The 288358-nt window shown below is 41.5% G+C and overlaps 1 protein-coding gene across 3 annotated transcripts; it reads left to right on the forward strand.

The window, feature by feature from the left end:
- The first annotated feature begins 68960 nt into the window (after nt 1–68960).
- NR5A2 (nuclear receptor subfamily 5 group A member 2) lies at nt 68961–203167 on the forward strand. Of its 3 annotated transcripts, XM_032878207.1 has the most exons (8): nt 68961–69169; nt 80767–80904; nt 84926–85044; nt 86593–86734; nt 89251–89897; nt 143651–143770; nt 153393–153540; nt 202448–203167. In XM_032878207.1, exons 1-8 carry the CDS (start codon nt 69106–69108, stop codon nt 202693–202695), a joined length of 1626 nt encoding a protein of 541 aa, XP_032734098.1. In that variant the 5' UTR covers nt 68961–69105; the 3' UTR covers nt 202696–203167. The 3 variants fall into 3 exon arrangements, with proteins under 3 accessions (XP_032734098.1, XP_032734099.1, XP_032734100.1); XM_032878208.1 differs by lacking the exon at nt 80767–80904; XM_032878209.1 differs by lacking the exons at nt 68961–69169; nt 80767–80904 and adding an exon at nt 84109–84179.
- The last annotated feature ends 85191 nt before the right edge of the window (nt 203168–288358 follow it).

A 288358-nucleotide genomic window follows, 5' to 3' on the forward strand; every position in this document is an offset into this window, starting at 1 on the left:
CTGAGCAAACAAAAAAATAAATAAACAAAATAAAATCCAAAACCATTCTCCCACTGCATATATAGGGAAGCCCATACTCCCTAATTTAATGTCACATCCTTTCATGACCTTGCTTCTTATTTCTTCCAGTGTCAACTCCTGTTAGCTCCCCCAAAAGCTCTAACCTTGTTATATGTTTTACTTCCCCAAATGCAATGGGCTCTTTGACACTACCAAAACTTTGCACATAAGGATCAAGCTGCCTGGGCCTAGGAATTTTCTTGATATCTTTGTCATCCATGTCAGTTCAAGAAGCAAGCTCTCTGTGACACCTTCCCTAAGCTTTTAGAACCCTGCCCCAGCCATCATGTGTACCCCTCCAAGCTCCCAGGGCATGAGATGGCAAATGCTACTTAGCACATTGTTTTGAAAAACTATTTAGACTTCTGTCTCTTCCACTATACCATCAGTTCCTTGAGGGAAGGGGGCTCTGTGTATTATTTATGTTACCACTCCTAATTCCTAGCAGTCCCTGGCCCATAGTAAATATTCTGCTGACTCATCAATAAAAATTGTCATACTTGCAATTTAGGAAAGATTACATGATCTCTTGGATCTTTTCCAGATGTAAGATCTATGATCTTCTATCATCAGTCAAGGGTGAAAGTAATTTTGCCTAAACTATACAGGCAATATATGCCTATTCTCCTTCTATTTGTAAGCCTTATATTACAGGCATTTTGTAATGTACATGTCACTGTAAGCTGTCCCAGAGGCTGCCACTTCCAGCTTCAGTCTATTTTTTTTAGAATTCATAGGGATACGCGTACATTATCCTCTCTTAAAGCAAATAGCACTTCAGCTTGACCAAGTTTAATGTCCATATAAAAATCAGAAATGCTACAAATGGAGGCATATAGAAACATTTTTCATCTCTCCTTCAGGCTCTGTCTGCCATCTGCATCCTACGTCCCCACTGCTAACCTGCATCTGACCACTTTCAATCTAGAGACCTCATTCTCTGTGGAATACTTGAATCAGAACTAATTATAGCAATAACTAAAATGGTCCTATGAATGCAGGCACTGCACAACAAGAAGACTTTGACTGGGTTACTTAGCCGTGGCATGCTAGGTCTGCTAATGGGCTCTGCCTGGCTTCACTACAGACACACTTCACAAAATATAAGGCTGCAGTTAAAGTAATCGAAGGCCAAAGAAACCTGAAGAAATAAAGGATCAAATTCATCTCCTTGGGAATATGTTTTAAAACAGTCTCCTAATAGGAATAAGGGACTTGAGAGGTTCGTTTCAGAGCAGATGTCAAAATGGAGCTGGGTCAGTTTTGTAGTTTTTGTTCACTAGGTGGCTTTCTGCTGCATCCGTCTTGCTTGAGTTTGGAAGAGGTGCCTGAGACCGCGCTCAGAGCAAGAAGCTGTGCGGGGCTTTGTAATGCTCAAACTCCCTTCGAGCACCCTGAGAAGGAAGGCATGGACCAGGCCATTCCCTGGTTCTCTCTCTCTCTCTCTCTCTCAGTGCTAAACAAAAGGCTCTTGCTCCCTGAAGAGCAAGTGGAAACTTAATTCAGTGTGGTACTGCCAAAGCATAAAAGCAATCAGCTTGGTCTTCCACTAATTCCATCAAAATGGAAGGAACTGGAATAAACAGGTAACAACTGGACAAAGTCTCAAGACAGAGGGCATACAGCTTGGCAGCTAGTACTTTGGAATCAAAAGGGACCTGGGCTTAAAATTTAGCTCTTCCGGGGCACCTGGGTGGCTCAGTGGGTTAAGCCTCTCTGCCTTTGGCTCAGGTCATGGTCTCAGGGTCCTGGGATCGAGCCCCGAATCAGGCTCTCTGCTTGGTGGGAAGCCTGCTTCCTCCTCTCTCTCTCTGCCTGCCTCTCTGCTTACTTGTGATCTCTGTCTGAATAAAATCTTATAAAAAAAACAAAAAACTTAGCTCTTCCTTTTATAGCTGTATGACTTACCCTCTCAGAGCCTTAAGGTTCCTTCCTGTAAGAGAATAATGAAGATTTAACTAAGCTCCAAAAAATGATATTCACCATTATAAATTTAAATTATCTTAACACTTACTCCTCAGTAGTACAAGATAGCAAGTGGTATATGAAGAAGTTGGATCTATTATTTCCTTCTTTAATGGATACTACAGAAGAAACTTTAGATGTTGGCAACTTGTTCAATGACCAATGCAACAAACATCTAAGTAGGTTCCCTAGGCTCTGTCCACCTCTTCCTCTGACTCATCACTTTACCTTCCACAGACCCTCAGTGAATGTAGTCTATGACAGGATTTCCCACTTTATACTATAATGATAATATATTTAAAGTGACATTTCTAAACTGGCAACATTTCTACGATCTTCAAATACAAGATACCATCATGTATCAAATTACCATCACTGCTAAGCATGTAGACTGTTACAGAAAGCATTATAGCTATAAACGTCGAAGTCAGGAGCTCGAACCAAATTTAATTTAAGTTTGATTTGAAAACATTCTAGTGTTATGGTTCTGTGGTTTTAGAAAAAATACTCATGGCCGGTTCTGGTTTGAATAGGTTGACTAGGTTAAAACTAAAACATTTCTCCATTGGTTTGTGGTTAACCGATTAATTTATTGCTTCAGAAACTGAAGTTGGTTAGCCAGCCCCAGGTTTGGGTTCCTGGTTCAATTCAGTTCAAGTTCCCAGCAAATGTATACTCAGAAAATGGTACGATTCCTGAGTTACCATCTGCTAAATATGCCAACTTCCTTAAAAACCACAAGTCCCCCACAAACCACAAACTCTTTTACTCTCTGGTAAGATAACAAATGTGCTAGCAAAACACTGCCCAGAGTACCAACCCAAAGTAGAGCAGAAGGCAGGCAACACTTCATCTGAGAACAGAGAGGATCCCTACAATGCTACTTAGAATGGTAACTGAACAAAAATGAGTGCCTTTCTTGTCTATTAGAAATCTTTATGTTCACAACTCTCAGCATGATATGTGGGCATAAAAGTGTAGCTCTTTCAGTTAGAAGACGCGTCGAGTCTTCATTTACAAATAATTGTTTAATTTTTTTCAAATGGATATATTAATATGCAGACATGTGCATTCATATATATAATGATTGTGTGTATATATGTATGCATTAATGAATTATTCTCAGTCACATGCATTCTGATATGCTTTCTTGTCTAGGAGAAAAAGGCATGGGGCTACAGGGGGTACACATCTGGGAATGTCTTCGTATTTGGGCATAAACTGTATGTGGCAGCAGAAAAATGTGACAGCAGGTACTTTAGCCATTCCCTTATTTCTGTTCACACCATAGGATAAACTTGGTAATGAAGGCATAAAAATTTGGACAATGGGCTAAGGGTTGAGGTATATCCACAGGCGTCACAGGTCCTGGATTCCCTGGAGCATTTGGAATGGCTTTGAGAGAATAAGTGAGGCCCATTAAAGCCAATCTGCACTGAGAATAACCAGCTCTAGCAATATGACGGGCACCTTGATGACATCAGTTGACCTTGGTTAGTGCAAATTTGCATGAACTTGGGCAATAAGTATCAAAACCAGAACCTTCTCAATATTCCAAATTTAAATTCTGGAATGTGCAGCAGAGAGGGAATTTAGAAATCTCCTAATCTAGTGGTCCCTAAATTTAGCTGGCCATCAGAATCAGTTGCAGAGCTTTACAGAAAAGATCTATTGAATAAAAATTTCTAGTGCTGGAAACTGGAAATCTCGGATCTTAGGAAGCACCTCAGAAAATTCCGATGATCAGTCAGCTTTGGACACCACTGATCTAGTCCACCCACCTTCTTCCATTTAGAATAATGTAACAGCAGACAACTCCTCAGTTGTAATAATCATGGCTAATGTGTAAAGTGCCTGCTGTGGACCCCTTTAACGTACCTTCCCTCTAATCCTTGAAACTACTCTTAAATTCATGCTGTGAGTAAACAATCTTTCTATGATCCCTTCTCTCTAGAAGTTCTGCACCCTTCCCATGCAGTTTATTTTTTCACATGCTTTTGATGGACATTATTAGGTTTCCATGTGGTGCTTCAGAAAGTCCTGCCATCTTGAACAAAGAAGATAAATTGGTTGAATGTCATTTTTCATCAACAGCAGGTTCTCAGGGATGTTTCCTAGGAACTTTAAAGTATACACTATACTCTTCTCAGGGTTGTGGCCTGTCAAAGCCCATAATGATCAGGGAGATTAAAAAACTCTTAGGAAATTAATGTCTTCATTTTTCACATGCAAGTATAAATTACCCAACACAAACCCATGGTGTTTGATCATCGGGCATTTCCAGGACCAGGGCTCCCAACCTCTTCTTCCCACCTCCAGCCATTTTCATGTTGGACCAACATATGACTTAGATTGATGGGCCCACCCAGAGCATTAAGACACTTGGCTACATGATTAGGTTTTCATACACAAACTGGTTTGGCTTTTATTAAAAATATCCATGACAAAATAAGTTTAACTCCAAGAAATCTTTTGCTATGTTTCTACCACTGCTTATTTCCAAGATTTCTAGCAACAAACATTTTGACTTTAATCAAAATCCACATAAATGTTTCACTTTTGAAATGACTGTTTGGCATCCTATAGAGAATTTACCTGTTGAACACAGTTTTGGATAAAATGAAATAAGATAGCATCTGACAGCATCTCTGGCAACACTGCCACTGGTTTGTGCCACTGGCCCTCAGCTGCCGTCCATCATTTCTGAACCCCAGTCAAAGCCTCCCAAAGGAAGATTTTGGAAAACATAGCTAATCCCCTTGAAATTAGTTTTTTTTTTTTTCAGGGGGTGCCTGGTTGGCTCAGTGAGAAGAGCATGGGACTCTTAATCTCAGGGTCATGATTTTGAGCCCCATATTGAGTGTGGCGATTACGTAAGTAAAAAAAATAAATAAATACTTAAAAAGAAAATAGTTATTTTTCTAAATTGCCAGAAAATTGAATGGATCATATCACAATTGAGCTAAAAAGTTAGAGCCTCCATAATAAATGGCAGTTACACTTGTGATTATTTCATCTGCTTCAGTCAATCACGTAGATGATATTACCTAAACTAACAGACGACACAGGAAGAAGATACAAGAGATTCTTCTACAAATTAAGAACTTGAAGAGTTTCATTTACAGAAATACAGGTATTTGGGGAACTTCAGAGTCAGAGTCATTGGGTCTTAGCTCACTTTACAGTTTTCCAAATCCATTCATGGACATTTTCAGGCGTGTCCCTCATAGAAATTCCTGAAGGAAGCAGCCATGCATCAGTAGATGTGTCCTCTTCTCAAGGCAGTCTGAGTCTAGGTTCTCAACTTAACTAGCTGTCTGATAGTTATTGAAGCTATCTGAACCTCAATGTCATTACCTGCAAAATATGCCTGATGATAGCTACTTTCACCTGATGAAAAGATTAAATGACATGAACACATAAAAATATCTACCTCAGTTTCCAACTTATGCCTTCTCTCCATGCATATCCCAAAGAATATTTTTCATCTTGACAAAACGGTTCTAAAATACCACAAGTCTGCAGGAAGAGCCAGTCAGAGGTATTAAAAAAGAATAATGGAAGACTATCATGGTGGTACGTGAACTACATTAATGGATTCCATTTCTCTATCTTCTGCGTGATCTTGTTTGCAATGAGACTCTGCAGTTCCTTATAGGAAAAGTAGAGTTTTTCCCTGCACCTCAGGTGTGAGGTCATTTGTGTAACTTGTTTTGGCCAATGACATGTTAGCAAACTTGCCTCAAGCAGAGATTTGAAAAAGTGCTTTTGCATTTGTTTCTTGTCTGCCCTCTGCACTTCGCCATGGAACATGTCTGGGCTAGCCTCTGGTGGTCAAAAGATACGTGGACCAATCGCATGCATCTCCTTAGTCCACAGCCAACAGACTACCAGACTTAAGAATGAGCCCAACCAAAGCCAGAAAAACTGCCCAGCTTAGCCCACTCTAAATTACAAGCTTCAGATGCATGAGCTAAATAAACATTTATTGTTTTTAAGCTGATTTTCTAGATGGGGTTTCCATAAGAAAATTAAGCCCTAGAGAAAAAATATTTGACTATTTTCTCAATTCTCCCAAATGTTACGTAGTTAATTCGTTAATAAATGCCTTAGGGCATTAAGGCTTAAATATCTTCTGGAGTCCTACTAAGAAGGGATGTTTCAAGCCATTGCATTTTGGATGGTTGTTAGATACCCTAATTGTAACAACAGATAACTAATGCAACCATATATTAAAATGCTTTACAAAGTCATCATTTTTTTAAAGATTTTATTTACTTTTTTATTTGAAAGAGAGAGAGCAAATGAGAGAGAGAGCATGAGCAGGGGGAGAGGGAGAAGCAGGCTCCCTGCCAAGCAAGGAGCCCAATGTGGGGCTCAATCCCAGGACCCTGGGATCATGACCTGGCCAAAGGCAGTCGCTTAACTGACTGAGCCACTCAGGTGCCCCTAAAGTCATCATTCTTAAAATAATGTGTCACCAAAATGATAGATCAATGGACCAAAATTAAATATTTAAAAAGTTTGAAAAATATGTAAGATATGAAATAAAAGTGGGCATTTTAAGACAGAAAGGGAGCATTCACTGTAGTCTGCTGGGACAAGTGGCTGCTGCATGGAAAACAGAAACCTCAGTACCTGACATCTTGCCCTCAAATACACTCCATATGGTTAAAAAGTTAACATTTTGTTAGAAAGAGCTATATTATTAAAAAATAGATAGTAATTCATATCATCTTCTATTAAGAAAAGCCTTTTCAAGCATGATTACCAATCAAAGAAGCTACAACAGAATGATTGATAGATCTATGTAAAATTTGTAAACACCAGTATATGTTTAAAAAGCAAAAACATTAACTTTGGCCCAAAAGTTTTACATCTTGATATACAGTTAAAAGGTAAATGAAAAATTAAATTTGGCAATAGCTAGATATATGTTTTCATAGCAAATATTTATTGAGCTTCTTCTGTAAGCCAGAACTGCACATCTGCAGATTAAAAAGAAAGAAAAAAGAAAGTAGAAATGAGCACAACCTCTATTCTCATGGTACTCAAAGTTTAGTGAATGAGTCAATATATAACCAAGTAAATAAGTACAAGAGAGCATTCCACTAAAAGGAGACTTCAGATGCAAGGATCCTGTGGTAGGAGGGAATCTGGTGATTTAAGAGACTGGAATAAGGTCTAAGCAGCAAGAACACAACAAACAAATGAGAGACTGGCTCAAAATGAACTGAAAGGAAAACAGGGGCCAGAATTTGCAAGGCCTTATAAACCCTGAGGAAGACATTTGATATTTATCTTAAGAATAAAGAAAGTTACTTGAAGTGAAGGGTTTTAATCTGGTGGGTAACATGATCCGTATTTGGTTTTGCAAAAACCTTTTGAATAGATGAGTTGATACAGATGATATAGATAAATATAGATGATTCAAACATTTGGTAATGAGTTACTCTATTGACACAGGCAAGAAGCACTAGGAATTTGCTCCAGAATAGTGGTAATGAAGATATTGCCAAGCAAATGGATTCAAAGATACTTTAAACACACACACACACACTCACACACACACACATCCACACTGAAACTTGATGATGGATAGGATTAAGGAAGTAGAGGAAAGATAATTATCTATTATATCAGAATGTGGTAATAGCATTCACTAGAATAAGAAAAATTAGAGAAGCAGGTCGGAAAGACATGGATTATAAGTTTTATCTTAAACATTAAACATACTAAGGCTGAACTGCCTTTGAAACATTCACATAAAAGTGAAGTAAGCAAGGAAAGCCTGGGTGGCTCAGACCATTAATTATGTGCCTTTGGCTCAGGTCATGATCCCAGGGTCCTGGGATCAAGTCCCACACCAGGCTCCTTGCTCGTCGGGGAGCCTGCTTATCCCTCTGCTTGTTGCTCCCTCTCTGCTAGTGCTTTCTCTCTCTCTCTCATTCTGATAAATAAATAAAAACAAAAATCTTGGGGAAAAAAAAAAAGAAGTGAAGTAAGTGGTTAAATATGGAGTAGAGGTGTGAGCTAGAGAAGGAGACCATCAGCATTTAACAGATACCAGAAGCTACGAACATGGATATTTGAAGCTGTGGGAAAGGCCCTCAGAACAGAGAAGTAAGATGACAACAGAGAAGTAAGTTAAGGTAAGTGCCCCTAAGACTTAGCATTTAGAAGCTCCCAAGATTGGGGAGCCTGGGTGGCTCAGTCATTAAGCACCTGACTCTTGATTTCCACTCAGGTCATGATCTCAGGAACGTGATATCAAGCCCCAGGGCAGGCACTGTGCTGGGAAGGGACCCTGCCTAAGTTTCTCTCTCACTCCCTCCCATCCCTCCCTGCAATCAATACTCCCCCACCCCCTACCTTCCACCTACCCCCAACACCTCCACCCCTGCTCACGGGCACCTACGCTCTCTCTCTCAAAATAAAAATAAACAAACAAACAAAAAACCAACTCCCAAGATGGATGGCCAGCTGGTGAACAACAAAGATTTGTGAAAGAATGATGACTGTGGAAGGAGAAAAGCACAGAAGGAGTAAGGTCGCCAAGGCCAGCAGAAGAGAGAACTTTAAGAAGTAGTGGTCAGCACATCCAACCCTGTAGAGAAGTCAAGTAAAAGAAAGACCTGACAAGGTGGTGTCCTGAGCAAGAGCTGCTAAAGGTATTGAGACATGAGGAAATGAAGACATGAGGACAGTCCTCTCCCCTTATCCATGGGGGATCCCTTCCAAGAACGCCCCATGGATGCTTGAAACCAAGGAGAGTCCTGAACCTTATCTATCCTATGCTTTTTCTATACATATGTACCTATAATAAGGCTTACTTTATAAATTAGGCAGAGTAAGAGATTAACAACAACAACTAATAATACAATAGAACAGTTATACCAATATATTGAAATAAAAGTTACTTGAATATGACCTCTCCCTTTCTCTCAAGGTATTACACTGCACTCACCCTTCTTGTGATGGTGGGAGATGATGAAATGTCTGTGCAATGGGATAGAGTGAGGTGAATGAGGCAGGCCCCTTGCCATAGCTAGGCTACGATTGACCTTCTGATGATTTGTCAGAAGGAGCGTCATCTGCTTCCAGACCATGGTGCATAGCAGGGAAAACAAAACCATAGATAGCGAAACTGAGGATAAGAGCTAGCTACTACATAGGCAATTCCTATAAGAAATCAGGCTGTAAAACAGGAGGATTATCAAGGGAGGTGGACAATCTTTCCCTGCTTTCTTCCCTTTTGGTTCAGTAAATTTTAAAGGTTATTGGGGTGCCTGGGTGGCTCAGGGGTTAGGGCCTCTGCCTTCGGCTCAGGTCATGATCCCAGGGTCCTGGGAGGAAGCCCCACATCGGGCTCTCTGTTCATTGGGGAGCCTGCTTCCCCCCTCTTCTCTCTCTCTGCCTGCCTCTCTGCCTATTTGTGATCTCTGTCTGTCAAATAAATAAATAAAATCTTTAAAAAAAATTTTTAAAGGTTATTAATATTATCAAATTCAGTACTCCAAAATCTTTGTCAGTAAGCATAAAATACATAATAGTTTAAAATATATAATGATTTATATAGCAAGCAGTCTATATTAGTCCTCTAATATAGTCCATATACTATTATGGTTTGTAAGAAATAAAAACAAGCAGAAAATGTAATTTAAATATCAAAACGAGATTAAATAATGTGTGCAAAGTTCTTACTCCAGTGCCTGACACAAATATACATTTTATTCTTTCCGTAATGCGACAAAATTTTATAGAAAGATTCTGTGTTTATTTTTCAGTCAAAAAATTTCTGTTTCCACATAATCCTCCTTTACCTTATAAGAGAAATCCCAGAGACATATAGATTAAATAAGAAACATATTCTATAAATTATCACATACTTTATACTTGCTATCTTAGTCCTGAAGTTAGTCCAATTTCTAGACTTTATTTCAGGGTAGAGGGAGAGAGAATCTTAAGCAAGCTCCATGCCCTGCATGTAGGCCCGTGTGGAGCTCAATTTCATGACCCTGAGATCATGACTTGAGCCAGAATCAAGACTCAGCCACTTAATCAACTGAGCTACCCAGGCACCCCCCCTCTTTTCTTTTAGATAAATAATGCTAAAATCTAAGACAATTGGAAGATATTGTGCAATTGATGTTGGATATTCTGCTTTATCAATATTAATTTTCATTGGACAAATTCTACTTATTTTTTCCCTTTCTTATTCTGTTAGTAGGTATATGCTTGTACTATAACTAATTAGGATTAAATTAATATAGATTTAATAAGCAACCAAATATTTTACAAAGTACTCTCCAATAGTTGTAGTTGTGGTGTTTTTTTAAAAAGATATATAACAGTCCCTGTGTGGCTCCCTCGTTTTGAGTGTCCAACTCTTGGTTTTGGTGCAGATCATGATCTCAGGATTGTGAGATCAAGCCCCAAGGTGGGCTTGTGCTCAGCATGGAGTCCACTTGTCTGTCTCCTTCCTTCTCTGAGTCTCCCCCCAAGCATATGCATATGCAATCTCTCTCTCTCTCTAAAATAAATAAATAAATAAAATCTTTTTTAAAAAATAGAACTTGAAAAAAATAGATATTTAGGACCTGATTTGTGCGTACACATGTGTTATAATTAAAGAAGGGTACACACACATATTTAACTTGTTAAAGATCAAGAATATTTGATTACATGAAGTAGTGAATTCTTTTCTACCAAAAAATTCGCCTGAGCCTGAAAAGCACGAGGAATCAGCGGTTGGCCCTCTGGATGCCTTTTATCATGTGCCACAGGCCCATAAAAATTGGATATTACCTCTCTACTCATACGTTGGACTTAAACCAACACCACTCTGCCGCAAGTTTGCCTACAGAAGGAACTCCGTCTAATCTCTTCCAAATCATCCTAAATAAGAAAATAAAATAAGTAGAATTGAAGCTGCACTACTCTAGGGCACATTTATATTTCTGACAACTATGGATTATTCAGTAATACCTCTCAGTGCACCAGTAAGCAGGGAGCATAGGAAGCTAATAAAAGTAATGAAGTCTTTGTAGTACATGAACTCACTGCTATTAAATCTCTTCTGAGAAATGGGATGAGACTGCCAAGTTTGTTGGGAGGACAGCTGAATTTGTAAGCTGGTGAAGTGAAAATAAGTTGTGCCATGTGGCAACAGGGGCTGAAGATAACGGGCGTTCAGGCTCAGGAACTGAATGCTTTGTCTAGCCTTCAATTTCATTGAGGAGGGATGATGACATAAAGCTGGATTTATCACATCTGTACTTGTCAGCAAAATCTAGAGGGGGAAAAAATCACAGTTTTATAGTATGCAAAGCTTGAGCATATCACGTTGCTAACAATATTGAGCCACATAATGTAAACTTAACATTCTTCATCCAATGACGGATACCATTTGCCATCCCTGTGGCCTGTGGAAGCGCCTTAGTTATCCAGAGCTCCTGGAAAGCCATGATGATGTTGAAGTCTATGGGAAGGGCTACTCAGGTGGTCAATTAGACAAAGACCCAGCAGGAGACAGCCCACTCTAATTTAGGAAAGCTTACTATATGAAGGTGCAACCAAGGCCCACGGAATCCACAAAAATAGTGCAGTGCATACCCCTAGGTAGTATTGGTGGGGTGCACTTATCACCCCTGGAACAGAAGCGTCAAGTGTTACTAGAATCTAGATACAGAAAAGGCTGTGCAGAAAATGTCACCTTACAGCAACTCTGACTTTCAGAAGAGGGACGCAGCCTGCCCTAAGGCATCCTGCGGAGGGGGATGGAGGAAAATACCCCAGCATCCTCTTCCCGTACTCTCCAGCAGGTGCCGCTCATTGACTGAACCCAACCAACAACCAGGTTTCTTCAAAAAGAACCCTTTGAAACTGTATCTAGGACCCAGGGCAGGGTGGAGTAGCCGGTAGCGTGATCTAAAGGGGCAAATGGAAGACACCCAACGTCAGTGGAAAGACAGCATTATTGTCTCAAGTAACTTCTAGTTTTGCCTAAGTCTTTACCGGTAATTCCCTTGATGATATTATTTGCTTGCTTTCCTCTCCAGCATGAACAGGTCTAACATAAGAGTAGACCAAGGACATTAATCCCCAGTAGTCAATTTCCTTAAGCATGTCCAGGTAACATTATCTCCTGCCTTCCCACAAAAATCAAGAATCCTCACCTTAATCCCCAGGAGAATATTTATTTTCATTTTACAAAGAATGCCAGTTGTTGAGTGGTGACTGTTTTTAAAGAGAGTAATTAAAGCTCTCAGTTTTTCCTTTTACAAATCAGGTGAGCAATGTACTTACTCTGAACAATGACAGTTTTTTGGCTGCTTGTGAACTCTAGAAATATTGATCAGTTCAAAATATTCAGACGCTTGCATCTCCTGGATTTGCTTACCGCAGCCCTTCTTCCTGGTCGGTCAGGAGAGCACCAGCAATTTTGTTATCATGATAAATTATCCTCCCTGGTAGGTCACTCTTTTTTACCTAAAGTCACAATTTGCTCTTTCCTCTAGGTCACAACCTGATTTTTCAGGGTGACAGATTTATTGCTTGCTCTGTGCTCCAAAAAACCAATGTTGCTCAAAATACAGTACTGTCACAATAACTTTGGTATTTCCCAATGGGAATAAGGCCCAGCATTTATATTCCTGTTTGCATATGGTAGAGAAAGAGAGAGAGAACATGTCCCCATTTCTCCAAATCTGGGCTGGAGACTGTAGTTAGATTTAAGCCAAGCTGCCAATTTTAAACAACTGATGAGCAAGTACTTGTTGGCATAGTCTTGGTGGAGCATTTCTTTTGAGGAAGCACAAAAAAGCAGAGCAAACAAGCTACTTCTGACCTCCAAAGCAAGCCTTTTCACTGATGGCACATTTCCTTCAGCTATCATAAAAGCCCAAGTCCCCCATAAAATTTCCCTAAAACATGACAATAAAGCTGTGATGTTAGGTAAGGTCATGTCACAGACCTCTCACATTGGAACGGGCTAAAGTGATGAACAGCACTGGCAGGACTGTTCATTAAAAAAAAAAAAAAGCACACTCAGTCCTCAATGCTTCCTTCCCCAACCTGCCATCCTGATATGCTGCAAATCTCCAACCCTGCATCAGGCCCCGCTCCCATACTGTATGCTTCTAAATGCTGTGTGACCTTACAAATATTACTTAACCACTCTGCGCCTCCATTTCCTCATCTGTTAAATAGAAATAATTATAAAACACATTTTATAGGACTGTTGAGAGAAATAAGCTACTGCTTATAAAGCATATAAAACAAGGCCTTCCAATGCAAGGATTAGAAAATTTTTATAATTTAGTCTGGTGAGAATAAAGCGGTATCTTCCTTGCGGTTTTCATTCCCCAAAATGACTGCTCACATCTTTTGCCATTTTCCTACTCTGGTTGTTAATCTTTCTCTTTTCGTTTGTTGAAATTCTCTATATATTCTGGGCTAAACATGTGCTATTTGTATGTGTTGCAAATATGGTTATTCTTTTTATGGGGGTGGAGGAGTGATTGGCAGAGCCAGCTGAGGCTTTATTGGGGAACAGACACTTGAACTGGCTTTTAGTTGGTGGCAAGAGCAGGAGGTACCCGGGGCTGCAGGCTCCCCACCAAGGGTGGACTGAGGAATGGAGCTGAGTCTCAGGTGAGTCTCCTGTAGTCTCTCTTGTCTTCTTCACAACCACAGCCTTAGAGGAGCTGACTCGGCTAACGGAACTGGCGGCGCGCCACCCGAGGCTGGACTGGAAGAGCTCAGGCTAGTTGAGGCCAGCGGTCCTGAGCCACACCCCAAGTGGGCGGAGCTTGGCCCACCTGAGTAGCCGCGGGTAGTCCCGGTACCGAGACTTAGGTTTGGGTCCTGGACTCCAGCCGGCTCTCCCCTCCCTCCAGCAGTGTCCAGTAGGTGACATCCTCCATGTCCAGGGCCAGCGTCAAGTTCATCAGCTCCTGAGGCCACTGTCGCGCCAAGTCCCGCTCGGCTCCACGCACAGCACCTCCAGCCCGGTCAGCTTGGCGTCAGCATCCTTAATGGCCAGCTGCCTACGCTGCCCGGTACCAGCGAGGGCGGCCTCCAGGGAAGTCCCCTGGCCATCGAGGCCATCGAGCTCAGCCTGGAGTCGGCTCATGTTCCGGTTCATCTCACAGGTCTTCATCTTCTGCACTGGAGGTCATTCCCGTGCTCCCCAGCCAGTGTCAGCAGCTCTCATGCCTGATCTGGTACATGGTCTCAGCCACGGCCTGGCTGCGGTTAGTGATGTCCTTGTGCTGGGCCTTGACCTCCATGGTGATGCCATCTGGCCCGGGGAGCAGCTGCTGTCTACCGAGGGGAGCGCGGAGGTCCTAGATCTGTGACTGCGGTTCCCGGCTCCCCTTTTCCCGGGGCGGGCGGAGGAAGCCCATCTCACCAGCGAGTCCTCGCAGGCGGACTCCAGCTCCACCTCATTCATGTAAGCCTCACGCACAGCCTTCTTGACGAGGACAGATGCATTCTCCAGCTCTGCACGCTCTCTGATCTCCTCCACCTACTTTTTCTTGAAGTCCTGCGCAGCCTCTGCCTCTGGACAGACTCCAGCTCCGGGCTTATTGTCTCCTGGGCCAGTGCGATCAGCTGCCACCCAAAGTTTTTGATGTAGCCCTGAACATGCCCACGTTACTGCGAGCCGCTTCCGCTACTGCAGAAGGCTCCATTTAGTCTCCACATTCTCATTCTACTGCTCCAGGGTCCGTACCTTGGGAATAAAGGACACAAACTTGCTGTTGAGAGTCTTGAACTGCTCCTTCTCCTGGCTGGGCACAGCCTGGATATTGGAGTCCACCTCCAGCTTACGGGGGCTCAGCAGGTTCTGGTTCACTGAGACGGCTGCCATGCCCTCTCTACCCCCTACCCCCGCTCAGCCCCCAACCATATTCACAGTGCCCAGGCCGCTGGGGAAGCTGTTGCGGCTGTCCACCGGGGAGAAGGGTGCGCTCAGGTACAAGATGCTGCTGAAGACCCAAGGGCTAGAGGTGGACACGCTCTAGGACTTTTGGGCCACCCTGATGGACGTGGTTGGAGGCTGGTGTGGAGGCAAGTAGGCTGAACCAGAGATTGGTGAAGGAGCCAAGAAGCTGCTTCTAGGTGGGGTGTTCACTCTTTTTTATATGTATAGTATAGATTTTAATCTCAGGAAGACAAGAATTTTCAAAATAGATCCCCCAAATACTTGAAAGTCAATGCCTTAATAATTGGAGTAAGCATTCCAAATAGACTGACAGTACATCTTCATAAGACAATTGCCAAATCCTTACCTTGCTTTTTGCTAAGTCAGACTGGCCTAAATGTTACAGCAAATTCTTAAATCAAAGTAAACTTACAGGGGCACCTGAGTGGCTCGGTCGGTTAAGCGTCCATTAAGCTTCCATTCTTGATTTCTGCTCAGGTCATGATTTCACCGTGAGATGAGCTCTGCCTGGGACTCCACTCAGCAGAGAGTCTGCTTGCAATCGCAAGCAGACTCTCTCTCTCCATCTGCCCCTCCCTTGCTCTCTCTCTCTCTAAAATAAATAAATAAATCTTTTTTAAAAAGTAAACTTATAATTGATAATCATCAATGATTACATACTCAGGGGTACAGAGAATAATAAGCACAATTTCTGCTTTCATCAGGTTTAACATCTAGCTATGATGACAGAGTAAACATATTAAAAAATATTTAAGGGGTGACTGGTGGCCCAGTTGGTTAGGCAGGTAGGGCTCCTGATTTTGGCCCAGGTCATGATCTCATGGTCAGGGGATGAGTCCCGCCTTGTCTCCCTGCTCATCCGAGAGTCTGCCTGAGATTCTCTCTCCTCCCTCTCCCTCTGCCCCTCCCCCTGCTCACCCCCCTTAAATAAATAAGTAAATATTTTACAAAAAAAGTAAAAAAAAATTTTTTTAATTATAAGGTAAATATAAATTTCAGGTAGTATACACCACTGTATATATCACTATAATTCATTCCTATATTTGAAAGACTCATTTCATAAGTCACACCAACAAAGATAACAAAATGGTGAAAATTCATTTTCTCCCTTGTTGATGGGAATCCTTGAAAAGTCACAGTTTATAGTGTTCAAACCATGAAAGAACAGGTTTTTGTTATTGGAATTAGTCCATAGGTAGGACTATTGTCATAGGCTCAGTGTTTAAGAGGATGTTCAGGCTGCAATAATTCCCTGTTCTCTTTCTCTTATTCTCACTATCTGCCAGGTAGGTATGGTTTCAAACATATCATGCATATTGGGCAGCTCTTAGCCTTTAAAAAAATCTTATTATATCATTTCTGTAAACATTCTTGAGTTTTTTAAGGATCTTTCTACATAAGTCTTGAGTGATAAATGCAAGTTGGTTTTAATTATTCTTATTCTAATCATTTTGTGATCCAAATATGGCCTTTGTGTACTCAAAATATTTAAAGTCTAAGGCGTTTGTTTCAAATCAATCCAACTTCGGTCCTTAGCTCACTATCAGTCATCAGGGAACAAGAAATATTTTAAAACACAGTTTTCGCTGGATATTAAAAATATTATATTTTAGGGGCACCTGGGTGGCTCAGTCAATTAAGTGTCCAACTCTTGATTTCAGCTCAGGTCATGATCTTGAGGTGGTGAGATCGAGCCCTGCGTCAGGCTCTGCACTCAGTATGGAATCTGCTTGTCCCTCTCCATCTCCCTTCCCATTCTCATGCTCTCTCCCTCTTAAATAAATAAATAAATCTTTTGGGGCACCTGGGTGGCTCAGTTGGTTAAAAAATATGTATCTTTCATTTTAATCATCAAAATTTATTCTTAATTCTTAGAACTGTTACAAGTCAAAAGACCAGTTGGCAGAACAACTATTTAAATTCTGATTTATTGTTTTAATTCAGTAAATATTTGTAATAATAATAATAAATGATAATTCATAGTAAATGAGTGTCTTAGTAAATAGTAAATAGTAAATGAGGCCTTCCACGAAGCTCTATCTGAATTAGGGCTTATCTATTCAAGTCAATAAATGCTTCTTGAGTACTTGATATGTGCAAAGCACTGTCCTAGGCATTTGGGAGTCTATAAAGATTGCAACACAAGTGATTATGCTGCTAGATAGTATAGACCCATTAGGTATTACAGAAAAAAACACAATTGCTTTGGTAGCTCAGAGACAGGAGTTAGCCTATCTCTAAAGGAATCTGGAAAGGTTTCATATGCAGATATTAGCACATTATGGCTTGAAAACCCAGAAAGCCCTCCCGCCCTCTGCTCACAGACCACAGGGGCTGTCCTACAGGCATTAAGCAGAGGCTCCCCTGAAGCAAAACACTGCCCACAACTCCATCCCCACTCCCAAACAGGTGTCCTAATCTCTATCGCCCTGTGGTTATGCTCCTTTTGACTCTGACATTGTGTTTCAATTCTGCTTGTTGGCGGTATCAGCTGCTCATGAAGTTGGTTTGTGGTCATGGAATATTCTAAACTCAGCCTGTCCCACACCCCCTGGAAAGATCTGTTAGGACCCAACAGATCATGTCCATTATCTCTTGAAGCTTTTCAGGGTATCATCCTAGATAAGGAAATGTATGGAGATTTAAAGGTATGTCATTATATTACTGAAACTATGTCATAAAAAATAGAGATAGCAAAAAATATGGGATTGTATTCAGCAGTAGTTAGGAACACACAAGCCATTTGGGGGAAATAACTCGGGCACTTAATGACACCCATGACTTCCACCTACCGGTATTTTTTCAACTTACATTTTGTAAGATGATCCGTAATGACATGCCATCAAAAAAATAAATACTTCCACAGGAATCAGCAGAATTTTCCAAGGTCCCATCCAAACCACTCTGTACACAGTCATAATCTGAATAACAGAATACCTTTTCTTCTGTCAGTCACTGTGTTTGTTTTCTTTTTGTGGCCATCAGAAGCTACCAATGAGGTAACTCAGAAAATATCATGCACAGGGAGCTAATTGGAATGGACTTTGCTACTCCTTGGCTTGCTTGAAGAAGCCAATCAAGGGCAAGAAACTTCAGAGGATGGGGAGTAAATTCACAAGCCATGTGTCATAATTCCCTCTAACTCCATTCCCAACTCCCCCTCTTCTGTGCATGATGGACCCAGAGGGAAACAAAACCACAGCTGGGCCTTAATGGTGGGCACTGAGAGCTCTGTAATGAAAATATTCTTTCCTCATCATCACTTCAGGAGACCAAGGAGTCTAACGGGAGATCCGGTGAACTTCAAGCAGAAAGATGGAGATCTATCTAATCTGCCATTGATTTATCATCAGTCCTCACCTAAGTCAATCTTTCGGTTTCTTCTGCTGTAAAAGGGTGGGGAGTAAACTGACTGTTCTCTGAGATTCCCCATAGTTTCAATATTTTCTGATTCGATTGCTCCCCATTCTAGGCAAGCAGGTTTTCCCACAGTATCTGTCAAGTTAGTTTCCCTATATACAAAGGAAGGAATTCTTAGAAGTGGCAGAAGTTAGATTTCAGGTCAAAATTGTTGTTAAAGATTATAGAGGGTCGGGGCGCCTGGGTGGCTCAGTGGGTTAAAGCCTCTGCCTTCGGCTCAGGTCATGATCCCAGAGTCCTGGGATCGAGCCCCACATCGGGCTCCCTGCTCAGCGGGGAGCCTGCTTCCTCCTCTCTCTCTCTGCCTGCCTCTCTGTCTACTTGTGATCTCTATCTATCAAATAAATAAATAAAAATAAAATCTTTAAAAAAAAAAAGATTATAGAGGGTCTCTCTGTGAACTAAGATAAAGCAGGCACCACCTCTCAATCTGACAGCAGCAAACTGACTCCCTCCATGACAAACTTAAGTCAAAAGCATAAAAACTTTGAAAGTTACATTTAAAGGTTTTTTGGCCAGTCCTCTATGGGGGTGTCTGGCTGGCTCAGTAAAGCATGTAACTCTTGATCTCGGGGTTGTAGGTTCAAGCCCCACATTTGGCATAGAGATTTCTTTAAAAAAAAAAAGAATTTATTTATTCATGTGACACAGAGAGAGAGCAAGCACACAGACCCTCTGCTCAGAAGAGATGTACGGCTTGATCCCAGGACCCTAGGATCATGATCTGAGCGGAAGGTAGATGCTTAACTGACTGAGCCACCCAGGCGCCCCAATAACAGGATTTTTTTAAGGATTGAAAAAGAATTTTAAGGGCGCCTGGGTGGCTCAGTGGGTTAAAGCCTCTGCCTTCAGCTCAGGTCATGGTCTCAGGGTCCTGGGATCGAGCTGGGGTTGGGCTCTCTGCTCAGCAGGGAGCTTGCTTCCCGCCCCGCCCCGCCCGCACCACCACCCCACCCCCCTGCCTACTGTGATCTCTGTCTGTCAAATAAATAAATAAAATCTTAAAAAAAAAAAAAGAAAAGAAAAAAGGGAAAAAAAAGGAAAAAGAATTTTAAGAAATCTGTATAACCGGGGGATGCCTGGGTGGGTCTGGGATCCATCGGGGAATCAGGTTCCCTACTCAGTGGGGAGCCTGCTTCTCCTTCTCCCTCTGCCCCTCCCCCTGCTTATACTTTCTGTCTCTATCTCTCTGTCAAATAAATAAATAAATGAAATCTTAAGAAAAATCCTGTTATTGTATTATGGAGGCATTAAAATACTTAACAGTAAAATGTGTCAATAGGGTACCAGATAGAGATGCCTACTGCAAGACAGCCTGTCCTTCCCATTTATTCTCAGCTTGCTTTTCCAGGTGGGGCCCTCCCCAGCCACCCTATCCAGAAACATACCCCAGAGGCTCTATCTTCACCCCGACTTGATTTTCTTCTTTAGTACTTATTGTCATCTAACATGAAATATATTTTATTTACTTAACTCCTTCTGTCCCTCTATGAAAGCAGAGGTTTGTCTATTTGATTCACTGCTGTATTTGTAACATCTAGAACAGCGCCTAGCACTGGATGGATGGACAGTAAGCACTCAACATTTATTTGTTGAACGCCTAAATAAATGGTATTTACTATTATGATATAACAATTGCTACTTTCTTTTTTTTAAAGATTTTATTATTTATTTGACAGACAGAGATCACAAGTAGGTAGATGGGCAGGCTCCCCGCTGAGCAGAGAGCCCGATTCGAGGCTCGATCCCAGGACCCTGAGACCATGACCTGAGCTGAAGGGAGAGGCTTAACCCACTGAGCCACCTGGGCGCCCCAACAACAATTGCTACCTTCAGAAGAGTGATACATCTATCAGGCATGCAACGCCTTGTTTTCAGGATGTTTTTTCCAGCTCTAGATTACAAGAAAGGTCCACTTTGGGTAGGTCCTCCCTACCAAAAATAATAAATAAATGAGCATTCCACATTGGCAATTATGACACAGTCTGCAGTCTGACCTAAATCAGGGGATTTAACTTCAGGATGACAAGAGGATCAGAGAAACACATTATTCCCAAGGGGTTTCAGCCTGGGGTTTGGGCAATCCACAGAATAAGCAAAGATATCTTAGAGGCTTTTTTGCTGGAGTAGCACTAGTCTGAACGCAACTGGTCGTCTTTTGTTTTTGCTTCCTAAGCACAAATTATAATGAATAGCTCTAGATAAAACATTACTCTGGTTCTAAACTACATTCCAGAAGAAACTCCAGAATCTCTCTCTCGGGACTTCTCCGGAATTACTCCGGAATTCCAGTGGATGTTGCAGGGTGAATATGGGGAGAGGGGAGCAGTCAGGGAGATGCCCACTCCAGAGCAGGAAGGGCCACTCTGATGTCTTGTCTGCCTCTCCAGTTCTCAGCTCTCAGTTCCACGGGTCTCACACTCAGTTCACCCCCAGGCTCCTGCCAGCTCAACCGCACTGTAGTAAGATCGGTTCTATAATTCACCTTCATGGACCAAAATCACGGTCTTGTTTTTCCTTCCAAAGATCAGAACTTTTTCCAACTATTGATATAGGATCTTTCTACGCCTCCTTCCCTTGTTTAGTCCTGGTTGATCACTTCCAGGAAACTTAGACTGAGAAACTCAAAGGTCCTGCGACCCACTTTCTCTCCCTATCCCCTAAGCCCACTAACACACACGCGCGCACGCGCACACACACACACACACACGGATGCACTCATTTATTTCACAAGTTTCCTTTATTCCTATATCCCAAAACCGAAGTATTTTTGCTTGGCAATTGTGTTAAGTTGGCTCTCAAGTAGCTCCACTTACCTGTTTACTCTTTGGAACTAATGGTTTCTTGTCTCATTATCAATTTTTCACCTCCAATGTTCCCCCACCCCACCCCCACCTCTAGGCTCATCCTTTTTGTTGGCAGAATTCAACGCCTTGCAATAGTAGGACTGAGGACCCCATGTCCTCGCTGGCTGTCAGCCAGTCTTGGCCGCTAGGGGTTGCACGCATGCCTTGTGATGTAGCCCTCTCCTTTGTCAAGCCAACAAGAGTGCAAAAAATCCTCAGGTTTCCTGTGATTGGTAAGTGGCAATCAACCACAGCTTGCCTATGCCAAAAATTTGGCGATCTTTCCTAACTTTCGATTCTATCTCCATAATATGTATCAGATTTATCCAATTAGCCTCCTCCCAACTGTCCCTATTCTAGTTCAAGCTGCCATCATCTGCCACCTGATATTTTGCAACAGTTCCTTAACGATCCTCCTTGCTGTTCCACCTTCCTGTAATGGAGTCTCCTCACTGAATCCAGATGGTTTTTCTAAATCTTAGATCTGGTATGATTTATTTTAATTGCTTTCCTAAATACAAATCAAAACCACAATGAGATAACACCTCACCAGTCCGAATGGCTAAAATTAACAAGTCAGGAAACGACACGTGCTGGCGAGGATGCGGAGAAAGGGGAACTTCCTACACTGCTGGTGGGAATACAAGCTGGTGCAACCACTCTGGAAAACAGCATGGACGTTCCTCAAAAGGTGAAAATAGAGCTACCCTATGACCTAGCAATCGCACTAGTGGGTATTTACCCTAAAGATACAAATGTAGGGATCTAAAGGGGCACGTGCACCCAAATGTTTATAGCAGCAATGTCCACAATAGCCAAACTATGGAAAGAAATTAGATGTCCGTCAACAGATGAATGGATAAAGAAGACGTGGTATGTATACACACACACACACACACACACACACACACACACACACACTGGAATACTATACAGCCATCAAAAGAAATGAAATTTTGCCATTTGCGACAACGTGGATGGAACTAAAGGGTATTATGCTGAGCGAAATAACTCAATCAGAGAAAGACAATTATCATATGATCTCCTTTATATGAGGAATTTGAGAGGAAGGGCGGGGGGTTTGGGGGTAGGAAAGGAATGAATGAGAAAAGATGGGATCAGGAGGGAGACAAACCAGAAGAGACTCTTAAGCTCCAAAATAAACTGAGGGTTGCCAGGGGAGGGGGGTAGGGAGAGGTTGGTTGTGTTATGGACATTGGGGAAGGTATGTGCTATGGTAAGTGCTGTGAAGTGTGTAAACCTGGCGATTCACAGACCTTCACCCCTGGGGCTAATAATACATTATGTGTTAATTTTAAAATTTTTTAAAAATGAAATAATTGCCTTCCTAATTCCCTGTTATCCTCAGGATAAAGATCAAATTCCTTAACATAGTTTACAAATGGCATTCCTAATCTAGACCGTATGTATCTCTCTGATTTCATCTCTTGCTCCTCTCTCTACCAGATCCTCAACACAGAATAGAAGAAAATCCAGAATCTCCCTCTTGGGGCTTCTTCTAAATTATTCAAAAATTTTCTCCTTATTTCTCTGCCCCAGCCTTTCAGAACTCGTTTTTATTCACCCAACGTGCATTCCCACCCACCACCAAGCCTTTAGGCAGGCAGTTTCATTTTCCTGGAAGATTATGTCCTCCCCATAGGCTTCCTTTGATATCACTTTAGAAATCGTGTCTTTAAGAAATCTTCCCTGACCTGTCAAAACCTTCACTAGTCCCATCATGTTGTCCTTATCCCACCAAACTGTTCATTATGTTCTGTTATCAATGTGCATCTACTTGTGTCTGCATCAGACTACAAGCCGTTTGGGGTAGGGACCACGTCTTGCTCTTTAGTACATCTCTAATATTTAGAAGCTGACAATGTCTATGCCAGCTCAGCAGGGAGCAGAGAGCAAAGATTTCCCACGTTGGACAAAAAAGCTGGACCACATATGCCTTGCTTAGACATTGGTGAAGACCCCTCCAAGAAGAGTATGACCTCAGCTTGAAAGCTGAAGCCAACTCTGAACAAGCCAACAAGTGGGGCTGTCAGGGCAGCACACCCCTGGCAGGCAGGTGACCAACAAGTCCTTTTTTGAAGGGGTATCCAAGCAGCACATCTCCCCAGCTATCATACCAATGAAGGTATTCAAAAGCTTGTTCCTTGGCTTTGAAAACAGTATCAAAAAAATAGGCTGTAGGGACACCTGGGTGGCTCAGTCGGTTAAGCATCTGCCTTCAGCTCTGGTCAAGCCGCACATGGGGCTTTCTGCTCAGCAGGGAGTCTGCCTCTCCCTCTCCCTCTGCCCATCCCCTAGCTCATGCTCTCTCTTGCTCTCTCTTGCGCTCTCTCTCTCCCTCAAATAAGTAAACAAAAAAAGTTTTAAATGGGTCCTAAAAATAGTTTAAGATTGAATAACATCAATAACAGTATATATTAAGACAATACATATTAACATACGATCATCAATATATATTACCAATATTTATCAATAACGTCATGTATTAAGGATATATCTCCCAAGGTAATTCTTTTTGAGGAGATGGTATTCGTTCTTTGAATACATCAGTTCTGGCCTGTTTGGTTTTCAAAAATTTAATCATATGACTTCGGGACCATTACTCCTACATATACAGGATATTGATTTCTTTTTTCATTTTATTAACATAAATTTTTAGAATTTCTAAACGGGCTGTTCTTAACACAATATTCCTTGTACAGGAATAGTAAAACGTAAGTCATTGTCCTAATACGCTAATATAATCTTATTTGAACTCGTGCAATCCAGACTCTGCAAAATGTCGATCACTTCATGGCACTTTTTGATAAGCTCAGTAAAATGAACAAATTCCACTAGATAAAATGCGAAGGAAATGCTTGAATTTTTACTTTTAGCATTTCATGTGTATATTCAACTTGCTAACTATATATTTTAAAATGAGATTTGACAGACTCTAAAAACAAGTTTTGCCAAATTTTCACAAACCAGAGTAGTAGAAACAAGCACAAATGTTCAGGAAAATAGTCTATGTGAGGCAAGTTGTTTCATGAAGCCCAGATTAGAAAATTCCATTTAAAATATCTTATGCAGAGACACTGTGAGCGTACACATGCAATTTCAGTAGACTTCTTAATTTATGGAGACAAATAGTTCAACTATCCCCAGAACTTTTTTCCCATATTAAATGTTTTGTGCTCCCCTTCCTAGATGGTCTTTATAACATATTCATTTTTTTGAAATTTTAAATTCCTGACTTTTCTATATTCCATACTCATACTCAAACTTTGCTTCTAAAAGCACAAAGTCCATATCCTCCCTCACAAGGGAAGAGTTCAGCGGGTTACCAATAATATTTGGGAGACAAAAATTATTGATGAGAAAAAAATTATTGGTGGGGGGTGTGGCCAAATTGATTCAATCCTGCAGGCACACACTGAACAATGACTGCATACAGAACTCTGTGCAAGGTGTTTGAGATATCGGGATGTACAAACTAAACTCTTGCCTCTGATAGTTTGCATTTTAGTGAAGAAGAAAAAGACATATGGAAACTTTACTGAGGGAGAAGCCCCACCGTGAAGAACGAATGTGGTGTGAGCATGACCTATCAGAAGTAAGAAGAGGAGATTCTAACAAAATGGGTTTACTTTGTGTATGTATGTGGTAAGAACACTTCTCATGAGATCCTCCCTGTTCCCAGATTTTTATGGGTGCAACGTAATGTTGTTATCTGTAGACGCAGTGTTGTACCGGCCTTGAAACACAAAGGCTATAAAATTGCCTTTTGAAGTTGTGGTTGAAAAATGGATCTTATCATGGTCATCCTTTTCATCAAAAAATGATCGCTATGTTGCTATCAGTCCATGACTACCATGTCAGATTCCCGGGGATGTTCACACCTGTAGAAGTGTACTCATCAGGAGTCCCGTCACCTCTTTCAGATCCCTAACCTCTAGGTTTACACACTTCAAATAGTTCTCCACGTAACGGTTAACTTCCTCCAGAGCCGTGTGTATCAGGAGAGGAGCAGTCATGCAGTCAGCACTTACGGAGAGACTACTAGAGGTCAGGCTTCCAAGGGAAAAACAAAATCATAAAACTCTCAAGGAGTTCATCTTTTCCTCTAGAGCACAAATCCTAGTCTGCAATTAAATATGTGCTTGTATGATTATCTATCTGATAACTTCCTGAGGCAATGTAATATATAGGCTAATATAGAGGACTGTGAAGTCACACTGCTGGGGTTCAAATCCTTGCTGTGCCTCTTACTTGCTGTGTGACCTTGGACCAATTACTCAACCTCTCTGCACCTGAGTTTCATTATCTGAAAAATACCTATCTTGTAGAGCTGTTGTGAATATTAAACAAAATAGGGTCCATAAAACCCCTAGTATATAGTACCTACCACATAGAAATGCTTGATAAATGTTACATATTTCTAGGGCAGGAGTCATTTCTCCTTTGCTAGCCAGTTCATTCCTTGTGCCTGATACCCACTGGTGCTCAATAAAACAAATTAGTTCATTTTTGTCCCATTAGTAGAACCCAGAGCACAGTTGAATTCTTTAATTCATTCAACAAAAATTTGAGTGCCTACTATGTGCCAGGCAGTGCCGATACTAGCAATCAATAGAACAGTAAAAAGAATCCCTGTTCTTTGAAGCTTATAATATAATGGAAGAAAGACATACCAAAAACATGATGTGTGTAGAAATGCTATACTATGTGTAAAGGTAGCCTAGAGTTTTGCCTAGAGGACAAAATAGAACAGAAGGGAGATTGAGAGTGCAGAGAAATGGGTTGCATGTTTATACAAGGTAGTCAGGGCAATCCCCCTTGAAAAGTGACCATTTGAGAAAAGAGTTAAAGGAGTTGAAAAAATAAGTCACGCAATTCTCAAGGTAGAGCACACCCCATGCAAAGCACCTGTGGCAGGAACATGCCTGGCCAAGGAACAGCAAAGGGACTGGTGGGATTGGAGCAGAGTGAGTAAGGGGGAGAAGCATAGCAGATGAGGTCAGAGAGTTAATGGCAGGACGGGAGGGGGCACAGATCATATGGACTCTATAGACTACTGTGAGAAATTGGGCTTTCACTGAGTGAGACGGGAGCCAGTGTTGAACAGAATACGATCTGTCAGACAGACACTGGTGTCGATGTAAATTTATTAATCAATCTGGGGGGTGCCTGGGTGGCTCAGTCATTGAGCGTCTGCCTTGGGCCCAGGTCCTGATCCCAAGGTCCTGGGATGGAGCCCCTCATCGGGGTCCCTGCTCCACGGGGAGCCTGCTTCTCCCTCTCCCACTCCCTCTGCTGTGTTCCCTCTCTCTCTGGGTCTCTGTCAAATAAATAAATTAAAAAAAAAAAAAAAAAAAGAATCAATCTGGTCCAGGCACCTGGATGGCTCAGATAGTGCAGCGCCTGCCTTTGTCTCAGGTCATGATCCCAGAGTCCTAGGATCGAGTCCCATATCAGGCTCCTTACTCATCGGGGAGACTGCTTCCCCCTCTAGCTGCCACTCCCACTGCTAGTACTCTTTCTCTCTCTCTATCTCATGAATAAATAAAATCTTAAAAAAAAAAAAAAGCCTTTGGTCTGAGCAACTGAAAGGCTGAGGTTGTTATTGAGGCTGTGAATGGGCAGAACTGGGGATATAAGGAACATCCAGAATTCAGTTTTGGATACACTAAGTTGGACTTTCAAGAAGAGAGGCTGAGTCGGCATTTTGGAATATAGGCATTTTGGCCCTCCTCTAGATGAATAAATCTGAACTCTCTCAGGACTGTCTTCTCTGAAGGGAAAAAATCATATGGAGGACTTGGAAAACAGATGTCTTTTAGATCCTCTACTCAGCGGGTATTTATTTTATTGAGGGCCTTGTACGTGTCAGGCAGCCCTGAAGGTTCTGATACAAATGCAAAGAAGAAAACAAAACAAAACTCTGCCCTTACCAGACATGTCTCATCTTCTCCGACTCCATGATTCTGCAGAATGACCCATCCAAAGGGAGAGCTAAAAATCTGAGCCTTCCTAAGGGTTAATCCTGGAATAAAATTAATCAGTGAGCTGTTACAAAGGTTTTTCCGGTATCCTGTTTGTTTGTTAACCATCCCATGGAGAATGAGAACCAGGTAGTCAGTATTCCTGCTTGCTAGAGCATCAACAGGGGAGAAATCAAGATGGAAGAAAATTGTCACCAAACTGTCTTTTCTAAGGAGCCCCCTGTAAGAAATTGCCAGAACTCGAGTTTTCTAGTTAAAAGGGAAAAATGTTGCAAACACTCAAATCAATACAGGGCTACCTCTATCTCTATCATCCCTGTGGCCACATGTGTGGAAATCTCCTGGCAGCGCAGCCAGTATTTGTGCTAACATTAGCACACTCAAGGAAAATCAGAATGTGCTGTTTACGGTGGTCAGGCCCTCTTAAAAGCCTCCCCCCTCCCACCACCTCTTAGATGAGATTGACGTATTTGCTGGGTAATGGAGAGAAGGCAAAGCCCTTTTGCATCTGCAGGGACTATGGTTAAAACAAGTCTGTAGAATAAGCTCCCCAGATAATTGTATATCATGTCTGCCTGGATTAACAAATAGAAGATTGAGTAATGAGAGGAAACCCAGTAGAGGACACAGACAACCTTTCCGGATCTCAGGTCCCAAGTACTTGATGTTCCCTCCACCTGATTCCCCATTCCCTTAGATATTTACTTAGCTGGCTGCTTCTCACCAAAGCTCCAGAAGCTCTTCACCTCAGAAGGCCCTTCCCCAAGATGGCGTGGGTGGTTGAGTCTGTTAAGCGTCTGCCTTTAGCTCAGGTCGTAATCCCAGGGTCCTGGGATCAAGTCCCGACATCGGGCTCTCCAATCAGCAGGGACTCTGCTTCTCCCTCTGACCCTCCCCGCTCTATGCTCGTGTGCGCTCACGCTCTCTCTCTGACAAATAAATAAATAAAATCTTTAAAAGGAAAAACAGAAGAAAAGAAAAGAAAGACCTTCCCTGATCATATCTTCTAAAGCAAGGATCTGACACCCAGCCTCCCAACAGTCCACAGTGACAGAGCCGCACTTCTGATATGACTGCATTTGTCACTCTGAAATGATCTTGATTATTCATTTTCTTTCAACCTCACTTGAATACAGGCTCCATGAGGGCAAGAGTGCCAGTCAGCCTGACTTTCCACGCAGGGCTGGGGCCCAGAACAGTGCCCAAGAAATATTTCTTATCCAGTGAGCAGATGTTTGACCGGGATTATCTGGGTGGGGGTCTACAGTGCCTGAAGCCTGAAGATCATTTTTCAGTTGTTCATTTCCATGGGTTAAATCCCTCATAAGCAAGTCAAAAGTAAGAATTGTGGCAAATATCCAGAGAATTCAGTTGCAAAAACCCACTTTGACCTCAAATATCCATTTCAAGAGAAAGTGAATCTTCCCAGTCCCTTCAGTTCTCGACTTGACTTTGTATGTGTAAATCGGGCTATAAACAGGCTTTTCTCTTTGCTTAACAACTCAAAAGTTTCCAATTAGTGAAGCTGTAATGAATTATGGATTTGGGTGCAGATGGTTTTAGGTTTTGTTTTTTGTTCTTTACTCTTAAAAAAAAAGAATCAGACCACAGAAGCCTTGGTTCTAGATTCCGTTCAGCTGATTCTCGGTTGTGAGATCCTGAGTTTTCTGCACCTCAGTTTCCAACGTTTAGAATTTGACAAGCTTTAATATGTATTCCAAATTCTAAAAATTCTAGGGGCGCCTGGGTGGCTCAGTGGGTTAAATCCTCTGCCTTCAGCTCAGGTCATGATCCCAGGATCCTGGGATCAAGTCCCCAATCAGGCTCTCTGCTGGGCGGGGAGCCTGCTTCCTCCTCTCTCTCTGCCTGCCTCTCTGCCTACTTGTGATCTCTGTCTGTCAAATAAATAAATAAATAATCTTTTTTAAAAAATTCTAAAAATTACATATTTTTCTATAATGCTAAAATGATTTATGGGAAAGATTCTATCTTATGGAGAGCAGGGGGGAGAATAGTTCTTTTAAAATCATTTATTAAGTACATTTACTCATCTGTTGAATTTTATTCACCACAAAGTGTTGAAGATTTGTGTAAGCAATGACTTTAACTGAGAGGATGTTGTCATTATTATTTACAAACCAAAACGCCTCAATTGGATTAAAGAATTAAATCTACAATAACAACAGCTAATATTTATTTGCATAGCATGTACTATGTGTTCCAAAGTATCTGAATCCCTACATCAGTTTCATAAAGTAAGCAATAATACAATCATTGTACAGATGAAGAAACTGAGGCACAAAGTGGTTCATGATCTTGCTTCCAGTCACACAGCTTGGAAACGCCACGTGAAGATTTGAACCATATGCATGGCTCCAGATCTCACCTACTTCATCACCCCGTTATACCACCTCTGAGCACAGGATTTTTCCAAATCCCAAATGGAGAAAGATAATGCAAGTCTTAAAAAAAAAAAAAAAAAAAGGAAGTTAACAAATGTTTTGATATGTGGATTCTTCTACTTAAAAATGAAAATGGCTCTATGTCAGAAAACAGCATACATATTAATTTAAAAGACAAATAATATCTTGGGAAAATCCTTGCAACATTTATGACAGACAGGCTAATATTCCTTTAGATAGGGCCTTTTAAATAAGAAAAAGTTCAACACCAGAAAAAAAATTGGACAAGGAATATGAATGTACAATCCAAAAAGAATAAATACTCACTGCAAACAAAATCTGGAAGTATCTTCAAACTCTTGACTATCAAATAAATGCAAAAAAAAAAAACAAAAAAACAAAAACACAACGAAACAATTTTTTGCCTATAAAATTTATGTGCTTCACACTAATATTTTTATGAAGGTAATACAAACAGGGATGCGCACCTTTCTTGATTTTTTTTTCAGGGACTACCTGGAAAAATAAAAGTAATCATTCATGAACGTGGGAAAATATTAATATTTGTGAAAATCTGGATGAATTTTGAAACTCAGTAACAGGAATGTGGGGGTTCATTTATTGGGCTCAATTTCTGTGTTTCAATTTTTTCATATAGAAATATTTTCAAGAGAAAGATTTTAATTTAAAAACGTGATACTTTCTTTAAAAAAACTTTTAATACTTGTAATGCAACAACTCAAAAAGCTTTTGTACAGGATTACTCATCTTAGTCTTATTTATAATAGCTAAAAAAAAAAAAAAACCACCAAAAACACATTTCTAACAATAGAAATGTGTTTTTAAAATAGTAGAACCAAATTGCTAAGATGGAATATTAAGGGACTTTCAAAAAACCGTATGTACAAAGAATGTTCCATGATACGGGAAGATATTCCTGGTAAAATATCAAGTAATAACAAACAGAAACCAAAATATTTTGTTTTTCAAAAACATATTTATGTCCCCAACAAAGCTGAAGAAAAACATTCTCAAGTTATGCACACATTTTCTTCGATGGTGGGATTATAATTTTTAAAAAATTTTACACTTTAAAAAACATTTTCTATATTTTTAGCAGTATTCATACAGTAATATTACAAGGAAGACAAAATAGAATCTAAACATTGAAGATAGAAAAAGAAAAGAGCAAGAAAGATCGAGAATTACAAATGAACAAGTAATTCTATTTGAATCCATTTAGTTGAGTTTCCCTCCGGGGGCTACTATCCTATAGAAATATGTACCCTAAACATGATCACATCATGAGAGAAATCACTTAGAGTCCACAGATTTGGAAAGGACTCTTCCCTTTATCAAATTCTAGCATTTCAGAAGTCCTGGCATTTGAGAAAACAAAAATATTTCAGACACTGAGCTCAAAGGCCTTAGGGGCTACCATCTCAAAACAACGTGTCAAGCCGGGCAGGAGAATGGAGTCAAATTGAGCCACAGGTGATGTAATCTAGCCTGAGCAGCCTTCCCAGATCTGAGGCCCAGGGAGACCGCTGACCAGCAGCGCACGTGTGAGCCCAGCTGGCTTTTCCACTGAACACATTGCAAGATTATAGAATGTTCTCTGGAGGACCTGGGCTTTCTAAACTACAAAAATGATTTTGACAGCTGATGATAGAAATAATCATTCCTCCTTGTAGTTCATTAGTATCAATTCCCACTCTCTCTCTCCCTCTCTCTCTCTCTCTCTCTTTTAACGTTCTTTCAAGATGGAAAATCTGCGTGACCCAACTCAACAAGTATATGTTATACTTTTTTCCCATGGTCAGCAACTGAAGGTTCCGGTTTGAAGATCGACAAGATGTTTGCAGTTGCCTGATAAATACTGTGCTTCTCCAGATGGAAGAAATTTGAGAAAATTCAACGGGATGTCAAAATGTTTATGAGAAATACGAGATGAGAGAATTTTGTGGTACAGAACAGGTAGACAAAATAAACGAATTTAGTCCTTTGCCACCTCTTGGTTCTCATTACAGATCTTTTAACTGCCTCAGCTGTGTGCCTGAATGTCTTCAACCAGCGGGAGAGTTGAGGTCTATCCAAAAGCATTCACAAAGAACGTAAAGGGGGCGCCTGAGTGGCTCAGTGGGTTAAGCCTCTGCTTTTGGCTCAGGTCATGATCTCAGGGTCGTGGGATGGAGCCTTGCATCAGGCTCTCTGCTGGGCGGGGAGCCTGCTCCCCGCCCCCCTCAGTCTGCCTCTCTGCCTACTTGTGATCTCTCTCTCTCTCTGTGGAATAAATAAATAAAATCTTAAAAAAAAAAAAAAAAAAAAAGAACGTAAGGAAATCTTGTCCTGAATGATGTAAGACCTACTTCTCCCTTCTTCTGGTCCTGCACATCCCACTCCTGGGTGCCAGGGTGCTTCCTTCTGCACCATTTGCCAAGGGTAGTGCTCTAAATGCCCAGCTAGCAGGAGCTACAGCCTGTACCCTGCTTTGCAGCATCCAGCGACATAAACATGCATGACTGCTTGACAAATAGGACTTGGAGACGGAGCGGCTATATTTTAAGGCACATTTGAAGGGTAACCACCCAGTTGACTAATAATGGGAATGTAGTTTTTAGGATACAACTAGTCAAATTATTTCTGAGAGTGTAGCATTAAAGAAGCAGGGGGGCAGGGGAGAAGAAGAAGGGAGATTTTATTTTATTTTAAAAATATTTTATTTATTTATTTGGCAGACAGAGATCATAATTAGGCAGAGAGGGAGGCAGAGAGAGAGGGGGAAGCAGGCTCCCCGCTGAACTGAGAGCCCGATGTGGGGCTCCATCCCAGGACCCTGAGATCATGACCCGAGCTGAAGGCAGAGGCTTAACCCACTGAGCCACCCAGGCGCCCCTTGATTCAGATTTTTAGAAGAAAGACGCCTATGTAGGTATATTACTCACTTGCATCCTTTTCTTTAAAATCCTTTTTTACAAATGGACTTTTTTTTTTAAAGCAGTTTTAGGCTCACAGCTAAACTGAGTGAAATGTACGGAGATTCCCCATACACCTCCTACCTTCACACATGCTAGCTTCCCCTACTATCAACATTCCCCACCAGAGTGGTATTTGTTACAACTGATAAACCTTCACTGATACATCATTAGTGGTTTACATTAGAGTCTACTCTTGGTGTTGTATATTCTATGGGTTTGGGCAAATACATCCAAATATCCACTTGTACCCACATGATTGTACCATACAGAATAGTTTCATTGCCACCCAAATCTTCTGTGTATTGCCTCTCTTCGGCTCTTCATTTTTTTTTTTTAAGATTTTATTTATTTATTTGACAGACAGAGATCATAATTAGGCAGAGAGGCAGGCAGAGAGAGAGGGGGAAGCAGGCTCCCTGCTGAGCAGAGAGCCCGATGTGGGGCTCGATCCCAGGACCCTGAGACCATGACCCAAGCAAAAGGCAGAGGCTTAACTCACTGAGCCATCCAGGTGCCCACCCCCTTTTTTTAAACTCTCTCATGTTCTTCAAAATCTAAATGAACCCTTTGCTGTTACTCTAGCACAGAAAAATATTCCAAAATTCCAAATTTTTCTACAATGATATCCGGCATTCAGATTTAGAGCTCTTGAATATCAACTGATAAGTGAATAAACTTACTTTTCTTTATTACTTTGGCATTCAAGGCTGTTCATAATCAGACTCAAACTTTTTCCCTCGAATTTCTTCTGTACCAGCCTGTCTTGTTCAGTCACTGCTTCCTCAGCACATTTTGTCCATTTAAATTCTATGCCTTTCTTTGGGCAGCCCTCCCCTGAATGCTCTCCATTTTTCACTCATCATCCATCCATCCCTTCAGGACCCAGTTGTGTCCTACCTTGCCTAGGAAACTGCTACCGATTGCTCTTACCAGCAATGATTTTCTCCTTCTGAATGCTCACTCAGTGACTTTTCCATCGTTGGACTCTTTTTCTAGTAAAAACTTGTTTTTCCTGCTGTTTTAAGGTTTTGTATGTGTAGGTCTTGTCTCCAAAACTGAATTATAAACAGCTAAAACATAAGAGCTTTTCCCCTTAAAAGAAAGCAAAGTTTCATGAATAGAGATGCAGTTCACTTAACTCTTTGATTTTTTAAAAAATATTTTATTTATTTATATAAGAGAGGTCAGCGGGAGAAGCAGACTCCCTGCCAAGCAGGGAGCCCAATGTGGGACTCGATCCCAGGACTCCAGGATCATGACCTGAGCCGAAGGTAGTCGCTCAACCAACTGAGCCACCCAGGCGCCCCTAATTCTTTGATTTTTGACTAAATGGCATCAAACGAAACCCATGGTGTTTCCATCATAAGAAAAATAGGTACGGTCAGAAGAGCCTAAAGGCCATCTCTTTATACTTCAATTGAACTAGAACAAAACCATAAACCTGGTTCAGTTCAATTCACTATGCTTCATCTAGATTTATCTCCAAGCAAAGCTTTCCAATCAAGAAACAAGTAGACTGATTCCATGTTCACTAGATGATTAAATGATTTATAGCTAACCAGGCTAGCCTTCCCCCACACTCCACACCCAAATGGTTCACCATGTTTTTTCACAGATAAGTGGAATTTGTGTGACAAATTATTAGCAGTAGTGTATATTTCCTCTGAAACCAACCTGCCCTGATGTACCTTAATGAAATTCAGCTCCTGGTCCTTCTGGAAAATAAAGTACCTTAAAATATTTTTGTACAAACAAATATATATTTTCAGCATAATTCCTCATGGAATTCTATAGATGTGGAAACAATTGTAACACAAAAGGACTAAATTGAGAAAGGTGTGTTTGTATAATGAGAATAACCTGTCTTGGTTGACATAAGTTATTTTCTGCTTAAAAGCTGTTTTAGTGCTGTTGTAAGAATCCCCCAACACACCCTTTTCTTTTTCAAGCCCATCCCTTAGGAGAGAAGAAATATGGTTGGTGATCATTAGCCAGTTTTATTTTATTTACTAAGATAAGATTTATAGCTTTCAAGTAAGACTAAACTCTTGTACACCACCCACAATTACCTTGTGACACAGAATATGGTGACGAGTTTCTTTGTAAATGTTGGACTCTCCCAGGACAGTGAAAATTCCTGGAGACCACTTGCCCCACTAACCTCAAAGAAATGGTCATATCACAGCTCATAACTAATTAGGACAGTCACATAACAGTACTATGGGGAAAATAAGTTAGCATAAGACAATGGAAAAAAGAAAATAATTTTTATGTAATATTAGGATAACTAGATAACTCTACAGGCAGGAAAAAGGAGGCCAGACAGTGATTTATATTAATGCATGAAATCAAACACCAAAATAGAGTACAGTAAATTGTTTTCAAATCACTCAAAATTAGCAAATAGGTCTTTGGTAAAGTGACAATAATATGTTCCTAAAATTTGACATAACAGAAGAAATATAAACAAAGAGATAACAAGATGACATAAATAATATATTTAAATTTCTTTTTTTTTTTTAAGATTTTATTTATTTGTTTGATAGAGAGAGTGAGCAAGAGTAGGAACACAAGAAGGGGAAGTGGGAGAGGGAGAGGCAGGCTTCTTGCCCAGCAAGGCGTTCTAGGTGAGGCTCGGTCCCAGTCCCCAGGGATCATGACTTGAGTCCTAGGCAGACACTTAACGACTGAGCCATGCAGGTGTCCCAAAATATTTAAATTTCTATACAATAAAAAGATTAGAAAGGAAAATCAATATAAATATCAAAAAATTTGTGTTATAAATGTCTCATCTTAATGTTTAAGAATAACAAGACCCCAAAAAACAAAAAGACAAACACCTCTCATCACACAAAAGAAAATGAAAATTATAAAATAGCACATGAAAAAATATTCAACTTGTTAGCAGTTAAGGAATTTAAAATAAATATTAATAACAACAGTAACAATAATGAGCATTTATTATGTAGTAGGCACTGGGCTAAACTGTAGTTATCTTATTTAATCTTAACAATAAACACAGGAGTGTACATTCTCTTTCCATTTCATACATAATGAAACTGAGGTTTAGAGATATTAGCAACCTTTTCAAGGTGACATAACTAGTATTTGGTTATACAGAAATGTGAATCTGAGGATGTTGGATCTTCATATATTCAGGATAACTATGTACAACCGATTATTTGTAATATGGATGGATGGAGGTGAAACCAGTCAGCTTATATGCTGATGGGTACAAACTGATAAAACTCTTATGAAAGAAATGGCAACATGTATTGAGCCATAATGATGTTCACACTATTTGTACTGATAATTTCATTTCTTGGGAATTCATCCTAAGAAAACATCAAACATCCTAAGAAAACTCAAAAGACTAAAAGTAGAGGGTCACCTGGGTGGGTCTGTTGGTTGAGTGGCTGACCCTTGATTTTGGCTCAGGTCACAATCTTGGGGTCATGAGATTGAGTCCTGTGTGGGGCTCTGTGCTCATTGGGGAGTCTACTTGAGATTCTCTCTCACCCTCTCCTTCTGCCCCTCCCCTCCAAATAAATGAATACATCTTAAAAAAAAAAAAAGATGTTATAAGAATGTCTATGCATATTAATTCAAAATAGCAAATAATTGAAAACTACTATACCCAGAAAGATAGAAATAATCAAATAAATACTAGCATAAAAACGTAGTGGACTATTAGGCAAATTTTAAAATATCTTTATAAATACAAAATAACATCATAGAACAAGACAGAAAAAAGTTATAACACTTAAAGCTAAATAAGTGTTAATTTTGTTTATCTTTAATCTTTAATGAGTATAATGATCTAAAATTTAAATGAAGATTGGAAGGGAATATGGAAAAAAATAAAAACATCTAGATTTGGGTGTTTCACAATAATCTGAAAGCAAATGTGTCCAAGTTGAATTTATAATCGTTATCCAAATTTTGCAAAATAAAAGAAAAAATCTACATTAAAAAGTATTTTGAAAGTTTGCATAGAAACACAAATATGTATGATGTTAAATCCTAATCATCCCTGTTCCATTTGAGCCAGTGCATTTAAGAACTAGCTGGAATAGAGTTTGAAGTTCCCACAAAATGCCTTAAATTTAAGCAAAACCTCTCCTAACAGCCAAAGCAATGCGTTTGAAGTACAAATTGTGGAGGACATTCTAGTCCACTCTTCCAAGCATAAGATTATCTGCAAAAAGCCAACATATTATTCTTCTACTCTCCTTTACAGGAAAATCTTGGCTTTGAATTTGCCATAAGAGATGACATACAGTATCTAACATCACTTGATAGATCATTTTTTTAAATCACTTGATAGATAATTTACCCCTAGAATCCAGGAAAGGAAAAATGGCAGTAACAGTATAAACACAATATTTTCTTTTTTTCCTTTTTTTTTTTTTGCACAATATATTCAAATAGCCTCCAAAATTACTCCAAGAATTTCAAGACCAACAGCATTCAACAATCCAATCAAAGCCATCATATGTTAGATCTTCTTATACTGGAGAAACAACTCTCATCAGATTTGATTCAGGTTTTAGATATATAACTTGAGCAGAGTATATATATGTCTATCCAATGTATTGTTTCATAATAAGCTCTCTTGCTCACATTCTGGTATAGTACCTTGACCTCAGAATCTCTTATTCTGATATCATAATTCATCTTCATCAACGGAATTTATCTAATCCTTTAATATACTATTTTGGCAATGATATGAAGAAGATGCAATACATTCTCTGACTATTTCAGCTTGGTTCTCACTCAAATTGGACTTTCTGTGATCACAGAAACATTCCACACCTGCATTGTCCATTACTGTAGCCACTAGCCATCATGGGATATTAAGTACTTGAAATGTGGCTAGTGCAACTCAGGAAATAAATCTATTTTAAATAATTTAAATTGAATTAGCTAGTTCTTACTGTATTGGACAGTACAATTTTAGAGAATCCTTGTCCTTTGTTAGATTGGTTATTTGTTATCTTTTCACACTTGCGCTTCTTATCTCCGGAATCAGAAAAGTCATCTTCAATATCAAACAAACTCATGTTAGAACAACCTCAGTTCCCATTTCAAAGACACAGCAGCAACTGCTTGAACCAAGGTTCCCAGATTAAGTTAACGATATTATATTGACTTCAGTTTCCTCCGAATTCTGTTGACTTGTTCAGTCTGCTGGAAGCACTTAATTTTGAGGGTAGCATCAAATTTAAAGCTTAGAAAGCCTTAGAATGATCATTGAAATACACAGAGAACTAACTTCAGTGTTAAATTAGTACTACCAACGTACCCGTCTCTACCTCACCGTCAGAAGCCCCCATCTCTACTTCACTTCTGGCCACATACCACACTTAAATTAAGACAGTGGGTTTGCATAAGATTGGCAGAGACTTGTAAGTTCCCCAGAGAAAGCTAATAAAACCGACATTAATAAAATTGGGAAAACTGCTCTGACTAGAATCTAAAGTTTCTCTGGAAGTCAATAAAATGGGAATCTAAGACACGGAATGCAAAGCAAAGCTGTTTTCTAGTTTATGGGACGGCAATTCTCTAGAAATTCCAAATCTTGTTGAATGCAATATTAGGACTTTGCTCTGGGAGCAGCCTTTGATTTGTAAATATTCTTAAAGTGCTATGGACAATCCAGGCAAATCCCATGGAGGGGGAAACATGTGGCCCAGTGCTCAGCTTGTTGCTTCCCCCATCGACTCCACTGAATTTCCCTCCTGCCTCTGTCTGCCCCTCCGAGGAACAGAGGGCTCCTGGAGCTTGAGGCTAGTAGCCATGGGCCTGTGGGAGAAAAGAGATCCTGAGCACAACTGTAATTTGAATCTGTGTTTGTTTCCTGGCCCCTCCCCTGGGCTCTAAACTCCATTGCAAAAGGGACTACAGGTGGGTTCCTTACTGAAGCATTCCCATGTTTAAACTGTGTCTGCTTATAAACATTTATTGGGAATTTTGCTCATTTACTCATGAATTTTAACTCATTAACGAACGACGTATGGTGGGGAGATTATGTGTGTTATTACATTTCTTCTTTTATGAAGTTATATTATTCTTACAGTGTTAAGATTGGAAGCTGGAATTCACTTGAGTAATATTTTTCTGGATAAAGCAAATACTATGAGAAAGAGATCACATTTTTCTCCTAGAAGCATTTATTGAGTGGCTGTCACTTACTAGGAACTGAATTCAGTAACAGAGGACACAGGGATAAATAAGACAAAAAAGTCCTTGCCCTCGAAGAGCTAGTGTTGGAGTAAGGGCAGGGGTGGGGTGGGGGGAACAGGTACACGCAGAAGCTCTACAGGGCAGCTGCTGACAAGTTCTGTGAAAGAGGACAGAGGATTTACTTCCCTGGAGGATTGCTGCATGTCTTCTACGGGATTCCATTTCCAGTGACCTCTCGTTTCTGATTAACTGCCTATTAACTTGCTTGAATCTTATACTGAACTAGAAAAATACCTGGAAAATCAGGGTTTGTGCCTTATCTCCCATAGTATCTCCCAAACCAGCATACTGATTTAGAAGAAGCTCTCGATAAATATTTGTTAAATAAATAAATGAATGAACTGAAGGGCAAGAAAAACTTTATATCCTGTCTTTGTCCCTCTCTTTTTCATGAATAGTCATAGTTACTCCCCAGAATGATGACCAAACATGATCATTAAAGCCAGTTTAAGTTAGAAAATTCCATAATGAGGGGCCCCTGGGTGGCTCAGTCAGTTAAGGGAATCACCTCATGAATGACAGGAGAGAGGAGGGATAAAAGTGCAGAGGAAGGGATGATGATGGTACCCCCAGACCCAGGGTGATGAAACACAGGTAACAGAGGCATCGCTACTGATGTTATTCTTACATGGACGCTAGCTGCTGGTCATGCATATGAAACTTTCCCTTTATACAGTAAAGTTGAGCAGAGAGCATGGGTTTTTGAGTCATACTGATGTGGGTTCAAATCCTAATCAGGCACTTACTTGTCTCATCTGGGGAAAATTTCTTGCCCCAATTGAATTTCAGTTTCCTCATCTGTAAAGTGGGGATAATAATACCCGCCTTGCGGGATTCCAAATGGATTAGGAAGAATATATTTAAAGCACCCAGCACAGTGGTTCTTTCCAGAACTGTTGCTGTTACTAACTGTGGGTCTTCACGATTCTGGCAAGCAGTTTTTGCTAAGACAGTGATTTGTGAATTTTTACATTTGCAGAGAGCTATTTGGAAGGATCAAGAATATACATGGCGGTGGGACGCCTGGGTGGCTCAGTTGGTTGGACGACTGCCTTCGGCTCAGGTCATGATCCTGGAGTCCCCGGATCCAGTTCCGCATCGGGCTCCGAGCTCCACGGGGAGTCTGCTTCTCTCTCTGACCTTCTCCTCGCTCATGCTCTCTCTCACTGTCTCTCTCTCAAATAAATAAATAAAATCTTAAAAAAAAAAAAAAAAGAATATACATGGAGGGGTGCCTGGGTGGCTCAGTCAGTTAAGCGTCTGCCTTGTGCTCAGGTTCTGATCCCGGAGTCCAGTGATCAAGCCCCGCATCAGGCTCCCTGCTCAGCAGGAAGCCTGCTTCTTCCTCTCCCACTGCCCCTGCTTGTGTTCTCTCTCTCACTGTCTCTCTCTGTCAAGTAAATTAAATCTTAAAAAAAAGAGTATTACATGGAAATCCTCTTCTACTAACTCCTTCACAAATTATTCCATCTCTCTTTGTCTTTTGATTTCTGAGGAAAAGAATATAACTAGAAGTTTGTAATAAGTACAGAGTACCAAACCCATGTAGAAAATGAGTATTGTAACTTTATTTGTATTAATTTTAATGAGTAAAAGATTGTACACAATTGGTTCCTTAAAGTAGAAATTTTCCAGAAGCTCATATTCTCCTTTGGTGTACATAGAAATGAAACAGTGTAGTCACTATTTTCACCTCTCTCTTCTTGTTTTAGTCTAAACATACCACCCTGAACGCGCCCCATCTTGCCTGATCTCGGAAGCTAAGCAGGGTCGGGCCTGGTCAGAACTTGGATGGGAGTTCACCGAACAAATATGTCAAGTGAAAATCAAGTGATTAAAATCTCACTCTTTATTCTGAAGGCTGGATTGGTATCTGCGGGAGTAAGACTGACTCCTCTACTGTCTTGAAGATGTTTACATTTTGGCTGTAAAGCTTGGGGACATTTATACCTCCAGGCCAGAGCTAGCCTGTTTAAGTTGAATTTTTGGCTTAGTTGGCTATCACAGGGGGACACTCAGAGGTATATTTTCTTGCCATTCAGTTCTTTCTGAAAATTATTTTCATAAACATTTGGCTTTGTTCTTATTAAACTGGAGTTTGTGATCATTATGGAAGAGACAGAGACAGAGAGAGAGCACAAGCAGCAGGGAGAGGGAGAAGCAGGCTCCCTACTGAGCAGGAAGCCCGATGTGGGATTGGATCCCAGGACCCTGGGATCATGACCTGAGCGGAAGGCAGTGCCTGATTAGGAAGTAAGTGCCTGATTAGGATTTGAACCCACATCAGTATGACTCAAAAACCCATGCTCTCTGCTCAACTTTACTGTATAAAGGGAAAGTTTCATATGCATGACCAGCAGCTAGCGTCCATGTAAGAATAACATCAGTAGCGATGCCTCTGTTACCTGTGTTTCATCACCCTGGGTCTGGGGGTACCATCATCATCCCTTCCTCTGCACTTTTATCCCTCCTCTCTCCTGTCATTCATGAGGTGATTCCCTTGAGCCCTTCTCCCACAAATCATTCAAGCTCTTCAAATCAAGAGAGGTCGTGTCTAGTTATCTTTGTACTCCCATAGCACTTAGTGTAGAGATAAACTCGTCGCATTCATTAGGGGCTGTTATATCTTGTAAGTACCTCAAAGAAAGAATCAGACATAAATGGAACCCTCTAAGCCCATGGATATCACCACAGATGTCATTTACTTCCCATGCTGGTTTTCATACCAATGCCTATTGTTTCTAGGCATTGGAAGATAGCTAATATATATTTTTTCACCCAACATGGGCTCAAATTCACAACCCTGAGGTGAAGAGTCAGATGATCCAATGACTGCGCCAGCTAGGCGTCCCAAGAAGGGCTAACATTACTGACACCCACTGCTTTCTTCCATATTCTTCCCCACAATGGTGGGCAGTGTGGACAGTGTGGACATGTCTCCCCAATATTTCTCATCCGTCTACATCCTAACTAAACTTCAAGTTCCAATTCAAGGCTTAGAGGCTGTTAACACCAGACTCACATCTCATAATGTTCATTATTGTTTGATGTGCTTAACTCCCCTCAAGTAGACTCTGAATTCCTTCAGGACAGGGTGCATGTCTCACCCAGAACATTTGGCGTGGTGATAAACACACTGTAGGCACTCCACAGAATGAGATCAATGGCTACTTCTATTTTTTTTAATGAACTAATTTTTTTAAAGTAGGCTCTACAACCAATATGGGGCTCGAACTCAGAACCCCAAGATCAAGAGTTGCATGTTTTACCAACTGAGCCAACCAGGCACCCCTCGATTACTACTTTTAAGCACTCTGTGAGTCACACTGCTTTAAGTCAGGCAGTGCTGTGTAATGGGAAAACAAACCAACAAACATACAGAAACTTTAGAGCTACACATGTTTGGGAGTGACTCTGGCTCTCACTAATTGAGTAAACTTGGGAATTTACTTACATTCTCTGAGACTCAATATCTTCCTTTGTAAATGAATGTAGATGCATGCCTTATTTGGGTCATTGTAAAATTAAATTATTAAATGAGAACATAATCCCAAATGCTTATCATGGTGCCTGACCCCTAATAGGTGCTCACTAGTATAGTTAATACAGATTCCTAAAGCCCATTTGTAGTAATTAGGATAGGCTAGATTATGCTGCAGCACCAAATGAGGTTATAATCTTGGTGAATTAAAACAATGGTGATTTATTTCTCAGTCACTGAAATACCTGGTTAGTATCTCAGGGTCTGGATGACTTTCCATGGACAACTGTTCTCAATGCAGCACCTCAGCCATCCATGCTGAAGTCAGCATCACTATCTTGTATCATCTGGAAAACACAGCCTCTTAGGTTAATGTGGAAAGGGAAAAGAGCTCTGGGAAGTCTCACACTGACAACTAAATAAATGTTTCATCTCAAAAGTATCACATGATTATCATTTCTGCTTGTATTTCATTGGTCAAAGAAATTCACATGGCCATGCTCAACTTCTAGAAGGTAGAGAAATACAATCTTCCTGTAGGCATGAAACACTTGTAAAGAGTTGCCCTACCATTCTAGATAGGAAATTACTTCATGCTCAGAGATGAAATAAAATGGTACTTCTGGACACCTGGGTGACTCAGTTTGTTAAGCATCTGCCTTCAGCTCTGGTCATGATTCCAGAGTCCTGGGATGGAGTCCTGCATCGGGCTCCCTGCTCAGTGGGGAGCCTACTTCTCCCTCTGCCTCTGCTGCTTTCCCTGCTTGTGTGTTCTCTCACTGTCTCTCATAAATAAATAGATAAATAAATAAATAGATAGATAGATAAAATCTTTTAAAAATAAAGCAATGGAATTAAATAAAATTAAATAGGATTTTCTACCAAGACAGAGGTAGCGCAAACACACTACAATCGACACTCTTGGCTAGTTTTAGGGTGGAAAAGGCACTGAAATGAGATAAAGGTGGTTTGGTTTTAGTGTCAGTTCACTTACTATCTGGGTGTCCATTGCTTGTGGATCACGTTATTACTCTATGCTTTGTTTCCTCCTACGTAAACAGAGGAATAGATAGATAGAGCCTCTCCCCCATGTTTTATTCAGATCAAATAGGTTTGGACACTTTAACCAAAATTTTAAGTGAAAAATTAGAGCAAATAAGTGAATTCACCTAATTGCCCTAAACACTTCAGGATGGACTTTTATTTATAGGAGTAGAAAACAAAAATGAAATAAAGAGAAGAGGAGAAAAAACACTCCTCAAACCCGATTCAAGTGGCAAGTTCTCATTATTATTTGCTAAGGTTGAACAGTAACAGTCACGAGAAGACGAGTGCCCCGTACTGATTGAATCCTTCCACTCTGCCACGTACTAGATTCCCATATCTGGAACTTTCATGCCCAGCTGAAATGGTCTTGCTACTTAATCATTTAGCTCTTTTTGTCTTCCCTGCCATCTCTGCTGGGCATAGGACCAGAAGTGGAACCAGAATCTCCTCCTTGGTCATTTACTGCTACTTCTAAGCAGCAAGAATTTTATTGCTAATAAAAAATATATTCTGGGGGCGCCTGGGTGGCTCAGTGGGTTAAAGCCTCTGCCTTCAGCTCAGGTGGTGATCCCGGGGTCCTGGGATCGAGCCCCGCATCGGGCTCTCTGCTCAACAGGGAGCCTGCTTCCTCCTCTCTCTGCCTGCCTCTCTGCCTACTTGTGATCTCTGTCTGTTAAGTAAATAAAATCTTAATATATATATATAGGACAAGTCTTATCTCTACTGTCAGCATCCCCATTCCCTATTTTCTCCCAAGGAGCTTTCTTCCCAGCAAGTAAAGCTCAGGTTCTGGAACCAAGCCATCTGATTACTAGTTTTGTCATTTACTAGCTATGTGACCTTAGGTAAGTTGCTTAGAATCTCTGAGCTTTTGTTCCCTCTCATGTAAAACAGAGTAATAACTTGTACATACCTCATAGGGATATTGTGATATAAGGATGGAGTTAACAGTTGTGAACAATGTCTGGCAGATAGTAATGATTGAGAAATGTCTATTCTCATAATTATCAATAACAGTAATGGTAGTAGGGGGTGCTCGGGTGGCTCAGTCAGTTAAGCCCCATGTTGGGTGTAGAGATTACTTACATACACACATATATACATTCATACACACATAAATGCAATTTTAAATATATAATAATAAGTAACAACTCAAACGTTGAATGAAGAAAACAATAAATAACAATACAGGATGCTGGGGGAAAAAACAAAACCTTGGTACATTATATAATTAATTGTTAGAGGAAAGGCACATATACAATACATTTTAAAAAGCACTGATTGATGAAGCCAATTAAATAATGTAATCAAAATCAGCACTTTTATTTGTGAGTCAGAAAATTCACTTTAAAAGTAATTACTCAGGAACTGCCGAGTGGCTCAGCAAGTGAAGTCAGGATTGGAACCAAGAGACTGTTTTGCTGACTCCTGGATCATGCTGAACCCATCACTTAGTCTAACTGTGTTTCTATTTCTTGATCTGAAAACTGAGGCCAGTAGGTTGAACCAGCCTATAGATAGATTCTGAAAAATAATTAATCTACCAGAAGGATAGGAAAAGGCTTTTCTAATGTTATAGAAAAAATTTAGAATGAGTTGAAGTGATTCAAAACAGCATGTGGAATTTAAACCTCAATAAAAAAGCAAAAAGTGGAAACTATGGAAAACCCTAAATGAAGTCTTAGGTTACTAACAGTGTAGGTACAATCCCAATAAGGTCCGTTTCACAACTCCAATGAGACAATCCCTCTATTTTGCATGAAATATTATTAAAATTAATTAAATATTCCAACATTGCCAGATTGTATAGTTTTCTGGAAAGCTACCCATATTTTTTGATTATTGCTCAACTGAAAATAGAAGAAAAAAATTCATAAAGATAATTATGAACCTGAGGGGGCAAGACTTTGGTGAACATCTTCAGTCTTTTGGATCACATGAGAAAACAATGTATCCTTTGTAGTTTAGAACTTCCTAAGACCCACAAGGAAAGGCCCAGAAAAGAGATACTTAACATCAAATCATGCCTTGCTGGCACAAGTATTGGCATAGATTAGGGGTTTTTCCTCAATGAATATAAGGCATTGCCACAATTTAACTTTGTGCTCAACCAAACCAACTTTAAAAAGCCTTATGTTTTTCAGGGACACTGGAATGTCAGCTAAACAGTGTTATCTGACACAGTCAGGTCAAGGCAAATTATCTTCTCTGTCTAGGGACATCCTGACCATCAAGTCTCCATTCCTTAATAACCTAGTTCAACCTGAATCCTTTTCTTTGACACTCTAAGCAACCATTGGGAGCCTATATAATTGTCATCTTATAAAAGAATTCATTTAAAGGCGGTTTGAAAGTTAATGGTTAAGCCCATTGTTTGTGGTTCCATGAATATAGGTCACAATAGTAACAAGCCTTTAGACAGAAGGTACATAAAGAGGCAGTGAGCAGTTCAGGACCTTATTACAACATGTCTGTCAAACCCAGAGGAACAAACAATGTGTCTGATTGATTTAAAAAAAAAAAAAAAAAAGTCTGGCAGACCTCACTCATTGTGCCATTAGCCCCAAACCTTGCCTCAAATTAAAACTGGAAGTTGAGGTCAAAGCTTTCCTGACTCCACTCTCCAGGACCAGCTCCCTTTAAGGCAAAGCTTTCAGATATATTCAAGATTCTCATCTTTCCCTTCACAGGTTCAGCTGCTGGTGACCCAGAAGTGTCCATGTGTAAACAATGGTCCCAAAGATGGAAAAATCTGTGGAGAACAAAATGAGACCCTCCCACCCTGCCCCCCAACGACACACCACAAAAAAGTTGCCTTTCACTTTTCACACTTCTGTTCTAGTTCATCTCCTGTCTCGTTGTGGGAAAGGACAAATACTAACGCTTCAAATGAACAATAGGAATGGCATTTTGAGAATAGTTCAGGGATAGGAGTATAATGTCTGAATGGTCATTTTTATTTCTTAAATGAATATCACATCTACAGTCTCTCATTACCCGTTATTGGTGCTCTCTGAAGCCCATCATGTAGTTAATATGATGGTGGCGCTCAGTACACGACATTATTGTCCCTCACATGACCATGAGGTGTCTCTTTGCTCTTCTCATTACCAGCTCCTTATCCAGTGTGTGTCATTCAGGAGGCGCTCTGGGAAAGCTCTGTGGGCTACACTGGTTTCAACACAGCTAGTCAAGGTTTCAGATCAAAGATACAAAGCATGTAGCAGATTGTAACAGAAGATTTTAGATTAAAAAAAAAAATGAAGGGAATACAACTGGAAACTGTGAGAGCATAATTAAAAGACTATATAAGACAGTTCTAGCAATCACATTTAAGATTTATAAAGCCCATACAACTGAATCACAAGAATTGGGTGTGGAATCCTGGAAATGCAAATCAAAACCACAGTGCGATATCACCTTATATCATCAGAATGGCTAGAATCCAAAATAACAGATGTTGGTAGGAATGTACATTGGTGAAGTCACTGTAGAAAACAGCATGGAGGCTCCTCAAAAAATTAAAAAATCGAAGTACCACAGGATCCAGTGCTTCCACTACTGGGCATTTATCCAAAGAAAATGAAAACATTGAGTTGAAAAGATATATGCACCTCTATGTTTAATGCAGCATTATTTACAATAATCAAGGTATGGAAGTAACCCAAGAGGAGTCTATCCATAGACAAATGGATAAAGATGTGGGGTGTGTGCCTGTGTGTGTAAAATAGAATATTACTCAGCCATAAAAAAGAGTGAAATATTGCCACTTGTGAGAATGTGCAAGGACCTAAAGGGTATTATGCTAAGTGTATGTGTTTTGGGGCAGGGGGGTAGTTCATTTGGTATTTAGGTAAACTCATTAATTCCTTTTGCACTCGGTCCGGACTCACTGTGAAAAATAAAATTTAAGTACACTCGAATATACCATTTACTTATTCTTGTATCTCTGGTTTATAATCTTTTGACTCTGAAAGTATAATAACATAATTCTTCATATAAATAAGCACAAATACAGACCTTTCTTATACCATATAGACATATGTGGTATATTTATAAAATATATTTATAAAACATATACGATTTCCACATTCTTTTTTATTTAAGTATAGTTAACACGATGTTACACATTAGTTTCAGGAGTACAATATAGTGATTCAACAAGTTTATACATTGTGCTATGCTCCCCTGGAGTGTCGATATCATCTGTCACCAAACAGCACTATTACAATATCATTGACTCTATTCCCTATGCCGTACCTTTTAACCGTATGACATTTTTAGTCTGTAACTGGAAGCCTGTATTTCCCACTCATCTTCACCCGTTTTGCCCATCCCTCCTTCCCTCTGACAACCATTAGTTCTTTGTATTTATAGTTCTGATTCTGCTTTTTGTTTGTTTCTTTATTCTTTTTTTGTTTTTGTTTTTTAGATTCTACATATAAGTAAAATCATATAGTATTTTTCTTAATTTTTCTGACTTATTTCACTTAGCATTGGAAATAATTGTTTTATGAGTAAATTTAATTATGCCAAATACATTTGTCTGTTTCTAAAGTAACAAGAAGGCTTTGATCTTAAAATATTCTAAATTTAGTTATAACTGTGCTCACTTATCCGTAGCACTAGGCTTTTTTTCTGTCTACATCCCAAAATAGATTATTCCTCAATAGCTTAAAAATTCTGGGTATTTTATCTATGCCTACCTTTTGACTTATGAGGTCAAAATTAAGATATTGTAAAGAATGAGACCAGGGCAGCGGGGGTTGCGGGGGATGGGGGGACGCCTGTGTGGCTCAGTCAGTTAAGCATCCTGTACTTGATTTTGGCTCAAGTCATGATCTCAGGGACATGAGATGGAGCTCCACATAGGGCTCCACTCTCAGTGGGGAGTCTGCATGAAATTCTCTCTTTCCCTCTCCCTCTGCCCCATCCCCTGCTCTCTCTCTCTTTCTCTAAAATGAGTAAATAATTTTTAAAAAGATTTTATTTATTCATTTAACAGAGAGAGAGATCACAAGTAGGCAGAGAGGCAGGCAGAGTGAGAGGAGGAAGCAGGATCCCCGGCTGAGCAGAGAGCCCGATGTGGGGCTCGATCCCAGGACCCTGAGACCATGACTTGAGCCAAAGGCGGAGGCTCAACTCACTGAGCCACCCAGGCGCCCCTAAATAATTTTTTTTAATGATTTTATTTATTTATCAGAGAGAGAGAGCACAAGCAGGAGAGTGGCAGGCAGAGGGAGAAGCAGACTCCTCACTGAGCAAGGAGCCTGATGAGGGACTGAATCCCAGGATCCTGGAATCATGGACCTGAGCCCAAGGCAGACACTTAACCAACTGAGCCAACCAGGCATCTGTAAAATGAATAAATAAATCTTTTTTAAAAAGGGGGGGTACCTGGGTGGCTCAGTTGGTTATGCAACTGCCTTTGGCTCAGGTCCCAGGATCTAGTCCTGAATGGGGCTCCCAGCTCTGCAGGGAGTCTGCTTCTCCCTCTGACCTTCTTTCCTCTCATGCTCTCTCTCACTGTCTCTCTCTCAAATAAATAAACAAAATATTAAAAAAAAAAAAAAACAAAAAAAAAGGAGGGGATCGAGACACAAGGTTCTGGATATGCTACTGTGCTCAGTTTTCTCTTCTGAACAGGCAACAAACATGGGCACTGGCCACCTCCCTCCAGGTTGGCCTTATCTCAGAGAGAAAATGGACTCTGCTGTTAGCCAGTCTCTCAAGTGCCAAAAGACTCACTTGGATCCTGAAGAACAAAGGCAGGCACAATGGTCTCCTCTTGTTTTGGTTTCTTTTCATAATAGAAAAAGGAAAAGGAGAAATCTTAAACCAAATGGGACACCAGCTAATCTCTTGCTAAAATGATTGGAGGACTTTGGGACTATGGAGATGCCTTTAACAAGTCAGAGGAGTCTTTCTCGAATGCCTAACACTTGATATCTCGAACAAAGATTCAAATCACAGGCACAAAAGTGATGTTTTTACTAAGAGAGAAGTTGAATTGCTTAAACGCATTAGCGGTGCAGAGGAATTTTGTTTTTAGGGGGTGGTTCTGGGACAGGAAATTTGATGGAGTTGTTTGCTTTTTGAAAGATGTTAGGAGAGGACCAGGATTCACTAGTTTTCAGATGCGAAACGAGGAAAGAGAATAACCAGATTCTTAACATGAAGCCAGTGCGAACATAGATCACATTGATTTCAGGCTATGGGCTTTCCATGAGGCAAGGCAGGCTTCTCTGGAAGGCCGTCCCCCTGTGGAGAGGCTGCCCCGGATCACAGAGCGGCTGAATGTGCCCATTCCCCTTTGGGGTCATCACTTACGCAATCTCAGACCTGCTATTAATTTGTTACTCTGACGTTCACAACACAACCACTCATGCCTGAGTTTTTCCACCTCATTAAGTAATAATAGTAATAATATTTGTGCTTACCTCATAGCAGTGTAAGTGAATGGAAAGGAAGTGTTGAAATCTTCGCCATCTGAAGAAAGATATTCTTCAAGTTCCTTAGAACACATCTCAGAAGAAAGGACATACAATATATAGAAACCAAATCAACAAGCCATCCTGAGTAACAATAGGTGAGGTTTTTATTCCAAAATTAAAAATAGGAAGAAAAGGGGCACCTGGGTGGCTCAGTGGGTTAAAGCCTCTGCCTTCAGCTCAGGTCATGATCTCAGAGTCCTGGGATCAAGCCCCGCATCAGGCTCCAGAGAGCCTCCTTCCTCCTCTCTCTTTGTCTGCCTCTCTGCCTACTTGTGATCTCTGTCTGTCAAACAAATAAATAAAATCTTTAAAAAAAAAAATAGGAAAAAAAGCAATGATAAAAATTCAACACAAGCTAGTTTTCAAAGTGATAAAAATGTAAAATTCCAAAAAGTGTTTTCAATACTTTCAGAGTGAGTCTATAGCTATCAAATTATATTTTAAGCTAAATCAAAAAGAGTAAAATATTTAATGTAGATTATAGGAGCTATAAAGAAAAATTCCCTAAAGTTATGAAGTGTAACTTTTATGTTGAATGCAGAAAGGTAATGAAATAGTCCCCAGAGGGCTCTGGAATAATTTTTCTCTCTCATTTCTTCCAGCGATCTGATAAGGCAGGTTTATAATTGCAACCAGTTTTTATAGATGAGGGAACTGAAGTTGAATAAAAGAAAAACAAACACAAAAAAAAGTTCAGATGTAAGCTCTTAAAATTCTATTCCTCAGTATTTGGGTATAACAAAAGAATTTGTTTTCAAATTGACAGGTTTATTGCAAACTCAATTAAAGGTCTTTAGATGTTTAGATCAGAGTTCAGAAAGGTTTTAGAAAACTATATTTCTTTAAGAAGCTACATGTGAGAAGTACATTTCAAATTATCTAATAAAACATTTAGAAAGTGTCAACATAATAGCAATTCCCATAAAACTTCAAAAGTTGTCAACACAATAGGTCTTTTGTACCTCTTAGTGACTTTAGGACTAAGGCAGATCCTTCTAGTAATTCAAAATTGTCCAGTCACCTTCTTGAACAATGAGTTGCTCAGCTCAGGCTTAAGATGAGGTAAAAGTGTTGTGGATCCCTAAACTGGGCCAATGTTTTTTGGGGGGAGGGCATCTTTTGATGATGCTTTTACTCATATCAAATAAGATAAAAACAAGAATGTTTATTTAGTTATTTGACAGAGATAGAGGGCAAGCACAAGCAGGGGGAGCACCAGGCAGAGGTAGAGGGAGAGAAAGAAGCAGGTTCCCCACTGAGCAAGGAGCCTGATGCTGGGCTTGATCCCAGGACCCTGGGATCATGACCTGAGTCAAAGGCAGTCGCCTAATGACTGGGCCACTCAGGCACTCCTTCCTTCTTCCACTTTTAAACTTACATAAATCTCACTTGCCTTTATTGATCAAATAATTAAGGATGGGTACTTTCTAGAGAAAATATACCATCAGTATTTATAGATAGGAAATAGATGTATAGCCCATAGCACCTGAGGAGGTCTTCTAGGCTTTGGCAATCTCACTCAGTTCTCTCAAACTGAAGCCAGTCAGCAAAATCAACGACCCTACCCTCCCACCAAAAGAAAAAAAAAAAGAAAAGAAAGAAATTTCTAGCATACAATGCCCCACTTCACCAGACCACTTTCCATACTTCGTAGTATGCCACAGCAACTCTGATGTCAAAAGAAGGACCACAAAGCAGCTTTTTTTTTTAAAGATTTTATTTATTTACTTGACAGAGATCACAAGTAGGCAGAGAGACAGGCAGAGAGAGAGAGGAGGAAGCAGGCTCCCCGCTGAGCAGAGAGCCCGATGTGGGGCTCGATCCCAGGACCCTGAGATCATGACCTGAGCCGAAGGCAGAGGCTTAACCCACTGAGCCACCCAGGCACCCCTACAAAGCAGCTTTTACCAAACTGGAAATGCCCAGCATTCTTCCCAAGGGAACAGTAGGGTTGTTTTTTATTAATATAGATGTAGAGTTCTTTTTTTTTTTTTTTTTTAAGATTTGTTTATTTGGGATAGAGAGAGAGAGTGTGCAAGGGAGAGGGGAGAGGAGCAGAGGGAGAAGAAGACAGAGAACCCCAAGCATACTGCCTGCTTAGCACAGAGCCCAACATGGGGCTCAATCCCACGACCCTGAGATCATAACCTGAGCTGAAATCGAGGGTCAGAAGCCTAACAGCCTAAGCCACCCCAATAAATATGTAGGTTTAAGAAGAATAAATGATTTTTAGGATGAATTCCAATCAATATTTAATCATTATCTAGCTCCAATCAAAAACTTTCACCTTGGGAGACTTGAGTGCTGAGGAAACAATAGGAAGAGAGTAATAACTAAGATACATTGTTACTGGGGCGCCTGGGTGGCTCAGTGGGTTAAAGCCTCTGCCTTCGGCTCAGGTCATGATCTCAGGGTTCTGGAATCAAGCCCTGCATCGGGCTCTCTGCTCAGCAGGAAGTCGGCCTCCTCCTCTCTCTTTCTCTTTCTGCCTACTTGTGATCTCTGTCTGTCAAATAAATAAATAAATGCTTTAAAAAAAAATACATCGTTACTATGTACCAGGATTTCAGCGCAATTAATTTATTTAATCCTCACGATAACCCTAGGACATAAGTATGACTAGTATCTTTATTCCATAGATGAAGAAATTGAGGCACAGAGGGGTTAAGTAACTTGCCCAAAGTCAGTTGAGCTTAAATCAGTGTAGTTGGCCTTTGGGGCCTGCACCCTGAACCCCAGCCCTCTACTGCCTACACACACACACACACACACACACACATACTCTCTCACACAAACACACACACACATATACCTACACACACACTCACATACATACAAATATTTCTTAACTCCAAATCTGCATCTTCTCTCCCATTTGGTATTAGGAATGTAGCTTCTAAGTGGATGTGCAAGGAACAATGTGATCTAATAACACACCAAATACAAGTAAGGAACTAAAACTGTGATGACACTTCAGATCCAAAGTCCACTGCTTTACTCTTCTGATTCTCTGTTTCCCCCACAAAGCCTACGACAGTTATGGGAGGACATCACCTCAGTACTGATTATTACTTTGATTTAATAATACTGAGGGATGGATGATGGACTTTTTTTTTTCTTTGACAGAGAGAGAGATCACAAGTAGGCACAGAGGCAGGCAGAAAGAGAGGGGGAAGCAGGCTCCCCGCTGAGCAGAGAGCCCGATGAGGGGCTTGATCCCAGGACCCTGAGATCATGACCCGAGCTGAAGGCAGAGGCTTAACCCACTGAACCACCCAGGCACCCGGATGATGGACCTTTTTTTAAAAAAGCCCAACTGCTGAAATTTTGTGGCTGCTAGGAGTCCAGCCAGATGGTCCAGATAATAGTCACAGGGTGGACAGGATAACCTGGGAGCAAGGAAGTAGGATGTGATTGCAGGGTTGCTTTTGTTGGAGTTAAAAAAAAATTTATTTTTTTATTAAAATTTTATTTTTATTGAAATTTTATTTTGTTAAAATTTTTTTATTTTTTTATTTCTTAAGACTTTATTTAAACAATTTTATTTATTTATTTGACAGAGAGAGCAAGAGAGGGAACAGAAGCAAGGGAGTGAGAGAGGGAGATACAGGCTTCCCACTGAGCAAGGAGCCTGATTTGGGGCTTGGTACCAGAACCCTGGGATCAGGGTCTGCCCTGAGCCAAAGGCAGACACTTAATGATGGAACCACCCAGGCACCACTTATTTCTTAAGACTTAAAAAATTTTTTTCTTATTATTTATTTATGTTCGTAATCTCTGTACCCAATGTGGGGCTCGAACTCATGGCCCCAGGATCAAGAGTCTAGTGCTCTTCCAAGTGAGCCAGCCAGACATCCTGCTGAGGTGAAAAAATGTTAGAATATTGCCCAGTGGTCAGATTTATGGCTATTGGTCTTACAGGAGTTATTCAGATACGTACTTTGTGTGAATACGTGTGTGACTGAGCATGGAAGAAATAAGTCGGAAAGGGATGGCAAATGGGAGAAGAGACAGAGGAGAAAGGGTCTACACCACAGCCTTGACATCCAAAATGGCAAACTTCAAAATGGATCAACTGGAGAATGGGTATCAACACTGCAAGAGGACTTAACCATTTCGCAAAAGGAATGTAAGTCTGCACTGAACAGCAAGTATAGCATTTTTGTTTTGCTAAATTTGGTTTGCATCTAATTTTTTTAAAAGATTTTATTTATTTGACAGATCACAAGTAGGCAGAGAGAGAGAAGGGAGGAAGCAGGCTCCCCGCTGAGCAGAGAGCCCGATGCGGGGCTTGATCCCAGGACCCTGAGATCATAACCTGAGCTGCAGGCAGAGGCTTTAACCCACTGAGCCACCCAGGCGTCCCTACATCTAATTTTTTAAAAAAGATTTATGTATGTATTTGAAAGACCGCAAGTGAGTCTGCAGGTGCACACCCAGAGAGGAGCAGAGGTAGAAAATCTTCAAGCAGACTCCCCTCTGAATGTGGAGCCTGACACGGGGTTCCTTCTCAAGACCCGTGGGATTATGACCTGAGCCAAAATCAAGATTTGAACACTCAAATGGCTGAGCCACCCAGGTGCCCCTAAATTTTTTAAACAAATCTATCAAATAAAACAAGGTATGCCGATAATTAATTACACTTGCAAGTTTTGATCTGCATCATTTCCAAAGTTTTTGGAATAAACACCCCAAGTTCCATGCTCTGGTTCAGTTTTATTGCTAGGTCATTTAGATGTTAAGATTGACCTTTTCTAATTAAATGTCTTTAGGATACAAGAATAAAGGGCCAGTTTGTGTGTTTAAGGGTATTCTAGGAAAACAGTGACTTAAGTACTCAAATATAATCATCACTGCCTCTGTTATTCATTATCAGAGAATACACACATACACACACACACACACATACACACAAAATGTGCAATGTATGATTTCTAGCTCTATATTTGAGGTGCTAACCAAAGTCTCTCTTGGATTTCCAATTTAAACTTAGGGGATGTTGTGAGATGCAAAACAACTGTCAAAACAAAACAAAACTGAAAACTACTAGTGAGAAAACCAATGGTCCAAACATTTTTTAACGTTCCCCTGTACGAAGGTTAAGTGAAACCACTTGATAAGGCAAAAATGTGTCAAAGTGGCATCTGTGGCAGGTTTAAGCCTCCTGAGAGCAGCAGGAGGGTGGAGTGGCCAAGGGCAAACACAGTGAAATCACTGTCTCTTCCGTTTGCAATGCCTTCAACCTTGTGCAAGTTACACAGCCGCACTGTGTGTCAGTTCTTGATCTTTAAAATGGGATAATCACACCTCGCAGGATTGTTGAACAAATGAGTGAACTCATTAAGTTCATGGCACAGTGTCTGGACATAGCAATTTGTACTTAAATGTTTGCTACTATTCGTACATTTGTTTAGGTTCTACTCTCTGCCAGTTTCCCCAGGGATACTCTGATGAGGCCAATTTTGTTTCCTCACTACAAGAATCTCTGCACATCACAATGATGACTGCCCAGATCAATGAGTTGGCAGAAGTTGCTAATATACAATCTCTAAGGGAAGAGGAAGTTTCTAAACTTCTGTATCTCTTCGGACTTGTCTTTGGTTCTCAGGATTTTTACCTCCTGTACAGCTTATTTTAATACAGTTGGGTAGGAAATAGGGGCTGATTGACCGGTGGGATCCACAGCTAACCCTCCCTCCGATCTGTGTACACTTCTTTCACCTCCTTGCCTGTGAGTTTCCTTTCTGCCTCAGGCTGTTAAATCCCCCCCACCTCTCCCCACCATTCTAACTTTGCAAACTCTGTCTTGTCTATGTATGTGAAATTAATGATTGCTAAAATGACATAGGTATTGGGGAAACTGGGAGACACAGTCAGTGAAGTGTCCAACTCTTGATTTCTGCCCAGGTCTGTGGGGAATTTGCTTGGTGGGGAATTTGCTTGATTCTCTCTCTCTCTCTGCCTTTGCCCCTCCCCACCACACTTATTTATGCTCCCTCCCCCCAAATAAATAAATAAACCTTTAAAATGATATGAGGGGGCAGAAGAGAACAAAATTTAAGGAACATGACAGACATTTTTTAAAAATATTTTATTTATTTGACAGAAAGAGATCACAAGTGGGCAGAAAGACAGGCAGAGGGGGAGGAGGAAGCAGGCTCCCCGCTGAGCAGAGAGCCCAATGAGGGCCTTGATCCCAGGACCTTGAGATCACAACCCAAGCCAAAGGCAGAGGCCCAACCCATTGAGCCACCCAGGCACCCTACAGACATTACTGATTGCTTATCCCAAACCATTCTCTGTTTCTTCCTACCAATAGAACCCTACTTTTTCCCCATGGAACAAATGATCTTATTGTTAGCTGACCTTGAGCCTAAATCCTGAATATTCTAACTAATTATGGCTATTCCATTTTCCTCCCCAGACTGGTTTAGGGACAGGCATGTGGCTAGGATCTCATTATGACATAAAGAGGAATCTGCCAGGGTGTTATTGGGACGATTTCTTTTCTGATAAAAGGATAGAAAATGGGACACCCTCATTTCTTACTCTGGACATTATTTTGTTGTCTGATGTGATACCTAGAATTTCTGCAGCCACCTGACAACAAAGAAAGCTACCAGAGGCAAGTCAACATATTGGCAATGATGGGGACAGAAAAACTAGGGTCCTGATGATGTCACCAAACCATGAGTTAACCAGCCCCAGAGAGGCTCCATCTCTGACTCTCTTATGACGTCGGAGAGATTATATATTTCCTCATCACTGGAGCCGGTTCAGTCTGGGCTTTCTATTGTTTGCAGTTTAACTAAAACGAGGAGAAATCAATGTCGTCAAAAGGAAAATAATCTAAAGATATGCCTGGCGAAAAGGGAGTAGAGGAAGGAGGGAGAGGGAGGGGAGACCACGAGTTGCTTAATGATGAATTGAGGGTATACTTTCATCTATTTTCCAGTTATAAGAATAGCCTACCCTTTTACTTGCATAAAAGCTGATCAACTTTGAATGAAAAACATTTAGCACTGTACAGACTACAGGACTGTGGCCTTTTCTGCGGTGAAGACCAAAATCACTTCCTTTTTTTTTTTTTTTTTTTTTTGTTAAATGCCTTAAATTTATTGGAGAGTCAAATTGGAAGTCCAATCTGGCATCTATCCCACATTACAAAGTATGGAGCTTACCTTAGGCATTATCATGAAAAGAAAAATCAATGCTAATTGTTTAAACCATTAGTTCCCATTAACTGACATTCCAAATCTCTGACACAATGATTAGCTGCAAACAACCTGAAGCAGCCATGGTAACTCCCCAGGAGACTGAATTTGGGAGAGAATGTAAATGTATTTTTGCTTCTGATGAATGAAGGAGAAAACATGCCTCAAAACTTTTCCTAGCTGGGTGGGCTTTTGGGAAGGATCTCAAGTCTAGTCGTATCAGAAATGGGAGGCTCCAAAGCTATGATAAATCCTTAAAAATTACATGTTCAACTCAGAATTCAGAACTAAGAGAGGCAGTATCAGGGCCAGTAAGAACACAGGAACGTGTAGTCATTGGTCGTTCTGGGGCAATTAGCCAGTCATTTACTGAGTACTTACTACGCGCCAAGCTTAGTTATAAGCAAACATGTCTTAGTCATTTTACTCACCAGAATTATCCTCTACTAATACGAGTCCATTTTACTGAGGCACAGAAGATTAATAAAGCCAGTTTATATTTGCATTTTTTAAGTTGTTTTAATCTCATTTTATTTATATCCATATTCTCATGTATACAGATTTTTACATAAATGCATAATATGATTATATTCCCATACTTGTTTTCTTCATTTTTGCTTGGTTCTCCCACTCACATAAGTACCTTGCTTTGCTCGTGCAACAGTAAACGCTTCACACGAATCCCTCCAAACCATCCAGTAAGGGTCTCCTTAGGCAGTTTTTTTTGTTTGTTTGTTTGTTTAATTTGACAGACAGATCACAAGTAGGCAGAGAGGCAGGCAGAGAGAGAGAGGAGGAGGAGGCAGGCTCCCTGATGAGCAGAGAGCCCGATGCGGGACTCGATCCCAGGACCCTGGGATCATGACCCGAGCCGAAGGCAGAGGCTTCAACCACTGAGCCACCCAGGCGCCCCTCTTTAGGCAGTTTTAATGGCTGCATTATACCCTACGAAGTGGAGATAACTATAATTTACTCATTCCCCAGTCGTTACCATTCCCCAATCGTTGGCCAATCCCTCTATTTTTATTTCTTCCCATTCATTTGCCACTATTGAAGAAATGCTTCAAGGGTATATATACATTTTTTAAGATTTTATTTATTTATTTGAGAGAGAGAGAGAGCGAGAGAGCGAGGGAGAGTGAGCATGAGCAGGGGAGGAGTAGAAGGAGACGGAGAAACAGACTTCCTGCTAAGCAGGGAGCCCGACATGGTGCTTGATCCTGGAACTCCTGGATCATGACCTAAGCAGAAGGCAGATACTTAACCAACTGAACTACCCAGGTGCCCCTCAGGGTATATTTTTAAACACAGTCCTGGGGGCACCTTGGTGGCTCAGTGGGTTTAGCCTCTGCCTTCAGCTCAGGTCAGGATCTCAGGGTCCTGGGATCGAGCCCTGCATCGGGCTGTCTGCTCAGCAGGGAACCTGCTTCTCTCCTCTCTCTCTCTCTGCCTACCTCTCTGCCTACTGGTGATCTCTCAGCCAAATAAATAAATTAAATCTTAAATAAATAAATAAATAACATAAACACAGTCCTGGCTCAGCTCCAGTGGAATAAATGTGTTTAGGTCACTGCACATGCCTTGGCCCCTCTGAGCTTCCATAGCTTTGTAAGTGCGGCTTCCTCTCAGGAATGCCCTTGATCCTTGGCAAACTCTAATTTACCTTCAAGGATGCTGAAGTACCATCTCCTCTGAGGTGTTTCCTCTGACCATTCACAAAATGGATTAGTGACCCCCGGGTGCTCCCCAGCCTCCCAAGGTTAGCTCTGATAAACAACTGTCAGTCAATTGTCTCTTTTATCAAATTGAATGTCATGAGATTGACTCTACATCCCCAGGACCAACCATAGACTCCAGCACATTTTAGTTGCTGGAACAAATGGATGGTTGGATTAATGTGCAAATGAAGAGATAAACAAATAAACAGAGACATGACATGTTAGGATGTTTTGAGGAGCTACAAATACTTTTTTTTGTAGCTAGAGTATAGAATGAATATGGAAGATAATGCTTTTCTCTTTTTTGAAAGGTCAGATTGTAATGTGTTTTGTGTATCAAATTTAAAGAGTATGAGTTTTATCCTAAAGAGCATGACAAGCTATTGAAGAATTTTAAGCAGCAAATATCATGAATTTTTAAGAAACTCTTTGGGTTGAGTGTGGAAGATGGCCTAGATTAAGCCAGAAGAAAGACCAGGAACCATTAGAAGGCAACAAAGTGAGAAATGATGAAGGCCGTGTGTCGGCTGTTGCCCTAGACATGTCACAGGTGTTTTCATTTAATTTTCCCATCATCCCAAGAGTCATGGTTCATGCTAGTCCCATGCTAAGGAAACAATGTTAAAGGGAAGAGCTCACCAAGAGTCACACTGTTAATCAGTGATGTGCCCTGACTGGACCTCAAGTTCCTCTGGCTCAAAGCCAGTAAGCTCTCCATGGTGACATTGCAAAGCAAAGGCATTGGCACTACTACAGAGGAGGGGATGCCAATTAAGATGTTAAGGATGAGGTTCTGGGTGGCTCCGTGGATTAAGTGTCTGCCTTTGGCTCAGGTCATGATCCTGGGGTCCTCAGATCAAGCCCTGTATCAGGCTCCCTACTTATCAGGGAGTCTACTTCTCCCTCTCCCTCAGCCACTCCCTCTTCCTCTGTCCCTTCCCCTCACTCATGCTTCTCTCAATCTCTCTCAAATAAATAAATAAAAATCTTGAAAAAAAAAAAAAGAAAGAAAGACGTTAAGGAAACAGAATGGACTAAGTTTGTTGACAGGATAGACACAGCAAGTAAATCAGATGGAGATTTTAGAATGATATCCACATTCCTAATTCAGTGGTGTCATTCAACAAAATTTTTAAAAAGGGGGGCATTTGAAAAGGCAGATAAAAAGTTCCATTTGGGACATGACGGAATTGAAAGGAACTCAAAAAATCTAAAAAATGTATTAGTATGTAAAAAATAATGCTTGAGGGAATAACCTGTTAGACTCATAGTAATGAATAAAGCAGGTAGAAAGTGAGCTTACCTTTGAAACTCATTTTTGATCTTCAATTTCATATAGTATTAAATGACCCTTCTAAGAGGCTTTAGCTTTTTTGAGTAATCCTTTCTTTTTTAGGTTTTATCCTTTTTCAAAACATAATGAAAAATATAACATATTTGCATTTATTCACTCTTTCCACTTTATTATCTTTTTAAAAAAGAATTTAAAGGTAATCTCTATGCCTATAATGGCGCTTGAACTCACAACCCTAAGATCAAGAGTCATGTGCTCTACTGACTAAGCCATACAGGCACCCCTACTTTATTATTTTTGATTAAAAAATGTTCTTTTCCCACAAAAGGATTGAGAGGGCAAAAAACAGTGTCTATTAAAATAACTGTAACACAATCAAGCTAGGTTTATACAGCCACATAAAAGACTCAGCCATATAAAATATTTCATTTTAGGGGCACCTGACTGGCTCAGTCGGTGGAGTACGACTCTTGCTCTCAAGGTTGTGAGTTTGAGCCCCATGGTGGTTGTAGAGATTACTTAAAAAAATAAAATATTTTTTAAAAATTTCCATTCCAGAAGAACAGTTATTGTTTGAAAAAACCACTTTATTCACATGATCTACTAGACAATGTGAGGTGACAGGTAACATTCGGTTTCATGAATTCAGATCTATTTTGTGGCTCCATATTTTAAAAATAGTTATGTGATTCCTAGGGAAATCACTTCGAATGCTCTACAGGTCCCTCTTTTAAAAATAGTTTAGATAATTGAGTTATTTGCTTAAAAGTTTTCAAAGGTTTTAAGGGGAAATAAAATGGTACTGAGTATATTTCTTTAAATAAAGATATGAACCATAAGTCATCAGACATAGATTGCAGATTGTGATAAACGTGGGGAACTCAACATAAGCCTACAGAAGAGTAAAGTCTTAACATTTCAATTGCCAAAAGATTGACTGAGGCTCTGTTTAATTATTAGTGCTATAAAAAGCGAGTAATATTTACCTGGCCATAATAGTATGGCATAAAGACCACTTATCTTTCCTGCCAGGTGCCACATTTCTCACAGTTATTAAAAATAATGAGAAGAAATCTTTAGTCACTTCTTTTCAAAATCTGATATCTCACCATCTTATATAATTTGGGGGTTAGAGGGTTGCTAAGGAAGCTGATTAAAAAAAAAAAAAAGTGCCCATCCAAGCCCAGGTCCTAAATCAGTGACAAATCAGTGACAAATGACTTTGTTAGCAAAGAGTTGAAGCAACGATGTTCCAGTAAGCTATCCTTTCACAGGAACTACCCCGTTTGGGATTTCTGTCTTCTGTAAACTCCCCCACACCCAGTGCCTCAATCAGTTTCAATGATGAGTAATTTAGGGTGCTGGTTCTTATTAAACCCAAAATATAAACAAACTTAAAGGGCTTTTCTGGTATATGTTCCTGTGCAGGGTTCCCCAGAAACCCTATTTTGCAAGAATCCCAGTTCCTAACAGACGTGTCATAATGTCCTGGTAGAGTATATTCAGGAAGTTTACAGAGACTGTAACTCATTAACTGAACTTTAACATCATCATGCAATATGGGTTCAGATGACATTGTTGAATGCCTTTTGGATTTTGGCAAAGATGCCTTGGGAGTCATTAGTTATCTGTCAATCATTTACAAATCCTTTCTGAAATCAGTTAGCAAATAATGTTTTATCATTATAAACATGTATCTTTGTAAATGTGAGTCATTATAAGTATGCCATGTGGGGTAGTATCTGCTGAGTTCAGTGGGATAGTGAGTTCAAAACAGAATGCCATAAGGGAAAATGCCCACATTTGCCAAAAGGAAATGGTTAGACTGGGACTTGATTGAGAAAAATAATGACCCAAAACTGAGGTTTTCGTTTGTTTTGTGTTCTTCCCCAGCATAGCTGGAATGTAAATTGCGTTACTGTCACTAGGGCTGAGTTCCGAGCACCTGTTACTTGGGTCACATGTGAACGTTACTCCACTCCCTCTTTCACAAAAATATGTTCATTTCTCACAAAGTACTGAGTATTTATTTCTATTAAATTAACCAGATAGATAAGCTTCAAAAGGCTAAAGTAACTCATTAATGTAATGTTTCCTCTGCATGCCAATAAGTTCTACAGAAAAGAGAATGACAAATAGTAAATAGTATTTTTTTTTTTCTGGAAGGTTTTTTAGGTGTTATTAGGAACCTAGTAATGCTATTCCTCTTCAACTTTTGGGGTGCATTATTTATTTATTCATTTATTTAAGATTTCATTTACTTATTTGAGAGAGAGCGCGTGCATGAGCAGGGGGAGGGGCAGTGGGAGAGGGAGAAGCAGGCTCGCCACTGAGCAGAGCCCAATGCGGTATGGATCCCAGAAGCCTGGGATCATGACCTAAGCCAAAGGCCGACAGTTAATTGACTGAGCCACCCAGGCGTCCTGACACTGAGCATTTCTCTGTTATCTCATTTTCTCACAACAACACTATTGGATTCCATTGTCATTTTTACTTCTGAAGAACCCATAAGCCTTAAGGAAGTCAAGCATTACTTTGTCCCTGAGTAAAGGACAAAGCAGGGACGGGAGTTGTGAACTTTCTGATCCCAAATCTCAGTCTCTTAACTACTACCTTCATCTGTGCTATGTTCTCCTAATGTGTTCTCATGCTCAGGTGTTTGCATCACCAAACACAACTGCACGGTTTCTCAGGTAATCAATGAAATCTACAGCCAGAGAGTGAGGAGCTGATGGGAAATGCTATTTTATGGATTGAATAATATGCAAAACCTTAACAAATGTGTATCCCACATTTGGGCATGTATAAAAGAAGACTCATATATTTCAAAGTAGTTACAGGTATAAAATACGCCTATAAAAACATATGCTCTTTCTGAATATTCATCTAAAATTAGTAGTCATTGGTTGAGGCGCCTGGCTGAGTCAGTTGGTATAGCATAGTAGGGCTTATGAGTTTGAGCCCTACGTTGGGTATAGAAATTACTTAAAAAAAAAAAAATATATATATATATACTAAATAAACAAAATTAATAGTCATTGGTTTCAATAAAAATCATATTTTGAAATCTACCTTATATTTAAAAGAAAAAATTAAATAATACCTACCACAGTGTTAATGCAAAGCAGACTAGGTTGGTTATGTGTACACAAGAGCTTAAATAAAGCTCAGAGGAAAAACAGCATATTTATCAAACGCCTTCCCCACTGGCAGCCAGAATGACCCGCTTCCTCACTTCATGTGAACCAGCACCAGATTTAAACTACCCACATTCCACGAGCAGGTCTCCTCCACAAAATCTCACCTTGATGAGGCTATGTGAATATTTAACTGGGGACATTTCCAACACCCATGAGGACCACAGTCATGGCCTTGGCCTCCTCTCACCCTCACTTCCAGGAGTCACCCAGACCTCAAGTCACCCCATCCCAGACAGAGGTCAGTCCACAGGGTTCAGAGCCAAGAGCACAACTAAAAGGCAGGGGGACAGGCAGAGAGGATAAAGCCTTTCTTTATTCTTATTCCCTTCTATCCAGTCTCTCTCCATAAAGCCTGTTTATCATTCTGAGGCTATATTCCAACATTTCAACTGAAATAAAGTAAGGCAAGAGAGAGAAATGAAAACATAACAGTAATCGGAATAAACAACAAAGAAAAAAAAGGATCATAAATTCTGTAATGCGAAACTTCTATTCCATGCTGTGTGAAATTATGTAACAACAAATGTCCATATATGAAGTTATAAATAACCTGCTGAATACATATACACTCCATTTACTTAATTCAAAGGAAGTGTCAGTGTTAATATTGTTTAAAACCACATGAAGGCTTGAAAGTATATATACATGGGCTTTGACCACTGATAGCGGCAGATTCTCTACCAGAAACTTAAAAGAATAAAATGAAATTTAAAATTTAACAGTGAAACTAAAAAGAGGCATCAACTTATATTCTAATTGACCCAGTATCCTTATCTAATTGAAAGTTCAGAAAAGATCCCTTACCTCTTTACTAACCGCATAATGAGCCTATCCTGCCGATCCCTTCCTAATCGAGGCACTACTACTCTTTCAGTGTTAGCTGGAGATAATACGTGTCCAAATGAGCTTGCAAATAGCTTTTGCCTTTATAAAACTTCTCCCATAAGAGGCAAAATCTAGACTTTAGCCTCATTAACACTCTGATTTAAATAACTGATCTAATTAGATTATAATGTGATCATTAAGGGAACATATGTAGTCCCTTTATATATATGTGGGCACCTTTCTATTCACTTATCTTTTCTTCTTAAGTCCTGGGCCAGAGGTACAATTACTTGGGTACTGCCCCTCCACAAACACCAAGTCTTTCTATCTAAAGAGTTTCAAAGTCTCGGGGAGACATCCTTGAGTTTCCTAACTTTATGACCATAAAGACAATGAATAAAACTGTTTATCCAGAAGCCCGTCTTTTTTTTTTTTTTTTTAAGATTTTATTTATTTATTTGACAGACAGAGATCACAAGTAGGCAGAGAGGCAGGCAGAGAGAGAGGGAAGCAGGGTCCCCACTGAGCAGAGAGCCCAATGTGGGGCTCGATCCCAGGACCCTGAGATCCCTGAAAGCATGTTTTTAAAACAGATGAAATTAACAGACCCTTTGTTTTATAAAAAATTCCTAATGTTGTATTCTGACCCTAGAACAAGTACTGTGTTGAACATAGGAAGTGCATTATAAAAAGTAATTAACATGTTACTCTTCAAGAACACAGCTACTGGGGAGCGCCTGGGGGGCTCAGTGGGTTAAAGCCTCTGCGTTCAGCTCGGGTTGTGATCCCGGGGTCCTGGGATCGAGCCCCGCATGGGGCTTTCTGCTCAGCGGGGAGCCTGCTTCCCCCTCTCTCTCTGCCTGCCTCTCTGCCTACTTGTGATCTGTCAGGTAAATAAATAAAATCTAAAAAAAAAAAAAAAAAAGAAGACAGCTACTGGGGTGCCTGGGTGGCTCAGTGGGTTAAGACTCTGTCTTTGGCTCAGGTCATGATCTCAGGGTCCTGGGATCAAGCCCCACATTGGGCTCTCTGCTCAGCAGGGAGCCTGCTTCCCCATACCTGTGATCTCTCTCTCTGTCAAATAAATAAATAAAATCTTAAAAAGAAAAAAAACACAGCTACTTCATAAAGCAAAACATATCTCTAATCAAGCTGAGTCATATGACTTAAACTTCCCCCTTAATTTACTGCCCATAGTTCTTTAAGTTCTTCAAGTGTCTTTAAAGGCTTAAGTCAAAATATGATGGCTGATTCCAGGAAAAGCACTGATAGGATTGTTCAGGTGGAGAGCTGAAATAGCTGCTTTTCTTTAATAAAATGTTATTTTTACATTTTAGGAATGACAGAAGACATACTGCGTTTATTTAGACATGGTATTTTGGGGGAAAATTCTCAAATATGAAGTGAACCTGTTACTTCATGGAAAAAAACTGGTGGTACTTTTTTCCATTGATAAATTCAGGCTTACAAGTGAAAATTTGGATTTAAGAAAATTTGTATATTCCACTGTGAGTTTGACAGCTTCCCAGTATTTAAAGACTTCAGGTGAGTAAGTAATAATATTCATAAATAGAATTTTTGATACTATATAATGAAATGTGTCAACATTTGGCAAATTTGCCATATTTGATGAACCTACATTTTCCCCAAATTACCAATGTGAGATGCAACAAAATCATTCATAGGCAAAAGATATATTTTAATTATAAAATAAGCCAATGAATTTTTGTGTAATAGGGTACAAAAAGTTCACAGATATGGTTTCAGTTTCCACATTTCAACTAATCTTTTTTTTTTTTTCTTAAGATTGTATGTATTTATTTGCCAGAGATAGAGAGAGAGCAAGCACACCCACAAGCAGGGGAGCAGCAGGTAGAGGGAGAAGCACACCCCTGGCTGAGCACAAAGCCCAATGTGGGACTGGATCCCAGGATGACCACAGCCAAAGGTCAATGGTTAACTGACTGAGACACTCAGGTGCCCCTCAATTCATCTCGAAGAAGATAGTACTTGTGGAGTTTTGGTGTAGCATCAAAGAAAAAAATCCATAATTATTTGAAAAATTTATTAGGATATTCGTCCTTTTTCTACCTTCATATCTTGAAAACCATATTTTCTTATATAGACTTCAACTGAAACAATATATTGCTACAGAGGGAATGCAGCAGGCAGATATGAGAATCTAGCTTTCTACAAAGGCAGACATTAGGGGCGCCTTCGTGGCTCAGTTGGTTAAGCATCTGCATTTGGCTCAGGTTATGATCCCAGGGTCTTCATATCGAGCCCCATATCAGGCTCCCTGCTCAGCAGGGAGTTGGCTTCTCTCTCTCCCTCTGCCACTGCCCCCTACTTGTGCACTCTCTCTCTCTGTGTCAAAGAAATAAATAAAATCTTGGGGGGAAGAAAGTTAGACATTAAAACGACTACTGAAAATGCTACTTTTTGTGAATTATTTTGTTTTAGAAAATAGTTATTTTAATTTAAAATGCACTATGTATATTAACTTATTTTAATAAAAATAAATTAGTATATTTATAAATAAATAATAATTTTTTACTTTCTCAATTTTAATTTTGAATACAATAAATACTCATTGATATAATTCACAGACGAGGGATGCGTGGGTGGCTCAGTAGTTAAGCATCCGCCTTAGGCTCTGGTCATGATCCCTCGGTCCTAGGATCAAGCCCTTCATTGGGCTCCCTGCTCCTCGGGAAGCCTGTTCTCTCTCTCCCACTCCCCCTGCTTGTGTTCCCTCTCTTGCTGTAACTCTCTGTCAAATAAATAATTAAAATCCTTTTTAAAAAATCACAGAAGCAAATATATTTTGGGGTCCTCATGCTTTTTAAGAGAACAGGTGATTTGCAGAGTCTTATGTCCTTTAACACCTGTATTTGGTATATTTCTAGTATTCTGGCATATTATTGTTTGATTATTCATTATTTTTTATAAAATATTTTTTATTTTATTTTACTATTCTTTTTTTAAAGTAAGCTTTACCCCCAACAATATCAAGAGTCACATGCTCTACTGATTAAGCCAGCCAGGTGCCCTAGTTTCTGATTATTTAAAAAAATAACAGCAGGGGTGCCAGGGGTGGCTCAATCCGTTAAGTGGCAAACTCTTGGTTTCTGCTCAGGTCAGGATCTCAGGGTCCCGTGATTGAGCCCTTGAGCCTAGTGGAGTCAAAGCCTAGTGGGGTCTATGCCTAGAGTGGGGTCTGCTTGAGATTCTCTCCCTCTCCTTTTCCCCTTCCCCTGGCTCACTCTGTCTCTGTCTCTCTAAATATGTCTGTCTAAAATAATGAATAAAACCTTTAAAAAAATAAAAAGAAATAACAGCAAAGAACTGACATGGATGATTATAATCACCAAATTCTTTTTAGTTTGAATACTTGCCCATCTAAAGTATCTCACTTCCCAGCCTCCCCTGCAGCTGGGTAAGTATGTATCTAATTTCTGCATAGTGAGATATAAGCAACATGTTTATGTGGTACTTTCAGGAAATATCCTTAAAAAGAATTATGTGTTCTCTGCCCTTCATCCATACTGCTTCCTGGTATCGGAGGATGGCTGGAATTCTAGCAGCCGTTCTGATATACGCAGGCAAGAGATAAAAAATAGGAAAATGGAAGGAACCAGCTTCTGCTTAACTTTGTAGACCTTTTGTACCATCCCTGGATTGTCTACATCTGAACTTCTAAGAGAAAAATAAAGGTTTTATTTAAACCACTGTTATTTTTACTTTTCTATTATATAGTGAAATCTAATCCAAGAAAATATAATTTTGATGGGTAAATGCTGTACATAAACATTTCGAGTTTTCTAAATAGAATCTCGGGGCGGGGGGGAATGTTTGCTCCATTACAGAAATCAAAACAAACAACTAACTCACAACATGGGAAAAGATATGCATTATTGTAAGAATCCATAGTTTATTACTTTAAAGAACAACAGAGATACTTAAAAAGAACCTAAAACTACTGTTGGGTCATTTTAGTAATGGTTCTTTCATGTGAAGAGTGATCCAGATTTTCCCCATGGATTCAAGTGAAGAATAATAACTTAAAATTATGTAAAACGTATTATACATTCATCATTTTGCCGGCACTGACCTCAAAGCATAAGTTTTACTTTATTGGGGGTAAAGAGATAGGGTGCCCTTTTAACCAACTAATGAACAAACAAGTTAAGATTAACTTTGCAGCTAATGAATAGGCATGATTAAAAAGTTGGTTGACAACACATGAATGAATAAATGACCATAAGCTTGGAAATGCTACCATAGTATTTTAAAGTGTCAATCAAATCTCCCATCATCATTTAAAGAATTAGTGTGTGCTAATGTTATCATCTAAAATATGTTTACAGAGGTCAGAAGAGCTACGTCTGTTCTCCTCTATGCAAAGAGGAGATGACATCAAGGGGGTATGTCACAAGTCTAAGTTTAGTTAGTAGATTTAAGTTGGTTTGGAGTTTTATCCACTAAGTATGATCTTCTGACCCCTCAGTTTTACAACTTTCCACTCTCTGTGCTGCATAGCACCTCTCCACTTCTGAGTTAATCATTTCTTTGCCATTATCTGCCAGGAGTTCTTATCTCTTTTGCTGTCACTTTATAACAGGGTCCTCTTATCAACTTGTATAGAGTCATGTGATCTGTCTAAACCTATCAAAAGTTTCCATTCTTCTGATTAGAAACCATCATGTAACTGGATACATGGTTTACAGCAGGCACTAATGCTGGAAAAAGTACAGAGTTCAGGGAAAGACTTAACTTGTAACTTTCGGCATTCTTGGATTTTTTTTTTTTTTTTTTGCTATTTTTTTAACTTTCACTGAGGATTACTGTAGTCTCATGTGTCCTCCCAAGGGCCAAAAAATTTGACAAGCTGTACTTTTTCTTGTGCTCAATGATTTCTGCTTTAAACCAAAGGACCACCTATAATTTTACTAAGAATGTCTTCTAATTTGGATACTGGAAATTTACAAGATTCTCTAAAGCATGGACTTACGCCTATTGGTAAGTAGGAGTTGCTCTATTTATCATCCATTTGTTATTCTGCTAGTAGATTAAGCCACGTAATTTAATTCATTGATGTCTTTTGCATAGTAAGTCATTGCTTCTATTGCCTATTAAAAGCACAGAAGCCCATGTATGTGTCACACATTTATCTTTCTTGAAGTTAAAAAAAAGCAAATGGATATTTCAGTATTATTCAATTATCCACTGTTTTTGGATGCCCATGCCTTAGTCTAAAACAATAAAAAATGTATAATGTATATATTTCATCACTAATATTTTCTGATAATTTCTAATCAGATATAATAAGCTAAAGTTTGACCAGCTTGAAACAAGTTAACCATATGGAGTCATCATTGATCAAACTTTAACAAAGAGCTTTAAAATATTTGTAAGCCACACCACAGGATGGTGTCTCTCATTCATTGCAGTACTGTAGAGTCTCTTTTGTTTCTCTGATGAATAAAAGCCATGCAAAAAAACCATATATTTTGGGTTTAATATATATATTACATATATTATATACTAATATATTTAATAAATATATGTATGTATGTATACACACGCACACACACACCATCGTTAGTTAAGGATTACAATTTAAGGGTTACTGTCTGTTTTCCAAAATACTGAGCATGGCTTATTTTTATAAACAGGAGTAAATAAAGCTAATTTTCACTTCTAAAAAGAACAAAAAATGTTAGTGTTACAGCAAGAATACATGCAGTTATTCCTAAAAGTAAAGGACTAAAGGGAAGTGATTTCCAGTGGTCTGTAATTATTAGTCTGTTGGCAGTAATTTTTTTCCATTCCCGTAGTACTTGAAGGACCTGTGCCTTTCCTTGTAAGCACTTTCTTAGGTTTTCGAACTGGAATTTCCTTGAGAATTCGCAGAGGCGTGTCTTGAGCTCTGAGTTCTAGCTTCGCTGGAACAAGAAGGAAAATCAAGGCTTGGGCTTTTCCTCTTTTTCCCTAGATAACCAGCTGACTCCACTGAGGGCAGTGATTGCTGTTTTATTGGGCCAACTACACCCTCTGGTATATCAATTGAGGAAATGATGACCTCACCCCCCCACCCCCAAAATCTGTACTTAGGAAAAGAAAACATGAGGAAGGCAATCAAGAGTGCAACAGAGAATCAATTGCTCTGCAGATAAAAATATGAGCACAGGAAAGAAGGTGAAAGAGAAGCACAAACGATTTCTAATCTTTTTAGCCTGGCAAAACCGCGGCGGCGCGCTCAGGAGTCTTTCCAGGCAGCGACCGGCTGGGCGTCCCCTGGGCTCTGCGTCCCCTAGGCTCCCGGCGAGAGCGCGCTCAGCCGGGGACAGGGGCGGCGCGCGCGCGCGCGTAATGAGCCCGCGCTCCCGCCTCACCCCGGGTCGCGCGCAGCGCGCAGCGGGGACTGGGAGGCTGCGAATTAAGAGGGCGTGGGGTCCCAAGAGCGCACACGCCGCCCCCACCCCCACCGCCTCCACGGCGTCCCTGAGACCCTTGGGGGTGAATTAAAGAGGGTAAGGTGGTAGGAGACACCTTTGCATTTCTCTCTGCTAAGTTTTACCCATGGTGGGGCGAAGGGGGTTGGTTCCATCCTGAGCATAAATGGAGATCTAACACCCTCACGTCTGGGATCAGTCAGGTTCCAGAGAGCCTGAACCTGCGGAACGTCTGTCTAAACTGGGAAGGACTGCTAAAGACTGAGCCTAAAAAAAAAAAAAAAAAAAAAAAAAAAAGTACGGAAGGAGGCGCTCAGCGAATCTACCCCAACACTCTAAACCTCTCCAGGCACTTCCGGCGTCAGATTCCGGGATGGCAAAATTCCAGTCAATTTTCCGGTAAAAGAAACCTTTCCGGATCTGGTTCGAGGCCTCCCGCCCTTTCCTAGCCCTTGCCCTGCACTCTCCAGGTGGCTGGGAGATGTCCGTGTTTGCAACATCTTAGGCACCCAGAGGCCACTACTGGCACTGAGAGTTCCATCTGTTCATGGGGTAGCCTCCGAGGAGCGTGGAGAGTCATTCCTGGGGGGTTCTTGGCTAGACAAGTCACCCAAAGGGCTGACAGAGGAAAGGGGGACATTGTGAGCCTTCAGTCTGAACAGTTAGGGTTGACCCTAACCCTGAAGGTGAGTTTTCTCTTGGATTGGATTCTGACTGCCCAGGGCACACGCACTGAGAGAACCCATAGGTGGAGTGGAGAGTGTTAGGTCCTGGTGTGGCTTTGAGGGAGCAAATTGCAAGTTAGGATAGGAATGGGGAGTGGTTCACAAAACTGAGGCCAAGACATGTAGAGATGGGTCAGGGTTTCCAACTTCACATTAATTCAGTTGTGTTGTACTAAGAAATGTGCCTCTGTTTATTTTGAAAGCTGTTCCTATGGGTCCTAGGTGGGCATGACATTTTTCTTCTATGCACAATGGGGGTTACATGAAAATTGTGTATAAGTGTCTGTACTCACATAGAAAAGTGGAAATAAGATGACATTGTTCCTTCTGCCTACCTACAAGATAATCATACAGTGTGGTTTAAGAGCAGCAGACTTGGGATTATAACCAGATTGCTCCCTTAAAGTTAACTAGCTCTGGGACACTGTCCTAATTCTTGGTTTCAGGCTTAGGTTTTTGTTTTGTTTTGTTTTCTTTCTCCCAAATGAGGCAATTCTACTGATGATATATAGTAGTAAGAGAGAAAGAGAAATAGAAAAAGAAAGAATTATTTGTGTGTATCTACAAAATAGCCAAATCTGTATGGTGGGAAGCATGTCCTATAACAAATATTCATTAACTCTTCTGCAGTGTGCTCGACATCACTGCTTTGAGTTCTATGAAATTTATGTAATTCTTTAAGTGCATTTATGGAATACATTATCCACATTCGATATATTATTGTCTATTACCCATAGGAAGTTATGTCTATTACCCACAGGAAGTTATGTCTGCATAGTTAGGGTACATAATATACAATGCAAACATTCTTGAGACACTATATATAGTTTGTTATCTAGTCTCCTTAGCACTCTTGGAGTCTGATTTTATTCCAGCAATAACCTCCAGTAAGCTCTGTGCCCATAAGGATCTCTGAAAGTAGACATAATGCAGTGGAAAATGAGATAGCCCCTTATGTCACCCTAAACTCTGGCCAGCTTTATTGGCAGTGCAGTTTCGAATGCCAGTCATGCAAATCCATATTCTGATTCTTGGCTGCTGGGCTTAGGCAGCCAGATCCCTCCAGGAAGCTAAGCTCTGGTGCCTCTTCTCCTTCCCTGCCTCAGCCCAACTCCAGAAGAGTGCTTCTCAGACTTTCCTTACTGGTCTTGATCTACAAGTTCTGACTGGAGCTAGAGGATTTCTTTAATGCCTCTTTTAATAAACCAGGAGAGATTTATGGAGGAAGGGAGAACAGAGGCTTTGTAGTGTTTTTTGGTTGTTTTTTTTTCCCCCCTTTACTTAATGCCTCCACCCAGACACAATGTATAGAGTTATCTTAGATTCAGCCTTGAACTTGGGATGAGCTAGAGAAGGGCTCTGGGACAGACTCCCACCCAGAAGCCCAGCTTCCCCCAAGCACAACTAGAGATATTTTATGAAAGGCAGGAGTCAGACATCTTGTTCCCCAAGACTAGAACCTATGTCAGGATAAAGCTATTTTTTGGAGTTGCACTTCCTCACTCTTTACCTTATTGGAACAAAAATTTCCCTGAGAAATACTGTTGGCCTCAAGGAACTTTAGAAGTATGGGGGTCTTGAGGTCTGGAAAAACCCGGGGAAAGACTTGAAATATGATCAGTGTGAACTTGAGAGTTTAAGCCTGGGAGAACCATGTGGACTGAACTTGACCAGACAAATTAATAAAGGCTGCCTCTGTTTTAGTCTTTTGGGAAGCTCTGATAGGTGTTTTTGCATAATAAGTAACAAAAGACACACTTAACTTTTAAACTCCAAATAATCTGAGTACAGATGAACATAAGCATTTTGGTGAGCAGTTTTTACTGGGGGTATAATTAACTCCCTGAGGACTATGTCAAGCACTGTGAGATAGTCAAGTTAGCAAGTCCCTCCCACTGAAAGGATCTTATTTTTAGTGGTTCTAGAATGGTTAGTGATTCCCTTCCTAGTTATTTTCTTTACAGAAAGTTGAGTGTGGGTGCAGTTATGGGAAAAGAGATACAGAGGAGAACTGACATTAACAGTGTGATGTATTGCTTTACTAGTACTATCTCATGTAACTATAAAGTTGACTTTGTTCACCCTATTTTACTGATGACAAAATTGAATCAGAAAGGTCAAGTGATTCTCCCAAGATCACTCCCCTTGTCAAGAGAGTGAACTGTAAACAGAACTCCTGTTCTGTGATTCCGAAATCCGTGATCTTTCCTTAAAGTAGTGATTATTTGCCTTTGTTGATATAAAGGAATTATGATTAAAAACAATATTGATCCACTGACATTCTTCCGAAAGGCATTTTGGGATTAAGAAGACATTTGTAAATGGCTCTTTATCTTCCTTTTAATTCCACAGTGGAATCAGATTTAGATCCCAGTGGAATTCAGAAGGGTGGGATGGGGAGAGGTGTATGGGGCCGGGTGGGGACAGCACCCAGGAGCCTTGGAGGCAGAGCAAAGCAGGTAGGAAAAAGCACTTTGGATCTTCTGCTCTGGTTTCCTTGAAAGGATCTCTGGAGTTTGGAGGGAGTTTTCGTTTGCAGTTATGGGGTGTATGCTGGCAGGACTACTGACAAGAGTTGAGAGAAAATTCAGAGCATGTGTTTATTATGTGGGGTTGGTGGGTATGAGGAGGGCAGAGAAATCACCCAAAATGAGTGGCTGAACTTATTTTTTTAAAGATTTTATTTGTTTGACAAAGAGAGAGCACAAGCAAGGGGAGCAGCTGGCAGAGGAGAGGGAGAAGCAGGCTCCCCCCTGAGCAGGGAGCTTCACATGGGGCTTGATCCCAGCCAAAGCAGAGGCTTAACCAACTGAGCCACCCAGGAGCTCCTGAGTGACGGATTTAGAGAGAAAAGGACCCTTTTTACCTTGAGGAACAAACATCTGTTGTCTTATAAAGGGAAGAGACAGAGAACGAGATAGTTTAAGCACAAGCACCCTTTTAAAAAAAAGTCCTGTTGACAAACCCTGGTGTGTTTCTAGTGAGATGCTGGTCCACGACCAGCGCTGACATTTTTGACAGTAAACGCTGATTCCTTCCTGGTGATCTGGACGTCCCCAGCCTCAGCCCCATCAAGCTCCACCTGTTCCACCAACGGTCTATATTGGATTGAAAAGAAAATCGGTCGGAACCCTCCACCAGGTCCCCGAAGCATCTCCCCAGTTTCCAGAAAGGAAACCTTGGGGGAAAAGCGAAGAATCTGCTCCACGCCCGTTGCGCTGGCTGGCCACCACCTCTTAATCTTAAAAGTTGTCTTTAGGTTGGAGGAGGAGCCGACACCCTGCCAAACTAGCGAACTGTGTAACCTCCCAGACCCTAACACTTTCCATACTTTCGCACCGCAAGCCGGAAGGTGACGGTATTATCGCCAAGGCCCGCTGGCGCCCCCACTTTCTTTTCTGTCCCAAAGGGGCCCAAATCGGCGGATAAACACAGCTCTGCGCGGCCCGGCACTCTTTGATCTTAAGAACAGAAACCCCTAGTGCGGGGGCTTTCCTAAGACAAGAGCCTCCCGACCACCCACCCCCGCGCTCCAAGAACAGAGGGATTCGAAGAGAGATGGCACGGAACCCCTTCTTCCCTCAGGACACTTCCAGTCTGGCCGGATTCTCGTGAATGGCAGCCCGGAGTAATCTAGTGCTGAGGATTTAGCTCTAGTCTGGGTTGAGGAGGGGCGAGGGGATACGGGGAGTGGAATTGCAACTCAAGCGCTCAGCTGGTTCCACTAAGCTCTTGGTGGCCTGCTGGCGCCACGATCGTCCTCGAGAACGTCACTCACTGTTCCGGTTTGTCCCGAGGATGGGCAGGGGTGGTTCCGAGAATGGAGCCTCCGTCTCCCTGTTTGGAGTTGGAGCTGACTCACATCTCCATTTCAATTACAGAGGAAGAGATAGATTAGATTGGACCACCTACCCAAGATTATTTCCCCAGCCTGCTCCTTTCCCAAGACCGGATCTCTCCGCCCACTTCGAGGAGGGCACTGGCTCTACCGAGGCGGGACGCGCCTGGACCCCTGGGTTGGGGCAGCCGTCTCCAAAGAGAATGAATCCAGAAAGTTCTACTGAGAAGCCTTTTTACAGAGATGCAGATTCCGATAATCCAGGCCAAACTCTCGGAAAACCTCACCTTTCCTTAGGGCAAGGGTGGGAGGTTATTGGGGGAGGGGCTGGAGGAGCCTGGATTACCTGGATAATTACTTCATCCTGTATTTTCCTCCTTAGTAAAAACGGGGCCGTGATCTCTGAAGATACTCTTGTAGTGATTGTGAATCAACCCCCACTTGTGGCTACCCCGAGACACAAGACTTTCCGGGGTAGACTGTCTAAATTGATAGCAGTTTTCCCTCCTGCTCTACAGGCTGTGGTCGATGATGTCTTAAGTAGTTATTTACACAAGTAACGGGGATTTTTTTTTTTTTTTTTTTTTAACGAGGCACGACTTCTCACCTATTCAAGTTTATTTTTTCAAAGCTTCGGCCAATACGGTGCTCCTTGGTAGTTCGTAAGTCCGTACTGAAATTTAACCCTTCTCATCTTAAAACAGTGGTTTGGAAGCCGGCTGGGGGAGTCTGGAGGTACGGAACTCTGGAATTCTTGCTAAACTTAATTTTCAGAGAAAGGCGAACGGGGCTTCTGATGGGCTTTTTGAGTGGGAGGGGCTGAAAAATTAGGCAGAGCCTAGGCTGATAAACTTGCTTCCCTCTCCCCTCGGGCTATCGCGGCCACTTGGTGGAGACTTGCCGGAAAAAAAAACAAAAAATATCTAGGTTTCTTCTGAGGCTGGGAACTAGACACGTGCTACGAGAAAAGTAAAGATTCTGCTTTCTTAAAAAACACCAAAGAGTAGAAATAGAGGAGGCGTTAGAAATTGTTTCCAAGAATGTAGATTTGCAAGTTTCTTGAGAGGTTGGGTGGGTCGTGTAAGGCTTCTCCCACCCAGGCGCGCGGGAGGGGTGGGTCTTCTACTTGGGGACCTGTGTTTTCCGAACCCAGGAAACTTGAACCAGTTCTAAAAATCTTGACATTTTCACTCCCTTTGCAGCCTGCACGCGTTAAGCGCGCGGGGCTGGCCAACAATTCTCAGGTCAGGTCAAGGGCAGGCTGTTCCCCGCGCGCTCTCTGAAATGCGGCGCGGAGCAGCGAAGTGGATGCGGGGGAGGAGAGGGAGGCAGTTACGTCCTCGCGGGTGGGGAGTGCGAGACCTCCTCAGCTGCAGCCCGCCGGGTGAGTGGGGCGCACGGCCCCGTAACGCTGAGCCTGGATAAAATATGCCAGGACTGCGCTCCTCGGGCTCATCAAGGCTGCGGGAGCCTCCCCGAGCCATCATCCCTTATAATTGCAACCGTCAATCAATGCTTTAAGACAAAGTCAGAACCGGGAAGGACGAGCCCTGGAGACCAGTCTCGTCGGAAAGAAGGTGGAGGCGTGGGGGAAGTGAGGGGAAAGGGGAGAGAAGTTTGCCAGAAGTTGGCAGAGGAATGCAGGGAAGAAATTGAGAATGAGCACAGTAGCTAATGCCTGAACAGCCTTCCCTCTGCCTCCCGACTTGTGGTCTGTGGTCTTTGCCGCTAGTTAAGTTTCCCGCAGACGGGGTGGATTCCTAAGTGTGCATCCCCTAAGAGGCGGAGTGGCAATAAGTTAAGATGTCCCTGGCGGAGGATGGGATGCGCCTGCCCGTCTGCGGGGGCTTTATCGTTCCAAGACGATCCGGCACCTGTCAGACGACCACGGGTATCAACGTTTAGACCACCCATCCAGTTTCCCTACTCCTATCTCAGTTGCCTCCCCCTTCCCGCGTCCACTTGTCTTTTCCTTCCTCACTGCTGCCTCTGCAACCTGGGACCATTCTCAGGTAACCGCCCCGAGTCACGGTGGGTGGCTCAGGCTCCTCCTCCCCCAGCTCTCTTTCGGATCCGGTGTTCTGGGCCACGCCCAGGATCCAATGAGGGCCCTGGCCCGGCAGAATTGAAGGATCAAGGAACCAGAACATTCGGAAGGAGGGAACGCATAGGGTGGGGAATGGATGCACTTATGGGGTGCAAATGAGTGTAGCGCGTAGAAAACCTTAGTGCCGCCGCCCCTCCCTCTGCGATTGCCCCAGGGTTGGGAACACCTGCTGCTTCCCCTAAACTCCTAGAGGAGAAAAAGGGGGGAAAGATGAGTCTGTCATCCGGTCTCTGAATAGAACCAATTCCAGTGGAAGATTTCCCACCTTGTCCATGGCTGGTAGGCGTCTGGGAGTCCCGGAGGGGATCTGGGATAGGATTGACCCTGGGGCACTCCTCTCTCCCTGGAGCAACAGTTTTCTCTCTGCTTGAGACCTCCTGTGTTTGCAGTGCCCCTTCCATTCCCTGCAAGCCAGCCTGGACTAGGGCCTGAAAGCAGGGCAAAACGCCTGGGGCCTTTCTGTGATTTAACCATGGTTCTTTTTTTTTTTTTTTTTAAGGGTGTTTTTTTGAAACCTGGTCTCCAGCTCCTGTTTTCCCCTCACCACCACCTCTGGTTTGGGGAGGAGATAAATGAATGTCAGCTGGCCCTCTGTCACCATCATTACTGGTTTAGGTTGTGTTAGGTGAAGGCAGACTGGCTTGGACTGAAAAGATGCTAGTGTGGTGTAAACAAGCCCTTTTGGAGTTGAAGCTGGGTTATGAATGTGATCACAAAGTTTGCCTTGGCCACGTCAGGCTCTGGCTCAAGTCCAGGCAAGGAGCAAGGATTTCTCTGTGCTACGAAGTATATGATCTGTCAGACCCTCTCTCTACTTCTTTCAGTTCTCCTAACCTCTTCCTAAAGCTCTACCAACCAGAGGACCTTCCCTCTGGATCTGAGAGCTGGAAGGTCCCTCTGAGGATCAAGAGTCTGGAGTTCTCCATAGCAGCCAGCCTGGTGTTGGTAAAGGTGCCACAGAAGTGCCCGCACAAGCCCTTTGATTGTAGTGGAAGGACACTCCTAAATTAACACTTTGTAATAAACTGATTTTCAAAGTTCATCTGAATCCATATAGCACTGCAAGACTGATTTGAGATTTAATTCCTTTCCTTTTCTGAACTATATATATATGTATATATATATATATGCATGCACTTATTCACGATGGTATTTAAAACAACTAGTAGTATTGAAAATGGATTGACAGTGTTGCATGATACTATCAGAAATCTGAGCATCTTTTTTTTTTTTAAGGTTTTATTTATTTATTTGTCAGAGAGAGAGAGAGCATGCACAGAGGGAGAAGCAGTCTCCCAGCACAAGCAAGGTGCCCAATATGGGACTCGATCCCAGGATGCTGGGATCATGATCCTGAGCTGAAGGGATATGATGAACCGATTAACCTAACCATCTGAGCCACCCAGATGTCCCGAAATCTGAGCATCTTTAGGGTCACTAATTTGGGTAACCACAACCCCCTGCACTTTCCAAACTAATGGACAGTCCCTCTCCCCTCAAGTTTAAACATTTCTATGAAAATTGATGATGCTACAAAACAGATTTAAGTAACTTAGATTCTGAATGTATATTGAAGAACAAAATGACAAAAAAGAACAGTTTAGAGAGTCAGCAGCCTCTGAATTGCCAGACATGGGTAGGCGATGAACAACCCATTTCATGTAAAAGTGTAGATTAATCATGGCGATGATTGGAGTGTTTGTCAATTCATCAAATACTGGACTGGGTGGTTTAAATGTGTGATCTCCATTCCATTCAAATAGAATAAATTCAGATCTTTTGAGATTCAAATTCACCCCCTTGTGGGTGGACTCTGATAATTACCCAGTCTCACAGCAGACACTGAATATGAGGCATTTCATATGCAGTCATGAGGCTGGAAAAAATGTTTTTCATCTTGTTGGGATGAGATCTGAAAACTTTGAAGATGTGGCTGGGCTGGTGGCGGAAGAGCTTACATAACAGATGGTTCTTTAAAACTTTACACTGAAGTGCTGGGCCTCTGGGCCTCATGCAGATTGTCCCACCAGAGACACCAGAATGAAAGAGGAAAGCCTAGTACCCTCTTTGCATTCTACTTGCAGACACAGTTCACTAAAATTTAGGAAGGCTGCCACCAATATAATCTTGGGCTGGAGGGGGTGGCGTGTTTATAACCGAGTGAAGGAACTGGTAGAGAGGGGAAAACAGTGATCGCTGTTTCTCAGATTTCCCCCAAGTGAGTGCACTTGCGGCGTTATGGCTGTCCCTTGGGTGGGCTGGGACGCTCGGCCAGTCCCGCACTCCCCGGGCCCACCATGGGACCTTTTCGGGCTGAATGCCGAGGGAGTAAAGGGAGCCGGGAGCCCCTTGAGAGCAGGCCAGCTCTTTAGAGAAGAGCGGTGAACTGAATTCACCATCTCTTTTCTCCTTCGGATTGTTAAAGTGGGTGTCTAACCCCCCCCCCATCCAGCCCCTGACCCAACACGCTCGCGGGGACACGCATGCACACCCATGCACACCCACATACTCCCGCGTCCCTTCTGGCTTCCTCCCAGCTCGCAGAAATAAATCGCCGACCTAGCCTCGCGTCCCCCGCCGCCGCGCTCAGACAGAGGTCGCCTCTCACTAGCTGGAGGACCCGGCAGCATTCACATCCCCCCGCCCCAGGTCAGGGTGGGGTGGGAGGGGGTTAAGGCGGGGTGGGGAGGTTGGGGCAGGCCTGGGGACTGGAGCATGCGCCTCATCCTCATTGGCTGGCGGTTGGTGTCCGACAGATTCCGGAACCCGCGTTCCCATTCACTGTCATCACCTCTCATCCAAGCCTCCCTCTTACCCCCGTCTTACTTACCTCCCCTCTCCTCCCCGTCTTCCCCCTTTCTCTGCCAGTACAGTCACTCTCGGGGCTGGAAGGACCGCTCTCGGACACGCGGGAGGAGTAAACGAGGAAGGAGAGGGAGCTTGGAACTTCACAACTCCGCACTTGTGATAGCGCGAGGGAAGCTGAGACTGGGGAAGGGGCGGAGAGGAGAAGTGAGGCGAGAGAGAGAGAGAGAGAGAGAGAGAGACCGACCCCTGGCGATTCTGAGCCAGAGGGCGGGTGGAGGGAGGGGTAGAAGTCGCCCGAGCGGTCCGGGAGCAGCGGCTGCAGCGGCACCGCCGCGGCGGCAGCAGCAGCAGCTCCGCGGCCGCCTCCGCTGCCCTCCCGGAGCTCGGCGGCACACGGATCCGCGCCCCGGGCAGCTGCGCCCTCGCCACCGCCGCCGCCTCCGCCTTCGCCGAGCCGAACCAAGGCGCCGGGGCGCAGTCTTCACCTCATCTCTAGCCCGCCATCTCCTCCCAGCGGCTTGGGGGAGGCTCCGGAGTTGCGAGACTGGACGGGGCTCAGGGGTCCTGACCGGAGGCCCTGGGAGGAGGAGGAGGCGCGCTCCTGCGAGCGCGTGGGTGAGCAAGCACCCCAGTCGCCCCTCCCTTTTTCCCGCCGGAGTTGAATCTGTGCTGCCGGTGTCCAGGTGCTGGGCTTCCGGACGGACACGGACCCCCTATCCCCGTCCGCGGCCGCCCTGTCATGCTGCCCAAAGTGGAGACGGAAGCCCTGGGACTGGCTCGATCGCATGGGGAACAGGGGCAGATGCCGGAAAACATGCAAGGTAAGGAGGCGCTGCGCGGCGCTCCGGCTCCCGCCGCCACGCCACCCCGGGCTCGCCCTGCGGGCTTCAGCTGCCCACCCCCTCGCGGCCGCTGGGCTGTGGGGCAGCGCGCGGGCGACAGGCCCCCACCCCAGGGACGGGCATAAAAGTTTATGGTTCTTGAACAATGCGGGGCGGAGGTTTTCCAAGCAATGCCTAATTGGCCGCTTCTAATTAAGAAAAGAGAGGCTTCGAGCTCTATGGCAACCCGAGGAGGGGGCACAGCTTCAGGCTAAAGATACTTAAGAATAGTATGATCATTCTCAGAGATGGAGTGCCTCACTGGAAACCGGAGCAGGTTCTCGGTCATTGAATCGGTGGCAACTTTAATCAGTGCTCTTGTGTGGAGGAAAAACACCCTGCCTAGCAAAGCCAACTACAGAAAGAGAAGATGACCCGGGAAAAGCTTGTCTTAGCGGCGTTAGAATGCATGTGGGCACCCCCCAAAGCCCATGCGGACCCTTGGATCCGGCTGTAATTGGGACAGCTTCAGAACTGCGGGCAGAACTGAAGACATCCAAAGTTAGCCCAATCCCATCTTCCGCGCAGATCTTGCAGAGTTAGTTGAGGGAGGGGGCAGCCGCGGTTTAGCTTAGCGACTCTTCTTCAGTCCGGGAGCTGGGAGTATGGAAGTCCTGTTTGTTTTCCCAGCTCTTGATTGCTGACAACAACAAAAAAAAAGCAAACTCTGCTGGCTTTTTTTTTTTTTTTTTTTTTTTTGCCGCGTTCCAAAACAGCGACTCTACATCTGTCTGTATGAGCCCTTCAGAAGTTTATCGCAGTTGCTCTGGGCCGGGGAGGGAACAATGCTAGGAAAAGTCACCGGTGCTCTTCCATCCTCGCCCCTTCCAGCGCGCAGGATGTGCGGGCAGGCGGGCCTGTGATCCCGGGACGCTTCCTGCCATCCCCTTGAGCGAACTTGAAAGGGCCGGGGAGGTGTTGAGAGCAGAGTCCGAGCAGAGTTTGGGGTTGGTGCTCGCCGCGGTGCGGGACAGGCGGCGCGCCTGCAGCACTCGGCCCCGGGGGCCCTGACGTCGCCCGGCTGGGCTGGGGGAAGGGGGGTGGAGGCAAAACGTGCGTTGTACCTGTGGGGTCGCTTACCCTCCATGATCCTGGGGTCCCTCCAAGCCTCCAGGAAGGGCTGTGGAAGTACCCTGTGGGCTGTGGCTTCTGAGACTAACTTGAGGGTTGGCTGCTGGAGGAACCCGGTTGGCCCAAAGAGGCATTCTCGCCGGCGCCTGGGATTCCGGCGAAGGCAGGACGTGAGGGACACCCGCCCCGGGAGCCGGATCTCGGAACCCTCCGCCTCCAGCTGCGGAGAGGGTCTACCCTTGCGGAAAGGAAAGTTTCTGCTGCTCGTTCCGGCGCGCGCGTTTCTGAGACTCGGGGAAAGATACTCAGAGAAACGCTGGATCAAGAAGTAGGGGAGGCAAGAATAAGGGTTCAGGGGGCGGGGGACATGGGAAGGAAATGCCACTGTAATATTTTCCCTGTAAAGTTCGGGAGGGGCGTTCTTGACACGATCTGCTGCCCCAAAGCAGAAAGTTAGCCCTCCGTTGTGCCCAGGGCTCAGGAGAAGCCGCCGGCTGCTCGATCCGGGTTCGAAGACAGCGTGGGAAGGGCCAGGGCACTACGTCCCCCTAGGCCATGCGGCCTACACGTCTAGAGGAGCCCTTGGGGACTGGACCCCATTACCACGCTTGCTCTGGTCTCAGCGGGGGACGCGCCCTAGTCGCCCTAATCCGATCAGAAAGAGGACCCGCCACTGGGTTTCGGGACAGCATAGCGTTTGCAACTTAGGGGGAATTTTTCCGCGTGCCTCTGCGGCCCTAGCTTTACAAGGCCCCGCCGTCCTCTTTACTTTCTTAAGACTGGGGCTTCTCTGCCCTAACAGATTCCGTTCTTCAAACGTCTACTTGAGTACAGCACCTGGGAAACTCTTAAAGGTGCCCCTGTCTTGCACAGCGGCGACTGTCTGCCCACACGGACCCTGTCTTTGTCCAAGAGGGTCTCCACGCCCAGCTGTGGTCTTTTTAGGGGTTGGAATCCCGAGGTGGGCACCGAATCCTCCTGCAGACGTTTGCCTCGCAGTGTCTCTTAGGTGCGAAGTTTAGACTTGACTTTGTTGGGAGAGTAAAAACAGTCAAGTACAGTTTTTCCCAAAACACGCCACAAAGCAATAGTTACAAGTTTGGGGGAGAGATGGGCTATAAACGAACTTCTCGAACCTTCCGTTCCCCCACACCCTCAGCTTCCCAAAACCTGAGCGCGGACCTCTTAGGGCTGTTACCGGTGGGAGGACTGCGCTCAGCATCTCTTTCCTTCTATTTTACGGAGCCCAGGCGCTAGCCTCTACGGGAACATCATTCACCGGGACCCCACCCCCATCCCCAAACTCTGGCTCTCACTCGGGTTTAAGCCGCAGAGCTCGGCTCTGTGGCTCGGGAGGAGAGGTCTCAAACTCAGACGGTCGGTGCGCGGCCCTCAGCCTCCAAGTGGTGCAAGTGACCTCACCTCCCCACGGCCCTTTCCCGGGGCCTGCAGAATCCATAAAGAGAAAAAGAACATTATTTTTAAAAAGAATAAAGAAAAAGAACGAGTCATTGTCGAAGAGGCCGCAGTATGGTGATGGAGTGGCCGGGAACTTTGGGGATGCGGTGGGGGCTCTTTCTCTCTTTCCTTTTTGGTAAACAAATCAGAGGAAACTTCTGTCCGGCCATCGGTTCCCCATCCCCCCCCCCGCCCCGCCCCGCCCCGCCCCCTGCAAATGCCACTGATTAACTTAAACTCGACTCTGCTTTAGTGCGCCTGTGTGTAGCCGAGCAAGGGGCGAGAGGCGAGTGCACCCCGGGGTTTCACGGGAAAGTGCCCGGGAGGGTTAGGGTGCCGGGCTGCGCGGACCTGCCCCTTACCGCAGGTACCCGCCGCGTCCGCCCTCCGAGACCTGGCCGCATGAGTATCAGGAAGGGACTAGATCAGGTATTATCTGGGGTCTCCTGGCCGCTGTCCTTCCTGCGCATAGTTTATCCATCTTTTGGCTGCAAAGGCGCCTTCGCGGGGCTGCGTCCGGCGGAAGGCGGTTACTCGATCCCCGCAGTGAGCCTCGCGGACCCACGGCCTGATTTCTGTTTAACTTTAACAGGGCGATCCCAAGGTGTTTATATTTTGCACTGATTATCGGAAACATGTGAAGTTTATCACAGGACTTTAATACTTTGAGACGAAACCAAGCCCTCGTGGGTATCTTCCTTTTTCTCTGTCTGCCCGGCGTCCTCCCTCTTCTGTTTCTCTGTTTTTACAGGAGATTTCCAAGTGCGAAGAGATGAAAATATCCAGAACAGGAGCCCTGTCGATACGGAGCTGAATGTTTCTATTAATCTAACAGATTTGCACGTAGGGAGCAGCAGGCTGTGGTTCAAGTGGGGCTGCTGCTGAGAAGCAGGTTTCTGGGGCTTCACGTTCTCCGTCAAGGGTTTGCAAATCGCTGTTGCTCTCCTGCTGAGCGACGTGTACTTACAGCAAACTTGGTTCAGGAGTGGGAGAATGTGTGTACATGTTCCTCTCTCCTGGGCAAAGGTGACATTTTTGGATCTTCAGGAAGTTTAAAAAGTTGTAAATTGTTACTTTCTGCAATTCGTGTTTTGTTCTGACGTGCTGCCTTGCAGTTATGAGCTATGTGTTCAACAGTGGTCTGTTTAAAATTCTTAACAAAAGAAGTTGGAATTCTTTTTAAGTTAAAGTCTTTTTAAGTTAATTCTTTTTAAGCTAAAAAATAGGAAGTGCACGTTTGTGGAATCCAGAAGATCTTTTACTTTCATTGTTTAAAATTGTTTTTCAGTACATCTGGAAAAAAAAAAAAAAAACTTTTATTTTATATTTTACCTGCGATATTTGCCCACCAGTTACCAAAATGCTTTTCACTGCAGGATTAAAAACCTATTGAGTGACTTAATTAGCTGTATATACATTTCTTTTGTTTCAGTGTCTCAGTTTAAAATGGTGAATTACTCCTATGATGAAGATCTTGAAGAGCTCTGTCCAGTGTGTGGGGATAAAGTGTCTGGATACCATTACGGACTCCTCACCTGTGAAAGCTGCAAGGTTTGCTTACTCATTGCTACCTGACAAATAGAAGGTTCAGAATCAAAATAAACCATTGGAATCCTTTTTAAAGCTAAATTAAGGCTGTCTTTTTTGGACTCAATTAAAAATGAGAGAAAGAGTTCGTCTTAGGGAGATGATTCTTTGAAATATGTGTTTGATTTAATTCCAAAGGCAAAAAAATTTATGCTGTTTAGAAAACTTTGCCAGTCTCATGGCTTTAAAATATTTTATTGTAGTAAAGTGATGTATCTGTAGAAAGGCTTCTATTTCTAACAGTCCTAAATATTGATTTTGCTTGACTTATATTTAAAGCATTGTTGTTCTTGAGAGAGAACATGACAAAGTATTTCCCAAATACATTTTAACTTCAGAGTATTCTGTGCTGCAAGTCTAAGCATTTTTTATCCACAGATAAAAGTCTAAATTCTCAACTGCGTGATTTTATCCTGATTTATTCCAAAAACAATTTTTAAGATTTTTTGAAATTTATATCATAAAGAATCAGAAACCACATCTCAGTTTATAGTAAGTGTGGCTTTCGTAAATAAATTACATGACCTATTTAAATGGAAGAAATTTTAATATGTAAAATGTACTCTATTGTTCCTAATAATCTCAACCATACATCAAGAATTTATCTCAGACTTTTTAAATATATTCCCCGTCAACTTGATACTTACTATTTTTCAACATTTTTTAGAGTAGAAAGCTTAGTTACAGATACTTAAACCACTGCCAGAAAAGCCCTTTCATTCTCTATAACAAAGTAAGATTGTTTCACTTTGTGGCTAGTAGAATAAACATAATATACCATCTTGGTAAAGCTGGTACTGTATTTTGAAGCTACAAAATTTGTTTTTGATGAATTCTTTTGGGTGCAGTATAAGAAGCACACTGTGCTGAAGTTCAGCTCTCTGCTACACATGCTTTTCTTTTCCATTAGTTTCACCTTTTTTTACACTGAGTTCCCCAACTTGAATGTATTCCAATGGAATTACGAACACTTCCCCATTTTACTCTTTAAATCCTTTTGCTCTTAACTGTCTAGTGCTGACGTTTGTAGAAAATGTGGGGTGTTTTGCTATTCAGTTTTTCCACTGTTACTTTACCATAGTTTGCCACTAAAATTTTATCAGACTGCTTACAAACCGTGCAGATCTCCATGAGTACCTTATTTGGAATATGGGGTTAATAAGAAAACAGAGCTGCTTTTTCTTTTTCTTTATTTTATTATTATTATTTTTTAATACTGGTCAATATAGAATGTGTTTTTCTCTGACTGTTGAGATGAAATGATGTGTATCCAAATCTCCCTGAGATTAGATATAATTCTAGGAATATAACTCAAATGCTAGAAAAATCTCCACTTTGGCCGGGTGCTGTTTTGGAGGGTTGATCTTGTTAAAATGTGAAACAAACCACAGAACCACGGAAGGGCTCATTGGTTCAACGAAAAGATTTATTGGTGATTTCCTTAAAATGAAACAATGGAAGAGACGGGTGTTAGATTTTTTAATATGCCTCACTATTTTCTCTGTCTTGTAGGGATTTTTTAAGCGAACAGTCCAAAATAATAAAAGGTACACATGTATAGAAAACCAGAACTGCCAAATTGATAAAACACAAAGAAAGCGTTGTCCTTACTGTCGATTTCAAAAATGTCTAAGTGTTGGAATGAAGCTAGAAGGTAAGTTTCTTCTAAAGACTACTGCCTGTTAAAACTCTCCAAGGACATAGGATTTTAAAATAACACTGTACTTAAAACATGGTAACATTATTTTTCTAGATGTAACACCGTGGACAGTAATATAAGATCTTTTTTATGTTTTGTCAGCAGAGAAGCCTGAGTATCATTTAAACATGAGGAAAAAAAATTAAATAATCAGAGTTTCCCTCCTCCTACCTTTTTTTAAAGTTTGGGGAGCAGATGGATGTGATGCTAAAAAGGCCAGGTTATATGAACACAAGACTACAATGATTCAACTGAGAGCAAGGTTTAAAAATTTGCAAAAATTAAAAAAAAAATACTTTTAAGTTTTCAAATCAGGATGCTCTAGTAAAAGTCTGATTTTAATCTTTTAAGTTATTTACTTGTCAAAATTGTTATGATTAATTTTGTGACTCCTGAGCAAGAGTTAAAGTTTTAATTGTGCAATGGAGTTACTCGTATAGAGAGTATCATTTTGATAGTGTGGGAAAGCACATTTCTTTTTTCTTTTTTTTTTTTTTTAAGATAATGACGAAGGCTATGAAATGAAGTTGAAAAGTAGGAAATGTGAAAAATAATGAACTATTAAATCAGTAGCATTGGCTTGACAGGAATAAGATAGTGGTTCCCCAGAAACCAGGTTAGAGTTTATGTTGTGAGAGTGGAGCTGCTACTTAAAACAATGTCCAGATTGGCAGGGAAGAAAGTTAATATGTAGCCGCTGGAGATAGTCTGTAGTTCATGGAGTTTCTGTTTCTTAACCTCCACAGATTAACGCTAGTGAAATTAAAGTAGTAATAAGGGTTATGTGTCACTTACGTGACAGATACAGGAGTGCATTTTAATTGATAAACGAGGCACAGGCTAGTTGTGTGTAAAACTTTCTTGTTATGGGGCCCTCATACTTGATAAAAATGCTCCAAAGATTTCAAATAAATCTGCTGAGTTGCTAATAGGTTTTTTCCAATGGAAGTAGCCACTTTGGTTATCATTAGAACTGTTAACTCTGTATTGTTTTTATTTTATTTATTTTTTAAGATTTTATTTATTACAGAGAGAGCAAGCATGGGTTGGGGGAGGGAGAAGCAGATTCCTTGCTGAGCAGAAAGCCCACCTGGAGTTCAATCCCAGGACCCTGGGTTATGACGTAGGTGAAGCCAGATGCTTAACTGACTGAGCCACCCAAGCGTCCCTCTGTATTGTTGTTAAGAAGAGATTGAGAAAGAGATCAAGAAAGAAATGCTTACTAATTTCTTTATTATCAATCACTTTATTATTTTTCAAACAGCAAAATATTGTGGGAGATGCATACTGTAGTATGAGACTCAAAAGATAAAATGTCAGAGAGTAAATGTTGTGGGATGCTTGGGTGGCTCAGTTGGTAGAGCACACGACTCTTGATGTTGGGGGTCAGGAGTTCCAGCCTCACATTGGTCATGGAGCCTGCTTAAAAAAAAACAACACACACAAGTAAATGTTGTGGTTTCATATGATGTCATTTTATTTCTTCTTTTTTTAATGAAAGGAGAAGGTTGCATTTCTTTACCTTAAAAAGTATTACTAACTGTAAGTCACTTGTGGGGCATTAACCATACTTCTTTAGCAGTGATATGAGAGAGTGGAATATTCAATAAATTATCATCCAGATAGAAAATTTGTGCAATATTCTAGATACCCAGCATTCACAATGAATGTTTAATCCTATACTAATCCTAAGATAAAAAGTTCAAAAACTTAACCTCCGGCAATTTCAACATATCAGAAGCTGTCAGGGGTCGCTGGTTTCTGTCTAATGGCCATTGGCCACTATGGGCTTGGAGACAACTGCTAACTCACTTATTCCACATGGTCCCAGACTCCACATAGCACTGTGATGGTAGACTGTCTTGACAGCTTCTGAAATGAATTCGCTTAATTATGTCCAGTTCTGCTTAAATTAAAAACAATAATGAGTGGTTATCTGATGTGTGTTCATCAAGTCCAGGTGAAAATAATTTTCAGGAAGAGTATGTACCCTGTCCTTTGCAGCAAATTAGTCAAAACGACTTTGAGGGAGGAAGACACTGTAAGGGAAGATACTCAAAACAATTTAATCGAGAAACGGGTTGATTTTTTTTTAATTTTTTCCCCTTAGCAGTCTGGGTTTCTGCAAAGAGAATTCCGACATAACTGGTGTAATAGAAAGTGATCCCTTTCTTAGCAATCTATAGTATGCCCTGTAGGTAGCAAAAATGATGAAACCCTCACCGTCTATCAAAGGATTACTGTGTCCCTATGCATCCAAAATATTTTTTTGATGACAAACATTTAAAGAGGAAAGAATTTAAAAATGGCTTTTTTTGGTGGTGGAGGGGGTGGAAATCTTTGTGGGCTGTTGTAATGAAAACAGCCACACACCTAACACTAGATACCTGGAGATACAGAGAATGCTAATAATTTGCATCTTATTTATACCCTTACTCCATTTTTTTTTTTTTTTTTTAATTTCCCCACAGCGGTAAGGGCTGACCGAATGCGTGGGGGAAGGAATAAATTTGGGCCAATGTACAAGAGGGACAGGGCCCTAAAGCAACAGAAAAAAGCCCTCATCCGAGCCAATGGACTTAAGCTAGAAGCCATGTCTCAGGTGATCCAAGCAATGCCCTCTGAGCTCACCATCTCTTCTGCAATTCAGAACATCCATTCTGCCTCTAAAGGCCTACCTCTGAACCACGCTGCCTTGCCTCCTACAGACTATGACCGAAGTCCCTTTGTAACATCCCCCATTAGCATGACAATGCCACCTCACGGCAGCCTGCAAGGTTACCAAACATACAGTCACTTTCCCAGCCGGGCCATCAAGTCCGAGTACCCAGACCCCTACACCAGCTCACCAGAGTCGATCATGGGCTATTCCTACGTGGATAGTTACCAGACCAGCTCCCCGGCAAGCATCCCACATCTGATAGTGGAACTTCTGAAGTGCGAGCCAGATGAGCCTCAAGTCCAGGCCAAAATCATGGCCTATTTGCAACAAGAACAAGCTAACCGAAGCAAGCACGAAAAGCTGAGCACGTTTGGGCTTATGTGCAAAATGGCTGATCAGACCCTTTTCTCCATCGTTGAGTGGGCCAGGAGTAGTATCTTCTTCAGAGAACTTAAGGTATGTCATGAGCTATTACAGCTTAAAATCCTCCTTTCAAGAGAGACCTAACTCTGTTCCTGATGAATAGATATTCTTGGTGTTGAAAATAGGTTTTCCTTCCTTCTTCGTATGATTTACAGAGTAGAAGAATCTTAGGACCTTGACTTCAGGACTTTCGTCGCTTAACGTAATGGGGCTTTATTCTGTGTAGCTCTTAATTTGGGTGGGGGGTTGGCATTTCATGGAAAGTGTAGGACATTTGTTTTTGTTTTTGTTTTTCTGAATAACAGAATGTCTTTACTTACTTCCTTTAACTCAGTTGGTTTATGGCTAGAAAATTTAAGTCAGTGTGAACCAGCATCTTGTGAACTTCTTAAAAATACCAAATAATAAGGCTCTTATCTTACAATGGTGCTAGTTTAAAAGAAAAAATGCCAGCGTTTAGTTGTCTTTAGACCCTAAAGAATGAAAATGATACCACTGGCTACTAGTGTCAAACAGGTATTTACTACCTGTTTACCTTGACATTAGGTTGGTAAAGCCTTTGTTTTCAGAGCAGATTCCAATAGGATGTTTACTGTCATTGGATGGGGATTGGGCAAATGGTGAGTGCCAGTCCACTTGGCTCGGGTTTAGTTCTCATAATCAGTGTCTGTCGTTGATTTTAATGGATTGGTACATTGTAAACACGGTACATGTTTGTGTAAGGATCTCTGTTTAACTACATAATTATTTTATTTCCTGAGACTTAAGACTGAATTAATATGGGAGAGTGATATCGAAGTTCGGAATCCAAAAGTAGCTACCAAAGCACTTTTGGGAGTCATTGGTTTCATTCTCTGTTTTAAGAGCAAAGGTGAATCCTGGAATTTGATTTTCCAGTCTGTCTGTTGCAAAATCAGTTTCTTCCTTTTACTCTCATGGGGGGAGACATGGCTGCTGAAGGACTGTGGCTTCTGAACACCTAGGACTTTTGGAGGAGGTTGAAAACTCTTTGAGAGAAGGACAGTACCAAGCAGACTTTCACCGTAAAGGATGGCTGTTGAAAACTGTCTCTTTAGATGGAGCAGGGAATGTGAAAGCTGTGTGTGAATGGGAAATAGTGCTTTTCATAGCAGTCTTTACTGAGCACTGCGATTTCTACAGGGAAACAAACAAAAAAAAAATGACCTGAGCAGATCCAAAGAAGTTGACAGAACACCACCACCAGGCTGTAAGGACTGTTGATGTATCCAACTCTTGACTCTTTTGTCGTTTATCTCTCCATTTAAAGAGGCCAGAAAGTGGAGATAGATCCTAAGTGCAGAGGAGAAGCAGAATGCATTGAGTTAGCACATTCTGGCCAGGTATTTTCTGGGTATGTAACAACCACTCTGTGATAATCAAAGTGTTTTTCATGAAAAACAAAAACAAAGGAAACTTCCTGGTGTTCTTAAAGTCACAGCTTTGTTCTTCAGATGGCTGGTAAAGTATCTGAAATGAAAATGAAAATGATTATTTTTTTAAAGACTTTATTTATTTATTCGACACAGAGAGATCACAAGTAGGCAGAGGCAGGCAGAGAGAGAGGGGGGAAGCAGGCTCCCCGCCGAGCAGAGAGCCCAGCGGGGCTCAATCCCAGGACCCTGAGATCATGACCTGAGCCAAAGGCAGAGGTTCAACCCACTGAGCCACCCAGGCACCCCAAAAATGACAATTTTAGATGCAACATTAAGAAATGTAACAATGAGGAAAGCACGACTGACCTTTGCAGGCAGATGGACTCTCTTGGAGTTAGAGCTTTGTTTGCTGTGACTTAATAACTGTCTTCGTAGGCAGGATATTAATCTCTAGGCTTAGTTTCCCCGTCGGTTAAATTATCCCTGTGGTGTTTCTGTGCAGGGGTGGTAAGGAGGGCATAACAGTACTTTCACTGAAGAGGTTTTGCAAGGAAGAAATGAGACTACGTGGGGAAAATACCTAGGACAGGGAGTCTGGCATATATTTTATACTCAGTAAATTAGTGTTCTTTTAAAATTACGATTAACTGTGGGTTTATCACAAGTGTATGGAGGTGTTGCATAATACTATCTGATACTCAGCATAAAAGCAAGTAGTTCTGCTTTCTTCCTAGTTTGACATTGGGAAACAATATTACCACATATGTTACAGAATAGACAGTAGTGCAATTCTATAATAAACAGTCCTAACTACGACTAATTGAGGATATAAAATTTGCCAGACAGTAAGTTGGGTGTACGATGAATACGAAGTTGAGTGAGACGAAAAATACTTCCTCTCAAAGATTTTATAAGACCGTTTCATAGGGGCACCTGGGTGGCTCAGTGGGTTAAGCCTCTGCCTTCGGCTCAGGTTATGATGTCAGGGTCCTGAGATGGAGCCTCACATTGGGCTCTCTGCTTGGCAGGGAGCCTGCTTTCCCCTCTCTCTGCCTGCCTCTCTGCCTACTTGTGATCTCTCTGTGTAAATAAATAAATAAAATCTTAAAAAAAAGACAGTTTCATAAATACCTATTTAAAAAAGACAGCTGAAGTTGCATTTCACAAATCCACAGGGGAAGAAATCATGCATATCATTTACTTGTCAAAAAAGGAAACATTATGAAGGGAATATAGACAGCCACAGGTAGGATTTTAAGAGTGCTGAGAAAGCACTCTTCCTCTCCAGATTACTCTTTTCCTACCCCTGCCGCTAAATTCTACAAGATTCTTTTATAGGGTGTGCGGCTTCATATTTGCCTGAAACACAAATCCTTTGGGCATGGGGCATATTAAAGCATTATCAGTCATTTATACTATTGTTTAATGTATTTATCAGTCTTTCATAAGAAGATGCTTTGAAAAAAGGAAAAGGAAAAGTACAAACATTGGGGGTGTGGGCTTGCATTGAAGAGAGTAATTCAATGTAAGCATTTTTCAGAGAAGAAAAAGTGGAATTTAGAATAACTTGGGCAGTTTAAATACAGAGCTAGAAGGTGACTATTGACACTTGGAAGAATTCCTTTTCCTTTTGTTTATAAATTTGTCACAAAATAGAGCAGGATGTTGGAAGCCAACATTGAGACATGGGCATCACCATGTTATTTCTCCAGGACAGTGGCTTTCCAGTTTTTAAACTACGACCTGCAGAAAAATTTTATTTTACATTGGAACTTGGTGTACCAAAGCAGATATCCCTCTTGCTTGCTCTCTCTCACACACACGAAACAAACCAGAGTTTGACTGGACATTACATGACTTTCTCCATGCCATGCACTCTAATATTTTCTACTCTGTTCTGCTTTAATCTGATTTACTTCACGTTTTTAAAAATTTCTGGTCATCACCCACTGAATTGATTATAGGACCCACTGATGGGCGTAACCTGCAGTTCAAGAAACGTTGCTCTCAGGAAGGTTCTGTAAGCCATCCGTTGGGTCTTGCCTACCTGGCATTGTTAAGTGCAAGTCCTGAAAAGTCCTCTTGCCTCTGGCATGGCCTCCAGCACATCCCCGGAGCCTACAGCCCAGTCCTCACCCTATCTTCCTGCAAAAGTTGTAATTTTTAAATAGTCCTTTGGGAAGATCAATCCCCCCCCCCTTTAAACCTTTGTCTTTTTCTTGTTAAGTTCACAATAAATTACCCATCAAGTGATGATGGGGCAGATTGCTTATATCTCTGTGACCCCAAGATGAAAACTCACATATTTGTTCCTAGAGAGTAATAGGATAATAAGGCAGTTTTGCAAATGACCCCTTGCTCACTATCCCAGGACAAGTTACATCCTCTACCATGTATAAAAGGAGAGAATACAGATTTCATTTGTTTACTGTTTAAGGGAACAGAAGGGCCAGAGGGAATTCGGTGGGTTGTTTTGGTTTTCTACAGGGCCACAAGATGCAAAAAAGATATTCTTATTCCTGTTCAAAATACTGTAATGAGGAAGAGGAAATTAACAACTCCCAACCTCACAGTTCATGTAATATCTCATAAACGGCAAAAGAAAAAAAAGACCGTATACTCATAGAAACTGTGCAATTTCAGAGTTGGAAGAGGATTGGGGAAGAAGGGATGTGGGACTCCTAAATGAGCTGGTTGGTTTTTCTATACACCTGTAAGGGACAGTTCTAATTCCAATCCAAAATACTGGCATAAGAACGATGAAATTGATACTGTGAAACCAGTACCTTTCAAAACCGCACAGGTGCATCAAAAGATATTCCAGGCCTAGAAACCAGATTTTCCAGAGTTTAAAGACATGGTGGAGATCATTTGACCCACCTCTCGCTTTGACAGAAGAAGAAACCGAGGCAGGAGTGGACTTGAGACTTGCTCAGGATGATACAGCTAGCAGATGTCAGAATTGGGACTGGCAGACTCAGGTTCAGAAAAGCAGTACTTTGTACAGACCCCTCCCCACCCCCAAGACACACACACAAATAGGCAGTGTAACCTTTGACTCTGAAAACACAGGTCTTTGCCAGTGAAGCTAAAGCAAATCTCTAGGTTATCAGAAGTCCATCACTACCATCCAATTACCAAATCACTAATAATCAGTGAGACAGATTTTCTCTGAGCCCAGACGACCCCCGGGGAGTGAATGAGTCACTTTAGAAAGCTACAATAATTCTTCCAGGCCATTGGGATCTCATTCAGTAGAGTGGATCTACCAGCTAGCACTTTTGAGCTTTGAAAGCATGTCCAGAACCTTCTTTCATACTTACCCTCCACAGATAGTGGACTCTGCTGGGAAAATCTGGTTCAGCAACAACACATGGGCTGTGCTCAGCAGTTAAAATGGCTAAATACAGTTACATCTTGGGTTCTACTTGATGCCCGGCATGTTCAGCATGGGTTCCGTTTTATGTACATTTGTGAAAAGACAGAGAATACAAGACTGCAGTCAGGTGATAGATGAGCCACTGATTATAAAAGGATTAGAAGTGTTTTCTGAGGTAATGTCCTAAATCCGACACACCTTCTAATCTTCAAACCCAATCTGTCGTATGACTGCCGATACTCTTTGACTTTTTTCCTCTTGTTTTTTTGAAACTAAGAGCAAATTCAGGACTTCCTCCTGCTGCTGAAAGACCTGTCTTTGTGAGTCAAGAAGATTGTATGTTTTCTTTGTTATTTTTCTCTCATCTGGGTCTTAAATATCTCACAAACACAAGAGCAGTAAGAAACTAATTCCCACTTTGTTGAACAACTAATGAATCTGGAGGATCTATTTGATCTTCTAATGAGACCAGATGTCTTAAGAGGATTCTGGGAATGGATATATAAGAACTCGCCCTCGATGAATGATTCTGATACATGTAGGAATAAAAAAAAATCTAAATTAATCCTGACTGAAACACATAACTAGCATTTCTGTGGAAAATCGGTCTCAGAGACTCAGGGAGTTTGTGCCAAAGGAATTCAGCCATGCCGAAGCCAGTTTCTAAGCGTGGTTTCGACTAAAGCGTGGAGGCTGGGGTAGGATTAAACCTTCCTTTTTTTCTGGTTCATCATAGAAGCTTTCTTTTCTTTTCTTTCCTTTTTCTTTTTCTTTTCTTTTTTTTTTTTTTTTTAAAGATTTTATTTATTTGACAGAGATCACTGTAGGCAGAGGGGGTGGGGGAAGCAGACTCCCTGCTGAGCAGAGAGCCCAATGCGGGGCTCGATTCCAGGACCCTGAGATCATGACCTGAGCCAAAGGCAGAGGCCTTAACCCACTGAGCCACCCAGGCACCCTCATAGAAGCTTTCTGAGCAGAATTTTATTTTCTTGTTTTGAACATTCTAGATCCTTTTTCCCAAGCCTTTGTTCACCTCTTGTAACCAATACAGGTTTCTAGTCTGAGATTAAGTTGGATCTGCCCCATTTTCAAGCTATAGTCTTCAGGAAGCTTACTTAGTCCTTTTCTCTGTGTGTGTGTTGGCGAGGGGCGTGGGGGGGCAGTAGAGAAAGCACCTACAGAGTGTCTCCCCACATTCCCCTGCTGTCCAGTCCCAGCATCCCTCCACATGCTCCCGTGGCTTCCCAGAGTTAGAGCCAGCCGTGTCATGTACCCTGGATGCAGAGTGGTCACTCTGGAAGGAGATCGTATGCAGGACACAAACTTCAGCGTGATTTCCATTCCAGAAGAGAGAGTTTTTTTCTGAGGGTGAATTAAAACATTTATTACCAGTTCAGTTACTTCACAAGGTATCAGAATAAAGTAAATCGGTCCTACACAGGTTTGCAAGGAAATGAGAAATCCAGCCTTTCTTTCTTCCACCAGAGGTGGGTATAGAACTTTTCGTCTGACCTTAGGAACTGGGAGAGAATTGGCAAGTTTGACTTGATGGCCTCTCAGGTCTCCTCAGGTGTCAGGCATCTGCTTCCGAGATTTCTTCCAGGCAGACCTGGTCTGGTTGATGGTGTTGAGATTTCTGTTAGTCCAGCTTGCCTTGTTTATACGTGTGCAGCGTGTAGGCTGCGTGTGTGCCTCTTATCAGTGAAGGAACCCATTATCTTCACCTTCTTGTTTCACGCTCCAGTGGGTGTATCTACTCTTTTCAGTCAGTGCCAGTGACTGCTGTGGCTGGCTCTTTAGTTGGTCGCTGACGGTGTCCATCTGACTGCAGAAACATGCGTTGTTTACCGTCCCTATTTTTTTTTTTTTTAAAGATTTTATTTGTTTATTTGACAGAGATCACAAGTAGGCAGAGCAGCCAATGGGGGGGGTGGGGGGCAGGGGAGCGGGGAGAAGGGGAAGCAGGCTCCCTGCTGAGCAGAGAACTGGATGTGGGGCTCCATCCCAGGACCCTGAGACCATGACCTGAGCCGAAGGCAGAGGCTTAAACCACTGAGCAACCCAGGTGCCCCTACCTTCCCTATTTTTTACAGGGATGTCATGAAAGTACACCAGGCACCTTGAAACTCTGGACTACTTCTTTTTATTAAGGTATAATTTCTATCTCTAAACTCACTCTGTAGTGTACAGTCGAATATAGAACAATCTATCACTTGCTCAAATTCTCCTGTGCTCCTGCATGTTCCAAGCCTCTCCCTGCTTAGCTCCTGTCAGTCTTTGTTTTTGTCCTTGTAGATTGTGGTTCCTTTTTTTTTTTTTTTTTTTTTTTTTTGAAGTCAGCTCTACACTCAACATGGGGCTCGAACTTACGACCTTGAGATCAAGAGTCACATTCTCTATTGACTGAACCAGCCAGGTGCCCCAGTATGTAGTTACTTTTTAAAAGTATTAACTTCTCTTTATTCAGTGAGTATACATCTATATAAGCTGCACACTCAGTTTAGACTCTAACTTCCTGAAGCCTGGTTGCAGTGTGGTGGGGTACTGGTAGCTTCCGTGCAAACACAGCCTTCGTGGGAAGCCGGGATATTTGGTAGGACTGTTAGTAGTGACGATCATAGCTTCATACTGGCTTTGCTTGTTCACACACCGATAAGCTTCCTGTTCCTACTCATCTATTCGTTATCTCCTAGAATTACGGGAGAGAGCATGAGAATAGCCAACCACACCCACGAAATCCATGTTTAACTGGCTTGGCCATCATCTCAGGTGTTTGAATATGAGCAATGAGAATAGGAAGAAAATGGACGCTTTCCTTGCTGTGCTCAAGGTCAGATGGTGAAGGGAGAAGTCCCTTGGGCGCTCACTATTTGCCTGTTGTAGTACTGGGGGCTTTCAGGCCATTTTCTGGTTTGATCAGGATAGCCCTGTGGAGTGAGCATAGTATAAAGGTCTCCCTTAGGTGAGAGAGCTTGAGTAAAGGCTTGGAATATTGCTATCACACAGTATGTTTTTTATGGAGGGTATGTCCATCCGATCTTTGTCATGCTTGGGGGCGCAGTGGCCCACAGAAACACTGAGTTACTTGATTAGTAAAAGTTTGCCGCCATTTTATTTTTCTTTTCTTTTATTTTGGGGGGAGGAGATGGGGGGAGAGGGAGAAAGAGAATCTTTTTTTTTTTTTTTTAAAGATTTTATTTATTTAGTTGACAGAGATCACAAGCAGGCAGAGAGGCAGGCAGAGAGAGAGGAGGAAGAAGGCTCCCTGCTGAGCAGAGAGCCCGATGCGGGGCTCGATCCCAGGACCCTGAGATCGTGACCTGAGCCGAAGGCAGCGGCTTAACCCACTGAGCCACCCAGGCGCCCCCGAGAAAGAGAATCTTAAGCAGGTTCCATGCCCATTCTGGAGCCCAGTATGGGGCTCGATCTCACAACCCAGAGATCGTGACCTAAGCCGAAATCAAGAGTCAGATGCTTCACCAGCTTAGCCCTCCTGAGGCACCCCGCCGCCTTCTTTTTTAATCAAACAGTCCCTTCAGTCAGTTAATCTGTTAGTACCAGCAAAATTCATGAGGATACTTGAATCAGTTTGTTTTCCAAGAAGCAGGGATGAAAAGGGAGGGGGGCAAAGATATGGGAAGAACCTGAGGGAGGTAATTTACATCCAAATCTTGGGGTAACATTAACAGGTGAGAGTTTAAGGAAGACTCAAGGTCACAGAAAGCACTTCCATTTTCCTTGACTACAGAGTGTGGACAATGGAGGATAATAATAGTTGACATTTATTGAGCTTTACAAAGAGTCAGACAGTTGTTAAGTGCTTTATATGTGTTCGCTTATTTAACACTCACCTGATCCCTGTGAGGTAGACATGATTATCCCCTATATGCAGATGAGGGTGCCAAGACCTAGAGACCTGCCCCAGGCCGCATAGTTCATGATAGTAATGCTATCATTGAAACAGAAAACGTAGGGGCGCCTGGGTGGCTCAGTCGGTTAAATGTCTGACTCTTGATTTCAGCTCAGGTGATGATCTCAGGGTTGCGGGACCGAGCCCCCCATTGGGCTTCATGCTCAGCACTGAGTCTGCTTGGGATTCTCTCTCCCTCTGCCCCCCACTTGCATGCTCTCTCTTTCTCTTAAAAAAAAAAAGTTCATGGAAGTCTTTGGTAAACTGTAAAGTTTTTGATTGTTGCTGATTTCATTGTGCCCGTATCTGTATACTACGTTACAACAGGTCTTAAAGGACCTCTGTTACCCTCACACTGCATGGAGCAATTTACTTGAAATTGGCCCAAGGGTATGTGTAATCCCTACTCCTGACAAGGGGCTTGAACTCAACAACCCCAAGATCAAGTTCATGCTCTGCCAAGGAGGCCATCCAGGCCCTCCCCTCTCCTCCCTTCCTTCTTTCCCTTCCCTCCCCTCCCCTCCCCTTCCCTACCCCCCCAGTTTTTTTTTTTTTTAAGAGGAGGACATCATAGGAATGAAAGTACTGAACAGTTTCATACCATAGTATCAGAAGGGGGTCAGGGTTGCCACTGGCTGCAGAGGCCTCCCCCTGAGTCTTCATTTGTGACCCCTGACTGTAACTGGAGGGCGTGTAGAATGAGGTGGACAGGCAGGTAGCAGTGTGGTGCTCCCAATGGGGGAATACCTGGGTAGGCCTTCTCCACCGCGCCCCCGCCCCTCCCGTGTCCAGCAGGAGCTCCGAATGCATACGTCCTAGAAGCAGGTTCATTCATCTGCCTGCTCAGAAGCAGCTGCGTGCCTGCTCTCAGGGGGTCCCCAGGGTCCCTGCTCACTGCATCACCTGCACTTGCCCAGCAGGGTGCACAGATCGCTCACGGGTCTCATGGTAAGTCTGTTAGTGTTCCTCATTGTTGGGGAGCTGGAGCTCCCCCAGCCCCTGAGCCTGCTGGGTCCCTCTCTGTATGCGGCATCCACTGTCAGGCAAAGTCAGGTAATGGGTAAAAAAAACTCTGAAAACATGACTCATGTGTGACGCCCCTTAACACACTTTTGAAGGACTTTGCCCTCTGAACCTAGGAGGTAAAATAGGTCTTTTTATTTTCCAAGGTAAGTGAAGAATGACTTCGCTCTGACTTATTCTTCCACGGCTTGGAAGTAGATCATACAAATCTTGGAGGGCTCAACATCCATTTGCAGAATGGCTGCATAGAAATGGGGCATTTAAGCTATTCTTCACTTTAAAGACATTAATCTCTAACCCAAGAACACCACCCACACTCAGGAACGACGACGTGCAGTGCCTCAGCTAATCCAGCCGCTGGGTCTTTCCTGAATGACTGGCACCAAAAACCTAATTCCGTCTGCACTTCTGTGTCATCCAGGCACCAGGCTGAGCTCAGGCTGCTGGTGGTGTGGGAGGTCCTGGCCGGCCTCTCTGCAGACTCTCTGACCTTCTGTGTCCATGCTTTGTTCTCCATTCCCCGCCGCTTCCACCTCTCCTTTTCTTTCTGTCCAGACTCCCTTCCTCTTTTCCTTTTTAAAGATTTTACTCATTTATTTGAGAGAGAGAGAGAACGAGAGAGAGAGAGAGCACAAAATGGGGAGGGTCAGAGAGAGAGGGAGAAGCAGGCTTTCCAGTGAGCTGGGAGCTTCAGTTGGGACTTGATCCCAGGAATTCCAGGATCATGATTGGGTGACCTCTCTCTTACTCAACTTACTTTTCTTCCTTCTCTTCTTATGCCTCTGGCTGCTCAAACGTGCCTGTAGGCATCACAGTAATGCCCCCCCGCATCCATAGGGGATATGTTTCGAGACTCCCAGTGGGTGCCTATAACTCCAGATAGAACTGAACCCTAAACATAACTATTTTTTCCTGCCTACACATACCTATGATAAAATACAATTTGTAAATTAGGCACAGTAAGAGATTGACAACAACTAACAGTAAAAGAACAATTCTAACAAGATACTATAATAAGTTTTGTGACTGTGGCCTCTAATTGTGATCTCTTACTGTATTGTACCCACCATTCTTACTGTGATGTGAGAAGATAAAAGAGGCCTAGGTGATGAGATGAAGTGAGGGGAATGGCGTAGGCATCGTGATGTGGTCGACACTGGGGAGGGCGAAACCGTGGTTGAGAGGGAACTACTGTATGTGGTACAGCATCGTGGCTCAGAGACCACATGGTTACTAACCCCCTGTCCTGGGTTGTATCTCTCTTTTCCCTTCAAGTGAAATGTGGAGCAAGGAGGACAGTCCGAATTCCTGAGGTCCAAGGATGGATAGAGAAAGCAAGAGAAGTGGTTGGATAGATGGGTTCTAGGAATGGGGTGTAATCAGGGATAGCGGGTGGAACTTCTGTCCGGTCCTTCCACGGTACAAGGTGACTGCCATACAGTAGTGTCTTCTGCTGGGGGTAGCAGGTCCGCTTTCTCGATCCGAAGAGAATATCGTGGCTGCAGGCTCAGCACAGGGACTGTGCACGAATCCCCTATAATTCTCATACAGAGACACCTAGAAAATTCTACTTGTTGTCAAGTAGTAGTGAGGGTTTCTGTGCCTGGCAAGGTTGTTTTAGTTAGCCAAATCTCCACCCGGTCCCACAGGTGGTTCCCAGTGTTTTCCTCACTTCTAACTTCCTCCTTGGAAATCAGCTTCAGATGCCATGCTCTTGACCTGCCATGACCGCAAGCCTGAGAATTTTTCATATCTGGTGTGCTCCGAAGGAATAGCCAGGGACTGTGCAATCTAAGTCTGCAGGACGATGGGGCTCTGCTGTTGTTGGTGTCTCTCAGAAGACTAAAGGAAAACCACACGATCTTGAATTTTTTAGAAATGTCACTAGGCTTACACAACATTCAGGATTAACTTTACAACCGGACTTGATCCAGCTTTAATTCTGTAAGAATGCTTTTTCTTTACATGACAGAAGAGTTGGCCAATAGGTCCAAAGTCTGTCCTTTATTGTGCAATAAGGGCATTGCAGAGGCAGAATGTAACCTCACACCGGTGCCTTTAATGGCACTAGCCTCTGTCTTTCATTTTGGGAGCGTGGACGTAACTGGCCTTTCATCAATGGTTCATAGTGTTGGTTTTTAAAGTCTACAGTAAGACCACCTCCTGTGAATTGACTATCACATTTCTAAATAACCCTGTTTACAGAATATTTTACTTGGTAGAGCAGTATAATTATTTCATTTAAATTAAAAACATATTTTTATGGGAGGGAGATGCAGTAAAAACACAGGATACCTGCCGAATTAATGCACTCAAAACTGAGAGGGAGACAGACTCTTCAGTCGGAAAGGCAACACATACACATCTTGTCTATGAAGCAACATTAAATAATATATTTTTGGTAAGATGGCAGTCCTTATAGTGATTTAAATGATTTTTAATTCGCGTTACTGATTTTATACAGACACACCCACATTCATTTGCTAGAAAATAATTACATGTACCCAAGTGGTTCTCCTTAGAAGATCTTGTGTGTATGTATCCCAGAGTTTTGAGGGCATATCCTGTTTTCAGACATGTTCTCTGAAATGTTGGCTCATTCAGAGGCCCATTGCTTTGCTTTGACCGCTGTATCCTACCTACTCTGAAATCACTACAACTGCTGCTTTACCGCAATACATCCGATCATCACAGTTGTGCTTTTTTGATCTAAAGTTACGATGAATAAGAGGCTTTGCTTATTGGCTAATTAAAAAAAAAAAAAACACTAAATACTACATTTCCCCTTGTAAAATAATGATACAGACTTAGTGTTTGTGCAGAAGTGTTGGCAATAGAATTCTTCAAAAGTTTTCCTTTGGGTGATGAAAAGCTGTTAGATTATTTTCACCAGCTAATCAAATGTAATTGGGTAGCTTGAAGTGCCTTAGCTTTTCCTTGTACAGTTATCAAAGTGGGAAATGTAACTCCGGGAGCTGATGAAAGGCATCTCTCGTGGTATTCTTTCAATTATAGATCTTAGAGAGTGAATGAAAGAACAGGTCTGCTGCTAAAAACTCCGAAGCCTGAAATGCCCCTTAATGTTAACTACTGTATTAGCTAGTTAACACGTTATTATATATTTTAATTGATTCTTGCTCCGGTTTTGGAGGAAAAATTCTAGATCTGTTTGGCAAGTAAATTAAAGTGCGGGGCTGGGGTGGGGGTGTGTTTGGGCACAATAATGTTGTTTACGTTGGGTTCAAATCTTGTCAGATATTTACAGCGAAAACAATAGCTCTGGTTCACTTTCGTGGGGAATAACTTGCTTTAAAAGCATTCATATTTTGCACTCATGCCTTGGGATTCATGGTGATGAGTGTTTTTGAAGGCGTCTTATGTGAGCATTGAGAACTACTTCTACGGTTTTGTCAGTGAAATGTTGGAATCTTGGAAATATAACTTCAGTGCAGTCATATATTTGGATGGGTGCAAGTGAGGTGGTAGCTTTTTGAAAAGCACCAAAACACACTATGCATTTTCACCAGGATGTAGCATTTCTCTTTAGTGTTGAATCACACGCTCAAGCTGCCCCTCAAACACTTCTGGCATGAATAATTTGTTGTGATTTAGGATTAGGTCAGATTCTTTTTTTTTTTTTTTTTAAAGATTTTTATTTATTTATTTGATGGACAGAGATCACCAAGTAGGCAGAGAGGCAGGCAGAGAGAGAGAGGAGGGAAGCAGGCTCCCCGCTGAGCAGAGAGCCCGATGCGGGGCTCGATCCCAGGACCCTGAGCTGAAGGCAAAGGCTTTAACCCACTGAGCCACCCAGGCGCCCCCAGATTCGGTTTTTATACATTCGTTCATTCACTGTTCGCTGGCTCATTCATTCGACATTCAGTGAGCCTCAACTGTGTGTCCATCTCTGTGCTGAATTGCTAGAGATAAGAATGAAAGATGTCTTCACGTGTTACACATCAAGCCCTCCAGGGCACTTTTCTCAATTAAAGTAGAACTCACTGGCATTAATGCAGCTCTAAAATACAGGGGCAGGGCGCCTGGGTGGCTCAGTGGGTTAAGCCACTGCCTTCGGCTCAGGTCATGATCTCAGGGTCCTGGGATCAAGTCCTGCATCGGGCTCTCTGCTCAGCGGGGAGCCTGCTTCCCTTCCTACCTCTCTGCCTACTTGTGATCTCTCTCTGTCAAATAAATAAATAAAATCTTTAAAAAAAATAAAAAATAAAATAAAATACAGGGGCAAACCCTACCCTGGAAATCTTACGCAAGTACTTGTGATGGGCATGCAAAGGATCCTGACTGTGCTCACATTGATATTTAAGATTCTTTCTGAACTGAAAAATACAAGTTAATGCTCACAGACGACAGGACCCTTGAGAAACATGGCCTTAGTCCAGTAATGACACATGGAGTGAGCTTTGCCCAGAATGTAGTGCAAGCTCTTTGGAGGACCTAAACCCAGCATAGACCGTAGTGACTGATGGACCTATGTGTACTGTGTTATTTCATGATTTCTATTTTGGTATAGATTTTCCGTTGTTTGCCAGCATTTAGCCGGTACTGCATTTCATTATTGTCTTTTTAGGTGCTTAGATTTTGTCACTGTTGTTGCAAAGAAGGCATATGGTTGGTACCTTTCACATACTTACGTTCGTTTGTCTTTCAAGTAGGGCCTTCCTTTTGCCTCTAGGTAAATTTCAGTTACTGGTGACATGTATGTATTTGAGGTCTTGGTCCTTGTTTTGTATTTAGTTTAAATAAACATGATATTTTAATATTTCTGCAATATAACATACTTTTTTTTTGATGATTTTTAAATGACAGTTTAACCTCAGACTGATCTATTGCTGTTCATGTCGTATTCATTGATTTAATGGCATCAAATCAGCCTTCTAATTTATATTTGTATTGAAGGGGAGCTGTCTAGCCCAATGTACCTAAAGTGATCACACATGAGCTTTTAAAATTACTTGTTCTAGGCCCTAGGTCCAACCTGATGAATTATTCCTTCCTTCAACATATGTTCATTAAATGCCCAGTATGTGCCCAGTCCTATTCTAGGCCAGGGGATACTATAGTGAGCCAGATCGACAAGGGCACTGCTTTTATTAGTGTTCACACTCTCATGGAAGCAGATGATAAACAAGCCAATAAAAATAATGCAAACTGATAGCATAAAAGAGTAAGTAGGATATGGGGAGGGAGGGAGCTGTTAATATCAGAGAAGTGATATGAAGATACTCGAGGTAAAATCTCGATATCAGTATAGAAGTAGGCTTGCTAAATCTGCAGATACAGGAAGAGCAAGTGCAACAGCCCTGAGGTAGAAATTAGCTTGACGTTTTCAGGAAATAATGAGGAAAGCCAGTGAGCATAGAGATTCGTGATTGAGGGAGGAAAGTGGGTCTTGATGAGTAGAAAAATTTCACATGGTCCAGCTCATGTAGGGCTTAGGTTTTATTCTGTTTGGAACAGGAGGAGGATCTTAAACAATGGAGTGACTCCATCAATCCTCATTATAAAAGTGTTGCTCAGGCTACAGGGAGGAAACGGGTTGAAAGAAAGTAGGAGAGCCAACAAGCGAGGAGAGATATCATGGTGGCTTAGATGAGGGCATGACAGTGGAGATAGGGAGAAGTGGATAGATTCAGGATACATATTGAAATAAAGCTGACAGAATGTGCCAGAAAGGGCTTTGAGAGAAAAGGATGAGACAAGAAGACACAGGTTTTTGGCTTAAGCCATTGAGATCCATTTATGAAGAAGGGGGACTAGAATCTCTAGAAGCAAGGACTGCAGATTTTCCAGAAAGCTCCCTGGACACATAGTTTCAGGTGCCAGAGTTGGTCCTTTGATGTCCTCTTTGGGAATGACTGGTTTATTGTGATCCCTCTTCTTATTCCAGAAAACACAGCTAAACTAACCTATGCATATAAGAATTCAAGCGCTTCTGAAAGGGAGGGATTTTCTGCCATCCCCAGCAGTCCATTTCAGAGTTTAACAGAAGTCAAGACATTGGTTTGTATGCAACTTAAACCCTTTCTTCTGGGTATATGTTACTCCCTCTGGGTCTGTCAATACAGCTGAAGCAGGAGGTCACTCTCCACTTGATCTTAACATCTTAACTTTTTATTTAATTACTTGCTGAGTAGCTGGCTCATGAAAACCTAAAAATATTCTATCATTAAGAGATCCAAACTTGTTTCAGTAATTCAGACAGACGTGTCTTGTTCTGTTGGTTTTGTTTTAAAGAGAGTGAGTGAGCTTGTGGGAGTGGTGGGGAGGGGAGGGCAGAAGGAGAGAGAATCTTAAGCAGGCTCCATGCTTAGTGCGGAGCCTGATGTAGGGCTCGTTCTCAACAACCCTGAGATCATCACCTGAGCCAAAACCAAGAGTCGGACACCTAACCGACTGATCCACGTAGGGGGTCCCAAGACAGAAGAGTCTTGTTAAACCTAGGGTCACCTGGGTGGTTCCATCAGTTAAACGTCTGCCTTCTACTCAGGTCATGGTCCCAGGGTCCTGGGATCCAGCCCCACATTGGGCTCCCTGCTCCTCGCAGAGTCTGCTTCTCTCTCTTCTTCTGCCCCTCCTCCTGCTCTTGCTCTTGCTGGCTCACTTTCTTGCTGTCTCTCAAATAAATAAAATCTTAAAAAAAAAAAAAAATGATTCCTATGCTCTCGAAATTCAAATTTGCAAATTCAGTCTGAATGGCATGCAAGGAAATTAATGGATGAGACCATGTGTCTCATGTCTCATCCATGTGTTAGCCCCACATGATTTTTTTGTTTTAAGATGGGCTCTGACCTGAAGGAAGAGGGGAACTTTGGACCACTTGTTTTAAAAGTTATAGAATGCTTCCTTTAAAAGTATTTTTCATACTTCAGTATGGATTCTGTAGAAGAATTTGACCCAGAGGTTGAGTCAGTGTCTGGACAGAAGGCTCAGTTTGTTTTCCTCCATACTCCTTTTTTTTTTTTTTTCCATATTCCTTTTTAATGAGGATAAAATTCTTTCTAAGCGTTAGCTCCAATCCTTTAGTTATCTTTGTTCTTCTTTTAAGTTTTTTCAACTTTCTTTCTGTAGTAATACAAAATATCCAAGCTACAGTCTTTCCAGTGCTTCTCATTGGGCAGAGCAGTGGGCGGTGTTGGATTCTAAAACAAAACCAGGGACTCGTCTGTGAAATTATAGATGAGCATGAGTATGTCATACCAGAATTAGTAATCCTGTTCGTAGTAGTGAGTGTTTTATCTATTAGAATTCTTCTGTTTCCTGATATTCCAAAAGGTCCTTGTTTCCCAATACATAGCACCTACCTTACTTATTTTACTTCTAGGCATTGAAAAAAAGTGGTTATTATTTTGTTGATATCTTTGCAGTTGCAAAAACTTCTTACCAGGTCACTTACCAACCCGAGTCAGTGGTCACTTGGAGCAAAGATACGTCCCAGCTTTGTGGATCCTGGAGCTGACAGTTTAGGAAGGTCTTGATGAAAGAGAATGTATAAATATCTTTTGCACATATTGATAAAAACAGACCTTGTGTGTACAGTTGCTTGGATCCGTAGAGAGTCTAGAAAGTGCCGGTACTTGGGAAGGTTTCGGAAGCTTAAGCTCTTCAGTTGCAGGTAGAAGACTTCTGATTTGCCAACATATACATATACATGTACTTCTGCTGTACAGTATGTGTATGTCAACTCACCACAATATACGCTTTAAATATTTTATAATTCAGTGTAAGTTACACCTCAATAAAGCAATAAATAAGTGGTAGCTGGAACCAAAGGAATATATGTTAATTAAATGAATGGACAGCAGGATTCCTTTGTGGACTTCTGGTTTGAAAAGCAATGAGAGCAAGAAGGCAGTCTGATAACTTCTATGCCCCAAGACAGATCTTTGAGCGTCTTATGGTTTTTATTTCTAAATAGTCCACAAATCAAGAATATCCTTGCAATAAAGTGATTAATTGGGAGATTTCATAGACGGTTTCTGCATAACAACATTTAATAGAAAGTTTGTTCTAAAAATGGATGTATAAAGCAGTCTGAATTAGGGCTGATTTACGTTTCTGGCTTTGGCTCTGAGACTGCACCACACCTGATTATGTATGAACATGAGCAGAAATGACGTTAGCAGAGAGTCCGTCTTCGTGTGTTGGCCATCAAGCAAGTGGGAGAATTCTCAAAGAATTTGTAGGGAATAATCGAAAGATGTTGGTGTACTTTGTAAGAGAGTGAAAATAAACTTACCTTTTGAGATAAGATCAAAACTGCCAGCTTTTCCTAGAGAGATACCCTATCTTTCCTAGATAGACACCCTTTTATGCGGTGGACTTTTTGAGTCCTTTTCTTTGGTTAGGAATTACTTACCCAGATGGCTAACTGGTGAGAATTTATAGAGATCAGTCACCTCATAGGTAGAACAACTTTGATTAAGTTTCTTTGATTTCTAAATTAAATATACCATACAGATCACTTTCAGAGAGAGGAACTCATATCCACAAAATATTATTTCAACTGCCTCTGAAGTTTTGGTGTTTCTACAGCTTTGAGCCCTATCCTCCTTCACTTGATGAGGGAGAAAAAAATCTTAACATACCAATAATTACCTTAGACCTGAAAGCACTTTGCTGCACAGATGTAATGTTTTACAAAGGTTTCTGAAGGAAGGAGTATTCATTTAGCTTTAACTTTACCAAAACAAAACATTAGGTAAAAACACAGTGAAAGGGCACTTAAACCAACAGTGGTGACCAAACTCTATTGTTCTATTACATTTGAGTGTAGGGCACATCCACTTGTTAAATTATCCCATATTGACAATTGGTGAGTAAACATCTACATAATTGCCCCCACTTTCCCTGACCCTCTTAGTTGGATCAGTTTTATAGCAGAAGAGTAAAAAAATATTTTTATTCAGTGAGAGCTTTTGAGATTGAATGCTATAATTAAATGCTGATTGTTTTTCTAAATAGACTATTTCAGTTTAAAAAAACCCTAATTATCTCCATTCTAGTAGGTTTTTAAGGTTGTGATGAAAAGCGGAGCTGATAATTCAGTGAGACCACAAGAGCCTGTACCACCTGTGTTACTCAGCATCTCACTGCGCTGAGGGAGAGCCAGTTATAATGTTCAACAGATTTCTTGTTTCTGAAGATCTTAAAAGTTGATCAGTTTAGAAATAGAGGTACACAAGCCCTCTTCAGTTTGAATTTGTGATTAAAACAGTCTGTGCTCTATAATCAAAGAGTCTGTGGATAGAGGATGCTGGTTGAGGGTGACAATATTCTTTTTGTTGTCCTAGATGGGGGAAAGATTTGATCCAAGTCTCTTAGAACTGTCTTTTTTTTTTTTTTAAGATTTTATTTATTTATTCGACAGAGAGATAACGAGAGAGGGAACACAAGCAGGGGGAGGGGCAGCGGGAGAAGCAGGCTTCCCTCTGAGCAGGGAGCCCGATGTGGGGTTGGATCCCAGGACCCCAAGATCATGACCTGAGCCGAAGGCAGACACTCAACATCTGAGCCACCCAGGCGCACCTAGAACTGTCTTGATAAAGAAGTACTTACAGAGGGATAGGCTGTCACTCACTAATCAAAAATCAAGGAGTAGGAGTAGCAGAAGTAAATCTGGCAAAATTAATCCATCCACTTTTGGATGCTTCTTATACCAGAAAACCCATTGGCTTCAAAGCAGATTCCTAGGTGGGACTACTTCTAGAGACCCTGTATTCCAGAAAGAAATTTGGGGATGAGGGAAATGGAAGGATGCATTTTTTCAGTATTATATTTTCTAACCACATTATGTAGTAATCAGATACCTTTTAAAATTACAGTCTGTTGATTAATAAGTCAGTGACGGGTTACCTATACTAGCAATTTTGCTTAATAGCAGGACAAAATTGGAGTGATTTAAGAATGTGTGATCTAGGACATACGTGAAAATCTTCTCATCAAAACACTGAAAGGTCAAAGAACAAGTTTTCAAAGTTTTCATATAAAATCTTGGAGAAAAAATGTTTTATCCCCCCTCCACCCTGCCCCCCGAAATCTGTTTTTAGTTAATCCGGAAATGGGAGTAAAATATTTTATTGAGTCTAAATATAGGCTTTATTATATTAAAAGAAAATATATTAAAAGAAAAGCTATTTACAGGTAATTTGTTACTAAATAAAATCTTGGAGGAACACTTTAAATTACCAAAAAGGTAAGGTAACAATAAACACAGGAAATATAAATGAATAAAGTGTTCACAGAGTCATGCTGCTTTCTGGGCTATAAATAACCCCCCAACTCTGCCACTATTATTAGCATGTATGAACAAAAGAAGATGCCTGAAATAGAAAGGGGAAGAGCATCTCGGTGAGCCTTGTATTCCACAGGGTAGGAAATGTTTCTAGCAAGCTCATGAATTTAGGGGGTTAATTGATTTTTAAAAAGGACATTTCCATGCTGTCTCTTTGCCAAGGAAATTCTTTAACTGGCATGTTTGTAAAATTGGCAGGCTGATGTTTCCTCTGGGTGACACAAGGTGTGATGAAGAATTTTATCTTTGCTTCCTTGCTAAAATCAGCACTGATTGCTCGCTTTTTTGTGGACTTATTTGGTTATTATCAGATTACCTCTGTGGACGATCGGTCAGTGCAGTTGACGTTGGAAGGTGGGCAGGCGGAGTACCTAGTGGGCAGTCCTGGTGGCTTTGGTCAGAACATTTATATATAACTTTGAACCACAGTTTCCTGATTGACTAATGTGGCAAACATATTGATCTCCAATAATCCAGGCATCGTGCTAAGCAGTAGGGATACAAGGTAAATAAAAATATCTTGTCCCTGCTCACAAGCCACCTGTGGCTGAAGGGACAGACTTGTGAACACATAATCAGAATTTATAAAGAATGTATCGTAGAGTTGATAGGTGTGAGAACACAGGGCAGAGGACCTCTGTCTATGTAAGGGGCACTGGGGAAACATTTCTATTTTATTTTACTTTATATAACAAATGAACTCACATGCATGAATAAGATCTAATTTCTGATGGTCTGGTTATTAATTTGTTTCTTTTTGACTATTAAATTATGAGTACAATTATTTGAGAGCCAATTAGAAAACTGTAGTTGAGAGGGAGAGAAACAAAATTTCAAGTACTTTTTCTTTTGTTTTTAATCGGTATAGGCCAGAATTAAATGAAGATTTATTTTTTCAAATTTGAATATATTTTCCCATAAGTAGTAATGATACTGTTTTTTAAACAGTCCTGTTTTTGGTGGTTTGCAGGATATATAATTACAAAGAAGTGGTATTTAGTAATTTAAGATTTTTTTAAAAAAACATCAGTTACTTAATCACAAATGATAGGTATATTTTGATGAAAGTGATCATCTTCTAAGCAAAATAAGTATTAGAATTGCATCTCTCCGGTAGAAACTTTTTATTTTCCTATGATCAGTAAGACAGCTCTGTGATTATTTTATTTAGCATTTTCTCCAATGGATATTTCTGTGGGCCTGCTATGTGCAGTGTCGAACAAGATAAATAATGTTATAGAATTATATGTTCCAATGTCTTTTTAGAATGAAACATTTAAAAAAATACGTGAGGGGCCCCTGGGTGGCTCAGTGGGTTAAAGCCTCTGCCTTTGGCTCAGGTCATGATCTCAGGGTCCTGGGATCGAGTCTCGCATCGGGCTCTCTGCTCAGTGGGGAGCCCGCTTCCCCCACCCCCGTCCTCTGCCTGCGTCTCTGACTACTTGTGATCTCTATCAAATAAATAAATAAAATCTTAAAAAAAAAAAAAGATATGTGACCCCATTTTTAACCAGGAAATAGAGGGAAGCCTCTTTGCTTCAGCAATATGCAAATTAATTTTGAGTATGCAAATAATTTGAGCAGACATTGATTTAGAATTACTGTTGTGAATAATTTCCACTTTGATGATTGCTTTTGTTAAAACTAAATGCCAATCAGCGATAAAGTGTAAAATAAGAGCAATCTGTCCAGTGCACTTGAATGGTTATTGATGGGCTATCATAAACCATTACCCTTACACATTGAACTGCAAAGGCAAAAGTCCCATGTCTGTGTCCGGTGTCCACCTCTTCATTTATACCATTCATATTAGCTTTTCTCTGGCTGCTCTTTGCTTTCCTCCTTTTATCATTTTGGACCAAGGTGAGGAAATACTAGTCAGGAGTCTTTCTGAGTCCTCTAGGCAGGTGTTCAGAAAACATAAGCATCGTAGTTCTAATTTAGAACAAGTACAAGTGTATATAAAAGCTCTTTTGGTTTCATTTGATTTTCTTTCCTTTTTTTGGTTAAGAAACAATAGTGTTTATTTATCATGTTTGGCTTAGAATTTCTTTGGTATTCAGTTTTTTTAATTTTAAAAAGAAACCAAACTCAATAACATCTTTAAGAAACAAAGTAGTTTGCAGTGAAGGGTGGGTGAGGAAGTTATATGAAGATTGAGTGGGAACCTCAACCCAAGGACATAATAGACAAGAAACAATTTTTTTCCCTCCCTTTTCTTCAGAAGTAGTCATCCGCATGGTTTAATGTGCTAACATAACCCCGGTTCCAATATTTCAAAAGATACAGAACTTCCCAGCATGATGATAAAGTTTTCCTGTGTTCCAATAATAAAACCTCAACGTACCAGTGATTTCCAGTTCCTTTGTGGCTCAGCAACTTGTGAAGACCAACTAGCTCTTAAGTACTCAGCCTGCAGTATCAGTGTGGGAGTCGGAAACAGATGTTCACGGGACAATGCCATTTGTTGTCACTGTCGATACTATGTGGCAACTTTCCCAAACGAAATTGTTTGTGGATGGAAAAGAATGTAAGCAGTGATTCATGCCCAGGAATTTTTTTTTTTTTTTTTTTTTTTTTGGCTGCAGGCTAACCATATTTTATTTGCTTTAAATCATAGAACATTAGTGGATTAAAAGTTTTAGGATAACTTACTATTAGACTATCTTTTCCATTTTTTTGGTCCAGCATTTCCTTTTAAAAGGAGTCAGTAATTTAGGTGCCTTACTTTTGTCAGAGAATTCAGATAAATGAATGACATGCCTTGATTAGTATTTTTATTCATGATTTGGAAGCATAGAGAATTCAAAATAATCAAACATTAAGTAGAAACATTTATTGGTTAAAAAAAGAAACATATTTATTGTTGACAGTTGGCATTGCATTGGTTTGAAATTTTCATGAATATTACAAAGGCGTATCCACTAACTTGTAGTTACAATAAGAGACAATGGATTTATCTGTGCCAATTAAATATTAATTTATAGAGAGACTTAAAAGGTGCTCACAATGAAATAGGCACAACAAAGCTACTTAAAAATGAGGCGCACCATGTCATATGACACACATAAGCCACCTTCTTGGAAAAAAAAACAAGAATTCAAAGCATAATATCTATCATTCTGGTGCCGTTTTTATAAAAACAAATTCTAATCCACAAATGAAAGTCTTTTCATGTTTATTCATAACAACAGATGCCTAAGGCCATAATTATAAAATGTTTTATGTTCCTTTAAATAATAGGTATCTCTTATAATTAGGTTTCTACATCACAGAAAAATTATTTTAAGAGACATGAAACAAAATCTGACTTTTAAACAACAGCCAAAGGAAAGATTGGCATCACATGTCCTGGAAGGGTCCTAGACTAGGAAGCAAGAGTTTGGAGTTCTAGTTCCTCTAACCATCACTTTAATAAGTTGTGGTTGTATGCCCCTCTCTTGCTGGCCCTTCTTTGTCTCACCTGCAAGACGGCAGATCAAGCTGGATGACCTCTAGGATTTTTTCAGGCTCTCACGGTTTTTGATTCTAGTTTGGTAGTAAAACCTTTTGAGATCTCAAATTTTACTTTTTAGCAGTCACTGTTAGGGATTTCTTTGGACCACAAACACCTATGAGTATCTGATGGAAGCTATTATTAGTCTTTCCTGAAAAATGCATAAGCAAAATTTTGCAAGCAAGCCTAGGGCTTCATAGATCCCCTCAGAGGCTAGGGGTGGTCCCAGGTTTAGAACCCTGTGACTCCCTAAAGGAGGTTGGTGTCCTTGTGTTTCTGTGAAGACTTAAGACGCATTTTTAAAATTGTTCCAGTCTTCAGCATCTGGACTTTAGTTATTTTTTAAGGTTGATGGTTTTTCCCTTCTAACATTTCTAAGTTAGAAATTTAATGTTGGTATCAGCATGCTTGAAGAACGAAAACACACGTTAGTTGGCCAACTAAAGATCTGGATAGTACTTGAAAGAAATACTCTGTGTGCACAACTTAAGTATAGGGTTACAAAGGATGACACTATACCCTGGCTAGAGTCTTTGCTTTAGAACAGGAAATGAACAAACCGAGGTATGGTTACATCTCCCCATCAGCAAACCCAGACTGGTTATTGTTGTGATTGTTGTTGTTTTTAATTGGTGAAAAATGCAAAATTAAGTACTCCTAGCAAAGAGATGATGGCCCTAGGGAATACTGGAATACTCAAAGTAACTGGAGAAAGTCATCATTTAAGTAAATAAATACAAACCAGAAATTAGTTCTAATTCAGATTTAGGAATATATAAACTGCTAAATTCCTTCCTGTACACCTCTCTCTCTTTTTAAACCATTCATGGGCAGTTCTACCCTTTCCCTAAATTATCATTCGAAGAAAGCTTTGGACTTTTGAAAGTACTTTCATACATGGGATCTCATTTGATTCTTTAGTTACTATCTTTTTTTTTTAATGCTTAGTACAGAACTAAACATGTGTGATTCCTTTTAATTACTCGTGTTGCCTCAGAAATTTACTAAACCACTTATTTCACCTAGAAAAATGTGGATGCTTAAATAAAATTTCTTTCTGCCTTCATAACTAGAGCTTTTAAATTCTCAAACGGAAGATTCTTCATGGGCTCTCTTTTACATTGTTCGAATTTATTAATTTCTCTAGATTAAGGTCACATTCGATAGATTTATGTCACCTGTCTCTGGCACTCACAGCACCTATCAGGCATGAGCCAGAAAACAGAAATTCTTATCCTGATGTTACAGGAAGGCCCCCAGTTCTACTTGACAGAAATTATTTCAATTAGGGAGTCCCTGGCCTACTTTTTCTGTTGCACGAGAACAAATGTTATTGGTATAAGGGGAAATCCTTGGATACCAGATAACCCACTCACGCCGTGGAGCAGAGTTACTTAGAGCGCTCCGAATCCCATCTTTGATCTCTGGCGATATTTTTCTCTGTTATGTCACAGAGGTCACCTGGCTCATGTGTGACAAACTGCTTGCATAAGTCACTGTGCCAGTGGCAGAGATTTGTAACCATGCCCCTGGTCCATTGCCTTTGAATTATTTCACAGGCCCGCTGCTTTACATTTACACTCTGTCGGAAGATGAACAGGGGAAGGGAGTAAAATCAAGGGCAGGGTCTCATCCTGAAGGACAAGGGGAAACAGGTGGAAGGTTAATGGCCCTGGAGCGATTCCACAAGCCTCTCAGGCTTGATATATGGGCCTCGGGCCTAAAACGGGCATTGGCTTTCAAAGATATATTATTTCATTTGAGGAGAGACATTCTGGAGTTCCTGCATTTGTCTGCTGATAGATGATCCTTTGTCCACAATTGGTTATGGCGTGTGAGTTTTCCTTGGGCCTGCTCCCGTACATAAAAATTTTGCTGAGCTCTCCAACCTTTCACATGCCTTTAAGAATGGGATGTGTGCAAGCCCATTGGCAGGCTGTTGGATTTTTGTTGCTGCTATTTTAGTAGTTCCTTTTGAACCATGAGGCAAGTGCGGGATGAAAGACACTTCTGTTCATTCATACATAACTTGATAAGAGTGGCCTTGCCCCAAAAAGGGGGTGGGGCGTGAAAGGGATCTTGGGAATCAGACGTGTGTCAGTTTGCTAAGATGAACTCAGGGCAATATTCAGTCATTTGGGTTTCAAAAGTGGCTTCCATAGAAGATAGAAACCACCGAACAGCTCTTGAGTTTGTAACTCTTTTTGCCCTCTCCTTAAGCTTTTAATAAATGGGTTACTCTATTTTACGACTGTGTTCAGAAAGTTTGAAGTGATCTGGGGTAAGGGGGTGAACCGAGCGCTGGAAAAAAGATGCTTCATAGAGACTGATGATTGATTGGCCCTACAAGAACCGGTAGGCAACACTACCAAAAATCTCTCTAATGGCTCAAATGTTACAAATGCATTGAATTGATCACCCGATGAATGGAACCAGTCTCTTGAATAAACCTTGTGTGGCCTTTTTAAAAAGTTGCCCTACGGAGTCTAGGACTGCAAAAGTCACTTAGCCCCTGCCTCCAAATATCCATAGATTTAACAGTCCTTAAAATATTAGGAATTCTAAAATGCCTTAACTTATAAGTATTCTAAAATCAATTATTAACTATGGTTTTGGGTGTGTTTTTGTGAAATATTTGGCTTTATAATTTCTGGTAATTGTTGTACTAACCCTGTCAGAAAAAGAATGTGTATTTTTTTGATAAATGTGAAGTCAAAATGAGCTCTGTCATTAACTATCTAAACAAAAGGTGAGTTTTCTTTCCAGTTCTTTTGTGTTCCACTGCTCTTATATTTGGTGAATACCCACACCACTGTATTAATGTGTCAGAATTCTATTTTTGGACATTTTTAACCTGAATAGCTTTGTCAAAAGCAAATTCTCCCTTTGGAGAAACTTTTCCATTATCATTATAGATGCATTGGTATTTATAATAAGTGAATACTGGGCACCCAGTCTGATAATACATGAATACCAGTAGGAATTTGATTTTTGAATGTGGGACACTGATTGCAATCGATTATAGATACTTTCACTTATATTTTACAAGGTACCTTTATCACAGTCCTTTTCAGACAAAAGCCTAGCCCTTAGTAGAAAGGTATAGAAAGATGGACTATCTGACCATTGGCTCTGTTAAAGTGGGCTTTTAAAGATGTTCTGTTCTTCTTTTTCTCTGGAATATTATAAAGCATGAGTTAGACCAGAAGTGGGGAGACTGGAGAGAGATGCGTTTATTAGTACCTGCAGGAAGGAAACAGAAAAGCTTTTTTTAAAGGAAGGCTTCAGAATCACTAATTGTACAGAGCGTTGAATGATGAGTGTTAGCAGTCAAGAGAATCTGCTTTCCACTTGTTGCTTGGGTAAATGGATAAAAGGCAGCCAAGAACTTCAGGCCCCCCGGTTGGGGGTACCATAGATAACAGAATCCTGGCAGAAGGGCAGGTCCCAAATCACACAGGCATGCTTTTCCATCACAGAATGTAATGTGGTTGTTTTAGTCCTTTTTGCCTGTGACCTAAACACCCCGTTTTTCATGTTTGAAAAGTTACCAACTTCATTTCAGTCCTACTTACCCTTCATCTGTGGTATTTCCCAGTCAGTAGACCACAATCCTGTGGGTTATGTCAGTGCCTCAAGCAAAGATCAGATCAAAGGATCTGACATAATGGCAGCTCGTTCTGAATTAGTCAATAACTGCGGTCTTCTGCATCTGTCGGAGGCCCCCAGCTCAGATGGACACCTCCATAAGCTGACCCATAGGAAGCCAAATACTTGCAAACAGTCTCTTAATTGCTCATTTGCAGTTGTACAAAATGCTAAACGCAGAAAGACTTCAAAGCCAATGGAATCTGCATTGAAAACGGGATCTCAATACACATAGTAGCTTATTGTTGCAAAATTAGAATAACAAATGTTCCCAGCATGAAGCCAACATAAACTTGCCTGAGTATTATTCAACCTGAGACTTATTCAACTTTTTCCTTTTTTAAAGGGCAATAGAAAAAGGCATACTTCTGTTTGCTATTCTGTACTGTTCGTGTTAATGATATATTTAGGTCTCCATCACACTTGGTATTTTTACGTGTAATTACCCGTATTAAAAAAAAAAAACACTCATTAGTGTTCTGTTCCACTGACTTAATTATGCCCTTAATTAAATCTTGACTAACTGGGGGTCACTGCAGTGTCAGTGGGATTTGTCACTGTTCGTCAGCAGGTGTCTGGTTGTATCTATTTCTGGTTTTCCTATGGTTTCAATCTATTTAAGAGCTCGCTTTTCTCCTGAATGCCTGAGAAGGAGCGTTCTCATTGGAGGGAAGGAATACCAGATACATGACGGGCAACTGTTCTCCAAAGCTTGTTTGTAAGAGGACATGTTCGTTATTTACGAAAATCTCCTGATTAGGGGAAAGATGTCAGAAACAGATTTGGGTACAACAGATGCACTTTTTAAAAAAATGAATGTGTTTACACTTCTAGAAATTATGATATGAGTGTATATAATTCTGAAAGTTTCTTAAGGACCAAAAAATGGTTGTTTTGTTACGAGAATATAACATAAGATGTTTTCTAGGTACCAGGGTACCTTGTGTTAGTTAATGATTTGGCTCACATTTGTCACTGTAAAAATAGAAAACAAATTACAAAATTAGGAAATCAGGCTGTCTTTTATGTGTCTAATGTACACAGAAAAGTCAGTTCATTATTTGGAAGGAGTTTTAATAATATATTAAGACTGCTATACATTCACATTACATATTAGAATGTTTTAGACTCATGATTTTAGCATTTACTTAAGGGAGGTATAATTCCCATGTTTATGTACATAATAGGCACCTAATGTTGATCTGAGTAATTGATTAGTCCAGTAAGGCTTTTATAATTAGTTGTCAGCTTTTCAACATAAGCTCTCAAAACACCTGCTGTGAATCCAAAACTCTTACATTTATTAATCAGTTTTTAATTTAAAAATGTATTCAGGCTACCTGAAAAGCATTTATTTATTTTTTTTTCTTGAGCCCTAAGAAACTCACCTCAGACTCTATGTCTCTGAGTTTTTCAGTCTAGAAAGTTTTGGACTCTGAAATCCTCATTTTAAAAATAATAACTTATTTTCATTTAAAGGTAAAAAGTCACAGTTTTTCTATCAGTTAAGATGTTTCTCAGAACCCAGATTTCTAATGGTAACTTTAAATGAGACAGTAGGTTACAGATATCAGAATATCAAGTATTATGACCTTACTGTCATTTTATTCTGTCATTACATGAACAATTTAATTTTTACTGGTTTACCTACAAATATGGTAGGCCAGAGTCAGAGGAATTTTATTTATTTATTTTTTGGTAAAGATTTTATTTACTTATTTGTCAGAGAGAGAGAGATCACAAGTAGGCAGAAAGGCAGGCAGAGAGAGGGGGCAGCAGACTCCCCACTGAGCAGGGAGCCCAACGTGGGGCTTGATCCCAGAACCCTGGGATCATTACCTGAGCCGAAAGCAAAGGGTTAACCCACTGAGCCACCCAGGTGCACTGAGTCAGAGGAATTTTAAAAGAAATGTATGTAATAGTTCAACTTACTATATTTCTGAAATTCAAATCAATTCATTTCATCCTAAAGCATTCATTCCAACTCTCTTCCTCCCCCACCCCCACCCCTTAAGAAAGGGAGAGGAGAGAGGGAGAGAGAGAATCCCAAGCAGGCTCCATGCCCAGCACAGAGCCCCACAAGGACTTGATCCCAGAACCCTGAGATCATGACCTGAGCCAGAATCAAGAGTTGGACTATTAACTGACTGAGCCACCCAGGCGTCCCACCAGCCGTCTCTTCTTAAGTAACAAATGTTCTCATTTGTTAACCTGGTAATTCTCAGTGTGATTCTCATATGACATTTCTTTTAGGTTTTCTTGTCACTTTTATGTAATTTAAAATTTAAATATGTGAGTATACTTGGTTTTTAAATTGATTCAGGTGATGAGATGATAAGGATTTTTATGTATTCTGGGGATTCCTGTACAGTCTAATTGTCCCTGGATAATGAGACTAGAATATCCATGGAAGCAGCATGACCTCTAGATTTCCTTATATTTATACAATTGAAGTGATAAATGTACAATTTAATGACCATAGGATTGGTCAGGTATTTTTATTTTTTTTTTAAGATGTATTTATTTCTTTGAGAGAGAGAGAGAGAGAGAGAGAGAATGAGAGCACAAGGAGAGGCAGAGAGAATCTCAAGCAGACGCCTTGCCCAGCAAAGAGCCCAACAGGGGCCTTGATCTCACAACCCTCAGATCATGACTTGAGCCGAAATCAACGGTAGGAGCCTTAACGGACTGAGCCACCCAGGCGCCCCTGGTCAGTAATTTTAAGGTGACTTCATCATCCAATAAAATTTATCAAGTGGTAGTTATGGGCCGGTTAACATTTTAGGACTTGGAGATTGCACACAAAGAAGCTAGACAAAATCCCTTCTCTCAAGGAGTGTTCTTTGTTAGATATATTTTAGTGATTTGAATGTTTTTAGAATATTCACACTAACATATACAAAGCTTCTGTAATTTAGCAAACTAGCCTCATCAAGGATGAAACCTGCAGGGGATGGAATGTTTCTGTCCCTCTGTGTTGGAGTCTCCAGGAAATGTCCCCAGTTCTCCGACTCCGTGTCTGTCATGAGTTCAAGGACAGCCCCTGGATATAGTCAAGGGTTGCTTTAATAGTTAGTGTTCCTTTCTGAAGCTCCGAGTCAAAGAAAAAAACAGAAGTGATTAAGGAGAATAATAATTTTTTCATAAACTTACAGTTAGTGACTTTAGGTAAATTAATCATGGAGAAGAGGTGAGAATCATAGGGGATAAACAGTGATTTTTAAAGCTCAGTAGATGGGAATCCTGGGTGGCTCAGTCCATCAACCGTCTTGCCTTCGAGTCAGGTCATGATCCTGGAGTCCTAGGACCCAGTCCCGCATCAGGCTCCTTGCTCAGCGGGCTTGGGGAGGGGTCATCTGCTACTTCTGCTTGTGCTCTCTCTCTCTCTCACTCTGAGGAAAAAAATAAAAAATAGAATCTCTAGGAATATTGACTCAAAGCTCTTATTTGTAGATTTCATAGATCTGCCATTAATCTTAGAGAATAATGAGTTATATTGTGCAGTTTCATTAGAAAAAAATGGATGAAACCTCTTCTGGTAACTTCTCATTCATTGATCGATCCTGTAATAATAATAACAAACATTTTTGGCATAACACAATCAAGTATCATAGTGTCCTATACCCCTAAATACAAAATGTAACAGGAAAGCAACTTACCAAAAGGGGATCCAGTTTTCTACCCACAAAATAATGCTGTGGTTTAACATGGCTAAAATCTGGTGTGTTAAGAATTCTGTCACAGGGCCACGTAGTTGAGTGGTTTTACACCCGGTCGGATCACTTGAGGACGATGAGCAGACAGAGGTATCCAGGTTCTGCCCCGAAGGAGGCTCCAGTGTGAGTTACTGCTCCTGCCTCTTTTTTTTTTTTTTTTTTTTTTTTTATTCATTTGACAGAGACCACAAGTAGGCAGAGCAACAGACAGACAGGGAGAAGCGGGTGCCCTGCTGAGCAGAGAGCCCGATGTGGGGCTTGATCCCAGGACCCTAGGATCATGACCTGAGCCGAAGGCAGAGGCTTAACCCACTGAGCCACCCAGGCACCCCTGCCTCTTTTTTAAGAAATGATTTTATTTATTATGAGAGAGAGGGAGAGTACAAGCAGGGGGAACAGCCGAGGCAGAGGAAGAAGCTGGCTTCCTGCTGAGCAAGGATCCTGATGTGGGATTTGATGGCAGGACCCCGAGATCATGACCTGAGCCGAAGGCAGATGCTTAACTGATTGAGCCACCGAGGCATCCCATGCTCCTGCCTCTTTTGAGTTATTGCTGACTTGGGAGGAACAGTCCTGCCTCCTGGGGATGGGAGAAGGAGGGCCAGAGCCAGCAGGTCCCCCATCCATCCATCGCAGTTGTAGGTTATTTACTTAGCTTCAGCAAGCCTCAGTCTCCTCATCTGTAAAACATGTTACTTCTTGCAGAGGTTTTATGGGAGATTATAGGATTTAACACAAATCAAGTTTCTGGGAGTATATGTTCAGGAAATACCAATTTCCTTTTTTCTTAATTGGTGCTTGAAAATCTCCAGTGCTAAATTAGATTCATTTGGCAAATACTTCCGGCATGGTGTGAGGGTAGTTCCCTCCCTCTTCCCAAAACAGCCTCCTGGGTGCCTGGGTGGCGCAGATCTGTGAAGTGGCTAGCTCCTGGTTTCTGTTCAGGTCCTGATCTCAGGGTCTCATGAGGTCGAGCCCCGTGTCAGGCTCTGCCCTCAGCGTGGAGTCTGCTTGAGATTGATTCCCTCGCCCTCTGCCTCTCCCACTCATGCTCTCTGTCTCTCTCTCAAGTAAATACATCTTTAAAACAAAACAAAACAGAGGCCTTCTGATACAGACATTAGATGGGATTTGGAGTCAAGCAAACTTGGCCTCAAATCCTAGCTTTGCCACTTGCTGGCCAGGTGCTCTTGGGAAAGTGCCTTAACTGTAGTGTCCTCATCTATAAAATAGGGATAATGTGCAGCCTATATGGTATTTTTAAAATTAAGTAATAGTTGCAGAGTGCATGGTCCTAGGATGTAGTCAGAGATGAATTAGAAGTGGTTTCTACCTGGGGCATCAGGTAGTTCAGTCACTTGAGTGTCTGACTCTTGATTTCCGCACAGGTCATGATCTTTTGGGGTTGTGAGATTGAGTCCCACGTGGGGCTTCGCACTGGGCATGGAACCTGCTCGGGGTTCTTTCTTTCCCTCTGCCTCTGGCCCCCTTCTCATCCTGATGTCTCACATGTGCTCACTCTCTCTGTCTCTGTCTCTCAAGTAAAAAATATGAAGAAGGTAACGATCACTACCCTCAAAGAGGAGGATACATGTGTTTGAAGATGTGTGTGAATATGCTGTTTTGGGGGGAAGAGCTAAAATGCTGTTCCTGAACTTGGATTTCAACATGACCAAATTAAGAATTATAATTTGGAATTACTACTTTAAAGAAACACCTGCTAAAGACCAACAGGATTTATTGTTTAACAATTAGGTTTATTCATGTGCATCTGATATTTGCTTTATAGTTATATAGGATTTTATGAGAGTTTTCTTTTTCCTTTTTTTTTTTTTCAAGATTTTATTTTTAAGTATCTCCACACCCAACACAGGGCTCGAACTGACAACTCAGATCTAGAATTCTGTGCTCCATCAACTGAGTCAGCCAGGCGCCCCTAGGAGACAGTTTTCCTGAGTCTTTATAACTCTCCCATTTCTCTTGAGTCTGATGTAGGCCTGCTTAGTTCCTCATCACTGCGGAAAGATGGAGGGAAGAGATTAGTTTGTGAGATGATCAGCCTGTCTGCTCAGCAGTAAGGGTCCTGACATGCTGGTTGGAGTCAGGGTGGAGAGGAAAAAACTAGGAGTCTGGTATGATTCTTCACTGTTGTTCAGTGACTTTGTCTTCCTTCTACTAGTTTGTCGACTAAGGATTATTTACGCCAAATAATTACATCTTTGATTAATGGGAAGGTATGAGGATGGAGAGAGAATGAGTTCCAGAAACTTCTTTAGAAATAATAAAAAAAAAAAACCTCAGATAATTACACTACACTATGAGGAGTGCAATAATAGAGGTCCCAAAAGGAGAGTAAAATCTCCACAGTGTGAGTCCCCTTTTCTCTCTATAACTCTGACCTGGGCTGAAATTTGGGACAAAGAGACCAATTTTAGGCAAATTTCAGCCCAGGTAAGGGTTATAGAGAGAAAAGGGGACTCACATTGCTGAGATTTTACTCAACAATTTTACTTGTTGAGTTTCTGAAGGAGCTGAAGAGTTAGTCAGGTGATTTCTTCCTTTGAGCTCTGACTCCGTTTGCCCTGTTTTCGCCACATGCATACCCTTCGTCTACCAACACGCACACCCATACACACCCATCTCAACACACATTCCGTCTTGCACCAAGACATAGCACCCGCATCCCTCCTCCATCAACACACTCCCTCCTGCAGCAAGACATACACACACCTCCCCTCCATCAATGCGCACTCCCTCTTGCACCATCACATGTGCACACACACACACACACACACACACCCCTCCTCCAACAGCACACACTCCCTCTTGTAGCAATATGCAGGCACACACCCCTCTCAAGACCTATTCGCAAGAAAGCTTCAGATTTGTGCTGAGTTCACTGCCTCTTCGGACGGGCCTGCTTGGCTCCTTCGCAAGGGCCCATGACTGTTGATCTTTGGGTCATTGAGTTCAAGCCCCACGTTGGGTGTAGAACCTACTTTTAAGAAAGAATGCCCCTTCTTTTTAGGAGCCTGAGAGTTTCCTTCTCTTCTAACTTTCCCACCTGAACTATTCTCTCACTTTCTCTCAATTCTACCAGTGTTTTCATGCCACGCTAGCATTTTAATCTTCGCTTGCCACTGGGTGCCATCAGTCACAGAGATGTGAAAGTCTCCCCTCATAAAAGGTTCAGAACAAACCACCTCTATAACTGGGTCTCCCCATCTTCCCCATACTGCTGTTTCCAACATGGTGCCCATGCCTTCTAACTCTGCCTCCTCCTCTTGGTGTCTCTGCAGCCAACTTTTTGTGTGGGAGGGGTGTGGGGAATGGGGGCGGCTCTCAAGCTGGACCAGCAGGAAGCCCTCACTCCCACTTTCCATGGGAAACGGCTCTCTCAATTCTCAGACATTACCAATGACCTCATCCATACCTTCTCTCTCCATTCTGCATCCCTGATATTCCTTCTGAAACAGAATTTTGGTCACTACTGTGTTTCTGGTTATTCCATGCAACAAGGCTCCCTCATTGACCCCTCTCCCTCTACCCAACTTCTATTTTTTAATTTTTTCTTTAGAGAGAGAGAGTGGGAGAATCCTAAGCAGGCTCCATGCCCAGCAAGGAGTCTGACGTGGGGCTCAATCTCTCCACCCTGAGATCATTACCTGAGCCAAAATCAAGAGTAGGACGCTCAACTGGCTGAGCCATTTAGGCACCCTCTACCCAACTTTTAAATGGTGCTTTTCTCTAATTCAGGTGCTGTTGGTTTCCCTCTCTTCTCAGGCTACCCATTCTTCTTTGTGATTTCATCCACATACACTGTTAATGCCCTACCTTCTCTAGACTCCACAGTAGCATTCTAAATTGCTTGCCGAACACATGAATGTCCATTACCAGCATTACCAACAGTACCTCCAAGAGGCCTCCTTTCTTTTCCTGTATCCTCCTAGAACACACTCCTTCCCACTGTTATCCTAGGCTTTCTGGTTTGATCGAGGCACTTAGCTTTTCACTGCATCTGCAGAAGAAGTTAAAACTCTTCAGACGGTAACCCATCACCATTACCTTTTCATCTCCTGTTCCTTGACAGCAAACTGCTCATCTTTGCCCTTACTTCTTCGGTCATCTTTACACCTCTGTGCTTTGGCTCACCTTGTTATCTTTGCTTAGATACCCCTCACAACATTAATCACACATGGCTGAGCTCAAATACCAATTCCAAGAACCTTCCTCGTTGCTTGAACAGGAATTAATCACTCTCTTTCCTATATTACTATAGTATTTTCTTCATTATTCCATTTTAACATATATTTATATACATGTGTATATTTCATGAAAGATCCAGTCCACCACCACCAAACTCAAAGTCTATTGATTTGGAAGTCTAAAACTAGTCATGGAATGACTTGAAATTAGGACTGTCCGAAAAAAATCTGGGACATATACTGATGTTTTTACCCTATTTCCCCCATGTTGCTTGCTTATATGCCTGTCTCTCCAGTTCATCCTCCCCCTTACTTACCAGTGTGTTCTTCCGTAAACCCTAGCACAGAGTCTTGAACTCAGTAGTCACTCCATAAAATTGTTAACTTGTAAGAAATTCATTTATGTCAATATGAAATAATTGATAATTGATTTTAAAGCGGGGGTTCTCAAACTTTGATCTCAGAACTCTTTGCCCACTTGAAAATGATTGAAGATTCTGAAGACCTTTGGTTTATGTGCATCGTAATGTAATAGGAGTTAAAAAGGAGAAGTGGGTAGAACACAAGTGTTCACAAACACGCGGTTCATTTGCTGCCACAGGGATGATGTCATTACATCCTGTAGTTTCTATATGGTTTTGAGAGGTAGAGGGTCAAAAGGGTAGATAGCAGCTTAGTATAATTGGGATGATATTTTTAGCCTCTTGGAGCCTCTGGCCACACTTATAAAACGACTGATTTAAAAATTGATACCTTCGTGGGTATTTAGTCTTTCATAGGGATTAAAGCTTGGATGCCACCCAAATGCGGTTCCCAGAGTGGAATTTTCAAGTCAGCAAGTAATGGAGTGTTGAGACAGATGCATGGGATAGAAACCCTTCTCTTACTACCAGTGTTTGTGAAGTTACTTCCCTGGGCAGGGCTGAGGAGTCAGCGACGCTGGGTAGCACAGATGGGTGTGTACACAGGTGACTGACAAACAAGCACACATTTCCCCATGTGTGACGATTGCCCCCTTCACCAACATACATTTACACTCACACTGGTGCCATACTGGGCCTTGACCATGAAAGCCATGAATGGGCAGCTGTATCATTGTGCTCATCTTTCAGAGGTCAAGATCTCTGGGCCTCCAGCAGCTAGTTTCTGTCTGGTCAGTCCCCAAGACAGGTAAGACAATGGGCAAAGAGGCCATATCCAAACAAAAGCTTAGAGCTGTTGCTCTGATTATCATTTGGCATTGAACTCTTCCCAACCACCACCCCCCCAAGATTTCTATTCATCTGAGAGAGAGAGTGTGCAGGCGCATGAGCTGGGGGTGGTGCAGGGGGAAGAGGGACAGAGGGAGAGGGATTAAGCAGACTCCCCGCTGAGCAGGGAGCCTGATGTAGGGCTCAAACCCATGACCTGAGCCAAAGGCAGATGCTTAACAGACTAAGCCACCCAGGCACCCCTTGTTGAACTATTTGTTTCATAACACTTAATCTGACTTTTTATGGAAGAACAGTGATGTACTCTAATAATAGCTATTACTTACTGAATTCAAGCCTTGTTTTAAGTTCTTTGTGTGCCTTAGCTCAATTAACCCTGACAACAAGGTGTGAGAAGAGGAGGTGTCAGTGGTAATTAAAATAAAAAAAAAAGAAAGATTTATTTATTTTAGAGAGAGAGAGAGATAGCTGGGGATGGCGGTGGGGAGTGGGCAAGAGAGAATCTCAAGCAGACTCCCCGCTGAGAGCAGAGCCCAGCACAGAGCCTGACATGGTGCTCCATCCCATGACCCAGAGATCAAGACCTGAGCTAAAATCAAGAGTCAGATGCTTAATGGACCTCAGTCACCCAGGTGCCCCAGGATTAATTAGAATTTGATTGAAGCTGGAATAAAGTAAGGCTCAAGCATTTAAGTCATTTGCCCAAAATTACATTCCGTCTGTTGGCCACCGGTGGGGCCTGGGTTTGCCTCAAATCTGATTCCAAAACTCTTACTCTTTGCTTTTAGAGTGATTATTCTCATACCAAATTCCTATGCCTAAAACATTGGTGCGTGAGATAATATGTATGCACACATGCACATGTAGCAGGGAAGGGGGGAGATATCAATTTACTGGAATTTTCTCAAGCTTTTTATTCAAAGGGTGGTATATTCAATGAGACTCACTGTTCAGCTTGTTAGACGCGTAGTATCCCAGTCCCAGACCTGCTGAATCAGAACCTTCATTTTAACAAGATTCCCAGGTGACCTGTAGGTGTCTTCCAAGTTCGAGAAGCAATAGATCTTGAGCACAGTTGTATCTCCCTAAATTCTTAAACCTTTTTTTTTTTCCCCAAAGATTTTATTTATTTATTTGTGAGAGAGAGAGAGAATGAGAGAGAAAGAGAGCATGAAAGGAGAGAGGTCAGCAGAAGCAGCAGACTCCTTGCCCAGCAGGGAGCCAGATGTGGGACTCGATCTTGGGACTCCAAGATCATGACCTGAGCCGAAGGCAGTCACCCAACCAACTTCTTAAGAGAGGATGAAGTGAAGCCGTTACATTAGCAGGAGTCCAGCTTGGAAAGATACCCAGTGCTGTTAGTTTAAGAAAAAAAGGAGGGAGGGAACATGCTTTTTAAAAGTATATGCTTTGTTTTAAAAAGCATGCATTTATGCTGTCTCACTCCATAATTTTGAATATAATACACTAATTCTGGAAGACCTCCTACTCCATAGACAAATGCACTGTAATTTTCGATAGTGTTCTTTGAGGTCTGCCTGCAGTGTGCTTTATTAAAAAGCAAGCCAAGACTTGAAGGGCCCCATTCAAGAATGTGGTTTGTGGTGGAGTCTAATTTGTACCACTGGGCAAAGGTCACACAGAGGAGCTCGTTAATGCACTCACTCTGGGAGGAGATCAATCTCCATACTTCACCATATTGATCTGAGAACTCATTGGCGCTTCCTCCTTGAACTGATTAGCTCATGTGTGGATGGAGATGGATAGCTTTCTGAGACGGAGGTTTCTAGCAGGGATGGCAAAAGGTGGAGGCTCGAACACCCTCATTTAGGCAGTCCTGTTGGTTTCTTGTGTTAGGATCTTCTACGCGTGTGTCCGTTACTCTGAGAAAAGGGTTTAAAAGAAACAGGTTGCTTTTCTGCTATGAGAAGTGGTGTTTTCCTTCTGTACTTTTTATAAATCATGTGTAGGAATTCAGTGTTTGTGAACGTAGGCAGATGGCTTGCTTTAACATGTAATAGTGATGTTACCAAGTTCATTACTGAATTAAAAGGCAACTACTTGGGATACCTGGGTGGCTCCGTGGGTTAAGCCTCTGCCTTCGGCTCAGGTCATGGTCTCAGGGTCCTGGGATTAAGCCCCGAATCAGGCTTTCTGCTCAGCAGGGAGCCTGCTTCCCCCTCGACCTCTGCCTGCCTCTCTGCCTACTTGTGATCCCTCTCTCTGTCCAATAAATAAAAACTTTAAAAAAAAAAAAAAGGCACCTACTCAGTGTGGTCTTAGGGTCTGGAAATCACCCTGTGTCCCTTCTTGTCAGACTCACTGCCATTGCTTTATATATGGGATTCCTTCATTGCAGAAACCCCGAGGAAGTAGTGATTCAGTGAATCCAGCTCGTCAAACGTTTATGTGACCTTGGTGTGCTTCCTCCTTCATGTAATGGGCCATGTGAATTCTAGAAGTGAGGTACAAGTAGGCCAACAGGCAACATTCGCATTTTTTTAAAAATTTTTTTAAATGTGTAGATTTAAAAAAAATCGACACAGATTCCAGATCGAGACTGGACAGAGGCACGCTCAGAGTCCTCCAGTGCCCAGCCATGGTTTCCAAGAGAAACTGTGGGCATGCGGAAAACCACGGCCCCCATGGCTCCCAGCCTCATGATATTCATTACACTTGCTTACAAGCTCCTTGAGAAGTGTTTCCCTTTCATCCTTGAATCCCTTCCAGCCTCCAGCACAGGGCTCCTGTACAGCAATGAGAGTTGGCTTTGCACTCTGTGGACTTCCCCTAGACTTCATTTTCCTTCTTCTTTTTTTTTTTTTTAAAGATTCTGTTTATTTATTTGATAGAGATCACAAGGAGGCAGAGAGTCAGGCAGAGAGAGAGAGGAGGAAGCAGGCTCCCCGCTGAGCAGAGAGCCTGATGCGGGGATCGATCCCAGGACCCTGGGATCATGACCTGAGCTGAAGGCAGAGGCCCCAACCCAGTGAGCCACCCAGGCGCCCCTATTTTCCTTATTTTCAAACCATGTTTTGCCTTGAAAGAGCGAAGCTTGAGTCTGAGGCAAGAACACTTTTGCGAAATGGATTTAGGCTGCCTTCTTTGGATGGGTATCTCCAAAATTTACACCAATGAAGTACCACTTTGAATGTGAAAATACAGCCATTTTTCACATGAAAAATAGCCTCTTTAGATCTTGGTAAGATGACCCATCTTAGGCTATACCTCTGTGTCCCCGCACCTTTCTGAAGACAGGTGGTCCCAGTAAGGGAGAGGCTGCAGTTTTACCCCCCTTTTGAGCAGTGAAATAGCAATGGGACATCCATGGGCCTCTGGACATGCCATGTTCAGGCTGCGAGTGAGAAGTGAGCAGGCCGTACAGACAAAGGTGAATGGGGCCTTGGGGAACTTAGTACTGCAAATATTCAGCTACCTTGAGCACTTGGCTAGATCCCCATGGGTGGGATAGTTTAAGAATATCCTATGAAGGAGTTAATGATGATTTTGTATCTTCCAAGTTCTTTTTTTTTCTTTTTTCTAAGATTTTATTTATTTTAAGATTTTATTTATTTATTTGACAGAGACACAGTGAAAGAGGGAGCACAAGCAGGGGGAGTGGGGGAGGGAGAAGCAGACTCCACGCTGAGCAGGGAGCCAAATGAGGGACTCGATCCCAGGACCCTGGAATCATGACCTGAGCAGAAGGCAGATGAGTAATGACTGAGCCACCCAGGCGCCCCTAGGTTCTGAATTATAGTCAAGAAAGATTTTAAAAATATTTTTTGGCAGGGAAAGGTCCTAATTGGTCATAAAGAAATAATAGGAAAACAGTGCACATTGGACCTGGAAACCCTTTGCTTTATCACTTGTGTGTAATGGCCAACATCATTAAGGACACGTGACGAACTAATTGAGAAAACTTATTCTCCTCTTGCTACATTTTTATTATTCCCATTGTCAGGGCTCTACCCACACCACAATATGGCTGTCTTAATACTAAATGCTATACAGCACTAATTGTATGACCAGCTCTGTGAAAACAGAACTGTTGCATGATTGATGTGTTGTAATAACCCATGTCTAGGCCTTTGTCTGTCTATACAATCTGGAAACTGTTGGCCTGTTCAATTAAAAAATTAATGGACTTCATGAGTTGCTGAGATACTTGTTTGATACAAATCAGCCAGCTTCCTACAACAGAATAGTCAACAAGCTCACTCCGTAGACACAGCATGTCCTTGACCGGGCAAGAATGCTCTGTACAAGCAGATACAGTTCTTTTCCCAAAGAATACTCTCTCAGAGAACAGTGTTGTATGTGGAAAATGTAAATCATTTCTTGCTATAGATATCAGTAAATATTATGTCCCCTTGCTGTGTGATCCATACTTGGTACTCAATTTAGTAAATTAATTTGCTTGTGTTGCAGTTTAACTTCTACTGTGTGAATCCCAGAGACAATGGAGATGAATAGGGTTCTCTCATTCTCTCTCTTTTGAGGATGCTTGCATTTCCACCCTCACTTTGGAACCTCCATTAGAGAAGCAGTTCTTTAGTCCAAAAGGTTTTCCTCCCATTTTACAATGAGAATAATGAGCACCATGGAATTCACTCCCTTGCATTTCACAGCTCAGTCATCTTGGCAGGAACTTCCCAATCCATTGGTCAGGATAGCTGTGCTAGGTATAAATTTCTCTCAGATCTCAATTTGCTAATAACTTTCATCATTATATTCAGATAGAAATCCCAGAGTTGTAGAGTTTACTAAGAGTGAATAAAGGAAACACTACGTAGAAATATTGAAGACATAAAGAGATTGGCTTGGGACTGATCTACAGAATCGTGGCCTCATGGGGACAGATGTAAAAGGGCAGTCCATCTGTAGTAGGGATGTTTGGGGGGGGGTTCTGTCGGGTGGGTGGGAAGAGGGCAGTGCAGCATCATAGCTCACCTGTTTTTCTCTGTGAATCTGGAATAGAAAACGAAAGTAGCAGTAATGGGCAATACATTGTAAGGCACACCCACTTCACACACCAGTGCAACAGAGCTAGATGTTACTGCTAAAAATCTAGGTTACGTGATTTTGATTCCAGAATAATTTCCTTGGCAGCTTGTGTAGAGCATTTACCCCTTTTGTTTATTTTTTGAAGATTTATCCATTTATTTGAGAGAGAGTGAGAGAGGGGACCCACACAGATGCGAGATAGTTTTGGGGAGGGGCAGAGGCAGAGACTCCCCAAGCAGACTGCCCATTGAGTGTCCTGAACCCCATGTGGGGATCTATCCCACAGATCCATGAGACCATGACCTGAGCTAAAACCAAGAGTCAGGTACTCAACCAATTGAGCCACATCCAAGTGCCCCAGATGTTTACCCCTTTTAAATGGCCCGATCTGGAGAACCAAAAAATTGGTCAAAATTTGTGCTGTACAGTATTGGCGAGTAGTGTTTCCATGATAGTAATGTTCCTTGTGTTTAGGTATGTGCTCTTAAGTGAGACTCAGAAGTTCTGTACTCCACGCTGCCAAGCTTCAGGCAGTTGTAGAAAAGGGCACAGGTAACCAGGAGCTAGGTGATGACCTTTGGGTCTCCTGGGACTGGGGCTAGGCCAAAAAGGGGCCACCCAGCCTTTTCACCGACACACACCGGCACTGAGAAGCCAAGTGTACCACTGTGTAGAGGTATAGGGCCAAAGGTTTTTGAGGAGAGGTGGTCCCAAATGTGGCTCCAGCAGGCACAGTTGGGAGAATGTAGTTTCCACGGACAGCTGGAGGATCGCCACTCATTCTGTTGTGGCCAAATGGACACATCCTGATAAAGTTATTTGTGGGCTACTAGGAAAAGGCCTCAGGATCAAATTAATATTTGCCTAAATACCTTGAGAGAAAAATCTAATCTATCATATCATAAAATAATTTGTGGATTTTCAAAAATAATGAAGAGCATGTAATCTTGTTTCTCTCGGTTCCTTCTCCATCTTGATTCTAGTTTACCCAGAAGAATCTCGTTCTTCTTTAAGTTGGGGCAGAATACAGACCTCTTTGGAATTAAGTAAATGCCCGGTCTTAGTTCATCTCCCATCCAAGTCACCTTCATAGTCTTGACCCCAAAATAGAAAAGATCATCTGTCTAGATTTTATGTCTGAAATAATTCCAAGGTTCTGTCATTTGTTATCTGTGTCTTTTGTGTTTCCGGAAGCCTTTATTTTTCAAATCACAAGCTTCTTTACCTTTGAAATAAAGGAACTAAATCACCATTGATTTCTCTCCTTGCAAGAAAGAAACTGAGACAGTGTTATATTAAAAAAAATCCAGAGGAAAAAAATAAGATTGTTTTTTATTCCCACAGAAGAAGGCATAGTCATAGGGCACTGGGCTAGGATTCAGGATACCTGGGTCCCCACTCTATTTCTGGCACCCGAGTAACCTTACATAAATCACAGTCCCCCACTCCCAGTCTGGGTTTCCTCTTCTAAAAAATGAGGTAGTTGAACTACAAGTGGTTGCTAGGTCCTTTCAGCCCTGATCAAGCAACTATTAACTAAACACCTACTGTCCTCCCGGGACCAGGGTGTGATGCAGGAAGTACCAGTATGGGGGTACCCTCAATTCGGACAGCGCAAGCAGATGCAGTTCACAGTGCCCCAGACAGGAAATTAGATAAGAACTATTAACGTTGTTAACATGCTGAGTTTGGAGCACTGGAATGAATATTTCCCAGTATACCCCATTGAGGGATTTTTCACAAAGCAGAAATTATTTGGGCTACCTAGAAATAACCATCCCACCCTTGGGACTGACCCTCCCTTTGACTCTGGGAGCTCTTTCCTCAATTGTTACCATTTCCTGTGAATCCATTTCTGGGTATCTCTGAAGGTATGGTTTGGCCTCACACTTAGCTCTGTGACCTGAAGGGAGAATGTAAATTGTATGAAGAGAGTACCTTGTCCATATGTCTCTGGGGAGCTGGGCAGAGGAATTCTCCCAGGAGCCTTTGTGCCCAGTGAATTCCCATCACTGGATGGACCTTAGGGACCTCTCCTTCGCCTCTGCCCTAATTTCAGTTGTATTTTTGGTGAGTGATATTTAGGCCACTTGGGTTCTTTCCTCCTTCCTTTGGCCAACTGCCTGATTGAAACAGCCAGCCAAAAAGGACCCAAGGACGTTTTAGCCTCTGACAACTCCTTTTCTGGCTTCGAAATGCAGTCTACAAACGGAAGAAGTCACATAAAGACCTTAAGGGTCATGAAGCATGTTCACTAGAATATCCTCATCTCCCTTTCTTCTCTACACTCGTATTCCAAGGACTTCAACTCTGTGCCCAATTCCCAAGTTGCAAGGCAGCCAAAACGATCCTTAATTTACGCCTTAAGTCACTGATGTCCAGGTAACGGGCCCACTGCCCACCTGGAGTCCTGTGGCTGCTGGTATTGTTGCCTTTAAGGCAATGTCTGGAAAATGAAGAACGCGAATGTTCTGAAAATGATAATCATATTCACAAGTGCTTTCTGGACATTCCAGCCAAACTAACAGAAAATATATTCATCCTTCAAGGGTTTTGTCTTCATTGCTTGAAATACATCTGCCGGGTCAGACATGGGAGGAACATTGCCTTAATTACACAGAGGAGATTTCTAAGCTAGAGAACAGGAAACAGGTAATGGTCATAAATGAAACAATACCCAGCAAGAGATAGCACTGGAAAACATTTCACATTAATCTGCCTTAAAATATTTTTCTTTGCTCCTTCAGCAGCCTTTTCCATCACCTGAAATTTGTTTTGTACTTCAGTTTGCATCTTCTGTATTTTGCCTTTTTTGTATTTTCTTAAAGATTTTATTTATTTATTTGAGAGAGAGCGAGCGAGAGCGAGAGCGAGCATGAGCGGGGTGGTCAGAGGGAGAAGCAGATCCCCTGCTGAGCAGGGAGCCTGTGGGACTCTAGGATCAGGACCTGAGCTGAAGGCCATTGCCCAACCAACCGAGCCATCCAAGCCTCCTACTTTTTTGTATTAAGAATCAGGTTTAACTACCATTATCTGGATGTCTGCCATGTGGCAGTCACTGAGCTGGGCACACCTTTTTTTTTTTTTAATATTTTATTTATTTATTTGACGAAAGGAGAGGTCACAGGTAGGCAGAGAGGGGGAAGCAGGCTCCCTGCTGAGCAGAGAGCCCCATGCAGGGCTCAATCCCAGGACCCTGAGATAGGACCTGAACCAAAGGCAGAGGCTCAACCCACTGAGCCACCCAGGCGCCCCCGAGCTGGGCACACTTACATTTGTATCATTGAACAAGAAGAACAGCTGTGAGAGCAGCTGAGGTTTAAGGAGTTTGAATTCTTTGCCCAAAGTTAAATGTCTAGAGTGCCAAGATAGGAACCCACGTTTCTGAGCTGCACAGCCCCATACATTTCTTTTACAGTGTGTAATGGTCCTGAACTCTGCTGTTAATGAAAGGACCTAAAATATGTACATTTTCTCCCTTTCTGGATTGTTGCAGCTTATCTTTGGAAAACAGACAGAAGTTTGAGCTCCAGGACCACATTATCTTGTGGCCTCTTAATATTGCCATTTAAAAGGAACTTCAAATGGAGCTTTAAAAGGAACACCCTCTGTGGAGGTAAATATTGTGTGTACTGGAGGATATGGCCGGAGCCTCACTTACTGCATCTTCTAGAATTCTCCTTGGAAAACTCACAGAGAAATTTCTCTCAGGAGTCCAGTACAAAGATAGGGTATTTTGCAAGTAACTGATTTTATCGCATGCATACTAGCAGTCGTATTAATAATGGTGCTCTGCCTCAAGGAATCAGTGTGGCCCATTTCCAGTAACTGAACCAACCCTTATGAAACTGATTTTAGGGACTGAGCCTAGTCTTGGCTTCAGCTTGTTATTCTACCTTATTTTTTCCTTGTATCTCATATGTACACATGTATATGTGTACATATAAACTGCTTCAGATATTTTAAGGATATGTCATTTTATACTTAGGCCTATAAAATAACTCCGTTATTATAAATATAATATGTTTATTAAATATATTATGAGTTACTATATTTATAATAAATTATAAATATATTTATTAAATATAATGTATAACTTATCTAAGATATACACACAGTATTTATATATATAAATATATATAGAGAGAAGTATTTCTTTCCTTTTTTTTTTTTTTTTTAAAGATTTTATTTATTTATTTGATAGAGATCTCAAGTAGGCAGAGAGACAGGCAGAGAGAGGCGGAAGCAGGCTCCCTGCTGAGCAGAGAGCCGGATGTGGGGCTTGATCTCAGGACCTTAGGACCATGACCTGAGCCGAAGGCAGAGGCTTTAACTCACTGAGCCATCCAGGTGCCCCTAGATAAGTATTTCTATATATAGATATTCATTTTCAAATTACTGGTTCCACAGAGTTTAACACTTTATATGCTACCTTATACACTCAGTACTTGGCCTGGATACACCTTATTTGCTCAGTTCATCTGTAAGTTTCTCGAGGATAAGGGCTTATATTCAGTCAGGTCTCAGTAACACCCGGCCATATGTTGTTTGATTTATTGTTGAGGGGGACAGGTCCATAATCTGACAAGAAAAATGACTCCTCTCTCAACCCTTCCCTCATCCAGACCATCCTTTATAATACTGGTCACACACAACCTGGGGCTGGGTTGGCCATGATGTTCATAGCTATTCTAGTTCCTGTCTCCTTCACTTTGCAAAAGTCCATGGCCGCGTGGAAGAATCACCCCATCGTGTTGACTTGTCATGTCGAAGCCAACTCTTAGGGGGAAGTATCGGCAGAGGTACCGTTTCTGTGACTGGCGGAAACTCCCTTTCCCCCATCTCTCTTTAGATATGTACATGCTTTGACTTCAAAGCAGTGGAGTGTGATTGTATTCTGTAAACCAAAAGGAAAAATAGTCATTACCATTTTGTGTCCACCTTAGTCAGACCACATCAATTATATGTGTACGCATATGAAAACTTAAACAGGAACGACCACTGGTATTGCCATGTGCACATTCCTGTTCGACCCCCCAATATGATGAACTTACTAGCTTAGAAGGGATTGATATTTCAACAAGAAGCTTTTTGAAGTGTGGATAAGAGGAGGGGTAAAAGAGGCCCCTGGGTGGCTCAGTTGGTTGAACATCGACTCTTGTTTTCAGCTCAGGTCCTGATCTTTGGGTCATGGAATTGAGTCCCAAGTGGGGTGCCATGATCAGTGGGGAGTCAGCTTGGAATTCCCTCCCTTTCCCTCCCCCTTTGCCCTTTCCCCTGCGCATGCTCGCTCTCTCTCTGACTCTCAATGAAATAAATAAATAAAATTTAAAAAGCAGGAGGGATAAAAGCTGGGAAACTTTGTCCTTTGGTTTGACAAATCTGAGACTATAGCTACTGTTCCATGCAGAAGAAATGGGCCAAATTCCGTTACGTTGTCTGTGATACATAATCCAAGTGACATTTAACATGTACATACAGTGTGCAGTATTCCCTCCAAACGTCAGTGATGTCTCCCACATATGTAATCGCCTCACATTTATATTAATGAAAAAGACTCACATTGATACCAGCACACCTTTGTATAAAATATTACTACATGTGGGCTCCAGAGGTAGCTCAGTTAGTTAAGTATCTGCCTTCGGCTCAGGTCATGATCCAGGGTCCTGGGATGGAGCCCCGCATCCAGGTTCCTTTTTCTCCCTGCTCAGTAGGGAGTCTGCTGGTCCCTCTCCTTCTGCCTTCCCATGGCTCATGCTCTCTTTCAATCTATTCCTCCCTCCCCCACCTTTTTAAAGATTTTATTTATTTATTTGAGACCAAGACAGAGTGGGGGAGTGAGCGAAAGGAAGAAGCAGACTCCTTGCTGAGCAGGGAACCCAGCGTGGGACTCGATCCCAGGACGTGGGATAATGACCTGAGGCAAAATGCAGACACTTAACCAACTGAGCCACCCCGGTGTCCCAAGAAATTAAAAAAATTTTGGTAGAAGACCTCTGATCCAAACCATACCGTTCTCCAACTTCTTAACTAGCAGATTTGTTGAGCCTGTTCCTGGCGACTCATGGCTGTGAGTGGCTGCTGCTGGATCCTGGGTTACAGAGTGGTTGCCTCTGAGGTTCCTTGGTTTGGGGTCTCTGGCTGCCCTGCTGAGTGACTCTGGATTCAGTGTTGAAGGAGTAGAGGCTGGTCTGCTGTATTTTCTGTCACCTCCCTGTGCTGACAGCGATCTTAACTCATTTCTCAACCGCACTCTGCTCTTTCGCTCACCACCAATGATGTGGAAGTGAGGCAGGACGGAGGTGGCCCCGGTTCCTGGAGATTAAGGATGTCCGCTGTATGGCAGCCGTTGATTGACCTCAATTTAATTCCTCTTTCTCTGGCCACTCCAGGCCTCCCCAGGCTGAAGGATGAGCAGACACCATATACACAGTCATACATACATTCACACTAGGAAACAAGGGGCAGATAGCCTACAGTGATTGCCCTCTGCCTCCAGCGTCTGTCACCTGAGGAGCTAGGTTGCAGGGGGAGAAAACAGTCCTTCGTGCCACTCCAGAGAAACATAGCGGGGCCAGAAGAGTTCAGTTCCCTGGCTCAGCATCGACAGGCTCGTCTGTGTTAGGAAGCAGCGGCCGCCAGTGAGACCGTACACTGACTGGAGGCCTTCAGTACCTCCGACCAGGGAAGAACCCCTGGTCATAAATCTCCGTGCCATTGCCACAATTGACAGGGAGGGGAGTTTTACTGGCTGTTATTTCTCTTGTACAGTATCGTTTTTAGTGCTTGTTTAATCGTTGTTAATGTGAAATCATTTTTTTCTTGGACTTTGTAGCACTTTATGATAGTGGTCGCAGGTATCAGCAGCGTTCTTTACAAAAACAGTACAGGATTAGAGTCATTGTGTGTCTGCCTTGCCCAGAGCAGGTTCTCACTCAGATGGGTAAAGTTGATTTTGATATGTCTTGATTTTGATTTTTCTCTCCCTGCTTCTGAAGACCTCTTTATAAATGCCACTTTGGCCCCAAAAGGAAGTCTCAAAAAAATGGACATCCATTTCAGGGTTTTGGTTTTTTTTTTCCTTTTGCTAGAAAAGGGGGTGGGAAAGAATAGGTGGACTTTGTCATGATTGTGAAGAATCCTCACATCATTTTTAAATACTTGGTTCCAAGAGTTCTCATAGGAGCTACTGAGTTCCATGAGTGATCCTACAAGGTTGAGTCCTGCATTTAAGTACCCTCTTCTCAGAAGCTTCCGTGACCCTCTGGGAGGTAAAGCGGGGTAGAGTGGTCTCCAGCTTCTGCTGCATATAGAATTACAACAACAGACTTCTGTCTCCTCTCCCTGGGCTGTGAGTTCCTCCAAGGGAGGGACTATGTCCTAGTCACTTCCGTTCTCCCTCCAAGTTTCTAAGGAGGCCTAGAACACCCAGATTGAATGATCAGAAGTAAGAAATGGGCTCATGTCCACTTCTAAGTTACCTGTCCGTGTCAGCAGAATGTGTTCCTTAAAATATCTTTCTTAAAGCGTAACCACAATGATCCGTGATGTCAACTGTCACATCCGCCTGCCAGAGGGAAAGTGAAATCACGGTGTGGTTACCAGACTCTTAAAAGGTAAAGGGGACACCAGAAAGGTTCCCATAAGTTAAGGGCAGGCTCGAGGAAGTTCTACCCATTTTTCTTTTTCTAATCATGTGCCTGAATTCACTGTTCTTAGGAGAAAGCACGTGCCTCTAATGATTAACATTCTGGGTTGTGGGAAGTGTGGTTCATTAACAATGTATGTCTTGTACTCCTTTACACACTCATCAGTAAGTCCGTGTAAATAGTTTCTGTGATGAGTAACTAGGTTTCTGAGATAAGTCCTTCCTTTTATTGCAGCTGATAACAGGATTATATGAGGTGGTAGGCTAACTAGCCAGAGGTTTTGATATATAATGGGAATTATTACACTCATTCAGTCCCCCTTCTGGGCTCCCCAGATGCCACCCTAAGTTGTTTATTGACAGTATTGGTACCTGGAGAATTTATTCAGAAGCAGTGGATCATTTTTCCCCTCTTCCCCACCCCCCAATTCACCTATAACTGTTTCCAAAGGAAAAATACCTTCAAAATTGGCAGGTTTTCTTATCTAGAGATAAGGATCACGTTGGTCATCAAATTTACCCTGTGCTTTTATTCACAGAGCTGCATAAAAACTTTGTCACCCAAAGCATCGTGAAGCTGCATACTCACCAGTTTCCAGATAACATGAAATATTACATAATCAATTATGGAAAATAATGAAATGGAATGTTGGCATGGGAAGCCCCCTCAGAGAGTGTTAAAACAAGGAAATCAATGGCTCAGGAGGAGTGTTAAAATTACAATCAGTCAAGAAGTCCTTACGAAGGGGCAGCCATGGGTCTAGACCTGCCAGCGCACGTGGGAAGGGTCCGAGGCAGATTCTCGGGGTGTTCATTGTGGGGTAAAGATGGTTGTTTATTCCACAAACACGGAAGGACAAGCAAGCAAGCTTATCTTGTGGGCTAGGTACCAAAGATACGTAGATGCCAAGCAGAAACCTTGCAGAAGCTAATTTAGTCATTTGTTTTTTTTCTCTGAACAAGCATTTATAAAATGCATCTTTTCTTTTCTTTTTCTTTTTTTTTTTTTTTTTGGCTGGGTGCTGTGCTGGGCACCGTTGGAGCTCCAGCTGCAGCCCTCAAGGAGGGCGGACAGATGAACAAGCAGTTATGGTACTTGGGGAAAACAGGCAGAGCAAAGATCCTATGTTAGACACAAAGGAAGAAATGATGACTTGAACAGTACAAAAAAGAAAAGCAAAAGTGAAGTGCTAATTATGGGAAATAGACATGTTCACCTGTTCTTGTAATTTCTGAAGCAGAGGAACCAGGAAATCGCAGGTTTTAAAAACCTGATTTCTTACTGCCTCTGGACGTAGGCAGCAGTGGTCGGAAGTGGGGATGAAAAAATATCCAGCCCCTTAGTAAGAAACTTACAGAGGATGTATCAGAGCAAAACTTTCATTTTTTCCTTGGCCATTGGCTGGCGTGTGCGCGCTCTTTCTCTCTCTCTCTCTCTTTCACACACACACACACACACACGTCTACACACACACACAAAGTTAGACACAAGATCTGAAAACAATACACCTCATTCTCTTTCTGAACATGAGACAAAAATATATTTCTGTTTGGAAGTGTGTCTTCAATGTCCCAAAAGAAAAGAAGGCCCGGAGAAGTCAGATTGTTTTACCATTGGAACATGGTTTGATCTGGACAACTGTTGACTATAGTATTTCTGTCCTGTTACGTATGAAAGTAAGGGACCATCATCTGCAGATGAAGAGGAAGAAGCCCTTAAAGAGAAAGCTCCCAAACTTCTGCTTCTTTTCATCTTCACTCCCTTTTCTCCCTTTCTGTGTGGCCAGCAGATAATCCCCTGGCTCTTTCATCTTTCAAAAATGGGGGCAATATATGCACTTTAAGGGATCTCTGTTCCCCCACCCATTTTGAAATTATGTGCAACGTTAACATGTGTAACAGTTGTTTCTGGGGAGACAATCTCAGGGGGGAGTATTTTAGGTTCCCCTGAATAGTGAAAAATAACTAAAGCTTCATAGCTCGCTCGCTCTCTCTCACATACACACACACCCCCAAAAACCCAAAAACATACCGTGGATGGAACCAAATTGTCCTCACAGACTGACAAATTTGAAATAAGATGCTGAGTGTGATTTTGTTGAAATGAGAGTGTAACAAAACCCAGGAGAGCATAGCATAGTACACCTTGTTTTGAAATCTCCAGAAGCATCTGGAGAGACAGTTCTGGACTGTCCCCTGGATGCTACAACATGTATAGTTCTGGGACATTTGGCCATAGCTCCTTGTGACAGTAGTTTGTGAAGAACATTTGTTGGGGGGAGTTTGCGTCAACCACCGCCCAGAGGGTGACGTGTCATAGCACACAACACTGGAGATTCTTGGGTAGAGAAGAACGTGACCTCCTGCTGTCACTAAGCCACGGCAGTCATGTTTGGGTGGATATTGTCCACCCTGAGACTCATTTTCGCAAGGTAGAGACTGCGTTTGTCCTGCCCACCATTATATCCCAGGTCTGGTACTCATACCTGCCAAATAATCAGCTCTTAAAAATACCTATTCACAAGTTCTTTTTTTTTTTTTTAAGATTTATTCATTTATTTTCTTATTTTTAAGGAAGATTTTATTTATTTACTTACTTGAGAGAAATAGAGAGCAGGAGCATGAGCTAGAAGCAGAGGGAGGAGAAGAAGCAGACTCCCTGCTGAGCAGGGAGCCCAACATTGGCCTCAATCCCAGGACCCTGGGATCATGACCTGAGCCGAAGGCAGAGGCTTCATCAACTGAGCCCACCCAGGGGCCCTTCATTTATTTTACAGAGACAGAGAGTAGGGGCGGGGGAGAGGGGGGAGAGGGAGAGAATCTTCAAGCAGACTCGCACCGAACGCAGAGTCTGACTCAGGGATTGATCCCACAATGCATGAGATGACGACCTGAGCAAAAACCAGGAGTCGGCCCCTTACCCAGACGAGCCACCCAGGCACCCAGGAATGAAATTCTTTTGGTCAGAACAGACTAAGTGGTTCCACATACTTGTGGTGGAGATGCTTGGGGATGGGTTTCCCTGACCAGAGCCTGATTATAGTTTTGTGTAGTTTCAGTACTACTGCTCTTCTCCTCCATAGAATCAGTGGGTCCATCAGGTGTGAGCCCTCTGTCGTTTCTTCATTTGTGTCTTATTTCATCCTCACAAAAAGAATCTCATCTATTTTTAGGTGAGAAAGTAGGTCTTAGAGAGTTAAGTAGTTTGACTAAGCTTTCAGTGCTGGGAAGTATAGAACTGAGTCTTCAGTCCATCTTTGTACCTTGGGTTCAGTGCGCCCTTGACTGTGTTCACTGTATCCTAAACTCATGCAAATAAAGTTCATCACAAGCTTCCATCAGTACTAATGAATGTGTGAGTGGAAACTTCCTAAGAATCAGCCAGCTATCTGCAGTTCCTTTGAATGGCTACTTAAAAATGAATTTGTTAAAAGTAAGTCAAATTATCTTCAGTTAGGAGATTCTAGCACCTCCTCATGTCATTTGGAGACAGCCTAAAGCTTGACAGAGAGAAAGAGAATTTTTTAGGAGTATCACTTAACCTCTCTGAGCCCTATTTTCTCATCTCTAAATTGAATATAATGATACCAGTTTGGGTAGCTTCAAAGACATATTCTATCAATTAAATCCAAAGCAATACACAAAAACTCACCAAAACTACTACGGAGCATATCGATGTCAGGTGTTACTTTTATAAATACATAGTGTATAGTCTAAATATGGCCACCACATTCGGAAAAACTGGGTTTTTGGCTGGTAGATACTACAAAAGGAAGATCCTGCTGTTACAAGTAGCCATCGCAGTGGATCAGTATGGTCTTCGCATTCAGACCATAGGTGGGTTTGTGAACTGTACGTGAAACAAGGATGGTTTTGTCACTGAAGAATGTCGTCCCCTGGAGGACAAGATGAAAGAAGAATAAAATGCCCACTGGGATTCAGCATCTTTCATTTTAATCCACATGGCAGTCCTATGAGGGAGGCAATGTTCTTGGCTCATTTTCCAGTTACAGAAGCCGAAGTTCGGAGAGTTTCTAGGAAAATCGTCCAGATCATAAAGCAGATGTAAATGAGTCTCAAGACCATGATTGGTCATTGTTCTGTTCAAACTCAGGCACAGTTTGGACTTCTGGTTAATCCCGATCCCAGATAATGGCAGTGTGTCTCTACCAACGTCCTTTGTGCTGGCATGCTAATTGTCTTTTTTTTTTTTTTTTTTTAATTTGTTTGACAGAGAGATCACAAGTAGGCAGAGAGGCAGACAGAGAGAGAGAGGAGGAAGCAGGCTCCCTGCCGAGCAGAGAGCCCGATGCGGGGCTCAATCCCAGGACCCTGAGATCATGACCTGAGTTGAAGGCAGAGGCTCAACCCACTGAGCCACCCAGGCGCCCCATGCTAATTGTCTTCTAAAGAAATCTTCTCAGTTCGGCAGCTTGCTACTATCAGTGTCAATGTAGTAAACTCTAGATACGTAAACACAGGCTATTTGGGGTCATTCTAATGGGGTCTACTGAGGACAGTGTGAGGCACCTGGACCTCCCAGAGCAAACTCTAATAGCTCTGTTAGCATTAGACAGCACGATCTAATGGAGGGCCTTTTCCTAGCAGCTCATTGATTATAAATACTACTCTTAAGTATTCATCTGTGGCCATAAAAAGTACTTGTCCAGATGAAAATAATGATTTTTGGAGCAGTGATGTAAATTCTGAGCATTTGCACCATGGCAGCCATTGGTGGAGGGAGACCTCTAGCTTATAGTGAGTTCTCTTATGTAGAAAATTAAATGAAAATAAAAAATGTAGTGACTAACAGTGTCAATTTTTTTTTTCTATTTTATAGGTTGATGACCAAATGAAGCTGCTTCAGAATTGCTGGAGTGAGCTCTTAATTCTCGACCACATTTACCGACAAGTGGTACATGGAAAGGAAGGATCCATCTTCCTGGTTACTGGGCAACAAGTGAGTATAGAGACCCCCCACCCCCCAAAAATGTCTTTTTATTAATCATGTTCAGAATGGCAGGAATTTAACTAGGTCAGAAGCACTCTGGTGCTTTGAAAGGAAAAGATTGGCTGCAAATAATTTAGAAAAGCTGACTTGGTGCACTCTGTTCCTACACTGATGATTACGGTTAAACTTGTAAAAGCAAACATAATCACAGACATTCTGCTGCTTTCACTCTGCTGGGATTGAAAGTTGTGCTTTGAAGGCTCAAAACAACTGTTAAATCAGAATTAATGATGAGTACCCAGCCATCTTTCCTCGGATTTCTGCATTCATCTACCACACTTGTTTTGTCAGTTATTAAAAAAAAAAAGCTTATACCTTGCGGAATCCTTACTATTTTGGCATGATAGTGGTGGAAGAGACTGATTCAGATATCATACATAAATATTGGCATAAAGGCATGCGAGGGAAAAGGGACAGGAGTTCCGGTTTTTAGGAGCTGCCATCATTCAAAAGGAAGATGGAAAAAATTAATGTTAGTCCCTACTCCTTTCTGAATAGATACTCGGTGGGTCAACAGATATTTGTTGGACATCCCACAGCGTGCTAGCCACTAGTGTAGGGCAGTGGCATGCATTAGAGAGCAACACCGGAAAAAGACCCTGTCCTCATGACACATGACTTTGTAGCAGGGAGAAGCTGATCATAGTGAATCTTCATGTAACATTTATGTATATGAGAAACGTATAATGTATTAGAGGTCAAAGTGCTGTTTGAATAAAAGAAGAAAGGAGAAAAGAGGACGTGCTACGCAAAGGGGAATGCACACATATCCAGGGGGTACGTGGCATCCTGACCCAAGGATTGCCGTGTTCAGTACGAGTGGTTGGGTTTGGTCTTTAATGAGACGGTGATGTTTAGCAAAGACTCAAAGGCGGAGAGATTGTTGTTGGCTTCACGGATATCTGGGGAACAGAAAGTACTTAATGGACCTAAGTCCAACTTATAGGATTTTGGCATGTCCCTCCCAGTCCTTAGCCTTCCTTCAGTAACTGATGTGTTATTAAAATAAATGCATGGAACGCAGTGATTCCCTAAGTCCATTGGGTCATTCCTATTCAGGCCTCGCTGCAGCGTTCCGCAGTGCTTCCGGACTTTAGTGCCCAGGCCCCGTGATCTTTTACATACAGCCATAAATGTTTATGTGCTGTGAAACCACAGCAGTGAGATTTGAAAATGAAAGGCTGTCTCCACGCCATTTGCTGTATTATTAATAAATCACCTTTTCCCAATCAAATTAAAGGCAAGCACTATTTCAGAGTTTTTTCAAATTGGATCAATTCAACCATCTCCATCACTATCTGGTCCCTGCTTTCTGTACATCTCGTGAGAAAAGCCTTCCAGGTGAGCAAATAAAGTCTCAAGGGCTTGACTTTCTGGACTTTGAAATTTGTGTTTAACATTTTTGTCCGGGGACCCAAGGTTTTGGAGGAAACGTACCCATTTCTAGAGTTTAATCACTGGGTAGGCCTCCCAGCCCTCTCTCCACCTCCTTCCCCTTTCCCCCTCCCATCCCTACCCAATGAGGAACTGCATTAGAAGGAACCTCAGCCCACAAATTAATTTGATTTCATTTCCTTCTGAGTTTCAGAAATCAAATGGGTTTGTGCTGTTCTTTCTCAAAGCACTTCCATTCTTGGCTCTTTAGAAATACTCCTTATTTCACATTTCATTTTGCCTTAAGTGCTGCCCCTGGGTAAAGGTAATTACCATTTAAAAAGTAGAGAAAGTGCATTTCTTTTCTCTGATTTTCAAAACCAAGAACAGTCAGAAATAGATGGTATTTATCATCTTAAGTATCAGTTACTGCTGCTTCATGTTTTGCCCTCACAACAGAATACAGAACTCCCTGCCGAAGAACTAGTTCTTCCCCTCTCACCTTTCCTGCCACCCAGAGTCTTCTAGCTCCCTCCTCCGTCCTCGTGAAGTGAGTCACATTTCTGTCAAAGCCCTGCCCTACCCCTTTGCATCCAATCATTGCAGACCTTTGTAATGATTCATTATAACCAAATACTCTTAATTTGTGAAAATTATGGAACAAACCTTGTATTTTCTATTGTGGAATAAGCTAAACATTTTGAATCTATCTCTGGGCTTCCTGCAATTTCTTATTTATTTTTCTTAAGGATTTGATTGGCTTTATTAAGTGATCCATGAATTGGGTAGCATTCAGTTAGGAAGTAGAGAGACGCTCTGGCAGTTTCTTTCGTTCTTTCTTGGGGGAGGGGGTGGTGGGAGGGAGGGAATCGTAAGCAGGCTAGGTGTTCTGACCCTGAGATCAAGACCTGAGCCTTTGTCAAGAGTTGAAAGCTTAACGACCCCCCCCACAGTCACCCAGGTGCTCCAACCTGCAATTTCTTAAATTAAAGCAAAAGAAGTGCTATGAAGGAAGACCCTTGCAAAGCATGTGACCTTTGCAACAGAATGAGGAAGATATTTTAATGTGGAGTCATAGACAGATTTTTACATCTCTATAGCGCCTGTTTAGTGTATGTTAGGTGCCTGAAAAGTATCAGCTGATGGTCCAGAGTAGAACTACCCTATATGACCTCCGTGCTGAATTAAAACAAGTTAACTTGGACTCAACACCCAGAGTACGCTTCCCCATCATCTCATCTCTCTCTTCTTACACCTTCCCATTTCCTGTCGTGGGGCTGAGACCCCAGTACTGGTCTGGCATTAAGAAGTTGTTTTTCACAGCAGTGGGCATGTACTGCTTCCCACCCTGAGACACAGAGAGATAGGTGAAAATGTGAAGTATAATTTCGTTAGAACAATAAATACTTCCCTGACTGCAAGTGTGGGAAAAACTAGATTTTTTTGTTAAAGCAATAATAGAATATTTGGTGTACGCTAATTTTAGGAAGATTGTTACAATAATGATGAAAGGAAGGACTATAGGAAGCATAAGAGTAGAGCAATATTCTGAGGGGAGGGGAAATGATTTTTCTTTTAAGATTTTATTTATTTGAATAAATAAAAGAGCAAAAGAGCGGGAAGAGGAGCAGAGGGAGAGGGACAAGCAGACCACGCTGAGCATGGAGTCCAGCATGAGGCTTGATCTCAGGACCCCAAGATCATGACCTGAGCTGAAACCAGGAGTCGGACGCCAACAGACTGAGCCACCCAGGCACCCCCAGGGTGAACATGATTTTTTTTTTTTTTTTAAGCATGATTTTAAAAAGAAAATGTATGGAGGTAGTTGAAGAAAGCAAAAAGAGGGAACTTACCCTTTTTTAGTATATGATCTAGTAACAGTCAAGCTCCAGACAGAGCATATTTTCATTACTAGTGCATGCTGTTTGCTGTTTGGTATGAAAATGTTGTGTGTGTGTGTGTGTGTGTGAACACACATTAGTCTAGTTGACAATTGAACTGACTGGTGTTTGAGTTCCTCTTCCAAAATTTACTAGCTATACCATCTTGGGGAACTCCCCTTACCATTCAAGTTTCAGTTTCTTCACTTATCCAGGGGGGATTGTAGGGGAATCTGTGTCAGAAAATTGCAGTAGGAATTACAAGAAATAGTTCTGTATGAAAATTACAGGGTATCAAAACTGTGTGAACGTGAAGCTGATAGGAGGTCAACAGCCCTGTGAAGAAAGTACTACTTATTATTAATAGCATCCCCATTTTACAGATGAGTAACTGAGACAGAGAGAGGTAAAGTAGTTGATGCAAAGTCAAAGTACAACTAATAAAAGCAGTAGAATGTTCTGACCTAGGCAGTCTGGTGCCAAAGTTTGTGGGTTTTTTTGTTTGTTGGTGTTCGTGTTCTTTTTTTTTTTTTCCTTCTTTTTTCCTTTTAAGATTTTATTTGTTTATTTTAGAGACAGAGAAAGAGTGAGGAGAGGAGCAGAGGGAGAGGAGCCAGCAGACTCCATGCTGAGCACAGAGCCTGATAAAGGGCTCGATCTCACGACTCTGAGATTATGATCTGAGCACAAGTCAGAAGTTGACGATCAGTCAGCTGAGCCACCCAGGCGCCCCAGAATTTGTTCTTTTTTTTTTTTTTTCCTTTTCAGTGTTCCAGAATTCCAGAATTCATTGTTTATACACTGCACCATACCAGTGCTCCATGCAATACGTGCCCTCATAATACCCACCCCCAGGCTCACCCAACCCCCCACGCCCCAAAAGTTTGTGTTCTGAACCAACATACCATACTGCTTTTCTGTATACCTCACAGATGCTACCAAGTCTTCGTGTATAATTTCTGTGCATGACAGCTTCTGTGAAACTTCCAAGCAAGACACTCATTTCTTCTTTATGAGCCTAAATATATAAATGGCTTTGTTTTACTTATAAATTTCTCGGTGTGGCATTGTTATCACATTGTAAAAATAAATTTAGATCATCAGAAGCATTTTAATGTGATTATTATTTACCGTTCTAAAATTATTTCAGCATTAAGAAAATGCTAGAAAGAAGAAAAAGGGTCACTCATAATGTTACCATCCTAAATCAACTGCTTTTGTTGAGTTTTCTTCCTAAATGCGGTCGTTTTCTTAATTTTCTAAAGGAAACAATTCCTCTGCCACCAAAACACATTGACCTACTACCACAGATTTGTGCAGAAATGTGAACTTTGAAACAGTGATAGATGCCTCAAGTCATGATGTTGATATCATGGTGAAAAAAAATTAAACAGCATTCTTCCAAGGCAGTGTGTAAAATAACCCTATGGGCAGCTTAACACTCACCTACAGGAGAAAAACAGCTTGATTCACTTAATTTAAAAACATTCATGAAGACCTGATAATTGAAGGAAAATCAAAATGGGGGTGGTGGAATTAGAGTCCCGCCCTCACTGGTGATAAGAGGTGTAATTTATCGTCTAATGACACTGATCACTAAGCCTTGCAGAGGGGTTTGCACTGTGCACTTTCACAGGTAAGCCGCGTGACATGGGTTCAGATAAGATGGGAGGAAGGTTCAGAGGAGGAAGTGCAAAGGGAGTCAGATGGGCATGTGAAGCTGTCCAGATTCCACTTCTAGATGGAAGTGCCTTATTTCTCAAGTGATTGTATTTGACCAAACTCCTTCACAGGTTGAGACAGACACCTGCAAATCCTCCCAGGGTTAGAGGAGCAGTGACAAGGAATTTCTGGATAAAACTTTAACTAAACTAACTAAACTTTAACTAGCTAAAATCCATCATCTTTTTCAGCCTCAACTAGAAGAAATACGGTACTCCCGAATTACTCAGTAGAAAGTTGCAGGTTTGGGGCGCCTGGGTAGCTCAGTCAGTTTAGCGCCTGCCTTTAGTCCAGGTCTTGATCCAGGGGCCCTGGGATCAAGCCCCACAGCATGGGGCTCCTTGCTGGGGAGCTGCTTCTCCCTCTGCCTCTGCCTCCCACTCCCCTGCTTGTGCATGGTCTCTCTCTCTCTCTCTGTCAAATAAGTACAATTAAAAAAAAAATTTTCCTGCTTTGCTTACAGAATTTTCTCAGCTGCTCCATGATGAGTTCTTCTAGAACAAATAAAAATGTTGATGCTGAGTATTTTAAGACTAATAAGTAGTAATACTCAGTACGCCTCAGTGTGTACCACCAGGACTGTAGTCCTCACACACAAGCGACAGAGGCAGCAATTCTGTGTCGGCCTGAGCATGCATGTGGCGTCTACACAATGCTTTATAGCATCTCTGCTAGACAGGCTAAGGAATGCAAGGCCCCACCTGCTCCTTGTTCCAATATTCTGGCATTTTCCTCCTGAACGCGGCTCACGGTAAATGCATTTGTTACAATAGAGAAGAAGACTAGACTGGTTTTAAGTGATAGGGGTTCTCCAAGGAACCGGTGCTTGGAGCTTGAAGAGGGAAAGGAAAAAGTTGGATAAAATAGCACAACTTTTTCAAAAGTCCCATGGCTAACAAGTTACCTAGCACATTATGTTCACTAAATAAATGTCTGCAGAATTGAGTGCCTTTGTAGTTCACTGAGAATTAGAGCAATTGAAAGAATTCGACTGCAGGGCGCCTGGGTAAAGGTTCAGTGTCTGCCTTCAGCTCAGGTCATGATCCTGGGGTCCTGGGATCAAGCCCCATGTCAGGCTCCCTGCTCAGCGAGGAGGCTGCTTCTCCCTCTCCTTCGGCTGCTCTCCGCTCTCCGTCCACCACTCCCCTGCTTATGCTCTGTCTCTCTCTCCCTCCGCTCTGTCTCTATATGTTTCTCAAATGAATAAATAAAATCTTTAAAACAATAATAGTAATAATAATAATAAAAAAGAATCCCACTGCAAAGAACAGCTCAGGGCACCACTACCTAGTATTGAAATGAGGATATGGTGGTTCACACCGAATTTCTTACTTAAACCTAGGGTCAGCTATCATGCATTCATTATGTCTTTTTAATCAGCCATCTATATAAGCATATGTTAAATCTTGTTAAGCAAAAAGGGAATAATGATTATTGGTAATATTATTAATAATTTTAGTAACTTACATTAATAATCAGTGTTAATATTATCATAACATCTGGATTATAAAATGAATTCTATATCTTTTACATCTTAGAATTTTGAGAAGAATTTGTTTCTATCCAGTATTTTAAAAATACATGTACATAAAACCTATCTGTGTATATATATACTTACATACAAATAAAATAACAATGGAGTACTTTGAAGTGGGATTGCTTTTAGTATTTGCATATTGTAGCTAATTAACAGCCACTGTAACATCATCCTAAGGGAAAGGTCTACTGGCAACTTATTCATTATCTTCTATTATTGTGTATCATATTAAAATGACAGGCATCTTACAATGTACAAGTCATCAAAAATTTCAGTTATTAGAACTAAAAGCAATTTAGCTAAAACTGTTTCTTCCTTCATGATGAGTGAAATTTATCCAAAGGGGACAGCAGCTTATAGTATTTCTTCAATATCTGCCTTGAATTTAATGGCACAAAGATTACATGTAAGAGAGCAATAAATTAATTTTACTAAGTACATAAAAGACAAGGCCAGCTGCTCCTGAAATGAGCACAAACTCTGCATTCAACAATGAAAATATAATTATGTTTGTAATAAAATGTAAGGAAGTTGCAGATCTGTGTGCTGTTCCAGGAATAAATCATCCATCCTCCTCCGGAGCCCTGCAATTTGATAAATTATCCTTGAAGGAAATGTTATCGGAGCTCCCATTTAATAAGCATGTTTGAGCTTTCAAATTAGCATGTAAATAAATGTATAGCTATAAAGTTGTTGGTATGCCAATTGATTTCCTGAAGTTCATCTCACTAAAGGTCTCTCACTAAATAGAATCTTACGAAACAATTTCAGTTCGTTTCCGGTATAGTGCACTGTATTTTCAAGTATAAAGTTCTAGGACTTGAACTTAGTATTACACACCTATTAGAACTGCACACATACCAAATTTTAATGAACCAGTCTTTTTTCAGAAAGTAGGTTTTGGTGAATGATGTACTACATTTTCAAGCATGATGTTCTAGCATTTGAACTTCTTGCAGACTTGTTAGAACTATACACTTATCAAAGCTCTGTTAGCTTCATACTACAAAAAATACCAGCATATTTGCAGTTTATTTTCATGTACTTTCCTGGTTGAAGGCTTCACTCGAGATCTTGATCAAATGTGCTGTGTACATTCTATGCTGCGGCTGCAGTGCATTCAACAACCGATTCTCAGCTAAAATTGGTAGTATTATTCCAAGTACGCTCATTTCCTGATAATCATAGAAATGGGAGGCACCTTTACTAGCCTCTAGCTTAACTGCTTTATTTAAAGATGAGGGCACCAAGGGATGGGGACTCCATAGGACTTGCCCAAGATGCTTCATTTGTAAGTGGCCGTGTTGGCCCAGATCTCCTATCCTGTCCCAGTTTTCTTCCACTGTGTGACCCCACAGGGCCTTCCTGCTGTCATTCACGCACTGATCCTATTTGTCTCTGTAGGATTTCTTTTACTACCTGGGGGATAGGGAGAGCATGGATAGTTGCTAAAGAATTGAGAGCTCAGGCACCACTTTAAGAAGAATTTCCCGGACCAGAAAGATGTCACAGAACTGGCAAAATGGTAGTTCAGACATCCCTTTGGGGGCCACACTGACCGTCATCACATATTCCAATGTCCCAGCTGCTTGTCCTCTCCACGTCTGGCTCAGGTTTCGGGCTGCCTGGGTCCTGACCCTTTCACACACTCTGAAATAGAAACCAAAGGAGTTCTTAGAAACGCTTGATGTTTAAATTTAGTGGACAAATGCCAGCACATGGACAAAAAAGCAGGGAGGACAGTGCTGTGCTTGGTACAACAGCAGACCTAGAACACACATTAACTGCTCCTTTTTCATGCATAGTTGACTTTATATAAACTGATTGACACCTTTGGGGGTCGTCTTTCCACTGACTCTTAATTTTTCTCACTCTTAAAAAAAGGTTTCTGTACACCCCGTATTCTCTAGTTAAAGCTGAAAATTCAACTCATCATATTTACACAATAAAAAAAAAATCCATTCTGCCTTGTTTTTAATTGCAAATTCTACTCCGGGGACTAGTTCTCCTGCTTAGGAAGCAGCCCTGTGCCTTCTCGTAGAGAAGCAAGTGCAGTCAATTATGGTAATGAAATGTCAATAAATATAAAAATTTAATACAGTCTGCTCCGGGTGAGTGGCAGATGAGGACTTGCCTCCCAGACAAATTTGCTGCTGCTGCAAATATTAAATGCACCTAAAAGAGTATCTGGTTGCCTGAGAGCTCTCCAGTACAAAAAGGAGGGAGCATCAGATACCAACTGGGTTTTCCCATTATGCTGTAATTGCAGCCGCAAAGCCAGTACCGTCATTGACAGCCATCCCAACATCTTAACTTATTATTATAAGCGGAGCTTTTTATGTCCCCATGAATAATCTAAGATTGGTGCATTGCAGCACCTTTTTAAATTTTTTAATGGAGAAGAAAATAAACCTTTTTTATGTTTTCCATATCCAGAAATGATTCTTCTTAAGATGATTGCTGTCTTTAGAGAGAAATATATTAATAATCATATGAATGAAAATAGTGGTTGTTGCTTTTTAGGAAGTAACCTGAAGAAGAACCTGAATGCGATTCTTTCCTCCTTCACAAGCCTGCGTTCTTGGATAATGACTGCTTCCAGACATAGTCCCTTAATAAAATAAAAATGGAAACATACCTCTCTGTGCCTTCACTTTCTCATGCACCGGTGAATTCATCTTGTGCTCTTAGAAAGCTATTCTGGATTCACTTTTTAGGGGTAGTATAGTTTTCTTTAAACTTATTTGAGACCCAGTTAAAAATGTTAGCCTTACATGAAAATGTAATTTCACAATAGAAAAAAGATGAAGGGACATTTAGGTAGCCAAGGTCTGTTCCCTACAAAGCTTATCAAAATGATTAGATGTATCAGAATAATTAAGCTCCATCTCAAAGTCATAGTATGTCTCAAACTGTTTTTGGGGGAATGTCCCCGCTGTTATAAATCTGTAATGCCATCTGATTTTACCCACGATTCCTAAAAGTTTCAGTAAAATACTTGTCTCGATTTTTGTTTGTTCGTGTGTTTCTGATTCTGACACAAGGTTCTGTGTTGCAGGTGGACTATTCCATAATCGCGTCCCAGGCCGGGGCCACCCTCAACAATCTGATGAGTCACGCACAGGACTTAGTGGCAAAGCTACGCTCTCTGCAGTTTGATCAACGAGAGTTTGTGTGTCTGAAATTCTTGGTGCTCTTTAGTTTAGGTAAGGCATCCTTTTCTCATACTCTGTACAACCAGATGTGATTCGATGGTGCTGGACTCCGCGTGTGTTGAAGTCAGTACATGCTTTTTTCTACCAAGATACTGCCCTCCTTTTCAAATGATGGAATTGTCAAATGTGAGTATATTACGTATATGTCTCTGCATAACTCCTCCCCTGTGAGTAGATGGGTTGAGGCATGGAAAAGGTGTTCTTAGGCTGGAGTCCTGAAGTTTCTCCCATAGCGGACATAACAGGTAGGCAGCAGCCGTAGAAGGCTGTGTCAGAAGGCTGAATGGAGATCGCTTAGGAAAGACGTATGGGATCAAAGTGTAGGCACCCTTCTGGTGATCGTTTCTATGTGCCTTTCGTTGGAGCTTGCAGACTACTGCTGTAGTATATTTACAGTTTACTATTGTAAAATATGGGTCGTAATTAAAAACCTGTTTCTTAAATCTTGATCAGGATTAGCCAGAGAATGTTTATAACTAGATGCATCACTATGCAAGTATAAAAGATGATGGTTGTCAAGGGGAAAGGATGCTTCTTTAGGAAAGCTTTGGGGAAGAAAGATAACTAAGCAAGACAGATTGGCTAAATCAAGGTTCTCAGTGAGTCAGTTGAGAAAAATCACCACTGCTTGGAATAAAAAAAGGATTAAGGAGATGGATTTTTATTGACTTCAAAGGAGCAGATTTTTCTGCCTGTCCCATACTTGATTTCTGTATTTTGTTGGCTTAATAAAGCCAACTTAAATAAACGTTTTGCCAAGTCCATTTATTACTTATTGGCAGACAGCTGAGGGAGGCAACTTCCCCTGAATGAAAAAAATGCAGAAATCAGATTTACCAACATATGTTTTTTCTTTAGTCTTCGGTTATAAGATAGTTGTGAATTCATAGCCTAAGAAATAAAACAATAAAACAAACTGCAAAGTAAAACAGATGTGTCTACTCTCCAGATTTGGTACTTTCTCTTTAAAATTCCTCTTGACAGCACTGCACAACTGTTGCTAATAAAGGGATAGTTTGAAGTAATAGAACCAGAGTTAATTTTTCACATGTAGTCAACATTTAACATAAAAAGAACGTTTTCATATTTTGGAAAATGTGATAAATATAGCAAAAAGAAATGTTACTGAAAATTTAAAAAGACAACAGAATTTCATAGATGTAGTGTTCAAAGGTTTACAATGCCAGGACTGGATGCTGTGTGGTTTCTGCATTAGCCATTTTAAGTAGGAAAGTTCCATTCAAGTAAGTCGACATCTTTTACCCATGAACAGTTTTTAGAAAAGAGGAAGATAGCACAGGCATGCTTGCTCTAATCTCACAGGCCATTCTGGTGTTTGGCAAGATCTTAGTCTTTTCAACTGGCACATTTGATCAGTAATTAAATGGAAAAAGTGGCAGTATTTATGTAAGGAATCTTAGAGCATTTTAGTGATAAAATATTTAAAGAGAGTCATCTCCTTCAGTGGTATTTTTATCTTATTTAAAGATTTTTTTTATTTATTTGAGAGAGAGAGCATGCATGAGAAGGGAGAGGGTCAGAGGGAGAAGCAGACTCCCTGCGAAGCAGAGAGCCTGGTAGGGGCGACTCGATCCCAGGAATCCAGGATCATGACCTGAGCCAAAGGCAGTCGCTTAACCAATTGAGCCACCCAGGTGCCCCACTTCAGTGTTATTTTAAATTAGTTGAATAACTGCATTTCATTTGAAGATATAGATATTACCTATGGGCCATGTTTTTTTTTCCACGCTTTTATCTTACCTTCATCTTTTTTCAAAATTACTGTGTTTTCTGCCAACACTAAAGAAGTAGGGGCTGAGGGTGGTGGTTCTGAAGTGCTTTCAGTCCTTGAACCTCACAAATTATCCTCCTGAACCATTGGGCCATCTATGTCCCAGAACCTCAGCCACACACACTCTTATTTGAGTGTGTTGATTATGTCTGGAATTTGGGGACCACTGACTGTCTAAACTCGCTGTCCCTTAAACTGCCTTGTTTGTTCTTTAAGGAAAAAAAGAAAGCTTAGCTTTCATACCAGAGGGAAATAGAGTTTTGGTCAAGTTTATTTATTTATTTATTTACTTATTTATTTTTCAAGGGTTTATTTTTAAGGAAGCAAGAAAATGGTAACTGGCAGTAACATTCTGGTAGTTTCCAATTTGCAGATGGAAAGTATTTCCCCCCGGAGAAACAATAAATTACCTTTTTTGTGCAACTTTATTGTGGTATGTGGATAATCAACTTTTAGGTACCCAGGCCAGTCCTGGAACACCTGTTTCGCCGGTAATGGGAGTGAACTCCTAGCAGAGCCCCCCCTTGAAAGCTGAGTCCAAGTCCAGAATCGGTACCTGCTGTGTCAAACCCTCATGAACTTTGCACACCCCTTCCCGTCCAAGTCTGAAAACCCATGCATTCTGATCCCAGCCCAGCCTTGAGCCTCTCTGTGAGGCTCAAAGTGAAGTCAAAGTCAAAGTGAAGACTTTGTGAACTGATCATAGGTTCGGGGCTGTGTGGAGATTGGACTGTAGCAGTATTCTCTTGGTGGATGATGAAACCGTGTTTACCAGATGGAGCTTTAGAGCGAAAGTAGGATGTGAGTCCTAGCAGGTACAACAGTTGAAGCCAGATTGGCTGGTGCTAAAGCATGGAGGCAAGGGAGAGCAAGATGAGTTGGGGAGCCAGTAGGAGATCAGTATGGTTGAGGAAAGCCTCAGTTATGGCCAGAGGGGTGGGCAAGAGCCTGGTCACTGAGGACCTTAAGGCATTCAACAAATGTTTACTGAGCACTTCTCTGTGTCAGGTGATGAGGTAGGCGCCCGGGATAGTGGTAAACCAAATTAGGTACCATGGTCTTCATCCTGTAGGCAGTTAGGAAGTATGGCTGGATTCTTTTAAAAAAAGGGCTGAGGTGTGGGTAATGTAAGGTGATTCGCATTTCTGGTAGTGATGTGGACTGGAGACGAACAAGGCTGGAAACTCTGTTCAGAGGTGGTTTTAACACTCCGTGGAGATAGGAATGCACCACGTGAACAAGATAACAGGATGCAAACCGTGTGACAGAGTTAGGAGGAAGAAGGGTCGCATGAGTCTTAGGTTTCTGGGTGCTTGAACCAGAATAGAAGACTCTAGAGGAGCAGTAGCCTATTAGTGGAGTCAAATCAAATTCTGGTAGAAACCGTCCTCCTAAACGTCATTCTTCACTAAAGCTGAGTCCTGATTCCATGAAAACCTAATGACATGACTAACCTAAATATACCGTTGACTAGGAATTTTCCATTCCACTGCCTGATTTCTTTTTTTCTTGTGCAAGTTGTATCCATCCAGGAACAGACATCAATTAGTTAAGCTGTTGAAAAAAGAAGTTAAGGTAAAAAATGTCCCCTCTCTTAGAGTATTTCTGTATATAATATAGTAGGCTCTGGGGGCCCATTCTGCTAGTAATGTTTTCTTAAAATCCTGTTAAATTTATATATATATATATATGTATATATATATATACATATATATATATACATATATATATATATAATTTTTTAAAAAATTTTCTTAACACTGAGATAACATAACTTGAGCCCATTGATAATTTGGCAAAAGAGGAGATACTCTACATGGGGCATTTAAAACTGATGACCCAAGAGAAGATAAAATAAAATTTTTGATGTTGATCTGTTGGTGTGTACTTCCACCTTCTAAAAAGGAACCCAAGTGACTGATGAAAGGAAATTTGCTGTCTGTCACCAACAATGCAGAAATAAAACTTGTAGAAGTAGTATGTGGAATCATGACCCTCAGATAATATCATTATTGCATGGGTTCCAGAGATGAGCAGAATTCCCACAGACGTGATCTGAAGACAAATGCAGAACTGGGAAACAGTCACCTGGTTTCGGACAGCATATCCTGAATAGTGTCCTTACATGTTCAAGTCCATCAGGAGTATCTGTGTGGCTTCAGTGCTCAAAGCGACTGGGTAATCAGAATGTGCCAACTGAGATGTTACTCTGGCCTTTGGATTTTCTTAGCCTCAAGACTTAATGGCTGGATGCTGCTGGACTCTTGTTATATCCCGGGTGGCAAGAGAAAGTACTAGAGGCATACTGCATGTTATTTCCCCTAATGAAGGCCCTTGATTTGTTGTAAATTATTCTCTTCTTTGCCCAGCCGGTGTTTCTCAAGGCACTGTTTTATATTCAGCTGAGTTAAAGAGATTGTTTTTCTCTTTGAGGGGATTTTCCCAGCCCCCAAAGCAGCTAAGGTTGCCCCAGGTATAGGCTGTCTGAGTGCACTGGAAGGGGTGAATGATTCTGCTCTGTTTCTGCACTGCTTCTGTGCAGACCGTGTTCTAGACTGGGGCTCAGTTGGGGTTAGAAATTGTCCTTTTCTCTGTATTCCAGGTCTCTGGCACATTTCCTGGTACATGGTAGAGGCTTAACAAAATATTACTGATGAGAAAGGTCCATGCATGGATTGATTTAATTTTAAATTCAAAGCAAAGCTTTTACCAGAGTGGTTTGGTGACATGTCATAGGAGGTTGTCATGTCTCAAGGGCAGGATAGTTTTCTGAGAATAGTTTTTCCAGAGAACTCTCCTGTACCTCCTCAAAGTTAAATTATTTCTATTATCAGTTTGCATTCTCCCAGTGTATAAGGGGAGATGTTCATTTATTAGCTCCTGGGGAAGGTCAACTTGCAGAAAGACTAGAAAGAATATTCATGGCTAAAACTAGGTGATAAAGGCATGTCTCTTCCAAGCAAATGCAAGATCATAGGCTGTCAGCCCATGTTAACTAACAGTAGTTGAGAAATGTTGTACAGCTCCTTCTTGATACTGATGGGAGCCTGCCTACGCTAACTTGGCTGAACAAAATCGTATCTTTGTTCATTGTGGTAGCTCTTTGAGTCACACCAGATTTCCAAATTTGGAATGAGACATTGACTATACCATCACACATCCCACACAAGATTCTTCTTCATGGCGGTAGACCCGGGGAACATGGGTTGTTGTTGCCTTGGGGAATGGCTCTCCTGGGAGAGCCACTGCCCTTTAGGGGCCGTCACCCAAACTGCCACCTGAGCCTTCTCGGTGGAAAGCACTGAGAGTGCAGTGGGCACAGGTCAAGAACAAAGCTGGTTGCAGAGCTGTTTGATTCATCTCCAGGTTCGGTTCAGGCATTCTTTAGTGTCAGACCTTAATTTTAAGAGAGTTTTATACCTGTTACCTCTAATGCAGATTATCATCTAAGCAATGGGTGAAATGTCCCAGGAAAAACCAGTGTCTTTGTGACTTGACCCACAAAATGGAAGGTCTTTCAAAAATGGATGAGTAACATTTTCAGGCCTTTAGAAGACCTTTGAAATCATAATTTGGAAGGGTTTAGGAGATAAGCTTCTTGGTGGGGAGAATTAGGAAATTCTGCCTTTAGGTAGAACTTTCCACCCTGCGGAAGGGCTCCACCATCACTCCACTCATTCATAATGCTATTGACATTGTTAGTAGTAAATAAAATTTGCACCATGTTTACTAGCTGGAAAATGTGGATGAGTTTAGTGTCTAGGTGAGGAAATTTATTCTCAGCGGTTGGCTTTCCAGTAGTCTTAGTCTTTTTTTTTTTTTTTTTAAAGATTTATTTATTTATTTATTGGACACAGATAGATCACAAATGGGCAGAGCAGCAGGCAGAGAGAAAGGGGGTAGCAGGCTCCCTGTTGAGCAGGGAGGCCAATGTTTGGCTCGATCCCAGGACCCTGAGATCATGACCTGAGCCGAAGGCAAAGGCTTTTAACCCACTGAGTCACCCAGGTTCCCTGTAGGCTTAGTTTTTGATATAATAGGTATTCTTTTCTTTTTTTAACTTTTACTAGTAATTCTGCTTTGCTGTTTAAATAAAGATCTATCCCTTGTTTCCCCTTTCCTAAGCGTATATTTTCTTCTCCTGGCTTCCAGTGTCAACCTGGCCAAGTCACGATCTTGGTGTCTCGAGGTCAAGCCAGTGTTGGGTTTTATGTTCATCTTGATTTCTGCTTAAGACTCTCTCTGTCCCCTGCTCTCGCAGTCCCCCACTCCTGCTTTCAAATAGAAAAATAAATTCTTAAAGCCCCCCTGTAGAGCAGTTGGTTAGGCAAAATGCCAACAGGGAAATGGGCTTCCTGTGACCCAAGCCCAAGTCAGCACCTCTATGAGAGCTTAAGACTTGATCACAAACAATCCCATGTGGGAACTCTCATCTTTGGGAGGACTGGCACACACACACACTTCATTTGGAAAATGAAGGCTTTATACATGGGCAAAGCATTGCAGAGTGACTACTCATCTTGCATCTCACTTAATAAGAGCCAACTGGGACCTGCAGGAACATTCCACTGCAGTCAGGAAGGTGGCATATAGAAGTTTCTGTGTTAGCACCGCCCAGAAAGCATGGCAGTTCAGTCCTGAGCCCTGGAGGGACGACTCTGCTATTTTGTTCAGTGAGAAAGACCATAATGAAGCTGCAACCAAGGCTGGTCTGTCCCGTCCTGTGCTGAGCAAAGTCTGCCTATGCATACCCTCCTCATCCCATCTGTGTGGTTGTTAGCTGCCCCTGGGAAGGCTATCATAGTCATGCGAGGAGGGCCAAAACTGGTTGCATAAACTACAGTTCCACCATCGAACCCAGGTTCTGACCCAGAGCATGGCTTTGTGATGTAAATTACAACCGTGTTTTTCAAAATCCCACCTCCTGTGCAGAAGCACCTGATAACTTACGGTTTAGGAGGTGATCCTGAGAAAGAAAAGTCATCTGTGCTCTGGACTCCTGCACCCAACCTACCTGAGCTGCAGACCCCTAGTGGGAGTGTGCATGGATGGGGGGGGGCACGGTGGGCGTCCAGGTGCTTCCTCAGCTCAGCGCTTCCAGAGTAGCCTGGAGATGTTCTAGAACACACCGCGGGAGAAGGGAATGTAAGGTGTCACAAAAAGAAAGAGGGTACATTTTTTTTGCCCAGTTGTCCAGAGGCCCAGCAGTCTGTTGGGTCTGAGGGTTTTTTATTTTGTGTTTGTTTGTGTTTGTTTGTTTGTTTTTTACTCTCAGACTGTGTCCCTGTTTGTGTAAGGGGTGGCGGTGGCAAAAGAAAGCCCAGCTCTAAGCAAAGCAACAGGAGCAAAGAGAAATATGAATTTGCCTTTTGCTTTTTTGCCACATTAAATCCAGTTAATGAAAAAGCTTTACAAATCCAGCAGAGAAATCTGACCACGTTGATTAAACTCTGTTTGCAGTGCCTAAAGCAAAATGGACTAGTCACCGTATAAATCAGAGAATGAGGGCATAGGTACGGTTTGCTATAAAGCAAACCTACAGCTAACCCAGGAGAGGGAAACAGGAGCACCTGCTCCCATCCCTTCATTGACTGCCTCCCTCCAGAGGCATCAGCAAAACTTCCGGAGGGCGGAAAATTCGTACAAGTTTCTATTTGTGTGCAATCACAATGTGTGTCTGGATATTAATTCCGTTGTGAAAAAAGCACGGTAGTCTGCATATCCCGGGATTCTCTTGACCTGGTGTCCGTGTAACAGATGGTCTTCAACCAGCAAAAACTAGTCTTCCTGTTACGGGGTCATCGTCCTTGCTGAGGTTGGTCCCAGGATTTGTTTTATGACAGCCTCCCTCTAAATACGATCAAACACCTACATCACATACCACAGACGCTCCTTTTCCTACAGGTGTGTGTTTGCGCGCACGCGCACACACACGTACATGCCAGCCGGCCTGCGTAGTGGGGCAGTGCATTCCTCTCACATCTTCACCCAAGTGCATTGGTTAAATTGTTCCTCATGAAGTCAGATAAGCAAAAGAGGTATCTCAGGGTTGTTCTGAAAATTAGCATTCAGCCTCGGCTTTTACCTTTTCATATATGATATTCTAATTTAGAAAAACACTCACTAGACACTTGTCAGATAACTATGCATATCTTCATACTAATGCCTCGTTGATACGGACGCAGCTGATGGTGATGCCGGCAAATAAGCGTGTCCTAAAATTTATGTAATCATTTGAAATTCAGAAAAGATTGATTAGCATTCAAGGGATGCCACCGTTCAATATTTACACCATAGAGATTTGGCAGAAGCAAATAATGGCACATAAAGTTGATGCTTGTCTTAATTAAATGCAGTATAATAGGTGTTGTGTGGATTTTTTTTTTCTTTCAGTAAGTAAAGCAGTTTAGCCATGACCAGATATAATTCATTTTGGAGTTCTAAGTTTGAACTTAATCAATACGTATTTACGGCTGTGGAAGAAGTGATTATCATTTGTTATCTGCTGGCACAAGGATATAATTGCCCAAATAGCATTTATTTAGGCATATTTCTGAATAGCTTATGCTTAAAAACATTTATTATTTTTTCGTTGTTAATGCTAATACTGTCATTTTGCTAACTACTGCTATTTAGTGAGATGATTTTTCAGAGATGTACTTGCCCGGCGAACTGGGTCTAGCCAATAAGGAAAACGACATGAACGCTTGACTGCTCGGGTGGGCGCCTCTCCCTGCTTCGGCAGTGCCAGCTGCCTTGTTACAATGGCAGAATGAAGTCGCTGTACTAGGCCACACTCAGAAGAGGCTCGTGGCCTGACATGGTCCACGCAGATCCTACACACCAGTGCACTGGACACCCCAGGCCCTCGGGGTATTTTTCTGGAATGAAATCCCTTCCTGCTCTAGTCTAGTCAGTCCAGTCTTGAGCTCTGGCCGTGTTTGGTTAAGAAGTTTAGATTCCGGGTGCCTGTGTGGCTCAGTGGGTTAAGCCTCTGCCTTTAGCTCAGGTCATGATCCCAGGGTTCTAGGATTGAGCCCCGCATCGGGCTTTCTGCTCAGCAGGGAGCCTGCTTCTTCCTTTCTCTGCCTGCCTCTCCGCCTACTTAAGATCTCTCGCTCTGTCAAATAAATGAATAAAATCTTAAAAAAAAAAAAAAAGTTTAGTTTCCAAGCAGAATGATTCAGGACAGGAACCAAGAATAAATTGGAAGTTTAGAGAGACCTTTCTTTGGTTTGAAATAGCGAATTCCACGATATATATCAAGTGTCTACTAGGGGCAAAGCCATTGTACTGATCATTGTATGAATGGGCAACATGCAGTCTTTCCAAAGGGAGGGAAACTCCTCAGTGTGGTACAGAGCCACACTTTGGACCCAGGGGACGCTTGTGAGAAAGGTGTAGGGCCTTAGGTGGAGAGTCTAAAACATAACACACCGTTGCAACACTGTGTAACTTCGCTTCCTTTCTGTTCTTCTCCCCTTTCCACTGAACCAACACATGCCCCCCACACACGTTAGTCTCACCCATCCCATATTGTCAGTGGGAAAGCCTTTCTTAGGGCACCTGGCTGGCTCAGTCAGTATAGCATGGGACTCTTGATCTCTAGGATGTAAGTTCGAGCCCCACGTTGGGTGTAGAGATTACTTACACATAAAGAAAACCTCCAGGAAAAAACAAAAAACAAAAAACCCTTCTTGGTTCTCATGTTACACGGATCTGACAGTGATCAGGGGCATGAAAAGAGTTGGGGCTCTGTGCATGGGGTCACCTGGAGCCTCAGTTGGGGATACCGTACCTAAACCCCACACCCTGGGCTACCCAGGTTTTTGAGAGAAGGTTTGGCGTCAGCCCTGAACAGACACCGAATCCTAGAACTGTACCATAGAAAAGAAAAAATCCTAGAACTGTACCTTCTGAATAAGGAGATTGAGACTAACAGACACCGTGAGTCGTGCACAATCCTGCAGAGTCGGGTTGCGCTGAAGGTTTTAGACTCAATGCCCAGGAAAAGAGCACAGGCATGGATGGATTTCGGTAATTACTGAAATCCCCCTTGTGCATTATTTTCAAAATTAGATATAGTTGTGGGAGGGGACATCCTTTTTAATGGCATCTTAAACATGTTATCATTGTGATGCATAAAAATAATTTCCCAGAAGAGCAATGCATGCGTGTTGTATTTTACCACATCAGAGCTGTTGAGCGTGCCGTGCCTGGGAGCTTTGAACTTTGGAGGAAGACGTCTGGCCCACAGTTGCTCACACTCTGATTCTCCCAGCTTTGCTGGGGGAACGTGGAGCTCTGTGCCGTTCATAAAGGTCGGAGTGACCTGGGTGACAATGCTGTCCCCAACTTGGACAGTTCCGCCTGATCCCTGTGGGGTGTGGCCACATTCTGGTTGTGTATTCCTGTTTTGGAATAAATAAGAATAAAAAATAAGAATTGGTAGCACCCCTGAAATAATCATTTCTTTCTACCGTTTGTCCTAAGAGAAAAAAAATGACTGTTTTACCATTATTATTATCTATGTTGGACTTCTTTTCCAAGGTGCAGATTTTTTTGATTAATTTTTAAAATTGTAGTAGAATATATGTAACACGAAATTTACCATTTTAACTATTTTTAAGTGTACACTTCAGTGGCATTAAGTACATTCACATTGTTTTGCAACCATCACTGTCATCCATCCCCAGCATTTCTCTAGTCTTCAAGCATTAAATGGTATCCATTAAACAATGACTCCCCATCCCCTCCCCCACCCCTACAACTGCCATTCCCTGATTTATGAGCCAAAGTTTTTTATTTAGAAAGCACTTTTTACATATAATATTAGTATTAATATGATATAATATTAAACATAACAGTAATTTTGTGGAACTCAGTGACTAGATTCAGAACTTGGCTATGGTGCCCAAGGCATGGGTAGGAGTCAGAGCCCATGTTCTAAGTCAGGTTTTCTGGTTCCAGACTTGTCACTCTGTACCACACAGGAAAGATGGGCTTAGGATTTGGGTCTGGAAGAATAATACATAAAGTAGTGAGAGAGGAAGGGGAGGCATTCAGAACTAGTTTCCTACTGAGGTAGTATGGCTTAGTGATAAAGACTACAGGCTTGAACTTAGTTTTTTTTGTTTGTTTGTTGGCATCCTTGGGCAACTTAGATCACCTTAGTTTTCCCATAGGTAGCATTGAAATAATGGTTTACTTAAAGATTGTTGGGAGAGGTTAAATGCAATAATTACTGTGAAGAACTTAGCACTGCACCAGAGACATGGTATCAGTAAATTATTATCATTCAAAGCATCTCTGTTTATGTCAGCTAAAGTCCTATAAGTGAGGGTCCCATATTGGAAAATGCCTCTTCTCAGTTATAATCTTCCGTGTACACAACATATGAAGAAAGGCCTTCCTCATGTCAGCAGTAACTGCTAGATTCATTACCAAGTCATTGTTTAAAATCTTTGATCTACTAACCAAAGGAGCCATTATTACCTTTGCTACCTTGAAATATGTCAGAGGAAACAAACTCCAGCCGCTTCCCTTTATTTCCTCTACCGTGAATCCCAAGATCAAACCAAAGTCAAATAGTAAGTAATTAGTCTTCTTTCTGGCTAGGGAGGCCCTAGATAGGGATGATCTGGCAAAGGGGAGTGACCAGGTGGACACCTCCCTGGAGAATACTTATGCCAGGAAATGCCTCAACTTTGCCCCTCTAAATTTCTGGAATCGTAAATGTTCTGTAGTTAACTTGACCTAAAAAAGTTGAAATTTTTATTTCAGACTAATACATAGGCTCTAAATCTAATGGCTAAATAGAAATTATGACTTTAAACATGCAAAACAGAAGATTTCACTTAGAGGAGCTGACAATTTCTTTTGGAACTAACGTCCTGGGTAACTTGATCTTTCTAAGGAAATTGTTGTAATTTGAGAACTGAAAACTTTTAGAGAAATTAACTTTATACTTTATTTAACACACTTTTAGCAAAATAACAGATGCCTTATTAATAATTAGTAATTGTTATTGTGTAGTAATAATAATAGTAGCAGGTTCTCCCCTCCTTTATATTACTGTCTTGAAACTCAATGGACTAAGGAGGTGGGAGAGGAAGTAAAGACTGAAACGTGAACTTGGGCACTGTGTAAAACATTTTCACAGTTCAAAGATGTGGAACTTGGACATCCAGAGTTCTGGGCTCTGCCACCTAGAAACAGGATAAGAGGCATGGGGAGGGCTTGACCGATACCCGCAGCATCCCTAGGTCATGACAACATGCAAGTGTACCACGAGCTCCAGCTGCCCTGGCTGTACAATGTAGACACCTGGATCTCTTCTGCAGGCTATTGTGTGAGGTGTGTCCTTCATGTCTTAGTTCAAAACAGCCTTCTCTGAGAAGTCTTCACAGACAGACTCACACTTCTTTCTCTGAATTCCTGTTGCTTCTTAATACAGATCTCCACTTAACGTTATTTCCTAATTGTTTTCTATGTCCCACAGCCAGAATGCCTGGTCTGTTTCCATTCCGTATTCCTAAGCACTTAGCATCATGCCTCGAATATAGTTTATATTAAAAGAATTTCTTAAAAACAAACAGAATCAATATAATACTTGCTTACATAGTGTGTTCCATTTTTAAAAAAGGATTTTATTTATTTATTTATTTATTTATTTATTTGCCGGGGTGGGAGGTGGGGCAGGGGGAGCAGGAGGCAGAGGGAGAAGCAGACTCTCTGCTGAGCAAGGAGCCTGATGCAGGACTTGATCCCAAGATCCAAGGATTATGACCTGAGCCAAAGGCAGATGCTTAACCAACTGAGCCACCCAGGCATCCCAGTGTGCCTTTTTTTTTTTTTTTAAAGATTTTATGTATTTATTTGACAGAGATCACAAGTAAGCAGAGAAGTATACAGAGAGAAAGTGGGGAGCAGGCTCCCTGCAGAGCAGAGAGCCCAATGCAGAGCTCAATCCCAGGACCCTGAGATCATGACCTGAGCCGAAGGCAGAGGCTTTAACCCACTGAGCCACCCAGGTGCCCCTTGTGTGTTCCATTTTAATAGCCACCTCTTACTGTATTCTATGAACAGAGCACCTAATATGGGTTGTTTCTCATCCTCACAGCGCCAACCTTGGATAAGCAGTTAGCCGTTCCTATTTTACTCCATTTTGCTGAGAACAGAGAAGTCAAATACCTACACAAAGTCCCCCAGGTAGAAAGTAGAACAGAGGCTTACACACTTCAGCCTCTGAATTCTAGATATTCTCCAGTAATCACTGCTGCTTTTTTGATGAAATAGTTAAGTCTGTACCCTATAAAGCACTGTACAAATGCTTGGTATTTATGATGAAGACAACACATTCTAAGTAGACCTGTTAGGAGTCTAGAAGAAATCTGATCCTTATAGATTTTGAAAGTCTCTTAATGGTTCACAGTGCCCCCTCACCAACATCCCACTCAAGACCACCAAGTGTGGTTTCATCCAAGGCCACTTTCTCTTTGCCAGTTTTAAGAATGAGATTGCAAGGTTTATCACTGTGAATTCGGAAGAACTGTTGAAATTATAGGGTATTTAGCCTTCATGCTGATTCTGTGCAGATTTTCTTTTTAATGTGAAGAAGCATCTGGTGTCCAAATTCTCATCTTCTTGCAAATCTTTGTGGTGAACAGAATCTGATAATTTATCAGAGATTCTTAGCCTGGATTATTAACAGATTCTCTATTTTATAATACTTCTAGCTTTAAATTCAAAGGACTAGGCTTGGAGTAGTGAAAGAACAGGAAACAGAACAGATTGAAAAATGAATTTGTGCATGTTTTTAAGTATTCTAAGAAAACCAAAATAAAAGCTTCAGCATGTCCTCTTTAGTACAACATGGAAACTCAGTGGTCAGGATAGAGTTTTAGGACTAGCCATTTCTTTTAAAATTACTTAACAAGTTATTATTAGTCCTTGCCACAAGAAATTGTAGGACAAATTGGATAACCACATGTGCTGGCATTTCTCCAGGATGACCCGTATCAAAAGGGGTTGGAGTCCATGAATACTGTAACAGTATCACTTCTAATTATAACTTCAAGGAACTTCCTCTTTTTTTAAGAGGTAGCTGCAGAAACTTATCTTCCATAAGAATAAGGCTTCTTAGGATTGAAAGACATCTTAATTTACCTTTTTTGCTCCGCATTACATTTTCCAGATTTCTATTTTGATTCATGTAGCTCTGAAATCCTTAAGAAATCTAGAGTATTTCATTATATGATGAATACTACAATTTATTGATTCATTCTCCAGTTGATGGATATTTATTATAAACAACGCCAAGGGAATATTTTTCTACATGTCTTCCTGTACAAACATTTCTGGGCAATCCCTTTTCAATTCTAGAAATAGCCAAATTGTTTTCAAAGGGGCTGTACCAAATTACACATTCCTGTCCATGGTAACTAAGAGTTCCCAATATCATCATCAAAACTATAATTGAATTTGTCATTATTCTGTCTTAATTTGCATTCTGATTACCAGTGAAATTAAGGGTTTTTTTTTTTGTTTCTCTGAAGTATCTATTCATGTCCATTGCCCATTGAGATACATATGTCTTTCCTTATTGATTTGATGGGACCTTTTCAGTAGATAGGTTGGGAGGGAGGGAGGGAGGGAGGGAGTTAGATAAAAAGAAAAGATAACTGGCTTTTCATTTCATTTTTTTTTCAATTTGTTTAAAAGTTTTTATTTATTTATTTGAGAGGGAGAGAGAGAATATGTGTGCATGTGTGTGCACAAGGTGGGGGAGGGACAGAGGGCGAAGCAGACTCCCAGCAGGGAGTCGCATGTGGAGCTTGATTCTAGGACCCTAGGATTATATGCTATATGTATATATGCTATATGCAGACACTTAACATTTTATTTATGTATCTTTTCTATCTCAGAAATAGCTACATCTATCAATATTTTCCTGTTTGTTCCTTTTTGTAGCCTTTCTAAAAACTGAGATAATTGTATTAGTTTCAGGTGCACAACATAATGATTTGATATATGTATATATTGCAGAATGATCACAGTAAGTCCAGTTAACATCCATCACCATACATAGTTACTGCTTTTTTTCTTACAATGAGAACTTTTAAGGTCTGCTCTCTTAGCAGTTTTCCAATATACAGTACAGCATTATTAACTGTAGTTACGCTGCATATTGTATCCCCAGGATTTATTTCTTTAAGGAATCTTCATCTTTGAGATCATAAAATAGGTCCTCCTATAGAATTTTTTCAAATATATTAAAACCTTCCTTTTCAAATTTATCTCTTTACCGTGCCCAGAATTTATTTTTGTGTATAAGAGATCTGGTTTTTATTTTATTTTCCTCATATGTAGTCAGTTGTCCCTAAGCTTGTCATTTTTTTCCTCATAGGTAGTCAGTTGTCCCTAAACAGCTTGTCTTTCCCACTATTTTTAATGCCATGTTTCTTGTATACTCAAGATCTGTATATGTGGGTCTCTTCTTGCACACTCTGTTTTGTTCCATTTTTCTATTTGATTATCACTGTGCACTTGTTTTAAGTATTCTTATTATAAATCTTGGTATCTGGTTGAGCAGTTTGCTCCACCTGATATTTTAAAATAGTCAAAATTATTTTTGTGCTTTTGCTTTTCCATATGAAGCTTAGGATTGGCTTGCTGTAATTCTAGAAAGAACCTAAATGAAATTCGAATAGAATTGCATTGTACTGAGATTAGTTTGGAGAACATGATTATCTTCATAGAATTGAGTTCTTACCATCCATGAACATAGTTTGTCTTTCCTTCAGTCGTGTACTTCGGTGTATTTTCTTCAGTAATGCCTTGTCATTTTCTCCCAGAGATATCATTTGCTACTGATTTATTCTGGTTATAGAATTGGTTATTGTGAGTGCAAACTTTTTCTATTACATTCCCTGATTGGTTAATACGCATAGAACTGATTTTTTAATATATACATTTTAAAATATATATACATATATATTTTAAATATTTTATTTATTTTGGAGAGGGAGCATTAGGAAGAAACTACAAGCAATGGGGAGAGGCAAACAGGGAGAGGGAGAAGCAGGTTCCCCACTAGGCAAGGAGCCAGATACAGGACTAGATCCCACAAATCCTGGGGTCATGACCCGAGCGAAAGGCAGATGCTTAACTGACTGACCCACCTGGGGAGTCCCTAAATACATACATTGAACTTCTGTTTAACAAACTTGCTGAATTCTCTCATTTAAACTAGTTTACCCAGACAGTCATAGTCTGCAAATACAGATTTGTCTTTTTTTATTTCTGATTTCCTTTCCCTGTCTTATTTTATTAACTAGACATTATTGACTTGAAGCGGTGATAACAAGCACTCTTGCGGTACTCCAATCTTTAATGGGAATTCTTCTAAATTCTCACAGTTTACTCTGAAATATTTTGTCTATTTTATTAGGTAGCTTTTTAAATAAAAAGGTATTAACCTTGGTAATCCTTTATTTTTTCTTTGCCTTTGATGTCAGTAAATGCTGCTCTTTATCACTTGGCTGTTCTCATTCTAGCTTCTTGAGTTAAATTCTGTTAGTCTATTTTCAGTCACACATTTCAGTTATTTTTCATGAAAACATTTAGTGTTAGACAGTTGCCACATGGCACAGCCATAGCTCTGTCTGCAGAAGTTTTGATGTGGGAAACTTTCTGTGACATGGCAGTGCTGCTGCAGCATTGTGCAAATCACTCTTCAAAACTCTAGGGACACCACGAACATCATAGTCTCTGGTCAGTCATCCCCTAGAAATGGCGTGCTTCACAACCTGAACAACGCTATCTGGTGACCCTATATTCAGTTCTAAATATTCTGTGATCTCTATTGTGATCTATTTTTTTTAACCCAGGACTCATTTAGTGGTGGGTTTTAAAATTTCTAAACAAATGGGCAATTAGACTGTCTTCATTTTTGGATTCTACATTAATTGCATTATAAGGCTGTGCACATTATTGATTGTTTGAAATAATCATGTTAGAGCTTCCTTTGTGATGTTATCTTTATTTAATTTTTATAAATGTGGCGTATGTACTAAATACAATTTGTTAGGTGCCAAGTTTTATTTACTTACATTATTCTTGAAAATATACTATCTTCTTAGTGGATTATTTCTTAAATTACAATATGTTTCTTTTTTACTTTTAATTTTCTTATCTTAAAATCTGCTTTGTCTGAAATTGAGAGTTTTAACAGATTTTTATAATGCATATTAGCATTTTTTTCCCTGATCTCTTTATTTTCAGGTATTCCCTGGATTCAGTAGAGTTTCTTGGGTTTCTTGTGGGTTTCTTATAAGCAGCTTATGACTAGGCTTTGTGTGGGTTTTTTTTTTTTAATCCAGTCTATAATTTCTTTTTAACTTCTAATTTTGACATAATTACAGACTTACAGCAAGTGGCAAAAAAAGAAAAGTTGTACAAGGAGGTTCCACATTCTTTTCATCCAGTTTCCCCAGTTGTAATGTCTTAGATAACTATAGTTAATATAGAAACCAGGAAAATGACATTGGTATAGTCCATAGAGCTTACGCATTATTCAGTTTGCTTGTATCACAGTTTTACGTGCACTCATTTGTGTGCTCATGTTTGTGTGTGGTTCTTGCAGTTTTATGATTTGTATAGATTTGTATAGCTAACCAACACAATTGGCATACAGAATTTTTCTTTTACAAGACTCCTTGGTACTATCTCTTTAAGCCATACCAGCCTTTTTGTCCTATCTTAACCCCTGGCAATCACAAATCTGTCCTCCATCTCTGGAATTTTGATATTTCAAGAACATATGATTATGATTATGAAGCTTGTAATCTTTTGGAACTGACTTTTTTCACTCAGCCATATTCCCTTGAAATCCATCCATGAGTATATCAGTAGTGTGCTACTTTTTATGGCTGTATTGTATTCCATGGTACAGATCTTCATCTATTGAAGACTGTGTGGGTTTTTTCTAGTTTGAGGCTGTCACAAATAAAGGTTCTATGAAGATCATGTACAGGTTTTTGTATGAATGTAAGTTTTCATTTCTCTTGGGGTACCCAAGAATGTGTGTATTTAGCTGTTTGACAAGTGCATGTAAATAAATCATTTTTTAAGAGGTGAGTTGATCTGTTGATCTGTTTACTGCTAAGCCATTCTTTACTTTTACGAGAATGATTACAGTTCGCCTCATCTTGAATGATAGTTTAGTTGGATATAAAACTTCAGGTTGACAGTATCTTCTCTGAACACTTGAGGTCTGTTGGATGTCTGTTGCCATTCTTCCTATGACTTTGAGGCTTTTCTCTTTATTGCTGGTATCTTATAATTTCACTACAAGCTGTGTAAGTACAGATTTATTTCAGAAGTACACATCTTATTGGAGGATACTGGAAAATTCTCAGTTATTCTCCTTTCATATATTTTGTGTAAATTGCTCAACTAACTCCTGTTAGACATGTTGAAGCCTCAATTTTTGGTGCCTTTTTAAAAAAATGCCTCCCACCCTACCACCCTCATCTTATTGTGCTCTTCTTTATGTTAATACCATCTCTAGAGCCACTTTGCTGATTCAGTTGGTATAGCTCACATGTGACTCTTGATCTCAGAGTTGTGAGTTCAATCCCCGCACTGGGTGTGGAGCCTACTTTTAAAAAAAAAAAAATCTTCTAGTTTTAGCTACATCTAGCTTAGTATATATCTCATCAGTTAACTTTTTTATATGAATAACTATTGTTTTGAAGATTTCTCATGGGTTATTTTCCATATGTACCTATTAGTATTTAATTTTTGCCTGTGTTGGCACATAATTTATTTTTCTTTTTTAATGAATAGTGTCCTTTTATTTATGCTTTGGACATTTTTTTTAAGATTTTATTTTATTTTTATTTTATTTTTGTAAAGATTTTATTTATTTATTTGACAGACAGAGATCACAAGTAGGCAGATAGGCAGGCAGGCAGAGAGAGAGAGAGAGAAGGAAGCAGGCTCCCCGCTGAGCAGAGAGCCTGATGCAGGGCTAGATCCCAGAACCCTGGGATCATGACCTGAGCCAAAGGCAGAGGCTTTAGCCCACTGAGCCACCCAGGCTCCCCTTAAGATTTTATTTTTAAGTAATCTCTACACCCAACATGGGGCTTGAACTTAAAACCCAGAGATACAGAGTCACATGCTCTGCTGACTGATCTACCCAGGTGCCCCTGTTTATCTCTTAAACAATTTGCGCAGACTGATTTTGAAGTTTGCATCTGAGTCTTCTATAGAAACAATTTCTTTTGGTGTAATTTGATGTTTTAATTGTTCTGTTGGCTTTCCCCCCACCTTTCTTTTGTAGCCTCCTTTTACAAAAGGAGCAGAAGAATATAATTCCTGCAGTGGCCCTGTTCTGTGCCCTGACTTCATGCCAGTCCTACTTCTGGTTGCCTGGTGCATAACCTTTAATTTCCCATCATCCTCCAGAAGCTGGACTCCCGCTCCTTATCACTGTCTCAGCCCTGGCCACTGGTCTGCATTTCTCTTTTGTTTCTGACCCGGATGTTGATACTGTTTTGGGGCCTCACTTTCGTCATTTTCTCTCTCTCTTATTTTTCTGTCATTGATAAATGTTCAAAACAGAAAGGATTTGCCAGAATGTGAACTCACTGAGACAGCTTGACCAAAGTCCTGCAGATCTCCTTTTTTTCCAAAAATCCTGGCAAGCCCTCAGTCTTCCTACTATGACTCCCATTGCAATCATGAGCACACACACACGTGCACACATATATAAAGAAGGACATATCAGCCAGTATCTCATATCGAAGCCCTATACAGTGAGACCCTGGACTGCCTTTCCAGCTCATGTCCCACTATTTTCTACTCCCTCCCCAGCATGCTGTTTTTCCCAGCAAAATGGACACTTCGATGTTCCTAGAACCTGTGTTGCTCCTTACTAGCTTACAATTCCCATTTTCTAGAAATGTTATTCAGAGCTTTTCCCAATCTTTCAAGCTCTGAGAAACCCTTTCTTTTCTCGCTTAGAGACTTTCCCAACCCCCGGTTTGGGAAATATTTTTCTTTCCTTTGCGATTTTCAAACTCTACTAAGCATTTGCCATAATCTAAAATACCATTATAAAACATCTTACCCAGACTTAAAGTAGCGTTAAAGTAATTTTTCTTAAACTACTCTGTGCCAGAGGCTGCCGGATGTACACTTTAGTTACATTGCTATCACTTGTGATTCCTTCAGTGATTATGAAAGGAGGTAAAATCAGCCCATTTTACAGCTGAGGAAATTGAACTTGACTAGGTTCCTTAGGACAAGCTAGTGTATGGTATGTCCGGGCTGGCTCACTCCATAGTCCAGGCTCTAGCCATTATCCCACTTTGCAAAACACATTTCCCATACCTAGGACTTGTGTAAATACTGTTTCTGTTACTATAATGAGAGCCCTTTTGGCCACTGTTCACGGACCACGGGCAATGGCATCACCTGGGTCCTTATGCAAAAAGCAGGGATCCAAGAATCTGCATTTTAACCATCTAGCATGTGAGGTTTTAAAAGTCATTCCTAAACTTAGGTTGCTCGTTAAAATCGTCTGGGTTGGGGGTGGGGGTGGGGCGGGTAATGCACAGAATTTCCTGAGTAATGTCACTATTTTAACAACTTCTCAGGTGAGTCTGAAATAGGTATTCCACCAATCTTGGTCTGAAAAATACTAACCTAGATAAATGTCTTAAACTGGTAGTTCATAAACGTTGGACTTCTTTTTTTTTTTTTTTTAAGAAGATCTAACTTCTAAAATTAAGAGAAGCAGTATAAAATATGAATTTCAGGGGCGCCTGGGTGGCTCAGTGGGTTAAAGCCTCTGCCTTCGGCTCCGGTCGTGATCCCGGGGTCCTGGGATCGAGCCCCGCATTGGGCTCTCTGCCTGGCTGGGAGCCTACATCCCTTCCTCTCTCCTCTGCCTCCCTCTCTGCCTACTTGCGATCTCTATCTGTCAAATAAATAAATAAAATCTTTAAAAAAAATACTTAGGGCTTATCACACTAGGTCTTTCTGTTACAGGTTTCTGAGTGACTTGATGCCCCCAAATAATTGAAATGACTTCAGGAAGGGCCTGAGCATAGAAGAATTTATGTACTAGAAGAACATAGTTTACCATACATGTATGGATGTCTACCCTACATTCAGAAGTTTGAACTTTCAAAACACATTAAGTTTATGGGATAAGCATACTGCATAAATGATTATAAGCTTGAATAAAGATGATGATTAAATATAATTTTATTCTTCAGTAATTCATTGAATATATGAAATGTAACCACACATACATCACCTCACTTTAATCAAAGAGCCGTAAAATATGAATGAGATAAAATTACAAATTCACTCAATTTCAGATCTTAGATACTAAATATTAATAAGGTTGCTGATTTTTTTTTTTTTTTTGGAGGGGGGCAGGGGCAGAGAGAGAATCTTAAGCAGGCTCCACACCCAGCACAGAGTCTTAACTCAGGGCACAATCTCACAACCCTGAGATCATGACCTGAGTTGACATCCAAGTGTTGAAATCAAGAATCATATTCCTGGGGCGCCTGGGTGGCTCAGTGGGTTTAAGCCTCTGCCTTTGGCTCAGGTCATGATCTCAGGGTCCTGGGATCGAGCCCTGCATCAGGCTTTCTGATCAGCGGGGAGTCTGCTTCTCAACCCCCCTTTCTGTCTGCCTCTCTGCCTACTTGTGATCTCTGTCTGTCAAATAAATAAATAAAATCTTAAAAAAAAAAAAAGAATCGTATTCTTAAGTGATTGAGTCACCCAGGTGTACCAAGGTTGTTGAATATTAACAATAAATTTCTTGCATTCTTAATTTACTTACAGAAATCATCTGTGAGGTTTGCTCTGGTATACAGAGAATTCTTCAAAGTCAAGATGAGGTATCTGCAGTACTCCAGATATAAATAAGGAAAAAGAATAGTTTGGGTTTCTGAAATCCCTCCTTAGTGGATACTTTTGCTCTGGATTGCTTAGTTGAAACTGCTTTAGGAAATAATTCTGTGGGGAAAAGCATAAGACCATTTTGTGTGTTTCTTTGCTTTAACATGATACAGCTGTGATTTTAATAGTCTGTATAAATAGCGATCAGTAGGTATCATTCAAAACCACCTGCTATTCTTCATCTCTGTCCTGGTGAGTCTGAGAGCTTTTCTAAGGCAATTTATGATATATTTAAGATGTAATTTTTTTAATCATTAAAAAAGATCTTCATAGCTTTTAGGTATCAAATAAAATCAAATTGGGAATATTTATTAAATCACTGCCAGATGCAAATCACTACTGGATCTCTGAGAATCATGGTTCCCAAATTGGGACTGGAACTTTAAAAACATTTTTTTAACTTAAAATTAATGAACAAACTACTCAAAGGATTATTAATACTTTGAAAAAATCATTTAAAATTGCACCTGTGTCTACAATAAGGTGGTAAATGCTAAGTAACACAAAATTTCTTTTGTTTTTACTTAACTGTTACATGTCAGTACACCTATCAGTAGTTTTCTCATGCTGACTCAGTGTCTGATTGGCAGTTATGTATGTTTTAATTGCATATGAAAAAGTGGGAAGTTGGTTAATTACTAGTTATTAATCACATTAGTTTATAAATAACTTTCAAAAATAGGGAGAGAAAACAGTACTATGTAGTTGAAAAAACATAGGGAAGCCCTGATCTGTAAGGGGAAAGGTCTGAATCAAAAATGGAGAAAATACACGAGCTGTAAAGTTGAGCAAAAGAAAACCTACAATTTTTAAAAATAAAAACCTGATAATGTTTATGAAAATCATAGTTTCTGGGGCACCTGGGTGGCTCAGTCTGTTAAGCATCTGCCTTTGGCTCAGGTCATGATCCCGGGGTCCTGGGATCAGGCCTTGAATCAGGCTCCCTGCTCCGTGGGGAGTCTGCTTCTCTCTCTCTGTCTAAAAAATGAAATCTTTTTTTTTTAAGATTTTATTTATTTATTTGACAGAGATCACAAGTAGGCAGAGAGGCAGGCAGAGAGAGAGAGAGAGAGAGGAGGAAACAGGCTCTCTGCTGAGCAGAGAGCCTGATGCAGGACTCGATCCCAGGACCCTGAGATCATGACCTAAGCTGAAGGCAGAGGCTTAACCCAGTGAGCCACCCAGGTGCCCCTAAAAAATGAAATCTTTAAAAAATATTAAAATAAAATCACTGTTTCTGTATGAGCAATTTCCCCCCTTTTTACACACTTTATTACCTCCATAAATAATGTGCAAAATGAAATAAAAATTGATCTTCAGGTACAAGAAAAAGTGAAAGGGATCCTTTGTGCATCTTCTGTACTCAAAAAGATGGAGACAGTTCTTCCGCATATTTCTGTCTGTAGCTTCTGGCCCAGATCTTGGTACACTGCATGCTGATAGAGTTTACTTGGCCCTTCTAGGTGCTGAACATTTGCACCTCATATGCAAAAAAGCAGCTGTGGTGGGAATGAGAATGAGTTGCAGTAAGTAGTGGCTCACCGGGGGTAATTCCCACTGTAGTTGGCCGTGAGGACTTGGACTTAGCTGTGTGTCTTCAGCACCGGTGCTGGTGTGGCTAGGTTCACCTTCCAGGCTCTTGGAATGACGTGACCAGTACTGAAGCTAAGAGCCTCCTCATTTCTCATTATGACCCCTTAAGTCAGTCTGTCAGCCACTGAGTCATTGTGTGTGTTCACATCCAGGCCTCTCCCCTCTGTCAGTGCACCAACAAGTGCCACAGAGGGTATGAGGTTAGGGAGGAAGGACCTGTCTGCTAGGGAGAGGCCCATTCTCAGGGGACTCTCCCCCAGGCCATTCACTGCAAGGTAGGGATGCAGATTGAGAAAATCACATGGCCCGGCAGTGTGTGTGTGCCCCTGCCGTGAGCCTCTCACTGATGGGAAGCCCATTCAGGGTTGCTTTTATGTCCCAGTTATACTTAGTGTAATACTAACCATGTGATAGTTACCCCTGCCTGTGTAACTTAACCTGTTTCTACCTGTGGACCGCAGTTGATCACTGCGGGCCTGTCTAAATGTTGCCTCTTTGAAGATGCCTTTTTGACTTCCCTGTGCCATGTTCATGCTTACCTCCATGCAGTAATAGCCATGTTGTGATTCTCTGTCCTAGGCTTTGCACCATTGGTTTAACATCCATAACCCCAAAACTTGGCTCACAGTAGGAATCAGGCAGCATAGGATGGTCGGGTGGATGGATGGAAGGAACAGTCATCAATGAGGAGTGATGTTAAGCAATTTGAAGACGGAATCTCTCACGCACTTTTGGATTACAATTCATTCACTTCCCAGAATGATACCTAAAAGGGAGCCAGAACCAAGAGGAAAACTAAGAACCAGCCCATATTTTGTCATACTTGGTCGATACTTAGTGGAGAAAATACATGCAGTTGTGCTATTCATACAGAGAGTTAATAGATAAACAATTTATCCATCACTAGCTTGTTTTTATAGCATCAGTCTCGTGTAAAGACAAAAACAATCCTGGACACTAGTAAGTATCATTTATATTTAATGCCTCGATGTTGATAGCACTGAAACTCTAAATGATTATCAGCACCACTTAAAAATATGGCTCCTTGTTAAATAATTAATACATTTGATGGGGGTAAGCTTCAAGCAGTGCTGAAAGCTCCAGTAATTAATGGGCGGATTATAAGATGCTTGTAAAATGGCTTAAACACTAAAAGTATGGCATAGGTGTAATGGTTTCAGGGTTAACCCTGTGTATATAAATGTGGGGAAATGCTTGGTAAAGATGGCGGAGGGTGGGAGAAAAGGCGAGATCACAGGGTATCACACCAGTTTCACTTATTGATTTAAGATATTTTTAAAGGCTTTGTAAAGGCAGAATGCAGGCATTCCTGACACCCCATTCTTCAAGCATGCCTTTATCACATAAGAGTATCACCCTAGAGTCATAGACTCTGTTAACTTTGTAGGAGGCAGAAACTGTTGGGATACAAGTCCTCCCAGCCCAGTTTGCTCATCTTACCCCATAACTAAAATACTCTTAACAACCAATGCCCTCGTTCTACTGGAGTTCTCTGTTTCATTCCAGGTCCTTGGGAGTTAAGAATTAATGGTAGCTCATTTTTCCCCCCTCTTGTTTGCTGTTCTCAGAAATGACCTACGCTCTGAGCTTTCTTAGAGTCTATGACATTTCAGCTGTAGAAAGAGGAGGAGAAAGGGGAAATGGTCTTTTCCTGACTGCAAACCATCTAGCTGAAATGTCCCCCACACTCCCCCCACCCCCGGTTTAAAAAAAAAAAAAAGCCTTCTTTAGAACATGAAACATTGTCTTGTGTCCTTTAGCACTATTTTGAGCAGTCAGTCTGTTAGGACATATCGGGCGATTATAGGACGGTCTTTTTAAGGAAAGCCATGGGTTTCAAGTTAGCAGTAACCATCTATCAGCTCCTAAGATTATGCCATGATTTACTGTCAGAGCATCATGTATTCTCTGATTTTCTGCCTCCCATGAAACATTGTGCTTTCCTTTTCTATTGATGTATCAACTATAATAGTTACAAGCAGCTACAGAAAAATCAATAGCAAGCTTTCATTACTGTGTACATCAAGTAAAGAGCCCAGGCTGCAGGAGCACACCTTGTTAGATGCTCGGCAGGGAAGGTGCACACACGTGACTGGCTCTTTCCAGACTAAATGAAAAATGGTGGAAATCGACAGATCAACTGGAGGGAATTCAAAAAATACGACTATATGCGAAACATAAGAGAACAGAGCCTAGAGCAGCCATCACAGAGCATGGACAAGAGACACAGTCATGTTTCAGAACGAAAGCAGCATAGCTCACTGAGCATCTGTAGACGGGTTCCATGTGTTCTGTCTTGCTATGGCCTTCTTAAGGTCATCGGGAAGTGGGAGTAAGTTCCGGCTTAATATTTACTAGATCGACTGTACGCAGAGAGTCACCGTGGCAGAAGGGAATGACGCTATCATCGTGCCCTCCCCACCTGGCCAGGCAGCAAGGTTGCTCAGAACCACGTGATGGGACAGTAATTTGCCAAGCTCTTAATCAGACTCAGGAGTCCTAGACACGCAGATGTACAAAGTTTAATTCTCTTTCAGAGCACATGTTGGAAGAAAAAAACCCCAGGATTTTAAAGCAACAAATACCTTATCTGCCTTTGGGAGCACATTAGCTCCCAATTAGCGCATGTAAATCAAGACTGCTGAAAAATAAAACTTTGAGTGGATAGTCTGGGGCTGTCAAGGCTTTGGGACTTGTCTAGCATTTCAGCATCAATTGGGGTGACACCAAGCGGAGATTGCCAACACAGATCCTAACAAGTCTGAATCTGAACCGTGTAAAATCAGAAATCCCGCTGAATCCCCCGTCTCAAAGTACGGAGAAACGTATCCAGGTACACAGGTAATGTTCTTACTGATAGTAATGATCGACATAGAGGCTTTTCATATTTTGCTCTTAAAATCCAATTCCAAACCCCAGTTATAAAAATAACCTTTAGACATGATATATTTAGCAAGAACGTAGAAACTTGGGCCTTGATAATTTTTGCAGTCATAAGAGAATCTTAACGAACTATAGAATTTTGGGAAATATCATAGCAATGTTAAACAGAGAAACAAACCTTGAACAGCAGACACACCTTCCCAAACCAGTTAAAAATACTGACAAATCTGAGCAAGTTTGATTTCTTTGGGTGTATTTGTTTTTTGGGGGAAAGAGGAATTTTTCAATGATGAACTTCTCAAATACTCCGTTTCTTTTTCCCAATTTAAAAAAAAAAAAAGTTTTTCCTTCCATGTTTTCATGCAACCAGAAATGATGTAAGGATTTTTAATTTCCCCTTGCCATTCTGAGAAGAGGGAGCTGTCATTCAGCTGTGGGCACTCCCTTCAGTGTTTGATGTTCAGAAAGGTTTGCTCTGTAGGATTGTGAAAAGATGAGATAGCCAGAGGACCCTGAGAAACTAGCAATAGGCTCCCTCTCTCCTTCTGTACCACTCCCTCACAGAAAGATTCACCTTTCCCCGGCTAATCGGTGAGCTGTTAGAACCACGAGGTTAGCCTTTTTTATTTGCCAGTATCCCCAATAATTAAAACTGTAAAGATAATTCCTATCATGCCAATCTCTAATTACATTCTTGCTTTCATTTCTTTTCCACTTTCCTGGTTGCTGTGTTGCGTATTATTTATGTGCAGTATTTCTTCTCTTCTTTGTTTCACCTGCTTTAGATGTGGTTGTCTTAAATATAATTGGAGGTCTACGAATAATGGAGTATCATTTGAGCGGTTTTCAGCCAGGCGTGATTACAGAATCTCTGTGAACTAACCAACACTTCCCTGTGCGTCTCAGTCATGTTCTTTTTAATGATTTTATCATCTGGCAGCAAAAGTGCATTCTTTCCACATACTTTGTCTTGCATAGTTAAAAAGAAATCCTTCCGTGACACATTGAACCTTAATACCAAACAACCCGATGCTTTTCCTGAGCTGCCGTGGAGAACGTTTGCTCTGAATATTGCAGTGACCCAGAACTGCCTTGATGCCTTACAGACTGAGAGTAGGAACTCCAGCAGGAAAACCCGGGGCAGGATATTACGCACGGTAGGGGGCTTTCCAACCCAGCCATCCTAAGCCCTGTAGGGTCAAATTAATGGGGAAATCCAGAAGGACAGCAGATTTGCCATCAACTCACAGGGCTCCCTACCAAAGAGGTTGGTATTCAGATCTATCTGCACATGTCCTGGGTGTTTAATAATGCTCTTTAAATATGTGTGGCAAATGAATACATTTTTTTAAAAGATTTTATTTATTTCACAGAGCGAGACCACAAGTAGGCAGAGAGGGAACGGGAAGCAGGCTCCCTGCAGGACAGAGAGACCAATATGGGGCTCGATCCCAGGACCCTGAGATCATGACCTGAGCCAAAGGCAGAGGCTTTAACCCACTGAGCCACCCAGGTGTCCAAATGAATACATTTTAATCAAGAGTTGAGAATGTAGTTAAGAATGAGGTAGTGATGGAGGAGGAAATTAAAGAAAAAGAATAGAAGAAAAGAAAAATGAAGGAAGAGAGGGAGGAAGAAAGAAAAAGAAGAAAGAGTAGTAGAAAATTATACACACTAAGCAAAGCAGCTGTGATTATAGTTATTTCATTCTATAATCATATTCATAATAAGATTTGAATTTTTTTCCTAATTAAAAAATAGAAAGTTCATGAGTCAAAGGAACTATTCTAGAATTGCACTGGCATGAATATGATCATGTTGAATTCTGCGATCCATTTGAATTCTTAAATGTGTATGTTATTTATGCAAATTATTAAAGAAAAAATAATTGTGGATACTTTGATATGTTTCACAAGTATAATTACAACTTCCACTGCATTATTCCAGAAATGTCTTTGCATCCACAGGGGTTCCCTGTCAGCTCTTGCCTCCTTCGGCTCCCCAGTGGATGTTCCCTTCAAATTGGTCTCAGCAGTCCTGAAGCTTTACGTGTGGAAGCATGATTAAGAGTCCTTATCAGTGTGGGAGTGTTCTGTGACCGGCCCCACAGGTGGTAGTATTTCCTGTGCCAGACTTCCCACTCACTTGTGGCTGGTATGCTCACTTGACATACTCAGGAAAGGGACAGGTCTATAGTCAGGCAGAGGCCATGGGCCCTCTCTAACTGCTTCTTGTCCCCAACAAGTGAAGCCTTGCAGACCAGAAGGAACCTGCTAGCCTTGCATTGCTTCAACCAGTAGTAATAAACATTGGCCCTCGTGTCCCCACAGAACAGTAGGGGACACTCGAGAGCCAGAGGGACCCCCACCACTTGGAAACAGATAAGTAGATCATTAAGGACATTGTAGGAATTCCATCAAAACATTTAGGAAGGGTCTTAGAAACAGTCGTGGACATATTGTGGGAAAGTTGCCTTGTTCATATACCGATGCCCAGTTTGGGTTGTCTCTGATCTTACCCACACTCTCCCTTTGTAGGCATCTGCCTGAGAGGTTGGAAGCTTTTTCAGAAGTTCAAAAAGATGTTTCATTTTACTGACTCATCCATGTTTCTGCACGTCCTTTGTAGACAGGGCTTTAGAAAGAAATATGTGTCTTCACAACTCCGGATCCAAGGCTCAGCAGAGGCTCAGGAGGGTGGAAAGAGATGTATCCTATGAGCTTTCTTCCTCACCTCCACTCCCACCGGAAGTCTAGTCTCCAGAAAACAAAAAGCAGGTTGTAATAAAGGCATGGAGGGCACAACTTCAGAATCCAGTAGACCTGGATTCTAATCCAGTCTCCAGTTCTGCCGCCAACCAGCACGGAACTGAGAATAATAATAATAGCAGTGTCACTCCCACTGGGTTGTCTGATGTATTGAATGAGATGGCACTAATGCAGATGCTTAAAAAATATTCATTGCTGGGGCACCTGGCTGGCTGAGCCCGTAGACCTGCAACTCTTGATCTCTAGGTCATGAGTTCAAGCCCCACATTGGGCATAGTTTACCTTAAAAACAAAGTTCATTGCTGGGATTATTCTTACTAGTTAGTAGGCCATCAGTAATAAATATAAAAGGCTCATAATTCACAAACTTAAAATGCTTAGAAGCAGTTGAAAAATAATACATAGTTTTGCACATCGAATTGACTTGCTTTCCACCATGACTTTTGATTTAATCAGAAAAGTAAGAACTGTTCTTGATTACATATCTGTTGGATGATGAGGGATTTGTTTGCTTTGAAATAGTGTTAGAAAAGATAAACAGTTGCTCTGTTCACCTAATGCAATCTGATATGTATGCATCTTTAAAAGAAATAGTTCTATATCCAGATATTTGTAGAGTTTAAAATGAACCTCAAAAGATACTATTTTCACTTATTATTAATTATGCAATAGACTGGGAGAAAGACAGCCAAACATGTCAAGGATCATTGTTTTAAAAATTTGTTTAAGGCTTTGAAGAAATACTTACTTTTAAATTTGGGAAATGGAAGCCCCTTTGTTTCTTTACAACTAAAAAGGAATTACACCATGGTCTGCTCGAGGAAGAACTCCCATAGAAATGGGTGGTTCTAAAGTCATCACTGCCAATTTGCTAATTTTCCTGTATTGGAACTTAAAAACATTATCCTTGATTTTCTCTGTTAATGGAGGCGTAAGGACAACACTGAATCCACAGATAAGACAAAAATCAAGTTTTCAACATTTTTTTTTAAATGCTCTACTTCACAAGATGACAGCTGTTTAATTAAATACTAGCTGCAGTTTGGAGAAGTTGTAAGTGGTTCAAGACTGTCCCTTGAGCCTGACGTGGCTCTATTCACTAAGCCACCATGAGGCTTAGGTGAAGAGTAGACCATAACAGTTCTCCGGGCGAATTCCAGAGAGGGGCATCTTAGGAGACATGGGAGTGCTGTCCTGAGGTAGAGCAATGTCAGTGGACCTGAGTGCCCTCTCAGGGAAGGCACAGTGAATTGCTCAGAGCAGCCTAGAGTGTTAACACTATTTCTGATGTCATAGACCAGAGCCACTGTCTGGAGAAGCTGGCAGACAGGCCTTGGGCTCAGGAAGAACCATATCTGAGCTTTCCTTTAGAGTAGCACTAAGTGGGTGGAAGTATTTCATGTTTAGCAAACTCACCACTGTAGGAAGATGAAATGACTAATGCTGCTCTGTGAACTAGGCACACTGGCCTACTTCATGGTAATTACTGTTAAAATACCTTTTTTTTTTAAGCTTAAAACCCCATTAAAAATTTTTTAAATTTAATTTAGTTAATATATAGTGTGTTACTAATTTCAGGGGTAGAATTCAGTGATTCATCAGTGGCATATGACACCCAGTGCTCCCTACATCAAGGGCCCTCCTTAATGTCCATCACCCAATTACCCCATCTCCCCCATTTCCCTCCTGTCCAGCAGCCCCCAGTGTGTTTCCTAGAGTTAAGAGTCTCTTAATTGGTTTGCCTTCCTGTTTTCATCTTATTTTTCCTTCCTCTATGATCATCAGTTTTGTTTCTTAAATTCCACAGATAAGTGAAATCATTTGGCATTTGTCTTTCTCTGACTGATTTATTTCGCTTAGCATAATACCCTCTAGTTCCATCCATGTTTTTGCAAATGGCAAGATTCGTTCTTTTTGATGGCTGAATAGTATTCCTGTGTGTGTGTGTGTGTGTGTGTGTACACACTGTATCTTTATCCGTTCATCTGTTGATGGACTTCTGGGCTCTTTCCATATTCTGGCTATTGTGGACATTGCTACTAGAAACATTGGGGTGCATGTGCCCCTTTGAATGATGATGTTTGTATCCTTTGGATAAATACCTAGTAGTATAATTATTGGGTCGTAGTATAGTTCTGTTTTTAACTTTTTGAGGAAGTTCCGTAGTGTTTTCCAGAGTGGCTGCACCAGTTTGCGTTCCCACCAGCAGTGTAGGAGGGTTCCCTTTCTCTGCATCCTTGGTCATCATCTGTTGCTTTCCTGACCTGTTAGTTTTAGCCATTCCGACCAGTGCGAGGTGGTATCTCATTATGGGTTTGATTTGTATTTCCCTGGTGCCGAGTGATGTTGAGAATTTTTCCATTTGTTCGTCGGCCATTTGTATGTCTTCTTTGTAGAAATGTCTGTGCATGTCTTCTACCCAATTCTTGCCTGGATTTTTTGTTTTTTTGAGTGTTGAATTTGATAAATTCTTTATAGATTTTGGATACTAACCCTTTATCAGATAAGTCATTTGCAAGTATCTTCTCCCCTTCTGTAGGTTGTCTTTTCATTATGTTGACTATTTCCTCTGCTGTGCAGCCGCTTTTCATCCTGATAAGTCCCAGTAGTTCATTTTGCCCTTGCTTCCCTTGCCTTTGGAGACATGTCTGTGACCCCGCCTCCCCCAATACATTTTAAAAGATGAAGAAACAGACTTAACAGCAGTTTCCTCTTTCCAAGGCCAATTGGCTAGTACAGTATTCACAGATCTAAAATCACCTCATTTCATTTTTCCCAGCTGTGGAAATGCAAGGATCAATAATTCCGTAAGTGATCAAGAGTTGGCTATAGTGCAACTGCCAGAGGATAAGCATTTTCTGACTATTAAATTAATGATATCTGGGTGTGAAAAGGCGCATGGTGAGCACACATTCATAGTTCCTTCCCTGTATAGGGCTTAGAATTTGAGCATAGAATTTTCTAAAACAAATATGATCAAGGACCCTTGGGTGGCTCAGTCAGTTAAGCGTCTGCCTTCAGCTCAGGTCATGACCAGAGGGTCCTGGGATCAAGCCCTGGATTGGGCTCTTTGCTCTGCAGGGAGACTGGTTCTTTCTCTGCCTTCTGCTCCCCTTACTTGTGTTTTCTCTCTGTCTCTGACAAATAAATAAATAAACTCTTAAAAAAATAAGGTAAAGCAAGTACGATCAGATGTGAGGTATTTTAGTATCATTATTTTCTGTTTTAGCACTTCAGAAAATAATGATTGCTTCCTTTGCAAAATGTTGGAAGCTCTTGAAAGTTCTTAGACTAATCTTTCCTGTTATTTCTCTGCCACATGGTTAAACAAATACAAAACAAATTGGTAATATGGATTTTCTGTCTTTCACATACAAATATATATCCCTGAGCAATTGGATGAATTACTAATTCATGTTCCCCAAATTGGTATTTGGTTTTAATGATTTTTGTTAGGTCGTCGGTTTCCCTTAAGTCTACTAGTTCTTCACCCCAGAGAGCTCTCTTTTCTTTTTATAGTCCCAGTAATTCAGAATACGTATTGGTCATCTGAATGATTTCCCCCCCCTTCATTTCAACTTCTGATGTTACTGAGCAGCAGGATGTTGGTAAGCCAAGGGAAATGATGTATTAATAAGTAAGAAGTGTATCTAAGTCTTGAAGAGTAGTCTTGGATATTTAGAAGAGGTGACGGTTCTCATATGGGCAGAAAGCTGCAAGAATTTCAGTGCTTGTGATTCTACTTTTTAGTGCAGGTAGAAACAGAACACAATAAACCTCACTAATTAGGAACCATCCACCTTGGCGACAAAAAGCTGAATTTAACTTGTACTTAAAGGCAGTTTTAATGACCAATGGTTTCTGTAAAATAATGCAGTTGATACAGTGTGGTGCAACTAAAAGGAGGTTGGGAAAGTCAGATGGAACATCTAAAATACCTAATCTTGCTCCGAATTTTATCGCTAATTGATTGTGTGTCTCTCACAGGAAGGCTAATGCCAGACCTGCCAGAGTGTTGGGAGAACTTACATAAAATAGATGACAGGGTTTTGATAAAAGTTGAAGGAACCAAGAAAATAGTTTATTCTCAGAAATTGTAATATACAAGAAGCCTCCATTTATATAGACCTTATAAAAGGTCTTAAAGCGTTTAAAACTTGGATTTTAGAATAAATGGCACTTCAATAATACGCTCAATTTCCTGAATTTCTGCTTCTGCTGCTGGTTTTAGACAGATCTTCTCATGAGTTAGGTACTCAGAGTGTGAAACGGAAAGACATCTGTAAACTTCCTGTCAAAAAACAACACCTAAATACAGTGTCTGAATTTGCACCAGAGTTTGAGTTGCTGAGTCCGAATTAGTGAACCAGCAATAAACCCCACAGAACAGTGTGGTCATGTTTTCTAGATTCTGTATTTCTTGTGCGTGGGAGGCAGAGCTTCATGCCCTGTCCTTGTATTGACTTGACTATACCATGTTTCGTTCTTTTAAAACAGTCAATACTTACTCTTTATTTTTTTTTAAAGATTTTGTTTATTTGACAGAGATCACAAGTAGGCAGAGAGGCAGGGAGAGAAAGAGGGGGAAGCAGGCTCCCCGCCGAGCAGAGAGCCGGATGCGGGGCTCGATCCCAGGACCCCGGGATCATGATCTGAGCCGAAGGCAGAGGCTTTAACCCACTGAGCCACCCAGGCGCCCCCAATACTTGCTCTTTAAAATGACAAGTATATTCATTCTCTTCTGTTATATTCACATAATATATATCTATTCTAGTCACATCTTGGTTTCAATGTTCTGTTGAAATTAGTGGGATCAGACCCAGGGAGGCAGTGGTTCTCTGGACATTTGACTTAATTCATAGTTAATCATACCTGATGCAGGTCCATAGGAGGCATTGCAGGCAACTCATTGCAAAGATGCACACCGCCACCCCCACCCCCACCACCCTCACCACCCTTTGCACCTCTGCAAAAGGTCACATTACCCAGGGGATTTGGGATAAGGAGCACAGCGGGACAGTGATGACCCCATCTGTGTCAGACACAGAGAGACCTACCGTGCCCTAGCCTTGGAGCCAGAAAGACTAAGTTCACCAAAAGATAGCATTGACGGTCTCTGCCCAGTCCACAATAGGCATTAAGGTAAGAGTAATACGAGCTAATTAGAACAAACTGATGCTTGGTATAGAGACTATGGAAGGCCTTTTCCCAACAATTGCATTTTGTTAAAGAGTGTTCTTCCATTTCACATAAGCCTTTTCCCCATGGCACTCTCTTTCCCTTCTCATTCGTGCTCCTTTTCTGCGTGAGCAGCATCCCTTGCTAACCCTCGAGATGCGGAGGATAGGAACAACAGTCCCAGCAGAAAGCTGCTCTTGGCAATGCAGCCGCACTGTGGGCTGTGGACTAACAAGTAGTTTTAAAGAAAAGGATTTATTTCAGATGCTGAATTATGAAGGAGTATTGATTGTATGAGTGGAAATATCTGGACGATTATATCTTTTTTCTTCTGGACTGATGCTGTAATGCGGAGAAAGGCTTCAACTACTTATTTTGAATACAGTACCTTGTTTACTAAATGTGCATGTAAATTCTTAAATGTTACCTTTTACCTCTTAGAAATCATCTCTCCAAAAGTCAATGAGAAAGTTGTAGATCACCACTGAAGCTAAGTAAGTCAAACTGAACTGGGCTCTTAGCCACACTCACACAAAATAATATTTTAATTGGCTAAGCTAATATTTGATCCAAGTTCATAAAAGTTTGAAATCAGATAATTAAATGCAAATACAGTCTTCATCCCAAAGACGGTAAGAATGCCTTTAAGCTAATATTTTTAACAAGAAGTGTTCGACAGCGTTCTCTTGTAAATTTTATCATACCTGAGGCAGTTTTCCTCATTCGATTAGCTGGAAAGCTGAATTTATCCCGAGGCAAACCAGACATCTAGTACAGGCTAAATTCAACAACTCGAGCTTAAATTTGGCTTAATATATCCCCACTTGGATCTGCCTGTTTAATTCTCTTTCATATGATAACGTTGGTTTATTCATAGTCTTGACTGACCACCTGAACAAACCAAACCTCATATCTTATTCTAAGAGAAGAAGAAAACTTTGCAAAACCCACAAAAGTTCCTGAATGAAAATCAAATGCAAAGTTATGAATCAAAAACTGTTTTGGGACGTGACTACAAGAATGGAGTAGAAGAGCTTTTCTCTCAGGAACGGCTGCTTTTTCTGAATGTGGACATTTCATATTCTGAGGAGGACAGATGGTCTTAAAACAAGACAAGGACTCTGACTTCCAAGGCTGGCCGGCCGGGGCAGCTGCAGTTTTGAGTGTCATGTGCACGTGAAAAGTTACCTTTCATCAGTTATCGTATCGTATGTATTTGCCCTTAGTTATTAGGTCTGTTCTAACGCACAGCTTTATTTGAAATTGAGGGGGAAACCAGAAAATGGCCTCATCCCAGGTCCCTTTAAATTTTCTTTCCCTGCCTCAAAATAGTCCATCAGTTCCCAGCCAGAGACCTTATTTTTGCCTTTCATTCTTCAAGCATTTTAATGTGGTTTTTTTGCTATCATCTGGTATGGGAGAGGTTGATGAAACATAGGATCTATTTTAATTCCTGTTTTTAAAATAATTCTTTAGGAAAACCAACCTTCCTCATTTTTACCCCCAACACTTTGGGAAAACAAACTGCAAATTTACACGTAGAAGGAAAATGTGAGTGTTCTGTGTCAGTTGACGCGGCCCCTTAGCACGGTACAGCTTCAGAATCGATTTTTCCTCGTTGTACACAGATTACCAGTTCATAACATCAGACAAACCCAATGTTTTCCCTTCTCCTAATTCACTGAACTCAGTTTCTTCCATTTTAAATCTGATTTGAATCCAATTATACTTTTTTTAGAGATAAATTATGGGAAATGTGTTCTGCTGTGATGTTTGAAATTGGTTATGAATTGAACAAGGTGAACTTTAAAACTGCTTAAGAGTTTAACAGCTGGAACTATTGGCATATAAAAGGTGCTCAGTATTTTCTTAGGGAGTTGATTTGCATATGCTTTATGGGAGTTGAATTCAAATTAGCAAGTTTAATAGTATATGTATTAGGTGTCTTTTGTGTGTGTGGTGCTGTGTTTGGGTGTCTTTTGTGTGTGTGGTGTTGTGTTTGGGCTGTGTGGAAGATAAGACAGGATCACTGCCTTTTGAGAGAACACAATCTAGTAGGGGAGGCAGCATACAGACCAGTGACTGGAAGATCAAGAAAAGTGGGGGGGGGGCGGAGAGGGGCGTGGCGTGGCTGCACCTGGGTGGCTCGTGGGTTAAGTCACTTCTTTCAGCTCGGGTCATGATCTTGGGGTCCTGGGATCGAGCCCCGCATCGGGCTCTGCTCAGCAGGGAGCCTGCTTCCTCTTCTCTCTCTGCCTGCCTCTCTGCCTACTTGTGATCTCTTTCTCTATCAAATAAATAAATAAAATCTTTAAAAAAAGAAAGAAAGAACGAACGAAAGAAAAGCTTGACGGGGAAGATAGGACTGGAAATAATTCGGAAGATCTTTCAGGCACAAGCAAGGGGAAGATTGATGTATGAATTCGTGTGAAAGTACATTCTTTTGCTCAACCAGTGTGACACAGTCTCCTGCTTTGTCCAGGCGCTGTGCTAGGCCTGGGGAGAGAAGGGTAACCATTAACAAGGTAGGTCTGTCCCTGTTCTCAATTGACAGTCAGATAACCACGTAGTACCCAATCATCTATGTGATGGGCAAATGGAACATGCTAGGGGATCTGTAGAGATGGCTCGGGGGAGGCTCCCTGGTGGCAGTGACGTCTATACGTCCTAAGAGACGTCCTAAGAGATATCAATCCAATAATTGGTCTAGGGAAAACAAGAGAAGGAATAGACTCAGGAAAAACAAAACAAAACAGAGAGTGAGCTCAGTTTTAGTGTGAGTTTGAGATACCTGCAGGCCATTGGGGAAGAGATGTCCATTAAGCAGCCGTAGCTACAGAACCTCAAGCCTTCAATATGGGTCATTGAGTGAGCCGGTAAATGTGTAAAACATGGCCAAGTAAAATGTTCTACACTTAGAAAAGTCCACATGATTCAAGAAAAACAGGCAGGCTTGGCACTACATTCAGAGCACCCAGCCAAAATTCCCTTTTGAATCTTTCCCAAGAAAACGCAATACATAATGGACTTCGTGCTTCTTGCTTACTGTTAAGAAATAATTCTGCGTGAAACAAAAATAAAGTCTGCCGTGAATTTGATACGGAAGAATAGTAGTATGTCAGAGGCAAAAAAAAGGAAAAGGTTTTGGTTTGGGGCAAAGCAGTGTTTAATCAAGAAATTTATTTGTTCATTCTTCACATATTTATAGTGGTCCCCGCACCCCCGATCTATGGGGGAAATATTCCAAGACCTCTAGTCATGGATGCTTAAAACTGTGAGTCATACTGAACCCATATAAATATATATATAATAATTTATATATTATATATATTATTATATATTACATTTTTTCTATAAATGCATACCTGTGATAATGTTTCATTTCTAAATTAGGCACAGTAAGAGATAATCAACAATAACTAATAGTAAAATGGAACAATTCTAGCAATGTACTTTAATAAAAGTTACATGAATGTGGTTTTCCTCTCTCTCAAAACACCTTACCCTTCTTGTGATGACGTGAAGAGATAAAATGCCTACATGATGAGGTGAAGTGAGGGGAATGGTATGGACGCTGTGGTGTAGTGTTAGGCTCTGCTGACATTCTGATGACACATCAGGGGGAAGGTCATTGGTTTCCAGACCACAGTTGACTGCCTGTGGCTGAAACCATGGAAGGCCACGCCGTGGATAATAAGGGGGTCAACTGTAGTGAGGATCTTCTCTAAGCCAAGCATTGCCCTCTTAGATGCTAAGATACAGCTGCAGATTAGACCAAGTCTCTTCCTTCACAGCTTTCACTCTGATGAGGGTAGCAGGCAGTTTCAAAAATTAGACAAATACACGTATAATGTACACGCAGTCCAACAAGCAACAGTAAGAATGTGTAGTTGAGGGATGTAGGGAAGGGTAAACACAAAATGGGGCAGTGGTCACTCTGAGGCGTCAGGCGTTCGTTCATGGAAGGACCACGGGAGGAGCCTGAAGGGATGTTGTTCCATTTGATGTTCCTTGTAAGTGTTACGTTCAGGAACGTTGAATGCATTTACCTTCTTGTCCAGCCAATCTCCAGAACTCTTTTCATCTTGCAAAACTCAAACTCTCTACTTACTCAACAAAAGCCCCCATTTCTTTCAGGCCCTGGTAATCACCATCCTGCTTTTGTCTATGAATATCCTACTCTGGGTGCCTCATACAGTGTTTTTCTTTCGATGACTGGCTTAATTGAATTTAGCACAGTGTCCTTGTAGCCTATGTCAGAATTTCCCTCCTTTTTAAGGCTGTTTAATATCCCAGTGGATGCGGGTGCCTGGGTGGTTCAGTGGGTTAAAGCCTCTGCCTTAGGCTCAGATCGTGATCCCAGGGTCCTGGGATCGAGTCCCGCATCGGGCTCTCTGCTCAGTGGGGAGTCTGCTTCCCCCTCTCTCTCTGCCTGCCTCTGTGCCTACTTGTGATCTTTCTCTCTCTCTCTGTGAAGTAAATAAATAAAATTTTACAAAAAAAATATTCCACTGGAATATTTTTTATTTATTTGTTCAGTGGTCAGCGGCCCCTTAGGTTGCTTTTGCCTTTTGGCTTATTGTGAACAGTGCTGCCAGGAACAGATACGGGTATACAAATATCTCTGATACATGACATGTATTTTAAAGAAAAATAAGGCAGAGTGAGGGCGCAGAGAGTGATTTGATAACAAGGCCGAGCCTATAGAAAGGGTAGTCAGCAAAGGCTTCTTTGAGTAGATGTTACTTGAGCTAAGGCTGAAGTGACGTGAGGAAGTCAATCTGTACAACAGGGGAAGAACCATGCAGAACTAGGGCAGCAAGTACAAAGGTCCGAAGGCAGAAGGAAGCTTCCATGTTGAAGAACAGCAAGGAGACCAGTGTGTCTGGAGAGGCGTGGGAAGGTAGACTATGATAAAGGATTTCCATTTTCTTCCAAGAAGACACTGTATGTGAACTCCTGGAATACTGTTTCATTGGAAGTATTTAAGCAATGCCATTTGTATTCAATTCTGTATTTTGTGTACTCAACAGAGAAGTTGCCCATCCTCGGCACACAGGAGCTATCTTTGAAACTTCTGCAAGCTCTGTGTGTGCACGCCAGGGCTCCATTTTTCCTTGTCAAGGAGGGAGCTACTTCAACATAAATGAATTCAGTGCCACTTTTCCTGGGGCACAGTGTGTCAGATCATAGCTGTGTACTGAACAAAGTCTGAAATGATTTGTAATTCAGGCCAAAAACCATCTTAGAGAATTGAAGCACTTTCCAGACAGTTAAGCAAAAAAAAGCCAGTCATAGTCCCATGGAATGATTGCAGAATTCTGCTTGTACCTGTATGTTGACAACCCAGTATCTTCCCGTTTTTTGGGGTTTGTTTTTAAGATTTTGTTTGTTTATTTGACAGCGAGAGAGGGAACACAAGCAGGGGTAGTGGGTGAGGGAGAAGAAAGCTTCCTGCTGAGCAGAGAGCCTGACACGTGGCTCCATCCCAGGACCCTGGGATCATGACCCCAATCGAAGGCAGAAGCTTAACAACTGATAACCCAGTATCTTCCTTTCCATACTTCAGTTCACAAGCATCCAGTCATGGACCATTAGGGCTGTGGGTGACAATAGAGACCAAGTCCAACCTTGAAGTTCCCAGGTCAGGAAAACTTGAGGCCCCAAATAGTGAGGTGCTCATGATCTCACAGTTAGAATTGAGACGAAAATAAAGATATTTAATTAGTGAGGAATTAAATGTCCATTGCCTCTTGGGGATGACATTATGAACCAGAAATTGACAAAAGGGCAGGCACTGCTCCAGGTGACATTCTTTATGAGATGATATTTCTGAGCTGCACATCTCTGGTGACTGTGCTAGCCACTGGCTTCGAAGTAGTGTTTTTGCAGACTGCTGTGTATAGTTGGGGGAACCGGGCTTCAGAATTAACACAATAGCATGAAAAGTCTTCACCTGAAAATTCAGAATTGGTCCCGTTTTCTGGAATATTCTTTGTGATCATGGATGGGATAAACTTTGAAGTATTCACTGTGATTTAATTTTGGAAAACAGCGACATCTTTTTATTTATTTATTTATTTTGTTTTTTAAGATTTTATTTATTTGACAGGGAGAAAGAGATCACAAGTAGTCAGAGAGGCCGGCAGAGAGAGGGGGGGAAATAGGCTCCCTGCTGAGCAGAGAGCCCGATGCCGGGCCCAATCCCAGGACCCTGAGATCATGACCTGAGCCGAAGGCAGAAGCTTAACCTGCTGAGCCACTCAGGCGCCCCTGCGACATCTTTTTAAAAGTTTATTCATATTTAATGCATATTTTACTTTTCCAGGACCCTAAGAGACTAAGAGAGTGAGTTCCCATATTTTACAAATAGAACCACAGGCACAGAGGGAAGGAAAGATCTGCTAGACAGGACTGGTCAATGAAATTAAATCAGACCAAATTCCCTTTGAATGATGTTACTATAACCACAAAGTCAAGCGCTTTTCAAACTTCTTAAGTCAGTGGAACCCTTTTTCCTAAACTCCATATATGAAGCAGAGAGACACTGTTTTTTCCTTAGTCCTGCCACCTTATAGTCCCAGTGGAAAGGGATGGTTGGGGATTGCTCCGAAAAGACTTTATGACACTAACTTGTACTCAGTCTCAGTTGTGACGGCTATTTATAATAATGATCTGTGGCATTTAAAATGTTCAAGTTCTTCAGAATCATCAACGATGAATTAAAGTATGCGTCATATCAGTATAAATATCAGTAGTATACTATTTCATTCAAATGCTCTGAAAACTCATGTATTTTGAGACCCCTTAGAAAAGGAACTGTTTTAAGGAGGACACCCCATTCTCCAACCCCAGCAGGTGGCAGAAACTTGCAGGCTGTGGCACTAGGGGGAAAACAAGTGCCAGGACCTGAAAGTCAGGAGCCCTTCAAGGTCCAGTTCCCAGCTCTGCTCGGGGATGTCTTGGGGGGATTATTCAAGAACTCCAGAGCCAGAGAGCCTGTTAAAATCCAGGGTCCATGCCTTAGTAGCTGAGGAGGTAGAGTTACATGACCCCTGGAAATCTGTTTCTTTATCTGTAGAATGAAGATAATAATATCTTCCCAATAAGATTCTTAACAGTATTAAATGAGAAAACGTGTAAAAAAATCCTTTGCATATTGACTAGTGCTCGGAAATGTTACCTTCTCCCTCCCTTGGTCTGGCTTACTTTGAGATCTTAGAAAAGCTATTTAATCTCTGAGTCTTAATTTCAAAATACCTATAATACCTTCTCAAGAAAGCATCCCTTAAAAGCTAGCCTTTTCCAGAATCCCACCACTAGGCCCCGTTTCTGTCTAAACATTCTCACTGAGCCTGAGGGCTCAGTCAACAGTCCATTGGTGAATCCCACTTCTGACCACTATCCATGCCTCTCTGCTGAGGTCTGGGCCTTCATTTCCTGCCATTTCCTCTGTATCTACTGAGTGTTCCACAAGCTCTTTAAATTCAACATGTCTATACCTAGAGTTACTAAATCCTGTCCTCTCAGATACCCTCTTCCGCCTCTTGCTGAAAGGGTAGCCACCACCTTCCTCCCTTGACAGACACCCAGAAGTCATCCAGGATCTTCACTCTCTCCTACTCTCGATGAACACAGGGCCAAGAAGCCCTGTTGAGCCAACAATCTTGATGCCTTTCAAGTTCATCCCACCCCCGTGGTCCACAGTACTTCTCACCTCTATTCCTGCGACAGCCTCCTGACTGTCCTCCCATGAGACTGCTCTCTTCTTCCCCTCCTTCAAATACCAGTCCCTTCTCCTCACTTCTGGTACTGGAGCTCCAATTCTGGTGCTCTTTCTAACTCAGAGAGTTGATCATCTCCTTCTTAAAACCTTTCAGTGCACCTGTATTGCTTTCAGACTGAAATCCAGACTCTTTCTGACAGATGGTGTCCTTCACTCTTAAACTCGATGGCCCGTCCTCCTCTTGCCCTCTGCCCTCCTTCTGCATGAAAGTGAAGCTGCTGATCCTGTGTGTGCCCTAGACATCCCTGCTTATCTCTGTAACATTAAATAAACTACTTCACACAGAGACTGTGTGTTTTATTCCTGTATCTTTAATACCTGGCACAGGGCTATCAGACTGAATGAATGAGTGGATGGATGGATGGATGGATGGGTTCATATACACATATACATAAAGGTGTAAATAATAAATAATGCATGTTATAATGCCTGGTAAGTTACAAAGCGTCAGTAGTTGTAAAGGCTTGTTATTTCTATGTACATAAATAATGCATATGCTGTTTGTCCACGTTTTTACATACGGCTCCTGTCAAAGAGTTTCATTTTCTTGTTAGTAATTTGCATATGAAGACACTGAATTGTGTGTCCTAGTTGCTAAAAATAGCTCGTGGGTTAATAAGCCTATACACACAAGCACATTTTTGTAGGGGACTTAACAGCGATGAATGTAAAATCTTGAGTTTGAAGTTTTGCTGAAAACAGGTTAGAATTTAATCTTCAACATCAGCACTAAAATATCTTGTCCTCCCATTTCCAACCCCTAAATAGCCCTCACTTTTTATTAAGTGAACTTTGTTCATATGAAAAGAAGTAGCAAGTTGCTCTCAAAGTTCTTACAAAATTATGTATATAAATTATTTAAATATAACCCTTTAAAAAAATTTTTTTAATTAATTCCTTACAGAAAATTCTTCCCTTTCTCCTTTTCTGGCATATTAAAGCAAAGGATCTTTTGAGGACAGATTGTGTACCAATTTACAGATCACCATCCTTCCAAAAGCCTCAAGGAAAAGAAAGTGTTCTCTGGGTGCCAAATAGTACCTCTTTTTCCCACTTTCATCTCCTTTAAAGGGCAAGATGCAATTGTTTTCCCACATGCGGAAAATTAACAGAGGTAATTATCTTCTTAGCAAAAGAGAGCACGCTCCATTTGAGCCCCTAGCCCCCCAACTCCTAGCTCCCTTGCTCAGCCAAGGACCCATCACTGAAAAAAAGTGCTGAACAGGTAGATTTACAGACTGTGCCATGTGGCAGGTACCAGAGAGGCAGAAATCAGTATCTTCATCTTCAGAGAGAGTCTGAGTGTTGTGTATGACTGAGAAGCCAGTGCTGTAATATATTCAAGAAGACCTAAGGGTTTACTTTCCAATAAGGATGGAAAAAATCTGAGCATGCCACTGTGAGCTTATCGTAATGCTGCTTCATATAAAAAGTTGGTAATTAGTCCCTGAGTGAATAAAGTAGAATAGATGATAAGAGATTGATACTTAGAGGAGAAGCACAAAATGCTTTTGCCAGTCATCAAAATTTAAAGGCTATAGAGAAAGGGTTGGGGATGCCTCTGTCTGTTTACATGCAATTTCCAACTCCGAATTTGCAGTGGTAGAGTTCATTAACTTGTATTTTTAAACTGTATTAAAATGAAGCTTATATAAATTTCAAAGGGGAACATGGAGGGCCAAATGCAGGAGACTTTGAGATCCAGCATAAGACACCACAGAAGAACTGGTGGGAATTCTGGTCTCTTGTCAGTCTCTCCTCTTCAGCTGAGTGTTTTTCTAGAATCCGAATATGGTACAGTGGTATTTAGATGGGAACTGAACACATCTCAAACGTATTATTTCTAAGGACTCCAGAATAGGTAATAATTTTTCCAGATTTTGTTTTCTCATGTAATTTAATACCAGTTCATTCAGAGGTTTTGGTGTTACAGGGCCCTGTTATTTAATTTAGACTACCATGTGTGCCAGCTCCCATTCATTACTTAATATGGAATAGATTTCATATGTATTTCGTGTGTGAATTTTCACAAAAGGTCATGAATTCCGTGGGGTGCCTGGGAGACTCCGTCGGTTAAGCATCCAGCAGTTGATTTTCGTTCAGGTCGTGATGTTAGGGTTGTGAGATCACGCCCCGCTTTGGGATCCGTGCTCAGATCAGAATCTGTACAGGATTCTCTCCCTACCTCTTCTTCTGCGCCTCCCCCAACTCTCTCTCTCAAATAAATATCTTCAAAAAAAAAGATTCCGTGAGTATTGTGGGAGAGGTAAGTACAAATGAACTACATAAAAGAGAAAAATATGAGTCTTCCGAGAGGTGGCGTTATCAGTATTTTGGCACTTAATCTTCCCTGTTGCTTTTAGGTCTTTGTGAACCATCTCGACCATAGCAGAGAAACTATGGTCCGCCTCTCAGGCTAGACATGCAAGAAATGTAGGAGCTCAGGGATCTTAACTCCAAATCCAAATGAGGATGTGGGTGCATTTCCCTTAAAGTAAAACTGTCCAAGGGAAATCCTCATTGGCAAAACATGTAAGTTAAGACTTGATTTATTCAGACCACAGGATTCACACAGGATTCTTTAGCCAGAAAATAGTGTCACATTTTAAATATTTAATTTCAGGAAGAAATCTGTACTATAAATCAATTTTTGAAAGCCATTTTCGAATTAGAAAAAGAAAAGTTGGCTTATAAGACAGTTAACAGTTGGGGGCGCCTGGGTGGCTCAGTGGGTTAAAGCCTCTGCCTTCGGCTCAGGTCATGGTCTCAGGGTCCTGGGATCAAGCCCTGCATCGGGCTCTCTGCTCAGCAGGGAGCCTGCTTTCTCCTCTCTCTCTGCCTGACTACTTGTGATCTCTATCAAATAAATAAATAAAATCTTAAAAAAAAAATAAAAGACAGTTAACAGTTGAATGTAATAGGTAATGTCACAGTGATATCAATCTTGGACAAATACATCAATAATATAAAGAAAACATTAATTGGAGAATTCTCTGGGGATGCTTTGACTAATACTGAGTCCTCACCCCAAGGTGCGTACAGTCTGCTAGGGAAACAGACGGTTACTAAAGCAGTGCAAATGCTGCTAGAGTAGAGTCAACCCTCAGAGCAGTGATCCAGGAACTACATGGTCAATAAATGAGAGCAATCCCATAAAAATCTTGTTCTTTCTTTTTTCTTTTTTCCACCTTATATAGCTTAAATATCAGGATCATTGACATCAAATTACAGATTGTCTCTGTAGACACAAACAAAACATACAATCAGTAAGTACCTCGGGGTCATTAGCAGCATAAGTTTTGTTAGATTTTGTGAGAAATTCTTAGAATTGGCTTAATGGGAAAATTCAGTCACATGAATTCAACTCTGATGGACTTTATATATTTATTTATTTTTAGGATTTTATTTATTTATTTAAGAGAGAGAGATCACAAGTAAGCAGAGAGGCAGGCAGAGAAAGTGGGGTGGGGGAAGCAGGCTCCCCGCTGAGCAGAGAGCCCGATGCGGGGCTTGATCTCAGGACCCCGAGATTATGACCTGAGCTGAAGACAGAGGCTTAACCCACTGAGCCACCCAGGCGTCCCAACTCTGATGGACTTTAGAGAAAAATTAGAGATATGGCCGAAGTACAGGAAAGCTGTATTTTTTCCTTCAGAAGGAAAATGGCATATATTTTTAAACTTTTGGAAGAAAGGTACCAGTTCAGGTCAGTTTTTATAGAAATTATCCAGCACATGCTAATCTGGAGGCTTTAAATGATCATTCTGTGATATTAGTAAACACATAAACCAGAGCTAATGCTCTATCCTTCATTTTATGTTTTTTAATAGATTTTTTTTTTCTTACCAGAGTGGCATAATTTATCACAGAAGGTAGAGCCTAGGTCTCAAAAAATACATTTATCAAAAAAAGAAGTTTCAACAACTTTCTAAAAAGACTATTATTCATTTATCTTACATTTTTAAACTGTGTAAATTCCTCCATCCTCCCTATTAATCTCTGTGACTCTTGTTAGCTTTCCCTGCTCGTGAGAATATCTTTCACTGTAGCATAAAATAATGCTCCATTTCAGCTCTTTTGCTGTAATGGTTTAGATCACTGTAACACCTAAAGTGGCTTGTTTTCTTTTTCAACTTCCTACTCTTATGGAAAAGAGAAAGATGAATTCTGTCTTCTTTAGGTTGGATGAAGGGTAAAAAGAAAAAACACCAAGGAATTTGCCAGTATTCAGGGGAACTATTTTTTTTTTAAGATTTTATTTATTTATTTGATAGAGATCACAAGTAGGCAGAGAGGCAGGCAGAGAGAGAGAGGAGGAAGCAGGCTCCCCGCTGAGCAGAGAGCCCGATGTGGGGCTCAATCCCAGGACCCTGAGATCATGACCTGAGCCAAAGGCAGAGGGTTTAACCCACTGAGCCACCCAGGTGCCCCAGGGGAACTATTTTTAAATGATGTCAGCTCTTTGCAGTGATCTTTATGAGGGACCCATACACATCACCAGAGTGAGAGCCCTTGAAAGGAGAATGTGCACCATAGGGTCAAGGCTGACACGAATGTAAATTCTTCTGTCCCATAACGGGCTAGAGTGTATCAATGGCATTTCCATTTGTTGACATTTTGTAATTTTGAACCAAATGCAACCCAATGTATTGGTATTTTCAAATGATTTAAGATAGTTTTTTAAATATTTTAGATCAGCGCCTGGGTGGCTCAGTCGTTTAAGCATCTGCCTTTGGCTCAGGTCACCCCAGGGTGCTGGGTTTGCACCGCGCATCGGGTTCCCTGCTCAGCAGGGAGTCTGCTACTCTCTCCCTCTCTCTCTCTCCCTCCCCCCATGCTTCTGTTCTCTCGCTCACTCTCTCTCTCAGATAAATAAATAATATTATTTAAAATAAAATATTTTAGATCAGATGGAAAATGCTTTATTAACTGTGAGGCGGGACATCCATAAAATGTCAAGTGAGCAACAACTTGCCTGCCAGTTTCAGTGTCACTAGAAGACACAAATCCTAATAGTGTAGCATTTGTCTGTTGGCACATCTCACTAATAAATAATCAGATTTTTTTATTCTCCCTTTTCACTTTGAAATAGATGTGGTACCCAATGCTCGCCCTACGTACCTATTTCAGTACTAATTCCTCACTGTTTTTAATTTGGGGCAGAGACTTGGGGGATGAGGAGGGGGAAGCATGTTGAATGCAAAGTTATGGCTCAAAATATAAACACGAAAATCATCCCAGACACATTTAAACAGCAGATGTAACCTTTTTTTGATGGTTTTGTTTTGTGTTGTTTTCGCTTGTTGTTACTTTTTTTATTTGAGTAGAATTGACACACAGTGTTTCATTGGTCTCAGGGATACAATATTGTGATTCAGCTTCTCTCTGTGCTGTGCTGTGCTGTGCCCATCCCAAGTGCAGCTGTCATCTGTTCACGCAACGCTAGTACAGGGTCACTGACCACATTTCCTATGTTGTGCCCTTTATTTCCTTGACTCAGTCATGCCATAAGGGCAGCCTGTATCTCCCACACCCCTTCCTCCATTCTGCCCATCTCCCACCCACCCCCGAGGCAAGTGAGTAATTTTATTTTAAGAGGAGTTAGAGATACCAAAATGGACATGCACATAAGTACAGGCTAAGTTTGACAGCCAAGTTCAGTGCCAGCAGTATTGGGTATGAGTTACTATGGTAACTAGTAACTGAGTTTAGTACATTTAACCTTTTAATCATAGTATTATGTGGTTTTCTTCAGAATCATTCTTATTTATTTTTATCCAATTAGAAAATAAGACAGGGCTGGAGGGGTGCTGCATCTGTTTACTTTCTTAGCATGGATGTATGTAAACACACATATCTATATATTTTTTTCGAGAGACTTCTATATACACATTATATAAAAGTTGGAGTTAACGTAAATAAACTCCAGAAGAGGAATTCCAACAAAAACGTTTTCCCTTGTTCACTGTCTGTGCATGTATGCATTTGTATGTCATGCTGTCTTTTTTTGATTCTGTGTTTCTCCCTTATTCAATATTTATAAAGACCGCTAGGGCAGATGCCTTAAAACAACTGGATGATCATCAGGAGTTAGGCTGCGTGAAATGCCTGTGTCCATCTTCTCTGTATAAGTGACCGAGGATCGGGGGGGAAAGAAAAGGAAAGTAAAGTATCAGACTTTCAAACCACATTCAGGTTAAAGGGCACCGGCCATCGCGGCGCGTATTCTGCCTAAAGGACAGGGCTTTCATTTGATAAAGATCATTAGTCACTGAGATATATATTTTAGAGAGCTCCAAGTAGCAAATAGTTCTGTTGGCAGTCACTGGAGTGTACCAGATGGTTCATTAGCATAGGCTAGACAAGTCAAAGGCTTTCAGAATCATTTAGAAAATGTCAAACAGAAACAAGAACCCTGTCACTTTTTATTAGAATTAACTACATCATACCCTGGACACAGATTTCACCTTGGGTCAGAAAAATTAATACAGAATTATATGAATTGTGTAATATACTGGGTTAAGATAGGTCTTTCTCTAGGGACTCATTTGCCGGCAATATATTATGATCCCTCTACTTTAGGAATCCTCAAACCTTTCCTTTTGTAAGATATGAAAAGAGTTGACCTTGCTCAAAATCCATTGGTGTCTAATTGATTTGAGGTATATGCAGAATTTCAACAAGACATTCTTCTAAAGCTCTTTTGTGAGCCTTTTCCCGGGAAGCTTGGCGAGTGGGGCTTACTGAATATTCAGCAGCCTATAAAGTATGCTTTATGTCAGGAGGAAAATACATCCATTAATTGAACACACGGCTGTAGTAAACAGGAATTAAAATGCCATTAAAATAGTGTCTCTTTTTTTTTTTTTTTTTTTTTAAATCCAGATGTCAAAAACCTTGAGAACTTCCAGCTGGTAGAAGGCGTCCAGGAACAAGTCAATGCCGCCCTGCTGGACTATACGATGTGCAACTACCCACAACAAACAGAGAAATTCGGGCAGCTACTTCTTCGACTACCCGAAATCCGGGCCATCAGCATGCAGGCCGAGGAATATCTCTACTACAAGCACCTGAACGGGGATGTGCCCTACAATAACCTCCTTATTGAAATGTTGCATGCGAAAAGAGCTTAGGTTCCAGCCCCTAGAAGCTCTGCTTTCAAAACAAAAAGAGATTGGTGAGGGGGGAAAGACAGGAAGAAAGGAAAAAAAAAAAAAAATACTCTGAACTGCTCCAAGCAACACTAATTAAAAACTTGGTTTAAAGATATTGAGTTTAAAAAGGCATAATAATCAAATACTTACTAGCAAATAAATGATGTATCAGGGTATTTGTATTGCAAACTGTGAATCAAAGGCTTCACATCCCCAAAGGATTCCATATAAAGACACGGTAACGGAGTGGATTGAACTCCTGGATAGATACCAACACCATACTGGAATAAAAACGGATGGAACAATTCTTGTATAGTTAAACTGATCTCCGCTGTGAAGAAATTTAGAAACTGATCTGTGTTATTAATTAGGCTTCTACAGCGGGGGATTTGAGCTTATGGAATGCCTCCACGGTAAAGCTGAACTAAAACGACTCAAAAAAAAAAAAAAATCCATCGGCTGCGTCTGTAATAGCTCTTCCCTCTTCCTTTCAAGGACCCAGCACCTTCTGTCCTGTGATCACGGAATCTGTCCTTATGGACTTGTGCTCAGCCACACCCACTAGTAGCTCCACCAAATCATGAAAAGCCTAATTTTGAATGTCTGTGTCTTAGACCTGCAAACAGTTGATAAGAACATATCTGTAATATGTTAGCTTGCCATTTTAAATATGTTCTGGGTTCTGTCATGTGTTCATGTTAAAAAAAAAAAAAGCAGGCAGTATCCCTCTTCTGACCTTATATAAGCATTAATTAATATTAAGGGAAAGGACTACAAACTTAAATGCTCCATAGCTAAAGCACGCTAGACCTTATTTCTGCTTCTGTTACTGAATTGTGGCTTTGGCGTTGTCAGATTTCATGAAAATTTCTTGCCAAAAGGCTCGTTAGGGTACATCCATCTTTTGAACCATCAAAGTTTATAGTTCGTTTGAAAATAAAACCTGAAACATATTTTAATCTGGGATGTCAAATAGTCACAGTGCTAAGTAGTTTAAAGTAAAACCGAAGCATGTTAAGCTATGCAAAAAGAAAGGAAAAGGTGAGCTTATCAATTGTCTCAAGTCTCCTGCTTGTTGCAGTTGAACACCCCCTTAACATAGAATGGCAACAGTGATGCCTACAGATGGACTGGAAAGATACTAAAGCAATCCCAATCTTCCCCAAAAGGTGAAGGAAGAGAGTGATACTGACCTTTCTGAGTCATAGACCAAAGTCTGCTCTAGAACAAATATTGAAGGACAAAGACTTGCAAAACAAACTCTCCCAACAACGATAGCAGTATTATTGACATGTAATGCCACAGGTATAGAAGTCTTGCCTTATTTCACAATTCTGAGAGGTAGCTGTGCAGATGTGGATCAACATTTGTTTAAAATAAAGTATTAATACTCTCAAGTCAAAAGATAGTGTTTACATTCTTTAGGTCCTGTGGGGGGAGGGAGGGAAAACTGATATTACAAAATAGCTAAAGCAGTAATTTCCTTAATGTTATTTTTCTGATTGGTAATTATTTTTAACAGTACTTAATTATTGTATGTCGTGAGACACTAAAATCAACAACGGGAATCTCATTTAGACTTTGATTTTTTTTTTTTTTTTGAGATTATCAGCGGCACAATCACTTGTAAAAACTGTAAAAACTGAAAAGTATCTCCTAGTCCCTTAATTTTTTTCATAAATGTTTCAGGCTTTTGAATAGTTTATTTATATTGTATATCATAGTTTCAACTGTAGACAATGATGATGCTAATTTATTGTTCTTAGTTTCACCTTTGTATAAGATATAGCCAAGACTGAAGAAACCAAATATATGTGTTTACTGTAGCATGTCTTCAAGTTAGCAGAACATAGTTCAGGGACAGAGAAGGGTCTTAATGAATTAAAATCATCCACTTGATTAAATGTCTGTAAATCTACATAATTACCACTGTAGTTTATTTAATATCTATTGTAAATTATGTGACTGGTAGTTTCCTCTGTTTTCAAGTAAGTTTAACAAGGGTGGAGTCTTCCCTGGTTTCCTCTACAAGCATTGTAAGTTGTATACCAAAGATATGAGTTACTACTTCTGTGTGTACAAAAGGATTATTTTATTATTTTTTAATCGCCTCTAATATTCGTCCACATGAAGGGTACACGTTCGCTAAGCGGAGTGTTCACAGCTCCTCAATGCAAAGTCTCAGTCACCTGTAATCACAGTTCAAAGGACAAGGAAAAAGAGCTGATCAGAGTCCATGTCCAAAGCTTTAAGTGGACCGGCAGTATCCTTACTCTCCTCCGTTAAAAACCAACTTGGCTAGAAGACCTGTGGAGAGGAATGGATGTTGTCAACACTGAAATGGTTGCGTCCTGTATGTGGAACATGGGTGGCGCCAATTACGAGATTGGTGGGATAGTTATTTGGAGTGTCTTTAACATTGCAAAAAACAAAAAACCCCTAAGTACATTGATTCTGAAAGTCCATGTTCTCTTATTTTAAATAACACAGTAGTACTCTCCGCTGAAAATAAAACCTAGGAAATGTCAATTACTGGTATGTTGTTAAACTAGCAAATTCCATCCTAAGTGCAGTTAGAAAGACAGACAGGCAACACGGAGAGTTAGGTCCACACTCGTGGAGATATCAAGAACAGAAATTGAAAAAAAAAAAAAAAAACCCACACCAGAAATTGATAAACAAGAATGTACCCCAGCCGACTGTGGTCCATCCACGGTTGGCCAGGGATATTTCTCTAGTGCTCGCTGTTAACCCGTCTGCCACGAGACATATCCTTAGCAACTGCCTTACCAGTTACAGGATTCATTAGTAAAAGCAGACTCAGATATAAACTTTTTTTGGCTTAGCGTGGTTTATTAGAATTGGTCTCTGTAAACAGACAATCTGTCATGTCTGAACATTTGTACTGCAGATCCACAGCTACCTTGGACCTGAATCCATGCAATGTTTGGAGTGTGAAGTTGGTTACTTGTTGGCGTTTTCTTACTGTATCAGTGAAATAACATATTGTCATGTCAGTTCTTGCCAGGAATTTCTCGACAAAATGGATTTTTTTTTCAGTATTTCAATAAATATTGATATGCCCAGCCTGATAATTTTTAAAAGTTTTTATGCTGTCCTCATTCTATTAACTAAAGCTTCTGAGTAATTGAGATCCTTGACTGGGAGCGGAGTCTGAAGATTTCCACCCCGAGTAGATAACTTTCCCCTCTCCAGATGGTATCTAGAATAGTCTCGTCCAAGGTTGGGTAGCTGAAGCGTTAAACGATCTGTGCGTCCTCTCTCCACATGAAAAAAGCATTTTATATTATTGTTATAACAGATTAGCAGAAATATCTTAAAAGTGTCTTAACTTTTTTTCTACCCTGTCCGCTAATAAACTTAACAAGTACTTTGTGGATTCAAGTGACCTTCAGAACAGCTCCATTTGCTATTACTATGTTCCTCTTAAAGTTTCTAGCTTAGAGTGAGAAACTAGTGCATGAAGGAGCAGTAATTTGAACCCAAGCAGTTTGGCTCTGCACTCTCTCTAAACCAGGGTGACACTAAGGATTTGCTTGAAAAGAAGATATTATGGGGCTCCTGGGTGGCTCCGTTGGTCAGGCAACTGCTTTCAGCTCAGGTCATGATCCTGGAGTCCTGCATCAGGCTCCCTGCTCAGTCGGGCGGGGGGGGGGGGTCTACTGCTCCCTCTGCCTGCTGTTCCCCTTGCTTGTGTTCTCTCCCTCTCTGATTCTCTCTCTCAAATAAAAAAACCTTAAAAAAAAAAAACAGATAAAATCAGGCATCGAATCACTACTACGTATACAAATGTCAATGATGTGAAACCCTAAAACCCTTTTTATGTTTTCTGGAGTTTAACCCTAAACAGTAATGTGTATGTCCTAGAAATTAACCTTTTTCAGTACCACTGAGACTTTGGAGATGTTTAAAGCAAGGAAATAGGTACAAAATCCATTTTGGAAATTAGTAATTACCTCTATTACGAAATAACACAAGAGCAACAAAACAATATGCTTATGAAACATTGTGGTCTGGTGAAAGCTCTCTCCTTTCGCCCTGCCTCTGCCTTCCCAGGGTAAGCAGGAGTCATAATCTCTTTGCCAATAAGGCACTGATTTTTCTTTGGATCCTTCAAAAAGACACCAAGGAATCAGATTCAAAATGCTGCATTTACGTTCTAGTAGATCACGGAACTAAGATTTTTAAGCAACTGAAGAGTGGCCTACAAAAGACGTCTCCCTCATCAACCTCTTACCAGGAAGAAATTTATTTAAAACAAAAAATTCCTTGACATTCCATGGAATATGGAAATAATGTATTCATATTTGATTGAACTGTAACTTACATACAGAAAAGTATGCAGCTAGATCATCCCATAAGTCCAGCAGGGTCCAGAACACCAATTTGTAAAATGTTTTGATAAGTGGTTATACACACTTTTTAAAAAATTTGGTGGAGAGGGAGTTTTCTCCAAAGCCCAAACCAGCAGCCTGTAGAGGTCATTCTGAAGAGACCAGAGGCTTCACTCCATCACCTAGAATGACACAAAGTTGCTAAATGCGTCAGCATGATAGAGCCTCTAAGAAAAAAATGGCTCACACGGATGCGTGTTTGATTCTTACATTTGATATTCACAATAACTTTGAAGAGGTTTGTACCTTTAACGAAGTTTGACATTCAGTTTGAAACCATCTCTGATGTACATTTTTATGAGAAACATGTGGAGAATTTGCTCAACATAACACAGGTCAAAATGCTACGATACTTAGTGATCTTGACATTTCCCTGGAATAATAAAGACCAATTTTCCTTAACACTGAACAGGAAGTGTATAGTTGAGTCACTCAAAATAAATATTCTTGGAATACTTTAACTGCTTCACAGAGGTATTTTATGTTAGGGTAAGAATTAATAATTTGGTGACTGATAGCAGGCAGTTACTGGCTCGTTTGCGGAAAAACTTTGAGAACACATCTCTGAAACATTGCATGTGTAATTGTTGCTAGAAAAGAGAAAAAGAGGCAAAAAGAAGTGCAATTAGTCTAATCACTGAGTGTCCCCAGTATGAGGGTTTGTTTTTTTTTTTTAAAGATTTTTGTTTGTTTGTTTGTTTGTTTGTCAGAGAGAGAGCACAAGCAGGCAGAGGCAGAGGGAGAAGCAAGGAGCCCAATGCGGAACTCGATCCCAGGACCCTAAGATCATGACCCAAGCTGAAGGCAGCCACCAAACCGGCTGAGCCACCCAGGCGTCCCCCCAGTATGAGTCTGACACTAAATAACCAAGAAAACACTAGACTCGAGCATGCTGAACCCTCCACATTCCATTCCTGCTAGGAGACCAGCATCCATCAGACCTCAGGCTGCCCAGGATGTATTACGGATGCCGGGACAGATTCCCTGGGACACTGGATCTGAAACTGTGCTCAAGACCATGTCAGAATGGACCAAAAGGGGACAATGCATTGATACCTGATTTGCATCTAATTCTTGACCTTTATGGACCGCAGACCACAGCGCTCCTGTCACCTGATCCACCAGCAGCCCCCCTGTCCTTGGCCAGCTCTGTCAGCCCCACCTCTCAGGAAAAAGCCCAGCCCAGTGATCTCCGATTGTGCCAGAGCTTCCAGAAATTTCGCAAAAAGAAGTAAAGCCCCTCCAGATTTCCCACAACCTTGGGAACCCTGCTTTTCTTCATGCACCCGCATCCCCCCACCCCCACATTACCTTGGTATCCAAGTCCTGCCCATTACTTTCTGTATCTCTCTCAAATCAGTCCTCCCTCTGCAGCTTCAGATCAGGCCCTCAGCATTTCTCACCTAAAACTATTCAACAGCCTCTGGGCTGATCTCCTGCCATCAGTCTCAGACCACTCCAAGCCTCTCTCCCTGGAGCAGTCAGCGTGTCTTCCTACCCCAGAGCTGACCATCTCACTCCTTCGATTCCAGTCCTATGATGCTTAATAGCTGTAGGAAAAAAGTTCCAACCTGCCCTCCTAGACCTCACACCTCAGACCTTTTAGGACACAGCATCTGCCCGCCTTCCCAGACTCCACTCCTCAAAACATACCCACCACACTGAGCTACTTGCCACCCTGAACATAACCTGTTCTTTCCTGCCTCTGAGTTTCTAGGTATGTTCCCCAGTGGCTCAGCAAACTGAGACTAGACTTGGAGAAATCTTCCTAGCTGCCCCCATCCCATACAAGCACCCCCCCCCAACCCGCCAAAGTCAACAGATCCCATTTCTAGACCGTCGGCCTCTGATGTGAATGATACTCTGGTCTCATTGTGTTTCTCTCGGGGTTGCCCCTCTGAGCACAGGGCCAGGGCAGAGCCTGGAAGAGCCACTGGCCCAGGGCTGGTGAACCGAACAGGCACAACACAGAAGCATAAGGACAGCGCTCCCCAGTCTCCTTGACTTTGGATGTTTTCGTGGGGCCAAAACTGAGATCATCTAGTGCTCACCCAGCATGCTCGTCCACTCTAAACTCAGTATCCCAAATGAATTTCCTGTTTCCTTCAGGGACAGCTCACATGTGTGATGGCATCCTGACGCCCATCCTGAGCATGGGACTAATCCAAAGAACGAGACAGTGACAATGGCGTTACTTTATTGGTACAAGGTGCTCAGCATCTCTGCACACCATCCAAAGAAAGAGCTGCAGAAGGGAGAGGAAAGGTGCTTTGCGGCACCAGGAACAGAAACTGGTGGTAGTAAAAGAGGTGGGTGTCACAGAGAGAAAGAGTTCGGCACAATGTGAAGGAAAGAAATGTCTACAATCAAAGCTTTCCAAAAATGAAACCAACTTCTTAGCGGCTGGTGATTTCACAGAAACTGTTCCACCTAAAGCTGGGGTTGACCTCAGCGTTGGGGATCTGATTCCCCCAGCAGATGGCCGTTAATGGCCCTCTAGAACGGGCAGTCTAAGATTCCAGCATGGCCATGCAAGCAGATGAGTCCAAACCTTCAAGAAAGATCTTTTTCCTCACTTCTTCCCTTCTGGAAAAAAATGTGTCTTTGAAGTCTGCTAGCATGATGAGATACTGACAGCCAAGATCCAGCCAACTCCAGAGACCTCAGTGTCAAAGAGACGAATTTACAAAGCTCGTTTCGGTGTTTACTGATGAGACGAGAGAGAAGTCACAGCCTGCCAGACACGTTAGACTGGCTCATCTTTATATCGGGCAGTAGTTAATGCTCCAAAAAAGAAAGTGTTTACTTTCTGAAAAATTCTAGCCACGCATCCAGAACTGCTCCTTCACCATCTGCTGTGTCGCAGGGATGGGGGAGCTCGAGGTGGCGGACGTGCTGGTGCCCCACATGTAGCCCTCCGCTGTGAGGGGCAAGATGCCCCTTGGCTCAGTGAGGTAATCTTCATGCAGTTCCTGCTACTTGGCGTCCCCTCCCATCCCTACCCCTCTCCCTGCCACCCGACAAAAGAGAGCAAATTAAAGAGGTTACACCAGAAAAACCCAGGACGTCCATAAAAATATCTTAACTGGGGGCACCTGGGTGGCTCAGTGGGGTAAGCCTCTGCCTTCGGCTCAGGTCATGGTCTCGGGGTCGTGGGATCGAGCCCCGAGTCGGGCTCTCTGCTCAGCGGGGAGCCTGCTTCCCTTCCTCTCTCTCTCTGCCTGCCTCTCTGCCTGCTTGTGATCTCTGTCTGTCAAATAACTAAATAAAATCTTAAAAAAAAAAAATCTTAACTGAAGGAAAAAACAGTTTGATTTTTTTTTATTTAAATTCAATTACTTAACATAAAATGTATTATTAGTTTCAGAGGTAGAAGTCAGTGATTCATCAGTCTTCTATAACACCAGGGCTCATTACATCACATGCCCTCCTTAATGTCCTTCACTCAGTTACCCCAGCTCCCCACCTCCTCCCAACAATTTGTTTATTAATCCAGTATTTCTCACCTGAAAAATATTAGTTGAGCCTCTACTATGTGCCAAGCAATGATCTAGTTAAGGAAATGCATTTAAAGAACACAGACTAGGGGCCCCTAGGTGTCTCACTCAATTAAGTGTCCAAACCTTTTTTTTTTAAAGATTTTATTTATTTATTTGACAGAGAGATTACAAGTAGGCAGAGAGGCAGGCAGTGAGAGAGGAAGGGAAGCCAGCTCCCCGACGAGCAGAGAGCCCGATGCGGGACTTGATTCCAGGACTCTGAGATCATGACTTGAGCCGAAGGCAGAGGCTTAACCCACTGAACCACCCGGGCGCCCCTAAGTGTCCAAATCTTGATTTTGGCTCAGATTATGATCTCAGGGTGGTGAAATTGAGCCCCATATCGGACTCCACACTCAGCAGGGAGTCCGCTTCTCTCCCTCTCTCTTCCTCGCCTCCGCCCCTCCCCCCACTCACTTGCAGGAGCTGCTCTCTCAGATAAATAAATAAATCTTAAAAAAAAAAAAGAAAGAACACATACCAGAAATAATTCATGAAAACAGCAACCTCTGTTTATGTGCTACGTAGTGTGACAGACTAGATAGCTATCGTGTCTCCTCAAAATCCATCCTCCCTTTTTCCCTAGACGTATGGTTACCAGCTAAAGGCTACATTTTCCACCCTTTTTTACAGCGAGGTGTAACCATGTAAGATCGGACAGTGACAATGGAATGTGAGTGGAAATGGTTAAGAGCAGCTTCTCAGTTCTCTATAATTTTAGAGACAATCCACTTTACCTGGACTTTGGCTCTTCTCCCCTTGGCTGGCTGGACCCTGGGTGTGGCAGCAAGGTGGACGCCTAGGGACCGAGGACCTAGGGGACCACTAAAATGGTGGAAGTACCTGGGTCCCTCGGTGACCTGGTGAGTAGTATCCCTGACTAGACTTAGGTAAGAGAGAAACAAACTGCTCTGGTTTAAGCCACTGTATCTGGGGGATTTCTTTGTTTCAAAAGCTTAACATTGACCCTAACGTACAAAAATGATTTCATCTAATCCTCAAGACAACCTACTTATGATTAAAGGAACTGAAACTTATGGAAGCTAAATAACTTGCCCAAAGTGCAAAGCTAGTAAGTGACAGAGCAAAGGTTCAAAGAGTTCTGTTTGAGTCCAAACCCACGCTTTTAACCACTCAGCTACAGCACCCTCCTAATAGCACATACCAAAGCTTCCTGCAGGGCCAACATTTACCTCATTAAATGAACATTCTTTTTATAATTCAAAAGAAACAAAGGGGGCAAACTTTTTTTTTTTTTAATTATGGCACCAAAATCACAAAATTTTTCTCTGCCTCAGCAAGAGTGCGAATAAGGTCGGTTCTACCCATGGACAGTTAAAACAGGCGTAGACTGCTCAATACCCTGGGAACATCCTCAACCCAAACATCTCTTCGAGTCTCATGTAAATGAGAGTTCAGGGTGACAACTTTTATTTGCACAGCATCTTGACAGAAAACATCATCATAATCACCACTCCTTGCCCAAATATTAGTCCTGACTATGTTGTAACTTTAAGAGCTACCCTAATTTCATGACCCAAAGGTTTGACTAGTAGTTTCCCTGTGTATTTGATCACAAAATTATTTGAAAAGCATCCTATGTGCATTCATGTTGGAGGACTGTGGGAATCCAAAGCAACAATGTTTGTGAAGAGAAAACATTTTGTGTTTGTCATTTCTACTCACACTGCACTGCCATTGGCCCAGTTACAAAAGTATTTGCTATTAAAAAAAGAAAAATCTTGTTCACCAAATTAAATTTAAAAGAAGGGGCGCCTGGGTGGCTCAGTGGGTTAAAACCTCTACCTTCGGCTCGGGTCATGATCCTAGGGTCCTGGGATCGAGCCCCACATCGGGCTCTCTGCTCCGAGGGGAGCCTGCTTTCTCCTCTCTCTCTGCCTGCCTCTCTGCCTGCTTGTGATCTCTGCCTGTCAAATAAATAAATAAATAAATAATCTTCAAAAAAAAAAAAAAAAAGGAAATTTAGAAAAAACTGCAAAGAAAAAATATCTTGGGGTGCCTGGGTGGCCCAGTCAGTTAAGCGTCTGACTCTTGGTTTCAGCTCTGCTCATGATCTTGGGGTCATGAGACTGAGTCCTGTGACAGGCTCCGTGCTGAGCATGGAGACTTGTTTTTTTTTTTTTTAATTATTATTATTTTTTAATTAACTTCAATTAATTAACATACAGTGTATTATTAGTTTCAGAGTTAAAGTTCAATGATTCATCAGTTGCATAACACCCAGTGCTCATCACATCACGGGCCCTCCCTAATACCTGTCACCCAGTTACCCATCCTCCCACCTCCTTCCCCTCCAGCAACCTTCCATTTGTTTCCGATGATTGAGAGTCTCTTATGGGGGCACCTGGGTGGCTCAGTGGATTATCTTCTGCCTTCCGCTCATGTCATGGTCTCTGGTCCTGGGATCGAGCCCCACATCAGGCTCTCTGCACAGCGGGGAGCCTGCTTCCCCCATTCTCTCTGCCTGCCTCTCTGCCTACTTGTGATCCCTCTCTGTCTCTGTCAAACAAATAAACAAAATCTTTAAAAAAAAGTCTCTTATGGTTTGTCTCCCTCTCTGATTTTGTCTTGTTTTATTTGTCCCTCCCTTCCCCTGTGCTCCTATTTTGTTTCTTCAATTCTACACATGAGTGAGATCATATGATAATTGTTTTTCTCCGGCTAACTTATTTCCCTCAGCATAATACTTTCTAGTTCAATGCATGGACCCTTCTTAAGGTTCTCTCTCTCCCTCTCTGTCTGCCCCTCCCCCTCCCCCCCCAAAAAACAACAACAAAAATCTTGTCCTAAGGATTTTCCCCAGAAACAAATTAGGACTAGCCTAAGCTCTCTGCATGGAGGTGGACTGAGCTGCTATAAATAAATGTGGAAACACGTGTCCCGTTGCCCCTGAGTGTTGCTCTAATAGACTTTATTCCCCCTCTGCTCTTGCCTTGTGGCCTTGTATTATCTGAGTGTCAAATGTTCCTATGACCATTGTGTGGCCTGGATTCAAGCCCAGCTCCCTGGGCAATGCCCGCCAGGTCTCGCTCATCCTCCGAGCTCCCTTAAAGGAGCCTGAAAGGGGCGTGACCCCCTGTGGGAGAAAGAGGAGTCCTCGCGTCTCTTGACACGGGTGGGCAGCCAGACACACAGAACACGGGGGACTCTTCCACCCACCCAACACCCAGCGTCAGTTATGAAAATAGGGACAAGGATGACAATCAGAGATCGTACTCTTCCAAGAGCTGAGCTCTTATTAGTTAAATTGTTCCCTTTTATTCACACCACAACCGTATAATGTGGGCATGAGAGGGCTGTTGTAGGACAAATACTGTGCATTTCCCAAGGTCACACAGCCGGTAGTGGCCCAGCCAGGAGGCCAACCCAGCTGCACTTGAACACAAAGCCCAGGCATTTCACCACAGGCTGTGTATTTCCTTTTGGATTCACACAGAATCTATGAAACAAAACGTGGAAGAGAAGGACCGTCAAACTTTGTGTCTACTTCTTCATTTCATCACCAGCCTGCCTGACTCTTTGGGACAAATCTCCCTTTTCTCAACTTCAGGTGAAATAGATACATAAAGAAAAAACAAGGAAACACACCATGACCACATGATTATTTCACATCTTTAAAAATAATCACTTGGGGGCCCTGGGTGGCTCAGTGGGTTAAAGCCTCTGCCTTCAGCTTGGGTCATGATCCCAGGGTCCTGGGATCAAGCCCCGCTTCAGGCTATCTGCTCAGCGGGGAGCCTGCTTCCTCCTCTCTCTCTGCCTGCCTCTCTGCCTACTTGTGATCTCTGTCAAATAAATAAATAAAATATTTTAAAAATAAAAAATAAAAATAAATAAAAATAATCACTTTGGGGAGGCGCCTGGGTGGCTCAAGTCTTGATCTTAGCTCAAGTCTCGATGTCTGGGTTGTGAGTTCAAGCCCCAGCTGGGCTCTGCACTGGGTGTGGAACCTACTTTAAAATAAAATAAAATAAAATAAGTCACTGTGTCATAACCAAGCAGAAAAATGAAAGTAGTTCAGTGGTTTCTGCTTCTCATCCTTGTTTTCTCTTTGTTTACTTTTACTTCATTTCGTTCTAACGTAAAGGGAAGTCAGAGGAGGATCTGGTTTATTTTCAGGAATACAATGCAGACACCTTGTCCAGCCATATTGCTGCCTGAAATGTTATGAGTGGAGGAGAATTTCGTGGGAGGGGTGACACTGAAATGTGGATGCCCCTTACAAAGGTGTAAGAGGCTGAACAACAGAGGACCACGGACATCTGAGAAGCAGGAATTCGTGAGCCAAAGGCGATTCACAGGGCAGATCAGAGACCAGCAGACGAGGGCCTGGAAGGGACAAAAAAGTATGAGGTCAAGACATGGAGGAATTTGGGAAAAAAAGGAATGAAAGGAAAAAAAAGGAGATGGGATGAGGCCATTACACTGAAGAAAGAAAAAACATGCTCTCTACGATCAACCAGGTAACATTAAGAAGTGTCCTTCTTTTTCCTAATATTAAAGCTGTTATTGTATTACCTCATTCTGTGGAAAACTCATGGCCAAATAAGGTATCAATGTGCTGGGAGTTGATACCGAGTGATTTTATATCTATGTGATTTTTTTTTTAGCTCTGCAGAAGCATCCTCAGAACTTCCTGCGTTTATTTTCACGAGAAGCAGCAAGAGCTTAGCTGGCACCCTGCGAGTCAAAAGAAGGGGGTTTCCATCCAACTTTGATTTATGGTCCACAAAGATGCCAATTTCCTGTTTTTGCAGCACTGCGGAAAACTTTCCCAAATATAATCTGATATGCAACAAAGCCTCCTAACAGATGTGAAGATACGGGGAAGGCTCCAAAGCAGACGGTGGGTAAGCACTGTTTTAATCTTAAGGAAGGGACTTCGGCAAAAATTGGGACTGCACGTATTTTTATGTTTGAACACACTTCATTATAATTACAGGGGAATAGGGAAACTCGAAGTCTGCTTGTCTTGTAATCGGTTCATGAAATACCGGTTATTAATCCTGTATGTTTGCTTCTGAGCTCTCCCAACCGAATAACAGCGCATTGTCTCCCTTCTGTCTCTCCGTCGGGGACTTCTCAAGGGGTCGGGGACGGACACTAGCTCCTGTCATTCCATCAGTGCCAACATGGGCATCTATGACTTCAGGGGCGCGGGTTTTCAGGCTTCCTTTGGCCCCCCATTGGGAGTGTGGGTGTGGGGGAAGGGAACGGCAGTGGCTTTGCAAATATGGGGTGAGGAGCCCATCTGACATTTGTATTTCTGGGGACATCCCAGAGAAACTCTCAGGCTCCCAGATATGGAGGGTGATGGGAGGGAGAGGGCAGCAAGGAAGGCTCTCATTCCTGCCCACGACCCATCCTCACTTCCCACCATTGCCCACTACGCTTAAATCCAGTTACCATGCTCCCCAAACCAGCTAGGGTTTTGTCCCCAGGCTGGTGAATCTTGCTCTCCATCTTTTGCTCAGACGATTTCAGACATGTACTTTCTTGAGCAGAGGAGAATAAATACATAGGCTATTTATCTATCCCTGGTCGGGAGCTTAAGGGAGCAGAGATCCAGGTCCCCGCCCAGATGCCCAAAGGCAGAGATCTTTCCTTTCTCCCTCCTTCCTTCCTTCCTAGTGAATGGCTGTGCTCTCAGAGAGAAAACAAAGCTTATAAAAGATCAGTCACAAATCTCACAGGATAAACAAAACACACATCCAGTCCCCGGAATGTAATGTGCCATCACATGGCTCGAATCACATGAAAAAGAATGAGAAGTCTCCTGAATGCCCCATGTTTCTTCCATCATGGAGTTTTGGGTGGCCAAGCTCTCCACCAGGGACCCAAGCCTGCTCACAACTTTAGCTTCTTTCAACTCAATACCTACTCACAGTAGGTGCTCAGTAAACATTTCTTGGACTGAGTCAACTATTTAATTGCTTTTCTTAGGTTTAACATATCTTTGAAAACACAAACAACTTGAAAAGCAGTATGAATGATCTATCTTTCCCCTTGAGAAAAGAATACACGTCCTGGGGCTCCTGGGTGGCTCAGTGGGTTAAAGCCTCTGCCTTCAGCTCTGGTCATGGTCTCAGGGTCCTGGGATCGGGCCCCACGTCGGGTTCTCTGCTCAGCAGGGAGCCTGCTCCCTCCTCTCTCTCTCTGCCTACCTCTCTGCCTACTTGTGATCTCTATCAAATAAATAAATAAAATCTTTAAAAAAAAAAAAGAATACACGTCCTGATTTGTATGAAAATCTATCTCTTCATTTCTCTTATAACTGCTTTCAAAGAGAATCCAACAGTCAAAAATTGTCCTTTCATTAATAATTTCAGTGTCAACAGATTCTTGATTATCCAAGATAAAGAAAATATGACTTAGAAAATGAATGCCTGGGTGGCTCAGTCTTTTAAGCATCTGCATTAAGCTCGGGTCCTGATCCCAGGGTCCTGGGATTGAGTCCTGCATCAGTCTCCTTGCTCAGTGGGGAGCCTGCTTCTCCCTCTGTCTGCTGCTTCCTCTGCTTCTGGTCTCTCTCTCTCTCAATCTCTCTCTGATAAATAAATAAATAAGTAAATAAATAAATAAATAAAATGTTTAAAAAGAGAGAGAGAAAGAAAATGATTCTGAAAGCCATTACCGCCCCCAAAATGAAAACCTACTTGATTCTGTATTGTCTATTAATTCACCATGAATGTTCACATTGTTTGAAAATTAAAGCAAGCAACAGCCTTGCACTTAAGATACAAATGCTATGGGGCACCTGGGTGGTTCAGTGGGTTGAGCCTCTGCCTTCGGCTCAGGTCATGATCTCAGGGTCCTGGGATCGAACCCCACATCAGGCTCTTTGCTCAGCGGGGAGCCTGCCTCCTCCTCCTCTCTCTCCGCCTGCCTCTCTGCCTACTTGTGATCTCTGTCAAATAAATAAAATCTTAAAAAAAAAAAAAAGATACAAATGCTATTAGCTTCGTAAACAACATAGTTCTTATGTAAGTGAGTATGTTCTTTGGTCACTCTTTGACCTTAAGGTCCAAGTGAGAAATACCTGATTTTTCAAATTTAATATCAATTCATCACACATAAATTGTGAGACATGCCATTATTTTATGTTCCGCTAAAAAGGAAACATGCTTCTGATATCATTGGAAGACATATCCTGACTCAAAAGAAGTTCAGTTGTGAAGAGGTGTGTCTTAGAAGTCACTAGCTTGGCTACAGGTTTGTCATTCAAGTGCCAGAACCCCAAATCCTTGGACCATGGAAGAGTCAGAACCAAGCACTCCGCCTGTGACTAGTTGCATTCAATATAAAATTACCGATGGATTTGTCTGAGGGCCTCTATACTTATTTCTTATAATAATATATTTCTTACTGTATGTAATATATAATATATTTTATATATTTATTATACATTATATACTATTATATATAAATATATATTATATATCATGTATAATATATTTCTTATTATTATAATATATTTCTTATATATAATTATATATTTATAATAGTAATATATTATTATATTTCTTATAATTATTAATATATTTTCTTATTTATTTATTTAACAGACATTTCTTTGTACCTAATATATGTGTTAGACACCATTCCTGCCCTCAAGGACTTAGAATCTAGAAATCTATGACTTTAGGTGAGGCCAGGGGTCAGCTCACTATGAGCCAAATACAGCAGACCAGCTTTTGTAAACTTCTGTTGCAACATAAGCACGCAAATTTAGGTATTGCTCGCTCTCACACTATAATGGCTGGGTAATTGCAACAAAGCACACAAAGCCTGAAATACTTGCCATCTTGTCTTTTAGAAATCGTTTGCTGATCCCTGGTTTAGGCTCGTGGTTTGGTACCATACCTCTGTCATTTAAAAAAAAAGCCTTCACATTTGAAACAAATATTCAATCAGTTCAGAGTGGCACAGACTTCCACGTCTAAGAAAGAAAATGGGAGGGGTGCCTGGGTGGCTCAGTGGGTTGGGCCTCTCCGGCTTGGATCATAGTCTCAGGGTCCTGGGATTGAGCCCCACATCGGGCTTTCTGCTCAGCGGGGAGCCTGCTTCCCCCACCCCTGCCTGCTGCTCTGCCTACTTGTGATCTCTCTCTATATATACAATAAATAAAATCTTAAAAAAAAAAGAAAGAAAGAAAATGGGAGACAAAGCAAAAAAACACAGGATAGAATCATAGTAGAGAACAAACAGGAGTGATTAATTAAGAACTTTCTGTTCTCTCTTCTTCATGCTTCTATCATGTGGTCTTCTGAGTATTATATGAATATTGGTAAGGAAGGAAAGCTCTATGAAGATGACAACGTTGCAGGTTTCCTTTATTTTTGTTTTATCTTTTTATTTTATTTTTATTATTTATTTTTTTAAATTAACATATAATATAATTGTTTGAGGGGAATGTTGCAGTTTATTAGCAACTCTGGCATTCAGTTTTACAAAGAACGAGTTGAGCACATGCAGGTACATCAGATTTAATGACAATGGACTTGAGCCGTTCCCCAATAATCTTTACCACCGATACCCCTGTTCGTGCTGTCATTCATTCCTACACTCAGCCAAGATTTACTATGCAGTTACTATATGCTAGCCTGTGCTGGTGACTCGGGAATATAGCAGTGAACAAAACAAATCCTTTACTTTCATGGAGTTTGAATTTGAGTGGGAAGAGACAAAAATAGGTAAAAATGATAAATATGTTCTACGTCAGGGAGGGGTGAAAAGGACTAAGATAAAACTAAACAGAATGGGGTGATAGAAAAGGATAGTAGGTGGGAAAGGTGGGAGGTATGTGGTCAGGGAAGGACTCTGCCATGGGCAAGAAACCCAAAGAAAGCAGAATCAAGCCATCCGGGAAGTCTACCCACAATGGGAATGATAGGGGCAAAGGCCCTGAGGCAGAAGCATTGCAGGCTGGGCTGGAGAAATGGCCCAGGCCTCTATACAGGCACACAGCAGTGATCTGGGACAAGTATGCCAGAAGGATGAAGTTGGAGAGGATGGGGGTGTGGGGTGACGAAGACATCAATGTCCTTCCAAGTGAGATTAGAAGCCATCAGAGGATGGCATGATCGGAGAACGGAGTGGAGAGCAGACTGTTGGGGAGTAGAGTGGAGGTAGGAAGAAGTTAGGAGGCTCTTGTAATAATTCAGGCAAGATATGAAGGTGGCTTGGATTAGAACACTACTGGAAGGGGGACCTGGCTGGTTCAGAGGGTAAAACATGTGGCTCTTGATCTCAGGGGTCATGAGTTCAAGCCCCACATTACTTTAGAAAAAAAAAATAAAATAAAGAGCAGTATTGGGAAAAGTGGTGAGATACGGTCAGGGCCTGGATACCTTCCAAAGGTAACGTCTAGAGGATTTACTGGTGGATTGGATGTGAAGTTTAAAGCAAACAAAAAAAAGAAGCAAGGAAGTTAACTCACTCCTCATTATGAACAAATGGCATTTCCTCAATCCTTTATAAAATGTGGATAAATGTATCTTTAGAAATATTACATGTTAACTTGGTAACATAATCTAAGCAAAAGAATATGTTGTCATGCAAATAAAATTTCAAGACAAATTGCCTAGCCTCCCTTTCCAAGCAGTGGTCTTCCTTATGCCCCTCCTAGGAGGAAACTTAGTTTATTAGTCATACTTCATTCATCCGTGCAGTCTCATGTCCTCTTTACAGAGAGAAATTTCTTGTATCTCCAATAGTATCAAATGTCAATGATAATTTATATTTTTCATTAAAAATTACTCCTACATTTAACATATGACAGTTTTAGTAAAAACTTTTTTACAAAATAGCTTAGAATAGTATACTCTTGTTTCAGATAAAGGGTTAAAAATCTAAATTCCAGGAGTATTTTAAAAGAAACAAAATCCCCATTGCTTTCAGTTGTCTCTGGCAGTGCTTTTCAAACCTCAAGGTGCAAAGAGTCACCTGGAGATCTTCATCAAATGCAGATTCCGATTCTCAGGTCTGAGATGGGGCTGACACCATTTCCAACAAGCTGCCAGCTGGTGTAGATGTTACTGTCCTGGGATCACACTTCAGGGAGTGGAGACCTATAAACTAAGAAACGAAGCTAAGAGTAAATTAACTAGAAGATGTCCTCTTTAGTACAAGTGTAGAAATAGATAGGAATGATTTATTCAAGAAATACTTATTGAGTGCTTGTAAAGGATCACACTGTGTATTAGGTGCTGGGGTTCAGAGATGGAAGCCAGTCCCACTGGTGAGGAATCTTCTGGTTTGATAAGGAGAAACTAGATAAATAAACAATTACAGCAGGCCTGGGTGCAGTGACAGATCGGCTCTTTGGGGACCCAGAGGAAGGGTGGGGCACGAGGGGGTGGGGAGACTTGTGAGTTTCATCTTGAAAGACACAGAAGGAATAGGACACAGAAGGGAAAGACATCCCTGATGGAAAAAGTGCAGGGGCACAGACAGGTCCTGATGGCTCATAAATCCCTCGGTAATTGCAAATTCTTTGGTGTGACCGGAACGCAAGTGCGTGTGGGGGGAGGGTGGAAAATGAGGCAGAGGGTGGGCAGCAAGGAGGACCAGAAGGCTGGGGGAACCTGAAGGTGTTGAAGGGTATTCAAAGAGGATCAGGTTTGCATATTGAAGAGACAGCTAGAGCCTCAAGCCTTGGGATGGGGGGCGGGGGGGGGGGCTGGGGGGAGGGCACGGGGGGGGGCGCGTAGGGGAGTTGGGGGACAGGAAACAGGCACAGGTACTCTAAGGACCACTGAAACCCAGACAGATTCTTTCTAACTTGGGACTTAAAATGTACACATTTCCAAGCAAACAGTCCCTTTCTGTGAACTTGATAGCCTGAACAGTTCACACAGTGAAGGCTCTGGAATATAATTAGCATATCAGGGATCTGCAAATAGTCATCTACCTAGTGCTTGAAAGAAGTCTAATCTCCAAAGACAAATATTTTCAAGCGAACACAAGTAATAATTCAAGGTGATGGGGTTCCTGGGTGGCGCCAAGTGTCTGCCTTTGGCTCTGGTCATGGTCCCGGGGTCCTGGGATCGAGCCCCGCATCATCATCGCATCATCATCGGGCTCCCTGCTCAGCGGGGAGCCTGCTTCTCCCTCTCGATGTCTCTGTCTCTGTCAAATAAATAAATAAAATCTTTAAAAAAAAATTCAAGTTGGTGTAAAACGATATCTTTCTGCCTGCCTTCTTCATAACGCTGGGTAGGCAGGAGGTGACCCTGTGGGTGATCAGGTACCAGTGGGTGGGGCCCCTTGGGGCTTGCGGTTGTGCGACCACCAGCCACATCTGCTAAAAATGGCCCACAATTCAGCCAACCCGGCTTGGTGAAACCCCATTCGCACTTGAGTCACCATATGAATTCCTGTGAATTTTCCGTGCGATGCATGTGTAGGAGGGCAAAGAATTCCGATTTCCAAGACTGAAATCTGCCTCCCAAATTAGAAGTGAGAGAGAGACAAATTCGGCCTTTGTGCACAGAGGAGAGAATAAAATGAACCGGCAGGCCAGCGGTCAATATCCTGAGGCCGTGTAATTTGTCTGCCACAGGACAGGAGCAGCCTCGGGAGGGGGAGGCCCAGAGGCTCCATCAGAAACCACTGTGTGGCCCCTGTGTCAAGAAGCCTGGCCACCCCGGGCTTTCATCCAACAGGGTGAGACTCAGATTGTGGAGAGAAAGTCTAAATAAACATTCCACTGATGAAGAAATCAGACAGAGGCAAGTCGATGATAAGCTATTTTTAATATTTAATTAAATATTGAATATTAAATGTAATGTGGGAAGACCCACGCGCTGCCTGCCCCCCACCTCGCGTACTGTTTTCCCTTGTGTTGAAGCCACATTAAAATTCCAAGTTGCAGTTAGAGTTTCTAGTAAATAAGGAGAATGATAATAAAAAAATCTCAAGGTTATAAGAACAGTCTGCATTAGCCAGGTATCCTCACCTCTCCTAATAAATTCAGGTTATCTGTTCATTTGACCTGCTTCTCAGAATAATCTGGAATGACTCAGGAAGCAGAAATCTTCCACCCCGTTTATAGAGAAGAAAACTGAGGTCCAAAAGGCAAGACACATGTACCAAATCACACAAAGCTAGGACTTTCTTACTCCCTATTCCTGGGTCTGGCAGTTCTAGACACGTCTTAGGGCAAACATCCACTTCTAAACACGTCTGTGCTTTCAAAGTATAAACATACTCATAGCACCAAAAATACTGGCAATTTTTACTTATGTTTTCCCACAGGTGGCAGTTCCTGCTTAGACCGATTGGCTTCCACACTCCTGAAAGCCATTTCCTTTCTGAATCATAGCATAGTTGGCAATAGTTAACAAACAATTTAGAGAGTCTCTATAAAAACACAGCCGTCTGTGCTAGGAAATAAGTATCCAGAAATATAAAGAGCATAGACCAATGGAAATGACTAGAACATTGGGAGATAAGGGCGGCCCAGCATAGGGCCTTATGCCACTGCCATGCCAATGTATTCTAGTTCCCTCCATCCAAACCCGGAGGAGGGGTCCCTGAAGACAGCCCAGATCTTAGAGGAGCGGAGCTGGGCTCAGGCTCACCTGCGGTTATGAGCAAGAAGACGGGAGCCTGCGTTGCCTATGTTCCTCCAGAGCAATAGGACATTTTGGGGCAGTTTCTTTTCATTCTCGGGCCACAGTCTTCTCTGAGTTCACAAATCCTTCTAGACCTTCTAGAAAGGCCAGTCCCTACACAACACACTCCCTGAGTCTTCAGACTTAGCAGGACACTCCTTCCTCCCGTTGGTCTTTGAAACCTTGAGGTCCCAGGACCCCATCCCTCCCGTGGTTTCCAGTCTTCGCGAGGGGCAGTTCTATGTGTCCACCTGGCTCAGCGGTAGCCAGTTACTTAAGTAGATACTGATCTGGGTGTTGCTGTAGCGAACATCACCATCTGCTGACTTGAAGTAAAGAGATCATCCTTAATAATATGAGTGGGTGGGGCGCCTGGGTGGCTCAGTGGGTTAAGCCTCTGCCTTTGGCTCAGGTCATGATCTCAGAGTCCTAGAATCAAGCCCCCTGTCGGGCTCTCTGCTCAGCAGGGAGCCTGCTTCCCCTCCCCCTCTCTCTGCCCACTTACTTGTGATCTCTCTCTCTCTCAGTCAATAAATAAACAAAAGCTTAAAAAAAATAATAATAATATGGGTGGGCTTCCTTCAATTCACTGAAAGACCTTAACAGCAAAAACTAAGGTTCCCGGGAAAAAGAAGAAATTCTGGCTCAAGACTGTTGTATCAACTCCGGCCTGAGCTCCCGGACCGCCAGGCAGCTCTACACTTTTCAGACTTGCAGCCGCTACAATGGGATCAACTTCTTAAAATAAATCTTCTCTTATGTGTGCAGGTGCGCATGCGTGTTTGTGTGTCCCACAATGCAAGTACCGCGGTGCTGGGAGGAAGGTTATCCTGCGGCTCTTCGTTGTCACCTTCAGACCTTTCTCATCCATGCAAAGACATCAAGGAAGCTACCGGGACAAAACCTGTGTCCCTCTGACACTCATCCTTCAGCTCTGCCACAGCCCCCTGCCTGACGGGTGCAGTCCTCTACTGATGTCTCAGCCACTCCCCCGCCTCCATGGAGACAGACAGACCCTGGGGCCGAATCACAGGCTTCTTCACCCACAGCCCCAGCCGTGAGCACACCCCCCGCCCCCGGTACACGAGTCTCTCACCCTGCCTGGCCTCATATCCAGTGCCTACTTGCCTCCCTTCCTGTGGTTAGCTCTAGAGGGTCTCACACTCAGTGTGTACAAATCCAATGGACACAGTCCTCCCTCAGTGCTCAGTTCTCATCAAGAGTCCCCAAGTTCCATGTATGGCACATCCCTCCATCGAGTCACGCCAACCAAAACTTAAAAACAAACAAACAAAAAAACCTTTCCACCCCCTTTCCCTCATCTCCTTATTTCTGCCTCATTACTAAGATTTTCATAAATATTTCTCCAATGTGCCCATACATCTTCAACTCCCCCAATCCCGGGCCCAATGTGGACTACCATTAACTCTCATGTAGACTATTCCAAACTGTGTCCTTTGCTATAAAGATGCCAGAATAATCTTTAAAATTCAAATCTGATCATCCTCTCTGATTAAAAGACTTTAGTGGGTCTTATTGAAAGGAAAAGACCCTGTCTCCTCTTCTGGGTCACCCCACACACCATGATTCCCCTCCACTCTGCCCCAGACACACTGGCATCTCCCAGTCCCTTGAACTTGCCATGCTATCCACTCTACCTGAACGCCTCTGTCTTCCTGTTTGGGTTAGGAAACCCCTATTCCTGTCCTATAGGTCTGCTGCTTTAGACCCTGGGGGAGGCAGGTTCCCAGATGGATTCAGAAGTGAAGAGATTTACCAGGGAAAGTTCTGTTTATAGAAAAAGTCTCAGCCAGGTCATGAGGATAAGCATCTGGGGAGAACGTGGCCTTGGCATGAATATTATGTTGGATCCCAAAGGTGCAGCCGCTAGAGGATGTCAGCCAACTGCTCTTCTTACAACAAGCTCTCTCTTGAAGGGAGAGCTCCGTGACACGCCTCCAAGACAGCCACAGATCTCAGGGCAAACTCTGCTCATTTTTCAGCAAAAACATTTTCCTGTACTCAAAGTTGATTCCTTAGATTACTAGAGATTACTAGAGCAAGATATATCAACATTTTAAAGATTCTTGACTCATCACAATTCCCAATCACTGCAAAAAGACTAAATTACTTTCATTATGCTATGTTTAATAAGATATGAAAATGTACCAACATATTTTATAACATTTTGAAGAATAAATTAAAAAAGGATGTTGGGGGAGGGGAGGCTTTGGAAGTAACAGTAAATTGAGAAAAAGAAAATTTTGTTACATTCCATTTTCTAAAAATTCTATAAAATATCAGTTTTATTACAGAAAAAAGCTATAAATATGTGTGCTCACTGTTAAACAGAATTCCTCTTTTTTCTATTCAATTTTCCTTATAAATAACAAGCTCCAAACTAGAGATTGAAATGGACTCAGAATACTTTTGTTTTTTCAAAAAAAAAAAAAAGCCTTATTTTATGTTCCCTGAAAAGGTGAGGAGATAAGTGTAATATAGTTCCTACCCTGGGGAAGTTCACTTCCTAGCCAGAGAAAAAAGACATGTAATAACTAACCATATACCGCAACAAAATGAGCATAATAATAGTGACTGGAGATGAGAAAGGAATTTACTCAGCCAACATGGAGAGATAAAGAGAGAAAGAAGAAACAGAGAGATTCAAGGAACTGGCATACAAATTGGACTTTGAGGGATGAATAGGAGTTTTCCAAGCAGAAGGTATTAACCAATACAGAATTTGTGCATGCAAAGGCTTGGAGATATGACAAGTGTGGACAATGTTAGAGGGTGCGACTGCAAATGAGGTATTAAAGACAAGGTGTATCAGGTTTTGTTCTGGTATGCTAAGGTGTTTGCATTCCTCTGTAAACAATGCAAATGTTGAAAAGGCTTTTGAGGTGCTTTTTTTTTTTTTTTTGGTTGAAATAAAGTTACATTCGTTTCAGATATGTAACAGGGATTCAACAATTACATACTTTTCATGCCCATCGCAGTAAGTGTAGTTACCATCCGTGACCATATAAAATTATTATAATACTTTTGACTGTATTTCCTGTGCTGTACTTTTTCATTCCTGTCTGTACCACACTTATTTCATAAGCAGAAGTTTGTACCTCTGAATCCCCTTCACGTCTTTTACCCATCGTCCACCTTCTTCCTTTTGGCACCCACCAGTTTGCTCTCTGTATTTATAAGTCTGATTTGTTGTTGTTTGTTTGTTTGTTTGTTTTGTCATTCATTTATGTTTACATGGAGCCCAACACAGGGCGTGAACTCATGACACTGAGATCAAGACTTGAGCTGAGATCAAGAGTCAAACATTTAACCGACTAAGCCACCCAGTTGCCCATAGATTCCACATATAGATAAAGTAATATGGTACTTGTCTTTCTCTGTATGGCTTTTTTCACTTATCATAATGCCCTCTATGTCCGTCCATGTTGTCACGAGTGACAAAATCTCATTCATTCTTATGGCTGAGTAATATTCCATTGTGTATATACATTACATCTTTTTTATCCATTCATCTATCAATGGACACTTAGGTTGTTTCCCTATTTTAGCTATTACAAATAATGTTGAAAGGTTTTTGAGTAGGAAAGTGTCATATTCAGAGCTGTATTTTAGAAAGATCGTGATGCCAGCAAGGAGGAGGGATTGGAGATTAGACTAGAGACAGAGAAGCCAGTGAATCGTCTAGGTCAAGAAGCGTCAAGAAGATTGAATTGAACCAGAGGCTAATAGCAATGGGAAAATATGAAGATGGACAGAATCAAGAAACTTTTGGGATATAAGGTTAGGTCTTAAGAACCATCAGAAGCTCTAAGTCTGGTCTCCAGATTCAGCGGTTCAGTCTTTAAGTGGAGTACACATAGCCAATGTCCCTGGAAACAAAACCTTAAGAAGAATCATCTTTCCAAGTTACCATGAAAGCATTTTATGGCTTGTCATCAGCTAATTCAAATATGAAGGCCTTAAAAGAGTTGTTACTGTAATCTTCCCGGTTGACACTCAAATCTTACAATGATTTCATTGAACACTGGGTTCATAGCACAAAATCTTTTTAATGACTTGGAATAAGATTCTTGTCATTTTCATAAACAGTCATCTGAGGGATGTTGTAATAGGAAGAGTGAGAAGTGGACATGATCATTCCCAAATGTGGACCATCTGGCTCTCAAACCAAAGTTATTTTTTATATTCCCTTTTTTGTTCAAAAGATGTCATTTCCTTCTCATTTAGTCATACAATTGAGATTCAACCACTCTGCTATCTTCAAAAGAACAAAATTAATCAACTTACTCCAAGAAAGGAATCCCAGAATGAAATTATGATCTAGCAGTTATGGTCCCAAACCATGTGTGCCTGCGGAGCTCAGTTAAATATATTGTATGGTCATTAGCATTAAATGGATTGTATGGCTGGCAGTGACTCTTGTTAAGAGATGGCTTTTTAGGAAGCTCAACAAAAATGGGAGACTCAAACTAATGGTTTGAATACCACTAATGGTTTTAAACCCACCTTGGCTTTGAGGAGCTTTTTATGGCTTAGAAACACGTGCCATTTTACCACACATTCACGTATGTGATTGTCTGACAGACACCTCTACCTTGGATGTCCCACTGACCTCCAAAGTAGACATGTAATCATTTTGCTCCTAAGGTCAACCCTTCCCGTCATGTCTCCGTGACTACTGACAGCCCACCACTGGCAGCCCTCATCCATCTGTGATTTTTTTTCTTTACTTACCGTACACACGAGTCAGTTGCCCTGCTACCCCATTAATTCTGCCTCTTCCGTGGCTCTTCTTTTGTCTTCATACTGTCACCACGATGTTTTTGTTCCCAGTTCCTCTCCCCTGGAGTAGAGCCCTCTAACAAGCTTTAACCTTCAAATCTCTTCATATTCCTGTCCGTTCTGTACATGAGCCCCACACTAACCTTTCTAAAGCAGAGCTTTAGAATGTTCAAAAATGGTTTAATGGGGCGCCTGGATGGCTCAGTGGGTTAAGCCTCTGCCTTCAGCTCAGATCATGATCTCAGGGTCCTGGAATCGAGGCCCGCATTGGGCTTTCTGCTCAGCAGGGAGCCTGCTTTCCCCTCTCTCTCTGCCTGCCTCTCTGCCTACTTGTGACCTCTCTCTCTCTGTCAAATAAATAAATAAAATCTTAAAAAAAAAAAAAAGGTTTAATGGTTTTATCTTTTCTATCAAATAAATTTCATACTCTTTAGTCTGATACTTTCAGGCCCGGCAGATCTGGCTCTAACACTGTCCTCACCCTTAATGTGAACCCTACAACTACTTATGAGTCAGATCTTACAATCCTTTCTGGATCCATGATCCTGTTAAACCTTGACTCTGCTGAAAACATCTCTGCCCTCCCCACCCACCAAAATCTATGAACTCCTTCCTTAATGTCATGTTAAGCAAACAAACAAAAACAATACACTGGCACACTGATATAGTCATGCTCATTCTTCTTTCTCTCTCCATTTCTCTACCCATCAATTTATCTAGAAAAAGGAAGTTAGGTTTTATTTATTTATTTGACAGAGAAAGAGAGAGAGAGAGCACAAGAAGGAAGAGGGAGAGGGGGAAAGTTGTAGAAAACTTCCCCGCTGAGCAGGGAGCCCATTGTAGGGCTTAATCCCAGGACCCTGGGATCATGATCTGGGCCAAAGGCAGACACTTAACTGACTGAGCCGCCCAGTGCCCCAGGAAATTAGGTTTTAAAGGATATACATCAAGTTGTTGTTAAAAGAAGATTTCTCTTGGCTGTCCCACAATTCTAGGTGGTTTTTTTTTTTTTCTTAATTCTCTCTCATTTTTCTGCAGAGGACATGTATTATTTTTATGAGAAAAAATATTAAGTTTTAAAACAATAATTACAATTTAAATTGAAAAAAAAAAAAAAAGGCCTGTCCATATTTCAAGGCTCTACTCACATCTAACCTCTTTTCTAAACTTTCCTCCATGATTAAAGATATAAAGACCTCTTGGTTCAACTTCCTAAGTAGCTTTGTGCACACACACAGAGTTATGGTTAAGAAAGAGCATAAGCTTTGAAATCAGAAAAAAAATGCAAAATCACTTTTTTCTGGTGTGGGCAGAGGTTAAGAAAGTTCCATGCCCAGCATGGAACCCAAGGCAGGGCTTGAACTCACAACCCTGAGATCAAGACCTGAGCTGAGATCAAGGGGCAGATGCTTAACCAACTGAGGCACACAGGTGCCCCTAAATCACCCTTGACTGTCACTTGTGCTCCATACCTGACTCCACCATTCCACACTGCCAACACCACCAATGGTCATTCTCAGCCTGATTGATCTCATCATCACCATATGCAACACTCGTGACACATTGGTTTTTAGTTTTACAACGGTATACTTTTTAAATGGATGGTTATTGATCAAAAAAATCATTTAAGAACAAACTTCTGTATACACTTCTAGTTAAATTCTAGTACCCTGTCACTGTACCCCAGTCTTTAAAAAAGAAAAGAAAGCTTGCAAAAGAGAGAAGAGCATACATTTCCCTTAGTAAGGGTCCCCTGGAAATCCTACCTATCACCTTGTTTGCCTTGAGTCACTTGACAGTACTTAATTCCCTTCTGGCTTTACCCCTATTCATTGTTTGGTATTCACAGCTATCAGGATTTGGAGTCTCCCCATTGTCTTCAGTCAGTGATAGGTCTCCATTGTCAGGATCCTCATAAATCTGGCCATTGGGAATTTTTGGAGGGGGAGAGTAACTAAAAGAAATATTTTTACAACTTTTTCTTAAATTTGGTAGGTGGAAACATTCTTCCTCACCACAATTCCCAGGTCAGCAACTTAGTCTTTGTTGCTCTATCTGTAAGGTAGTAGGCTCAGACACAGCCTCAGCCTAAGCTTTTTCATTTGAAATCAGATTTCCTGAATACTGTATTAAAAATATCCCCTATTTGCCACCATTTTCATAGAAAGTTAACTTCTGAAAGCAAGAACATTTTTATTAGTATTTTAAAAAGCTAGTTCCAAATTGCATTTAGCTGAAGCCAAAGGTACAATTCAATTTATTTAAATGCAATTTCTTATGAATGTACTTGGAGAGGTCAATAAAGGAGTGCTGGGAGAATTTCCCTCGTATCCATTATGCTCCACTTTGCCGACACAGAAGTCAAGAAATTTCAAGTATTAGGACAGAATGTTCAGCATTTCAATAATTAGCTGAACATAACCTGGAAATAAAAAAAGGAAAAAAAAAAAACCTACTCTTTCAAAAAAACAGAAATAGTGCACTTAGTTCCCTCAGTACACATTTCCAGCTGAACCACAGTTGAGCTGCAATTTTGGCTGAAAAAAAAAATTACATACCGAAGCACTTTCTATTAATTACACATTTAAAATACACACATATCTTATTTCTTATTTCTTATTCCTATATTTGAATTTCACTTTTTTTTTCCTTCCTAATATGGATGACTGGGTTATAGGTAGCTGAAGTATCGAATTGTCAGTCGTTTTTGTCTTATTCCATTCTTTTCTTCAAAATCAGGTCCTTTCCATCCACTGGAAAATGATATCAATAGCTTTGCAGTTGATAGATTATAAGTTCTTTATATTTAAAAATGTTAGGTTAAGAAGAGAAGACCAAGAAACATCTAAACTGTAAGGCTACCAGAAAGTTTTATTTCTTCAGTACAAGGAAAAAACCCACGGCTATATAGTGGGACCAGTGGAGGCTGAGACCCATGTACTTAGGGTTCTTTAGGTTAAAGCGTATGCCAGACCAATCCTCGTCTTTAAATTCTCCTAATGATAAACTCAGATTTTAGTAATTATTTAAAAGTCTTAAAAAGGAATATAAAAATAGATAAATTTCTCAATCCAAGCTGGAAATTAAGTGGATACAACGTCGTGAGGAATTTGGGATAGCTCTACGAAGAGAAGAACACATCATGGCGTTTTAGGACATTCTGTTCCTGTGATGATTTCACTGTATTGAACAATTCATGAAAACTATAAGAGAAGGCAGGAGGGAGACTATTGATTTTTCCCACTTGACGTGTCTTGAGCTGGCGTCAACTGAATGACAGGAGCTCCCCTTCTCTGAGCTAGTCACCGACACGTAGCAAGTTCTGCTGCCATGCTTCAACAAAGGTTTAGCACACTCCACAAACAACCCGTCTCCAGATTGCTGAACGGTGACAAAATACGCCATTAAGTGAAAAATTGGATGGAGACGCTGGTTCATTGGGTTGGTGGTTACAATCATAAGAAACTCTTCAGGACATTAATAGATTACCAGGAGCGGTTTAAATTTCTACGACCGACCTCTCAATGTTGTCAGCAGCAGAATAAAAACCCAAGCAATTCCTCAGACAGAATGTGTTCTGGTGTTGATCCGGTCTCTAATCTTGGATAATGAATTTTGCTTCTGTAGACCTCAGTTTCTTCATCTGGAAATGAGGCTGTATCATGGAGTGATCTCGGGAGTCCCACCAGCTCTGACATTCTGGGATTCAATGGATTCTACAAGTATCATATTCCAGAAGCAAGATTAAGTGAGCGATAAAGGGAAAAATACACTAAGAAGTAATCTAACCACTAATATTTTCATGTGTGTAGAAAGAACAGATTTTAAGTTCACAGAAATTAAATAGACATGGCTAAACAGATTAAGAGATGCTCAACTTCATTTCCAATTTTAAGATGCAAATAAAAACAACAGTATACCGTTTTCACCAGTCAGATTAGCAAAGATGAAATGTTTTGATACCCAGTGTGACCAAGTGTCGGGAAACCAGCACTCTTAATGCTGTTGGTATGAATGAACCCTGGTACGCCTTCTCAGAAGTCACTTTGTTAATATCTGTCCAAAGTTACGTGTATATACTCATTGAGCAAACAATTTCACTTCTAAGGATGTAGCTTACATATGTACTTGCATATGTACACACTCAACTATGTGTACAGGAATGTTCATGGCAGAACTGTTTGAAATACAACCATGAATGTAACAGAAACATCCATTAACAGGAAAATGGTTAAATAGATCATACACAATGCATCCCTGTTATGGGATATTATGCATCTCTAAAAAAAATCTGTGTAACGTAATGGAAAGATGCTAAGAATATTATTAAGTGAAAAAAAGCAAGTTGGAGAGCAATATGCATAATAGACAACTTGTTTAAAAATAAAGAAAATAGGAGTGCCTGGGTGGCTCAGTCATTAAGCATCTGCCTTTGGCTCAGTTATGATCCCAGGGTTCTGGGATCCAGCCCTGCATCAGGCTCCCTGCTCTTTGAGAAGCCTGCTTCCTCCTCTCCCACTTCCCCTGCTTGTGTTCCCTCTCTTGCTGTCTCTCTCTCTCTCTCTCTGCGTCAAATAAATAAATAAAATCTTTTTAAAAAATAAAGAAAAGAATAATCGAATATTTATTTATTTATTTTCTAGAAATTTTCTAGAATGCCATACAATTTGGGTCATCTTAAGGACAAGGGATTGGTGGTTAGGAGATGAAGGAGAGATCTTTCCTTCTATTTTATAATTTTTATTTTACCATGATCATTTACATTTATAATTTAAAAAAAGGAAAACCTACTTAAAACAAGAAACAGCCTTGGGGCGCCTGGGTGGCTCAGTGGGTTAAAGCCTCTGCCTTCGGCTCAGGTCATGATCCCAGGGTCCTGGGATCGAGCCCCACATCGGGCTCTCTGCTCAGCAGGGAGCCTGCTTTCTCCCCTCTCTCTCTCTCTGCCTGACTCTCTGCCTACTTGTGATCTCTCTCTGTCAAATAAATAAATGGAATCTTTAAAAAAAAAAAAAATAAAAAAAAAAAATAAAACAAGAAACAGCCTTGAGAAACTGTAGGGAAGAAACATCACAGAACAAGTGTGTAGCCTGATGCCTGGGGGATGGTGCCCCGTGGCCAGTCCGTACCTCAGCTGTAGGTATAGAGATGATAGGATTTGTGGACATGAGGACTCTGATGCACAAATGTTATTTTCACCTTCCCAGTATCCCTTTCCCCTTCTTTTGGCAACAGGACTCATTCTTCAGGGTAGGGGCACCAGCCCTTCGCCTCCAGTTCCAAGTGTGGGCACTGACCTTGGCTAGGCCAAAGCACACAGAACTGTCATGATTGCTTCCCTGGCCAAGCATGCACGATGAGAGCATCCCCCAAGCTTCTGCTAGGATTCTTGGGGAGGGACCCCTTCCATGAGCGAGTGCAGAGCTGCTGGAATATATGTCTCTAACTGCTGTGGCCATTGTTGTCACCACCTGGGTAGAGATTTGCCTGAAAATGAAACAAAAACAGTGGAAATCAGAACTCATGTGATGAGAGACAGGTTCCTGTGGACAGGGAGCACCGGGACCAGCCATGCAGAAGCCTTTTCTAATACTTTTCTGATATCTTACACTTTCCATTGAGCTAATACATCCCATTCCCCCTTGTGCTAATTTGAGTTGGGCTTCTAACAGTTTCCACCCAAAGTCCCGGCAGCTAGAAGCACCTTGGGACTCTCTTTCAAGCTGGCCATGCCCATACTGACTTCACAAGCCTATGCCCAGCAGTGGGGACGTCCAAGGAGCAGTACTTCTATATTTTACCACTCTCCTGCCTGTGGTTTCCTTATCGTCTGACCTCTGTCCGAGCAGGGAGTAGAAGTTCAGTAACGTTTCTGCTGCATGTGGCAATTGCACTAATTTTCAATTAATTTCGAGTGCTTCTGTGTAAAACATAAGCACGTTCTTGTGCCCATTTTTTTCTTGCATTTTGGGTCTCTTCAATGGTTAAGACTTGGAGATGGAAGACTTGAAACCACAGATTCCTAAGCCCCAACTCTTCACGATATGGCAGCTGTTGCAAAACCCAGAAGACTGGGGCGCCTGGGTGGTATGATTGGCTAAGTGGCCCACTCATGGTTTTGGCTCAGGTCATGATCTCGGGGTCCCGGGATTGAGCCCCGTGCTTGTGCTCAGTGCTCAGTGCTCAGCGTGGAGTCTCCTTCAGGATTCTCTCTCTCCCTCTGCCCCTGCTCTCACTCATTCCAGCTCTCTCTTCCTCTCTCTCTCTCTCTCTCTCTCATAAATGGAAAGATCTTAAAAAAATTTTTTTAATAGAAAAAATAAAAAAGATCAAGGTCAGACCTTTACCTCAGAATCACATAGACCCTTACTAAAGTCTGTTATGCAAATACTTGTTTTTTTTTGTGGTTACTAAGAGGCTCAGTTGGTTGAGCATCTGCCTTCAGCTCTGGTTATGATTCTGGGGAACTGGGATTGAGCCCCGAGTCGGGCTCCCGGCTCAGCAGAGAGTCTGCTTCTCCCTCTGATCCTTTCCCTGCTCATGTTCTCCTCCCACCCCACCCAAATAAATAAATAAATAAAATGTTAAAAAAAAAGAAATGTATACCAAAAAAAAAAAATCAAAATGAACATTTGATTTTTAAAATATTTACTAGAATAAGGCAGGCATTCTTTTTTTTTTCTCTTTTAGATCTTATTTACTCATTAGAGAGAGAGACAGAGAGACCACAGGCAGAGAGAGAGGGAGAAGCAGACTCCCTGCTGAGCTGGGAGCCTGATATGGGCTCCATCCCAAAACCTGGAGATCAGGACCCCAGTGGAAGGCAGACGCTTAACCATCTGAGCCACCCAGGCACCCCTAAGGCAGGTATTCTAAGGATGAAAGAAATCTTCTAAGTCATCAGCCCCATTTTTTTTTTATTTCCCTTGTTCTTCATTTAAAAAAAAATTTGTTAATAAATTCTTGAACGACTTCACCTTAAGAGTTTTAGAAATTTAAGCAAGTGCAAATGGCTTGTCCTCTCAAGATTTCTTTTTCTGTTCTTAGTTCTAAGAGCTGTTCCACATCTTCTCTCAGACACACAGCAAATATGCTTCTAGGTATGCAAACTCAGATGCCATTTCGTGGTCACCACCCACTAACCGCTGTCCAATGAGACAGGAATCTGCCGTCAGGGATGTGGAAATTCCGTAACTGGGTGCACATCTCTCTCATTGCACCTGAAACACCGTATTTAGGACTACTCATCGCTCCTTGTGAATTTCTTTTCTTTTTTTTTAAGATTTAATTTATTCACCTGACAGAGATCACAAGTAGGCAGAGAGGCAGGCAGAGAGAGAGGAAGGGAAGCAGGCTCCCTGCTGAGCAGAGAGCCCAACTCAGGGCTTGATCCCAAGACCCTGGGATCACCACCCAGGCCGAAGGCAGAGGCTTTAACCCACTGAGCCACCCAGGCTCAGTGTGAATTTCTTCCATGTGAATTTCTAACCCATTTGCAAACACAGCCATCCCAGAAATGCTTGAGGAGGAAATGTCAGAGACCATTGGACGATGTCCACATTTGTCTCCTCACAGGTGTCAGATCACATGCCCAGCTTCATGACACACTGGCTGCTCAGTGACAGGCTCAGTGATCAGCTCAGTGACATACTGCCCACCACATTCAGTCACCAGGACCAGCGTGGCTCAGGCCCGAACCGGCTCCTTGCTCTCTCTCTCTCTCTCTATCTATGCTTCCACTGCTGGCCCCCCTCCTCCCAACCGTTCACAAACCTTGGGAAACTTGGAAGCTCTGCTTGGGACCCCCCTCCCCCTGCACCCCGAGGAGACACCAGTCTCCCTTGCCACACCTACCACAGACTCGGAGCCATCAACAAGACCTGACACAGCAAATGACAGTGACAACAAGACACCTTGCAGGCAGTGTGCACAGATCAAAGAGAATGGCAAAGAGGCATCTGTGAGTTCTGAACACACCCCCTGTCACTTCACCCACAGTGACAGGCTGGCTGTGACCCGTAGCAGCTACGGCTTCTAGCAGTGCCCCGACCATGTCTTGCTGTCAAGACGAGCAGGGCTCCTGGGGACCGCAGAGGCTGCAGGTTTTGTGGTTCAGAGTTGGACTTTTGGGTCTGAATAAATTCAAAGGCAGGTGCAAAATGAAGGAACTGGAAAACCCAAAAGAAAAATACCACTAGCTGACTGTACTCCTGCTCGCCTTGCTCCGTGACGTTTATGCAAGGCCAGTGCTGGGCGTGGTGGCAGCCCCGTGGGCTCTGGTGGTCTATGACCAGTAATCGCTGGAAGAACTTGCAGCCCAGGGCAATGATGAACCACTGTCGAGGGTGGTCTGCAAGGAGGAACTGCTGGTGATTGTGTCTTTTTTTTTTTTTTAAAGATTTTATTTATTTATTTGAAACAGAGAGAGAGAGATCACAAGTATGCAGAGAGGCAGGCATAGAGAAAGAGGAGAAAGCAGGCTCCCCGCTGAGCAGATAGCCCGACTCTATCCCAGGACCCTGAGATCATGACCTGAGCTGAAGGCAGAGGCTTAACCCACTGAGCCACCCAGGCGCCCGGCGATTGTGTCTTGATCTTGTGTTCAGGTTACTGAAAAGTGCCACAGAATTCCAAGTTCCGTTTCCCTGGATTCTCTACACGTCAGCTCCGAGTCCACTGCCCTCTCCCCTCACCGGCAGTGTTGCCCTCGCTCTCTGCGGCCGGTTCGTCCTTCTTTAAGTCCACCCCGCACCACCTCCTTCCTGAACAGTCACTCACCTGAATACATGGGATTTGGAATCAGGCAGATCTGGGATCCATCATGTAATTTTCCTCAAAAGATAAAATACATGCTTAGCACGATGGGCAAAGGTGCGAGAACACAAAAAAGAACATATATATTCATATTATTTGAATGACTCCTTATTGTCTACAGGATAAAAAAAAAAAAGGACTAGAAACCCCTTAGCCATCCCCTTCCTTGTACTGTAGTTTGTACTATTCCATTTTCTGGAAAGCTTCCTCTACTTCTATTTATATCCCTATTAGATTGAAAGCATCTTGAAGGCAGAAAACTTTTTCTATTATTCTTGCCCGATGCTAGATAAAATATAAACATATAATGTATAAAATAGTAGGTGGTGAATAACTCTTTGAATTGATTACCCCTCTTCAGTCCTGTGAGACACAACTCAAAACCTGTCACTCCCAGCCCTCTCTCCTACAGAAATCCTCTCCATCCATGAACACTTCTAGCATCTATTATCTGCATAATTCTTTTAGCAACCAGCCATGAGATACAATTTTTTTTTGCCAGTTTTCTCGTGCTTTTGCTTCTTTCTCCGTGGGTTTATACCTTATCTCTTCAGGAATCATGAAATGTGCTTACTTGCCACAATCTGTGAGCTCCTAAATAATCCCATCAAAAAGCACAAATAATTATCCAAAGTGAATTCTACTTGTAAATATTGTTTAGTTACAAACAATTACTATTCCTTGTTAATTGAGGCCGGCTAGGTTTTTCAGAGCACACCAGAACTTTGCGACCCTGCCTGATTTTACAATGAAGTCAAGCTCTTTCCCTACATCTTGCAACAATTGTGAATGACACATAAAACATGACCATTTGAACATGACCAGTACTACATGGGGAAATTGAAGTGGGACTCCTATAAACATAATTTTTAAAAGGAAAACATGTAAGTTGTCTAATCACACTTTCCGTGCCTGTGTATGTGTGTTCACATTATGTTTCTCACCTCATAGAGCTACCAATTTCCAAGATGGCCCCCAATGATTCTTACCCCTGGGCCTTCCAGCTCCAGAGAGACTCTGGTCTCCTCCCACACTGACAGGGCTGGACTGTGCAATCAGTAGGTTATTGTAGGAATATATTGTAGAAATGAAGAAGTGTGGCTTCCAAGGCTAAATTATAAAAGACAGTGCATCTACCCCTTGTTCTCTTGGGCCATTCACTTTGGGGGAAGCCAGGCACCATGTTGTATAGACACTCCAGCCACTCCTCAGAGTGGTCTGTGTAACCAAGGACAAAGGCCTCCTGACATCAACCAGCACTGACTTGCCAACTGAATGGATGCATCACCTCGGGAGCCGCTTCTCCAGCCTCAGTCAAGCCTTCAGCTACTGTAGCCCCACTGACATCTTGACTTTCATTCCTTGAGGGAATTTGAGCCAGGACCTCAGTGTCTCCCATGTTCCTGATCCACAGAAACTGTGTGACGTATAACAAATGTTCCCTATTATTTTAAACTACCAAGTTTTGGGGTGATTTGTTATGTGTCACCATGTGTAACTAATACATCTTAACATGGACATTTTTACATCATATCAGCAATAGAAAGAGAGTTTCTATGACAAACCGGGCTATTTTAAGTACAAATTAAAAGACTGGGTATTGTGTAGAGAAAAGCCAAGTGTCCTCTAGGGAGATAAATTAAATGAACTTCAAAATATGGAGGAAATACTTTAAAACTTAACCAGTATTGAAGTCCTCATTATGTTAGGTCTTATTGACTGTCAGGTTTATGGAAGGACGCATATCAACATGGCGACATGTAACAGAAGGAAGAGAAAGGGGTTGTCTGCGTCACCTTTCTGTTCCAAGCCAGTGTCGTCTCTCACCTAAACTACAATAAGAGCTTCCAACTAGTCTCCCTATAACATCTCTGCCCCGTGTATGTTTGGACTGGACCTGGAACTACCTTTTTAATATTCAAATCACATTATATCATCATTGCTTTAAAACTCTTCACAAAATATCCCTTTGTTCCTAAGATGAATCCCCAAGTCTTGAACGCTCATGCCATGTCTGATCCTCCAGCCCCCATCCACAATAATCACCAGGCTCTCTGTGTCTTCCAGCTACACAGACTCTTCTTGAAGTCTCCATGTTTGCCATGCCTGCTCCCAACTCTGGGCCTTTGCACATTCTGTTCCCTCTGTCTTGTATACTTCTCAGGTATCCAAGTGTGGCTTCTGGCTACACTTCTGGAAGTGTTACTGATACAGTATATTCTCAGAGGTGTTTGTGGTTAGAACAATCCTCAAGGGATCACACCTCATCTTTGAGCCCTCTCACCCAATAGTTGTCTTCACGATTGGTCTACACTTCCGGCTACCCCAGACCTGCCCCCTCTCCCTTTTGACTCCCCCTTTCTCATCCTTCAAGTCTCAGGGCCAGGGTCAGCCCTTCAGGGAACCCTTACTGATGCCCATGTCCAGGCAAGGTTCTTAGCCATATGCTAGTAGAAACCTCCATCTTTTCCTCCAAGCCTTGGTTCCATGTATAGTTGTTTGAGTCACGTGTCTTTCGTAGCTGTGAACAGAGCTACCACTACCGTGTTTGTGTTCTGCACAAAGGGACCTTCTCCAGAACCCCTGTCAAATAAAATCTCATCTGGGCTCTGCCTGCCAAGACGTGTCTAGGTCTGCATTATGACCTTTTGGTCCTTCATCTGCAGGTGGGTAGAGGGGGGTGGTAAATTACATTACAGGCTCCGTGAGAATAGAGATGTGGCTTCAGACGTGAATCACCATTAAATCTCCAACAGTTAGCACATGGAAGACACTCAACAAATATTGGCTCAGTTATTTAATTTACTAATTAAGAGCCAGTTCAGTCAGGACCTACCTTAATTTGATGGCTGTCTGACTGCTTCTTGCATTCCCCTTTGAATGTCATCCCTTGAGGATTGCTTGAACCACAAATACCTTTGGGAATATACTGTATCAGTAACAACTTGTGTGAATTAATTTATCTGAGATTAAAAAGCCAATTGCTTTACAAGGAAGGCCCCAAGAAAACAGGACAAGGAACAGATGACTTGTAAAGGGGAAGAAAGTTCCAGAAACTTCTCATTTTTTCACAGGCTCTGAGCTCTTTCTCTAACAAGAAATAGTTACAATAAATTACAAGCAATAATTCCTTTCCATTGTAAAATGAAAGGATTACTTGACATTAATTCATCTTGTACCATCTGGACTGATCAAGATACCAGGATCCAACCATACTCTTTTTCCCCATTCTAACTTTTTTATCATATACTTTCAGCCAGAGGTGGATCTTGGTTTTGGGAGCCTGAAGCTAATATAATCTAGGGGATCTTATTTAAAAGAAACATGTAAACACACAAATACAAAATGCCCCCTGGTGCTTATGAATATGAAATATCTACATCTACCCCAACATCCCCCAACGTGAGAAGTGTGAGAGTGTTTGCAGTTAAAATTTCTCACTTTTCCAAAGTCTGCACAAATATATGACCATCTGCACACAATGTGGTGTAATCCCATGTGACGCTGTGACTCACCCCTCCAGAGGCATGGGATGGGTCATGCAGAAAAAGCACTGCACTTTGGTGGAAACTCTGCCTTGGCCTTCGCCAAACACTAATCCTACTTGCTCTCCTAACTCCTGTAGACAGGGCCCATTTCTTGGTTGACCTTGACTGTTTCAGTGATCTTTCTCAGGCCCTCTATATACTGTTATGATCTACTTCTTTTTCCTTTAGCTCCACAACACCTCATCTTTGAGCCCTCTCACCCAACAGTTGACTTCTCTGTGGTCCATCCATCAATAACACAGTCTTTGGCTCTAGTCTTTGTTATTGAACACTTCTTCTATGCCAAGCTCTGTCCTAGGTTCTGGGGATATAGACAGGAACACAAGAAACAAGATCCAGTCTTTCTCCGCTGGGGGGGTTCCAGAAGGGAGACAATAGACAGATAAGTAAACAATCAAATAATGGGGTGTGATACAACATGAACTGTAGGGAAATGTGGTAAAGGGTGACAGAATGATCTGGGACAGCTTCTCTGAGAAAGTGGCATCGAAGGTGGCAGCTGACAAGAAAGAACCAGCCATTCCAAGCTGGTTAAGCTCACTGGTCCATATAAAGACCCTAAGACAACACCAAGCCCATCCAAGGAGAGAAAGAAGATCAGTGCAGTGTCCCAAGAAATCAGGGCTTCAGGGGCTGGGGCAAAGAGTTCAGATTTTATTCTAAAAGTGGGGGAAGCCTCTGAAGAGAACTGGGTAAAATGGTGACACGACAGACTTTACATTTTTCAATAATCATTCTGGCTGCTGTGTTAAGGGTGGGTTTGTAGTGGGAGCAGGAGGGGAAGCATGGAAGCTGGGGAGGAGGCAGTTGAGTAGAATGAAGGGGTGAACCGAAGCTTTCGGGTACTAGCAGAGCCGTTCTTTTAGGGCCATTCCTCCCTCAGCCACGGCTCAGGCATTTGACAGGACCCCGAGAAAAAAAGACAGCTGCTAAATGTATATCTAGCCTTACCTAAGCCTTCCCAGATCTGCTTTCCAAATGCTTTCTCTCAAAACTGTATAGACAGGGTGATGGAGGGTAAGGAGTATGAAAGGGGAAGATGGCAAGAGAGCTCATTCTCGAATTTCCCTTTAGATATAGAACAAAGTAATTCTCCTAAACCGAGGGCACCAAATCAGAATGAACCCACCCACCCCAGCTCTAGAGTTAGGCGGACCTGGGCTCACATCCCGGCTCAGCCACCTCCTACCTGTGTGACCCCAGTTTACTTCTCTAACCTCAGTTTCCTGATCTCTAAAATCAAGTTAATAATATCTTACAGCATTTCAGTGGGGATTAAATGAGATTATGCAACGAAAGCACATGGTTTGTTGCTAGGCAAAACATAGGCATGTTCCTCTTTCCCCATGTGAAAACTTGGCTCCGGGCACAGGTTTCTAATGCAGTCAGAGCAGATGTCTTTGTTGCCCTTCACTTGCAATTCAACCCCACCACTCTTGAGTGAGGCTTTGAAGCCTATCCAATCTTACAGAACTGCTTTTGTGGGTGAGACATCTCTGAGAAGTTCAATTGTGTTTTGGTCCAAAATCATTTGCCATTCTCCTGTCCCTAACACACAGGTCCCTGTGTGTTGATCTAACCAATTGGTAGTGTTTTGAGTAATACATCATGGGGCCAATGGCGCCTTAACGATGTATTACATTAATATATCATCAAAGCCATGGCATTGTTATGATATATTACTTTAATACATCATTGGAGTGCCATGGCTTTAATGATGTATGACTCAAAACCATAGCAACAGCTAGAAAGATCAAGATAAGTTTTGTATTTTTTAACTTATTCTCAGTAAATACGGTTTTTTTAAGTTTCCACAATAAAATATGTGTTTAGAGGAAATAGGAGGATGCAAGTTCTTCTGATAAGCCTCAAGATGTTTCCTTGGTCGTCCTTTTTCCACTATTTACTATATACCCTGCTCCTAGGTTAATTTTAAAATGTCTTATCCAAATCTCATAAAAAATAGTGTCACTGCTAAATGTACAATTCTGTAAGTTTTCCAGGAATCTCCAGTTTAATGTTACAATGCACACTTGTAGAATGGGGTTTTTTTCCCCCTAATGGTCATTCAAGCATTTTCTATCCAACTTTCCAAAGAATCCTAGACTGACCCTGGTACTTTGCTGTCCTTCAGTAAACTGATGGTCAAGTTCACTTTATTGAACATGATGTCTGAACTGCCTATATCTTTGCCTTCTCCTCCTCCTGTGTGTGTGTGTGTGTGTGTGTGCATGTGTGTTTGTTTGTGTATTGTTGTTGTTGTATATAAGAGGTAGATTCTCCATGAGAAGGTTCCAACATGTCAGAGGGATTGAAATTCAAATCTCAAATCTCCCACCTGGCAGCCTTGCCAGTCTTCACTATTTTTAGCACGATGAGATTGGCAAAGAAATGAGAGTAGCATAAGTGTGCCAATTGTGACAATCACTGTATCAATAACAAGAAAAATCCTTTAATCCAGAGCCTCATGGCAAATCTCAACTATCTAACAAGAGTTCTACTTACTTGGGAGTGTTCTGAAGAGAAAACATGCACTTAGGATGTGAACACACACACACACAAACACACTCAAAGTGGGAGAATAAGACATTGGAGCCAAAGAGCGGACCCCAAAGCAGATCTCCTTAAGTAGACCCTAATATTCTAATAACCACAGCCCCTTGAATTCAACATTGAAAATTCAGTTCTTAAGAAATTCCAGAATCAATGTCATTTAGAGACGGGTAACACTGTTCTGGGCAGACAGGGGACATGTTTCTGAAATTTCTCAAATACACTTCTATACCCTTAGTGTTTGGCGTGCTGTAAAATCTAGAAGCATCCAGTCGCCTACTCTGCAACACAGAGATGTCTGCAGAGGGGAGCTCTTGTCCTTTACACAGCATGGGCTGAAATCTGTCATGTCAGACGCCTCGGAACACCTCTCCGGGCAGGAAAGCATTCTCTCATTTCGAGTGCCTGACTTGGGGTTTGAATGCTCTTTCCCTCTTTCTCTCTTCATCTAGGTTGAAGGACTGCGAGGGAGCCAGCTGTGTGAGAATAGATTAGGCCAGAAACGATGACTCAGCAGCCTCCACTTCCTGCCATGTGCTAAATGATCAGTTTAGTCTCAATCAGCAGATAGAGAAAGAAAAAGCCTGGAGAAGAGACAAGAAGATTCACACCGGAAAAGGGAAGAATGACAGAGATCCGCCACTCAGAAATGTGAGATTTGTGATAAGACGACACTGAACAAAAACTGGACCAAATGTTGTTGTAGTTTGCCCTCGAGAAAGGGAGCCTGGATGCTTACAAACCACAATTAACCACAGAGCTTCCAGGAGCCTCAGAGGTTAGAGTCCGAGCCCTAGCTTTTGCAAATGAGGCACACAAGAGGTGCTCAGCGGTGCCCGCAATTCCGAGAGCACTCTGGGAGGGGTTCGTGATTACATTCTGGGGCACTCAGATAGCGGGAAGTCCTCCGCTGCCCACCACGGCTACCCCTTCATCTTGTCCAGTTGGTCCAAGTCCTTCTGCTCCTTTAAAAGCCAAGCCCAAGTCCCACCTCCTCCAGGAAGCCTTCCTGACCTCCAGCAGCTGCAGCTGCTGTGATTTTCCCCTGAAACTGATTATCAATTCGCTTTTGTCATTTGCTGCTTTGTATTATCACTCGCCCTTTCTAAGAGATGCCCAATAACTTCAACTTCCAGAACTTCAGGAAGAGCCCCCTTGGAGGCCATCTGACTCTAGTCTGGGCTGGGTTGGGAGTGCTGGGGAGAGTGGGACAGCAGAGCTCTCGGGGCAGAGGATCAGGCCTGCCACCTGCTATTAGGGGCTTCTCTTGCACAAATGTCCACAAAGCAGCTGATTAATACAGAGTTCTAGAAGGGTGGAAAACATAAAACATTATTCAATCCTTTGTAAAGATTGAAGTATTCTCAATGCCATTATGGGTATTTGCCTGTTTGTTAACTTCACAGACAACCTATACTGGTTATTTGTGAAGAGGAAGGGAGCTCTGCTGGAAGTCCTTTAATCAGGGGACAAAATAAAACTTCTGTGCCTTTCTTTTCACTATTATACAATAATCATTTCTTCTAAAGTTTTAAACTGAATTGGTACCGTAACAGTATTCTTTTTTTATATAGTTAGATATATGAAGCTATAGTTACATGTAGAAAGATATATGTAATTTCTTTACCATAAAGAGAAACTGCATACAATTTGATTTTTTTAAAAAGATTTTATTTATTTATTCAAGAGAGATGAGCAACCAGCAAGAGGGGCAGAGAGAGAGGGGGAGGCAGACTCCTCTACTGAGCACAGACCCTGACGTGGGGCTTGATCCCAGGACCCTGAGATCATGACCCAAGTTGAAGGCAGACGCTTAACTGACTGAGCCACCCAGGCGCCCCAAAATGACACACAGTTTGAAACACACACAAATAACAACTACAAAATCCTTAATAATTTTTTTCTGAAATTTTCAAAAAAATTATAGAAATCAATGACCATGAGAATTTGTATTAAGAAACATTAATATATAGTCTCCTTTGTATACATACCCAAACTAATAATTGCTTCAAGTAACCAACAGTTGCTCACACTCGTTCAAAAAAGACTCTTCATTAATTCTTCAAACTATTCCCCAAGCCACCCAGAGAGCCCTTGAGAATCAACTAAATTTTCATGATACAAGAAAAGGCACATTTGATGCAAAGTATCATCTTTCAAACGTGTGAAACATGTCCCTGTGAGATGACATCTTGGAAAAGATTGTGCCAGCTACTCAACCACAGTATGTCCCACATTACTAGAAGGTTAAACACCCTGGTTTACCAGTCTAGCAAGACCTCACCATGAAGAGCTTTCCCTGAATCTAACGTCATCAAGCACACTGAACTTGTGCCTTCTTCCCTCAGAGGATCCAAATGCCCTCAAATGCTTAACAAGAACAACAAGCTTCCCGTCAGGGTCAGGATGTAGCCTTTTTGCTTCAAATACAATGGACAGATTCCCTTCCTTTCTCACTTTCCAGTGATCGTGTGTTGGACAGATACAAACAATAGAACTCTGTACTTCCGAAATCCCAGCTTCGGCACATAACTTGAATGGAACAAAGTGATAGCCACGTGACCCTTTTCTGAGGCAAAACATTTCTCCCCAGGAAAAAAAAAAATGTGGTCAGGCGTTATACGTTTCCCCCCAGTAATGCTAGTCTCTTCTTGACCTTCCTTCCTGCTGGTGTTATATCCTTTGTTACCAAGATAACTTGTTTATAAAAGTGCTTTTATCAGTTACTGAAAACAAGTGAAACATACTTTACCTGGGGGCGTGCTCCAGAAGCAAATGCCAGGACGGAGCAAGTAACAAAAGCAGACCCTCCTTTCTGAATCCTGAGTTCCGCTATAAAGGGAATTTGAACTTATGAAATTGTCATTTGGATACAAGAACTCCCCCAGAATAAAAGTTTTGCTCTGAAAACTACAGATACTTTAAATTTCTTTCCATTATATATTCTTTAATCTTTCATAACATTACATTGTTCCCTGAAATTTAAAAATGTATTCCCGCATTCGAGTGTGGTGACGAATAGTAACGAGACTTTGGACATTGATCATTTTGCAATATATACAAATGTCAAGTCATTATGTTGCATACCTGAAGCTGATGTTACAGGTCAGTTATACCTCACTTTAAAAAAAAAAAAAAGATTTTATTTATTCATTTGACAGAGAGGGGTGGGAGAGAGAGAGAATGCACATGAGCAGGGGCAGAGGGAGAGGGAGAAGCAGGCGCCCCGCTGAGCCAGGAGCCGGATGCAGGACTCGATCTCAGGACCCCGAGATCTTGACCTGAGCCGAAGGCAGACGCTTAACTGACTGAGCCACCCAGGCACCCCCTCACTTTTTAAAAAAATGTATTCATGCACTGCTTTATCACGTACATTTGGCACATCTTGCAAAACCCCTCCCCTCCTCAATATTTGCTCTAGGCAGACTGAGATGTGCAATTCCCAAACAAGCCTCATTCTCCTGCGATTCCTGACTCTTCAGTGAATCCTTGTACCTAGAACGCCCTTTCCGTCCTTTGCCTGGCCAATGACGACTTGTACCTCAAATCTCAAATTAGGCTCCATCAACCCATGAAGCCGCCTCTGGTGGCCTCACATTTTATTAGGAAAGATGTGTTTCCTCTGTGTTCCCGCAGCCTGCTGCACCTCCACATACCATACCACGTATCGCGCCGCATTGTAAATGTCTGTTTCCCTCTCAAGCGCCCTCCCAAGACCGAGACAGAAACTGCATCTTCTTCATCACTAGACACCCAGCACCCAACAGTGCTTGGCACACGGTAGATGTACTCCCTACGCGTTTATGGAATGAGTAGGTGACTATGACATCTAAATGGTCTACAGATTCTAGAATGTACAAGGAAGAGGCTATATTCCCACACAGAAAGCTGAATGTTCATTAAAATTTGCTTGCTCTTGTCCATTACATTCCAGTCCACTGCCCTCTCCCCATGGCTTGGCTCTTTCCTGCCTAAAACGCTCTCCTCTGGATCATGTGGATAGAGGCTCCTTGTCATTCATATCTCAGCCCAAAGGTCATCTCTTCAGAGTGGCCTCCCCTAGCCACTCAGGCTAAATGAATTACCTAGCACTTAAAATCACCTTACCTGTTACATTTCTCTGCATAGTTCATATCATTAACCTGATATTTTAGTTCTGTATTTGTTTATTTTGCTTCTCTCCCACCATCAGAACGTGAGCCCACTGGGACACCTGAGTGGCTCAGTGAGTTAAGTGTCTGACTCTCGGGTTTGGCTCAGTTCATGATTTCAGGGTCATGAGATTGAGCCCCACATCGGGCTACAGGCTCTGCACTGAGCTGAGTGTGGAGCCGGCTTTGGACTCTCTCTCTCCTCTCCCTCTGCCCCCCCCCCGCCCCTGCTCGTTCTCTCTCCCCCTCTCTCTTTCAAAAAATAAATAAATAACATTTTAAAAAATTATTAAAAAAAAAAAAAAAGAACGTAAGCCTAGTGAGAGTGGAAACCTTATCTGTCTTATTTGCAGCTGTAGCCTCAGAGCCTAAAACCACCCTGGCACATAGGAGATGCTGAAGGAATGAATTAGTGAAGGAAGACGTGTTTAAAAGATCTAAAAGTTCTCGGATCTAAGTCAAAAATCATCATGAAAATATTCAGAAAATGCTTCAAAATGAACTAAAAAAAACCCCACTGGGCTTACATGCTAATATCGATACTAACATCATTCACTCTGTATTCTTTGTACCCCGGGGTCACCCTGAAATATACCAGGGCGTGACGCTCTGAAAGGAAGAAACAAATTCTAAGTGATACTCAGCACGTGTACAGGTGATGGTTCAGGAGCTGGTCTGACGAAGGAGGAGCATTCCTTGGAGAAAGGATTTTGTACCTGTACCTGAACCCATAAAGACCCAACAGTCTGTCCAAGTTGGCATTAAGAAATTCCAACTTCTAAAGAAGATCAGTGTCTAGAATAGGCAAGAAGTTCTTGGCAAAAACTGAGTTCTTAGAAGACCCAAAGGGACTTGAATTTTAATAAGCAAGTTCAGATATTGGCCGCCCTAGGTATTTCCTGGATCTAATGAGGCAGAAACCTGCATAAAGATGCCTCCCACTAGGGAGACATGAGGAACCCCAGGATTATCTGGGAGTTCTAAGCCCCAGGAGAGGCACTGAGCAGACTCATTGGTATAAAGCCCCCGCTTTCAGGACAATCTTTGATCAAAGGTACAAAACACATTCCTTTTAGAGCTTAGGAGGCATCCTGCCTTTATCCTTCCAGGAACATGCAGTACCCCTGAGAGCTACAAGGTAGAGGGGAAATCACAGTCACACGGAGCCCCCAGACTAGTAACGGCACAATTGGCCACCCCAGACAAAGAGAACACTGCACAGGCCAACCTAGATTTGAATCCAGGTTCCTCCACTATTAATTGTGTGACCTTGGTCAAGTTCTTTAACCTCTGTTAGCTACCGGTTTTCTATGTTTTATAAAATAATGAACTAATACCATCTCAGAATTATTGGCAGGGCTAAATGAGCTATGGCATATAAAGCACTGAGTTTCGATAATTGTAGGCTATTGTCATTATCATTGTCATTAATAAGAAAAGTGGTTGTCACAGGATACAAAAGTCACCGAGTAGGGAATCGTGACTCAGAATTTCTAGTTATGTGGATCCATTTACAAAAGAGTTACCAAAGAATAGTTCAAAGTCCAAGGCTCAGATTGCTACATGCTGGTTCTTTGCCATGCCCCCTTTTAAGAAATCTCTTTGAAATTTTAGGTACATAAGCTAATATGGCATGGTATTAGCAACATGTTATTGCTTCTCTAAAAGGAATTATATTGTATATCCGCAGGATGAGACTCACCACTCTTGGGCTATAATTAGTTCATGTCCATTAAATAGTGGTTGCACAACTTCCTAGTAATTTACTGGTATCCTAAATTATAAGGCTGCTTTCTGAAAATGTTTTTGCCTGCCATCATTTTTCCCTCTTGGTCTCATTTAGGTCCAGGTTTCTTAAACCAGAATGGGAACTAGCTGCTTTGTGTATATCAGAGAAAAGATTCTAACATCATCCATCTAATTCTTTCATAAAGTTCATCAACAAGGGAAAGGGAAAATTCATGTGGCAATTGAGAAAATAATCAGGCAAATGAACTCACATGGAATTAAATCTAATGTTAAAATCTATCTTTTCCGTACCTCTTCAGAAACATAGTGGTGAGGAATTTCATTAGTTTGTGCATGATATTCCGCGATGTTCAATTGATTATAAACAGATTGATGAAGTGGAGTGTGGCACTGTTGAACAAGAAAATTTAAATCAATGGCAGATACTATCCAAAGGTCTTTAAAGAGATGATCACTTTTTAATAATAATGATGATGAGGATGATGTCAGGGTTGGTATCATTTCTAAAGCTACTGTATGAAAATAGACTCTGAAAATCTTAAATTAAGATATATTATGAAAGTCAAAAGGCAGAGCCATCATTTAAGAGATAGCGTCTCACATAAAAATGAAATAAATTTGCATTCATTTAGAAAATTTAAAGTAAATCAATATTACATAAATTACCGGAAACTGAACAGCTGATTTTCCAAAAAAAAGATAATCTACGCTATCCTTTATTTTGGTATTAAACAACATAATCCAAAACACAGCCCGGAAATGGAGGCAGAGGCAAAGTGTCCTGATTGTCCTATCTTATCTGCTTTCCTAAAATGTATCTGATCAACTTAAATGGCATTCAAATAACTAATGGCTAACAGAATGTATTCAGTCCTCAGGGATAAGGGGTTGACCAGAGGGTCAGCTGTCCATTTAGGAAAATGCCACACGGATGGTGAAGGGGGAACTCCTTCTCATTATTCTCCCATTATCTCCGCTGCACGATACAAGTTTCATTCCCATTTTCTTATCCAATTACATCTTGCTCCGTTCCTCACTAAAATTTATAGCAAACTTTGCAAAGCTTTTGACCTGTATCATCTTATTAAACTTTTATGAAAAATCAATGGAGTTCCATCCTATCATGGGGCCGTTCTTCACACAGTTGTCAGTGGTGAGTGGAGAAGTCTGCTTATCCCCAAATCTGATGAGAGAGATTTGAACCGCAAGAAGTTCTCATTTTATAAGCCCAGGTGCAATAAATAGGAAATTCTCCTATTTTTCTAAAATATGGCGTTTCAAGAATTGCCACCTTTTGAAAAGCAGCCTGGAAGGAACACCCCAAAAGGGTGAGTTTTTAATCATTTGTCTTGTTGTTATTGTTGTTGTTCTCATTGGCTTTGCCCCAGAATGATGCATCAATCTCTGGACCGCAGAGAACCCAGGACACCGACCCGCTTAAGCCGCTGAGCAGCTCGAGAGAAAGAGACAGGCCCGCACAGCTGTGCCGGGCAGAGAAGGAGGCGTCCTGGTGCCTGAGTGACAAGAGTCTTAGAGTTCAGACACACGTGTTCCTAACCTCCTCACCCACCACCTCCTATGCAGGGCTTTCATCACAATTTACATTTTTAAAGAAATGCCCGATGGTCTCTCCTCACGTTGCCCAGCCACAACGCAATCCATTCTCTTCTTCTGCTTACTCCCCAAGGTTCCAGAAATTTTTGAATGAAAACCTCAAACCCAGTTGGAGAACTGAGCAGGAACTAGTGTCAGAGAACGCCTCATCCCACTCTGATTCACTGTCTAGGAAGCCCTATGCACCTGTATATCTGGCCACCTACAAGACACTGCCCCTTGGCTGCCCTGTGGGTTCTTCCTGCTCAGTGTGTTCAAACTCGACCTTAGCCTTGTCTTGCCCTACAGCTATGTAAATCTTGTTAGGTCACGTGTTCATGATAATTAGCATTTGCTGAGCTTTTGCTCTATGCTGGGTTCCGTGTCAGGTTCTCCTGCAGACTTCTCAGTAACCCCTGTGATGGTGAGCACGGCATGGACAGGTGAGGAGGCGAAGGCTCCCTGAGATTAAATATGTAGCAAGGCTTCGTGCTTAGCAAGTGGCCCAGGGGGACTTGAACCTGTCTGCCACCAATACGCCTGCCACCAAGACCTGTTCCAAAACACTACTCCTCAGCACTCCTGAGGTAGGAAGAGGCCCATTACTTAGGATCTCTTGCATCTTATTAACTCTGATTTCTTTGGAAACTTTGCCTTCAGCCAACTTGAAGGTACTTAGGTTGGTGATTACCTGTTGGTGGACTTGTTAGGCATTCTTCTTTACGGTGCAGCTGTTTCTTCCTCAGACAGGTCATGACAGCCCTTAAAGTCAAAGGGATGAGAGAAGCCATTGCCAAAAGAAGGATGGTGTGCGGGTTTCAGAGTTTGTCATTTGTTACCTTATTTTCAATCATAACAAAAACCAAACTCAAGTTGCCTAATACCAGAATTCTTTTCCTTTTTCTTTTAAGATTTTATTTTATTATTTGAGAATGAGAGTGTATGAGAGAGAGCACAAGCTGGGGGGAGGAAAAGAAGGAGAGGGAATGCAGACTCCCTACCGAGTAGGGGGCCTGATGGGACTCCGTCTCAGGACTCTGGGACCATGACCTGAGCAGAAGGCAGATGCTTAACCAACTGAGCCACCCAGGTGTCCCAGAAACCAAATTCTTTGAGGGAGATATTTTTGTAAGAAGTCTGTGAATCCACATGTTTGACTTGCATTTTATGTGGAAAAAAAACAAAACCCATGGTTTTGCACATACAGAGTGCTCAGAGAATGGCAGCTGAATAAAGCTGTGACTGAAGAGAAAGTTAAGCTTCTGTCATATAGAGTAGCTGGGCCTTATTCTGAAGGTGACTGGTAGAGTCCCAGAAGGACTTTATTAGAGAAGAACATGTAGTCAGAATTTTTTTGAGGGGTGCAGGTGTAGAGTTTATCCTTTTCCTAACAGAATGCCTATTTTTGTTCAAATACCCATCTCTCCCTCACATACTTCTAGAACAATGGCTCCACACCAAACTCCAGAGATGGCCCCAAACTCTTCAGGTGAATGGACTACAGAGTTCTGGGGAAGGCTTCTGTGCCTTCTTCTTTTAAAAGAGTCACTTCAGAATGGTTTGTCTGGGATGTCTGAGTGGCTCAGTCAGGTAAACAACTGCCTTCAGCTTGGGTCATGGTCCCAGGGTTCTGGGATGGAGCCCCATGTTGGGATCCCTGCTCAGCGGGAGCCTGCTTCCTCCTCTACCTCTCCTGCTACTCCCCCTGCTTGTACTCCAGCTGTCAAATAAACAAATAAAATCTTTAAAAAGGTAAAGAACAAAATGGTTTGTCTCCTTTTGGACATTGTTGAATGTACCCATGAACGAGGCCTGGAGCTGATAGAGCCATTGGCCATTAGCTCTCCCCATTACCGTCTCCCCATAGGGGAGACGACTATGCGGAAACAGGCAGAGTCTAGAGTATGTCAGAGAAGTAAGATTGGAGCCTCATGTGAAACCTCATCATCACCCTTCCTCTGGGCTTTTCTATTTCTCCCAGCTAATAAATCTCTGATTTTCTGAGTCATTTTGAGTTGGATTTCTGCCGTTACTTGCAGCCCAAAGTATTTGAATTTATCTGAGTGCCTTCAGTTACCACCTATAAGCTGATGAGCTCAAACTGATATCTTTTTTTTTTTAAGATTTTATTTATTTTTTGAGAGATTGAGAGAGAGAAGAGCACAAGCCAGGTGGAGAGGAAGAGGAAGAGGGAGAAGCAGACTCCTTGCTGAGCAGGGAACCCAACCCAGGACTCCATCCCAGGACCCTGAGATCATGATCTGAGCCAAAGTTAGACACATAACTGATTGAGCCGCCCAGGTGCCTTTCAAATTGATATCTTTAGCAAGAAACTTCTTCCTAAGCTTAGATCCATATGTCTGGATACTTAGTGATACACCACCAACATTTCAAATGTAAATCGAACTCACTGTCTTCCCTCAAACACCTGTTCCCCCTCCTATATTCTCTATCTCAGTTGATTAAAGTTGCTTAACATCACTATTAATCCAAACACACTTGCCAGAATTCTGAGACCATCCTTGTCCCCTCCCTCTCTTCCAGGAGATCCTTGCCTTATTCCTACCTTGTCCTGTGGGTCACCATATCCTGTTGCTTGTTCCTTCCAGATCCCCATAATGGAAACCTCTTCCTTCCCCATTTCCACTGTCTTAATTCATACTTCCATCATTTATCCCATGGATTAACATAAAAGAGTGGTTTGCTTCCCTGACCCAGGCTGTTACCATCCAATCCAGAGTTATAACAATGACAACTACTGAGCATTTACTGAGCATGTGCGCAAGGAACTATTAAAGCACTTCACATGTATTAACTCCTTTAATCCTTATGACAACCTTTTGAGTCAGTTATTCCCAGACGGGAAAACAGAGGCATTCAAGGTAACAAGGAAAGGATTCAAATCCACAGAGTTTAGTTCTTAACTATTAAACTACACCATTCTAAGCATGTCACATGATTACCTAAAACCCTATAGGAGCTATGCATTTTGCCTAACTAGTCTTCATTGTCTAAGGCATGCCATGCTGATTGACCCCTTCCTCCCTCCTCTCCCACATGCACCGTGCTTAGTTCCTTAAACTGCCCTCTTACCTTCGTACATTTTATAGGCTGTTCCCCCCACCAGGAATTCTCATTCCATTTTGTGCACATCCAAATGACCAACTCCTATTCACCCTCACGCTCAGCCAAGTTTCACTTTCTCCCTGACTTTTCCAGATATTAAAAGCCACCCTTTCTTGCTAAACCATCTTGCTTTTCACACTATAATGTGAATGTTTGCTGCCTCCCTTATGAAACACTAGGCTCTCTAAACTGTGACTTACTCCACCTTATCCTTAGTGAATGGCACAGAGTAGGTCTAAATAAACACTTGAGGACTTAATGAATTGATCATATTTGTGGCTATTCAAAGGCCAAAGAGTGCCCAGTGTTACCAGCAAGAATAGGAGAACTTAGGGGTGCCTGGGTGGCTCAGTGGGTTAAAACTTCTGCCTTCGGCTAAGGTCATGATCCCGGCGTCCTGGGATCAAGCCCTGCATTGGGTTCTCTGCTCAGCAAGGAGCCTGCTTCCCCCTCTATCTCTCTGCCTGCCTCTCTGCCTACTTGTGATCTCTGTCTGTCAAAAAAATAAATAAAATCTTAAAAAAAAAAAAAAGTAGGAGAACTGAGGCTTCTCGGTGGTTCAGTGGGTTAAGCCTCTGCCTTCGGCTCAGGTCATGATCTCAGGGTCCTGGGATCAAGCACCGCATCAGGCTCTCTGCTCAGTGGGGAGCCTGCTTCCCCCACTCTCTCTCTGCCTACTTGTGATCTCTGTCAAATAAATAAATAAAATCTTAAAAAAAAATAGGAGAACTGACCATTCTTAAGAATTGACCTCTGAAAGCTAAAATTATTTTACAGTTTCTAACACATTTACCAAAAGTCTGTTGGAATTGTGAGGACCGAACCAACTAAATCCTATAACAGTCTTTAAAACAGGCAACTGAGAAAAGATGAAGTATAGTAACAAAAGCAGTAGTAGACTCCTGCCTCCATGCAAAAGTTACCCGAAGTCAAGATTTTCTCAAGAAAAGAGTCAACAAACATCTTGGCAGTGAATCGGGGAAGTCAAATTTAGTTAGAGTGATATTATCATAGAAAGGAATTGATCCAGTAAGTTCCTCTTCTAAAACTATTCAGCTCATCTTGATGTACCCGCTGAAGGGAATATAATTTTTCCCTGACTTCAACCTTGATTACCATGGGGAAAAGCCTTAAATGGGATGTTCTTTCAGTGATAGATAAAACATGTGTGCTGATGCGTCACACAATGCGAGCACAATTCTCCAGGGATTTAAGTGTTTAGTCATTCTATGGCCAACGGAATATCAGGCCGTATTTTTATGAAGCTGTGTTTATAAATATAGCTGATTGTGAAGCACTTGCTTGGATCCTGAATTTTTACTGCCTTTTCATCCATTAGCCACATAACATGGAACTGAAACAATTCATGAAAATTTTCATTAAGAAAAAAGGGGGGGCAGCATAGGGTAGGCAGGATTGTCTAGTACTGTAAACATAGTTTCAAGCTGTTGCTAATGGGAAAAACTTCGTCCAATAAGGACACGTGGAATGAGACTGTGTATATCTAAAGATGAAGCAGAGGAAATTTGAGAAAGTAACCAAACCATGCAATGCTAGAACCAGAAGACCCCTTACAGATCTCAAGATTTTGATTGCTATGTTCCCAGGGCCCAGTAAAATCCACGATTACGTGAAATAATATTCCAGCTACAGGCTTTTCAATCCTATAAAATCTTACATTTAAGATTTGGATGTGTTTCAGCCCTGATCAGATAAGTAAGTGCTGTATTTTAAATTCTTTACAAAACCACGAAGTCTTGGGGTTTTTTGTTTTTTTTGTTTTTTTTTTTGAAATTACACCGGGATATACTCCCTTGACTTTTTATTACATGTTTACTGGTATCACACCATATATCAGGTATGTTATAGGGAAACCTAGTGTCAGATTAATCCAATCTTCCCAACTTTAATCTTGTGCTCTTTTATAAATCAGAGTGCAATGTACTGAAAGATTTCTCCATCAATTACTGTAACAGAAAATTATTTCTCTTAGTGCATAATTAAGGCAGAAGCTACAAATAACAATTGCAAATGGTATAAAATCAAAAGCATCCGTAAACAATAACCTCCAGCCAGAATGTTCATTTTTATCAGCTTTTCAATAAGAGCTATCACCATTTATTTTACATATTTTATACTTTTATTCCCCAAATGCTTGAGTGACATTTGATGCCCAGGACACCCATGGACTGCTGATAAGTGTAAATGAATGGAGGAAATTTGGAAACTTGACAGCATTTAAGTTTTTTGCTTAAAAACAGGGACTTCTTCAAAAGTCAATAAAATTTAAAACAATGTAAATTCATAAAAGTGGTATTGTGACATTAAAAAATGTTGGAAATGATAGTGTGTTTTAGGAGGAATAAGTTAAGAAAATGAAAATAAGATGCCCTTTCTGTTGTGATAGAATTAAGAAATAAGGTCTCCAGATTTACGGAGGAAAAAATAGACTTCTTCGTACAGAACTCTAAACTTTGTGTCTAGAGTTGAATTTTTTAAAAAAGTATATGACACTATTTGATAAATAAATAAATAGATCTGGCTGTGTCTAGATCTGGCTGTGGAGAAACAATGTTTCGGTAGACATGATTACAGGGGCACTGGGAAGTTTCTGGGTGCCCCCAGAAATATCTCTCCCAAGTTACCTGAAGCCTAAAATTCCATAGCTTAGAGTTTTATTTTACTTTAAAGTACAAATAGCCCTAGGAAAGACTGACTATTAAGCAAACGGTCGTTTATACTGGAGTGTGACCAAGTTTACTGTCACACTAGAAGTGCTGATGAGGCACGGGGAGAAATAGTGAAGATTCTGGACAAGGAGGGAGTAGAAGGAAGCAAAACCAATGAGGAGGACGTGAGCTCGACTTCAGTATTTGGCTGAAGCTAACAAGATCTCTAAATTTTGACCAGTTTAGTAAAGATGAAGTGCCAGAATGTCTTCAAATAACTAGGCAGGTTTTAATTGTTGTTAACCTCAGGCCTGCAAGGTAATCCACTTGGCGTCCATCTTTCCTATTTCATAGCTCCCTGACCAGTTCTGTTTTGCAGAGGTCACTTAATTAGTACCCTGGGTAACAGTCATAAGTTAACATTACCTTCTCTTGGATAATGATAGCATTTTGCATGTGCTAAGTAAAACAGGAATTAACGAAATTCCAATGGCTTACTTAAATGATAAATAATGAGCCATTTTAAGGAAAAGATCTCCTGGGGTGTGCGGAAAAACCTGCCGCTGGAGGCAAGCTCCCGGATGTGGAACTCTGCACAGGCATAAACAGGAAATGGAGCAGCTTGCCTCTGGACCTACAGGCAGGCCAGGAATGGCTCGTTGAGAGTGGGCATCGTGCTTGACCCTTGGCAAAGCTGAGCTTTGGTTTGGTTACATTTTATTTTCACATCTGTATGATCCATATTTTTTCAAAATCCTATCGAGTTGCTCCCAGACAGCCACAAAAAACACCATCCATGCCAACACGGATAAAATGATCTTCGAACTCCAAATGACAGATGCACAGGTGATTTTTTTGTTGTTGTTCTCATGCTGCCTTCTTGACATAGCATTTAGCAAAACTATTGTCAGTGAAAAGTTTCAAACTCTTCAAAGCTTGCAAGGGAGGGCCTTCACATGTCTTGTGTACTTGTGTCCTTATGTACGCAAAATACAATGTTCCACATCAACTTTTTATGGGCAATATATTTTCCTTTCCACTTAGAATTGGGAGCAAAAACTTTGAATTTCATGTGATTGTGCAAAGGAGGTCTATAACCCTATAAAAATGCAGGAGATCAAAACTTATCAAATTGTTCCTTATCAAATTGATTGAAATGATCTGATTTACCAAGACAATCATGGAGAGAAAGTGTTTCCAAGCAGCAGAGGTGAACCCATCTTTGCTGTGTAATAATGGCCCCATATCAATCTTCCTTTGAGGATGTTACATGCCATCAGTAAAATTCAGTTCTGTGTCATGCCATATGACATCATTTGAAACTCATTTTGATCTTAATTTCTGAAGGAAATAGGCCAACAAGTCACATTTCCTTAAACACTTGAGTTTAATCATTTATGAGCTCACTCATCTTTAAAAATACATCAGAAAATTTGAGGCACGGACACTTACAGATGATACAACAAATGATGTTTAGTTACTTTTTAAATGTACAAAATTGAACCCAAATGTGATATAAAATTATGCTAAAATAATCTACTTACATAAAAATGATCACTTAAATTAATTGTTGAACTTGCACACGTGAGGGTCTTTTTTGTTCTTTCTACACTTTGAATTTTAAGGCAAATTAATAAACAGTATGTTTTTAGTATTTACTTATTTTTTAGGCATGTCATGACAGAAGAACTGGTAGCGATGAACAAACCTAAATACAGGGGCAGTTTTTCTAGATTCTTCTTTAACAAGAGATAAACTGGACATGCTTCTTATTAGTACTATTAATAGCAACACGACAAATCTTTTAAGGATGCAGGCAGTGTGTCTGGAATTTGTAAAGGAGATGCCATAAAGAGGTCAAAGGAAGAAGACAGAAAAACATAGGTTTATCGCTCATGTATATTAATCCCCAATAAGACAGGACCTGATATCACAGCATCTCAGAGGAAGAAAACAAAACCATTGAATGCGTAAACATCCCCAGTGAGGAGCCAACGAGGTTCAGAGGCCCTGTCTGCAGAGGCAGATAGCGGGCACCCATCCATCCATCCACCCATGACACACTCCCGCCAGAGAAGAGGGTCTGCTTCGTGTTTATTGGGTCTGGGGCCGAGGCTGCACCAGATGATCCATAAAACAGAATTGGGGGCAAGTCACTGAAAACGTCTGAAATTGCACGACCGCTTGACATTGTTCAATTTCCTAACTCACCCTCCAACGTCACTTTCCACTAGATGCAGACAGCACGAGCAACAGGCGTTTATAAAAGGCTGGTCCCCGCCACGGCCTCAGTGACACGATATAAACTTCACTACATGAAATCCTGGAAGTTGATGTAAACAGCTTTTAATAGCAGTGAACATTTGTTCGCTTTGTTTAGGCCATCTGGATGTTCCATTGTGTTCCGTTCAGCACTGACTGCCGCTGGGTGACAGTTGATATATGTTAAGTACAAGCAGAGTGCCTCGGCCCACTCTGGGGACCTTAGAGAGAACTTTGGAGTGTTTTGTGGAATATTCTGTCAGATCGCAGGCGGGTCGCCTGCATCCTTAATGGCTACGTGCCAAAGTCCTCCGGCTTTTTTTTTTTATCAAAGGAGAGTTTTGCTTTTACTGTCTGAAAGGTTAGGGAAACTATGCCAAAGTTCTCCCGGGCAGCTTGGAGACCACGGGCTGACAGCAATGATTTCAATATGGAGGAGAGAATAAAGGACACCGCAGCTCCTAGGAGATGGCAGGCTTTGCTTGTTTAATATGCAATATGCCTGACAAACAAGCCATTAAAACACCACCAAGGCAAACCTGGCCGATAAACAGAGGGCGGCCAGGGTCCTGAAAAAGGAGAGGTTACTCCCTTAGAAGCTACTCTCCTCCACCTGCACGGACGGCCTGGCAAGTGCATCCGTGCGCACTCAGGGTACCTTCTCGCGCAGCGCGGCCTCCCCGTGGCCGACCCGACGATGCGGGAAGCCCGGGTAGTCCCGAGTGAGAGAGGCCGCCCTGGAAAGAGAGAACTAAACGAGTCAACACGACTCTGTATGAAATGTACGCCAGCGCAGTTGGTGCCCTGCCGGGCGAAGAAAGGGCAGAGAAATCTGCCCTGGCTCACTTACCAGCTGGTCTGGCTGCCTCCGGCCATCTGGGAGATGCTACATCTGCACATCTGGGGTCCGCAGCACCCACGGCGGTCACTGCCGCCTGGGCGAAAGCGCAGGGTGCCAGGCCAGTGGAGTCGGGAGGGCCAGAGATAAAGATACTGCTTCACCCCTGGTGGTGGTGTTTGGACTATGCGGATTAAAAAACGTTTGATTAGTGGAATTTCACTTCACTGCCCATGACACAGAAACTCGATAATGTAGATGTGATGACTCGATCCCTGACTGTTCGCGTCAGAAACGTAACCGTGGCCTCTAGCGTGCGGAGTACGGCCAGATCTCAATGAACAGTCGAAATGGGGGACAGAAATTTTATGCATAAGTGATATTGACGATTTATGGAATCCTGGACACATGATCTAGGTAACTAGCAAGTTTCACAGAGGTTGCACTTTTCTTCCTTATCTGGGGTGGGGTAACAGGTAGGAAAAAGCCTGCAGCAAAAGAAGAGCTGATGAGCAGAGATAGGCTGATCTGTAAAATGGGGAGAAGACAGATCAGCACAGGTTTCATCTAAGGATTAACCAACATGATGCACACAAAGATGCCTGCCACCAGGTAATGTATTTCAACAAATGGTGGTTGGAAATGATTGTTTGAAAATCTATTCTAAAAATTGATTAAGGCATGCCTGGGTGGTTCAGTTGGTTAAGCCACTGCCTTGGGCTCAGGTCATAATCCTGGAGTCCTGGGATTGAGTCTGGCATTGGGCTCCCTGCTCTGTGGGGAGTCTGCTTCTCCCTCTGACCCTCCCCCGACCCCAATGCTCTCTCTCTCCCATTCTCTCTCTCAAATAAATAAAAAAGGTTACTATCTAAAAAATTGATTCCATGAGGTGGTTATATTGGCTAACAAGGACCCACAGCAGAGTTTTTTTTTTTAAATGCACTATTAAATGGCTAAATATACTATTTTTTTGGAAAGATATCACTGTGTTTCATTGAACAAATTATACCAGGCATTCCAAGTTCCACTTATGGATTAATTAGGCACCCAAGGGCAAGATAAACCTTCCAATAGCTTCTAAAAATTGTCTTTACCTCCTAATTCTTTTCATGATTACAAATTAAACAGAGGCACCCTTTTCAACAGTTCAAAAGAAAAAATCACAGAGAAATGTATTACATCGGTTAAATAAAATTTAAAATTTAAAAATAAAATTTATTAAAATAAAATTTACATAATTGTGTACATCACAAGTAACAGTCTGAGGAAAAAAAAAAAAACTTAAAGTGCCTAGAAAAGTGCCTGGCACATTATGAAAGCACAGAAAGTACTCACTGAATGAAGGAGAGAACTCTTGAAGATCCAAATACCTCATTCTACAATACAGCAATCTCAACTTTCAGAAACATCAAATATGATTGCCACAGCAAATGACACTATGAGTTTCTAAGGAAACAATATACAACAGCAACAACGAGAACTGTCCAAAGAGCTAGAGTTTTCTGAAACAGTGGGGCTCGTTTTCATTAGAACTTAACTGATTCTCAAAGGATGGTGAGGCACATATTAACTAAACAATTGTGATTATTTGTTATTATTATTTTTTAATCCATGGTTTCTATTTTTCATTGTCTTACATTGTAGATTTGTAGACTGTAGATTTCATAGTGCTTTCATACTCATTATCTCATTAAAAAGCATCCTTCTTGAGACACCTGGGTGGCTTCTTCTGTTGAGCATCTGACTCTGGATTTCGGTTCAGGTCATGATCTCGGCGGGGTCATGACATTGAGCCCCGTGTAGGACTCCACACTCAGCATGGAGTCTGCTTGAATTTCTCTCTCTCCCTCTCACTCTCTCCTCCCCCTTACTCTCTCTTTCTCTAAAATAAATAAATAAGTAAAATCTTCTAAAAGATTATCCTTCTTTATGTCTTTTTCTCTGAAATAAAATACAACTTACAGCATATTGTTTAAAGAGTAACTGCAGATGAATTATTGGAATCATACTGGATTTTCCATTCACTTTTTGTCTCTCAAATTAAACCATATGCAAAATAATATCTGTCATAAAAAGAGACTGAACAAGTGGTTTCCGTGGCAAATTGTATCACCCAAAGATGGCCACATTTCTCAGCCCACAAGCTCTTTGGACACTCTTGGTGTTTTTCCTTTCAAGGGAACCTACGCAAACCTCTCCTTGAACTTAAGCAGACCTTTAGGACACCTCAACCAAGAGGAGAGTGTAAGTCATGCTATGTGACTTGTAAGGCTAGAGTCTTTAAATGCCATGTACTTCTGTCTTATTCTCTCAGGACATTTGCCCTTGGAACCCAGCTACCTTGCTGGAAGGTAATCCCAGTAGGCTATGGGAAGGCCCACATGGAGAAGACTTTGGCCCACAGCCCCGGCTGAATTCCTTAGATGGCAGCTAGTCCCAACTCCCAAACCGCCATTTTGAAAGCAGTTCCTCTAGCTCCTAGGCCAGCTGTCCCAGCAGATGAACCCACCCCTCCCAAACTGAAGATTCATGAACAAAATCAATAATTTCTTTGTTTGAGACCACTGAGTTTGGGGATGGCTTATTATGCAGAAATAAGCAGATATATTTTCTAACATTAGAATGCTAAGACCTGTGAAGCTATTCTACTTTTATTATTTATAATATTTTGCTTAAATGGTGGGTATAGTTACTATTTGTAGGACTTGATCGAAATAATGGGTTGCTTTTTAGTCCTAACGAACTATATTGAAGCTCTTACATGAACTTCGTCTTTCCTCCACCTACAAAATACAAGGAATAGCTTATGGTTTATTTATGCTTTCCAGAAGCTATCCATAACAGAGGCTATGAAACAACAACAGAGCTTCAAAGAATTAGAGCATATAAATATTATTAAGTCAGTTGAGTAAACTGAGCCAAAGATTTATTAAAAAAATTATAAAACATTTTCCTGAGATATAAAACTGGGTTGTTGATCAAATGAGAAAATATAAACAGAAAAGCACTTTGTAAACCCTGAGACATTCTACGACAAGAAGTCGAGATTTAAAAGGGGGAAAAAAAAAAACCAGATCATTTCAAAGTCTAACAGTTAGCTCCAGTTAGATATACATGATCAGAACACTTTAAATAATACATTTATAAATTCATTAATCCTTTTTAAAATTCCAGACTAATGAAAAATAGTGCATTTTTAAACAGCTACTTTGGATGCAGGGGATTGGATTAGATGACCTTTTAAAGTTCTTTTCAGGGTCTATGATTCGGAGAAATACAAGCTGCGGTGCTCTATATAGACACCAGATCACAGAGTATCTGAGATCTAATTTCAATGACTTAAATTCTGTGCCTTACAACAAAAATGAACAAACTCCACCTCAATGCCTGTATTGATGAAATAATAATAATTCAATCAAGCTTCATAACAAATAGCAGTAATGCGGAGATCATCTGTTCCTAAAAAACATGAATATTATTTGCCTTGGTTTTATAAATTATCATTGAGTATTTTTAATTTTTAAAATATGACAATCTCATAACAGCGATTACAAATTAACAGGGTGTAGTCTTCAAGAGAGCCCATTCCTAAATATCCCTATTTCATAGGGATCCCAAAAACAAGTAGTAAAATATTTCTTAAAATCCTGTCGAAGATACCTTACTGAGGGGATTTCTAAAGTGTTAAATGGAATCATATTAATATTCATGACTTCATCTGCATAAGCACTGGAAGAGCCTTATTTGATTCCTCAATTTTCCGTGTAAATGTGTTTAAGTATTTGCTACCTCGGAAACACAAACAACAACTCATTAGACACTGAAAAAAAAAAAATCAAAGCAAAACATAAGCAAATTTTGATCAAATGTAGTGGTAGGAGGGAGCCCGTAATTCCAAAGCATCTGTCCTGTAACACGGAATGTCACCTAGTTTTTTAAAAAGTGAAATGCTAATTCTGCTGATGAAGATATTGTTTTTCCCCTCTTGTGCCCTATTCATTATGCAAGGCTGCAGAATATGAAGTGTAGACGTGTGATCCGGGCGATCTAATGATCTCCCACACCTGCTCATCTGGTACAATTTTAATTAACACTCCAAGGAGGTTTGTCAAGAGTAATCAAAAACATTGTCGCTTATAAAGCTGTGGCAAGAAATCAATAGTTTTCATCAGAAAAGGTAAGGTCTGGCATAACTGAACCATTTAATTGCTTCATTCCAATAAACAAAAACTGCACATTTTAATGACTTGATTCGGCAGATCAATATCTAACCACATATTGCATTAAACAGCAACATGTGGTGGGATATTCACAGTCATTTCCATTCCGAAAGCAGCATTCCTCTTTTTTATTTCATCCCAAGTGGCAATAGGTTGCTGCGTCTACGTGGTGCTATGATTTATATCAAATGAGTGACCTCTAGGGCCATAAGACTAGAACGGGTGACTAGTTCTCAATGGTAAGCTACTGGCACTTGACAAAGTGCCTGAAGCAGAATGAATTTACTTCTCTTTTCCTCAATCATCAACAGGCTCTGCCCTGACCCCCGTTCTGACTCCTATAACAAGATCTCCTGTCGCTGCCTGAAAAATTTACTGTCGCCTCTAGTTCTCATTGAGCTCGAGTGAGTACTTCTGTCACCTTCAGTGAACTGAGACTGCAGGAGATTTAACTAAACACCAGTCCTAGTTTAAAAACTAAATAAGGGAGTTTCCTCTAAAGCGGGAGGCATTCAAAGCTATCGGTTTCCAAGGGGCATAATTTTCTATGGCGTTAAATCTTTCTTTGTGCTACATTTCATTCAAACCCCACATTTGGGTGCCCAGAACTCATTTGTTTGTGTGGGGCCGTGAATGCAAAGCTCTCCTTAAAACTAAGGACCTTAAGAGCTGTCCGTTGACCGTGGGCTGACGTTAGAGGGCCATGCCCAGGCGGCGTGGGAGTCATTTTCAAGGCTGCTGGAAAACAGAAATTCTCAACCGTTGAGAAATAGCGTATGTGATACCCGTCCACTGAATATCCTCATGTTCCACTCGGTAAATGCACAGGTATGCAGGAGGAGATAAAGACATCAGATTAAACATTTTGAGCACTCATGCACCAGGCGTTCTTCTTCACAGAAATATCTTAAAATATATCGATAGAGCTTTCAATATATGCCGTCAATAGACTTTTCAACAATGACTTCGATAACCCCCAATGTTAAGTATCAGCCTATTAGAGCCCTTGCTGGTAAAACGTATACATAAAGCATAAACCCACATGTATGTAATGTACATGATTTTAATAATCACCTTCAAATAATTAAGCACCCCAAACGAACGGTCGCGAACGCCCTGTCAACGAGGCAATTAAAAGTCTGACGTCTGATGCTTTATTCCATCTCGCTAAAGCCTTACGCAAAATTTCCACTCCCTCTTTAATTTTCAATTCTTCTACCCTCCCTGCTTCACAGCTTCTGGCTATTGGCTTTTACAATCTGTCCCTAGGGAGTGAGGAGTTATTACCCCTGTCGATGGAAGAGAAAGGGATGTTATTCCCTTGTCACCCTCTTGGGCTCCGGCAGATTCCGAGCGCTGATGTATAGCCTTCATTGGAGAGAGGCGGCTGAGATGCTGTTAGTCCTGGGGCCTGTCAGATCCATCTACCTGTGCCACTGGCATTACTTACTGGAGTCAGAGTGACACTCGGTGTCCCCAGAGTCGACCGAAAAACTCAGGGGGAAACGCTGTGCGGGCCATTCTGCTACTGTGGAGTGAATAGCAAGACAGACGTACAAGACTCTTAGCAGAAAGGATGCTGTACCCTTGCACCTTGGGCATCATGGCAAAGGCGGAAGTTGACCGGCAAAATCCTTCAGAATGGTACCAAGTTTACTTCTTAGGGTGCTGCGTATGAAATATTGCGATGACTTATGAAAAAGCTGAGGGAAGCTCATTTAAACGTTTTGGGGATGCTGTACCACGTGTTCACGCTCTTCTTCAATCACTGGATTCTTCTTGTTGTGATTTCATCTTTACATCATGTCCGTTAAGAGACTGGAAATCTTTACTTAATCCGTAGTTTTCAGACCTACATTTGTCTCCCACTGTCTCCCTCTTTCTCATATTCAATATATGACTCACTGCTTTCGTTAATTTTCAAACAATCATTATTTAAAATGTGATTTTTATATATTTAAAAAAAACTTTTTTTAAAGTAAATACCCCCAGTTTAGGCTCAAACTCAGGACCCCAAGATCGAGAGTCACGTACTCTGCAGACTGAGCCAGGCAGATACTGCTAAAACATGATTTTTAAATTTTAATTATAAAAAATATATATTTTATGTGGCTAAAAAGTAAATATTAATTTCTAAAATTCTGCCTTGAGCTCCCCATCCTAAGAAATGCCTAATTGAGCTCTAGACCAAGAGATTTTTCTTACAAAGGTACACAGAACCTTTTATTCTTTTTGTCTTTGGTTTTTTCATCTCATTTGTCCTTCTCCCTACCTATCCTTAACTTAAGGTGGTGATCAAGTTTTCTCAGTAAAAATCTCCCCAAGAGGAACCTGCCCTGCCTTGCCCTGCCTCATGAGTTAGGAAGCCCACATCCTGACAAGGCCAATGTCAGAGTCACTATGGCCTGATGCGGAGGATTCCAAGGTCCTCTGCTCACAGGCTTTTGTCAGGAAAAAACTTTTGCACCTAAACCCTCAACTTATGTATATTTGTTCATCTATAAATTATATACAACTACAGGTCCCAAGTCCTCATCCAAAATTCTCAGAACCAAATATGCTTCTGAGTTTTTCTAATTTTGGCAAGGTAATGAAGTACATACACCATACATTATGCAACATTCCCAGTGGAGGGTCTGGGGCAGCTCCCCATGGTGGAACACAAGACTTCAGCAGAGATGTCTGATTTTCTGATGACTCGTGCTCGTTGTGCTAAATAAGAACTGTAAAGAGCACATCTCAATTCGGGTCAGTTCAGTCTGAGTCACCAAATTAATCACAAAATAACTTCTGGACATCAGAGATGTGGATAAGGGATGGTGAAACTTTGCTACATAGTATTTATACTATGCTATGTTAGGCATAGTATAAAATATGCCCAAAAAAATAGATAAAAGGAGGATGAGATAAAAATAGAAAAAGAACCTCATGTTGTCTTTCGTAGGTCCACAGCTGCACACAATTCATTTTGGAGACCAGTAGATGCTAGCAGACTCACTGTCGTTGAGTAAGGCTACAAATTACATGCACAGTTGAAAACTACCCAAGCAGAATGACTTAGCTTCAGGACACAGGACACTTAGCTTCAGAACGAGTTGCATAGTTCTTCGCTGCCTATAGAAAATGCAAAACACAACATTGTCTACAGCTACCAGCCAACGCTCAAGCCAGCCCTTCCAGTCCTCTGCCTCCTTAAGAATACCCAGAGTCTTTGTAGGTAGGTTGACTTACTCTCAGGAAGAAAGAAAAGAGGTCACGACTTGCACAGAAGCACGCTGAGTGGAAGAAAACCATTTATTTGCCAAAGGCATTTGCTTATTAGTGATTAGGGAATGCATTAACATTGTTTAAATTTTGTGTTTGTGAAAACTCTTCCAAGGAACTAGGATTCACACCAATCTTATTTCACTGGAGCTGACCCAGTCTGACCATTCTTGGTAGCAATATTTTAGTACGAGTCAATAATCTATTTCTCAGAGTGACCTCTGTTACCCCCAAGGGGCCAGGTGAATTGAGGAGTAAAAAAGGCTGGAGCCCATGGAAGAATGTGTGTTGTGTGCCTGAAATCCTCAGTGAAGGAAGTTTAAAATTGTAACATAAAGCACTTTCCACAAAGAGCTACCATTCATCATAAATGGTTCTGCCCTCAGTCTGATGGTCGCTCTTCTTCTCAGTTTCTTTTAATGAGAAGACCCATAAGGAGGCCAAATGAATGATTAGTAATGTCAGGGAACACCTAGCCAACTCCTAAGTGTTATAATTTCCTTTCCTCTAAATTTTTCTTTTGGCTTATACTTATCGCATTTCCACTGGGACCCTAAGGACAGAGCTTTCCCCATCAACGATCGCCATCCCGGAGACAACACTAAGAATTCAAGCACACAGCAGACTCTACCCAACCTCCACCCCTCACCCCTTGTCCCCCATCCCTCCAGTTTCCACCCCATGTAGGGCTCTGTGCCAGATGGGACAAACAAAGAATTTTTGTGGATTAATGCAGAAAGTTTTAGAAGTTCACACCAGCTGTGTTCTTATTCATAAGTACCTCAATTTGACCCTCGCAAGTACCAATTAAAGTAGCGATATTACCAAAGCTGTTTTAACTCTAGTCAATATTACATGCCCGGAGGAATTCTACTTGCATATAATTTGTGCTTACTTAATGTCAGCATTTATAAAAATGTCCTGAGCCTCTTTTTATTTTCAACAAAGAAAGGCTTTTTACACCCGGAACTTTGAGATTCCCTGGAGCCCTGATCAAAGTCAGGCTCAAGTACAAAAACTGCCCAAAATATAAACTGTCCTAAACAGCGATGAATATGGAGATCTAAATTCTCCAACAAAAATGTCTCCTAAAAAACAGTGAGATCGACTGATATCTATCTTTGCCTACACTGTGAAATGTATTTCTTAACTTAGGTTTTTGTCTCTCATTCATGTCATAGATTAAAAAATTCCTCACAGCCTAAAGACAATGTCTGATTTAAACTGGATGGCCCAGGAGAATCAGAATTAGCGGGGCCTCCTCAAAATGTCAGACACATTCCAGCCATATTTCCAATAAGTAATTCAGTCTCTTTCACTAACAGACAGATGTACAAATAACAGATAAGTCATCTCATCTGTGGTGGTGCCTTGAGTTCTGGGGTCACACTGTCCAATAGAAATACACCAGCCAAGTACATAATTTTAAATTTTCTTATAGCCACATTAAAAAAAAAGTCAAAAGAAACAGATGAAACTTTACCACTGTATTTTATTGAATCCAAAATATTATTTCAACATGGGATTTATATTAAAAATTATTCATGAAATATTTTATGTTTTTTTATCCTAAGTCTTGAAAATCTGTTGTGTGTTTTACACTCACAGCCTGTCTTGATTTGAACTATAAATTTTCATCAGAAATGATGAATATATATTTAAGTTTCATAAAACTTAAAGTTGAAAATGTAGACTCACATACTCAAGTTGTTCTGAACCATACATGAAAGTAAATTTTAACATTAACTTTTAAAAATCTTTTATTTACATTCAATTTAATTAGTATATAGTGTGTTATTAGTTTCAGGAGGAGAATTTAGTGATTCATCAGTTGCGCATAACACCCAGCGCTCGTTACATCCCGTGCCTCCTTAATGCCCATCACCCAGTTACCCCATCGTCCCACCCACCTCCCCCCACCAGCAACCCTGTTTGTTTCCTATAGTTGAGTCTCTTGTGGTTTGTCTCCTTCTCTGATTTCATCTTGTTTTATTTTTCCCTCCCTTTTCCTATGCTCCTCTGTTTTGTTTCTTAAAATCCACAAATGCGTGAACTCATATGATATTTGTCTTTCTCTGACTTACTTCATTTAGCATAATACCCTCTAGTTCCACCCATGTCACTGCGAATGGCAAGATTTCATCCTTTCTGATGGTTGAGTGATATCCCATTGTGTATATACACCACATCTTCTTTATCCATTAATTAAAACTTAAAATTCCATTTTCTAGTCACAACAACTACTTTTCAAGTGCCCCATGATCTCATGTGACTAGCAGGTTCTCGTTGAACATAGCAGTTCCAGAGGAATCCATGATAGATGGGCAGGCCGGTGGGCAACATCAATCTTCTCCTTCACCTTAAGGCTCTTCACCCGGACAGCCACCCCTGGGGTTGCTCATGTCCTTCACTCTGTGAGAGAAATCCCCAGAGATCATGTTCACTGGGGGCGATATTTGTGGGGATGCCCTTCCAACAGCGCCACAAAATGTCTCCTCAGCGGACACCTTCTTGATCAGGGTTAGATCAGGGAGCAGAACCACAGTGAGTGTTATAGATGGAGGGATTTATTACAGGACATAAACATTACGCCGCTGGGGTAGGGCAGTGAAAGACCAGGGAGATTTCACTAACCAGCCCTCCTGCGGCACTGATGGGGGTGGGGGGGGTGGGCAGACGGGGCTCACAGGGCACTCTAGAAAACCAGACACCTCTAGTTCCTAGAGTTGGATGTAAAGTGGTGCTGGTGGAGAATCCCAGAAGCCCACTGTCACTGCCCCTGTGGTGGACCTGGACCTGTTCTTGTCTTCACAGCTGGTTGGAGGACACAGGAACTAGACATGGAATGGAGGAGGACAGGCATGAGCTCCATCTTTCCCTCACTGCATCTGACTCTGCTGACCTATTGAGAGTAAAAGCCGTTGGTTCATTTCTACCTTGTAAATCATGCCCCACTTTCTTTCAGCCAGTTCCAAGCTGGGGAATCTAGGGAAGGGGATGCTGGGAATCAAACGTCCAGCTTAGCCAAGATGATACAGCACAAAACCATCACAGACCCCATGACGTTTTTCTCAACTCCCAAGACAGAGTAAAGTATTTCTTCTAAGGAAATAGTTTGCTTTTATCTCATGCACACCATGAATCATTGAAGTGATCCCCTTTTCTCTCTTAGACTGCTAGGAAGCTCTGAGCTCAGTTTGCAGACTACTTCTCGCAAGTGTGTGGGTGTATGACACAAGCATTTGCTTGGTTTTATTTTTCTAGTCGCCCCCTCTTCCTTCATTTATTCATTTTATACCGTGGTGGATATCTGAACAAGTTGTCCCAAATGATTTTTGACAGGGAAAATATGGAAATAAATGGATGGGTGGGTAAGGACAGAGGAACAGGCAGTTGAATGGCTGGATCTGACTGTAGCCTCCTCTCACTTCATGACCCCTGGGGCTGCAGGTCTCCTTTTGGAAGCATGGCTAGCTCCCTTGGGTACTTCAGGACTGCTGTGTCTGAAATGGGGCCCTCCCACCTCCCACCTGCCCAGTTACTCTCTGTTATATCCTGCTGTTTCCTTCACAGCTCTTACCACAACCCCAACAGTATGTTCAATAATCGCCTATTACTTATGGATCTCTCCCACCTCGAAAGCATGGAAACTCCCTGAAGGCAGACACCTTGCCTGTCTTGTTGACTGCTGACGCCCCAGAACTAGCACAAAGTTGGTTCTCAATACCTATGTGATGAACGAGTTAATGAATGAAGGAGCAACCGGTCAATTAATACATAGATAGCGAATGTTTATTGTAAAATAACCTATACTTTGATGTTCTATCTCAAATGATTTACCACTAATAATTTTATAGAAAGGAGCTTGGGGACAGGGGATGGGTTTTGGGAGGAGGGAGAGGACCATATTCAGTCTATTTGACTTTTTTTTTAAAGATTTTATTTTTAAGTAATCACCACACCCAACAAAGGGCTCAAACTCACCATCCCGAGATCAAGAGTCACATGCTCTAACAACTGAGCCAGCCAGGTGCCCCCAATCTATTTTATTTTTTTAATTAGTTCAGGCAAATAGTTTTCCTTACATCCTCTCACCAGACAAAGAATTGTCAGGGTTTTCGTGAACACAGATGCTTATACCATTATTCCATTCTACTGAGTGTGCAGAATGCCAGATTTATGGGGGGTTTATTTTAGAGTTACTCGTCCCTAGCCTGTATTGTTGGGGCCAATCCCATCCCCATTCAATTCTTCTAACAAAGAAGTCAACAGTGGAATATGAGGAACCTGGAAATGCTTTCATGAATAGTGTATGCCATTCACATCAATCTTTTTTTAAGGAAATTTTAATATTACTTTTCTTTATTGGAATGATAGAAGTCAAGGTCTCTAGAAGTTTCCAGCAACTCTCCCAAGAAGGTTAGCGCCTGTTTTTAATTGCGTCTAACTCTCACATTAGATGTTGCCCTGACCCGTGTGTATACCACAAAATAAACAGTCTAAGAATATTTGTACCAAGATCAACAGGCTTAAAAAATAATTAAAAAATGCATGTGTAAAAGCATTTTAAAAATTGTGTGATTTTATTCACATGAGGTTCCTAGAATGGAGAAATTAAAGAGACAGAAATTAAAATGGTAGTTGTCAGGGGCTGGGGGGAAGAGAGAATAGAAGTTAGTGTTTAACGAGGACAGAGCTTCGGTTTGGGACTATGAGAAAGTTCTGGAGGTGGGCAGTGGTGATGGTTGTGTAACAATGTGAGTGTACTTCGTGCCACCGAACTTACAACACCTAAAAATGGCTAAAAAGGTAAATCTATGTAATGCATATTTTAACCACAAAAAAAGTGGGTAGTTAGTGAGTCTGCCTCAGTACACAAATGTACTACTCGATGGCATGAGACAGTACTGCCTTTATACTCCTGGATACTGGATAGTCGCCCCAGATAGACATCCAGGTCCCGATCCCAGGAACTTGTGCATGTGACTGTATGTTGGGAAAAGGGACTTTACCGATGTGACTAAATGAAGGATGTTCAGATGATAATCCTGTGTGCACTCGAAATGTAATAGCAAGCATTCTTATAAAAGGAAGGTAAAGGGAAATTTGACACAGAGAAGAGAAGAAAGCCATGAGACCGAAGAAGAAGGAACCAAAGTCAGAGACAGTGGATGTTTTCCTGCTGGTTTTGAAGATGGAGGAAGGGGACATGAGCCAAGGAATGCAGCTCTAAAAGCTGGAAAAGGCAAGGAAATGCATTTTGCCTTGGAGCCCTGGGGAAAGCAGATCTCTGCTGGCTCCTTGATTTTGGTCCAGTGAAACTGATTTCAAACTGTGACCGCCCCCGAACTGTAAGAGAATAAATATGTATTGTTTTCAAAACACCCAATTTGTGGTACTTTGTTATAGTACCTGTAAGAAACTAATCCATATATAAATGACACCCATATGTTTATATAATAAATGTCTTTTTTGGCAATACAGTATTATTAACCGGGGCACCTGGGTGGCTCAGTGGGTTAAGCCTCTGCCTTCAGCTCAAGTCATGATCTCAGGGTCCTGGGATCAAACCCTGCATTGGCTCTCTGTTCAGCAGGGAGCCTGCTTCCCCCTCTCTCTCTGCCTGCCTTTCTGCCTACTCATGACCTCTCTCCCTGTCAAATAAGTAAATATTTTTAAAAATACAGTATTACTAACCACAGTCACCATGCTATATGTACCATACATCCCATGACTTATTTATTTTAATTATAAACTGCTTTAAGAGTAAAACTATATTTTCGACACAAAATGCCTTATCTATCAGGCATTACCATTTTCTACCTTCGAAAGCTTTTTTTAAAGGTATTATCTTAAATGGTATTGGTATCTCTGAATTACAATGAGATAAGTCTATTTGAGATTTCAATATTTAAAATGCTCAAGAAAAACCTGCCAGAAACAAACTGCTCCTACCTGCTTATCGCCTAAAACATTCCTAAATACCTCAAAAGCACTTAAAACCAAAATCAGATTTTCCCTAAGTGGAGGAGGTGAACAGAATATACTTAAGCTTCCTTAAATTTGCATTCATTCTGGGTGTAGAACATGCACTTCAGTTAGAACAGCTTCTAAGAAGACTAGGGAACATTAAGTGAATGGAAGTCGAGCTCCCAGAGAAGGACCTAATACCCTCCTAAACCTTGAAAATCAACAGGAAATCCATCCTAAATCACTGAGAGAATCCCCAGCACCGAAGACTTCCTTCAAGCCTATTTGGTATTCTCCATGTAAGTCACTGATTCCTTCATGTCAATTTTAAATGATAATATTTCAAAGACGGCTAAAGCTTTCAATACCTGAATTGTACATTTTTATGCACTAATACTGTCAAGTTCATATTTCCAAGTGGTGACCACTGATGCCAACCAAAAATGTGGTCTACCCGGTCACTGACTTCCTTCAATGCCTCTAGCGCCATGCTTCCCTCATGGTGGAAATTCTCTTCTCCATCCTCTGAAGAGGAGTTGTTGAACCAGAAGACCACTCCTTCCTCCAAGTTTTTGGCTCCACTGGGAAGCCAGCATGGGGATTGCATAGATAGGTCTGAAATGTTGATATTCAACGGAGAAGCTAATAAATAATACAAAGAGGTTCTATTAAATCATTACCCTGCAGATTTTTATCTCCTAATATCACTCAAATACATCCCGTTCTCTCCATTTCCATGTTCATCATTCTAGTCTATTACCATCAGTTCACACCTGGTTTATTGCAAGATCCCCCTGACTGATCTCCGTTTACTGCCCTCCACCCCCACCCTGGGCCCCCTTCAGTCCATTCTCCATTCAACAGCCTGAGCTCTCTGTACTAACGGCTAACCTGATCATATCACCCATTCCATGTCCTACTTAAAACACTTCCATGACTTTCTCATTGTTCTCAGTGGTAGGATCAAAATCCTTATCAAGGCCCATAGGACCCTCTACAGCTGACCCTTCCATCTCATCCCAGGAGCTCTGTGCCCATGGATACCTCTCATATGCTCAGATGTGCCATGCTCGCACCCATTCCAAGGCTCTTCCTCATGATGCTCCCTTAACCTGAGCCCTTGGCCCCGGCCTCCACTCCCACATTTTCTGGGCTAATTGCCAACAAGAGAGGAACTGTGAAGACTCAACAAGTCCATATTTTTAAAGTCTTCACAGAAGGATCCAGTAACAAGTGAGCTCTATTGAAATAGTTATTATTTCCAGAAGTATTATGATTACCAGAAGTATTATTACTATCACTCATCCTTTAGACCTCACTTCCATGATTTTCATAGCAGGCCTGCAGACCTTTAGCTTAGGTCAGTTTTCTTGTTTATGTACCCACAGAACTGTGTTCAAGGGACTTTACCTTAATTAGTAATTATGCAATTTATTTATATGGTCATTTAAGTCTGTCCCCCTCATTAGGCTTTAAAGTTTAAGAGCTCAGGAGCTATGCTTTTTATTACTTACACCCATGGTGCCCAACCCTAATGAAGATTTAATATGATGTGTGTTATATAAGTGCATAGTACTATATTATAAAAAGTGGTTAGATTAATTTAAAATATAGTCGTATTAGGACACCTGGGTAGCTCAGTGAGTTGAGCATCTGCTTCTTGATTTCGGCTCAGGTCATGATCTCAGGGTTGTGATGAGATTGAGTCCCATGTCATGGAGCCTGCTTAAGATTCTCTCTCTCGGGGCGCCTGGGTGGCTCAGTCGGTTAAGTGTCTGCCTTCAGCTCGGGTCATGATCCCAGGGTCCTGGGATCGAGCCCTGCATTGGGCCTCCTGCTTCTCCCTCTCCCTCTGCCTGCAGCTCCCTCTGCTTGTGTGCTTTCCCTCTCTCTCTGTCAAATAAATAAATAAAAATCTTTAAAAAAAGAAAAAAGATTCTCTCTCTCTCCCTCTGCTCCTTCCCCTCTCCATCACTCATATATATATATATATATATATATATATATATATATACACACACACACATACATACACACATACACACACATATATATATGTAATATACATATATGGTCTTATTATGCAGACTCTGTGGCATATACAAAATTCTCTCAGAGGAGCTGTGGGACAGGACCATCAGACACAATGAATTTAGTCAGCTCTTGTCACCATAATGCTGTAGAACAAACTCAGTGGCCATGACCACTGAGTCTGAGGGGTCTAGGTGACCCCTCAGCCCCTAGGTGAGGCTCAGCTAAGTGACTCTTCTGTGGGCACAGATCACCCTCACTTGGCTGTTGTTGAGTACAAACCTGTTCCACATGTCTCTCATCCTCCCCAGAAGCACAGTCACCTGGAGCGAGTACTGCTCAGCGGGGGCTCTCTGAAGCATGAGAGCCAAGTTCAGGGCGCAGGGTCCAGCTGATGTAACGCTCCTGCTGATGGAACATCTACTACCAATCCTTTGGCATGCTCTGCCCGTGGTAGCGGATCCCCTGAGGAGGGGATCAAATGTTAGCTGAACGATCATTTAAACTATTACTGATGGTCATGCTTTAGAGAGACTGGGTCTAAGGTAAAGGGAGAGGCCAGGGTCCCCCAGCTTGAGGAGACTTAGATGTTACTGGGACCAGAGAAAGCAAAAATGGAATCAAATATAAACCCCCAATTCAAAGTCACAAATAAGAGCCACCGCTGAAAATTGATTCACAGTTGAGATGCTTCTCATTCTGGCAACTCCTTAGCATGCTCCAGGGCGAGGAACAGCTGGGATTTATTTAGCCAAGATTAATGAATGCCAAGGAAGCTTTAAACCACCAGTGGGACTCTGTAGGAAATGAATATGCAAGGAGAAAAAGATGCAAAGAAGAAGGGATAGAGAAGAAATTTAGTAAAAGCAATGGAATTACGGGCATTTTTTTTTTTTTCATCACCATGTTTTGAAATTTTCTTTACTATGGTTTTATGGTCAAATAGAAAAGGTTGGTGGGTTTGGGTGTTTTGAAGTTTCCCAGGACCGCCCAGCAACTACCCAATCAATTATACTGACAGCAGCCAGGGTGATTATTTGAATATGTAAATCTGATTACACCCCCACTCCACTAAAAACTTTTCAAAGACTTCCAGTTTCCCTCGGGGTAAAATCCAATCTCCTTTCAGATGGTTTCCTACAATCTTCTCCACTGGCCCCAGCCTACCTCTCTCTCCACCCTCATCTCTCCGCCACTGTCAGCTACTGTAGACATTTTTGTTTTGAATAAACGGTCACAGCCTTATCTCTAGACCTCTGCATATGTTGCTCCCTCTTCCTGAGAAACTGTCCCCATTCAGTACTTTGAATAATTTCTAATTATTACTTGGGTTTAAACGCTGCTTCCTCCAAGAAATCCTCCATAGCTTACTCCTGCTGTGAAACCAGAATACCCCATGCCTCCACTGTCATAAAAGTCCTCACACTTTTGTGGTTGTGGCTGTGTTTTCCTTGAGTTTCCATTCACACATGAAGGCAAGAACCATGTGTCTGACCCATTCCCTAAGATATCCTAAGAAGTGACAATTTCCACTATTTTTTGCTGGAATCCTTTGTCTTCTACTTCTTAATAATTGCTAACTCTAATATTAGAGAATTTTCCCTGCTGAAGAAATACTATCGAATCTTCTTAAAAAACAGTATCAACTCAGTATATTACTGGTACCAAACACTTTATCTCAGTCTCTACTCATTCTTCAAAACTCAGCTCAGACATCACCACTTCCAGGAAGTCCTCTGAGTTGCCACCATCCTCTTCAAGCAAAGCCTTAGAGTCCTCTTTTGTGTTCACAGTGATATATCTATGTATGCCTTTATCTTAGCACTGACCATAATCTTGCATACTAAGTTCTCAACAAGCATTTGTCAAATTCAGGAGAATCTGAACATAAGGGATAAGTGATACCTGTGTGACCTGTGCCAGAATCCGTTTCGCCAGAGCTTCTATTGATTGATAGCTAGCTCTTTCTTTGAGAGCAATAGGTCCCCTCTAATTGACGTTATAAATATAAATATATATTATATATTAATATAGGATATTAATTATATATAAATATGTAATATGTGATTTTATATAATTATATAATTATAATGTAAATATATAATATAATTTTATATATTAATTATATAAATATATAATATTATATATTAATATATTATATTAATTATATAATATATAATATACTGTGTATTTATATATTTATATATAAATATATAATATTTATATCTATATAAATTTATATATATAAATATAAATTATAAATAATGTTCCCATACCATTACCTGCCTCACGGGGGTGCTGTAGAGACACAATACACTGTTAACAGGCATTTAAAATAAGATTTCCAACATAAGCATAATAATTAATATGCCAGGTACTTTTCATGCATTAACTCATTTAACCTCCGCTGCAACATCATCACCTTTCTATAAGGTAGAACCATTACTAGCATTTCCATGCTGCACATAAGGAAACCAAGGCAAAGAGAGGTTAAGTAACATGACCCAAGTCATATAGCTACTAAATGGTGGAGTCAGGTTGAAACCCTAACAGTCTGGCCTGGAGTCTGTGCTGTAAACCACTGTTTCAACCACCTCCCCACAACTCCCACCCCCGCTCCTTGCTGCCACTGTCATGGTGCATCTGCTTCTACATTGAGGACTTTTCAACTCTTGATTTTAATCATATGTTCACTTGGGGGTGCCTGGGTGGTTCAGTCAGTTGAGAGTCTGACTCTTGATCTCAGCTCAGGTCTTGATCTCAGGGTCATGAGTTCAAGCCCCATGTCGGGCTCCATGCTGGGCATGGAGCCCAGTAAATAAATAAATAAAAATTTAAAAAAACAATAATAAGTTCACTTAATCGTGGGGGAGGTGTGGATGTAGAATTACTGTATAATCAAAGAGAAACAAAATTTAAAAGGTGTTATGGACTGGGGTGCCTGGGAGGCTCAGTTGGTTGAGCGTGGACTCTCAGTTTCAGTTCAGGTCATGATCTCAGGGTCCTAGGATTGGGCTCTGTGTGGGACTCTGCACTCAGTGGGGAATCTGCTTGAGGATTCTCTCCCTCTCCCTCTGCCCCTCCTCCTGCCGTACACTCTCCCTCTCTCTAAAGTAAATAAATAAATGTTTTTTTTAAGGTGTTATGAACTAAATTGTGTCCCCCCTAAAATTCATACTTTGCAGTCCTAACCCCCTATCCATATTCAGAGGTGGGACTTTAATGAGATAATTAAGTTTAACTGAGATGTTATGGGTGGGGCCCTAATGAGACTGGTATCCTTGAAAGAAGAGAAAAAGACACCAGAGATGTCTCTCTCTCTGTGCACACAGAGGACACAATGGAGGACAGCCATCTACAGGCTGGGATGAGACCATAGCTGTTGGCACCCTCATCTTGGACCTCTACCCTCCAGAACTGTGAGAAAATAAATGGCTCTTGTTTAAGTAATCCCGTCGGTGGTACCCTCTTCTGGCAGCCCAAGTAGACGAATCAAAAAGGCCAATGCAAATAAGCCTCGCGTTTCCAGCTATATTTCAAAAAAGCAGAGGATTAAGCAATGAGAAGTAATAAAAAGGAATTTTCAGGAACTAATTGGGTCAAACCAAACAATTCCATCCAAGAATACTTCATCCTGGAAAACATCAGTTTCTTGAAATCAACAGGAGTAATTTGCCAAGTGTCTACCAATTCTGCCCCCGAGAATTCCATGGTCTGATTAGGAAGCCCTGCCACGTATTTCCCTGAACAGGAGCAGGGGAGAATGTGTGGGACCCTAACACAACATACACCTAACCAGTCGTACAAATGTCAAGTGCTCTGAGTGTTCAGAGGAAGGAAGGTTCATTTTAACAACAGTTTTTAGAGTATTTCGGTTATGACGTGCTTCATTGAAAAAAGAAGAGGTTGCAAGTACAACTGGATGGAGTGAGACATTTCAACAAGGCAGTGGTGCCCACAAAGCTTCAGAAGCCTAAATGCAACTGGCATATTTAACAACCAATGATGGGTCAGACAGAGGCCAGTTCTTCCCAAGGTGGGGGAAGAGGAGGGATGCGGTCGGTAGAACGAGGGAGATGCGTAGGGGTAAAGTGGGAAGGCAAGTGTGCAATTTTGAAAAAACCTGAAATACCAGTTTTCTCGGTTTAGAATTTAAACTCTAGTGGGTGGCTGGATCAGGGGAGGAAGGCATGCAAAGATGCATTTGGGAAGATGATTCTGGAAGCTGAGTGTGGAGTAGACAGTAAGGGGAGAATCTGAAGGCAGGAAGATTAACAGGGAGGCAGGGCAATAATCCAAACTTATATTCTAAACCTAGATGAGGCTGGCAGCCTTGAGGAGCAAAAGGAACCAAAGTGAGCAGGACTGAAAAGTGAAGTGACAACCAGATAAAGCCCGCCTCCTTCAGTCCTGTCTCTTGGCCACACCTCCCTCTCTGCTCCTCCTCCTTTCCTCAAGAGACTCTGGGACAGGGCCCCTGCGTGGCTCAGTGGGTTAAGCCTCTGCCTTCAGCTCAGGTCATGATCTCAGGGTCCTGGTATCGAGTCCCGCATTGGGCTCTCTGCTCTGCGTGGAGCCTGCTTCCTCCTCTCTCTCTTTCTCTCTCTCTGCCTGCCTGTCTACCTACTTGTGATCTCTGTCAAATACATAAATAAAATCTAAAAAGAAAAATTTTTTTTAATAAAATGAAATTTAAAATTAAAAAAGAGACTCTGGGACACTCCTCATTCACCAAAATGAGCCTTTGCCTCAATTTGTTTGAAATTTAAGCTCTCCTCTGTCCGGCCATCAGTGGTGTGTTGGAACAGGTCTGCACCAGCTCATGAAAACCAATGATTAGCTCTTCAAAAATTGTATAAGCTGATTCTTAGATCTGCCTATTATCTAAATAAAATCACAGATACTTTCAGTTCAACAGATAATCTTTTTTTTTTTAAAGGTAATAATAACTCAAAATGCATCAGCCCTTCATCAGTTTACTATGCTTTAGTTTCCTCAGGTCTTGAGGTTATTTTGGTCCTGCTGTAGCTAGACGAAGGCAATATCTGGTAAGGGCGGGCTTCCGGGCCTATCTTCCCGACTGGCCTTCAGCGCCATCACGGTAGCTGCTGGAAACTGAGGGAGCATTCAGGCTGTGGAAATTGTTCAGAGCTTTTTTTTATTGCTTTGTTGAAAGTGAAGAAGAAAGTGTTAATAAGGCAGACTAAACTCAAAAGCAGTGCGGAAACTGAAAGAGGTTTTAGTTGAATGAGTATAATCTGTACAGTGGCGAGAAATCCTTTTATGATAGCTCACATAGATTTAATGACAAACTTATTGCGAAATGAGTTAGTGGATTGGGAGACAAGTCCTTTTTTTAACTAAAAGATTTCATTTATTTATTTGAGAGAGAGAGCCACCCAGACGCCCCTAGGATAAATTCCTGTTGCTAAACCATTGGCTGTCTACGGATACAGGAGTTTCACAAAAATTGATGACAGCGCTCTGTGAAAATCAGCTGGTTTCAGGAATTTACAATAAAGAGTCTTAATATTATCAGTAGTACATTGTGTGCTACATAGATTTTATATCAGCCAAATTTATAATACAGTTATGTAAATCTATTTTTGTATACCTTTCCTCCTTCCCCAAGAGAACCTGTGATTTAAACATTTACCAGCACGCTACTACCTACCAGCCTGGCTTAATCTTTACTAAAGATGAAACTGGGGCATTACTCTTGAAGATGATTTTTGTATGTAGAAAATACCATTCAACTAAGTTCACTTATTTTTCTAATCAGTATTTAATGTGAATAATTAAGTGTTCTGGGGCGCCTGGGTGGCTCAGTGGGTTAAAGCCTCTGCCTTCAGCTCAGGTCATGATCCCAGTGTCCTGGGTTGGAGCCCTGCATCTGGCTCTCTGCTAGGCAGGGAACCTGCTTCCTTCTCTCTCTCTGCCTGCCTCTCTGCCTACTTGTGATCTCTGTCTGTCAAATAAATAAATAAAATCTTTAAAAAAAAATAACTAAGTGTTCAAATTCAAAATGCTATATTTTCCTTAAGTTTTAAGAACTACTTTATCTCTTATCATTTGACTTATAAAATTGTGAATATTTACAATTACCATTTAGGGTGATGATTAATATTTCTTTTCCTTTACAAAATTTGGGTATTAAACTTCTTTGAAGACTTTAAATTGCATTTATTAATTTAATATTTCCTATGAATATTAAGCATCTTGATTGATAAATAAAGCATTCCCAAGGGACAAGGTATTAGATACAATTAGAGATATTGAAAATCTCCAGAGAGAGCTCAGTGTAAAACGTTCATCTCCCATGGTGGCCGACACCACTATGTCAGAAATCTTCAGTGTTCCAACAGCACGGTCCTGGGTTTTGGATATGATTGACTTTCTTCTTTAAAGTTTTCTGTTAGCCTGAGTCCTCTAAAAGATAAACACAAAGATGGGGTTAGAGGTGCAAGAGGTTTGGGGAGGGATACCAGTAAGGGAAGATGGAGGGAGCTGGAAAAGATTGGAAAAGTTTGCTGTCAAACTGAGATGCTGAGCACTGAGGGGTGGGGGCAAGGGAGAAGAGACACAGAGGGAGGATGGGGAGGCTGTTGGAAGGGAGTAAGGATGGGAGGAAGGAAGATAGATCATAAATGCAGTACCGTTTTAAGAGTTTTGCCTGTCGGAGGAACAGCCCTGCCTTAGTATCTCCATCCCACTGCTCACCTCAAGGTCCCCAACAAAATCACTGGGTGGGAGCAGCCCCTGGGAAGTGCAGCCCAGACAAAACTCGGAAGTGATGGATTCAGGGAACATCAGCTGGGATCATGGATCAGTTACCCTTTCTGCGGTAGGAGATCAAAGAGACACTTTCTCTTGGTCCCTGCCTAGTTTGCTTTCGATTTATTTTCCTTGTTTGCCTTTTATAAAATGATACATATTGTTCTAATACCTCCTCTTTCTTCTCTTCTTGTTTTCTTAAAATATAATCTCCATTAGTATTTCCCAAACCTCTTGACTTTCAAACCCATTGCAGTTTTACACGTCCCCTCTGGAAGTTTTTAATTGTGTCACTTGTCATGGGAAATATGACTAAGGAGAGATTTTAAGTAAGAAAAAAAACATTTTGTTTTAGTTAGAAATCATTAAAGAATTTTGAAACATTGTATGTAAAGATGTGTATTACATAGCTATCAAATTTGACATTCTCCCTTTGATAAGTAACATGTTTAACTTACTTTAAGGTATTTATAACAAAAAAAAAACATGATTTGATGACGAATCTTAAGCTATCATTTTATGTTTGGTTTGGGGACAAAATGTACATTAAATATAACGAATAAACTTAACTACACCTAATACAGGCTTAACACTGCCTTCAAGTTCGGATGTTTGGAATTCTTATACTTTGCACTAAAATAGTTATTTTTATCATCTGCTGTATTTTTGAGTGACAAGAGAAAAAAAGAAGGCTTCAAGTTACTCTTTGCAAGTACTTCCACATTGCCCACATGGGTAGTTTTCATTCTCCATAGATGAAGAGCTAAATTGGATATCATCATCTTTCTCTCTTTTACTACTGGCTTTCGAAAACTAGAGGCATCTTGATGTGTGTATTAAAATTCAGATCAGATTAATGCAATTTACTGATTTAATGAAGAGCATCTTGAGGTAAATCAGCAGAATTACTATCATTTTTGTGCTTATTATCTTCCTTTTTTCAAAGTCAGTGCTCCTTAAATTTCCCTCCCTTAAGGCATACTCATTGTGGGCATGAACTAAGCAATACGTGACCATGACCGCAAGCAAAGCATGGTGGGTCAGCTCTGCGGGTGGCAGCCAAGTGCACACGTGCTCACTTGGTTGCCCTGTCACTGGGCATCCTTGGATGCTGTTATTCATACCATTGCATTTCAAAGGGGGAAATTCTGGAAAATCATTTTCATTACTAAAATCGTAAAGACCTGTATTTAAAACAGATGTCTCCAAGGTGGGCATCTACAAAGAACAGCTTTGAGCCTCCCAGGAAATGTACATCCCGCACTGGGAAATGTCACCTCTAGTGTTAACCCTCCAGCGTTAAATGCTTCCTATTATTGGCCATGCAGAAGTGCATGGTCGACCTAAACCAAGGATGTGCCCAGGTCCTCACCAGTGCTAATGTTCTGGATCCCATGAAGCTAAAGTGGTATGAGAAACACAAGTAGTTAAGCTCAAAGCCTGGAAACCAGCTTCATACCCCATTACTGACTTCATTTATCACATGATTTTCTTCTAAGTAAAGACTGGATGTTGGAAAAGGCTCTATTCCTTTAAACAAACTATTCAATGTCACTGTTGTGTCCTTACAGATAACAATGACAGCAATCATAATATCTTCAATAGGGGATTTGCAGGCAACCTTGCAATAACTCCACACTCCCCCAGGGGTCTGTAAGACAACAGGTTGGTGATGACTTATCTAAAAAATGGATGGACAGCAAAGACTTCAGGCAATCCTCCATAAATATTGTTTCTCTCTGCAGAGCTTACGAAAGGTATTAATGGCCGTGAGTTTGAGATGTTATTTCCTGATAACAACCTGGAAACCAGCTGTTCCAGGTAGGCAGTTAAAAACAAAAGAGTTACCAGATGAGGGTTATCCGAATGTGCATGTGTACGTTAAACAAGGAAAAGTACTTTGGAAAGTAATTCTGAATTATAAAGCATGTCTTTGTTTCCTTTCTTAATCATCACAACCACACCTCTTTCTACCCATGAATATTGCTAACCAGCTAAAATAACCACTCATGCACAGTATGAGTATGAGGTATGGCATGCAATTTTGAAAATTAAATGCACATATGGTACAAGAACTGCTGTACATTGTAAAAATAATAACCAATAGACTTCTTCAGGATTCAACATGTGAAGCTCAAACCAATCATGTTATAAGCAAGGTCAATATTTCACCATACTATTTGTAAAGGTACCCAATGTTTTTTTAAATCATGCCTTTGGTCATCAAGAAATCTAATTTCCAGAGATGGTCGGTCTGCATGGAGAGTACCTCAATCAATCCAGCTGAAATAGTGGGCGCCTTAAGGTCAATATTTGATAATACGCAGTTACCACATATAAGCCACTGTGCCAGGAGAGGACTCATTCCCTCAGTCGGCCACAGACACTAACTCTGGGAAACACCTGGGTGGCTCAGTTAGTTGAGCATCTGCCTTCGGCTCAGGTCATAATCTCAGGGTCTTGGGATCCAGTCCCACATCACACTCCTTGCCCCACAGGGAGCCTGCATCTCCCCCTGCTTGTGCATGCACATGCTCTCTATGTCTCTCTCTTATTTATTTGTAAATAAATAATTTTTTTTTAAAGACACTAATTCTGGGACAGACAGAAATACCAAGTGGGGTACCAGCGCACGCGTCACGCAGGGAGGCACAAAGGGGTTCATCCATAAAAGACAAGAAGATGAATGCCAAGGGGTTTTGTCTCCGGAACAGTCTTTCCAGTCCATTCACATCCTGAGGCTATGAGTTAAGTCACTCAAACCCAATAAAATGGTTCCAGTGTCCTCCAGACATAAAAGCTACAATGTAAAAAGAAAGTCATCACTTTCGTCTTCTCTCTAAAAAAAGATTTCTGCTAAACATTTCCTTTTGTTTTCCTAATTTACATGAGCTATTTCAAGAGAGAAAAACAAAGAGCTATTTGTCTCTGAAGAAATGAAACGGCCAGGTAAGCCCGCAGCCAACAACTACACAAACATCTCTGAGCCGCATAATCAATTCTGTGATTAGGCGAGGAGAGCTCTGCATCCACATTGATTGTAAAATGCAAATCTGAATACAGCTAATCTTCACATAAATATAATAGGTACCGCATTGATTTTTTTCCCTCGTGATCATATGAAAAATTAACTAAAACGATGGTAAAGAAGTAGCATAATATTATTTGGAGGTAGTCGGTGATAAGTTCCATATTATAATCACTAAAGCAACCACTAAAATGAACACACAAACACAATGAGGTATAGCTACAGGTCAATAGAGGAGATAAAATGGAATACTAAACAATGGTCAATTTAGCCAAAAGCCTAGAAAGGCCAAAAGAAGGCAAGAAAGGAGGAAGAAAGGGACAAAGAACAGTTGGGACAAATCCCCAAAACAAAGATGGGAGACTTAAATCCAACCATATTAAAATCTCCAATTAGGGTGATAGTAGAAAATTCGTGAGAAAGGTGTAGGTAACAGCAACACTGACAGCCATCTAACATGTTTTTATTTATTATATTTATTTTAACATAATAAATAATATATGTCATTTAATAAAATCTATAATAAATATAATCTATAATCATATACAAATATAAATAATATAAAGTATGATTATAGTAAAATATAATTTAAAGACTTTTTTTTAAGATTTTATTTATTTATTTGTCAGAGAGAGAAAGCACAAGCAGGCAGAGAGAGAGAGAGAGAAGCAGGCTCCCCACTGAGCAAGGAGCCCCACGCAGGACTCGATCCCAGGACTCTGGGATCATGACCTGAGCCAAAGTCAGCGGCTTAACCGACTAAGCCACTCAGGTGTCCCTAAAATATAATTTAATTAATATATACTTTAAAAGATTTATTTATTTATTTGAGAACGAGAGTACAAGTGGGGGGAGGGACAGAGGGAGAGAGGAAGAGTCTCACCTAGACTCCGTGCCCCGAGAAGAGCCCGATGCAAGGCTTGATCTCACAACCCTGAGATCATGACCTGAGCTGAAAGGGGCCAGATACAACCAACTGAGCCACCCAGGTGCCCTTTATTTATTTTTAAGTTTGTTTATTTGTTTATTTAGGTAATCTCTACACTCAACATGGGGCCCAAACTCACAGCCCTGAAACCAAGACTTGTGGTTCTTTGGACGGAGCCAGCCAGGCACCCCCCCCATTGTGTTTTTATTTAAAATAGATCATTGTCATCATATTTTAATGTGTGTTTGTCTCCGTTTCACCTGTCTGAATTGATAACTAACCCCACAGAGAAGGAAAAAGTCACTGGTTAATTCTCATCTATGGCTTCATCGGAGAAGTCCCTCAGTTTTGAATAACTTGGTGGTGGGTGCACCCATGCTGAGGCTGCTGCCATCAGTAGAAAGGATTGTTTATTTAACTGATGGATGCTGCCTTCGTCAGGGTGCTAGGGACTTAGAAAAATGTGCACTGGACATAGTGAAGAGATACATTATGCTTGTATTCTCTTTTCTGTCCCCCATACTAACTACTCCTGGGAGTCTGACACACCTACCTGGTGTCTCAGAAAAGTAGGATTAAATATAGAAAGGTCAAGATGTTAGTCACACACACACGCGCGCCCACATAAAAATCTCAATAAACTGGACATTAGTGAGAAAGTTGATATGATGTCTGCATATCTATACCTACAGATATTTCAAAATCAGAGTTTCTGGGTCTCACGAACACAATAACATAGCAACATTTTTATAGCAAAGCAGACTGAATTCTTGTGATAAATAATTCTCAGTCCCACACAGGCAGGAGTCTTTAAGAATGTCTGCTTTAATAACAAGAGAGTTTAATTACAAAGCCAATGAGTTATGATCGACGCTGCCGGCCTCCCCCATCCCATCTTCCAATATCTGGTACCACAGCTGCATACACAAATACAGTTGTATTTCCCTCTTGTTTTGAAGGGACAGGAAGGTCAAAAACCGTGCAGCTTAACGTCCTCGGATAACTGAACACCGCCTAGAGAGGACCTTTGTCTACAGAGATTGTCGCTAACAAGTAATTTAACCCTGAGGTGTAAGAGATACTTTAAGAATCAATTAGTGATATGGAAATGGATTCTCTTCCTAGGGCTGTAACATTTGACATGTGTGCCATACCAAGCCATCCACTAGTACCACCACTTTGAAAAGAAATGGGATTTTAGAGTTATGGTTTTAGCACCAAGACACCCTTGCCCTCTCATACCTCCTTGGCTAGCTCTCTGATCCAAACCACTGCTGTCTCTTACCTAGATTCTTGCAATAATCTCCTCACAGATTACACTATTTCCAGTCCTTTGCCTCACACAGAGTTCTGAACCCAGGCCCAGAGGGAGCATTTATAAATGTCAGGTCAGGTGGAGACACTGCTGGGCTCCACACTTCACTCGGCCTTTAAGTGGCCGGTAAGGTCCCACAGGTGTGATAGTCCCCTCCCTGCAACTGCTCTGACCTCACACCCTACTTTTCCATCTATCACCCCCTCATTCCAGAATACTCAGCTGCACCATCCTCTTTGCCAGTCTTTGGATGCACTGGACACATTCCCACCCCAGGGCCTTTGCAGAAGCTCTTCCTCAGATACCCATATGACTCATGCTCTCACCACTTTAAGTTTTTATTTAAATGTCTCCCATTCAGAGGCCAACCCTAACTACCTTTCTTAAATTACAAACCAGTCCTCTAGAAGCCCACGTACCCCTAATCCTTCTTACCTTGATCTTTTTTTCCCCACCTGGCAGTTATCACCTACTGATGGCCAAGAATGTTAATATCTACCCAATTATAGAATTTTACATAAAAATGTGATTTATTTACATGATTACTTTGTTTTCTTTGTTCTCTAACTAGATTGGAAGACACACAAGAACAAAGATTTTCACCTCTTTTGTTTCCAATGTCTAAAACATGGTCATAGTCAACAAATAGGTATTGAATTTCTGAATGAACAAAGGAGAAGATACATTTTCATCAAGGACACAAAGAGCCCTAAGTGCCATGATGAGTCTAGACTTGATCCTAAGGGCAAGGCAAGGGCAAATGATGAAAAAGATGGGTTAAAAGAATCTCCAAAAGGCGAAAAGATTCCTGACATTGGATTTGACAATGATTCCTTGGACGAAGGATAACAAAGGGAAAAAATAGACCACATCAAAATTTAAAACTTTCGTGCATCAAGAGACACTATCAATCGAGTGAAAAGGGAACACAGAGTAGAAATAATTGCAAATCATATCTCTGAAAATGGATTGAGATCCAGAATACACAGAGAGCACCTACAACTGAACAACAAAAAACCAATCCGATTTAAAAATGGACAAAGGAATAGACATTTCTCCAAAGAAGATATATAAGTGACCAATTAGCACATGAAAAGACATTAAACATCATTGATCATCTGGGAAATGTAAATCCAAACCAAAATAAGATACTATCTCACACCCATTAGGATAGCTACTATTTTAAAAAACAAACAAATCAGAAAACAGCAAGTGTTGGGACACCTGGCTGGCTCAGTCAGTAGAGCATGTGACTCTTGATCTCAGGGTCATGAGTTTGAGCTCTACGTTGAGTGTGGGCCTTACTCAATTTTAAAAAAAGAAAGCGGCAAGTGTTGGCAAGGATGTTGAGAGACTTGGAGCCCTTCTGCGCTGTTGATGGGAATGTAAAATTGTGCAACCACTGTGGAAAACA

The sequence above is a fragment of the Lontra canadensis genome, unplaced genomic scaffold (assembly GCF_010015895.1).
Source record: "Lontra canadensis isolate GAN:19392208 unplaced genomic scaffold, GSC_riverotter_1.0 scaffold63, whole genome shotgun sequence".
Taxonomy (NCBI): domain Eukaryota; kingdom Metazoa; phylum Chordata; class Mammalia; order Carnivora; family Mustelidae; genus Lontra; species Lontra canadensis.

What these genes read in the sequence shown, in the direction of transcription:
- NR5A2 (XM_032878207.1), top strand. Translation starts at nt 69,106, where the DNA reads ATGTCTTCTAATTTGGATACTGGAAATTTACAAGATTCTCTAAAGCAT. An exon ending in TGTTGGAATGAAGCTAGAAG is followed by an intron (nt 86,735 to 89,250) that starts GTAAGTTTCTTC and finishes ATTTCCCCACAG; the next exon opens with CGGTAAGGGCTGACCGAATG. An exon ending in CTTGGTGCTCTTTAGTTTAG is followed by an intron (nt 153,541 to 202,447) that starts GTAAGGCATCCT and finishes TTTTAAATCCAG; the next exon opens with ATGTCAAAAACCTTGAGAAC.